The sequence below is a fragment of the Henckelia pumila genome, unplaced genomic scaffold, assembly GCF_033568475.1.
Source record: "Henckelia pumila isolate YLH828 unplaced genomic scaffold, ASM3356847v2 CTG_525:::fragment_3, whole genome shotgun sequence".
NCBI lineage: Eukaryota > Viridiplantae > Streptophyta > Magnoliopsida > Lamiales > Gesneriaceae > Henckelia > Henckelia pumila.
Genome location: NW_027331857.1, coordinates 2,484,937 through 2,765,357, shown reverse-complemented (window position 1 = coordinate 2,765,357; position 280,421 = coordinate 2,484,937). Strand labels below are relative to the sequence as shown.

The 280,421-nt window shown below is 34.4% G+C and overlaps 37 protein-coding genes, 1 long non-coding RNA gene and 1 pseudogene across 78 annotated transcripts; 23 read left to right on the top strand and 16 right to left on the bottom strand.

Annotated features, from left to right (window-relative positions):
- The first annotated feature begins 11,475 nt into the window (after window positions 1-11,475).
- LOC140873060 (uncharacterized) lies at window positions 11,476-14,933 on the top strand. Its single transcript, XM_073276044.1, has 7 exons — window positions 11,476-11,766; window positions 12,105-12,323; window positions 13,032-13,118; window positions 13,283-13,429; window positions 13,976-14,002; window positions 14,092-14,187; window positions 14,569-14,933. Exons 1-7 carry the CDS (start codon window positions 11,521-11,523, stop codon window positions 14,767-14,769), a joined length of 1,023 nt encoding a protein of 340 aa, XP_073132145.1. The 5' UTR covers window positions 11,476-11,520; the 3' UTR covers window positions 14,770-14,933.
- A 1,834-nt stretch (window positions 14,934-16,767) lies between these two features.
- LOC140873312 (uncharacterized) lies at window positions 16,768-22,474 on the top strand. Of its 2 annotated transcripts, none has more exons than XR_012147995.1 (4): window positions 16,768-17,767; window positions 21,584-21,656; window positions 21,794-22,064; window positions 22,444-22,474. It is a non-coding gene; the product is annotated as an uncharacterized lncRNA (long non-coding RNA). The 2 variants fall into 2 exon arrangements; XR_012147996.1 differs by having other exon boundaries at window positions 21,584-21,709.
- Window positions 22,475-22,485: 11 nt separating this feature from the next.
- LOC140873311 (uncharacterized) lies at window positions 22,486-25,964 on the top strand. Of its 2 annotated transcripts, XM_073276406.1 has the most exons (8): window positions 22,486-22,502; window positions 22,595-22,669; window positions 22,869-23,407; window positions 24,517-24,585; window positions 24,697-24,815; window positions 24,963-25,013; window positions 25,346-25,486; window positions 25,608-25,964. In XM_073276406.1, exons 3-5 carry the CDS (start codon window positions 22,871-22,873, stop codon window positions 24,742-24,744), a joined length of 654 nt encoding a protein of 217 aa, XP_073132507.1. In that variant the 5' UTR covers window positions 22,486-22,502; window positions 22,595-22,669; window positions 22,869-22,870; the 3' UTR covers window positions 24,745-24,815; window positions 24,963-25,013; window positions 25,346-25,486; window positions 25,608-25,964. The 2 variants fall into 2 exon arrangements, with proteins under 2 accessions (XP_073132507.1, XP_073132506.1); XM_073276405.1 differs by lacking the exons at window positions 22,486-22,502; window positions 22,595-22,669 and having other exon boundaries at window positions 22,678-23,407.
- A 2,794-nt stretch (window positions 25,965-28,758) lies between these two features.
- On the top strand, window positions 28,759-30,808 carry LOC140873105 (heat stress transcription factor A-2-like; annotated as a pseudogene).
- A 2,101-nt stretch (window positions 30,809-32,909) lies between these two features.
- On the top strand, window positions 32,910-33,521 carry LOC140873104 (protein FAR-RED IMPAIRED RESPONSE 1-like). The gene has a single exon (XM_073276085.1). The coding sequence runs from the start codon at window positions 32,910-32,912 to the stop codon at window positions 33,519-33,521; it is 612 nt and encodes a 203-aa protein (XP_073132186.1).
- A 12,065-nt stretch (window positions 33,522-45,586) lies between these two features.
- LOC140873095 (uncharacterized) lies at window positions 45,587-49,045 on the top strand. Its single transcript, XM_073276077.1, has 7 exons — window positions 45,587-45,881; window positions 46,220-46,438; window positions 47,147-47,233; window positions 47,398-47,544; window positions 48,091-48,117; window positions 48,207-48,299; window positions 48,681-49,045. Exons 1-7 carry the CDS (start codon window positions 45,636-45,638, stop codon window positions 48,879-48,881), a joined length of 1,020 nt encoding a protein of 339 aa, XP_073132178.1. The 5' UTR covers window positions 45,587-45,635; the 3' UTR covers window positions 48,882-49,045.
- Window positions 49,046-50,898: 1,853 nt separating this feature from the next.
- On the top strand, window positions 50,899-62,988 carry LOC140873050 (uncharacterized). 4 transcript variants are annotated; one of them, XM_073276031.1, is made up of 17 exons: window positions 50,974-51,023; window positions 51,613-51,878; window positions 55,692-55,764; window positions 55,960-56,049; window positions 58,794-58,892; window positions 59,282-59,366; window positions 59,456-59,526; window positions 59,990-60,104; window positions 60,237-60,316; window positions 60,750-60,834; window positions 60,969-61,049; window positions 61,475-61,569; window positions 61,717-61,767; window positions 61,991-62,071; window positions 62,426-62,498; window positions 62,578-62,655; window positions 62,789-62,988. In XM_073276031.1, exons 4-17 carry the CDS (start codon window positions 56,018-56,020, stop codon window positions 62,810-62,812), a joined length of 1,050 nt encoding a protein of 349 aa, XP_073132132.1. In that variant the 5' UTR covers window positions 50,974-51,023; window positions 51,613-51,878; window positions 55,692-55,764; window positions 55,960-56,017; the 3' UTR covers window positions 62,813-62,988. The 4 variants fall into 4 exon arrangements, with proteins under 4 accessions (XP_073132133.1, XP_073132130.1, XP_073132131.1 ...); XM_073276029.1 differs by lacking the exon at window positions 51,613-51,878 and having other exon boundaries at window positions 50,900-51,023; window positions 55,695-55,764; XM_073276030.1 differs by lacking the exon at window positions 51,613-51,878 and having other exon boundaries at window positions 50,901-51,023.
- A 3,170-nt stretch (window positions 62,989-66,158) lies between these two features.
- On the top strand, window positions 66,159-70,907 carry LOC140873202 (probable protein S-acyltransferase 17). 4 transcript variants are annotated; one of them, XR_012147984.1, is made up of 11 exons: window positions 66,159-66,437; window positions 66,532-66,625; window positions 67,004-67,098; window positions 67,176-67,343; window positions 67,441-67,513; window positions 67,618-67,670; window positions 68,080-68,171; window positions 68,264-68,316; window positions 68,858-68,983; window positions 69,700-70,273; window positions 70,392-70,509. XR_012147984.1 is itself a non-coding variant. In XM_073276230.1 (11 exons), exons 1-10 carry the CDS (start codon window positions 66,289-66,291, stop codon window positions 69,751-69,753), a joined length of 957 nt encoding a protein of 318 aa, XP_073132331.1. In that variant the 5' UTR covers window positions 66,159-66,288; the 3' UTR covers window positions 69,754-69,778; window positions 69,876-70,529. The 4 variants fall into 4 exon arrangements, 3 of the variants coding, with proteins under 3 accessions (XP_073132331.1, XP_073132329.1, XP_073132330.1); XM_073276230.1 differs by having other exon boundaries at window positions 69,700-69,778; window positions 69,876-70,529; XM_073276228.1 differs by lacking the exon at window positions 69,700-70,273 and having other exon boundaries at window positions 70,392-70,907.
- Window positions 70,908-70,995: 88 nt separating this feature from the next.
- LOC140873203 (uncharacterized) lies at window positions 70,996-72,782 on the bottom strand. 5 transcript variants are annotated; one of them, XM_073276232.1, is made up of 4 exons: window positions 72,165-72,782; window positions 72,002-72,055; window positions 71,760-71,900; window positions 70,996-71,593 (listed from the first exon to the last, which is right to left on the bottom strand). In XM_073276232.1, exons 2-4 carry the CDS (start codon window positions 72,041-72,043, stop codon window positions 71,141-71,143), a joined length of 636 nt encoding a protein of 211 aa, XP_073132333.1. In that variant the 5' UTR covers window positions 72,044-72,055; window positions 72,165-72,782; the 3' UTR covers window positions 70,996-71,140. The 5 variants fall into 5 exon arrangements, with proteins under 5 accessions (XP_073132333.1, XP_073132332.1, XP_073132336.1 ...); XM_073276235.1 differs by having other exon boundaries at window positions 70,999-71,593; window positions 71,760-71,872; window positions 72,165-72,775; XM_073276231.1 differs by lacking the exon at window positions 72,002-72,055 and having other exon boundaries at window positions 71,760-71,872.
- A 912-nt stretch (window positions 72,783-73,694) lies between these two features.
- On the bottom strand, window positions 73,695-78,658 carry LOC140873200 (uncharacterized). Of its 6 annotated transcripts, none has more exons than XM_073276226.1 (5): window positions 78,410-78,658; window positions 77,317-77,374; window positions 75,283-76,843; window positions 74,128-75,204; window positions 73,695-74,025 (listed from the first exon to the last, which is right to left on the bottom strand). In XM_073276226.1, exons 3-4 carry the CDS (start codon window positions 76,697-76,699, stop codon window positions 74,366-74,368), a joined length of 2,256 nt encoding a protein of 751 aa, XP_073132327.1. In that variant the 5' UTR covers window positions 76,700-76,843; window positions 77,317-77,374; window positions 78,410-78,658; the 3' UTR covers window positions 73,695-74,025; window positions 74,128-74,365. The 6 variants fall into 6 exon arrangements, with proteins under 6 accessions (XP_073132327.1, XP_073132323.1, XP_073132325.1 ...); XM_073276224.1 differs by having other exon boundaries at window positions 73,696-74,025; window positions 74,128-74,239; window positions 74,330-76,843; XM_073276221.1 differs by having other exon boundaries at window positions 73,697-74,025; window positions 74,128-76,843.
- A 1,244-nt stretch (window positions 78,659-79,902) lies between these two features.
- LOC140873145 (U-box domain-containing protein 34-like) lies at window positions 79,903-85,048 on the top strand. 3 transcript variants are annotated; one of them, XM_073276132.1, is made up of 9 exons: window positions 79,903-80,124; window positions 80,948-81,069; window positions 81,154-81,269; window positions 81,609-81,730; window positions 81,799-82,040; window positions 82,215-82,319; window positions 82,568-82,996; window positions 83,739-84,488; window positions 84,680-85,048. In XM_073276132.1, exons 1-9 carry the CDS (start codon window positions 79,947-79,949, stop codon window positions 84,854-84,856), a joined length of 2,241 nt encoding a protein of 746 aa, XP_073132233.1. In that variant the 5' UTR covers window positions 79,903-79,946; the 3' UTR covers window positions 84,857-85,048. The 3 variants fall into 3 exon arrangements, with proteins under 3 accessions (XP_073132233.1, XP_073132232.1, XP_073132234.1); XM_073276131.1 differs by having other exon boundaries at window positions 82,194-82,319; XM_073276133.1 differs by having other exon boundaries at window positions 79,986-80,124; window positions 80,951-81,069; window positions 82,194-82,319.
- An 84-nt stretch (window positions 85,049-85,132) lies between these two features.
- LOC140873146 (uncharacterized) lies at window positions 85,133-86,767 on the bottom strand. Its single transcript, XM_073276134.1, has 5 exons — window positions 86,559-86,767; window positions 85,913-86,078; window positions 85,645-85,728; window positions 85,350-85,553; window positions 85,133-85,269 (listed from the first exon to the last, which is right to left on the bottom strand). Exons 1-5 carry the CDS (start codon window positions 86,601-86,603, stop codon window positions 85,178-85,180), a joined length of 591 nt encoding a protein of 196 aa, XP_073132235.1. The 5' UTR covers window positions 86,604-86,767; the 3' UTR covers window positions 85,133-85,177.
- A 2,699-nt stretch (window positions 86,768-89,466) lies between these two features.
- On the top strand, window positions 89,467-92,672 carry LOC140873139 (protein phosphatase 2C 50-like). The gene is made up of 4 exons (XM_073276120.1): window positions 89,467-91,000; window positions 91,086-91,436; window positions 91,524-91,629; window positions 92,166-92,672. The coding sequence occupies exons 1-4, from the start codon at window positions 90,146-90,148 to the stop codon at window positions 92,504-92,506; spliced, it is 1,653 nt and encodes a 550-aa protein (XP_073132221.1). The 5' UTR covers window positions 89,467-90,145; the 3' UTR covers window positions 92,507-92,672.
- A 735-nt stretch (window positions 92,673-93,407) lies between these two features.
- On the top strand, window positions 93,408-94,828 carry LOC140873254 (diacylglycerol O-acyltransferase 3). Its single transcript, XM_073276319.1, has 2 exons — window positions 93,408-93,961; window positions 94,082-94,828. The coding sequence occupies exons 1-2, from the start codon at window positions 93,602-93,604 to the stop codon at window positions 94,736-94,738; spliced, it is 1,017 nt and encodes a 338-aa protein (XP_073132420.1). The 5' UTR covers window positions 93,408-93,601; the 3' UTR covers window positions 94,739-94,828.
- Window positions 94,829-96,261: 1,433 nt separating this feature from the next.
- Window positions 96,262-98,213, top strand: LOC140873252 (protein RETICULATA-RELATED 3, chloroplastic-like). 3 transcript variants are annotated; one of them, XM_073276315.1, is made up of 3 exons: window positions 96,280-96,328; window positions 96,629-96,660; window positions 96,760-98,213. In XM_073276315.1, exon 3 carries the CDS (start codon window positions 96,781-96,783, stop codon window positions 97,870-97,872), a length of 1,092 nt encoding a protein of 363 aa, XP_073132416.1. In that variant the 5' UTR covers window positions 96,280-96,328; window positions 96,629-96,660; window positions 96,760-96,780; the 3' UTR covers window positions 97,873-98,213. The 3 variants fall into 3 exon arrangements, with proteins under 3 accessions (XP_073132417.1, XP_073132416.1, XP_073132418.1); XM_073276317.1 differs by having other exon boundaries at window positions 96,292-96,328; window positions 96,629-96,664; XM_073276316.1 differs by lacking the exon at window positions 96,629-96,660 and having other exon boundaries at window positions 96,262-96,328.
- A 1,151-nt stretch (window positions 98,214-99,364) lies between these two features.
- LOC140873149 (uncharacterized) lies at window positions 99,365-102,658 on the top strand. The gene is made up of 6 exons (XM_073276136.1): window positions 99,365-99,578; window positions 100,828-100,905; window positions 101,408-101,521; window positions 101,947-102,073; window positions 102,153-102,270; window positions 102,362-102,658. The coding sequence occupies exons 2-6, from the start codon at window positions 100,896-100,898 to the stop codon at window positions 102,413-102,415; spliced, it is 423 nt and encodes a 140-aa protein (XP_073132237.1). The 5' UTR covers window positions 99,365-99,578; window positions 100,828-100,895; the 3' UTR covers window positions 102,416-102,658.
- Window positions 102,659-102,793: 135 nt separating this feature from the next.
- Window positions 102,794-105,533, bottom strand: LOC140873147 (uncharacterized). Its single transcript, XM_073276135.1, has 6 exons — window positions 105,361-105,533; window positions 105,179-105,253; window positions 104,841-104,974; window positions 103,836-104,331; window positions 103,417-103,530; window positions 102,794-103,283 (listed from the first exon to the last, which is right to left on the bottom strand). The coding sequence occupies exons 1-6, from the start codon at window positions 105,445-105,447 to the stop codon at window positions 103,221-103,223; spliced, it is 969 nt and encodes a 322-aa protein (XP_073132236.1). The 5' UTR covers window positions 105,448-105,533; the 3' UTR covers window positions 102,794-103,220.
- A 1,148-nt stretch (window positions 105,534-106,681) lies between these two features.
- Window positions 106,682-109,111, top strand: LOC140873283 (uncharacterized). Its single transcript, XM_073276370.1, has one exon. It carries the CDS (start codon window positions 106,843-106,845, stop codon window positions 108,544-108,546), a length of 1,704 nt encoding a protein of 567 aa, XP_073132471.1. The 5' UTR covers window positions 106,682-106,842; the 3' UTR covers window positions 108,547-109,111.
- Window positions 109,112-109,489: 378 nt separating this feature from the next.
- On the bottom strand, window positions 109,490-113,646 carry LOC140873375 (PHD finger protein ALFIN-LIKE 5-like). The gene is made up of 5 exons (XM_073276485.1): window positions 113,482-113,646; window positions 113,222-113,254; window positions 111,763-111,991; window positions 110,908-111,043; window positions 109,490-109,981 (listed from the first exon to the last, which is right to left on the bottom strand). The coding sequence occupies exons 1-5, from the start codon at window positions 113,576-113,578 to the stop codon at window positions 109,736-109,738; spliced, it is 741 nt and encodes a 246-aa protein (XP_073132586.1). The 5' UTR covers window positions 113,579-113,646; the 3' UTR covers window positions 109,490-109,735.
- Window positions 113,647-115,085: 1,439 nt separating this feature from the next.
- On the bottom strand, window positions 115,086-120,128 carry LOC140873158 (alpha/beta hydrolase domain-containing protein WAV2). Of its 2 annotated transcripts, none has more exons than XM_073276161.1 (8): window positions 119,706-120,128; window positions 118,922-118,957; window positions 118,683-118,761; window positions 118,453-118,507; window positions 118,179-118,295; window positions 116,988-117,152; window positions 116,116-116,353; window positions 115,086-115,494 (listed from the first exon to the last, which is right to left on the bottom strand). In XM_073276161.1, exons 1-8 carry the CDS (start codon window positions 119,941-119,943, stop codon window positions 115,478-115,480), a joined length of 945 nt encoding a protein of 314 aa, XP_073132262.1. In that variant the 5' UTR covers window positions 119,944-120,128; the 3' UTR covers window positions 115,086-115,477. The 2 variants fall into 2 exon arrangements, with proteins under 2 accessions (XP_073132262.1, XP_073132261.1); XM_073276160.1 differs by having other exon boundaries at window positions 115,086-115,414.
- Window positions 120,129-132,558: 12,430 nt separating this feature from the next.
- Window positions 132,559-136,882, top strand: LOC140873079 (protein Brevis radix-like 4). 4 transcript variants are annotated; one of them, XM_073276063.1, is made up of 5 exons: window positions 132,559-132,606; window positions 133,031-133,186; window positions 133,282-133,673; window positions 135,785-136,327; window positions 136,484-136,882. In XM_073276063.1, exons 2-5 carry the CDS (start codon window positions 133,058-133,060, stop codon window positions 136,560-136,562), a joined length of 1,143 nt encoding a protein of 380 aa, XP_073132164.1. In that variant the 5' UTR covers window positions 132,559-132,606; window positions 133,031-133,057; the 3' UTR covers window positions 136,563-136,882. The 4 variants fall into 4 exon arrangements, with proteins under 4 accessions (XP_073132164.1, XP_073132165.1, XP_073132163.1 ...); XM_073276064.1 differs by having other exon boundaries at window positions 132,559-132,643; XM_073276062.1 differs by having other exon boundaries at window positions 132,565-132,705.
- A 16,140-nt stretch (window positions 136,883-153,022) lies between these two features.
- On the top strand, window positions 153,023-157,177 carry LOC140873094 (mechanosensitive ion channel protein 10-like). Its single transcript, XM_073276075.1, has 5 exons — window positions 153,023-154,813; window positions 154,904-155,027; window positions 155,544-155,837; window positions 155,917-156,119; window positions 156,758-157,177. Exons 1-5 carry the CDS (start codon window positions 153,417-153,419, stop codon window positions 156,990-156,992), a joined length of 2,253 nt encoding a protein of 750 aa, XP_073132176.1. The 5' UTR covers window positions 153,023-153,416; the 3' UTR covers window positions 156,993-157,177.
- Window positions 157,178-157,429: 252 nt separating this feature from the next.
- LOC140873259 (bet1-like SNARE 1-1) lies at window positions 157,430-159,129 on the bottom strand. Of its 7 annotated transcripts, none has more exons than XM_073276331.1 (6): window positions 159,079-159,129; window positions 158,796-158,867; window positions 158,107-158,254; window positions 157,929-157,985; window positions 157,769-157,828; window positions 157,430-157,679 (listed from the first exon to the last, which is right to left on the bottom strand). In XM_073276331.1, the coding sequence occupies exons 2-6, from the start codon at window positions 158,807-158,809 to the stop codon at window positions 157,590-157,592; spliced, it is 369 nt and encodes a 122-aa protein (XP_073132432.1). In that variant the 5' UTR covers window positions 158,810-158,867; window positions 159,079-159,129; the 3' UTR covers window positions 157,430-157,589. The 7 variants fall into 7 exon arrangements, with proteins under 7 accessions (XP_073132432.1, XP_073132429.1, XP_073132434.1 ...); XM_073276328.1 differs by having other exon boundaries at window positions 159,052-159,088; XM_073276333.1 differs by having other exon boundaries at window positions 158,796-158,852; window positions 159,052-159,084.
- A 1,390-nt stretch (window positions 159,130-160,519) lies between these two features.
- LOC140873325 (uncharacterized) lies at window positions 160,520-163,297 on the bottom strand. 4 transcript variants are annotated; one of them, XM_073276420.1, is made up of 11 exons: window positions 163,235-163,297; window positions 162,629-162,694; window positions 162,473-162,531; window positions 162,326-162,386; window positions 162,186-162,225; window positions 161,917-162,015; window positions 161,786-161,832; window positions 161,540-161,600; window positions 161,350-161,441; window positions 161,029-161,268; window positions 160,520-160,844 (listed from the first exon to the last, which is right to left on the bottom strand). In XM_073276420.1, exons 2-11 carry the CDS (start codon window positions 162,674-162,676, stop codon window positions 160,695-160,697), a joined length of 897 nt encoding a protein of 298 aa, XP_073132521.1. In that variant the 5' UTR covers window positions 162,677-162,694; window positions 163,235-163,297; the 3' UTR covers window positions 160,520-160,694. The 4 variants fall into 4 exon arrangements, with proteins under 4 accessions (XP_073132521.1, XP_073132520.1, XP_073132519.1 ...); XM_073276419.1 differs by lacking the exon at window positions 163,235-163,297 and adding an exon at window positions 162,973-163,208; XM_073276418.1 differs by lacking the exon at window positions 163,235-163,297 and adding an exon at window positions 163,052-163,208.
- Window positions 163,298-163,842: 545 nt separating this feature from the next.
- On the bottom strand, window positions 163,843-173,055 carry LOC140873212 (uncharacterized). Its single transcript, XM_073276249.1, has 19 exons — window positions 172,867-173,055; window positions 171,410-171,738; window positions 170,945-171,133; window positions 170,767-170,850; window positions 170,100-170,159; window positions 169,818-169,862; window positions 169,505-169,704; window positions 168,447-168,809; window positions 168,136-168,262; window positions 167,851-168,048; window positions 167,528-167,617; window positions 167,221-167,283; window positions 166,806-166,880; window positions 166,625-166,675; window positions 165,598-165,675; window positions 165,159-165,293; window positions 164,967-165,074; window positions 164,438-164,503; window positions 163,843-164,309 (listed from the first exon to the last, which is right to left on the bottom strand). Exons 2-19 carry the CDS (start codon window positions 171,704-171,706, stop codon window positions 164,241-164,243), a joined length of 2,298 nt encoding a protein of 765 aa, XP_073132350.1. The 5' UTR covers window positions 171,707-171,738; window positions 172,867-173,055; the 3' UTR covers window positions 163,843-164,240.
- A 4,242-nt stretch (window positions 173,056-177,297) lies between these two features.
- LOC140872989 (uncharacterized) lies at window positions 177,298-178,615 on the bottom strand. Its single transcript, XM_073275934.1, has 4 exons — window positions 178,507-178,615; window positions 178,185-178,399; window positions 177,970-178,044; window positions 177,298-177,427 (listed from the first exon to the last, which is right to left on the bottom strand). Exons 1-3 carry the CDS (start codon window positions 178,553-178,555, stop codon window positions 177,970-177,972), a joined length of 339 nt encoding a protein of 112 aa, XP_073132035.1. The 5' UTR covers window positions 178,556-178,615; the 3' UTR covers window positions 177,298-177,427.
- Window positions 178,616-183,277: 4,662 nt separating this feature from the next.
- LOC140873102 (uncharacterized) lies at window positions 183,278-185,151 on the bottom strand. Its single transcript, XM_073276083.1, has 3 exons — window positions 184,363-185,151; window positions 183,454-184,318; window positions 183,278-183,342 (listed from the first exon to the last, which is right to left on the bottom strand). Exons 1-3 carry the CDS (start codon window positions 185,149-185,151, stop codon window positions 183,278-183,280), a joined length of 1,719 nt encoding a protein of 572 aa, XP_073132184.1.
- A 5,329-nt stretch (window positions 185,152-190,480) lies between these two features.
- Window positions 190,481-193,592, top strand: LOC140873030 (12-oxophytodienoate reductase 3). Its single transcript, XM_073275997.1, has 5 exons — window positions 190,481-190,748; window positions 190,839-190,979; window positions 191,854-191,984; window positions 192,246-192,428; window positions 192,708-193,592. The coding sequence occupies exons 1-5, from the start codon at window positions 190,669-190,671 to the stop codon at window positions 193,367-193,369; spliced, it is 1,197 nt and encodes a 398-aa protein (XP_073132098.1). The 5' UTR covers window positions 190,481-190,668; the 3' UTR covers window positions 193,370-193,592.
- Window positions 193,593-196,264: 2,672 nt separating this feature from the next.
- LOC140873280 (MOB kinase activator-like 1A) lies at window positions 196,265-198,632 on the top strand. Its single transcript, XM_073276367.1, has 7 exons — window positions 196,265-196,290; window positions 196,694-196,745; window positions 196,942-197,053; window positions 197,643-197,736; window positions 197,966-198,099; window positions 198,183-198,346; window positions 198,465-198,632. Exons 1-7 carry the CDS (start codon window positions 196,265-196,267, stop codon window positions 198,534-198,536), a joined length of 654 nt encoding a protein of 217 aa, XP_073132468.1. The 3' UTR covers window positions 198,537-198,632.
- Window positions 198,633-199,169: 537 nt separating this feature from the next.
- Window positions 199,170-203,976, bottom strand: LOC140873284 (uncharacterized). Its single transcript, XM_073276371.1, has 3 exons — window positions 203,566-203,976; window positions 202,231-202,375; window positions 199,170-200,228 (listed from the first exon to the last, which is right to left on the bottom strand). Exon 3 carries the CDS (start codon window positions 200,196-200,198, stop codon window positions 199,302-199,304), a length of 897 nt encoding a protein of 298 aa, XP_073132472.1. The 5' UTR covers window positions 200,199-200,228; window positions 202,231-202,375; window positions 203,566-203,976; the 3' UTR covers window positions 199,170-199,301.
- A 3,713-nt stretch (window positions 203,977-207,689) lies between these two features.
- LOC140873009 (subtilisin-like protease SBT1.8) lies at window positions 207,690-210,893 on the top strand. Its single transcript, XM_073275968.1, has 2 exons — window positions 207,690-209,429; window positions 210,002-210,893. Exons 1-2 carry the CDS (start codon window positions 207,800-207,802, stop codon window positions 210,664-210,666), a joined length of 2,295 nt encoding a protein of 764 aa, XP_073132069.1. The 5' UTR covers window positions 207,690-207,799; the 3' UTR covers window positions 210,667-210,893.
- A 4,510-nt stretch (window positions 210,894-215,403) lies between these two features.
- Window positions 215,404-220,133, top strand: LOC140873173 (protein trichome birefringence-like 16). 5 transcript variants are annotated; one of them, XM_073276180.1, is made up of 6 exons: window positions 215,404-215,634; window positions 216,253-216,407; window positions 216,871-217,044; window positions 217,508-217,693; window positions 218,449-218,644; window positions 218,883-220,133. In XM_073276180.1, exons 2-6 carry the CDS (start codon window positions 216,254-216,256, stop codon window positions 219,709-219,711), a joined length of 1,539 nt encoding a protein of 512 aa, XP_073132281.1. In that variant the 5' UTR covers window positions 215,404-215,634; window position 216,253; the 3' UTR covers window positions 219,712-220,133. The 5 variants fall into 5 exon arrangements, with proteins under 5 accessions (XP_073132281.1, XP_073132284.1, XP_073132283.1 ...); XM_073276183.1 differs by having other exon boundaries at window positions 216,898-217,044; window positions 218,883-220,131; XM_073276182.1 differs by lacking the exon at window positions 215,404-215,634 and adding an exon at window positions 215,680-216,069.
- A 7,055-nt stretch (window positions 220,134-227,188) lies between these two features.
- LOC140873101 (protein trichome birefringence-like 16) lies at window positions 227,189-228,457 on the top strand. Its single transcript, XM_073276082.1, has 3 exons — window positions 227,189-227,273; window positions 227,676-227,871; window positions 228,019-228,457. Exons 1-3 carry the CDS (start codon window positions 227,189-227,191, stop codon window positions 228,455-228,457), a joined length of 720 nt encoding a protein of 239 aa, XP_073132183.1.
- A 19,605-nt stretch (window positions 228,458-248,062) lies between these two features.
- LOC140873151 (probable polygalacturonase) lies at window positions 248,063-251,723 on the top strand. The gene is made up of 5 exons (XM_073276138.1): window positions 248,063-249,084; window positions 249,931-250,051; window positions 250,315-250,563; window positions 250,806-250,959; window positions 251,050-251,723. The coding sequence occupies exons 1-5, from the start codon at window positions 248,584-248,586 to the stop codon at window positions 251,573-251,575; spliced, it is 1,551 nt and encodes a 516-aa protein (XP_073132239.1). The 5' UTR covers window positions 248,063-248,583; the 3' UTR covers window positions 251,576-251,723.
- A 3,861-nt stretch (window positions 251,724-255,584) lies between these two features.
- Window positions 255,585-257,042, top strand: LOC140873235 (protein TIFY 10B-like). 2 transcript variants are annotated; one of them, XM_073276284.1, is made up of 5 exons: window positions 255,585-255,810; window positions 255,930-256,101; window positions 256,235-256,515; window positions 256,587-256,644; window positions 256,732-257,042. In XM_073276284.1, the coding sequence occupies exons 1-5, from the start codon at window positions 255,669-255,671 to the stop codon at window positions 256,853-256,855; spliced, it is 777 nt and encodes a 258-aa protein (XP_073132385.1). In that variant the 5' UTR covers window positions 255,585-255,668; the 3' UTR covers window positions 256,856-257,042. The 2 variants fall into 2 exon arrangements, with proteins under 2 accessions (XP_073132385.1, XP_073132384.1); XM_073276283.1 differs by having other exon boundaries at window positions 256,232-256,515.
- Window positions 257,043-258,987: 1,945 nt separating this feature from the next.
- LOC140873209 (mediator of RNA polymerase II transcription subunit 7a-like) lies at window positions 258,988-262,231 on the bottom strand. 2 transcript variants are annotated; one of them, XM_073276247.1, is made up of 5 exons: window positions 262,015-262,231; window positions 260,718-260,787; window positions 259,805-259,971; window positions 259,627-259,664; window positions 258,988-259,349 (listed from the first exon to the last, which is right to left on the bottom strand). In XM_073276247.1, exons 1-5 carry the CDS (start codon window positions 262,147-262,149, stop codon window positions 259,289-259,291), a joined length of 471 nt encoding a protein of 156 aa, XP_073132348.1. In that variant the 5' UTR covers window positions 262,150-262,231; the 3' UTR covers window positions 258,988-259,288. The 2 variants fall into 2 exon arrangements, with proteins under 2 accessions (XP_073132348.1, XP_073132347.1); XM_073276246.1 differs by having other exon boundaries at window positions 258,993-259,349; window positions 259,627-259,700; window positions 262,015-262,230.
- Window positions 262,232-268,793: 6,562 nt separating this feature from the next.
- LOC140873332 (uncharacterized) lies at window positions 268,794-269,698 on the bottom strand. Its single transcript, XM_073276429.1, has one exon. It carries the CDS (start codon window positions 269,525-269,527, stop codon window positions 269,015-269,017), a length of 513 nt encoding a protein of 170 aa, XP_073132530.1. The 5' UTR covers window positions 269,528-269,698; the 3' UTR covers window positions 268,794-269,014.
- Window positions 269,699-273,499: 3,801 nt separating this feature from the next.
- LOC140873278 (ethylene-responsive transcription factor ERF017-like) lies at window positions 273,500-274,368 on the bottom strand. Its single transcript, XM_073276364.1, has one exon. It carries the CDS (start codon window positions 274,297-274,299, stop codon window positions 273,673-273,675), a length of 627 nt encoding a protein of 208 aa, XP_073132465.1. The 5' UTR covers window positions 274,300-274,368; the 3' UTR covers window positions 273,500-273,672.
- Window positions 274,369-278,629: 4,261 nt separating this feature from the next.
- Window positions 278,630-279,088, bottom strand: LOC140873100 (uncharacterized). The gene has a single exon (XM_073276081.1). It carries the CDS (start codon window positions 279,086-279,088, stop codon window positions 278,630-278,632), a length of 459 nt encoding a protein of 152 aa, XP_073132182.1.
- Window positions 279,089-280,421: the final 1,333 nt, after the last annotated feature.

Sequence of the window (280,421 nt, the reverse complement as noted above, 5' to 3'; positions counted from 1 at the left end):
GAAGCTTCTGGAGAGTTAATCTTCACCGTCAAATCAAATAAATCTTGGTCATTATGGTAGAAAACCACTACTATAAAAAGCGGATACATCATTTGTAATCACCAAATTGAAAGCAATACAAAGTTTTTTTAAAGCATTCTTGTGTTTTCATTGAATTGACCAACCATGTCATAACCATATAATTTTCAGCATCCCAAGTGGTATATAACGTATCATCAACAACATGAATCTTCTTGTGTAACGCCCGAAAATTCGTTTACGTAAACCAGCATGCATAACTAGGAAATTGATTATTTAAAAAATATATTAATAGGGGTTAAATGATATTTTATGTGAATTATGTGAATTGTTTATATGTTTTAAATTTAATTATGTCATTTAACCCAATTATTTTCAAAGTTAAAATTTTTTAAGTAAAAATCGATTTACGAGCGCATAGACGGGACCGTGGACGGACGTGAAAAATATATAAAAATAGTCACAATTATTTTTACCGAGATAACCTATTTAAAATCAATAACTTAAATTTATATAAAATTATTAATTTATCCAGTGAATACAAAAAAAAACAACCAAAAATGAAAAAAAAGATAGCAACATGAACAATATATAAAAAGGTTATATTGTGTGTGTTAAAGTCAAAGGAGGCCATAATTGTATTTTTAAGTAAATGGGGGAGTTGCAACTAAAAATATATTTGTTATAGGGAGTTAATTGCACATATTCGTTATAAGAAGTTACAGCAAAAACTGTTTGACATTTCTATAAATGTGCACCTATTAGAATCTACAAGAGGCAACAAAATAAAATAAAATAAATAAATAATATCTCTAAACCTACAAATATGGACTAGAACTATTCCTACTCCTACTCCGAAAATGATGGCCATAGTAATAATGATAATACCAATGAAGCAGAGAGTCGTCTACTCGTGTAGATATGGACGAAAGACTTGCTAAGAGGCGGAGAACCTCACGACCGGGTCTTGCTCCCCTCCCGACAGTACTCTCCATTTATTTTTTTACTAGGCTCTTTTCTTGTGATTTATTTGGGGATTTTTTTTTATTACAGAAGCCCGTTACTACTACTTCTGTTAGATTAGATGCCCTGCAAGCTAACTGTTGGATAGAGATTTTATTGACTCAAGTGTAATAAAAAATATTTATTTTAATATAATTATTATTTATTCAATTTTGGCATTTGCTTTATCTGCATACTCATACAAACTGCATAGATAAAGATCTTAAATATATTATAATAAATAAATATGAGGTTGAACATGTGATGACAATCATGAAACATGTATTTTAATTATTGTATATTCTAAATTAAGTTCCTAGTCGATTGGGCCATCCAAAATAAGGATAAGGATCGCTCGAGCTCGAGACTAGAATATGTGATGTTGTGTACCACGTTTCATTGGTATGTACATAGAAATGTTCAATCATATAGATTGGTGCTCATGCGATGAGTTCACTGAACTACCCTCCCTTCGGACTTCCCAAGTGATTATCATTCATCAAGTGGATAAGTCCGTGGTTATGGTTGTACACCATTAGTCCTTACGACCCGATACAACACTGAGGCTCTACATGCTAGGATTGTGCTTTGACTCGTTTACCGACTCTAGGAGGGTCATCAGGTGGCGAGATTGGGTACAGTTGCGACACATGTTGGAGTCAATGCATTGTAGTCGAGAATTCACCGCTCACATATGAGTGTGGATATCCTATGTGATCTTATGAGATAATAGTGTATGGAATCTCTGACCAGAGTATGAAATGTGCATTAAGGTAAAGTGGTTCCCTAGTTGCACATGCGATGTCACTACGAATTCTCAATGATGCATCACATCATTATCAAACTTCGCATGCAACCCTCGATAAACCAATGGTTACAAATTTGATTGGGATATATGAGATGAAGGGACCGTACTGCACGATAACCATAATCGATTGGTTTTTGCAGGCACTATCAGTGATACCTAGGAAATCATGAGGCGATGCTACTAGACACTCTTACCATGATTCGATGGGTCCAATCAAAAATTAATTCTGGCATTCTTATGATCAAGGTGTTGATGCATAGAATGGGGTGATTTAGGGTAAGCCCATATAAAGGACAATGTCCTGAATTACAAAGAGTTGGGAACCCACGGTTAGCTGTATCCCTAAACCATTGAGGGTCACACAAGCACTGATTTCTCTGCTCCCATTGAGATAATAAATTCAAAGAGGTGAATTTATAATAAATAAGTTTGATATGATCAAACGATAAGCTTATAAATGAGTTTATAAGAGCTTGTAGATATTTTAGTGCACTTGCTTATTTTCATTGGAAGTGTTCCAAAATTAGCAGTTGTTCTTCAGTGATTTCGTAAATCAAATGTGCATCATAATGACAAACGAGTTAAAGTTGTCACATTGATGATATTGAATCATTGATCGGGATTATGATGATATCACTTATTGGACGCATGATTTATGGACTTGTAAGAGTATAAGTTCATCATGCAAAATAATTAAAATCTTAAATATATTTAATTAATTAATCACTGACCAAGACAGGGCAATGCAGAATGCCATAGAAACAATATTTCCTAACACTAAACATAGGTGGTGTTTGTGGCATATACTTAAGAAATTACCTCAAAATTTGGATACCATTGTCAAAAGGCTTTCATACTCTCTTTTGTACACGGATTGGTATATGAATCACAAACTGCAAATGAGTTCGAACATGGTTGGTTTTCTATGCTTGAAATGTATGAATATCAAAATAATGATTGGTTGATCGGGAATTTTAGGGAGAGAAGTCGTTGGGTTCCATGTTTTCTCAAAACTTCATTTTGGGCAGGAATGTCAACAACTCAACGGAGTGAGGGTATAAAGGCTTTTTTTTACGGGCATGTGCATTCAAAAACATCTTTAAAGTAGTTCGTGGAGCAATATGAGCGAGCTCTGAGGAGTAAAGTTGAGAACGAGTTTCAAGCACATTTTAAGTCTTTGTCCCAGATGGTCCCTTGCATTAATCGATTCAATATGGAGAGTGTAACGACCCACTGTATCAAGACGGGTCTTTTCAGCGTGCTTATGTCCTCACTCACATGCACCCTGAGAAACTTCCCAGGGGGTCACCCATCCTATAATTGCCCCAAGTCAAGCACGCTTAACTTTGAAGTTCTTATGTGATGAGCTTCCGAAAATAAGATGCACCTTCTTGATATGAGCAGTACATATGAAATCTTTTAAACCCTCCTCAACTATGTCGTCTCTTACCTACACAGTCTCAGAATCCCCTCTCATTCCGGCACGGGATCGGTTCATTCATGTGGTGTGGGGATGGCCTGGGCTCGAATGGCTCGAGTGGCTCGAGCCAAACGAGCCCAGGAGGGCGTTTGGTTCAGTCGGCCGAGAAGGGATGCGCAGGTAGGGTTTGTTGGAAGAGGGATGGGGCTCGGTCCTGTGGGGTGCATGGGCCGGGGTCAGGGGCTAGGTTGGGTCCGCCCAGACGTGGGCTAAGTCTGGGCGGCGGGGCTCCGGCCAGGGGTGGCCGGAGCAGGGCGGCAGCAGCCCTGGAAGGGCTGCTGCTCGCGGCTGCGGTTGCAAGGGAAGGAGGGGCTCGGGTTTTAGGGTTTGAAGGGTCCGGGTCGGGTGGTTAGGTCCGGGTCGGGTCAGTAAAGTCTTGGGTCAAGTTAGTTGGGTCCGGGTCCGGGTTAAGTTAGTTGGGCTCGGGTATTTTTATTTTTAAGTTTTAAGTTTAATTAAAGGTTTAATGGGCCTAATTAAATCTTAAAATATTATTGGGCTCCATTTAATTATTTTGGGTTGAATTTAATTATTTGGGGTTAAATTATTTTAATTAAGTGAGCCCACTAAATTTTATGGGCTTTAGGGCCCATAAAAGTTATTGGGCCAGTCTTTGGGCTTTTGGGCCCATTGGGCCAGTTTGAGTTGTTATTGGGCCTAGAAGGTTTTATGGGCTTTAAATTATTTTCATTGGGCTTAGAACAATTCTAATGGGCTTAAGTATGTTATTGGACCAGTCTCAGTGTTAATGGGCCAGATTTAAGTAATTGGGCTTGAGAGTAGGGCCAGCAGTCCAGTACAATCCATGAGAAATTTCATGTGTCCTGATTATATATTTAATTATTTTTATGCATTGAAGTTATTTTAATATGTATATGTTAGTATGAAATCAAATTAAATATATATGAAGGACACACATTTTTATTTAAGTACATGCATTCATGAAATAATATTTTATGCATGATTTAATATTTAAGGTTGAGCAAAAAAAATATTTTATGTTGGAAGTTGAAGTAGTGCGACAATTTAAGGGGGATTCGTCCCCATATGATTGAAGGGCAGTTTACTGTCAATTTAAGAGGTGATTCGTCACCGCCACGTACGTTGGTTTCCACGCTGATCAGTATTTAATGTATGATTTAAGGTTACACTACGGATACAACCATGCGATGTTAGAAAATAATTGCTCAACAATAATTATGTATTATGTTATTTAAGTTAAGTAAAGTTATGTTACGTTATGAAATTTTCAAGCATGCTCATTCATGTATATGTATGTATTAGTATTTAATTGTTTTAAATTATTTTAAACCCTTGTTATGTTAGCATGTTGGGCCTCTAGGCTCACTACACTGGTATGGTGCAGGTGAGTTCGTTGAGTATGAGGTTGTACCCACCGGAGGCGAGGATGTATGAGCGGACATGCAGTGACCCCATGACCGTGATAGATGTCTGAGTCACATGCATGTTTTGATTATGTCAGCACGTTACATATTCTATATTATTTTTCAGTGGTTGTGAGTTTTGAATATTTTATGAAATATTTTCAGTGCATGCAGATTTTAATCATTTTATTTATGCAGTATTTTTAATTAAATGTTTGTCTCAGATATTTATTTTATTTTAAAGAATGCATTTTTATTTAAGTATTTAATTAATTATTTATTTATTTATTTTTAAATCTTTTTATTCTGTGCATATATGTATGGGCATATATGTACATATTTTATTTAGTAAATATAAAAGAAAAAAATTTTCCGCATATTTATTTATTAATTATAGAGTTAGGGTCGTTTCAGAGAGGCAATTTCAAAGTGCTTATACCATTGTAAAATTTAAAGAATTTCAACAAGAATTGACAGAATAGATGTATTGTGACACTGAATCCACTGAGGATGTGTCTTTTGGTACAAAATATGTGGTCACAGAAGATTATACGGTGCGTGAGAGAATTAAGGAAAAAAGTTTGAAATTGTGTTTGAGAGAGATAAATGCACATTTTCTTGTAGTTGTCACCTTTTTGAGTTCAGGAGAATAATTTGTAGACATGCTATCACAGTTTTGATCCGTAATAAGTTGTATGTGGTTCCTGAGAAATATATACTTTGACTTTGGAGGAAGAATGTGAGTAGATTGTATAAGAGGGTCAAGATCAATTATAATGGATGGATAACTACTCCTGGTCAGTTAAATTATGAGAAGTTGTCTGAAGCATTTACAAATGTTGCAGATTTGGTTGCAGATAATGATGATGAAACTCGAAGGCTACTCGAGTGGATTGAAAGTAAAGTAATTGATCTTGCTATATCAAAGTTGCGATTAGGCTATGACCATAATTTGGTATCACCACTAAGCAATAAAGTACAGTCTGATCATGTTGATGATGCAACTCAAGCTTCTACTTGCAAAGTTCTTGATCCAAAGTACACTAAACAAAAGGAGCCCCTAAGAAGCTTCGAAAAAAAGTCCATTGGAGAAGTGTTCTAAGAAATCGAAGGTACAATATATTACTAATACTTCTTTATAAAGTATCAATACCTAAAATTCTATTAATACATAAGTTGGTTTTGCAGGTATCTGTGAAAGCAAGCAAAGGAAAAAACTCTTAACCAAAAAATATTGAATACAATAACATGTTCATTCAACCACTTGATCAAAATTCTGTGATGCCTCCGCTCTCTTTCTCACAACAATTAATGGTATGATACTATGTTTTTCGTGTCTGATGCTTCTAATCATATCTATGTTTGTTTCTTAAATTTGCATAATAATTATAGGGTGTTCATCACCATCCTTGGAATATCGATTACGGAGCACATTTAGTATCCAACTACGGAATTGATCAAGCATCGGCAATGTAGTGACCCTGCATGGAATCACCTACTAACTGGCAACGAATAACATGCATTAAACTTAATATAACAAAATACTTAACAGAGTAAAACGTGCGGAAACATAATCCATAAATTACATATCAGCTTAGTAAAATATATCCAGGCTTAATACTATAGTGATGCAACCATATTGTGGTGACCCTTACCAAGATCACCTACTAAATAGAACTTAAACATGCAATTAACTTAATCAAAACAGTAATCAGAATACAACTGCGGAAACCATAACATTAATACAATCTCAAGAAAAAGAATCTGTAAATATCCAAAATAATATATAACCAAATCGAATAGTTGTATAAACCCCAAAATAATAGAATAAAAACCTAAACGAAGCTCCAGCTGATCAACCACTGCCTAGACCCTCTTGGATCCACCCGCCTCGTCCAATCGCAAACCTGCCCCATGGAATAGGGTGTCCAGAAACACAGAGTACGAGACATGAGCATAAAACACTCAACACGAGAGTATGAGTATACATGCATGCAAAGTGAACTCCCTATAAACTCGAGGTTAAGGATCAGAGAACAAAGACAGACCAGGTCCTGGTATGTAGCACGTTGTGCCGTCGCTATAGGAGGTGGCTCTCATACCAAAATATCAGTAGATATGCCGGACCCAAATCGATGGAAGTCCAACCACTAAAAGTATAGGGTAAAACCCTACTAACAGACATCTCGAACGAGATAGCTCAATATGCAAATGAACGCAGCATAACTCAATGACATATAAATCATGCAGTCACATAATACATGCATACTCAGTCATGATATCTCAAACAGTACTTTGGTACCTCAAATACTAGGCAAGTGCTATCAGCCCTAGGTCCACGCCTATAATCCGCGTTACACTATCAAATGATACTACTATCATTATAGCGCTCTAAAAGCCTTAACTAAGCTAAAGCATACTCCTAAATATTTTTAGGAAGCAAAAGCTATACCTTCGTCCGTCGTTAGCCCTTTGCTGTCGAATGCCTCAAAATTAGGCCACAGCTTCGCTACAACGCCTGGACTGCTATGCCACTTACGGATTCCCAAACGCCTAGAATTTCCTAGATCTGAGCTGGAAGGCTAAGGAATCGAGAGAGAAGAGAGGAATTGGTGCACTCAAAAGTGAGCTCGTCACCCCCTATTTATAGACGGAGTTCGGATCGTTCGAACTGGACTTCGAATCGTCCGAACATGTTCGGATCGTTCGAACTGGACTTCGGATCGTTCGAACCCAATATTACGTCACTGCTTACGTCAGCATAATGACGTCATCCATGACGACTATCGGCAACACGTTCGGAGCGTCCGAACCGCTCTTCGGATCGTCCGAACCCTGCCTTCGAACCGTCCGAACTTACCAACGGAGCCTCCGAACCCGACGACCCTCTAACCATTTCGAGCGTTCTGAATCCATTTCCGAACTCTGTTAATCCATCTGGGACTCCCTTGATCATGTTTTATTACGTCAAAACATGATCGGATTATTATTTACTTGTAAATCGTTAATTCTGGATACGGGTTACTACACATATCGAAAAACTTAAAAGTAAACATTATACAGCTATATCGAATCCTGCTGTATAATTAACTCCTCAAGGCTCCTGCTCCCTAGTCCTGCCTTGAACCACCAGCTCCGTCCATCCTGCGACCTGCCCCGTGGAATAAGGTGTCCAAGATAACAACTAGGACGCGAGCGCTAACGCCCAGTACATAAACATGAGTACAAGTATATATATGATGCATGCAACATTATGACTGGTAAAGGGTCATCTGAAAAGTCATGCTCAGTACCGGCGCCACATGAGTGCTGTCATCGCACGGATCAACCTCTGGGTGCAACCACACTCGTCTAGTACACCAGAGTAGTCAGACATACATGTCCCCGCCGTCGCGGTACTCTCAGTGACAGACTATCGAGTATAGAGCTGAGCGGCTCTATAATCAGGAATAACAAAGTATATGCTCAATATGTATATGCATATGACATATGAATATAGAAAGCAGTAAATCATATATCACGCCATATAATAATGCCAAATAAATGCAACATATAAACATGTATACTCGCTGGCAATCTCAGTCAATGTGTACGTACCTCTAGGCTAGTTCAAGTATAGTAGATCCTAGGTTCCAAGCCTATATTCAAAAGTTCACCGTATCACTACACAAGTTCTATAAGCCTTAACTAAGCTAATAAGTACTCCCAAAACTTAAATAGATTCTCGGACCATACCTTCGTTAATTCTGGATACGGGTTACTACACATATCGAAAAACTTAAAAGTAAACATTATACAGCTATATCGAATCCTGCTGTAAATTAACTCCTCAAGGCTCCTGCTCCCTAGTCCTGCCTTGAACCACCAGCTCCGTCCATCCTGCGACCTGCCCCATGGAATAAGGTGTCCAAGATAACAACTAGAACGCGAGCGCTAACGCCCAGTAGATAAACATGAGTACACGTATATATATGATGCATGCAACATGATGACTGGTAAAGAGTCATCTGAAAAGTTATGCTCAGTACCCGCGCCACATGAGTACTGCCGCCGCACGGATCAACCTCTGGGTGCAACCACACTCGTCTAGTACACCAGAGTAGTCAGACATACATGTCCCCGCCGTCGCGGTACTCTCAGTGACAGACTATCGAGTATAGAGCTGAGCAGTTATATAATCAGGTAAAACAAGGTATAAGCTCAACATGTATATGCACATGACATATGAATATAGAAAGCGGTAAATCATATATCACGCCATATAATAATGCCAAATAAATGCAACATATAAACATGTATACTCGCTGGCAATCTCAGTCAATGTTTACGTACCTCTAGGCTAGTTCAAGTATAGTAGATCCTAGGTTCCAAGCCTATATTCAAAAGTTCACCGTATCACTACACAAATTCTATAAGCCTTACCTAAGCTAATAAGTACTCCCAAAACTTAAATAGATTCCCGGACCATACCTTCGTCCGTAGTAAGCCCTTTGATGTCGCTGACTCTGGATGACTATAACAATTTCTTTGTTATTCCAGAATCTCACTATTATCGATAGGGCCCTCAAGTGTATATCTCACACTTTAAAACTGGAGAAGGAAACTCGGAAATTCGTTAATTCAAAATGAAATGGAATGAGCCCTATTTATAGGAAAATTTCTGGACGAGTTCGGACCCTCCGAACTGGGGTTCGGATCATCCGATCCAGCTCATCGCCTGCATGCAGAACACGTCGAGTTCGGACCATCCGATCTTCACTTCGGGCCGTCCGAAGTGCTCTAATTCCGACACTTGTCAAAATCCATTGCTGAGTAATCCTGCCTACTTGGCACGAGGGACTTCGGGCTCCTTAGTTCGGATCGTCCGAACGTGCCTTAACTCCAAAGTCAACAAGCTTACCTTCGGAGCCCCGGTGGTTGAGTTCGGGCCATCCTAAGTTCTCTTCGGATCGTCCGAACTGACTAAAATATTGAAAGTTCAATTCTTGATTCTGAAGTCCGATTAAATCCCGGAATTGGTTAATTACTAACCCTTAATCATATTTAACATATCATTATCTTAAAATGGAATCTGGGTTACTACAAGCAACACTATGCTCATCAAGACCGTGTTTAAATGAGGATGGAGTGATAGAAGAGTGTGATGAGTTATCATGAAGAAAATTAATTGAACATGCAATTAGATATACTGCAATTTCGATTTTTATATATGTTAAAAAACTCTCATTTTGAAATGGATGTGAATTCAAAACCAATTTGATATATTATGGTTATATTCACTTCATCAAAACTATTTATTTTATTATATGCCTTCATTAAGATCATAATATTACTCATCAAATTAAAATTTTGAAAAAATTAAATTTTCTATTTTAGAATAATGATCAACTTATAACCAAGTACAATTAAAGAAAGAAAAGTTTGAAGGAGAAAATATTAATTAAAATTAAAAATAATATTAAAACGAGATATTCCCGTTTAATAAAATATCAAATTAAATTAAAATAAATAAAAATATGAATTGTTTTCACAAAATAATAAATAAATAAATAAATCATATTTTTTTCTCTAATAGTATTTTTTTAAACAAATCAAAAAATTATAGGTAAAGAAATAAATTTGCAAGAAATTTAGGGTAGTTTTATAATTTAATTATCGCGCGTAAACCAACATGTAAGGTTATATGTAAATACAACATTGTCCTTATAAATATTATTGAATTTAAAATATTCATTGTATACCGAAAATACCCTTGAAGATGGTGACAAAATTGTTAACGGCAAATGATGCTGTACCTTTCCGTCGGATCTTCGTCCATTTTTTACATTAATTATGCTCTCACATTTCAATTTCCAAACTCATCTCTTCACATCTTAAAAAATTCCGGTAGATATCTCCATCGTTGCGGTTGTTTCGTTTTTTCTACCTGCTTTAGCCGCCAGCAAGTCCTTGCAGATGATACTTGTTATGAATTTGAACTAAAAAATGAATCTAAACTTTAAGCGTTCAAAAACATGATTTGCATACACTTGACGAGTATTGAATTTTTGAAGTTTGATTACTTTTTGAATATTTGAAGTTTGATTACTGATTAAAAATGGTCCTACAGTTAAGAAACCAAACTGCCTCCCAACCACCTAGCTAACTCCAAGTCACCGATACTACTTGTTCTTTACCACCAACGTGATGTCCCCTCAAAGTGCATGATATTACTTGTACCAGAAGCAGGACCAATCTTCATAATAAAAATTCATCAATTTTCTTTCTAAATAACCCAATATAAAATACTCGTATTAACAAATAATAAAATTCTTAATATTTTTACAATATGGAACTATATGTTAATAAAAAGTAATATAAAAATAGACACGTATTTTATTTTTCCAAAAGAGAAAATTGCTTTTTTGATCTTGTATGTTTGTCACTTTGCGATTTCAGTCCTTTATATTTTCATATTTCAGTTTTAGTCCGCTATCTTTATTTTTTTGGGCAATTTTAGTCTTTTTTTTCAACATGGCGCTGATGTGGCACCAATTCAGTGCTGATGTGAAACTGACGTGTACAGTGCCACGTAAGCATTTTTGAATAAAAAGGATCGAAATTGCCAAAAATAAAATATGCAGGACTAAAACTGAAATGTAAAAACATAGAGGATCAAAATGACAGGACTAAATTTGTAATTTTTCCTTTTCCAAAATATTGGGAGTGAATTGCAAATGGATATAAGTTGGAGGTTCACAAAAAACTTTTTCCAATAGATTATCCACACAAGTGGAAGTGGTGTTCCCACATATATTGATGGAAATAATCGATCATTTGTCCAAAAAATGGGGACTCATATTATGCTGTATTGCCATGGGAATGGAGCAATTTGTAGACATTCCACTGGCCAACGTAGAGTTGCGAGTGCACTAGAGCAGACGCAGGCTACCGGCGTCGGAAGGTTGAGGTGGCCGGAGTTGGAGGAAGTGGATAACGAGCTGAGCAAAGGAAATGAAAAGGGTGCTTTGAGTATAGTCAAGGTTTTGAAGGACAAGCCTGGGGGCCTCCGAGCCTTCGGCTCCGCTCGCCAGGTGAATCTGATGTTCGATTAATCTTACTTGTGTGATTTTCGTAGTCGTGGATTGTTGATTTTGGTTATCGGGTTGAATTGTTTCCTTCTTAACTTTGTTTTATTGAAGCAATCAGATAAATTCCCAATTTTTTCTTTATGAAATGTATAGTTATTCAGTTGACTCCTAGGATGAAGATCTTTAACTAGTTATCCTGATAAAGATCAAATTTCATGTTTGATTTCAGGAATATTCGGTAATAAGGCACATTTTTTAAATTTGTATGTTTACTCGAGTTATCATTTAAGTTTTGAATTTATATTTCCATCTCGATCATCGATTAAATAGACTCATTGCAGATACCCCAAAGGCTCTACACTCTGGACGAATTAAAACTGAATGGAATAGAAACTGTGGCTCTGTTATCACCAGTTGATACCGCACTGGGTTCTATAGAGAGAATTGTGCAGGCTGCTGCTCTACTGGGAGGAATAGCTGCTTGGAAAGTATTTGGGTTGAGCCCTGGGCAGATCCTTTTCTTGTCTCTGGGCTTGTTATTTCTGTGGACGTTGGATGCGGTATGCTACCTTTTATGCATCACCTCGCTTGTGACTCTGGCTCACGCTGCCCTAAATACACATTATGTAAATCTGGTTTTGATATTTGAATTCAAAGAACAGCCTAAATTTCAAATTTTGAATGCAACACAAAAGGAAATTATGTTCATAATATAGGGCATGAGTTGGCTTTTCAATGTATATTTGTGCCTAACCTTTTGAAGCGCACTTACAGTATTTAGTACTAAAAACTGGAGAAGTTTGTTGCATGAACGAAACGCAACACAGATGGGTAAAATGTGAAACTTTTGATTTGTTAAGCTAAAGGTTAAGATAATTTTCTTCAAGGGAAAAAATGGAATTTACCATTTGAAACACTTATTTTGTTTCATATCAATGTGGTTGCTTTACACGTTGTAACCCTGGCAGGGATCTTTTGCATGGGTATGAAGTTCATTCCAGCAGGTTCTTATTCTTATAAATATGAGTGTGATTTATATTTCGGCCATTTTCATCGAGCACCAATAAGCCTGGTCAAATATGTGTGATTTTGCAACGCTCTTTCTTTCTCGTATATAGATTATAACCACTGGCGTTGCTTTAGTTTTCTAAACAGTTGCAGCCTTGCAGGCATGACGTATATGTCTGTATCCTGTTTTATGAGTTCTCTACTCCACAGTTTTATGGCCTTTATATGATTACTATTTGCTTCAAAGTGATTATGCATAGGTTTATTTCAATGGAGGGGTCAGTTTCTTGGTCCTTGATACCCTTGGCCATTCGTTCAGTCAAAAGTACCATAACAGGGTTGTTCAAGTAAGTTTTCTCTATCTCTATCTATAAATATATTTATATGCGTATATAGATAGATAGATAGATATATTAATACAAGTGTTCTTGCATTACTGACATTCTGGATCTCAGGCCACCCCACTGTTCCACGAAATTAAATTGATATTGACTCTTTGTTGTTATCATAGCATGAGGCTGGCCATTTCTTAATTGCTTATTTGCTTGGAATTCTGCCAAGGGGGTATACATTAACCAGTTTGGAAGCTCTAAAGAATGAAGGATCTCTTAATGTTCAAGCAGGGACTGCTTTTGTGGACTTCGAATTTCTTGAAGAAGTATGTTTTCTTCCGACATTTCTACTTCTGGTGTGCTCTTCATGTCTGCTTCTGCTTCAATCGTCGTAATTGTATATGAGGATGATGAGACAATGTGCTAGTAAATCAGTTTTCAGCTTTTGTATTTCGCTTGTAAATATCAAGGTTTCGTTATTCGATCAAATTTTTTATGGGGTTGTTTCCGTTGTCTCAGTTGTACAAGTATAATTTCAGAAACCTTCGAGGAATAGCTTCAGATCTATTTTGTTTTACAGATATTGCAATGCGTTGTATTTTTTCATTTCCAATCCTAAGGTGAAGGTGTCCCATCAATCAATGATAACTGAAAACTCTGCAAATAATGTATAGACGAGTTATTGAATTTACCTTATGGATTCTTTCTTGTGGGCTTGATTTTAATTTTTGGCGCTTATTCTGGCAGAGTAGTTGACTGAAGTCCATATCCAAGTCATGGTTTATGTAAAGGAATAGTGCTGCATATTTTGAAGTGGTGCATTCATTTGATGCTTATCCTTCATTAATGGGAGTACTTGTTTTGTATTTCAGGTGAGCAGAGGAAAAGTATCTGCCACAGTATGTAGCGTTTCTATTTTGTTAGTTAATGGTATTGTTGTCAATGTTTGTCTATGTAACTCAAGTAATTGTTGATAATCTTCTTTCAGACACTGGACAAGTTCTCATGTATTGCACTAGCTGGCGTGGCAACAGAGTATCTTCTTTTTGGTTATTCAGAAGGAGGCCTTGCAGATATTAACACAGTTCTGTTGCTCTCTGCTCATTTAAGTTCATCGAAATGCTCTTCTTTCTTGACATCCTTGATACTCATCTTAGATTCATCTGAAGATAAAATACATTAGTTGTTCAAAAATTAAAAGTCCTTTTTCTTGAAAGGAAACCATTGGAAATAAGATTTATTTTGCCTCTGCGTTTTGCGCTCACCAAACACATTCCAGTAGGACAATGACATTTCCTTGTTCCATCGCATTCCTTATTAAAATCGAATGATGTATGCCAAGTTTGTATAATCAATAATTTTGAGCGAAAGTTGGAAATTGTTCTACGAAGAAGTTTGTAATACTGTTTTCTTGGCAAATGGTCTTGTCTATGCAATTCTCATTCTTGACATTTTTGGCCAACAGTTGGACAAGTTACTCCGAAGCTTAGGCTTTACCCAGAAGAAAGCTGATGGTCAAGTGAGATGGGCAGTGCTGAATACTGTCCTCACGCTTCGTCGCCATGAAAGAGCTCGATCGATGCTTGCAAATGCTATGTCTCAGAGAAGATCTGTGGGATATTGTATCGATGTTATTGAGAAAACCATAGGTGACGATGATATTTGATTTATAGAAAATTGAGTTTCAGGTATCATGTACTTGTTTTGTAAGAAAGAATCCATGTAATTGTTTAGGCCTATGTGTAGTGTGGATTAACAATTTGGTAGTGTGTTAATTGTTTTATTTGCATTTTGAATCACAATCTTGCTTCTCTTGCTTGGTCTAGAGAAGAGACTATAGTTAAAGATTGAAGGACTTCGAAAAATAAAGGTTGAAGATCTACAAACAAATCAATGATAAAAAAAAAATTGAAATAGCAAACATAAAAATATCATAGGAGGTTCGTAGGGTTTTATATGGGATGACACCATGGAAAGCACTGGGGTCGGATGGTTTCCATGCTGGGTTTTATCAGGAGAAATGAGATTTAGTTGGTGAGCAAATTTCGATGCTTTGTCTGAATATTCTTAATGGCAAGACATCCATTGGAGTTTTGAACACAATTTATTCAACTCCTATCCCAAAAAATAAAAAGCCTCGTTTGGTTAAATAATATTGGTCGATCAGTCTGTGTAATGTAATAGCAAAACTCGTGTAAAGTCATGACTAAACGTTTGAAGATGTTTCTTCCTCACATTATTTCTTCCTCACATTATTGATACGGAGCAGAGTGCTTTTATCTTATTCCGGGGCGTCTTATTACTGATAACATTATGGTTGCTTTGAGTGTTTGCACACTTTACGTAGACAATCTAGAGGTCGACAGGGCCTTATAGCAATCAAACTAGATATGAACAAAGCCTATGATTGTGTAGAATGAAGTTATTTGAAGGCTATTATGGGAAGATTGGGTTTTTCAACTCAATGGATTAATCGCATCATGGACTATTTGAGCACCGTTCAGTTTTCAATTCGTATAAATGGTCATCTTTCCAGTTTTTTTGCCCCTTCTCGAGGGTTAAGACAAGGATGTCCCTTATCCCTTTACTTGTTCTTGATATATGCTCAAAGGTTAACCTCACTCATTACAAGGTACATATCGAGGGGATAATTGAGAGGCATTAGATGTCATCGAAATTCACCAGCTATTACTCATTTGCTATTTGCATATGACACTCTTTTATTGGGGAATACGGATCACTTCGCTTCTCGTTACTTGCTCTTTCTTCAGCTACTTATAATTCGAGAGGGGATCCTCTGTTGTGTTAACCAAAACAGCACGTGATGCTGTGCACCAAAACGACACCATTTTTCTTTATTTATTTTTTGCCCTTTTTTTAACTTTTTTGTTTTTGCCCTTTGTGTCAACAAAGTTGTATAGGATTTGATATGACCTTGTCGAATTCTTTACCTCGTGCTTACTTGTCGAATTATTTTATTTTTCTTTCCCTCGTGTTACTATTTGTCCAATTATTTTACTTTTTCTCTTTTTTTTCCTTATTTTTCCCCTCTATCAAGTAAGAATTATTTATTTTTGTCTATAAACTATATTGTGAGTATGTCTAATCAACAACCTAAACATATAAAGTATTTCGAACATTAATTCATGATGAAAATATTCTAAAATTTTAATTCAAGCATTAGCATGTTAATAATCTTATATCGTTAAAATTTTTAGGTAAAATATCAATTTTGGTCATGTATGTATTGATGTATGATATTTTTAATCATTTATATTTTAATGAATCAATTGTAGTCCAATAACTATGTATTTTTTTTATTATCAACTTTAGTCGATTTCATCAAAATCATGTAATTAAATTGATTATATCATTGTTAATTAAAATTAATTTATGTTGTTAAATACACGTTCAACTCGAGAAATTTTTCTAACCGCGTGCTTACAAAAATGCTATTACATTAAAAAATTTATTTAAAATAATTAATTTAAATTTTAAAAAAAATCTAAACTAATAAAATTAAACTATCTATATTATTTCATTCAAAATAAATTTAACCCAAAGTTGTGCACGTGTTTTTTTTCAAAAGAAACTATGTCAAAATCTAATACATTTTGCCAAGAATAATTTTTTTTAATTAAAAAAGGCAAAAAAAAAAAAAAAAAACCGAAAAACGAAGAAAAAAAGAAAAAGAATACGGTGTCGTTGCTTTTTGCTCAACACAGCAGATGATCCAATTCCTTCGGCTTTCGATCCTTCGGCGCAGTGTTGAGTGTTCCCTCTTCTTGGGATTGGAGATCTTCGACTGGGTTCGTTGTCTTCCGTGTTTTTGTTTTGTTATTTTGGGTTTCTTGACGTTGCAGGTGTTTTTTGTTTCACTTTGATCTTCTCTTGTTCTTGTTTGGGTTATCTGATTTGTTGGATTATAATATCTCACTTCGATTTACCAAGTTTTCGTCTTTCTTCTCTTCTCTGCTGTGCCGTGTTTGGATTTAAGGTTTATTTAGTTTCATGTTCTTTTCTTCTTCTTTGGGTTTTCTTATTTCTTGATATGTTTCGCATTCGTTGTCCCCGTTCTTCAAATTGGAGAGCTTCGACTGGTTTGGTTTGTTGAAACTGTGACGGCCTTCAATTTGTTTTTTGTTCATTGTGTGTTGTGGTAGTGATGTATATAGGATCTGCGAAGAATTCTAAAAATTGAACTTGGCTACTTCACGCACCAAAAGTGTAAACCATACTCATGTATCACTGTTTGTTGATTTTTCGCTTGCTTTTACCACGATTAGTTTTAGATTATTAGTAAACATTGTTTCTATTTTTTTGGGAGCTTAGCTGGCTTTTGCTTGTTTGTGTGTTTCATAACCTTTTATTTACTTCTTGTTTTTTGGGTTCATGAAGTGTATGGACATCTTTGTAAATGAATTGCTTTGTGGTTATACGTTAGGTCAGTAATTTTTTTTCCAAGTGAATGTCTATTTCCATAAGATTAATCAGTCCATCTGGAATATTTTAGTATTGGTTAAGTTATGACTAACTGATTTGACTTTTTGTCTTATATCCCCTGTTTCCCGTTACGTGGGTACATATAAACATCTGTACGGTTTCAACTCATTTATTTAGCTGGGGCATTCCAAGAATCGAACTCGGGACCGCTCGCACCCAATGTGAGGATCATTCAACTAGACCAAATGCCCAATTATTGATTAAATTTGTCATGCTCTGGTAGTTAGATTTTGTAATCTCCTGCTGCTCCTCTATGAACCTAACACTTATTTTATTTTTTTGAGGTAAATGCAGAAATTTGGTTTGTTAGTCTTAGTATCAATAGGCTCGTTGTATGTGATCAACTCGTGGTGGATCTCAAAGTGGAAGGAAACAGCCTTGTTATGAAATTCATTGGAATGAATCAACATCAATGTTCGATTGCTTCTTTTGGTGTGAGACATGAGTGCACTTTAACCATTTAAGTCTGAAATTCATTTTAGCGCTCAGTGATCCTTACATGATGAGATGTTGTTACTTGCATACTGTACCATATTTTTATTTGGTACACAGCATATGGACAATGTACTATTGATGTGGTAGGGGCGTTCAAATGTTATATAAATTTTACTTATGTTCAGGCGTGTGTGCTGTCATTTTAATTATATCCTACTGTAACTTTATGTATTAAAAATAAGCATGAGTTTTACTCTCACCCGTTCTGTCAAACTTTCGAACAGTGATGTGTTTATAATAAGAGTTATGTGATCTCTTGTTAATAATTTCATATCTGTTTCGCTTTTACCTCGACATATCGAGCCACTATTTTTGAGGTTACCTTGATGATAGCATGATGGTTGTTTTATTCTTTTACTAATTCAGATTCTCGGTGTTTTTTGTACTTGTAATTGAAATATTTGATTCAGGAACGTAGTACGTGGCGAAATACAATTTTTACAGAAAAATGATTGCCCTGTTTTATTTGATTATATTACATATTCACTCACACATCTTATGGAGTTGGATTTGGACTGCGTTGAGGAAAGCGAAAGAAATAAAATCTGATGATTATATGTTGTTTTGTGAGGGTAAGTAAGATCAGTTCTAGAAAATTTTTGGAAGTAGCTAATATTATGAAAGGGAAAAACTCCGAAAATGATTTATTAGCCACGTCAGCTAGTGTCATAGACTTATAATTGAGCTTGTTGGAAATGAGATGTCTATTTGAATTCAGTTTTCTCCCAGTGTAGTTACAAGCTGTAAATTTTAGAATATCTACAATGAAAATCTAACAGTTGGCCAAATATCAATTGATTACCATGTGCTCGTTTGCTTTGGATCTCTAAGTTTCAGCATTGATCATTAATAGTATTAATTACTGGAAAACTCTGAATTGAAGTAAATGAATGTTATATATTTGCAGCCTCCATCGGGTCAACAATGTTGATATTTAGTTGGTTACGACACATCTCGCTTTCCTACAATAATAACAGGAATGGCATACTCTTTTATTACTTCATAATTATCATTTGACGATGACCTAAACAATGTTCATTTTTGTTTCGTTAACGACATCTTTCCAAGTTGACTCGATTGTGAAAGGAGATTTGTGTCAAGAAAAGAAATACAGCTGGGCATAAAATGTGCATTCAGAGAGAATTGAGACTATCTCATATTTGCTTTCAAAATTTTCATATACCAGATACTTTTAACTACGCCCGCTCAAATATCGAAAAGATTAGTAGAACAAAAAACTAATTTTACTTTGTTGATGGTTTATATCGCTTTCTTTTTAGGAATACTTGGGTATCACTGTATCAAATCATACGCGTTGCACTTACCTTTTTTTTAGGTTTTTGGATATTCTCGGTGTTCTGTGTTTCCACTTTGATCTTCACTTGTTTTTGTTTGGGTTTTTTGATTTCTTATGACGCTTAGCTTTCGTCAGTGTATCTCATTATTTTTAAATTTATGCAAATTGTATGTTGGTTGAATGTAATTTTATCCTTCTTCTGCTGAAAATTGTTTTCAAGGGAACAAATCTGGAGAAACTCTTTTATGCACTAATTTGGCAATTATTAACTCTCTGGAACTAAAATCATGAATCAGAAAATTGCTATTCTCAATTGACCAAGCATGTGGTAAATATTAAACCACTGTTTCTTCTGGCAGCTTGTGTTTAGGTTTTTATTTCTGAGATTTGAGTAATGGGATTGACTTTGTTCTTCTCAAATCGGATCTTGTATTTGATCAGCAAGTTGTATGTAAAGAGACCAAGTAATCAAGAAATATCACACATCACTTACTGTTGACATCATAATTGTACCTATATGATATGCGTTATGTTTCAAAATTTTATGTGTTAGGATGAGATCATTTTAATCGTCTTAACATTCCTGTTTAAGCTTGTCAAGTAACTGATCCATGCGATGATTATAAACAATGTCATCTCAATAAACCTGGCTTTTACCTTAGCTTAAGCTAATGAACTCTCTCAACTGTCAAAAAACGTGAATAATCCTTGTGGCAAAATCTGTTTTTGGGTAGAAATTCAATAAGTAACAATTTCTACTATGTTTTCATTAGTTTTCATCTCTGGTTTTTGTTTTTGTCCCGTGACTTTTTTTTTGGTCTTTTGACATTCTCGTGACGTGCCATGTGTATTTTAATTTTTTAAATTGAATTATATTTCATCAGAGCCATTAGAAAAAGAAAATCGGAGTTTTCCTTCAGTTTTCTTGTTACTCCCTTAAAATTGTTAAAATCTTTCCTCGTTGATGAAAATGATTACTCTGTTTCTTGGACATAAACTTTAGCCATTTAAGTTTTAAGTTGGTTTTAGTGTTTTGTGATTTTAAATGCTGAAATGTTATTACCTACATATTGTATCGTATTTTTATTTGGCATGTAGATCATATATGATATACTATTGTTACAGCAAGGATGTTCCAAATGTTAATGTAAGATCTATTCAGATTTAAAAGTGATTGTTGAATATTCAAATATGATCTGATTTCCTATCCCCCGTCTACTGTGTTTCATGTAGCCTTTTCGTACTTTCAATCTTCAGTGTTCTCTTCTCTTGTTAATGTTTGGTTTTTTCCTTTGGTCTTTTGACATTCTCATAATGTGTGTGTGTTTTAGTTATTATATTAGACCTCATGAGAGCAATTAGAAAAATAAAATTGGAGTACTCTGTACTCCTCAAGATTCCTTGTTTCGCTCCCTTAAACTGGTCAAAATTTGTGCAATTTGACGAAATTTATTTGGTTGTTGTTGGGTGTAGGTTCAAGAAGTAACATTTTCTAAAAATCTTTACGTCCTGATGAAATTGATTGCTCTGTTTTTTTTTGGGTAGAAGCCTTAGCCATTTGTGTTTTAAGTGCGTTTTAGTGATTTGTGATCTTTAGACGATGAGATGTTATTACCTACATACCGTATCATATGTGTATTTGGCATGTAGATCATATGGATAATATACTCTTGATACAACAAGGATATTTCAGATGTTATGTAAGATCTATTCAAATTTAAATTTTGGAATTAAAAGGATTGTTGAATAATTAAATATGCTCTGATTTTTTAGCCTCTTTCCGGTGTTTTCTATGTGGTCTCTTGTTACTTTCATTCTCTGGTAGTTTTTCATATTTGGTTTTTGTTTTTGTCTCTGTTTCGCTTTTCTTTTTTGGGTATCTTTTCATTTGGGATTTTAGGATTACATTCCATGTGCTCAGTGGCTTTCGATCTTTAACCTTCGGATCTTTAAGCTTTGGCAGTGATCATTAAAAATATTAATAAACGAAAAAATCTGAATTGAAGTAAATGAATGTTGTTTATGTGCAGCCTCTATCGGGTCAATAACGTTGATATTTAGTTGGTTACAATACACCTGCCTTTCTTACAATAACAACAGGAGCTGCCTACTCTGTTATTACTGCATAATATAATTTGATGACGGCCTAAAGAATGCTCATTTTTGTTTTGTTATTGACTGACAGCAGATCTTTCCAAGTTGACTCGTTCGCGAAAGGAGGCTTGTGTCAAGAAATGAAAGACAGCTGGGCATAAAAGGTGCATTCCGAGAATCGTCTTAAATTTTGATATATCTCAAAGTGCACAACAATGTAATTGAGACCATCTCATATTTGCTTTCCAAATTTTCATATATCAGATGCTTTTAGCTAAGTGCCCAAATTTTCATATATCAGATGCTTTAATCGAAAAACCTCTTTTAAAAGTTAAAAGGTAGCCGTGTCTGCTTACCCCGGTAGACATCATCCCAATCGCCGAACATCAAAGCTCGAAATTCAAACGGCGGCGTTCTAATGGAGGATCCGAGGCAGCTTCAAACCCTAAATATGTCTGAAGCAACCGCCCTGTCGTTCCCGCCTCGTCTCCGAAGGCCAATACGCAGCCAGACGTACCTCAATCTCATCCAACTTATCTCTCACTGCTACACCGACAGTTCTCAACTTCACGGTGATGCGATATTTCTTTCGGGCATTCAATTTTGTGTTACTTCGCTTTTGATACTTGACGTGTTTTAAATTTAGCGGATTGAAGTAAATTAGGGGGAAAAAAGAAGCATTTGCTCGTTTTCATCTGTATATGTGTTCCTTCGATTGGAGACAAGTGATCGTGTATGCGATTTTTGCGCTTTTTTAAACTAGGAGGAGTTCTGAAATGTTGCGTTGAAGCATATTAATAGCCCTGATTTATTTTAAACTAGGAGGACTTGAGTTTATCTGTACATCAAATGGTTGAATTATTTCGAAATTTGGGGCATTTTTTCATGCTGCATGGACTTTCTTGGTGAAATTTTAGTAGTAATATGATTCCTGCTTTTTGTTGTGCGAAGGTTCTAGCGAAGGTGTTGGTTTAAGACGAGGAGTGATGAAAATACCCAAATTAATCATGGTGAGTTGAAGTCAGCTGAATTATTAGTTCCTAATGACATGTTAGTTCAAGGAAATGGGATCTATAAGAGCGTGGCAAATGTTGGCTTTCAGGATGGAGATTTGGTCGATGGACGTGCAACAGTAACAGAATTGGGTGGTGCGAAGGTAGTAACAAATAGAGAGGAGGTAATCACACAAGCAGATAGTATGAGTTGTGGGGATTTCTTGATTGGTGGAAACCTGCATGTCGATTGTGCTATTCAAAATGCCACAGAGCAAGAAAATCTGGATATTGTTCATGTTGGTTCAATGGGACAGCTGACAGTGGACGAGGAATTCTCTATTGATGATTTTTCTGAAGTTCTCGACTCTTGTTTCGGTGCAGATATGGTTTCTAAATCACCAAAATCGGGAAACAACAGCAAAAAGAACATCTCTGCACTGGAGGTCAATACTTCTAAAGAATTTGAGCATCAAGTGCAGCTGAAAGAGATGGAATTGGAGAAGCTTGTGTCTACATCAGGGGTGGATGAAGAGATCGAAGAAGGGGAAATATATGTTGAAGCTGGAGTCTGTGATATGTCAATTGATCCGTTATCTAATGATGCTGCATCTTTGGGAAGGATATCCATACATACTTCTGAGAACAATGGGTATAAAGAAGACTTCACTTGCAAGAGTGATGACAGGAGGTTCCCGCGACATGATACTCGTGTGGACAAGGAAAATGATTGTATGAAGATGGAACATAGAGCATCATCCAGGCCATCACTAGATATTCAGGCCCTAAGCTCTGTTGATGGTGATGATATGGAAACTCAAGGATTTGATACTGTACCCACTTTTTTCGAAACTTTACCTCTGTCTGGCATAATCCTCCAAAAGCATATCCATGATAATCCAATTTCTGCTACCACCAAAAAGGTATGATATGTTTCTTATGCATGTTCCTTGTTTTGCTTGATATAATTTTTAGATTCTTGATGCAACAGTGTGGTTGCATCTTCAAATCATTGTTGTTGTATTGTAGTTATTCTTACACGAGTCATCATAATCCTAATGCAAGATCGTGGGACTTTTAGTGGAAAGAGTTTTGTTGGCCTGACTCTTGGGGGTAAATTTACACCAATTTAGTTTACATGACAATTTTTATATCATTGACCGAGTAGATTTTCCAGTCAATATAAGCAGTTTTTGTAGAAATTTAGTGTTATGCATTTTTAACTTACATTAGTAACTTTGCATACCTTGATTTATTCTTGTTACCTTCCTTTATCTGAAATTTCGATGATACTTGGGGCATGAAATGTTTTTCTCATGTAAACTTCTTGTTACTGCAACATGATATGGCCAGAATTGATATTCTTTCATCTTATTTTGATTTGCTACTGTATGCAATTTGTTTTGTTTTCGCTGACAGTTTGCTATAGAGTAGTCCTGAAATGATTCAGAGTTGTTCACTATTTCATCCTGGTGGTTGGACTCTTCTTTTGCTTCGGTTTAAGTTAATATTATTATTATTTTTTTTTAAAATAAGTTAATTTAATACTTATGAACTTGACTTTGCATGGAAGAAATACAAATTTTATCTCTCATGTTAATAGGGAGATGTTATATGGTATTTCCTCTATTTACTCTTCTTACATGTAGCTTGTTGGAGTTTCATAAAAAGTAAATATTGCACCAATGAGAGCACAGAGACAAACACCAGTCTCTTCTTTGTTCCTCACTTCCTCCATTACAGCACTTGAATAAAACAAAGAAATGTATCGTTAGAGTGAGAAAAATAAAACCTAATCACTGGAATGGGAGGAAGGACAAGTTTCTCTCGTGACAAGTTTCTCTCGTCATTTGTGTCCGACGAGATCCTTGAAACTGTTGTCAAATGTGATTTGTTATAAGCAGTTGAAAATGTACGGCAATAGAGAACTTTCAGCACTGCATGGACTTTGAATTATAAGCCATCATTGAGATATAATATAAACAATTTGCAATCATCTCAAGATTGATGACATTTGGAGATCCTAATGCAGGAAGGAGATGGCAGAACCAATAAAAGGAAGAATGGTTCTTCAGCCAAGGAAAGAAATGCTGAGAAAAAGGTTTGTAAAAGGAAGATATACAACTATGACAATTACAAATGTGATTTTCATGTATTAGCTTAGCTTTGATATGTGTCCTAATCTATAATTAGCCCAAAATGTTACTTGCAGAAAAGAAAACGAGCAGAAAAGAACAGAAGCTTGGTATTAAAAGATTAAAGCTGCAAACAGTTTCACAGCCAAAAAAGATAATGTATTGTCGTCACTATTTGCAAGGGAAGTGCCATGAGGTTGTATTTATCCTCAACCTATGATATTGGATGCGTCGTATGAGTCATATCTTAGTTGTTTATATATACTTGATCCTGCAACTACATTCCCATGCTAGGAAATACGACACTCACATGCACTCATATTGTTCATTGTGGTTTGTACAGGGTGAGAAGTGCAAATTCTCCCATGATACAACACCCTTGACAAAATCTAAGGTATGACTTTGCAACTGCTATGTTTTTGTAATATACATATCTGCATGAATCTCGGCAAAGTCTTGTATCATGCTGGGGTTCAAGAGCATGCATCCTTATCTTTCACGCTGGTCCGCTATGAATATGTGATTGAGGGGTGCATTATGAAGTTCAATTCTGCAGTACCTTGATTTTCTGATGGGGAAACCAACATGTATTCCTAAAATTGTTTTAAAAATTTATGCACCTGAACCAAAATGTGTACTCATGGTTTAATATCTATTGTATGGATCAAGTCCTTCAGAGATTGATGGTTTATATCTTTTAAAGAATGCCTATCTTATATCTTACAGCCCTGCGGTCATTTTGCCCGTAGCTCTTGCATGAAAGGAGATGACTGCCCATATGATCATCAACTATCCAAGTATCCATGCAACAATTATACGTCAACAGGATTTTGTAATAGAGGTGCTGACTGCTTATTTTCACACAAGGTAATATTTTCTTTTGTAGATTCTAGTTAGTTAAGGTGCCGTCACTTTTCTCTTGCTTTCTACTACAGTAAGTCGATGTTTAGATATGTTTTACCAAGTTTTTTAATTAACATTATCTCAGATACTGGAAACCCAGATTCTATCCGTGCCACATAATGCCTTGAAGCCTGAGTTGAAATCTGAGCAGCCTAAAGGGCCAGAAAAAGCAGGCTCTTTCACGGCATCAATAGTCACTAGGCCTGAAATGAAGTTTTTGCCTCAACTATATAACTCAAACTCCAGTAATTCCTCAGATATTCTCACATCCCATCAGAAAAACGATGCTAAATTTTCCTCTCCAGGGAAATCTGGTAATAGCTCAGCAAAATTTGTGGCTAAGCCTTTCTCGAGGACCGTTGCACATGCTCCTAAAGGAGTTTGCTTCCTTACCGATATCTCGCTTGGTCAAAACAGTAAGCTCAAACGGGATGAATCAGTTCGGAAATCCGGGATGCTGTTAAGGTTCTCCATGAAGCAAACCCAAAAGTATCAAGCAGCACTAATAAGTTGAACAAGACGCCTGAGGAATTGGCTTCAAGGAGACCCCGAGGAGTAAATTTCTTATCTTTTGCTCAATCCTCCATAGATGGTTCCAGTTTCAAGACATTCTCTAACTTCTTTTCGGATAGATTTAAAGAAGCTGGACAGATGGTTATGGCTGAGTTGGCTGACGGTAAACAAACTCGTCCGTTGCCCAAGAGTGGCGATTCTTTTGAAGATCATGATCAGACAAGCCGAAATGCGACAGATTTGTCGTGGAACTTGAATGGTGAGGCAAATAGAACATCTGCGACTATACCGTTGCATATAAATTCCGTGTCACAGGACAAAAATCAACCAGATGATTCATCCTTGGGGGACCGAATAATAATAAAAATGGCACTTTTTTGTCATCAACTGAAGAGAAACCAACTACACCCTGTAAGTTTTCCTGTTAAAACACACCTACTTCCGTTCAGTGGCCCATGTGATCAATCAGCATCAGCGGGACATCCCCAAACTATATCCAGCAATTTTTGGATGTCGCTGTCAAATTCACCAAGTTTGGTGCAGAGGGCCGTCCAGTCAACATTAGCGTTCGCAGCGAAGTTTGAGGCTGAAACTAAGTCAAGGCACACTCTTATATGAAGCTGGAAAAATCTCACGTTGATCACTTTAAGTTCTTGAAGTTTGGGGGTGACCTTCATCCTTGAAACTGGTTTTCATCAATCCCCAGGTTCGAATGAGGGATTGTGGAATCGTCTGTGGAGAATGTCTTGGAGCAATTTAGTGTCGAAGGAAAGGATAAATCTGAGGCAGGTTGTATGTTAGGCATATTTTATGCAAGCTCGAATTTTAGCGACTGGGCTTGGGATCAGCACGAAGTTTGAAGCGATTATGAGGTCAAGTTTAATTTTGAATTGATTGTTCATTTTTCCAGTTTGATTTGTTATGTGAATCTGCAAAATAAGTTATCCTGGAGTTAGGCTCGAATCAGGGATTGAGACTATAGTTTTATTAGAATTTATTTAAATTCTGTGTGAAAATGTTTTTCTGCACATATGCATGTACAACTTGACAATATAACAAATCGCAAAATTACAAATACACAAAACCGAACATGATTTTTTCAAACAATGTGGGTCAACTCATGTTATCATGTAATACGTTCGGCATGTATACTTTGAAGATTAAATAAGAAAAATTTAGATGTGAAAGATTATAAAAATATTCGCGTCAACCTCTTTCGAATTACAAAGGTGCATTTTGCAAAATCAAATACGAATATTTATATGAGTAGGTCTGTTTGTTAGAAGTACCGACTTATCTAGATTTGCAATGCAAAGTAATTTTTGACAGAAGTAATAGTTTGTTCAATAGAGTGGTGAGATAGTCATATGTCGACCTAATTTAGATTTATAATCAAAAGTAATTTTGACATTAAAAAATAATATATATTTTTTGATTAGATTGAATCGAAAATTCATATCACATATTGATCTGAAGCCACATCATAGGGATGATAATGGGATGGGGCGGGGACGGGATGTCTTCCACATCTTCGTTTTCAAATACAAAACTCATTCACATTATGCTTCGGGGATTTTTATCATACTCAAAAATTTTTTTCATACACGCCCTGTTTCGGTTTTTTTCCGCGGGTTCTCAAACCGAGAAAATTGTCATCCCTATTGTTACATGAGTTTATATATATATATATATATATATATATATATATATATATATATATATATATATATATATATCTCCTCTATATTATTAAGTTTGAGGCATGAATAATAACTATTTTTGGTAAATTACGTCATACCATTTTTTATCTCCTAAATACCCTTACCTATACCATAATTTTTTAAAAATAAAATAAATAATCAAAAGTTAATAACAAAAAACATAACATTAAATATAAATTATCCAGTTTTTATTATATTTCATATACAAGTTTGTAATACACGAAAAAAAATTAATTTATATGCACGCATCGTGTGCATATGCTTACTAGTATATATTAAGAAGGAACATTTTAATTGATCTCTTGGTATGCTCAACTTTAATTGCAAAAAAAAAAAAATCTCATAAAAATGCAAATTACGAAAAATGCATATCATATTAAATTCAAACACCTTAAAAAATAAATGTTATATCATATATTCAACACATTATATTTATATATTATATTACAGATGCAATTCGCGTACGATATCGATCGTATGTATGTATATTATATGTGTGTGTGTCTGATTAATCAACTAAACATGTAAAAATAAATGTTATATCAAATACATACAACACATTATACGATATGGCATATATATATTTTTGATTAATCAAGTAATCAACTAGACATGTAAAAATATTTGATTTTGTGCAGGGATTTGTGTGATGGTATTTTCGTATCAATGGCTGAAATTTGGTAAAAACACACTCAGTCAACGCGCGTGTTCAACATTCTTCATATTGAGAGTAAAAACGTGCAAATATTTTGAAAAGTTAAGGGATTTGATGCTTATTAAATTTTCACAAAGAAAGAACCATATTTTTTTAACATTTTATATGGGTTGTTTTTGTAAATAACTCGGAAAAAAAACAAGAAAAAGAAAAATAAAGATTTTCATTGGGCACCGTATTTCTCTCTCATTCCTGCCATGGCGCCACCTGTAAACCAAGCCATATCACAAGTCATATAATCGGCGTGGTAAAGTGATCAGTATATCAAAGTCGCGTGTTCTGCAACTATGGGGCCTGAAACAGCAACAAATGAGCTTAATGTGGAGCGAAACGAAGAAAATGGTGGAGTGATGAAGGTGCCCAACGAGAATGAACCGTTTGCTGGTGTCGTAGGAAAGCCATACATATCTCTTGCAGAAGATGCCGACGTTGGTGGTGGTTTTTTTGGCCGCTGTGGCGGTGATGGTGATGGTGATGGTGATGGTGTGGAGGCTCCAGGAAAGGAGATGCCGAGGCCAATAGAAAGGCTTGGAGAAATGGGGCCACCGCCATTTTTGACGAAAACGTATGAGATTGTGAATGACCCCAATACTGATTCTATAGTATCATGGAGAAGTACGGGGTCTAGTTTTGTTGTCTGGGATCCTCACAGGTTGTCCACTGATTTGCTCCCTAAACACTTCAAGCACAACAATTTCTCTAGCTTTGTTCGTCAACTAAACACTTATGTAAGCATCAGTGGTTGGATTATTTTGGTTTTTTATTTATCGTGACATTACAGTTTCTACGGGTGATTTCTTGCATAGTTTCTTCCCAATCCATGTGTTTTAGTTCTGTTTCTTGCTTGCTTGGGACAGATTTATTATCGGGTTTCCATCTTTCTTGAAGTTAAGGGCCAATGGAAATACTTTCGTGTACGATATTTGAGTAAAAAAATTGGCAATTTGTTGTATTTTTCTTAAAGGACGATTAGCCCTGTTCTTACATTTTTCACTTGAAGTGAAGAATTTTATGATCATAAGGCATGTATCTCTGTTCTGGTTATGATAGTGATTTGTATTTTATGATGGTTTTTATATTATTTTGAGATAGCTAGTGTCTATGCAGTAGTCTTGATTTCTCGCCACAGTATTCAGATTTGTTTTGAGTGGGAAAGTGAAGGATCGGCTATGGATTTGCTGTGAAAGAGTTTCTATGGAAAATAATTCCATATTATCCAGTATTGGCATTTTCTAGCTTGGAGTCTGTTCATTTCTTCCAATTGAAGCTTTTTTCTCTTTTCTTAATGCACGGTTTGATAATGCTTTTATAGAAAAATTCATTTTGATGTTAATTTGCCTTATGCTCGACATTCATTGTGTAGATTATGTCTGGTTCGGACTATAGAAGGCTTCTGCTATTTTTTTCCTTTGTTTTGTATCGCTGTAAACCAAAGTGCTGCTTATTTTTTGTGTTGGATCATGTGTTCGTTTTATATTTTTTGATTGACATTTCGCTTCACTGAAGAATGTTCTATGTTCTGTATGTTGTTTGTAAATGTCAAAATTGATTGGAACTTGTTGAAACATGATAATTTGCAGCAATTTAGAAAGATTAATTTAGGCAGATGGGAATTTGCCAATGAAAACTTTTCAGCAAGGGAAGAAGCATTTGCTAAAGAACATCAAAAGAAGAAAGTACGATCCTCAAATCAGACAAGGAGCTGTGTATAACTCGTTGGATTCAACCAAGAATAGCATGGAGGCAGATCTTGAGACACTGAGGTCCGAACAAAATGCTACCAATGAAGAGATAATGATGCTTAGGCAACAGCAAGAGAATGCACAAAAACATCTGGCTTCTCTTAAACACCGTCTCGACATCACCAAAATGAAGCGAAAACATATGATCAATTTCTTGATGGAGTCCCTAAAGGACCAAATGTTTCTGCAGAACTTCACTGAAAAAATGAAGAAGAAAAGGGCACCACTAGAGGTCTTGAAGAAGAGGAGGTACTTAAATTCTTGTGACTCAGGTGGTGGTAACTTATTTGAATCCATGAAAATCATCGATGCTCATGATATCGATGATGCTAGTCTTGATGAAAAGACAGTATTATCTTCTGATGATTCTGGCAGCTGTTTATTGAATCATAAGGCTGAAGCTTTCTCCGGAACAAGTAGCTTAGGGGAGTGCCCTGAAAAATACTTCTTTTTGGAGAACCTCATGGAGGAGGAGATCATATATCAGAAGGAAGACGAAATGGTAGGGCTGACGAAGAAACAATCTGATCTTATTCTAGAGTTGGAGGATTTAATGGCAAAACCCTCCCCTCCATGTCCAGCATCCATAGCATAGTTTCAAGGTAAAAATCTTATTCTCTCAATGACTAGGCCTCGTCCTAGCCGCTATATACTCTTTTTTCTCTTTAATAATGAAGGGTGAAAATCTTTACATAACGGTACCCTTGCTATTTATTATCGTTTTCTATACCAAATGAAACCTTTTTGTTATGTAGGAGGTGGAAATAGGGAAGGCCATCCCGGACTGGTTGAAAAATTATTTTCTTGTTTAGAAGAATCAACATATGATGCATGGAAGAAGTGAAAACGCATTGTGTATTCTTATCTTCTTTCTCCAACACTTTTTTTTGCTAGAAGCATAGCTCCTAGATTTCTAGTTTCTTGCGACTTTTCCATTTGATGATATAAGTTCAAGTTCGAAAGGATTTATGAGACTGGTTAATGCATTCTCTTGCCAGTTGCCATCGGTATCAGATTATCATCACCCTCTCTGGGGTGAATGTCGATTGGCTCTCTGTCAGGCATCTTATGGATCGGATTATATATGGGATATGGAACTGGAACAATCCTCTAGAATATCGGCTTGAATTGGTTCAAATTTTTTTTTTTTGACGGTTGAATTGGTTTCGAATTAATCGAACTAACTAAGAGTGTAACTCAATCCAAAATCGAAACTGAATTGAACCGATTGCAATTTGAAACTGAACTAGAATCAATATATCTCCATTCTAATTCAATATATTTCAATAGATATCAAAATGAGTTAGACATATCTGGTTTATCCGTCCCACCACATGAAATATGTGGGTTGGGTTGAGTTGGGTTGGTAATTTTCCAACCCACCAAATGGCGCGCCGACCAGTCTGTTCCGCCCCGCCTCTCTTCATCTAACGGTGAGTTGCGGTAAGTTGTTGGTTAGCCCGTCTTGTCACTTAAAATAGATGAGTTGAGTTAGTATTTTTCCAATCTGCTTAAAAAGGTGGCCCAACGTGCCTCGTGGTGCGCTTTGAATGGTAAGTTATATCGAGTTGTGAGTCGATCGGTTCCAATACTTTGTTTTGATACCTTTAATCATTATTATATATCGAAAGAAAGTTTTATCAAACAACGAATAATACATCACAATTTAAACATTAAAGTAATATATCCAACTCTTCGTTTCTCAATTCTTAATTTATTTATCAATTTCTATTTTGTATATCTTATAAAATTGGTTTCGGGACCGAATTAATTAATTAAATGGTTCTGGATCCATTTTCAAGTATCCAATTTGATTCAATATTGGTGTCGAATCCGATTCAATCCAGAACCAATTGTATTGGTTTCTGATGGAATAAAAATGGATGTAAGTATATTAGTGATAGTAAGTGAGAATATGTGGATATGTAATATAATTATGGAAAAATTATTTTTTTGGTCCTCTATATTTGTCACTTTGCGATTTCAGTCTTTTATATTTTCAGATTTCAGTTCTAGTCTGTTATCTTTATTTTTTTGGCAATTTTAGTCTTTTTTCCGATGTGGTGCTGATGTGGCACAAATTCAGTGCTGATGTGGAGCTGACGTGTACAGTGTCACGTAAACATTTTTTTAATAAAAAGGACCAAAATTGCAAAAAATCAAAACATATAGGACTAAAACTGAAATATGAAAACATAAAAGACCGAAATCGCAAAGTGACAAATATACATGACTAAATTTGCAATTTTCCGTATAACTGTTGATATGTAATAACTTGATTTGTAAACCATCATGGATTTAGAATGGAAATATATGTGGTTGAGTTGGAGACACAAATACATAAAATATGTGGGTCGGTGTAAATCATCATGGACTATCGACATTACTTGGGTTTGGTCTACTTTTTAATGAGGATACAGAGACATTTGTATGGTTGTTTAGGATATGGCTAGAATGCATGGAATTTCAGACTCCTCAAGGAATAATCACTGACCAAGACAAGGCAATGCAGAATGCCATAGAAACAATATTTCCTAACACAAAACATAGATGGTGTTTGTGGCATATACTTAAGAAATTACCTAAAAATTTGAATACCATTGTCAAAAGGCTTTCATACTCTCTTCTGTACACGAATTGGTATATGAATCACAAACTGCAAATGAGTTCGAACATGGTTGTTTTCTATGCTTGAAATGTATGGATTGCAAAATAATGATTGGTTGATCGGGATTTTTAGGGAGAGAAGTCGTTGGGTTCCATGTTTTCTCAAAACTTCATTTTGGGCAGGAACGTCAATAACTCAATGGAGTGAGGGTATAAATGCTTGTTTTGACGAGTATGTGCATTCAAAAACATCTTTAAAGCAGTTCGTGGAGCAATATGAGCGAGCTCTAAGGAGTAAAGTTGAGAAAGAGTTTCAAGAAGATTTTAAGTCTTTATCCCAGATGGTCCCTTGCATTACTCGATTCGATATGAAGAGGCAATTTCAAATTGCTTATACCATTGTAAAATTTAAAGAATTTCAACAAGAATTGACAGAAAAGATGTATTGTGACATTGAATCCATTGAGGATGGGTCTTTTGGTACGAAATATGTGGTCACAGAAGATTTTACGGTGCGTGAGAGAATTAAGGAAAAAAAGTTTGAAATTGTGTTTGAGAGAGATAAATGCACATTTTCTTGTAGTTGTCACCTATTTGAGTTCAGGGGAATAATTTGTAGACATCCTATCACAGTTTTGATCCATAATAAGTTGTCTGTGGTTCCTGATAATATATACTTCGACGTTGGAGGAAGAATGTGAGTAGATTATATATGAGGGTCAAGATAAATTATAATGGATGGATAATTACTCCTGGTCAGTTAAATTATGAGAAGTTATGTGAAGCATTTACAAATGTTGCAGATTTGGTTGCAAATAATGATGATGAAACTCGAAGGCTACTCGAGTGGATTAAAAGTAAAGTAAGTGATCTTGGTATATCAAAGTTGCGATCAGGCTATGACCATATTTTGGTATCACCACTAAGCAAGAAAGTACAGTCTGATCATGTTGATGATGCGACTCAAGCTTCTACTTGCAAAGTTCTTGATCCAAAGTACACTAAAACAAAAGGAGCCCCTAAGAAGCTTCGAAAAAAAGGTCCATTGGAGAAGTATTATAAGAAATCGAAGGTACAAGATATTACTAATACTTCTTTATAAAGTATCAATACCTAAAATTCTATTAATGCATATGTTGGTTTTGCAGGTCATTGTGAAAGCAAGCAAAGGAAAAAACTCTCAACCAGAAAATATTGAATACAATAACGTGTTCATTCAACCACTTGATCACTTTTACAAATAGAACTTGTATAGAATTATGTAGATGAAAGCATAAAAGCTTGTATAGATGCGAGAAGCTTCTGGAGAGTTAATCTTCACCGTCAAATCAAATAAATCTTGGTCATTATGGTAGAAAACCACTACTATAAAAGCGGATACATCATTTGTAATCACCAAATTGAAAGCAATACAAAGTTTTTTTAAGGCATTCTTGTGTTTTCATTGAATTGACCAACCATGTCATAACCATATAATTTTCAGCATCCCAAGTGGTATATAACGTATCATCAACAACATGAATCTTCTTGTGTAACGCCCGAAAATTCGTTTACGTAAACCAGCATGCATAACTAGGAAATTGATTATTTAAAAAATATATTAATAGGGGTTAAATGATATTTTATGTGAATTATGTGAATTGTTTATATGTTTTAAATTTAATTATGTCATTTAACCCAATTATTTTCAAAGTTAAAATTTTTTAAGTAAAAATCGATTTACGAGCGCATAGACGGGACCGTGGACGGACGTGAAAAATATATAAAAATAGTCACAATTATTTTTACCGAGATAACCTATTTAAAATCAATAACTTAAATTTATATAAAATTATTAATTTATCCAGTGAATACAAAAAAAACAACCAAAAATGAAAAAAAAGATAGCAACATGAACAATATATAAAAAGGTTATATTGTGTGTGTTAAAGTCAAAGGAGGCCATAATTGTATTTTTAAGTAAATGGGGGAGTTGCAACTAAAAATATATTTGTTATAGAGAGTTAATTGCACATATTCGTTATAAGAAGTTACAGCAAAAACTGTTTGACATTTCTATAAATGTGCACCTATTAGAATCTACAAGAGGCAACAAAATAAAATAAAATAAATAAATAATATCTCTAAACCTACAAATATGGACTAGAACTATTCCTACTCCTACTCCGAAAATGATGGCCATAGTAATAATGATAATACCAATGAAGCAGAGAGTCGTCTACTCGTGTAGATATGGACGAAAGACTTGCTAAGAGGCGGAGAACCTCACGACCGGGTCTTGCTCCCCTCCCGACAGTACTCTCCATTTATTTTTTTACTAGGCTCTTTTCTTGTGATTTATTTGGGGATTTTTTTTTATTACAGAAGCCCGTTACTACTACTTCTGTTAGATTAGATGCCCTGCAAGCCAACTGTTGGATAGAGATTTTATTGACTCAAGTGTAATAAAAAATATTTATTTTAATATAATTATTATTTATTCAATTTTGGCATTTGCTTTATCTGCATACTCATACAAACTGCATAGATAAAGATCTTAAATATATTATAATAAATAAATATGAGGTTGAACATGTGATGACAATCATGAAACATGTATTTTAATTATTGTATATTCTAAATTAAGTTCCTAGTCGATTGGCCATCCAAAATAAGGATAAGGATCGCTCGAGCTCGAGACTAGAATATGTGATGTTGTGTACCACGTTTCATTGGTATGTACATAGAAATGTTCAATCATATAGATTGGTGCTCATGCGATGAGTTCACTGAACTACCCTCCCTTTGGACTTCCCAAGTGATTATCATTCATCAAGTGGATAAGTCCGTGGTTATGGTTGTACACCATTAGTCATTACGACCCGATACAACACTGAGGCTCTACATGCTAGGATTGTGCTTTGACTCGTTTACCGACTCTAGGAGGGTCATCAGGTGGCGAGATTGGGTACAGTTGCGACACATGTTGGAGTCAATGCATTGTAGTCGAGAATTCACCGCTCACATATGAGTGTGGATATCCTATGTGATCTTATGAGATAATAGTGCATGGAATCTCTGACCAGAGTATGAAATGTGCATTAAGGTAAAGTGGTTCCCTAGTTGCACATGCGATGTCACTACGAATTCTCAAAGATGCATCACATCATTATCAAACTTCGCATGCAACCCTCGATAAACCAATGGTTACAAATTTGATTGGGATATATGAGATAAAGGGACCGTACTGCACGATAACCATAATCGATTGGTTCTTGCAGGCACTATCAGTGATACCTAGGAAATCATGAGGCGATGCTACTAGACACTCTTACCATGATTCGATGGGTCCAATCAAAAATTAATTCTGACATTCTTATGATCAAGGTGTTGATGCATAGAATGGGGTGATTTAGGGTAAGCCCATATAAAGGACAATGTCCTGAATTAAAGAGTTGGGAACCCACGGTTAGCTGTATCCCTAAACCATTGAGGGTCACACAAGCACTGATTTCTTTGCTCCCATTGAGATAATAAATTCAAAGAGGTGAATTTATAATAAATAAGTTTGATATGATCAAACGATAAGCTTATAAATGAGTTTATAAGAGCTTGTAGATATTTTAGTGCACTTGCTTAATTTCATTGGAAGTGTTCCAAAATTAGCAGTTGTTCTTCAGTGATTTCGTAAATCAAATGTGCATCATAATGACAAACGAGTTAAAGTTGTCACATCGATGATATTGAATCATTGATCGGGATTATGATGATATCACTTATTGGACGCATGATTTATGGACTTATAAGAGTATAAGTTCATCATGCAAAATAATTAAAATCTTAAATATATTTAATTAATTAATCACTGACCAAGACAGGGCAATGCAGAATGCCATAGAAACAATATTTCCTAACACTAAACATAGGTGGTGTTTGTGGCATATACTTAAGCAATTACCTCAAAATTTGGATACCATTGTCAAAAGGCTTTCATACTCTCTTTTGTACACGGATTGGTATATGAATCACAAACTGCAAATGAGTTCGAACATGGTTGGTTTTCTATGCTTGAAATGTATGAATATCAAAATAATGATTGGTTGATCGGGAATTTTAGGGAGAGAAGTCGTTGGGTTCCATGTTTTCTCAAAACTTCATTTTGGGCAGGAATGTCAACAACTCAACGGAGTGAGGGTATAAAGGCTTTTTTTTACGGGCATGTGCATTCAAAAACATCTTTAAAGTAGTTCGTGGAGCAATATGAGCGAGCTCTGAGGAGTAAAGTTGAGAACGAGTTTCAAGCACATTTTAAGTCTTTGTCCCAGATGGTCCCTTGCATTAATCGATTCAATATGGAGAGTGTAACGACCCACTGTATCAAGACGGGTCTTTTCAGCGTGCTTATGTCCTCACTCACATGCACCCTGAGAAACTTCCCAGGGGGTCACCCATCCTATAATTTCTCCAAGTCAAGCACGCTTAACTTTGAAGTTCTTATGTGATGAGCTTCCGAAAATAAGATGCACCTTCTTGATATGAGCAGTACATATGAAATCTTTTAAACCCTCCTCAACTATGTAGTCCCATACCTACACAGTCTCAGAATCCCCTCTCATTCCGGCACGGGATCGGTTCATTCATGTGGTGTGGGGATGGCCTGGGCTCGAATGGCTCGAGTGGCTCGAGCCAAACGAGCCCAGGAGGGCGTTTGGTTCAGTCGGCCGAGAAGGGATGCGCAGGTAGGGTTTGTTGGAAGAGGGATGGGGCTCGGTCCTGTGGGGTGCATGGGCCGGGGTCAGGGGCTAGGTTGGGTCCGCCCAGACGTGGGCTAAGTCTGGGCGGCGGGGCTCCGGCCAGGGGTGGCCGGAGCAGGGCGGCAGCAGCCCTGGAAGGGCTGCTGCTCGCGGCTGCGGTTGCAAGGGAAGGAGGGGCTCGGGTTTTAGGGTTTGAAGGGTCCGGGTCGGGTGGTTAGGTCCGGGTCGGGTCAGTAAAGTCTTGGGTCAAGTTAGTTGGGTCCGGGTCCGGGTTAAGTTAGTTGGGCTCGGGTATTTTTATTTTTAAGTTTTAAGTTTAATTAAAGGTTTAATGGGCCTAATTAAATCTTAAAATATTATTGGGCTCCATTTAATTATTTTGGGTTGAATTTAATTATTTGGGGTTAAATTATTTTAATTAAGTGAGCCCACTAAATTTTATGGGCTTTAGGGCCCATAAAAGTTATTGGGCCAGTCTTTGGGCTTTTGGGCCCATTGGGCCAGTTTGAGTTGTTATTGGGCCTAGAAGGTTTTATGGGCTTTAAATTATTTTCATTGGGCTTAGAACAATTCTAATGGGCTTAAGTATGTTATTGGACCAGTCTCAGTGTTAATGGGCCAGATTTAAGTAATTGGGCTTGAGAGTAGGGCCAGCAGTCCAGTACAATCCATGAGAAATTTCATGTGTCCTGATTATATATTTAATTATTTTTATGCATTGAAGTTATTTTAATATGTATATGTTAGTATGAAATCAAATTAAATATATATGAAGGACACACATTTTTATTTAAGTACATGCATTCATGAAATAATATTTTATGCATGATTTAATATTTAAGGTTGAGCAAAAGAAAATATTTTATGTTGGAAGTTGAAGTAGTGCGACAATTTAAGGGGGATTCGTCCCCATATGATTGAAGGGCAGTTTACTGTCAATTTAAGAGGTGATTCGTCACCGCCACGTACATTGGTTTCCACGCTGATCAGTATTTAATGTATGATTTAAGGTTACACTACGGATACAACCATGCGATGTTAGAAAATAATTGCTCAACAATAATTATGTATTATGTTATTTAAGTTAAGTAAAGTTATGTTACGTTATGAAATTTTCAAGCATGCTCATTCATGTATATGTATGTATTAGTATTTAATTGTTTTAAATTATTTTAAACCCTTGTTATGTTAGCATGTTGAGCCTCTAGGCTCACTACACTGGTATGGTGCAGGTGAGTTCGTTGAGTATGAGGTTGTACCCACCGGAGGCGAGGATGTATGAGCGGACATGCAGTGACCCCATGACCGTGATAGATGTCTGAGTCACATGCATGTTTTGATTATGTCAGCACGTTACATATTTTATATTATTTTTCAGTGGTTGTGAGTTTTGAATATTTTATGAAATATTTTCAGTGCATGCAGATTTTAATCATTTTATTTATGCAGTATTTTTAATTAAATGTTTGTCTCAGATATTTATTTTATTTTAAAGAATGCATTTTTATTTAAGTATTTAATTAATTATTTATTTATTTATTTTTAAATCTTTTTGTTCTGTGCATATATGTATGGGCATATATGTACATATTTTATTTAGTAAATATAAAAGAAAAAAAATTTTCGCATATTTATTTATTAATTATAGAGTTAGGGTCGTTTCAGAGAGGCAATTTCAAAGTGCTTATACCATTGTAAAATTTAAAGAATTTCAACAAGAATTGACATAATAGATGTATTGTGACACTGAATCCACTGAGGATGTGTCTTTTGGTACAAAATATGTGGTCACAGAAGATTATACGGTGCGTGAGAGAATTAAGGAAAAAAGTTTGAAATTGTGTTTGAGAGAGATAAATGCACATTTTCTTGTAGTTGTCACCTTTTTGAGTTCAGGAGAATAATTTGTAGACATGCTATCACAGTTTTGATCCGTAATAAGTTGTCTGTGGTTCCTGAGAAATATATACTTTGACTTTGGAGGAAGAATGTGAGTAGATTGTATAAGAGGGTCAAGATCAATTATAATGGATGGATAACTACTCCTGGTCAGTTAAATTATGAGAAGTTGTCTGAAGCATTTACAAATGTTGCAGATTTGGTTGCAGATAATGATGATGAAACTCGAAGGCTACTCGAGTGGATTGAAAGTAAAGTAATTGATCTTGCTATATCAAAGTTGCGATTAGGCTATGACCATAATTTGGTATCACCACTAAGCAATAAAGTACAGTCTGATCATGTTGATGATGCAACTCAAGCTTCTACTTGCAAAGTTCTTGATCCAAAGTACACTAAACAAAAGGAGCCCCTAAGAAGCTTCGAAAAAAAGTCCATTGGAGAAGTGTTCTAAGAAATCGAAGGTACAATATATTACTAATACTTCTTTATAAAGTATCAATACCTAAAATTCTATTAATACATAAGTTGGTTTTGCAGGTATCTGTGAAAGCAAGCAAAGGAAAAAACTCTTAACCAAAAAATATTGAATACAATAACATGTTCATTCAACCACTTGATCAAAATTCTGTGATGCCTCCGCTCTCTTTCTCACAACAATTAATGGTATGATACTATGTTTTTCGTGTCTGATGCTTCTAATCATATCTATGTTTGTTTCTTAAATTTGCATAATAATTATAGGGTGTTCATCACCATCCTTGGAATATCGATTACGGAGCACATTTAGTATCCAACTACGGAATTGATCAAGCATCGGCAATGTAGTGACCCTGCATGGAATCACCTATTAACTGGCAACGAATAACATGCATTAAACTTAATATAACAAAATACTTAACAGAGTAAAACGTGCGGAAACATAATCCATAAATTACATATCAGCTTAGTAAAATATATCCAGGCTTAATACTATAGTGATGCAACCATATTGTGGTGACCCTTACCAAGATCACCTACTAAATAGAACTTAAACATGCAATTAACTTAATCAAAACAGTAATCAGAATACAACTGCGGAAACCATAACATTAATACAATCTCAAGAAAAAGAATCTGTAAATATCCAAAATAATATATAACCAAATCGAATAGCTGTATAAACCCCAAAATAATAGAATAAAAACCTAAACGAAGCTCCAGCTGATCAACCACTGCCTAGACCCTCTTGGATCCACCCGCCTCGTCCAATCGCAAACCTGCCCCATGGAATAGGGTGTCCAGAAACACAGAGTACGAGACATGAGCATAAAACACTCAACACGAGAGTATGAGTATACATGCATGCAAAGTGAACTCCCTATAAACTCGAGGTTAAGGATCAGAGAACAAAGATAGACCAGGTCCTGGTATGTAGCACGTTGTGCCGTCGCTATAGGAGGTGGCTCTCATACCAAAATATCAGTAGATATGCCGGACCCAAATCGATGGAAGTCCAACCACTAAAAGTATAGGGTAAAACCCTACTAACAGACATCTCGAACGAGATAGCTCAATATGCAAATGAACGCAGCATAACTCAATGACATATAAATCATGCAGTCACATAATACATGCATACTCAGTCATGATATCTCAAACAGTACTTTGGTACCTCAAATACTAGGCAAGTGCTATCAGCCCTAGGTCCACGCCTATAATCCGCGTTACACTATCAAATGATACTACTATCATTATAGCGCTCTAAAAGCCTTAACTAAGCTAAAGCATACTCCTAAATATTTTTAGGAAGCAAAAGCTATACCTTCGTCCGTCGTTAGCCCTTTGCTATCGAATGCCTCAAAATTAGGCCACAGCTTCGCTACAACGCCTGGACTGCTATGCCACTTACGGATTCCCAACGGAACGCCTAGAATTCCCTAGATCTAAGCTGGAAGGCTAAGGAATCGAGAGAGAAGAGAGGAATTGGTGCACTCAAAAGTGAGCTCGTCACCCCCTATTTATAGACGGAGTTCGGATCGTTCGAACTGGACTTCGGATCGTCCGAACATGTTCGGATCGTTCGAACTGGACTTCGGATCGTTCGAACCCAATATTACGTCACTGCTTACGTCAGCATAATGACGTCATCCATGACGACTATCGGCAACACGTTCGGAGCGTCCGAACCGCTCTTCGGATCGTCCGAACCCTGCCTTCGAACCGTCCGAACTTACCAACGGAGCCTCCGAACCCGACGACCCTCTAACCATTTCGAGCGTTCTGAATCCATTTCCGAACTCTGTTAATCCATCTGGGACTCCCTTGATCATGTTTTATTACGTCAAAACATGATCGGATTATTATTTACTTGTAAATCGTTGATTTTGGATACGGGTTACTACACATATCGAAAAACTTAAAAGTAAACATTATACAGCTATATCGAATCCTGCTGTATAATTAACTCCTCAAGGCTCCTGCTCCCTAGTCCTGCCTTGAACCACCAGCTCCGTCCATCCTGCGACCTGCCCCGTGGAATAAGGTGTCCAAGATAACAACTAGGACGCGAGCGCTAACGCCCAGTACATAAACATGAGTACAAGTATATATATGATGCATGCAACATTATGACTGGTAAAGGGTCATCTGAAAAGTCATGCTCAGTACCGGCGCCACATGAGTGCTGTCATCGCACGGATCAACCTCTGGGTGCAACCACACTCGTCTAGTACACCAGAGTAGTCAGACATACATGTCCCCGCCGTCGCGGTACTCTCAGTGGCAGACTATCGAGTATAGAGCTGAGCGACTCTATAATCAGGAATAACAAAGTATATGCTCAATATGTATATGCATATGACATATGAATATAGAAAGCGGTAAATCATATATCACGCCATATAATAATGCCAAATAAATGCAACATATAAACATGTATACTCGCTGGCAATCTCAGTCAATGTGTACGTACCTCTAGGCTAGTTCAAGTATAGTAGATCCTAGGTTCCAAGCCTATATTCAAAAGTTCACCGTATCACTACACAAGTTCTATAAGCCTTAACTAAGCTAATAAGTACTCCCAAAACTTAAATAGATTCTCGGACCATACCTTCGTTAATTCTGGATACGGGTTACTACACATATCGAAAAACTTAAAAGTAAACATTATACAGCTATATCGAATCCTGCTGTAAATTAACTCCTCAAGGCTCCTGCTCCCTAGTCCTGCCTTGAACCACCAGCTCCGTCCATCCTGCGACCTGCCCCATGGAATAAGGTGTCCAAGATAACAACTAGAACGCGAGCGCTAACGCCCAGTAGATAAACATGAGTACACGTATATATGATGCATGCAACATGATGACTGATAAAGAGTCATCTGAAAAGTTATGCTCAGTACCCGCGCCACATGAGTACTGCCGCCGCACGGATCAACCTCTGGGTGCAACCACACTCGTCTAGTACACCAGAGTAGTCAGACATACATGTCCCCGCCGTCGCGGTACTCTCAGTGACAGACTATCGAGTATAGAGCTGAGCAGTTATATAATCAGGTAAAACAAGGTATAAGCTCAACATGTATATGCACATGACATATGAATATAGAAAGCGGTAAATCATATATCACGCCATATAATAATGCCAAATAAATGCAACATATAAACATGTATACTCGCTGGCAATCTCAGTCAATGTTTACGTACCTCTAGGCTAGTTCAAGTATAGTAGATCCTAGGTTCCAAGCCTATATTCAAAAGTTCACCGTATCACTACACAAATTCTATAAGCCTTACCTAAGCTAATAAGTACTCCCAAAACTTAAATAGATTCCCGGACCATACCTTCGTCCGTAGTAAGCCCTTTGATGTCGCTGACTCTGGATGACTATAACAATTTCTTTGTTATTCCAGAATCTCACTATTATCGATAGGGCCCTCAAGTGTATATCTCACACTTTAAAACTGGAGAAGGAAACTCGGAAATTCGTTAATTCAAAATGAAATGGAATGAGCCCTATTTATAGGAAAATTTCTGGACGAGTTCGGACCCTCCGAACTGGGGTTCGGATCATCCGATCCAGCTCATCGCCTGCATGCAGAACACGTCGAGTTCGGACCATCCGATCTTCACTTCGGGCCGTCCGAAGTGCTCTAATTCCGACACTTGTCAAAATCCATTGCTGAGTAATCCTGCCTACTTGGCACGAGGGACTTCGGGCTCCTTAGTTCGGATCGTCCGAACGTGCCTTAACTCCAAAGTCAACAAGCTTACCTTCGGAGCCCCCGGTGGTTGAGTTCGGGCCATCCTAAGTTCTCTTCGGATCGTCCGAACTGACTAAAATATTGAAAGTTCAATTCTTGATTCTGAAGTCCGATTAAATCCCGGAATTGGTTAATTACTAACCCTTAATCATATTTAACATATCATTATCTTAAAATGGAATCTGGGTTACTACAAGCAACACTATGCTCATCAAGACCGTGTTTAAATGAGGATGGAGTGATAGAAGAGTGTGATGAGTTATCATGAAGAAAATTAATTGAACATGCAATTAGATATACTGCAATTTCGATTTTTATATATGTTAAAAAACTCTCATTTTGAAATGGATGTGAATTCAAAACCAATTTGATATATTATGGTTATATTCACTTCATCAAAACTATTTATTTTATTATATGCCTTCATTAAGATCATAATATTACTCATCAAATTAAAATTTTGAAAAAATTAAAATTTTCTATTTTAGAATAATGATCAACTTATAACCAAGTACAATTAAAGAAAGAAAAGTTTGAAGGAGAAAATATTAATTAAAATTAAAAATAATATTAAAACGAGATTATTCCCGTTTAATAAAATATCAAATTAAATTAAAATAAATAAAAATATGAATTGTTTTCACAAAATAATAAATAAATAAATAAATCATATTTTTTTCTCTAATAGTATTTTTTTAAACAAATCAAAAAATTATAGGTAAAGAAATAAATTTGCAAGAAATTTAGGGTAGTTTTATAATTTAATTATCGCGCGTAAACCAACATGTAAGGTTATATGTAAATACAACATTGTCCTTATAAATATTATTGAATTTAAAATATTCATTGTATACCGAAAATACCCTTGAAGATGGTGACAAAATTGTTAACGGCAAATGATGCTGTACCTTTCCGTCGGATCTTCGTCCATTTTTTACATTAATTATGCTCTCACATTTCAATTTCCAAACTCATCTCTTCACATCTTAAAAAATTCCGGTAGATATCTCCATCGTTGCGGTTGTTTCGTTTTTTCTACCTGCTTTAGCCGCCAGCAAGTCCTTGCAGATGATACTTGTTATGAATTTGAACTAAAAAATGAATCTAAACTTTAAGCGTTCAAAAACATGATTTGCATACACTTGACGAGTATTGAATTTTTGAAGTTTGATTACTTTTTGAATATTTGAAGTTTGATTACTGATTAAAAATGGTCCTACAGTTAAGAAACCAAACTGCCTCCCAACCACCTAGCTAACTCCAAGTCACCGATACTACTTGTTCTTTACCACCAACGTGATGTCCCCTCAAAGTGCATGATATTACTTGTACCAGAAGCAGGACCAATCTTCATAATAAAAATTCATCAAATTTCTTTCTAAATAACCCAATATAAAATACTCGTATTAACAAATAATAAAATTCTTAATATTTTTACAATATGGAACTATATGTTAATAAAAATTAATATAAAAATAGACACGTATTTTATTTTTCCAAAAGAGAAAATTGCTTTTTTGATCTTGTATGTTTGTCACTTTGCGATTTCAGTCTTTTATATTTTCATATTTCAGTTTTAGTCCGCTATCTTTATTTTTTTGGGCGATTTTAGTCTTTTTTTCAACATGGCGCTGATGTGGCACCAATTCAGTGCTGATGTGAAACTGACGTGTACAGTGCCACGTAAGCATTTTTGAATAAAAAGGATCGAAATTGCCAAAAATAAAATATGCAGGACTAAAACTGAAATGTAAAAACATAGAGGATCAAAATGACAGGACTAAATTTGTAATTTTTCCTTTTCCAAAATATTGGGAGTGAATTGCAAATGGATATAAGTTGGAGGTTCACAAAAAACTTTTTCCAATAGATTATCCACACAAGTGGAAGTGGTGTTCCCACATATATTGATGGAAATAATCGATCATTTGTCCAAAAAATGGGGACTCATATTATGCTGTATTGCCATGGGAATGGAGCAATTTGTAGACATTCCACTGGCCAACGTAGAGTTGCGAGTGCACTAGAGCAGACGCAGGCTACCGGCGTCGGAAGGTTGAGGTGGCCGGAGTTGGAGGAAGTGGATAACGAGCTGAGCAAAGGAAATGAAAAGGGTGCTTTGAGTATAGTCAAGGTTTTGAAGGACAAGCCTGGGGGCCTCCGAGCCTTCGGCTCCGCTCGCCAGGTGAATCTGATGTTCGATTAATCTTACTTGTGTGATTTTCGTAGTCGTGGATTGTTGATTTTGGTTATCGGGTTGAATTGTTTCCTTCTTAACTTTGTTTTATTGAAGCAATCAGATAAATTCCCAATTTTTTCTTTATGAAATGTATAGTTATTCAGTTGACTCCTAGGATGAAGATCTTTAACTAGTTATCCTGATAAAGATCAAATTTCATGTTTGATTTCAGGAATATTCGGTAATAAGGCACATTTTTTAAATTTGTATGTTTACTCGAGTTATCATTTAAGTTTTGAATTTATATTTCCATCTCGATCATCGATTAAATAGACTCATTGCAGATACCCCAAAGGCTCTACACTCTGGACGAATTAAAACTGAATGGAATAGAAACTGTGGCTCTGTTATCACCAGTTGATACCGCACTGGGTTCTATAGAGAGAATTGTGCAGGCTGCTGCTCTACTGGGAGGAATAGCTGCTTGGAAAGTATTTGGGTTGAGCCCTGGGCAGATCCTTTTCTTGTCTCTGGGCTTGTTATTTCTGTGGACGTTGGATGCGGTATGCTACCTTTTATGCATCACCTCGCTTGTGACTCTGGCTCACGCTGCCCTAAATACACATTATGTAAATCTGGTTTTGATATTTGAATTCAAAGAACAGCCTAAATTTCAAATTTTGAATGCAACACAAAAGGAAATTATGTTCATAATATAGGGCATGAGTTGGCTTTTCAATGTATATTTGTGCCTAACCTTTTGAAGCGCACTTACAGTATTTAGTACTAAAAACTGGAGAAGTTTGTTGCATGAACGAAACGCAACACAGATGGGTAAAATGTGAAACTTTTGATTTGTTAAGCTAAAGGTTAAGATAATTTTCTTCAAGGGAAAAAATGGAATTTACCATTTGAAACACTTATTTTGTTTCATATCAATGTGGTTGCTTTACACGTTGTAACCCTGGCAGGGATCTTTTGCATGGGTATGAAGTTCATTCCAGCAGGTTCTTATTCTTATAAATATGAGTGTGATTTATATTTCGGCCATTTTCATCGAGCACCAATAAGCCTGGTCAAATATGTGTGATTTTGCAACGCTCTTTCTTTCTCGTATATAGATTATAACCACTGGCGTTGCTTTAGTTTTCTAAACAGTTGCAGCCTTGCAGGCATGACGTATATGTCTGTATCCTGTTTTATGAGTTCTCTACTCCACAGTTTTATGGCCTTTATATGATTACTATTTGCTTCAAAGTGATTATGCATAGGTTTATTTCAATGGAGGGGTCAGTTTCTTGGTCCTTGATACCCTTGGCCATTCGTTCAGTCAAAAGTACCATAACAGGGTTGTTCAAGTAAGTTTTCTCTATCTCTATCTATAAATATATTTATATGCGTATATAGATAGATAGATAGATATATTAATACAAGTGTTCTTGCATTACTGACATTCTGGATCTCAGGCCACCCCACTGTTCCACGAAATTAAATTGATATTGACTCTTTGTTGTTATCATAGCATGAGGCTGGCCATTTCTTAATTGCTTATTTGCTTGGAATTCTGCCAAGGGGGTATACATTAACCAGTTTGGAAGCTCTAAAGAATGAAGGATCTCTTAATGTTCAAGCAGGGACTGCTTTTGTGGACTTCGAATTTCTTGAAGAAGTATGTTTTCTTCCGACATTTCTACTTCTGGTGTGCTCTTCATGTCTGCTTCTGCTTCAATCGTCGTAATTGTATATGAGGATGATGAGACAATGTGCTAGTAAATCAGTTTTCAGCTTTTGTATTTCGCTTGTAAATATCAAGGTTTCGTTATTCGATCAAATTTTTTATGGGGTTGTTTCCGTTGTCTCAGTTGTACAAGTATAATTTCAGAAACCTTCGAGGAATAGCTTCAGATCTATTTTGTTTTACAGATATTGCAATGCGTTGTATTTTTTCATTTCCAATCCTAAGGTGAAGGTGTCCCATCAATCAATGATAACTGAAAACTCTGCAAATAATGTATAGACGAGTTATTGAATTTACCTTATGGATTCTTTCTTGTGGGCTTGATTTTAATTTTTGGCGCTTATTCTGGCAGAGTAGTTGACTGAAGTCCATATCCAAGTCATGGTTTATGTAAAGGAATAGTGCTGCATATTTTGAAGTGGTGCATTCATTTGATGCTTATCCTTCATTAATGGGAGTACTTGTTTTGTATTTCAGGTGAGCAGAGGAAAAGTATCTGCCACAGTATGTAGCGTTTCTATTTTGTTAGTTAATGGTATTGTTGTCAATGTTTGTCTATGTAACTCAAGTAATTGTTGATAATCTTCTTTCAGACACTGGACAAGTTCTCATGTATTGCACTAGCTGGCGTGGCAACAGAGTTTCTTTTTGGTTATTCAGAAGGAGGCCTTGCAGATATTAACACAGTTCTGTTGCTCTCTGCTCATTTAAGTTCATCGAAATGCTCTTCTTTCTTGACATCCTTGATACTCATCTTAGATTCATCTGAAGATAAAATACATTAGTTGTTCAAAAATTAAAAGTCCTTTTTCTTGAAAGGAAACCATTGGAAATAAGATTTATTTTGCCTCTGCGTTTTGCGCTCACCAAACACATTCCAGTAGGACAATGACATTTCCTTGTTCCATCGCATTCCTTATTAAAATCGAATGATGTATGCCAAGTTTGTATAATCAATAATTTTGAGCGAAAGTTGGAAATTGTTCTACGAAGAAGTTTGTAATACTGTTTTCTTGGCAAATGGTCTTGTCTATGCAATTCTCATTCTTGACATTTTTGGCCAACAGTTGGACAAGTTACTCCGAAGCTTAGGCTTTACCCAGAAGAAAGCTGATGGTCAAGTGAGATGGGCAGTGCTGAATACTGTCCTCACGCTTCGTCGCCATGAAAGAGCTCGATCGATGCTTGCAAATGCTATGTCTCAGAGAAGATCTGTGGGATATTGTATCGATGTTATTGAGAAAACCATAGGTGACGATGATATTTGATTTATAGAAAATTGAGTTTCAGGTATCATGTACTTGTTTTGTAAGAAAGAATCCATGTAATTGTTTAGGCCTATGTGTAGTGTGGATTAACAATTTGGTAGTGTGTTAATTGTTTTATTTGCATTTTGAATCACAATCTTGCTTCTCTTGCTTGGTCTAGAGAAGAGACTATAGTTAAAGATTGAAGGACTTCGAAAAATAAAGGTTGAAGATCTACAAACAAATCAATGATAAAAAAAAAATTGAAATAGCAAACATAAAAATATCATAGGAGGTTCGTAGGGTTTTATATGGGATGACACCATGGAAAGCACTGGGGTCGGATGGTTTCCATGCTGGGTTTTATCAGGAGAACTGAGATTTAGTTGATGAGCAAATTTCGATGCTTTGTCTGAATATTCTTAATGGCAAGACATCCATTGGAGTTTTGAACACAATTTATTCAACTCCTATCCCAAAAAATAAAAAGCCTCGTTTGGTTAAATAATATTGGTCGATCAGTCTGTGTAATGTAATAGCAAAACTCGTGTAAAGTCATGACTAAACGTTTGAAGATGTTTCTTCCTCACATTATTTCTTCCTCACATTATTGATACGGAGCAGAGTGCTTTTATCTTATTCCGGGGCGTCTTATTACTGATAACATTATGGTTGCTTTGAGTGTTTGCACACTTTACGTAGACAATCTAGAGGTCGACAGGGCCTTATAGCAATCAAACTAGATATGAACAAAGCCTATGATTGTGTAGAATGAAGTTATTTGAAGGCTATTATGGGAAGATTGGGTTTTTCAACTCAATGGATTAATCGCATCATGGACTATTTGAGCACCGTTCAGTTTTCAATTCGTATAAATGGTCATCTTTCCAGTTTTTTTGCCCCTTCTCGAGGGTTAAGACAAGGATGTCCCTTATCCCTTTACTTGTTCTTGATATATGCTCAAAGGTTAACCTCACTCATTACAAGGTACATATCGAGGGGATAATTGAGAGGCATTAGATGTCATCGAAATTCACCAGCTATTACTCATTTGCTATTTGCATATGACACTCTTTTATTGGGAATACGGATCACTTCGCTTCTCGTTACTTGCTCTTTCTTCAGCTACTTATAATTCGAGAGGGGATCCTCTGTTGTGTTAACCAAAACAGCACGTGATGCTGTGCACCAAAACGACACCATTTTTCTTTATTTATTTTTTGCCCTTTTTTTAACTTTTTTGTTTTTGCCCTTTGTGTCAACAAAGTTGTATAGGATTTGATATGACCTTGTCGAATTCTTTACCTCGTGCTTACTTGTCGAATTATTTTATTTTTCTTTCCCTCGTGTTACTATTTGTCCAATTATTTTACTTTTTCTCTTTTTTTTCCTTATTTTTCCCCTCTATCAAGTAAGAATTATTTATTTTTGTCTATAAACTATATTGTGAGTATGTCTAATCAACAACCTAAACATATAAAGTATTTCGAACATTAATTCATGATGAAAATATTCTAAAATTTTAATTCAAGCATTAGCATGTTAATAATCTTATATCGTTAAAATTTTTAGGTAAAATATCAATTTTGGTCATGTATGTATTGATGTATGATATTTTTAATCATTTATATTTTAATGAATCAATTGTAGTCCAATAACTATGTATTTTTTTTATTATCAACTTTAGTCGATTTCATCAAAATCATGTAATTAAATTGATTATATCATTGTTAATTAAAATTAATTTATGTTGTTAAATACACGTTCAACTCGAGAAATTTTTCTAACCGCGTGCTTACAAAAATGCTATTACATTAAAAAATTTATTTAAAATAATTAATTTAAATTTTAAAAAAAATCTAAACTAATAAAATTAAACTATCTATATTATTTCATTCAAAATAAATTTAACCCAAAGTTGTGCACGTGTTTTTTTTCAAAAGAAACTATGTCAAAATCTAATACATTTTGCCAAGAATAATTTTTTTTAATTAAAAAAGGCAAAAAAAAAAAAAAAAAACCGAAAAACGAAGAAAAAAAGAAAAAGAATACGGTGTCGTTGCTTTTTGCTCAACACAGCAGATGATCCAATTCCTTCGGCTTTCGATCCTTCGGCGCAGTGTTGAGTGTTCCCTCTTCTTGGGATTGGAGATCTTCGACTGGGTTCGTTGTCTTCCGTGTTTTTGTTTTGTTATTTTGGGTTTCTTGACGTTGCAGGTGTTTTTTGTTTCACTTTGATCTTCTCTTGTTCTTGTTTGGGTTATCTGATTTGTTGGATTATAATATCTCACTTCGATTTACCAAGTTTTCGTCTTTCTTCTCTTCTCTGCTGTGCCGTGTTTGGATTTAAGGTTTATTTAGTTTCATGTTCTTTTCTTCTTCTTTGGGTTTTCTTATTTCTTGATATGTTTCGCATTCGTTGTCCCCGTTCTTCAAATTGGAGAGCTTCGACTGGTTTGGTTTGTTGAAACTGTGACGGCCTTCAATTTGTTTTTTGTTCATTGTGTGTTGTGGTAGTGATGTATATAGGATCTGCGAAGAATTCTAAAAATTGAACTTGGCTACTTCACGCACCAAAAGTGTAAACCATACTCATGTATCACTGTTTGTTGATTTTTCGCTTGCTTTTACCACGATTAGTTTTAGATTATTAGTAAACATTGTTTCTATTTTTTTGGGAGCTTAGCTGGCTTTTGCTTGTTTGTGTGTTTCATAACCTTTTATTTACTTCTTGTTTTTTGGGTTCATGAAGTGTATGGACATCTTTGTAAATGAATTGCTTTGTGGTTATACGTTAGGTCAGTAATTTTTTTTCCAAGTGAATGTCTATTTCCATAAGATTAATCAGTCCATCTGGAATATTTTAGTATTGGTTAAGTTATGACTAACTGATTTGACTTTTTGTCTTATATCCCCTGTTTCCCGTTACGTGGGTACATATAAACATCTGTACGGTTTCAACTCATTTATTTAGCTGGGGCATTCCAAGAATCGAACTCGGGACCGCTCGCACCCAATGTGAGGATCATTCAACTAGACCAAATGCCCAATTATTGATTAAATTTGTCATGCTCTGGTAGTTAGATTTTGTAATCTCCTGCTGCTCCTCTATGAACCTAACACTTATTTTATTTTTTTGAGGTAAATGCAGAAATTTGGTTTGTTAGTCTTAGTATCAATAGGCTCGTTGTATGTGATCAACTCGTGGTGGATCTCAAAGTGGAAGGAAACAGCCTTGTTATGAAATTCATTGGAATGAATCAACATCAATGTTCGATTGCTTCTTTTGGTGTGAGACATGAGTGCACTTTAACCATTTAAGTCTGAAATTCATTTTAGCGCTCAGTGATCCTTACATGATGAGATGTTGTTACTTGCATACTGTACCATATTTTTATTTGGTACACAGCATATGGACAATGTACTATTGATGTGGTAGGGGCGTTCAAATGTTATATAAATTTTACTTATGTTCAGGCGTGTGTGCTGTCATTTTAATTATATCCTACTGTAACTTTATGTATTAAAAATAAGCATGAGTTTTACTCTCACCCGTTCTGTCAAACTTTCGAACAGTGATGTGTTTATAATAAGAGTTATGTGATCTCTTGTTAATAATTTCATATCTGTTTCGCTTTTACCTCGACATATCGAGCCACTATTTTTGAGGTTACCTTGATGATAGCATGATGGTTGTTTTATTCTTTTACTAATTCAGATTCTCGGTGTTTTTTGTACTTGTAATTGAAATATTTGATTCAGGAACGTAGTACGTGGCGAAATACAATTTTTACAGAAAAATGATTGCCCTGTTTTATTTGATTATATTACATATTCACTCACACATCTTATGGAGTTGGATTTGGACTGCGTTGAGGAAAGCGAAAGAAATAAAATCTGATGATTATATGTTGTTTTGTGAGGGTAAGTAAGATCAGTTCTAGAAAATTTTTGGAAGTAGCTAATATTATGAAAGGGAAAAACTCCGAAAATGATTTATTAGCCACGTCAGCTAGTGTCATAGACTTATAATTGAGCTTGTTGGAAAGGAGATGTCTATTTGAATTCAGTTTTCTCCCAGTGTAGTTACAAGCTGTAAATTTTAGAATATCTACAATGAAAATCTAACAGTTGGCCAAATATCAATTGATTACCATGTGCTCGTTTGCTTTGGATCTCTAAGTTTCAGCATTGATCATTAATAGTATTAATTACTGGAAAACTCTGAATTGAAGTAAATGAATGTTATATATTTGCAGCCTCCATCGGGTCAACAATGTTGATATTTAGTTGGTTACGACACATCTCGCTTTCCTACAATAATAACAGGAATGGCATACTCTTTTATTACTTCATAATTATCATTTGACGATGACCTAAACAATGTTCATTTTTGTTTCGTTAACGACATCTTTCCAAGTTGACTCGATTGTGAAAGGAGATTTGTGTCAAGAAAAGAAATACAGCTGGGCATAAAATGTGTATTCAGAGAGAATTGAGACTATCTCATATTTGCTTTCAAAATTTTCATATACCAGATACTTTTAACTACGCCCGCTCAAATATCGAAAAGATTAGTAGAACAAAAAACTAATTTTACTTTGTTGATGGTTTATATCGCTTTCTTTTTAGGAATACTTGGGTATCACTGTATCAAATCATACGCGTTGCACTTACCTTTTTTTTAGGTTTTTGGATATTCTCGGTGTTCTGTGTTTCCACTTTGATCTTCACTTGTTTTTGTTTGGGTTTTTTGATTTCTTATGACGCTTAGCTTTCGTCAGTGTATCTCATTATTTTTAAATTTATGCAAATTGTATGTTGGTTGAATGTAATTTTATCCTTCTTCTGCTGAAAATTGTTTTCAAGGGAACAAATCTGGAGAAACTCTTTTATGCACTAATTTGGCAATTATTAACTCTCTGGAACTAAAATCATGAATCAGAAAATTGCTATTCTCAATTGACCAAGCATGTGGTAAATATTAAACCACTGTTTCTTCTGGCAGCTTGTGTTTAGGTTTTTATTTCTGAGATTTGAGTAATGGGATTGACTTTGTTCTTCTCAAATCGGATCTTGTATTTGATCAGCAAGTTGTATGTAAAGAGACCAAGTAATCAAGAAATATCACACATCACTTACTGTTGACATCATAATTGTACCTATATGATATGCGTTATGTTTCAAAATTTTATGTGTTAGGATGAGATCATTTTAATCGTCTTAACATTCCTGTTTAAGCTTGTCAAGTAACTGATCCATGCGATGATTATAAACAATGTCATCTCAATAAACCTGGCTTTTACCTTAGCTTAAGCTAATGAACTCTCTCAACTGTCAAAAAACGTGAATAATCCTTGTGGCAAAATCTGTTTTTGGGTAGAAATTCAATAAGTAACAATTTCTACTATGTTTTCATTAGTTTTCATCTCTGGTTTTTGTTTTTGTCCCGTGACTTTTTTTTGGTCTTTTGACATTCTCGTGACGTGCCATGTGTATTTTAATTTTTTAAATTGAATTATATTTCATCAGAGCCATTAGAAAAAGAAAATCGGAGTTTTCCTTCAGTTTTCTTGTTACTCCCTTAAAATTGTTAAAATCTTTCCTCGTTGATGAAAATGATTACTCTGTTTCTTGGACATAAACTTTAGCCATTTAAGTTTTAAGTTGGTTTTAGTGTTTTGTGATTTTAAATGCTGAAATGTTATTACCTACATATTGTATCGTATTTTTATTTGGCATGTAGATCATATATGATATACTATTGTTACAGCAAGGATGTTCCAAATGTTAATGTAAGATCTATTCAGATTTAAAGTGATTGTTGAATATTCAAATATGATCTGATTTCCTATCCCCCGTCTACTGTGTTTCATGTAGCCTTTTCGTACTTTCAATCTTCAGTGTTCTCTTCTCTTGTTAATGTTTGGTTTTTTCCTTTGGTCTTTTGACATTCTCATAATGTGTGTGTGTTTTAGTTATTATATTAGACCTCATGAGAGCAATTAGAAAAATAAAATTGGAGTACTCTGTACTCCTCAAGATTCCTTGTTTCGCTCCCTTAAACTGGTCAAAATTTGTGCAATTTGACGAAATTTATTTGGTTGTTGTTGGGTGTAGGTTCAAGAAGTAACATTTTCTAAAAATCTTTACGTCCTGATGAAATTGATTGCTCTGTTTTTTTTGGGTAGAAGCCTTAGCCATTTGTGTTTTAAGTGCGTTTTAGTGATTTGTGATCTTTAGACGATGAGATGTTATTACCTACATACCGTATCATATGTGTATTTGGCATGTAGATCATATGGATAATATACTCTTGATACAACAAGGATATTTCAGATGTTATGTAAGATCTATTCAAATTTAAATTTTGGAATTAAAAGGATTGTTGAATAATTAAATATGCTCTGATTTTTTAGCCTCTTTCCGGTGTTTTCTATGTGGTCTCTTGTTACTTTCATTCTCTGGTAGTTTTTCATATTTGGTTTTTGTTTTTGTCTCTGTTTCGCTTTTCTTTTTTGGGTATCTTTTCATTTGGGATTTTAGGATTACATTCCATGTGCTCAGTGGCTTTCGATCTTTAACCTTCGGATCTTTAAGCTTTGGCAGTGATCATTAAAAATATTAATAAATGAAAAAATCTGAATTGAAGTAAATGAATGTTGTTTATGTGCAGCCTCTATCGGGTCAATAACGTTGATATTTAGTTGGTTACAATACACCTGCCTTTCTTACAATAACAACAGGAGCTGCCTACTCTGTTATTACTGCATAATATAATTTGATGACGGCCTAAAGAATGCTCATTTTTGTTTTGTTATTGACTGACAGCAGATCTTTCCAAGTTGACTCGTTCGCGAAAGGAGGCTTGTGTCAAGAAATGAAAGACAGCTGGGCATAAAAGGTGCATTACGAGAATCGTCTTAAATTTTGATATATCTCAAAGTGCACAACAATGTAATTGAGACCATCTCATATTTGCTTTCCAAATTTTCATATATCAGATGCTTTTAGCTAAGTGCCCAAATTTCGAAAATATTAGTAGAACTAAAACCTGATTTTTTACTTTTTTTAACGGTTTATATCACTCTCTTCCTAGGACTACTTATTGTATCAAATCATATGCCGTGCACTTACCGAAGGGTGATCAATAAAAAATGTTGAGTTCTTCGACTCTGTCAGCTTACAGGTGTGTTTTATTTTGTAGTTTTGAACAAGATTAAAATTAAGAATAATTAGGTTCACACTGTTTTACTGTACAGTTTTCTTTTTAATTTAAAAGTACTCAACTACCATAATTACTTCTGTATCAGTGTGTTTTATTTTGTAGTATGAGTATGATTACATTTCAAAATATTTAGGTTTGCACTGTTCTAGCTTGTAGTTTTCTGTTTAACTTTAATAACTACCTAACTAAGAAACTTAGTTATGTATCATAGTATGTTTTACTTCTGTCTCATAGTGTGTTTTACTCTGTAGTTTTGAGCAAGATTACACTTAAGAATATTTAGGTTTACTTGTTCTACCTTGCAGTTATTTAATAACTACCTAACCAATAAACTTAGTTATGTATCATAGTGTGCTTTACCTCGTAGTTTTGAACAAGATTAAATTTTAGAATATTTAAGTTATAATATTTTACCTTGTTTATAATAATTTAAATTTAAAGTAGCAATAATGTCACGAAGTGGAAAAGAAAACGTTTTAAAAGTTAATAAGATAACGAAATCTCATAGAAATAAATATACTTGCTTAGGCATTGTTTGGTTTGATGTATTATTAATCTATGTATAACTTATCTCAATCAATATCGTCTTATTTTCGTCATATTATTTATCTATTTATTAATAATAATTTTACATCAATTAAATCAAATAAATTATAATCTATCCATCAAATCAAATAATTTATTAACCATTTTTTCTTATTTATTTTTAATTTATATTATATTACTTATCTATGGATTAATTATCCTATCACTCAAACCAAACAGTGCTTTAGATGATAGTAGATTTTCAAAAAATATTCGGCGAAGAGAACAAAGGCAACTGCCAATTCCAAGTACAATCGATCTAGAAAATGTTGAGGTTGACCCATTAAGATATATAGTGAGTAGTCGAGATTTATTGCCTAATGTGCCAAATTGTGAATTTTGTTATGCAAGACGTATTTACTTAGAACCACCAACAGTTTGCTGCTCACTACGAGACAAATTTTTTTTCTGCAGAAATGCCTTCTGAGTTAGTACATTTGTATCTTGGTAATGCTGAAGAAATAAAGAATTCAATGAACACTTTCGTAGTTACAATAACATGTTTGAATTCACATCAATGGGCGAACATTGTGACAAATATTTAGCTTCAAGAAATGATGGAATTTATACATGTTGTGTACAAGGTCAGGTTTACCACTTTATGGATCAATTAATACCATCAAATAATGAGAACCCTAAAAATCTGCAGCTGTATTTTTTTGATACTGAACATGAGATCTTGAATCGGATGCGTATTAGAAATTCTTGGACAAAAATTAATTCATATATTAAGAATAAATCCATATATAAATTTATTTCAAAGTCTTAATAGTATTCATAACTTATACGAATATAAAATAGCTTTACAAGCTGACCCTATCATTGATCAACGCGTTCTTAATAATCCTACTATGTCTCAAATTGCCGGAATATGGCTAGAATCTAATGAAGGGGGACCAATATAAAAGTCAACACATACAAGTATATCCAAAAGATAGTCGCCCTCTAATAATTAAACACTATTTTACCTTTTATGATCCTATGCAATATCCTCTTATATTTACAAATGGAGAATCTGGTTGACATTGAAAAATTGAAAGAATTAATCAAAGGCAAAAAAAAAAAATGACTCTTAGACCGACATGCGATGGTGAAACCATCTATGACATCCGAAATCCCATAAATGCCAATTACTTCATACACGCTGAAAATCAAGGTAATTTCAAGTTACGATTGTTGTAATCTTAAAATTAAAATTTAGTAGTGCAATGTTTAAAATTAGTTATATTTACGAAATTGTTTTACTTTTATTATTGGTTTTGAAAAGGGCAACAACCAAAGGTTAACGGTGTCATGCTGTGAATATTACTGTTTTAAGTTACAAATAAGAGAGAATAATAAATTTTTCTTACTACACATTGGTAGGCTTTTACAGCAATATATGGTACATATGTTTATTAAATTGAGACATCAAGTTTAGACTTTTTTAGAACTAGTACAGACATGCAAAATCGTTTACGAAACTAAGTGTACCGTGGGTTACTAGATAGTATTACACAAGGGTGTCAAATGGGTGTTGATGTTGGAAAACATATGATATTACCTGCCTCATTTATTGGAGGACCTAGAGATATGCGTGAAACGTATATGGATGCTTTAACGTTATGGAAAACCTGATAATTTTTTAACAATAACTTCAAATCCAAATTGGTCAAAATAAAAGCTTTGTGTTTACCTTCCGATGAAATAAAAAAATAGACCTGATTTGATTGCTAGAATATTTCGTGCGATGATCCAATTTTTAAAAAACAAATTGTTAAAAAATGCAATTTTTGGTCATGTTGTTGCTTACACTTATGTAATAGAATTCCAAAAAATAGGCTCACCAAGCTCATTTTTTACGTATTTTAAACCAAACATTTAAAATGTTTCACCCTGAAGCATTTGAAAAAATTGTTTGTGCAGAATTACCTGATCAACATACACATCCATATTTATTTTCATTGGTAGTTAAATATATGATGCATGGACCTTGTGTTTTACTTAATCCAACATGTCCTTGTATGAAAAAACGTTCCTGTAAGTTTAATTACCTCAAAGATTTCTCAGAAAACACTAGATACGGAACAAAATCATATCCAATATCGACGTGGAAATAACAATCACGTTGTTACTATTAGGGGTTCAAAGCTTCCGGAAGAGGAATCCGAAAATGCCTCGCAGAATGTCGGGAAAATGCCATCCTCCTTTGCTTCCAAACCTGATCGTCCACCAGTGCAGTATTTACTTACTACTCGATCAAATTACGCCATTTTCTTGCATTTTTTTTTCTGTAATTCTTCAGAATTTTTTTCCAAATCAAATTTCTAACCTTTTATTTGAAGAGTATGTTTATTAATCTTTATTGCATTACGAGTGGAGTATTCTTCTTCGTGATCATTATTTAGTACCCTTGTCAAAAAATTATGAAGTAGCATTCTTCTAGTGTTCTGATTCGTCTAGTGACAGTTATTGATGTAATAAGATATCAGTATCTATTCAGAGGCACTGCTTTTTTATTTTGTATTTTGTTCAGTGTTTTTTATTAGCATAATTGCGTGCTAAAATATTTTAAATACAAATTTTTTGTTTGCGTATGAATTATTTTTCTTCATGTTTACATTTGTAGGATTTCTTCACAAAAATATATGCCTTTAGATTGGAAGAGTTACTTTGACCAAGAAGAGGATGTCCATATCGAGGATTCAGAGGAGGTTAGTTGCATATTTCCTATTGCTTCATTAATCCTCATATTTTTATTTTCTTAAGGACAATTTCTCTTGTATTAAACATTTCATTTCAGGTTTTTCACATTTATAAGGCTGGAACTGAGGGTCCAGTTGTTTTCTGTCTACATGGTGGGGGTTATTCGGGGTACGTTGATCCTTTATTGAGACCTGTGTAATTCACCTTCATATATGCTTCCTTTGTCGTGGGAAGATCAATTTGCTCTATTTGATTGACAATTCTAATTAGATATGGAGGCTAGGAGCATTTACCTATTACTATTTATTAATTCCCTAAGGCCTAATCTAATGAAGGAAGTGCAATTTGCTTCATTGTTAATTATGAATCAATCAATTTCATTTGACCATTTATTTTCCTCTTCTTGGTATATAGTATAAAATATCAAATGTTGTTTAGCAGTGTTAACGAACAAATAGAGAATGAGGATTTGTACTCATCTAAATTTTGTATTTCTACTGTCGCAATAGTTCAGAAAACTTACTAATCTTCTGTTGCTTGATAGATCTTCACATTGTTTTGGTGCATTTATATTGATGTGTTTTGCTTTTTAGCAATCTGAGTTACATATTGATGAGCAGCACATTTCTAGGCTATCGTTTGCTCTGTCAGCAAGTAAAATAAAAGAGAAAGCTCGGGTAGTTGCCCTGGATTTGAGGGGACATGGGAAGTCATCCACAGGGAATGATCTTGATCTATCTATCGAGGTGTGTTTTTGTAAGAAAGTAATACAGTGAAAGATGCATTGCAAATCTTGTTTTCATTGTATTAACGGGTTGAAGATCCAAGCGATTTTATGCCTTTGGGTTTTTGTCGTTGAGTTTTTGCAATAATTTCAGACAATGTGCAATGATGTACTGGCAGTTCTGAAGACCATGTATGGAAATTCTCCTCCTGCAATTGTGATTGTAGGTCACAGGTTGTGATCCTTTAATATAACACAGAAAATTTGCTTTATGTTATTTAATCGCATACCCAGTCTTATGTTCTTGATGATGAAGCTTGATTTTCACGGGGAAAAAACGCCTAAAAATGTTATTTTTCTGCTACCAAACTTTGTGACCAGTAGTTTGATGTGAGACTTGTGTGGTAACTTCTTTTTCACGGAGTTTTCGTGCAAGATTAGAGTTGTTGAAGTTGATTTCTGACTTCTAACAACTAATTAACCTAACCCTTTCAAGGTTTAAATTTAAATGATATTCTTTTCAACAAAATGTTGATTTATAGCTATTTATGCTATTGATGGCAACTGTAACCTGAAACATTTCTGCATTGTTTTTGCCACAAGTACTTATTTATTCATAAATTGCTGTTTAAATTTTGATGTTAGATGTTAAATCCTTGTGATGCAGTATGGGAGGCTCCATTGCTGTTCATGTTGCTGCAAAGAAGGCACTTCCCAGCTTGGCTGGGTTAGTTGTTGTTGATGTTGTTGAGGTCTGCATAAAAAAATGAAAAAAAATTCAAGCTGCTTTACTTTTTATATCGCTTTCAGTGGAAACTGGATTACAATCAAATATTAATCACTGGAATATCGATTTAAGCTTATTTATAGTAATAGAGAATTTCAGGGAACGGCATTGGCATCATTGATACACATGCAGAAGATTCTATCGAATAGAATGCAACATTTCTCTACAATTGAGAAAGCGGTGAGCAATCTCTTTTTGTACCATACTTTTTTTGTGTGGGTTCTTATTTTGGAGTTACAGTGTAAAGTTCTTCTCAATCATCTTAGTCAGCTAAGTGATAGATAACACTATTCTCCAGCATTCTGGTTATCTCATAATTTTTTCTAGTTGATCCTGATTACGTTCAGCCAGGCTTATCGTGCATAATTGGACAGCAAATGCTTGTTACCACATGAATTATTAGATCTGACTAGTGATTTTTGAATGGTTATACCATTTCTGTCCTCGTGCTAAGCATTTTTTGAACTAGATGGTACATTGAATTTAAAATTTACTTGAGGCAATACTTCAGTTCACCTGTTTCCATCTAATTCAAATAATGGCCATCCACATGTTATTTTTCTTTTTAGTTGTTGGTGATTATTGTGTTACACTTGTGTGTGTAGATTGAATGGAGTGTCAAAGGAGGCACTTTGAGAAACATTGAATCTGCTCGTGTCTCTATTCCCAGCACACTGACATATGATGATTCAAGAAAGTGGTAAACATGCTTTTGGTTTTACTCTTGGTTTGCAAACTTAATAAATTATAGCAAGAAATTCTACCGATTAATAATTTTGCTGATTGGTGAATGATTTCTTATTTTTTTGGTAATTTCACTTAATTGGTGACTTGTGCTGCTCTATAGTTATACCCATCGTGCTAGATTGGAAGAAACAGAGCAATATTGGAGAGGCTGGTAAAAACCATTCTTTCTATGAACTTTCTATGATTAATAAATCAGTGTGTTGTTTATTTAATGCCGATGTTTGACTCTCTTACTAATTTGCTGTTTAACAGTCCTCGTCTTTTGAAGCTTGCTATCGTACCTGTTAATTTTCTTTCAACAGTTTATACTTGCTCGATTTTTTTGTTTCTCATCTAAAAATTGCTGTTTCTATATTGGTGACATTATGTTTCAGGTATGAGGGCCTTTCAGAAAGGTTCTTGTCATCTCCTGTACCAAAACTCTTACTTTTGGCAGGCACTGATAGATTGGACAGGTTTCTCTCACTCGAAGTCTCTGAATAAATTTTATGGAATGTTAGGATGCTGCATGTATAGAATGATATGGCCGTTTCCCAGTTTTCAGTAGGAAATAACACCAAATACGAAAGCTGTATCTCAATTTGACCTAGAAAATCAAACCATGCTTATGAATCAACATTCGGAAGCTTTCCACACGGCTTCAAAATGCAAAAGCCCCATTCTTGATAATCTTTTGATTGTAATGTCGTTAGAGAAGTTGCTCCATTATTAACTATGACTGGTAAATGGTAATCAGTGGCTTCAGTGCTTGATGTTAGAAAGGTGTGTCCATCGAGGCTGTTGCATACTAATTGAGAACATTGTTGCAGAACTCTCACTATCGGTCAAATGCAAGGAAAGTTCCAAATGGTGGTCGTCAGGCATACGGGCCATGCCATACAGGTTAGATTGAGTATTGCGTGTTTCATTTTCTTGGGCACGTTGCTGACTGCATTTTTTTTGATTTGTTTTTGAATCATAGGAGGATGTTCCCGATGAATTCGCTACTCTGGTACTCAATTTTATATCACGCAATCGAATAGGGCCTCGTGGAGTCGAGGTTAGTGTTTATATGAAAGGGCTGCGTGTATATAGATTATTCTACCACCTCTCTTTCTCCGTCCTGAAACGCTTGCGTTCTCTATCAATATGTTCCTACTACTTGTGACATGGTGTTGAAATGTGTGGTACAGATTCCAGGAATTCGCCGTCCTTAGCAGCTGAAAGCAATAAGTACGGGCAACGGAAATATGAGTTTCATTGGTGGCATTGCGTTTAATGAATTTAGTGTTCTAGACTTGTATAAATTTTTTATCTTTATGAATTCTTTTGAATTTAGAAACTGAAATATGAGATATTGATCATCAATGGATTAGGTAGATTCCCAGGTGTATCATTTTTTATTGGTAAATTGCTGGAAAACCTCTATTACATTTTTTTTTTTTTAAGAACTAAGTAACTAACACAACCTTTATTGAGATACATTTAACAAGTCTAATGATACAATATCCTGAAACCAAGAATGTATCACAATTAATCCATTCCAAGTTGGATTCCAAATAGAGAGTTGAGCTAACCAATTTGTTATCTTAGCCGAATTTCTCATGTTGAATTGATAGGAAAATCAGAGATTGAAGTGATTTAATTTCCAAAATAATTGCACCATCCGGACCACGATTCTCAAATAAATAGGCAAACCGTGTTTGCTTGAATTTTTGCATCTTACATATATATGTTTAATAATATTATGGTTAAGATAAATGAATTTTATTTTTGGTGAAAAATGAATGTTACTTTTAATATGCTTAAAGATAATTGTTTAAGTGATCATAGATAAGTAAATAGTATGTAAAAATAAAAAGTCAGAAACATGTAAAACAAATACATAAATTAAAGGATAAATATCTTATTTTTGTTTGTCAACGATATCTTTTAGACATTTGATAATGATTTTTATGTGGGAAATTCTCAATTTTTTAAATTTATCATTTAACTGAGGGCTTCGTGTTTATATGATACACACAATATTATGCATGTTTTGTTAAAAAAATCAGAAAAATAATTATAAATCAAAACATAATAAATAATAAAATTAAATTGTATATGCTATTAACCTATTTTAAATACTCACATATAACACGGGCGTTTGCCCCTGTTGTGTTAGACAATAAAACAAAAAAGGTTTTAAATAATCGGCCCGTTTTATAGCCTAAAACCCAAATCAAGGGTTTTTTGAAAATTTAACTTTGCTCTTTAGGATATGGTAGCACCAAACAGGGGTATAAGTGAGTCTCGTTATTTGTTAATTTTATGTCAAGATTCGACTCGAACTTGGTCTGATCGAATTTATGGAAATTACCTTTCACTTCATTGTTACATGTATTTGCTCTCTTTTATTTATAGTACATCGACCACCTCTTTGTATGTTTTTTCTAGGGCAAAATCTCGGTTCAATCCTAAATGTTAGGACACATTTTCGGTTCAGTTCTAAGTGTTTGGACGTTCCCGATTTAGTCCTAAATGTTTTCTAAAAGTTTTCGGTTCAGTCCTAAATGTTTATACGTTCTCGGTTTGGTCCTAAATGTTTTCTAAAAGTTTCCGGTTCAGTCCTAAATATTTTTACATTGCCGATTTTGTGCCAAATATTTCTCAAAATTTCTCGGTTTGATCCTTCCATCTACTCGTGTGTTAAAACTAACACCGCGTAGTGTTATATCATTTATGATTGAGTTTTATATTATTTATTATATATTTAACATTAAACAAGTTGTAAATAAAACACAAATTTATTAGAGTTTTTATCCAAATTTAAATCAATTTTACACAATGTTCAAAATGAAAATATTAAATTCATAATGCTACAAAATAAAAACTTAAATAAAATAAACGAAAGTTGAGGAATTAAAATTTAATGATGTTATTTCACATTTCTATTAATTTTGTTATATTCTCATTCATGATGCTTGCACATTTAAGAAAAAAATTGAAGGTTGGAAAAAGATATATATCTTTTTAAAACTCTTTTTATAATTTAAATAATTAGTATTTGAGAAAATTTTACTATTAAATAAAACTTAATTTCATATCACTATTTTAACGGTGGTCAAATAATTCATTATATTTTCTCAATTGTTAACCATAAGTATTCTTCTCTTGAAAAATTTATTGAAAATTTCAAATATTTTGTGAAATAAGTAATACTAGATATTTGTTAAAACATTTGTTTATTTGTTTGTGATTGATAATGTTTTTAACTATAAGATTGCACCGTTCAATTATTTTTTTATTCTATAATTTTATTTTGCATAATTTATATTATATTTTTATTTGGAAGAAATTATTATTATTATTATTTTTTTATTATTATTTTTATTACCTTCTATTTTATTTAACTTTTTCTTTTGTTTGTAAGTTTTTTTTATCACACTTTGTTTGTAGATGGAAGGACCAAACCGAAAAATTTTGAAAAATATTTAGGACGAAATCTGGAACATAAAACATTTAGAACTGAACTGAAAACTTTTTAAAATATTTGGGACCAAACCGAAAACATAATAACATTTAGGACTGAATCGAAAATTTTTGAAAAACATTTGGGACCAAACCGGTAACGTTCAAACATTTAGGACTGAACCGGGAATGTGTTCAAACATTTAGGATTGAACCGGGATTTTTCCCGTTTTTTCTACATCTAACCTATAATTTACATCCAAACACATCACACGTGTAAACCCGTTTACTTGTTATCTGTAATACATTAACAAAAATTAAAAAAAAATAAAATAACACTTATACAAATATAAATGCATTTTTAATTATTTTTTTTTTTTTTAAAAAAAGAAATGTACATTACACTACAAACCGGGGTAAACATAAAATATCTCGTGAACTGAGGTGGCCCATGCCTAGTTAAACTAAAAGTTTTGAAAATATATTTTTTAAGATTTTCTAATATTTAATTAAAATAATTATTTAGATATGATAATCTTAGCTATTTTAAAAGATTTATGATTATTTATAATTTTCTTTCAATATGAATGACGGGACGTCTAAATCAGATAAAATTCAACTAAAAAAACAGATAAATGTGAACAGTTAAAAAATTCCAAGAGCCTGCAAACCATGTCCAAAAAAACCACATTGAATAAATCTCATGTCAAATTTTCATTTCAGAAAGTGTTGATAGATAATCAAACTTGTTACTATTGGCAATTAATCTAAATACCCTTAACCACAAGAAAGTCTTCATTTAAATTTGGATTAAATTGAAATAACTTATCATAAATAATAGAAAAATAATATATAAAATTAGATAGATGTACCCCGTTTGGTTTCAAAAGTCAGGCCAAAAAAACACTTTTTTAAGTGTTTTTCAATTAACAAGGTGTTTTATTGACCAAAAAAGTGCTTTATTCAAAATGAGAGTTTTTTTAAAAGCCAAAAATTGTAGCTTTTAAAAGCACTTATTTTAAAAAATATCTACAAAATTCAAACGGGCTAGTTTGTTTTTTTCTTTTTCCTTTTTTTTTTTTTATTATCAACCAGTGTGTTTGGAGTCAAAATATTGGCAGTCTGATCGAGACGAGCAATAACAAATTGAGCCAGATTTGGCTGAACCAATCAATCAATCAATCATTCCATTCAATTTCGTTTTCATTTTCCCTCGAAAGTGGTAGCTTTGCAATTGAATTTGATGGATGTTCAGTGGCTGCTGGTGTGTCATGGCCTGTTGACAGCTTTAGTTTTAGTATCATTCTTCTGCGGCCAGTGGCCCATTTTCCAAGGCACCTGCGTTCAGCGCATCCATTTTTTCATTACCTTCGCCGCCTATGATTATTTCCGGTACTGTTTTATTTCATTGTTTGTGGAAAATTGTGTGATGATTGGGTTTTTGTTTTTGAGCTGATTGATTTTTTTTATTGTTTTGGTGGAACAGTCGTTTTATCCATTTCGCGTGCGGCTCTCGCGGCAGCAATGCAATGCTCTCCGTTGAGTATTACTGTTGCGATCGTCCTAACCCCATTTTACAGGTGATTTTGTGGTAACTTAATCCTTTGATGATGATACTCTGTTTTTTTTCGGGTTTTTTGGATGGGTATTTGGTGTTTAACTGTTCTAAGCTAACATGGGTTAACTTTTATTTGATTTGTTGAATAAACTCGATCCTTATTTTGACATCCCTGAACTAACTTTTGTTATCCGCCTTACTTGTTTAAGCTGAACTGTACTATGACTTAAGCAAATCTTTCAAATTCAAGTTAAGCTGTTAATATTGTCCGTATCTGTTTGAGTGATATCATGAGAACATGCTTTATTTATTGGATACCCGCGTGTGGTGCGTGTTCTTTCCAAAATGACATATTCGAAGTACAGAAGTTTTGGTTGACATGTTTATAACCTGTGTGCAGTTGATATATTTACTAATAATTGGGACAACTTATTATTTCATTGCAAAATCATCCTTCGGCTACATTCCTGGGTATTACTTGAATGGAGTCCACAGGTAATAATGGTATGTGTTTGTTGTTATGTACTAATGAATCTATAGTTTTCATTTTTTTAAAATATTCATATTTTCAGGTACACGAGCTTCTTGGCAGTTGGTGTGGGTATTCTCCTATTTCTATTGACTAGCTTTTCTGATCCAGGGACAGTGAGTTCTGCTAATGTCTCTCAGTATATTTCTGCTTATCCTTATGACAACATTATCTTCTCAGAGAAAGAATGTTCTACCTGCAAGATTCCAAAGTAAGTTAACTGTTCTAGTTATCGAATATCGTAACTTGTCTCAAACAATTGCTGATTAAACACCGGGATACAAATTATTCTGTTTTTACTTACTCAGGCCTGCTAGGTCGAAGCACTGCAGCATATGTAATCGCTGTGTTGCTAGGTTCGACCATCATTGTGGTTGGATGGTTTGTTCACTGCCTTTTTTTCTCGTGTGTTCAGATAACTTTGAACTTGCAATTCCCTGAAACCATCCCTTTCCTTAAATAGTTTCATTTTTGTCATTTTTCAGAATAATTGTATTGGAGAGAAGAACACTGGATACTTTATGGCTTTTATTCTATGGTAAGTAATAATTATTAAGAAGTTTCCTTGAATGAACAGTACAATTATGTTCAGTTCTTACTGCAGTGTCCTTGCAGTTATGCCACTATGGATGTCCCCACTTTTCCTTCGATTTTCTTTCTTATATTTTAGGATTTACAGAACTTTCCATTTGTCCGTTTTCCTAGGATCAGATATCTTATCATTTTATGCTGTGTTGTCAAAAGGCAAACGAGAGAGAGAAAGAAAAATGATGTCGTGTGGAGCTGTTGATTTGTATTAAATCACATCTACACATGTAGAACATCATCAGGATGAGGATTCTATGCTAGGCTAGTTTAAGAGAAAAGCAGTAGCAGTTCTTGGATTATCACATTACTGTGATTCTGGACTTTTTTTTCCCTAAAAGTACTTCTCAATGCATATGCAGGCATTTCCTTATCTGTATATATGGAGTGGTTGCACTCACGTTGGTTCTTGCTGGAAGGCTCAAGGAGCTGAAAGTTATCTATATCTTAACAAGTAATATTGGTGCCTTCCCTCGTTTTTCTTCCTCGGTTGAAGATGTATGTTTAATGTCTGAATTGATCTCTCTTTTTCACTCGGTGCTGCAGCTTATTACGGCATTGAAAATTCTTTTAGAAGTTTGGCTCCACATGTTGTACAGGTTGGCGGATTTCTTTTTATTTTAGAATCATAGCAGAGAACATTACTTTTAAGTGTTTCCTGGAGGCTGGAGTGATCCATGCCGGCCTCCAAGAATTCACCAATGAACTAAGTTCTTTAATTTTTTTTTAAAAAAAAACTTAAAGATGGTGCCTTTCCTTTCAAAGATGATTAATTATATCAGTATTCCATTGAAAATTGTGGTTGTCAGTGATCTAAGATATTAACTTGTTTTGATACTGGCAATATAGACGTGGAAATGCCCAAAATAGTATATTTCTCCTGAGAGACAAAGTTAACATGAATTTAAGTATGCGATCAGGTGGGATCAAAATATGCACGACTGATTTTTATCTGAAGGTCGCTGCCACAATTATCAGGAACTAAATGGAGAGTTTTTTTTATCCATTTGTTTTTTGATGATTTATAAATTATTAAATTTTTGGGAATTACCATCGTTTCCTGAAAAATAGATATATCCTGTATGCTATGTAGAAACTTGATTCATAATTAGCTGACATTAGGTCTCTTTCCTATGATAGTGGTTGCTGAGCGCCTACAACACACCAATACTTATTATGATGTTTCTGGCCATAATTTCATTGCTGTTAGCTGGTTTCTTCACTTATCATGCGAAACTTTGTGTCACGAATACCACCACCAATGAGGTAATCCTCTTTCACGTTTTTTTAGATATAATTGGCCATTAGTCTTTACAGGTGTGCAATAAATGGATGCATCCCCTGCTTTGTGGTCATCACACATTAGGAACATTCTGGCAAAAGCATGTGGATTATAATTAGAATCTGGATAGAATTAATGCAACTTCCGAATATTGCTTGCTGCTCATGTCTACTCACACTGAGAAATTTTAGGATTCTTCTGCCTCCCTCTTTTTGTCCTGTCATGCAAAACCCTCCACAGCATTAGCAATTGCATCTGCGATCTTCAGAAATGCTAGCATTTTCAAAATTTTTATTTCCTGCCTGCCAAACTTTCTTTCAAAAAAATCAATGCACTTGAAATACTTTCTACACCAAAAGATTCTAATTATTATTCGTTTTCTATTTTCCTTTTCCTCTTTCCTTTTCCTTTTCCTTTTCCTTTTCCTTTTCCCAATGTTGTAAATGGCGGGAGGCGGTGGCGGGGGCGGTCAGTGACCGCCTACCGCCTCGCCGCCTAGGCGGTTGAATATTTTTAGCAATTTTTAATAGGCAATTATGTATAATCATGCAATGTAATTACAAATAGTCAAAAAATTTTGTGTAATATATGTAATTAAATAATGTTATGCCTAAAGAAGCTTCATACAATATATACAATCTAGAAAAAGTGCAAATAAATATATAAATGCAAACTAACAAGATAATTAAGGTGGTGGCAGATGGCGGCAGCGGCGGAGGGCGGATGGAGGCGGTTTGAGGCAAGTGGTGGCTAATGGTGGAGGACATTTGAAACCAAAAGTAAATACAATAGAGAGTGAGAGGTGTTTTTATTATATCTAAGGTTTTTAAAATTAATTGACTTTGACTGGTTTTTAAAATTATTTGACTTTGATAGTTGACTGGAATTTTAAAAGCATTGACCGCCTCCGCCGCCTTGACCGCCTGCTTGCCCGCCTCCGCCTCCGCCGCCCGATGGTCTCGGACCGCCTAAAGAAACCGCCTTAGACTAAGGCGGGGCGGTCGAGGGCCTCCTACCGCCTAGGCGGCCGCCTCGACCGCCATTTAGAACACTGCTTCTTCCCTTTCCCTCCTTCGAGCCAGTGCTGCAGCAGCTTGTTTGGGAGAGAGGTGGTGGGGATTAAGTTTGTGAGAGGTACAGGAAAGAAGAATTTAAACAAAGAAAGAGGAGGCAGAAAAATGATGATTACAACATAGTTTTCAAAGAGACGTTGAAGGGAGACTAAATTACTACTTTAGGCTCATTTGTTCAACAATTTTTAAACCTCGAGGGAGGTGAATGCAGTTAATGTTTACTTTCGCCAGTTTTGATACACACCCTAAAAACTAATCCCAACTAGAGATGGGAAGCAAATTTTGGAAAATGGAAGTGATGAATGCAGTTTAACTGCAGAGTTTTAAATGGCAAGACTACCTGCATTGGCAGACAAAGGTGAATGAGGCCAAGGCTAGTGCAGAAGCTTTAAAAGCTAGTTTGGGTGGATTAAACCAAGAAAGGAAGCCCCAAGAGAGTAAATGGATATCATTTTTTAGAAGATCGCGTTTAGAAGATGTTGAAGTTGTCAAAAACAACATATATGATAGAGGATTCCTCAACAATATCGGTGAAGTTCTCTATCCCCTTTCAACTAGGCGGTCGTTTCGGCTCAACAAATCAAAATCTGAATAAGGTGACTTGATTCATGCTAGATGGCAGCGCATTATGAAGAGTGATTTGAATTTCAATTCTCGGGCCCTGAGTTGGGTGGTGTAGATTGATTATTCGTCTCACATGTATACTGCAAGTGACATGCTTACTTCATTCTTGTAACAGACTGCAGACAGATTCTTTTATCATGATAAGCTTTGAGAATTGGTGGACAAATGTTGACACTGACCATAAATTTTCTGATTCACTCCATAGCCTTATTTATTTCTGTATGGAATTCTTCAAATCCAACTAATAGTACCCATATCACATCCCCTCATTTTGATATTTGTGAAATTTTGTTATATATCGGCCAAGGTCTCTTCATATCAGGATGTCATTGATCATACAAATTTGCATCTCCCAGAAGCGAGAAAAGTGGCTGTTCACCTCAAATGAAAACAAAAAGTTACAAATTTCTCCTAAAAATCTACAACGAAACACTAAAAGAGGTATCAATCAAGGTAAACTTTAACGTCAATGCCATTGTCAATGAGGGACTGAACTACTGCTCTGATCTTCCCTTCAAACTTGTCTCTCTCCCTAGGAGTATATGTTGCTGTGTATACATCAGCTTCTCTAGCTCTATCGGCCAAAATCCGACCAATAGCCAAACAAGCAGGTATATCTGATCGTGATTTAAGCACAGCCTTGATATCATTCGAATTTGTACCGGCCACAGCAACTTGTTTGCACGTTACCCTGTGGGTGAGTGAAGCAGAGACAAAGCGTTTCGAAATGAAGACGTCCAGGGTAAATGGCTCCATAAAAGCAACAGTACGTTGCTTGAAAGATATGTGCTTGGTTGGATTCTTGGACTTCTTCCCCTTTTGGTAAGTATACGGCCGGCTATTATCATCGTCGAGAAAATCTTCAACACCAAAGAAGCTTCTAGGTGCAAGGGAAGGCTGTAACAGTACAGAGAAGCAATTTTTTAGATTGATGGATGAACTTTGATGCACCTGAGCAAAGGGAGGAAAATCATACTCACCAACACTTGGGTCATACATGAAATTCACACTATTCTATTCAGTTCCAAAACTCTGATGATAATGAATAAAATGATAACTTTACCTGACCACTGTGAAAACCATGAATCTGTGCACATGATAAAGGCCACATTTCACCTCTTTCCTTTGTATGATCACATAACTTGCGGCATATAACTCTCAGCATCATGAAACAACCTAAACAAAAGCAAGAATCCCCTTGTACCTTCATGAATAACTTCAAGAATCATACGCTACAACTAAAGAAACCAATACAAAGAATTTAAATTTAAATCATTTAAAACTTCGACCAAATAAAATTTCAACCTCCTTTTGCGAATCACTGAATTCAAGCACAACAATGAGCATCCGATTCTTGAGCTAAAATGGATTGACAAAACGATAACGACTTCTTGAGTGATGTAGGGACATTTTATAAAAGCAGAAACATAAAAAAAAAAAAAAAACAAACAAATGTCTTAAGCATTACATCGAACAGCTTGCGTGCATGCGAATTTTTCTCTCCGTTCGAACAAACTCGCTACCACCACCAAGTGAACTTCCATTAAAAGAACCCGTAATGCAAAACTACTGAAAATCCAAAGTACCTGTAGCTGATCGATGTACCGATTCTCTCTCTGTGAACGAAAGAGATGAATAGGAGTAGTGCTGTGTGCATGAATATATAACTTCTACGAGAATTCAATCCTCGGCCCATTCTAAAATCAGGCCCCATTTTTGTTTTGTGTATTGGCCTGTTTAGTGTACACTTGGGCCACATTTATGAACATTATCCACATGTAACCCATTGATACATTTCTACATTTCGTGAACATAATATTATTTCAAAATTAAATTGATGATTTGTAAAACGGAAAATGCTATGTGTACATATAATATTATAACGAAAATCTCGTTAACTATATTCTGAGTAATTTCTTGTGATATTTTGACTTATATTTTCTAATTATTTTTCTACTCGCCCATTAATAAAGATACACAGTGATAGGGTTACACATAAGGTTACAAATCTTCTATTCAAAATCTAGCAAACTAGATTTTAATCAATTTCTCACGATATTTTTACTTACATTTTCAATTATTTTTCTACTAAACTACAACTCTTCCTTCCCTCTTCCTCTTGCATGACTCATGAAGTCTGAGGCAGACAACTGCAGTAATTTCGATGATCGTAAATATTTAATTAATTGCAACTAAATTTGCATCCTATTCTTTTTTTACAAATTCAAACACTTCAACAAGGATAGTAAATACTTTAATAATAATTTTAAAAAATGCATATATGTGCTATATCGGAACTACACATCAATTAATAAAAATCAACTTTTATAATAATACTTATACTTTTATTGAATGGTAGAAGAGGTGGTTTGTTTCATTTATTCGAAATGGTTGGTCGTAAATTGAAACAAGTGAATGATAATACAGCTGAAGTGATGAGAGAGTGAGATATTGACATGATAAAATATATGATGTTTGTTATAATGTTAAACAATAGATTAATTTTTTCATTGTATTTATATTCTAATTACCAAAAAATCCCTAAGCTTTGTCACTAATCAACCTTCTATATTTCTTTCCTCGACATTCACAGCCTTGCAAGATCTTGTGTCCCTCAATTGTCTATGTTGTTCGCGCCGATTTAATGGGCGGAGGGGGAAAGAGTTTTGGCTATCATAGATGAAAGATTAGGTTTTATGTTGTTCGTGCCGGTCAACAAAAAAAAAATTTGTATGATACTTTCACAAATATTAATTTTGTGAAATAAATCTCCAACCCAACTCTCTCAGTAATAGTCTCAAATACCAAAGCATAAAAATACATAAACAACAAAATTTAAATTAAAACAAAAAAAAAAGGTATTCAAAAGAAAGAAAACATTTTCCATATAAAAACAATAATATAAATATACGCAACTATTAAAAAAAAAGCAATAAGCAAAATAACCAAATGCAGCAATCCAGCGAATTTTGAAAACAGATTTTGTTTTCTTTTAAAAAAAAAAAAAAAAAACAGGGGCTAAAAGCTGCAAGTTCTATATAAAAAGGATCGTGAATGCGATTTTGCCTACATGGATCGAAATTAAAAAAACTACAGGAAAAACAACAATAATTCAAAATAAACAGTTATCCATATAAATAACAGAAAGAACACTCGTACCTACAAGACCAGTTCAACGATAAAACTGTCAAAGAGTGTCCTAAGCTAAAGCCATGCACAACTTGTAGAGAAACATGTTAATGGAGCAAGAATGTGTATAGTTTTGACACCTTGCTCGTGCCCTCTAAGCCTCCTCGTCGAGCCCAAAAAAAGATCCTTTCACACAAATTCTGCAAAATGCTTCAGGTTAGTTTTTGAAAACCAGCACATTGATCTTGGACAGTTCATCGTATAACCTATGCTCAGTCACAAGTATCCCAATAGAAAGTCACCTGATATTTGTGCTGCCCAAACACCACCAAAAAGCCCAAAAAACATCTGAAGCACTTGAAAGTAGAGGTTTAGGTCCCATAGCTAATAATTCAGAGCTGGTTGAAGATTGTCCTAGCAGTACACAAAAAAGTAAATATGTGCCATGTATGGGCTAGATCCATTATCTGACTTACATAAATTACTACAGTTTTTTTTTTTAACCTAATAAAATTCAATCATCCAGGAGATAGCCGAAGCTTAGAAATCTTCGTCGTCCAAGTCCACAAACTTTGGAGTACTTGTACCCTCAGGTACAGATATACCCTTTTTTAGCCGACTCTGCTGGCCATTACTTCCCATATTCGAAGTTCTGGGTTCCACGTCTGCTTTCCCCGGATAATGCAAATCATCGGGATTCATAGGTAGGGAAGCAGGATCGAGTTCGAAAGAACCTTCCATCACACCCTCTCTTTCATCGCCTTTCAATTTGTGACAGGGAATGCGATGAGAAAATTTATAAAGCTCATTTGGCCCTATCAAAAACGAGCCAGACTCGCTTCGGTTAGTTCTTTGAAAAAGGCTCACAAACCCTGTGATTTTGTCCAAGTAAACAACTTTTACACCAGCACCTGCAACAAAATTTGTGAGCACCTCCACAATTTCATATTTGAAATGGCGATTTTTTGTGTTGGAACTCCATCTCATATCCCTGTCACTAAAAAGAACCCATGTTTCCCCCTTTCTTGGATAAATGATAAAAGAACCTCTTTTCTGTCCTTTTTCAGTGAACATTTGATGTGAAAATGAAAGGCGCATTGAAGTGGTTTCAGTTGAGCCAAACTTGAAACAGCCACAAGAAATAGGTAACTGCTCCTCCGTACATTTCTTGCTAGCTTCATCTTCGGGGTCAGCTTCAAGCCACCTATATTTCAATTTAAATGGAGATGTAGAAATCTCCTTTACCTTGGCATAGAATCTGGGCATGCTGTCCACGTCATCGTAGCAAGCCCATGTTTGATTAACGCGGAAAGTTCCTTCATCTCGATCATTATCAAAATTATGAAATTGTGTATCGGGACAGTGATACACTCCCACGTCTGAATTATCACCAGGATATGAATCTTGGTCAGAATCACTTTCTATTTCAACAGTATCAACATCAATGTGTGACTTACCGACAGATTCTCTCCTCTGCCTGACTTCTTCTTCCTGATCAGTACCATTGTCCTGGAAGTTTCCATCAGGATGGACTGTTCCCATTTGTTCACCTTTTGACTTGGAGTAATCAGCACCGACAGGAAAACTATTTTGAATGCCATGTGTGGAACCTTCACCACCAGAAACCTCCTTTTGTTCCTTTTCGATAATTTTTGGCAATTTCCCTGCTTGTGAACCCTCTGCAGGGGAAGGAGAATCATCATCACTTTCATTGTATACCACATGCTGCCTTTTCCGAGCTGATCTCCGAGGGAAATGGACACCCTTGGATCCAGAATTCATCTCGGTTGTTGAGTCACTGAAATTTGCCCCACTGACGTATTCAACGTCAGATTCACTCTCGGTATCAGAACTTTCACTAGATTCCACTGCCTGCTTCCGGCTCCTCTTTCTGTCCCTCTTCCTGCCTTTGCTTTTTAGATTTCCTGATTCTCTAGCAACTGCCTTCCCGTTGGATGTCCCAACTGCCGGAGCATCTCCAGAACCACTTCCTGTTTGGATCCCTTGTTCAGGTTGAACTGTTCTCCTGCGAGCATTGCTCCGTGAGTCAGTATCTGCTGGCGAAAATCCTTTTTTAATTTGAATGCCCACTTTAAAGTTGCCGCCCTTTTCTTGAAAAGCAGAGGGTTGATTCAAGCTGGGTTTTGAAGGCATATGTTGGGTGCTATTAGGTCCCCACTTTGATCCCAAAGGAATACCTTGAGAACTTATTTCACACGCCATGAATTCCTTTGAACATCTCTGGCAGAGAATAGTTTTGTTCACATATTCTCTTGGGTACTTGTATCTAAAACTGCAAAAAGGACATGAAGTCCAGAAATTTTCCTGCAAGAAAGAGCTTGACCCTGCTGCTTGATGCAGATTTAGGCTGGTGAAACCATTAGAAACACTGTTCTGAGCTGTGTGTGTGTTGTTAAACTGAACATTTTTATTTATGTGCTGAGTGGGAGGATATACTGGAGCAGATCTACTTGAAACTCTCGTCTTACTGTCATACAAAGACTTCTTCGTGGGGTCTGAAAGCACCGCATTAGCTTCACAAATCAACTTAAAAGCGGCCTCAGCACCAGGGAATCGATTCTTATCAGGATGAAGAAAAAGAGCAAGTCGCCGATACTGTTTCTTGATAGTCGGCTCATCAGCCAACTTTTCGACTTGGAGAATTTCGTACCAGTCCTTTTCAGATCCCAAAACCCTTTTTAGAGATGAACAGTGAACATCACATACGGTTATCAGCTGAGAAATATTCTCAATCTCAGGGTAAATACTTTGCGCCTTCTTAGCAATTCTTCGAGCTGCATCGAAGTCATTTTTTTCCATCTTCTTCTCAGCCATCTCCATGGCCCGGATGGCCTCCTCTTTGTTGCATTCCATTGCTATGTAGTGGCAATATAAATATCAAGTGATCCAGACACCAAGCCAATTGATAGCAAAAGTTTGTATTACCCTCTCGCTAAAACGTGATACGTATGATCTTCACTTCAGACAGAGGCCACCAATCATTTCAATAATTGAACTCTGCAGCAACATTGCAGACAGATATTTGGTAAAAGCAAATTTCAAGTTGAAGAATCTGGCAGCTTACTGTTTTTCTTCCTAAAATGACAAAAACTCAAACATGTTCAAGCAACAGATATAGGTTAAATAAAAAGCATGCTGATGCTTATGCAAGAGGGAACAAATGATATATGTTCACAAGGTGTTAGGTGTGTCAAGCTGCTTTGTCAAATATAACTTGCGACGAAAAAGCGCATTCAAACTTGAAAGTTGAAGCTTTCTCCAGGACATTGTATATATACAAGCACAGATTCATCAATATCTAAGACTTCAGAGCAATTATAAAACCTAAAACAACAAACATATTAGAATACTATCAACATATATATAGGAGTTGAGCACACCAATGATTTTCGTCTTGCATTTTTATATTAACGACACATCTTAAATGCACTGGATAAATGACAAGCACAGAGTTTAAACAGAACAGAGACCTGTCCTCCCAGCTTATTGAAAGCCACAAGGCATACCTCAATGCGATGAGCCACAGACCTAGAGCACATGCAAGTTGAGAAATAAAATAAATTAGCATCCTTGCCATGATTAATTCTGGAGGATAAATAAGAGAGAAAAAAAATCTATCGTTGCCTTATAATCGAGCATTGGTGAAACATAGAAACAGATAAAGCAAAACATACAAGACAGCATTTTGGTCAGGCTCCTGTCAGTTGAGTATTTGATATAAATATAAAATATGAACCCTGAATCTCGGGAATGCACCGGCACTTGTTAGAAACCATTCTCAGATACACATGAATGGGTTCCCAAATAATGAGATGATGTGACGATGGCTATGACTTATAGCACATCTGTCCCTCCCACAACTCAAACAACAACAACAACAACAATAATAATAATAATAATAATAATAATAATAATAATAATAATAATAATAATAATAATAATAATAATAATAATAAGATGATGCAGCTAACAAGTAACACACTCAAATACAAGAGGTTGGTAGAAAATTTGTGAAAGAAATTTTGGAAAATGCTACAAAAGTCATACTGGAACGGTTTAAGCATACTGAGAATGCATAAAATTGACAAAAGAACAAACGCTTAGCTTATCGCGGATGGGAAGATAGTCATAAAAAATATATATATGGAATAAAAAATTCCGAATCACCACCCCCCATCCTGCATCAGTTAGTACCAGTACCAAATAAAACAAGATAACCAAATCTCCCTCCCCCATGAATCCTCGAAGAGTACCCTGCTTACAGATTCATACAGACACTCATCCAAAGAGAATGCATTATTGTTCAGCAATCAATAATGTACAATAAATATTAGTCCAGTAATCTACAGTGTCGGAGAAATAGCACTGAAGGAAGAAAAACAGAGCCAAAAACCAATGAACATATCGATCAGAAAAAAAACCCTAAAAGGAAACAACCCACAACTCAAACCGCAAAACCAACGAACAAAAGCAGCAAACCGTGAAATTAGAAACGTCACTCACACACAAAACGAAATGCAAACATATACAGAACAGATAAGTACATGCAGAAAACCCACGCACCTGGCGACGACTCGATGAAAGAGATGTCAGAACAAGAACACTTCAAATGAATCAGGAGAGAGGAATTTTTCAGGTGATTAAACAAAAATTTCTGCAAAAAGTAGAGGGAAGAAAAAGGAGGGAAACAGTGTTGTTTTTATGGGGGCGAGGAGTAAAGGACGAAGGGACCCCGAATTCTTCTGAATTTCATTTGCCCCAAATTTTTTTGTGCGTTTTTCCACAAGCAAGGAAGAAGCAGGGTTTTCGAGATCGTCGACCAAAAACAGTATGTATGTACATTACAATGTGGTAACAATCTCTTAATCTTCCAATTGAATTGGGCTTGGTCCCAAACTCAATGGTATTGGGCCAGCCCAATATAGGCCTCTGAGTTATCGGAATTTCGATTCCTGTTTTATAAATTACCTTTTTCATCGATAAAAATAAATTTATAGGTCCAAAAAATCTTAAATACATCATGACATACCCTAAATCATAATCCATACATCGTGCATCAAAGTCATTGCATCAACATGAGAATCTAAAGTAACAAATACAAGCAACCTAACCCCAAAACGAAGTATGTGTGAAAAAACGCCGGTCAAGTATATAATGTATGTATTTATATACATACATTAATCTATAGACTTCAACCCAATGTTTTTAACATCAAATCATCATGTTGAATAGCTTAAATCGGTTCAACTATTTTTTAAAGTTATATTAATTTGATTATCGAACTGATTATGAAAACATTGTTTCAACCTTGATTTTCAAGAAGACGAAGTCAAAGCTTGACATCATTCCTTTAAAAATCATTATAATACACAAAATAGTATATATTGCTCGACAATGTAAAGGTGTGAGCTCCAATAACGATGGACGAGTCGTGATACACACTCACGTACTGCTTGATAGTTATTTTAATTGTTGTCATTGAGAACGACATTCGAACTTTGTTTCATTTGTTTGAGCTAAAACTCTACTAAATAAACATGTGCTCTATAGACTCATCATTATAATCCACAAACGAAAAAAAACAAAACAGAACAGAACATATAACATATCCGTAACAAAAAATAATACGTCATGAGTCAATAATTTGACTATTGCACAAAACCATAAAATAAAAAGAGTGCTTGGGCAAAGGTAAGGCCTCCAAACAAAATATTGTCATGTTTCAATAGTTTACAAAAGATATAGGCATATAGCCACGACTTTCTATAAATGATGATGTTATCACATAATCTTTTGAACTAAAATATTAGAAGTTATAGCTTCCAAAAATACAAAATTGCTCGTAAATTTCATGATTTGTTTTGGTTAAGAATAATTGTTGTTATAATAAAAATCATTATAGTACGACAGAGGTGAAAGCAATTTAGAAAAATATCCATAAATTTTGACCAAATGAATTTCGTTGACGGGCGAAACACGTTCCAGATTGAATCCCAACCGTCCATTTCCAAGCAAACTAATTTACGGTCAACTCAAACTATTCGAGTCCACGAAAAACAACATTTCGTTGTATCAGAGACACAGAACAGAAGAAATCGAAATGGAGCTCGGAGACGGCGGCGGCTGTGCTCCGGTCACTGTTGCGGTGGCTGTGAAGAGAGCGGAAGGAAGAGGTAGCCAACGAGCGGTGCGGTGGGCGGTGCAGAATTTGATGACAGAGGCTGATTGCTTACTCCTGGTTCATGTTATGCCCACCATCACTTCGGTTCCTACTCCCTGTACTTCAACTTTCCAAAGACTGAAATCACACGTGCACGTAGTAGTGTGTGTCTTTTAGTATTTGTGTGATCGCACATCATCAATTTCTAACTGGAATTGCGTTATTCATTTTGCTATACTCGACACGCGACCCAAATTTTCTGCCACCGATCCTCTCACTAGATAAAAAAAAGGGGGACGAAAAATGAATTCTATTGGTGTTGGTTTGTGCTTCTTGAGCAATGCTTTAAATTTAGTGCGCAAGAGCCGATGATCTATCGCTTAATTCAATCAAATCAATATGATTTGGTCTGCCAGGTGCTCGGATTTAATTTATGTCTTTAAGAGATGAACTATTACAAATTTGGAATTTGAGAATGATTTTGGAATGCTTCTGTTTTTAATTTGCGACCTTTGTATTGGAACTGGTTATACTATTTACACAAGGTATTAGAAATTCACCAGAAGATTTGTAGAGTTGCATGGGATCTGCCGCGGAAAATTTGGGTTGATAACAAATAATCATTCAGGCTTGAGTTGAACTTATTGAAATCCCAAATTTGGAGTGTCATATAGTTTTGATGGAAATATGAATAGTTAGATTAACTTGAACCACATTAAAGTAAATTCAACTGAGCTTGAGTTGTTCTTCACTGCAGAATTAAAAGCAAAAAGAACGAATAAGATGATGACTTTCCTTTTTCTTTTTTTCCTCGGAGTAATTTCAGAAATGCTTGTCTTTATTATTATTACTCAATTAAGTTTCTAAATTGTCCATCAAATCACAACACGACTTAGAAATGCTACATTGTTACATTTTTCTTGCCGTTATTTGTTTTACAGCAGGAGGTTGCATTCCAATTACGGAGATGGATGCAAGTTTGGCAGAAATGTACATTAATGATGTGAAAGCGAAATGTGAAGAAAGTTTTCTGAAATTCAAGTTCCAATATCATAACCAGAAGGTAGAATTTTTCTAATCCTATTTGTCATTCAGCATCTGTGCAAGTTCATTAATTTTGGAATATGGATATGCCAAACCTTGTTAGATCAAAATCTTGTTATTGGAGGGAGACAATGCTGCATCTACGCTTCTTAGATATATAACTGATTCAAGAAGTACAAGTTTGGTGCTTGGTTCCTGCTCCTCCAATTATTTTGGGAGGTATAGTTCGCGCTCAGCAGTTGTGTTATTAGTACTTATTTTCGCTCATTTTCCTTCTCAACATGGAAGTCTTGTATTTTGTCAAACAATTAATTTATGTACTTGTTAGCGTATTTCAGTAGAGGAATTGTTGTTCTTGTGAATCTTCATCGATTTCATGTAGTGACTACCCCACGTAGTTTTATTCTTTCTAAAACATGGACATATTCTGATACAAAAACAACAATTTAATCATCCACTGCAATGTTTTCCTTGTGCATGACATTTTTATTGGCATGCAACAATTTATTAGTTCAGATCTGATGAAACTAATATTGAGTCATTGCTTAATTTTCTTAGGAAGACCATGGATTCTGAGGTGCCCTCAATTCTTTTCAAGGATGCCCCTGCCACCTGCCACATTTATGTGATCTCCACGAATATGCTCGCTAGAAATTCACTGAATCCAACATCAAGTACTGGTATGCCAAAACTATATGTAGTGGATGTGAACTATAGTTTGTTACCTTATCTATTTTATATTTTCCAGGGAGGAATCTTGATTCTTGTGCATTAAGAAAACAGGAATCCAGTCTATCTTCTTCTTCCACAGAGTCCAAATTCGGCACTTGCTTCTCTGATGTAAACTCATTTTCTCAAGAAAATACGCACAGATCTTCATCGTATTCAGGTTCTGTTGTGGAAATAGCTGACCGAATTGGAGAGGTCGGTATCTCAGATAGCCGGAGAAGTAGAGCATTCTCTTCCTTGTCATCTACACACTCAGAGCAGGTGAAAACGACTTGTTATTTTATATATAAATGTTTATTTTCGTTATTTTATATATAAATGTTTATTTTCATTCACAAAGTACACTCATATTATATGTCTTGTTTCTACAAAATGCCAAATCATTTTCTCAAAAGCACGTTTATCATTTAACAGGAGCTTACCTCTGGTTTGCAGTCCGACAACATTCAGGCTGAGATAGAGCGAATGCGCCTGGAATTGAAGGACACGGTTGCCCTGTATAATCGAGCTTGTGAAGACCTGATCTACGCAGAGAGCAAGGTGAGTACCTGAGTAATTTATGGCACCCAAATCACATTTTATCTTTCCCCGATTTTATCTGCTGTTGCTGACAGTATGGCATGTACCATTTCATCTCCTTTTTAGATCACTTTGAGCAGGATTTGGTTTATGCTTGTTGTATATAACACCAACTTTTTAATGCATTATGGCACAAGTACTAGAAGATATTTCAATAGAGCACCATCTGCTACTATCCATTTAACCATTAAAAAGTGATTATATTTCAGGTCCAAATGCTGTCTTCTGCATGCATGGAAGAAGCACAAAAAGTACATTCTGCGCGTCGAAGAGAAGAAAGGCTTAGGATAATGGCCGTCAAAGAGAAAGAGAAGTATCTGGAAGCTGAGAAGGAAGTTCAGATGGCAAAAGCATTGCTAGCAAAAGAGACCTATGAAAAGCAGGTGGCAGAAATGAAGGCTCATAAAGAGTCACTGGAGAAACAGGAGATCGTTGATGCACTGTTATCAAATGATCCAAGGTACAGAAGGTACACAAGGGAAGAAATACAGATGGCCACAGAGTTTTTCTCTGAGAAAAAAATGGTCGGAGAAGGAGGATATGGGAAAGTTTACAAATGCCGCATTGATCATATCTCAGTTGCTATTAAAGTTCTTCGCCTTGACGCATCCAACAGAAAGGAGGAATTTTTAAGAGAGGTTTGACCTTTGTTGGCTTTGTTTTTGTTCAATAAGCTATACAGAGCGACTATTTTGATTATTAGAATTTAACACTGTTCTTATAAACCACCAAACAGCCCCTAAAGACTGGCTTAACCCAAATTGAACTAAAATTGGTTAGTGAGAGAATTTGTTTGGCCTTGGCCTATAATCGGAAAAAGGGTTATGCAAAATATTTCCATTTCCGTCACCTCGGAATTTTGTAGCAGTACATAATATTTTTCACATCTGATTCTACTTGATTTGCATGCCTAGTAAATATACATCAACTAACATTACTGAGTTGATTCTGGACACAACTTTAGTTTTTAATAAGGAGAAAATTTCTTTGTATAGCTTCATCAATCTATTTGCTGTATCATCTTGTATTGTGCAATTGTTTGTTGATGGTTTATATCTGTTTTGAGTTTTTTGTCGTGAATTTATAAATGATGGCAAATGATAGTGCTTTTCATGTCAATTTTCCCTCTGGTGGTTCTGTTATCATGTTGAGCAATGATTTGTGTAGAAGTGAATATAATAAGATCCCAATTTATTATTTGGCATTGGACGAGTTTGCTTCCTCATCTCCAGAGATACTCCTCCTTCAGCATGTAATATATCGAATGTTTCCAAATTATCATAGGCAAAATTTTGCCAAATTATCATAGCCACAGCAAAATTTTACCACAAATGCATCTTTTAGTAACACCTACTATAAACATACTACATACTTATACAGGTTGAAGTTCTTAGCCAATTGCGCCATCCCCATATTGTCTTATTGCTTGGAGCTTGTCCAGAAAGTCGCGGTCTTGTTTATGAGTATATGGAGAACGGGAGTCTGGAAGACCATATCTTTCGGAGAAAAGGCAGACCTTTTCTTTCATTGTTTTCAAGATTCCGGATTGCCTTTGAGGTTGCTTGTGGGCTCGCATTTCTGCACTCATCAAAGCCGGAGCCTATAGTCCACCGGGACATAAAGCCTGCAAATATTTTGTTAGATAAATACTTCGTGAGCAAGATAGCAGATGTTGGCCTGGCAAAGATCATTTCTGCTGCAGTACCAGACAATATTACGGAATATCAGGACACAGTTGTTGCAGGTACCTTCTACTACATAGATCCAGAATATGCAAGAACTGGAACAGTTCGAGCGAAATCCGATCTGTATGCTTTTGGGGTTATAATCCTACAGTTATTGTCTGCTCGCCATCCGAATGGTATCATAACCAAGTTTGAAAGAGCTATGAGCGGCGGGACCTTATCCGATGTTCTTGACAAGTCAATCGCAGATTGGCCACTTGCTGAAGCACACGAACTAGCAGATATTGCATTGAGATGCTGTAATTTTAGATGCAGAGATCGGCCAGACCTTGAAACTGAAGTGTTGCCGATACTGAAAAGGCTTGTTGAATTTGCTGATCCAAGTGGCTCAGCAGCTAGAGACAACATTCATGCTCCTAAACACTATTACTGTCCAATCCTTCAGGTGCAAATATCACACTCCACCATTAGACGTATATGTTAGTGGGGCAGACAAAGAAAGCTAGTCGAGGAGTTACTTTTGCATACTAGGAAAATTTTAAAAAAAATCATATTGCCTTGCCAACCTTTGCGTCATTAAAATTTGATATCATTGTGTTCAAGATCTCAGTTCCTTACATAACATATACAATGCAGGAAATAATGGAGGATCCGTACATAGCAGCAGATGGTTTTACATACGAGCATGACGCAATAAAAGCGTGGCTCGACAGATACGATATATCCCCAGTGACAAAACAATTATTACAACACAAGATGCTCACCCCAAATCATGTTCTACTTTCTGCCATTCAAGAATGGAGAAGAGGGTGACATCACCAACTGCTTGAGACCGCCATTTATCGCTCTACGCCTCATAAAAAGTGCACTATTCTTGTATAGCAACTGTTTGGTTTTGTGAGCTCATGAAACATCGCAGAAACATATATTCTGTTTGTACTGCATACTACATTAGGTTGTAACATAACAGTTCAATTTGTTAAATGTATGTATACACTTGGTTTATGTCCATGCATTCCAATGTGTCAAGAGTCTATTGTATACAGGTACTTATAAATCATAAACTATTTTACACCACAGATTTACCTCGTTGTACACAAGGTTTCCTAAAAGTATTTCATTGTGAAAAATGCATCAGTCAACCTGCGTAAATTCGAGAGCATTGGCATCTGGATCCCGTGTGAAAATAGCTGGTCTACCTGAGCGACTGAGGGTGTAAGGGATTCCTGCATTAGTAAATACGGTGTAAGATTAACACGTGTTTATAAAGGAACATGGAAACCTGAGAAATCGTAGACAAACTTGCCTTCTCTATCAAGGATAGCTTTAAGTTTAGACACATCTCGAATGGCAATGCAAGAGTGACGGTCTCGACCCCCGTGTTCCGGCCGTCCCAATAATGGATCGGGGTTTGGAAGCTCCATCAAATGTATCATCTCAGAACCCACCCACAACCAAGCACCCCTGTAGGGCAGTTTGTCGTGTGGGCGTGCTTCATTTATTTCAAGACCTGCGTAGTTAAGCTAAAGTTGAAATCTTGGATATTTCCTCTCGAAAAAGGATAAAGAATTCATCATCTTCAACACATGTTGAGGCATTACCGAGAACGTTTTGGTAAAAATGAAGCGATCTTTCAAGGTTCTCACACAAGATTCCAACATGGTGAACACCAACAACTCCATAGTCTGCACATATGTAATCTCTGTCAAATATTAACCGTGAAACTAAAGGCTTATTTGTCTCCAAGTTTGATCATTCAGTCGCTTGAACATGGTTTAAGCATGAGAAATACAAGCTGTAATGTGGAAACTCCAAGAACAATTTGAATATTTATGAATGTGAAGGAAAAAAAATGGAAGAAAGCAATACCAATCTTGTCATTAACTGCCTCGACTGGAAGTACATCGGCTTCCAAAGATGTTTTATTCCTCATCAACAGAAGCTGCCCACGTCTCTGGCTGATCGGTCTCACAAACAAATATTCTCTTTTAGCCGGTGTTTTCGAAACAAGTGCTTTCCTATTTACAGCATCCACCTACAGAAGAAACAACTTTATCCATACATCCATTGAAACATGATAACAAGAAGGAGAAGCTGCAACAGATGGACTGGAAACAGCCATCCCATATTGTGCACCCCATTCATCTCAGAAATTAGTTATGCACACTTCATTTGTACAAATAACCAAATAAAATAGTAAATATTTAAAGTCCCCGGCAAAAGTTGTTCCCTCCTGAACCATATCACTTTCCCCGGTCCAAACACTCCACCAGTTGCTAATTTCTCAGGACATCTTTATTCCTCTCTGTACAAGGAGCTAGAGTATGTAATCTAAATCATAACCCGTGATCTAAAAAGCCATTTTTTTCAAAATCTTGAACTCATACAAAAATCCCATCATTAAAAAAACAGTAATTTATCCAAATACTGCATCTCAATACATAAATTTACGCGTACAAGAACACACATATGGAGGTAGAAATTGGATCACACGGAGAAGTGATTCTCGGGTCACCTTGTTTAGTGGCATATTGAGAGCAGGGCTGAGTAATGAAGCCATGAAATCGAGCTCAGAATGATGGATTAATAAACAAAATTCGATCTTTTCCGGGCTTTAACTTTGATTCGTGACTCGTGAGAAAAGGTTTGTTGAGAGCTACGGAGAGGTTGCCAAGTTCACGGCTGAGGATTCCCAGTGGAAGAGCACCACTCAATGTTCATGGAATTCTATGGGGTCAATTCCTAAATATGTTAGAATACGAGGATTATCATACAAATATCAATCTTTTATTTACGACCCGACACATAAATTGTGCACACTTGTCACTTGTGTATTTCGGTTTTTTTTATTTATTTATTTTAAAAAAAGAAGAAGATGAAGAAGAATGATATTTTGTAGGAAATAAATATATCAGGGAAAATATCAACTAGAATTTGTGAGGTGGGAAATATATAATCATGACTAGCATCCATCGTACACATATTACATGAGTGTATAATATTATTTTTATTATAATTTTTAAATTATATATAACTAAATTATAATTTATGACGTGTGCAAAGTATTATCAATAATCACCGCTGAGAGTAAACTTGATTGATTAAATTCTTTCAACGATAAGTATTCAACAAATAATAGTTTATGTACACACGCGATGACATGAACAAATATATTAAAGTATATCAGGATTTCTATCAACGAACCCGATGGAAAATATATACTCACTAGCATCCAACGCACACATATTACATAAGTATATAATATTATTTTTATTATAATTTTTAAATTATATATGACTAAATTAGAATTTGTAATGTGTGCAAAATGTGATCAATAATCATCGCTGAAAGTAAACTTGGCTAGCTAAACGCATCCAACGATAACTATTTAGCAAATAATAGCTTACATACACACACGACGACGCGAACATACATATTAAAATACATCAGGGTTTCTATCGACGAGCTCGATGGGAAATATATACTCACTAGCATCCAACGCACATATATTGCACACTTATTACACGAGTATAAATTATTATTTTTATTATATTTTTTAAATTATATATAACTAAATTAGAATGTGTGATGTGTACAAAATATGATCAATAATCACCGCTGAGAGTAAACTTGATTAGTTAAACTCCTCCAACGATAACTATTCTGCAAATAATAGCTTACACACACACGCGATGACACAAACATATATATCAAAGTACATCAGGATTTTTATCGACGAACACGATGAGAAATATACGATGAGAAATATATACTCACTAGCATCCAACACACACATATTACACGAGTATATAATATTATTTTTTTTATAAATTTTAAATTATATATAACTAAATTATAATTTGTGATGCGTGCAAAATGTGATCAATAATCAACCTGAGTAAACTTAGCTAGTTAAACTCCTCCAATGATAACTATTCAGCAAATAATAGCTTACGTACACATGCAATGACGGGAACATATATATTATAGTGCATCAGGGTGTGTATCACGAACCCGATGTTCCAAGCAGTCGTACTTGGAAATTTGAAATTAAAACTAAATAAAATGACTAAATTCAGTGTTTGGTTGGTTTTTCTATAATTGTTTGGAATGTTCACAAAAATATACTCCATTTATCTCGATTATATAATAGCTTACGTACACATGCAATGACGGGAACATATATATTATAGTGCATCAGGGTGTGTATCACGAACCCGATGTTCCAAGCAGTCGTACTTGAAAATTTGAAATTAAAACTAAATAAAATGACTAAATTCAGTGTTTGGTTGGTTTTTCTATAATTGTTTGGAATGTTCACAAAAATATACTCCATTTATTTCGATTATATAGTCTTATTTTTTTTATACAGATTAAGAAAAATTATTGAGAAAACAAAAATTGTACAAATTTTATATTTTATTATTATTTAATTTATTAAAAAAAATAACTGTAAAATTATCAAAATATAGTTAATATGAATAATATTAATAAAAAAATGTAAAAAAATATATACCTATATATTTGAACCAAACAAAAAAACGAAACATAACTGTATAATTAAAACGAATATAGTATCATATTAACATCATTTGTTTTAGTGACACATTTATTGAGTAGATTCTGCGATATTCACGCAACTGTACCATATAATATCTGTTTAGATATTATATTATTTATTTCTAAATAAAATATCACTATAATAAATATTTTATATGACAACATAAATTACATATCTCTACGTGGGTTGTTGATTAAAGACCATTCAATTATTTGTGATTATTAAAAAATTTAGACTGCTCCAAACTTTTCAAAATGCTATTGTACTTCAATTTTGTACACGACTAAAACCTTGTATTCGATATGATTCTCTCAAAATGCATTTTTTTTACAAAATGATGCGTAGATCATCTCATTCGAAAACAAACACCTGATTTAATGAGTTTATCAGTTTTTTTTGTTTATAAATAATATAATGATCTCGCAAATACCCCGAGGATATTTTTTCGGTGTATGACATAGAATGTGAATGTTCTATGTGTCCGTTGAAAAAAAAATCACATATTTTAGTATTTCAACATAAATTTTTTAAACAAAACATTTTTTGTATGCAAGAATATAATAAAGATGGTGTGAAAATAAATAAAATATAATATGAAGAGCATAAAATCAGTGAAGCTATTTTCGTGACACCTGGTTGTACAAATGTCAACAAGAGGGACCCACGTGGACAGAATTGAATGCCAAAGTTCTGTGGGATTCGACACGGAAAGCCCCTTCGTTTGACACATAATTGTTTTTGTTTCTTCAAAACTCTTAAAAAAATAGACGAAGAATCCATATTTTTTTGGTCTTAAATTAATTAATTAAATTAAATTAAATTAAATGTGTCATCTGATGCTCTGTTCTGGGACGGTAAGCGACCCACCTCTTTCTTCCTTGTACGACTGAGTATTTTTTTTAATCATTTTTCTTCTGTTTTTTTTTAATCTCACAGAAGGCTGATAAGTTTAATGTATTTTTTTTTCTCTGTGAAAAGGTGATAGGTGTCCCAAATCCCTAGTATTATTTCTCTATATTCTTGACGGGGGTGACGTGTGGGGATCAAAGACAGGATTTTTCAACACTTGGAGGCGAAGGGCTAGAAAAGTGGCATTCTTTAATCAAAGTTTTGAGTGGGGTTTTTCTCCTTTTCCCGATCTTTTTTTTTAAATTATTTAAAATTAAATCTGGTGATTTCAAGAATGGTTATTATTAAATATTCTCTTGAAGGGCACCTTCTCAGATTAATGGAGCCTTTCTTGTAGCTTGTAAGTTCTGTTTTTGGATACTTTTTACTGCTCTATTCCACGAGAAAGATGCTCGGCATTTTGTGTGGGAATTTCCGTGAATTTGTTTTGCCTGTTTCTTCTCCATTCGAATCGATTGCTTTTTTGAACTTTCGTTGGTTCATTGATTCTCTTGCTTTTGATAATCTTTTATTCTGATTTTCTTGGAACATTTGCGTGATTTTCCTTTTTTTTTTCTTTCTTTCTAAATTTAGAATCGAACCTTGTGTCTCGGTAGAAATCCTTGGTGGAGTAATTTGTTGAAATATAATTGATGGGTGAAATAACTCCTGTAATTTCTGTGTCCTTTAAGCTGGGAAGTCTGATTAATGAGGACTCTGTGCTAACGACTTGTGTTGATATTACTGGGATTGAGCTCATATCCAACGCAAAAAGCTTGTTGTTGGAAGTGGAACCATCGATGACTAAACTGCCCGTATCAATCGAACACATAACTTTTACTTCTAGTGTTCCACAAGATGGAGTTGTCACCGTGAATGTGTCGAATTTCGATGAAATGAGTATTTGCGAAGCCGATCTTCTGACAATGAGTGGGGAAGATGAGGGTCGTGTCGTGCTTAGTGATCCCAGTAATCAAGAACTGAGGACAAGTGGTCTTATACCATTCGACCATGACTCGATTTCAACCATTATAGATTGTGGGTTAGAATCGAATGAAACCAACATGCCTATTGATGAGTGCAAAGTGTTGGAGGTTGTTTCAAGCCCCATAGAACTCGATTTCTTGGATAAGGATTGCAATGGTTCTGGTAATATCAACTCGTCCGATTCAGGGGAATCGATGATGGAGTCAGTAGTAGTAAATGATCTTGTTTTGGTAGGAGAGAATGGTGAGGCGATGGTTGTGCTCGACTTGAGTACGAGAATTTCGGAATCCATTTTCGAGGTTTCCCAAGAAACAAAGATACATAAGCATAATTCTCCACCTCTTTGGGGATTGGTGTCAATTCAAGGAAGGAGGCCTGAGATGGAAGATTCTGCGGTAGCTTTACCCCGATGCTTGAGAATACCTTCCCAAATGTTTAGTGATAACCCTCACTTATGTTCATCAGATCAAGATTTTACTGCCCACCTATTCGGAGTTTACGACGGACATGGAGGGTCACAGGTAACTTTTGCCATTTTCGTGCCATTCCATTTCGCAACTTAGTATGTTTCCTTTTCAATTAACAGAGTCAATTTTGGGTGCATAGGTTGCTAATTATTGCAAAGAGCGTCTTCATATAGCCTTAACCGAGGAGATCGATAAATCTAAACAAAATTTTCATGACAATTATGTTGGGTATAGCTGGAAGGAGCAATGGATGAAGATTTTTCTTGATTGTTTTCAAAAATTGGATGATGAAGTTGGTGGTACTCCGGAATCCAACGGAGATATTACCATTAACACCCCAGTGGTTCCACCCATCGCGCCGGATTCAGTTGGATCAACGGCTGTGGTGGCAATAGTCTGTTCGACCCAAATCATTGTTGCGAATTGCGGTGATTCGAGGGCGGTCCTTTGTCGTGGGAAAGTAGCCGTGCCTTTATCTACAGACCATAAGGTAAGGCTCGAGTTTGTCAAAATCAAATGATATTGTGGATGATTTTACATGTTGTTGCAAGATTTAACCCTTCATTATTGTTTTCAGCCTCAAAGAGAAGATGAGTTCAAAAGGATAGACGCTTTGGGAGGCAAGGTTATTAATTGGAATGGATACCGTGTATCGGGTGTGCTCGCAGCGTCAAGATCCATTGGTATGTTCTTTTTATACATACGTAAAAGTGGCGCTGCTGTTTTTTTTTTTTTATAGTACAAATTGCATCGAATATCGAAATTACATCATATTGCAACACTAAAGAGTGAAATTTGCTCGCACAACCGACGAGACTTGAGCATGAACTCGAGACGTGCTTGTCTCGAGTTAAGAAAGTACCTAAATCTACCTAAATAAATTAGGAAATCTACCCGCAGTCAGCGGGAATCGAACCTGAGACCTCGTGGTCTTAGGGCCTCAGTCTTGACTACTGGGCCAAGACCTCATTGGCGTGGCGCTGCTGTTTTTAAGTAGTCGATAAGTGTCATAAATTGACAAACGAGAATGACATGAACTTTATGGTAGCATCTACCTTGTTGGAGTTTCGGCTACTTTTTTTTTAAAGGCTTCTCTAGTAATTATAATGCCATATGGTTTGGATTTTTCTCTATACTCGACCTCATGATAGTTGAGAAAAACATGTTCATATTCAGGTTAAACTCCGTTAACACTTTCCAACATTCCCCTTTCGTGCAGGCGACAGATATTTGAGTCCATACGTCATATCGGATCCAGATATAACGTTCCATCCTCGGGCGAAAGAGGACGAGTGTCTCATTCTAGCTAGCGACGGCCTTTGGGACGTAATGACAAACGAGGAGGCTTGTGATCTGGCTAGAAGGCGAATCCTGCTCTGGCACAAAAGAAACGGCGGTAGTACCCTTCCGAAAGAAATAGGTGAGGACACCGATCCAGCGGCACAAGATGCGGCCAACTACCTCTCGCAGGTTGCTTTCCAAAGGGGAAGCATAGACAACATCTCCGTGATAGTGGTGGATTTGAAAGCCCAGCGGAAGGTGAAAAAGAAGATGGTGTAAAACTTTTTCTAATACATGACTTTTGATACTTTGACAGCCTATGTAGGATGAAACTGTAGGCCAACTCTCGTTGAATTGATGATGTTAGATTTTAATCTCATTATCATTTTAGTTGCTGCATATTCCTTCCTTGTTTTAACATCTATCTTTCTTCTTTTAGATGAAACGACAGTGTGTTTTTTTAATTAAAAAATATATATCTATTATTATTTTTTATTTTTATTATTGCCTTTGTTATTGTTAAGGGTTTGTTCAACTTTTTACTACAAAAGAAGTTGAATTATTATATTTTTCAACCACGTCGTGTATAAATTATGATGCCGCCGGCTAGGCTAGAAAATTTGTTATGTTTTTGACTTCACCGACAAATACCAAACACATCTCGAATTTGAGAAACTATTTAATGCTTAGATATTTTTAAATTTTTATTAAAGAAAACTATACAGAAATTCAAACAAAAATGCAGATAAGAGAAAAGGAAATAGCAACACAATCACGCTTCTTGTAAAAATTTATATTATATAATATAATTTATTAATATATACGTCTCGATAATAAAATATGAAGAACATGTCTTACTATTCACGCACATATGAATAAGATTATTTATTTTATTAATTATCAAATTTAACTAGAAAAAGACAGAGAGGAGCCTGGAGGCCACGTGGATCAACATCCTGCCGTCAAACGAATCCAGCGGCGAGGATCCTCCCAAAACGCGTGCAGGACATAAAAAAGCGCGTGGAAACTTGTAACCGCTTGGAGCTCTGCACACACCATGCCATGTAGGATAACTTAACGGTGATCTGCCACGTGTACGATCAAGATGATTCCTTAACGCAAGATGACTCCCAATATTATAAAAATTCCGGACAATCCCTTCTCCTATCAATCGATAAAACAATCCGATAACACAAATTCAAATCAAGAAAAATTCACATAGATTTTGTGTTCCAAAGGGATTCTTCCTGGGGGCTAGCTGAGATTATTGCTGCTATATATAGTTTCAGCCTCACCCTTTCAGAGGAAGTTCCCGGGGGTGTTGATTACACAGCACGCAACGAAATTCACAGAGCAGGAGATCGAGCGATTTCAATGGAGGCTTCCGGCTTGATTTTCAGGCAACCCCCATGCTTTTCATCTTCGACTTCTTGTAGAGAATCGAAGTATCGTTGCAGAAGCGGGGTATCGCCTGGTTTTTATGATAACGGTTGCCTGCAATATTATTATAGCCGCGGCGGCAAATCTAGCTGCGAGGTTTCGTCCGTGGGGGTGATTAGATGTGAGAAGGCGGTGAAGGAGAACAAGGGCCCGATGAAGATGAAGAGAAAGAAGCAGATGAAGTTGCTCAAGGGCCTTTCCAGGGATTTATACGCCTTCTCTCAGATGGGTTTTGGATTGGATTCTAATCTTGATCAAGATTTGCTTCATCAGGTCAAAGGCTCCACCATCTCGGTATGGTTCATAATGTGTTTATTTTGACTTTCCACTCTTTTTTGAAAAATTCAGATTTCATGTTTTGTTCTATCTTTGATATGGTGGATTAACGATCATGTTAATGAATCCAATTTTCAGGAAGCGGCTGATCTTTTACTGGAACAACTTCAGAAGATCAAAACGGAGAAGCATCTGGAGAAGAAAAGGAAGCAAGAACAGAAGAAGCTGGCGAAATCCTGCGGGCAGATGAGAAACAACCTTAATCTCGTCGAGATGTCATCCAGTTCTTCAGAATCATCGAGTGACAGTGAATGTGGTGAGGTGATAGACTTGAAAGACCTCAAACTAGCCCAGCCAAAGCAAGAGGAAACCACTCTGCCACCAGTGCTTCAGATGGATACTCTTTCACCATCTCCAATGACTCCAAGCACGGATACACTTCCAACTGAGATAGCATCACATGTAAACTCGCTGAAAGTCACCTCAGAGGCCGAGTGTTCGAGTAAACTCGAGGTATGCATGGGTGGGAAGTGCAAGAAATCTGGGGCAGTAGCCATTCTTGATGAATTCAAGAAAGCTGTGGGGATTGAAGGCGCAGTTTCGGGGTGTAAATGCATGGGTAAATGCAGGGATGGTCCCAATGTAAGGGTTATGAGCGGAGAAGCTGGTGATTCGAGGAGTGTTCCAAGCAATAATCCCCTGTTCATTGGTGTGGGTTTGGAGGATGTAGATATGATCGTGTCCAATTTTCTTGGCGAGAATGGGGTTCAGCCTGGCTTTGCTGCTGCAACTTGATTCTTTACAGTCTTGGATTTGTTTTAATTCTAGTTTCTTGGACTACCTGTAAATATATATATATACATATACTGGGATTTGGATTTTGGAGGTTGAATTTTAGGTTTAATTCGATGATCTTCTCGATTTTTGTTCAAATTTATTAGTGCTTTGTTTAAGGATTGAGGTTCATATCCTTATAGTGATAGTTTGAATTGTAGTTATTTAGTTTTCTTGTGTTCTGGACATGTATGAACAAAAATTTCAGCATTTATAAAGCAAAGCAAAGCAAATGCAAGCATTATACATCCATATATTTCTGAGATGTCACATCTCGTGAGGGTCTGAGGTATAATTGTTTGTGATTTAAATACTTTTGTGAAGATGCGAATATTAGAATATATGGAGACATCAAATTATTGAAAATACTTTATTCGCATAATTGCTAGTTTTAAAAAACAGGATATAGCTCATTTTCTCTCTCACCGTTTTTCTTTCTAAAAAGTTTATTTTATGGGAATTCATGATATTTAGGATGTAGAATGTTAATTAGTAATTGTAAGTTATTGTAACACATTCGTTGTGAACGTGTGTGTAATAAATGTTATTTTTTTTAATAATGTTTTATTTTTGCATTATAAAATACTATGAAGTATTTTCATAATTTACATTATATTTAGTTTTTAAATATCAAATTAAAATTATGATTTTAAAGGTGGGTATTTTTTTATTAAGATTTTATGTCAAATCTTTATTATTTTCAATATTTTTTTAATTAAATTATAGATAATGACATTGCAATTATGAAAATGATTTCACTAAACGATGGTTGATTAATATGATTTTTTTGTTTTATTAATAAGATAGATATAAAAAAAATTCTTTTTTAAGTTATGTTTACATTAATGAGTTTAAACCGATGATTTCACATTTATTAATTTCAAAATATTCCATTTGTTTAAATATAGACAAAATGGAAGCAAATTTCTAATCTGTTATGTATTATAAGTTATATATAATTTAAATAGTAGCTGTGATGAATTCTAAATATTATTAAGATGAGTTCCATTTGAAATCAATTTTATCGGATGAACACAATTTTGTAACATTCTTGAAAATATGTTATACGTGAGCATATCTCATTAATTTATATATAACTATTAGTAATATGTGCAATTTTGACTTCTAATCTGTAATTTAAACACATGATTGCCTCTTAATTTAAACCAATACAACAATTATAAAAATCTGGGGTTAAATAGTAAACAGTTCACAATCTGTATTTTCTCCAATTTTTAAAATTAAACATTATTGTATGTTCTCGTTCCATAATTTTAACAAATGTATTGCACGTGGAAATTGGAATCAACTTCCCTTTTTCAATGTCATATTTCAATTTTTTGGACTGGAGCAATTAATTAAATGGATTAAAAAACCTGAAGTTTTGGCCCAATAAAAAAAGAGACTCATGGGCCTTGATTACAGAGCCTGCTAAATCAGCCCAAGTTCATTGTAAAAGTTCCCTTTTCTACGTCTCATTTCGAGTTTGTTCTATTGACAGCCGGAAGCAGTGATTTCTCACTCAGCAGTCAGCACTAGTCCATTTCCCAGGTTCCACAAATTTCTCGATTAAATCCATCGTAATTCGTATACATGTTTTCACTCTCATTTACTCTAATTTTCTTGTTGTAACTTAAATTTATTGCCGTTTTGGTGAATACGGGTTATCTTTTTTAGTTAATAATATTAAAGTGATGGAAAGAATTGCGTGATCCCAGTGTGTTGTTACCCTAATTTGCATGATTGTTGGGATAATCGATTCTTGATCTTCTCTTATTTTTATGTGATGTGTGTTGCAATGTATTTCTTTTCAAAGATTCTTTTTTGGTTTAATATTTTAATTAAACGCAGGTTCATTGGTGGATGCTGTTTGGTTTGTTGTGGTAGGTAGGGTGGGGTGTTAGGGTTTGAACTTTTGTGGTGTCTCAATTGCCGTCGGTTGTTGTTTGAGTAGACTTGTAATATTTCTTAAATTTTTCTAGGGGTTATTCCAGTTGAAGAGGATGGCAGCTCAGCTATGCTACTCTCCTCCTGCCGGCGGTTGTGGCTGTGTCACTGCAACTCGCCACGATGCCAAACTTGGTACCAGATTTGCCGATACTACTTTCCCTAATAGCCTTTCCCTGCCCTCGATACAATGTAGTACCGTAAAACTAAAAAACTCGGATTTGGTTTCCAAATTCTATGTTCCATGCGCTGCTGGTGGTGGTGGTGGTGATATTGGTGTTGGTCGTGGTGATGGTGGCGGGAATGGTGGCAGCAGTGGGTGGAGTGGCGGTGGGAACTCAGATGAATCCAAGTCGTCGTCGGATGCATTTGGACCTATTGGGGCTTTCATAAATGGATGGAGGTCGAGGGTTGCTGCTGACCCTCAATTCCCTTTCAAAGTTCTCATGGAAGAGTTGGTCGGTGTTAGTGCTTGTGTTCTTGGAGACATGGCGTCACGCCCCAATTTCGGGCTCAATGAGCTTGATTTTGTGTTTTCGACACTTGTTGTTGGTTCCATACTGAACTTTGTACTCATGTATCTCTTGGCCCCTACCATGTCTTCTTCAAGCCAAAGTCTTCCAGGAATTTTTGCGAGTTCTCCTGCTAGCCATATGTTCGAACCAGGAGCTTATAGTCTGTTGAGTAGGCTTGGCACTTTTGTTTACAAAGGAACTCTCTTTGCTGCTGTTGGGTTTGCTGCTGGGCTATTCGGGACTGCTATTTCCAATGGATTGATTAACATGAGGAAAAAGATGGATCCAAATTTTGAGACGCCAAACAAGCCTCCACCTACGGTTTTGAATGCTGCAACTTGGGCAATTCACATGGGTATCAGCAGTAATTTCAGATACCAAACCTTGAATGGAATAGAGTTCTTGTTAGCCAAGGGACTTCCAACGTTCTTATTCAAGACGTCGGTTGTGGTTTTGAGGTGCTTGAACAATGTTCTTGGAGGAATGTCGTTTGTGATTCTGGCCAGGATAACAGGTTCACAAAGCGTTCAAGGGGTCAAGCCTGCTAATGTCGAGGATGTCTCAGTTGACGGGAAGGAGAAGCTACTGAACAAGGGTGATGATTTGCAAACCAGTGAATATACTTCCAAGTGATTTTGGTCTCACCAGACTCTCACTGCTACTCGATAGAATTGAAAGTGACCGAGCCTCTTCGCAGAGTCAACGTGTGCTCCCTTTTGTCCACCCAAGGATACCGAGCTGGATCGAAATGTTAACGTTATGTTTGATTTTAGTTTCAGTCTTTGATAATGTGTTGTTAGCACAGGTTTGTGTTTGTAGTAATTGGGATCCTTGTGTTTGCTAGTGTTAGTTTTGTTTTTGAAATCTGAAGTTGGTTGAATCCATTAAATGGTGATGGGCTATGGACATCGACTTTGGGCACAGTTGTCATTGATTGTATTGGTTTGGAGTGCTCTTTATTAATAAAAACTCATTTTCATACATAAAAAAATAGAATTCTAAAATATCACCACACCTAATACTGAGTTTTTTTTCTTTATTAGGGATGAGTTACTTGCGCTGTTCTTCGTCATCTATGTAAATTACGTAAAAATCAATTTAACGTTTCAAAGTTCATGTATAAAATATATGTTGAATGTATTAAATTTATTGCACCCATATATTGTTATTTGTTCTGGCAAGCTCCACAAATTAAAAGCTAAGTAAACAAACATTTCCCCCCAAAAAGGGGGTTGTTTTTCAAATAAAGTCATATAATGAATGGGATATTTATTCTAAAATGCGTACAAGAAAGTCGAAAGTCAAAAATATATTTTTTAGAGTTTCATCTTTAGTTTAGTTTGCAATATATATATATATATATATATATATATATATATATATATATAGAATTTTTTTATGGTGCCCAACACTATATGTCCACTTCATGCCCACCATGTACAATAGATGAGTTGATCGGAACAATAGATGAGTTGACTTGTACATGGTGGACATGAAGTGGACATATAGTGTTGGGCACCATAAAAGAACTCAATATATATATATATATATATATATATAAAGTTTTGATATGTTGCCCATCTCCCGTGCCCACCTCCATGCCTACCTATGAGGTATCATCATATACAAATGGTTCATCCAATAAATGAGTGTCACTTCATAGGTGGGCATGAAGGTGGGCACGGGAGATGGGCAGCATAGCAAAACTCTATATATATATATATATATATATATATATATATATATTTCAAACATCAGTTTTATTTTTTACTTTTTATGAAAACAAACTTGTAACTTATAAGTTGTTGACGAGGCCTTAGCCAAATAGTTAAGGTCGATGTTTTAAGACTCACGACCGCAGATATTTTTTTAAATTTATTTAGGAATCTCAAATTCGATTCTTGCGGGTATTTTTCCCACACTCAAGTCTACAAACAATTACTTTATATTCCTCTAAAAAAAAACAATTACTTTATATATAATAAGAATAATTTAGATCAATATTATATAAGTGCTCTTAAAAAAAATGGGAGTTGCAACAACTTTTTAAGTTAAAAAAAAAAAAGAAATGATGATTTCTTCACTATATAGTTTTCAAAGAATTGCAAAACGACAAAGTAGAAACAAGTCGTGAAACCGACGGAGATGGCTCGGGTGGGTGTATTAAATAATTTCTTGAAACCGAAGCGTATTTAGTTTACTTTTCTTGTAAACGTATTCCCCCTTCAAGATTTCTCTTTTCGATTATCCTCTTTCAAGAGCTGTGATCTGAAAGCTCGAAGCTTTTCCGAGAATATCAATCCGTATCTAGCTCTTCTTTCTCTGCGCCAAGTTTCCTAGTAAGCTTCTGTGTAAAATTTTTACATTAATTATGCTTCTCTTTGTTATCTCGTCTTGGAGTTTTATGTGTGTGTTTTTTTAAATTTATTTGGGGGTTCTTTCGATGGTTTTTCATTTTGTTACTCAAGGGTACGGTGGTTGATGCAAAATGGGTTTGATTTGGAATGGTAGATTAGTGGATGAAAAGGGCAAATGGTATTTGATTTTGTGGTTTTCACTTTTCAGTTTAGTTGGTAGCGTGTTTGATGGTTGAGATTTGTTGAAGAAACATTTCAAGAATTCTATTGAAATGCGGATGCACACGTTGACCTCAACCAATTTGTTAAATTCTGCAAGCTGTTCAATCCCCTAAGCTCAACCCCTCCGGTTTTCAAGAATTTCGCCTTATTTTTGAATAATTTAGACCTGCTATTGCATGTGCGCTAGTGGTAGCTTTAAGCTTCGCCAACTTGAACAATTATTATGCGACTCCAGTCTTCTGTTTTCTAATATTTGGTCTAATAAATGATTTTATGCATCTTGAACCTGGAAGAACCAATGGAACATGATGCTTATGCTGTAAACATCTATAAACCCGGGGAATTAGCTCATCACATTGAAAAACTAATACAATTATGTAGACGTATCTAGTGCTTGGGAAGGAGAAGAAATGTAGGAAAGTATATCTGCTAGTGTTAACTAAATAGTACTCAGAGAAACGTGGAGAAAAGGGACCAATCAAAATTTTCAGGTTGTGGGAAAAACACGATTTGCCACATAACCGATGATTTGGGTGTTTCACATATTTGCCATGATGAATCTTTAATTTTTATGAGAAGATAGCATAAAGAGTTTCACAATTAGCTCTATATGACACATAGGATGCTGACATGATACAGTGAAGTTAGAGAGGTTCTCTAAATATCCAAAGGACCAGGCAATTTCCTCCCTGTCAAGAACTGTCTCTGGACTATGGTTGGGACAATTTGGACTAAATTTATTAGTTCAATAACATGCACAACTATGATCATCTTCTCCACTAAACTAACTTTTAGATACTTTTCATGGTTCCTTTCAAGTGCTCTTTCTTTGGGAGGGAAGGATTCAAGATTGCATTATCCTAGGATGATGGACAAAAATTTGTAACAATATGACAAAAATGAAGCCTTGAAACTTAACTGTTTGAGTATTTTCCTAATACCTGACCAAATCTTTAACAAACAGGAAGTACTTACACAGTTTTAATGTTCTATTACTTTTGTAAAATAGGTCGCTGATACAGAATTTGGTGGCAAGGATCTCAATATACTGAATATATTGCCTTCAGAGGACCGCCCATGGAGCAGAGTAATTAACTCCGAGTTTTTTTTTTGTTTGATAATTTCATTTTAAACTTAGCATGCAGCTTTTCTATGACATTTTAAATTTTTAGTAGCTTTCTTAAATTCTTTAGGTTTTTATTTTTTTGCTGGAAAATGATTTTTTTATCGGCAATTAGTGTTGGATTTTGAAGCTTTATTAAATGCTATGGCTTGCAATACATCGTGGAATCATTTGTAAAGTTAACCGTAAATTGTGTAGTAAATCTCAGAGTTAAAATTGTTGTTTGCATCATCAAACATCAGCCACATAAACGCATGTCATCTGATCTGACTGTGGTATTAGAAAACAATTTAGCATCCAACTTCGTGGTTGCTGGGGAAACCGCTTGGAAAAGTTTTTATGTTATAAAATATAGTCTGTATCTTTTTTTAACAACAACTATAGAAACACGGGTGGGAATAAAAAGAACAAAATAAGAGCCTTATAAGCCTCCTGATGCTACTATTGGCACTTCTTGGTGTTACAGATGCTTCCATTGAGGAGGGAGGGGGTAGAAATAGCCTTGAAGTAGTCACCTCAGTTTCTGATAAACGTCTTGATCTTTTGAGACCATCAGCTCGATTTTACTCCATGCTTAAAGGTAGTTATTATTTTTTACATATGCGGGACATTAGAAAAAGTGGCTCTTGGAGCTTTTTCCACACCCGTTTCTTGTTGCCTGATCGAGTCATCGTTTCTTTTGTCCTACTTCTTACTTGGTCCTAGGAGAGTGAAGTCCGGGATGTTGATACACCTTCTCATGCTAAACATTTGTTCACCCGTAGCCACTAGCTCAAACAATAGTAATAATAACAATAAAATTTTATACTTATATAAACACATGTATTGATTTATATCTTCTTTTTGGGAAACAGTATCCAAAATGAAGTATTCTTGTATACATGAGCGTTTAAATGTGTCATGTAGTGTGCATGCATATTCTAACGTTGCAGCTTATGAACCTTTTATTGAACATAATATTTTTACAACAAAACCAACACAGAATCCTTTGGTACTTCTTTACAGGAAAAATGGCTGATGCTGCAGACAAAGTGAAGGGAAAATATACTTTGATTCGAGATGAAGATGACTCACAACTTGGGATATATGAGAAGCCCCTTCCTTGCTTTGGTTGTGGCGTTGGATGGTTCTCGTAAGTATAATCCTTATATTATAAATGGCATGTTGTTTTATCCAAGCTTCCACTGAATGACTCACGGTCCGTTCTTCAGTTTTCTTGTAGGTTTCTTGTGCCCACTGATGTGGTATTATGCGACGATCTTGTATTTCCAAAATTATTATCGCAGGGATCCCAGAGAACGAGCCGGACTCGCTGCTTCTGCCATTGCTGTGAGTATATTCCGTTCTCTCATATAATTCGTTTTTCTCATGCCTCAATGTGTAATTCAAGTTCAGAATTATCCTCGTGTTTCTGTTACAGGCCATGGCATGCACCATCGTGTTGATAATCATAATATTAGTTCTACTTCTCTAGTGCTGATCTTGATTCCTTAAAGTTTACAAGCATCAGTACAGAGTTGGACCTTACACAGCAAAAATATAGATAAAGAAAATTCCTTGCCGTTGTAATTGGAAGCTTTTCTGAAATTTACACCAACTTGTTGATAAAACATTATATTTTCTACTCGTCTCTTTCTGAGATATGGATGGTGAAATGTACTCTCGAAATGCTCAATGAGAAATCTTACACATTGGGAGAAATTATGTTTTTTCCTTTTTTTCTTGTGTTGGATTTTGAAGACTTGTTTTTCTCTCTCTTTCAAGGCCTATGGAAAACAGTCTGTTAGGGAGCTGGAATTAAGGTTTTAATGGGTGAAATAATTAAAAGAGATATTAGTAAATATTATGATTAAGGTGTCATTGTAGATAGTATTAGTATATTTTCATACTCATATTCAAATGCATGGAACATGCAACAAATTGTTTGGATTGAAAATGTCACATATGCATGGAACATGTAGCAAATTGTTTGGACTGAAAATGTCACATGTTTCTACGAATCTACTTCATATCAACTCCGTAACATAACCGACGACTCGTCCCTCAATCATCTGATCTACACACACAATCTGTGTGTACAAAATTTTAGAGAACAATAAAAATGATTTTAAAAAATGCATCAAAACAATATTTTCCTCATTCTCAACCAGCCTATGAGCTCGGAGAAGTTGCTGTAGACTATTCAAATTTTGTCACAACTCGAGTTGGTACTGCTACAGATGCAACAGCATACTGGGTTAAGTTCAAGATTGCATTTCAAGAAACTCTAGTTAGGCCCCTTAGCTGCTGGTGACCAGGCGAACATATTTGCCATCAAAGGTAAACCTAGAACTTGAACTTAACTGCACAGACAGCATCAAAGAAATTATATTATACCAACAAACGGAATTTTGATCATACGAATGTCCTTGAGAGTACTTTGGGGGTACACAAACATTCAACAGTAAAGGAACTCAAGCCAAATGATTAACACACCTTTTGCTCAAGCATTTCAAATATTTGGTTCTTGTCTTCCGCAAATCCAGATTCCTTGAGAGATTTTAGAACAAATTTCCGAAGTTTTTTCAATTTCACTACACCATCTGATTCCTGCCACATTCAAGAAAGATGCAACCGCATCATCTCATGAGTTATCCTCCTTTCTACATTAAATAATGAGCCAATAACAGAAGCAGCATCAAAGAACAAAATAACTTTTAAGAAGCTCCATTTTCCATTTACATAGCACTTACTGCCCCTCTTTATTTACGAGTGCCACATAATGCTAACGCGTGCATTGAAGTTTAGAACTAATCCACCCAAAACTACCATATTTCTGATAAATATAGAAAACATGAGGATTGCATCATTAATTACTTGAAAAACTTGAGGGATAAAAGACCAGAGTAACATACCGATTTCAAAAACGAAGCAACAAGCTTTTTCCACTTTATTTTCTCCAGGTTTTCCTTTTCGGAAGTTGAATCCAAAATTGCAGTTTCCTTGGTCTTGGCTTTCTTCAAGCCTTTTTTTACCTCTGTTTCTGTTTGTTGTATCTGAATAACTTCACCATTACCATCTGCGGAGGTTTCAACTCCAGTCTTCAGCTTAGCACCATCTACTTCGGATGCCTCGAGTTTTCTTTTCTTATCTGATTTCAACGAGTGGGTTTCCACTTCCAAACTATCATCAAGAGAAGTTACTTTAGATGAATTTTGGTCTCTTGATTCCCCTAAACCATTACTTTCAGGAACTTCATTTATTGCACTCTTTTGAGTCAAGTCCGTAGTTCCAACTGCGTCAACGGGCTGCTGCTTTGATGCATGGAAACCTCTAGCTTTTGCTCTGTGTTTCTTTCCTTCAGCATGAAGAAGCAAGGTTTGCTTGCTTGTAGTTTTGGTGTTACAGAGGCTACAAAATAAATGAAAAATGCACAACTGAAGAGAAGTTGAACATGAGAGCCAACATAAACCCCAAACTGAAAAAAAAAATGCCACCTTTAAAAACCTGGCCCCAACAGGGCCAATTAGCTATCAGTTATAAAGAACAGTAGAAGTAATTTGTATGAAAAATTGCATATGTGAACCCGATCACACATAAACCAATGCCATCTAGCTTCATAGGTATTGAAAAATCATAACTAGAGTACTACTACTATCGTATCTACTGATGACTACAGACTACTCACTGGGAACGGAAGTTTATAAGATACTTTTATTAGAGAGCCGCCTAACCAAAACAGGTTTTCCAAGGTGGAAGCTAGTTGGAATATGCTAGTTCCCCATTTTCGATTGCCCCATGCTTCACACCAACTTCTTTGGTCATGATATGATCTTTCTTCTCAACAAATAAACAGAAATTACACCATGAAGACCAATTGTTGAAGGCATATATACATAAAAATGATCATAGGTCCATACCTACACAACCATGGAGGTCGTTCAGATAATCCAACATTTACATCGATTTCTGGTTTCTGCTTGGAATCATTCTTGGATTTAGTATTAGTTGTTCCATTCGGAGCCTTCCCTTGACCCTTTGGACCATATTTTTCCTGAACCCACATCATGTAAAACAAATTAAGATATAGCACATACAGCTGCGATTGCAGAATAAAGATAACAACATGATAATGAGAAACGCGTGCAAAGTAACCGGAAAAAGGAATGAAGTACCAAAAGTTAGATAATTCATTTTTTTTAAAAAAACAGAAATCAAAATTGCAGGAGAAAAACTATTCCACGTGTGCAGAGAGTACCGATTCAGTAATGCACTGAGTGTGACCTTCCACTGTTTGTTGCCCAAACACTTGCCCACAGTCAATGCACGATAACTGATGCAATCAGAAACAAATAAACAAACAAATGAGAGATAATCCAGATTTCTTCATAAAACCAGCTCAAAAAGAAACATTTGAAAAACAAAAGGAAACGTTGGAACCTTGGAAGCAGAACACATTCTGAAGTGATTAGGGAGCTTGGGTTTCTTCAGATTGTCTCCGCAATCCTCACACTGAAACCACACCATTTCTCCTTCGCCGCTACTGTTGCGTAGATAATTCGTTCTTCACTACACCTCCGCAACCAACAGATTCGAGAGGTTTTGATTTAGGGTTTTTAACCACTGATTCAAAAGATAAAACAAACAATGATTTCTCGTTTGATCTAGAGTAACTACTGGGCCATGTCAAACCCATTGGTTCAAATCATAATGGGCTTTATTTCCAATCAGGCCAAGAAAATGGGCCTCATACTTGAGCTTGGTTTATTTCAAGAACTGATAAGTCAGAAAAAAAATCGAATTAATGCAAATCAAGCCCAGCCCATTAACCCTTTTAGTGTACATACAGGTATTTGCTAGTCGTTGACAACAAATTAAAATATGCACTTACTGTGTGCCAAATAATTAACTGAGAACATTGATTTATGGGAAAAAAGGGCCAAAAAGCAGGCTTCTTTATAATAGTGGAGCACTTGAACAAAGGTTGGTGGCATTGGGATATGTTGCAAAATCCACACAACATTCCAAACCTCAGATTGCTTTGGCTTTTTAGAGTAGCATGCCCATATTTGTTTCCATAAAAAATTTATTGATCATGGATTTGCCTTATTGAATATAAAAATTTGGGAAATTGGCTATTCAATCTTCATTTTGACTGATATTATGATGCATGATACGATCGATATATTAAACATGGGTATAAGGTTAGCATGTGTTACATGAATTATTTTATTTTTAAGCATAGTACGGTGCATATACAGTGTTTTTTTTTTCTCTATATACAAAAATTATTTGCAATATGGATTATTACATTTCTAACCGGCCCTTTGAATTCAAAATTGGAATTGTGTCCCATCGATAATTATATGGCACTCTGTTACAAGAGATGAAGTAAAAAGAAAGGTGTCCCTTTCACTTTTCCTTTGGGAAAGTTGATTGTCCAAAGGTGTGTGCATTGGAGTTTGAGGTTGAAAAAGGGGTTATGGAGCACCCAAAGCACTATGTTTTACGATTTGAATTTTATTGAGCTTACCAAAAGATAGATTTGATTGCCGAACTCAAAATTTGACTAGTTTGCACGTAAAAAAATTATTTTGCATTAGCATGGCTAATTTAATTTAAACCGACTCAAAAAAGTTGTAAATCCACACGATTAATTTGCAATTGCTTTAAGGTGATGTAGCTACTCCTACACCACTCATAACATCTGTAAAGCCAAGCATTGTAAAGCAATATAATCATTCTAAGTATATATGTCCATTTCTTGTCCAAACTTCAGTTCTCGCAAAAAGAATGACATTAATCTTTATTTTCTCAATTCATTTTTTCAACTTTATTAAATATGTGGCCACTTGTGTAACAAACCAACCAAATACATCTTAGAAGCTTGATTTCCATCTTCAATACCAAAAACTCCATGACATGGAAGTCGATGGAGACTCGCCGCGGCTTTGGTCTCCACCACCCACCACCCTCCTCATCCCCGTCCGCCGCCGCGGCCTCCACGGTCGCACGTCTCCGATCCTTAATCCGGAGACTCTAATCTTAGCCATCCCCATTCTTGTGTTGCTCATCATCTTCCTCATACTCCCTCCATTTCTTTCATACACTAACCACCAAATTCTTAAGCCCGGTTCAGTTCAGAAAGGCTGGGATTCTGTTAACATATTTTTGGTGTTGATTGCGATACTTTGCGGCGTTTTCGCGAAAAGAAACGAGGATAGTCCATCCTCCCTCGATGCCGATAGAGGAAAGGATTCAGATTCTGTTGCAGATGACAATATAAGGAAATCCATTGCAAGTTCTAAATGGTTGGATTTTCCCAACAAGTCGGAGTATGATAGGATGACAAGCAGTAGGTCTTATCCGGATCTAAGACAAGAATCGTTGTGGGGATGTGAGAGTGATGTGTTCAAGTGTTTCGACGATTTTGAGGTTGATTTTCACCGGCAGCCGGAGAAACTCTACCATCGTGAGAGGCGGAGTCGAAAGGCGGAGGTGGAGGCGGAAGCTGTTGCGGCGCCAGCTCTGTCTGTACGGAGGAGACGATCAGTTCATAAGGGCAGAAATGAAAATGAAAGAAATGAAAACAAATCACCACCACCACCTCCTCCATCAGCACCGTCTCTTCAACCGCCACCGCCGCCGCCGCTGCCGGAACCAGAATTTGGTCCTGTAGCTGAAAAGACTAAAAGGGTTCCCTCCAATAAAGAAATTGTCACAGCCATAGCTTCACTCCATTATGGCACACAGGCGCAGAGAAAGAAAGTGAAAACCAGAGATATTTTCGAAAGCGCCACCGAGGATTCGCTCCCACCTTCCGCACTAGCCCCGCCATCAACTCCGCCGCCTCCGCCTCCTCCTCCGCCTTCTAAAGGTATCCAAAGCCTGTTGAAGAAGAGCAGCAAAAGCAAACAAGTACATTCTGTTCCCACCACCGCCCAACCACCTCCTCCGCCGCCGCCTCCACCGCCCAACTCAATTTTCGCTAGCATATTCAAAGCTGCAAGTAAAAGTAAGCGACCACAGCTTTCCTCAGCATCCTCTCAGCCGCCTCCACCACCGCCGCCGCCGCCGCCTTACTCTATTTTCAACAACATATTCAGCTCAGGCAGTAAAAGTAAGCGATGCCAAATCCCATCAGCATCCTCCCACCCCCCTCCTCCACCTCCCCCGTCTTCAATACTAATTCCATTCGAAAATCTAACAAAAAACCGGAGATTCAAGAATTCCGACACCCCAACTCCACCTCTTCCACCACCAGGAATCCGCCCTGCCTACACAGGAAAGCCCCCCAAACCCCCCAAACCACACACTTCTTCTCACAACGAAATAATCGTGCCACCATCGCCGCTGATCCTCATGCCACCACCACCACCTCCTCCGCCACCATTCATAACGCCAGAAATGGACAGGAAGCGATCCCAGAAACTTGAAGATGCCAATGTCATGTCGATCGAATCCGAGGGTGGACAATCAATGAGGGCTTCAGTTTCTTGCCCGAGTCCAGACGTGAACACCAAAGCTGACACTTTCATTTCCAGGCTCAAGGATGGTTGGAGGCTGGAGAAGATGAATTCCATCAATGAAAGACAGAACCAGGTCTCCACATCCAACCGGCTATAATGTTGATTGAACTTGGTGGCAATGAATATTCATCATATATCTTTTCTTCTTCCACCAAGCAAATCTTAACATGTACGTTATCACAATAGACATTAATAATTTTCAGAAACAATAGTTTCTCGTCAGAAATATTAAAACGGGATAGCGGGCTGGATCGACTCACAATCCGAACCTACTTTTAGGTTGGACGGATCGATCCACTTCTTAGATGAGTTGGAAAAACACCAATTCAACTCAATTCAGTTATTTTAGATGGCAGGATGGGCCAACCCAACGTGTTTACAATCCTTGGGAACCTACTTTTAGGTTGGACAGATCGGTCCACCTTTTAAACGAGTTGAAAAACACCAATTCTGCTCAATCCAACTATTTTAAACGGCAGGACGGGCCAACGTGTTTATGTTTAATTTGACAGGATTAGCTCATCATTAGGCAGGACAGACGACCCACCTTTTAAGCCAATTAAGAAATTGATCTAATGTTTATCAATATTTTTTTTATTTTAAAATGAGATGTTCGCACGAACATCTTATTTCAACCCTACTCAAATATCAATTGATCTATATTATTTAATATCTTAAAATATTTTTTGAATCAAACGAACTCACGAACTCAAATGGTTGTTTTCAACCGCTCGATAATTTAATTCGAACTAAACAAATCAACTCGAGTTAGAACTCTAATTTGAGCCAAATACAAAGTCCCCCTTTTTTCTGTTTTCTTTTTTGAGATTTGAGATAGCTAAACAAATCCGAGCTTTAATCTTGTAAAAGAAATTGTAAGTAATATTTGATTAAATTTCATTGCACACTTGTAATGCATAAAATCAAGCCGAGGTTGCTCGCTTTTCTACAGACATTAAGCACATATCGAGTCACATTCATGCACTTAGGACTTCGAATCAAGATAAATGGACGTTTTAAACATGTCTGAATTAGTTGCTAACTAAAATGAGTTTGGACAACTTACTGTGAATGTTTTTTTTTAAAAAAAAAACGTCTCTAAACTCAACTATTTGGACAGGACGAGAAGGCACGCAAGAGTAGCTACATTCGAAATAAATGAGACTGATTACCAGTGAACTGAACACATAAACACAAGATCAAGATTCGAGACTAACTACATGGCTAGCTATTTTCCATGCAAGATATAATGAGAACGAAGGCAAACCATGCTTGCACTGACGTTGCTAAGGGCGCGGTCTCTTGTTGCTGCACGACGGGCATTTGTACTGCTTGATGTGCTCGGCCTTGGCAGGAGTGATCTTAACACACTTGCCATGGAACCATTTCTCACATAAATCACATAAGATCCAAAATTGGTCTGAGGAATAGTTTTCGCCACACGCTCCACACAAGGTTTCGCCATGCTCATCATCCTCTTCTTCATCAAATCCCTCATCCTCATCCTTAGCTTGGACTTTGGAGATCTTGCCCTGAGATTCAGAAAAGGTACAAACAAATAAAGTTTCACGAGTAACTAATCACATGAAGTTGAAGAAAGTATTAGAAGCATAAAGCTGATTGATTATCGAACAATAAATTAAATATTAGATATGCACAAGAAAAAATGAAATTCATGAATTTGATGCCAAGAAGTTGCTGCCATTTCCCACAAACCTATATAAATTCGATCAAATAATGCAACAAATTCAATATCAACAGAAACTAGCGGAACATCATGATAGAGTGAATAATGCAGTATAACAAAAGATTCACATGGGAGCAATTTATATGATGAGAAGATCACAACTACTCGGATCTTTAAACATAAAGGTAGCTTGCGACACACTTGGGCAAATACAGATAACTCATGAAAGCAGAAGCGAAATAATAACAATAACAATATTGTGGCACATACGTTGGTTCAAAAGGCACCGACTCTTACGACGGATATGGGGTTCAAGGATTCCATCCCCTCATTTTTGCAAACTGTTGTATATTTGGATCTTTTGCTAGTAGCACATAATGGATTCATTTTAACTTTAAAAAAGAATAATAATGATAAAGCCAAAATTAAAAAGTGGGGCTCTCAAATTGCTAATAAGTGATTAAGTGTTCTAAATCCCATAGAGTTTTGTTTTGAAAAGAGGGACAAAGTAAATGAACGAACTGAATTCCATCCTCTACTTGTAACCAAAGGTTGAAACAAATTAACATTGTAATTGGTATCCATATTGAGACAATATCTTGCATGTCAATGAAAAATCGGTTGGCCGGCCTATTCGCCAATGCAGCACAGTCTATCTAGCGATTGGTCATACCTAAACTCATAAGAACCAGGCATCATAAGTATTCAGAAGCTAGAACCCAAAATATATGAACATTGTCATCATTTTGAGAAAGCAGAAATTTCTTTTACCACTTTGGAGTTTAACTTGGATTTACTACCACTAAGGTTTGACATGGACGATTTGTCCTTTGCTTGCTTCTTTGCAGCTCCTGTCACATCTTCAAATATACTCGGGAGATCATTTATCATGTAGAACAGGCGTTTCCTGTATCCCGATACAAAACAAACAATGTTAATATCAAAGTAAAGAAACAAAAGAAATTCCACTTCTATTAGAATTCACAATTTTACGATCCATCATCCTCGCAGTAATGACAACTGGTACGAGTTGGACTGAGAGGGGCATATTGTATTAATCACATAAAATAGATTATTGCTGTGACAGAAATTTTGGATGCAGCAAACCCAAGCGCCCCTGAGTGACACAATTTCAGCTAAAGCATTTAAAAATGGTCAATCATGTTGAAGATCTACTGTCGCATAAATGGCTCTTAAACATTAGTCAGGAACCAAAACGGGATACAAACTTTTGGTAACATAAGCAATTCCCTAGGAAACCTGACGCAGAAAGACAAGGTAGAAAAATGAAATGCAAGCAGGATAATATTAGTTTCCAAAACATTTATTGATAGTATTACCCAAAATATATTTTTTGGGAAAACTGAAATCAGTGTGTTAACAAACAACGTGAAGAAATAACTGAAAATGTTTAAATTACGACAAAACCATAACATGGAGATCGTAATGCCTGAGAAATATCGCTATGCAAAAGTAAATCCAAAAAATGGTTCAGGCGAAGCTACTCTACAAAATAAAGTGAGCGGAGTTTCTCGGCTGAAAGACATTCCATGAGATAAACAAAACCAAAGAATACAAAACCGTTTAATGATCTTCCATGAAGTTCAGTACTCATAAGAACCATACCTGTCAGCTTTATCAAATCCAAATCTCGCCCCAAAATAGAAGGCAACGGAAAGTAGCCATGCGTCGCTGTGGACAGCGACAAGGGCCAACCAATCTTTCTCCTGCATCCCGTCTCGGGCAAAGTTAATGCCTAAAGCAGGCTCCGGGAGCTCAGGTGGAACCTCCTCAGCAGGTAAATTGACTTCCCACTGCCCATTAGGAAATCCATAAAGGCAAAGGTTTTCCTTTTCTGAAAATTTTCATGTTTATAGCAGAGTATCATTGGTATTAAAAATCAAACACTTTAGGATAAGCATTTTTCATTGAAAATTTTATGTAACATATAAATACTCTACTCTATTGAAAAAATGCATACACTAGTCAGTAACGATAAGCCTTCAGCAGGCAACATCTGTAACCAAAACATGCAAGGGGAGGGGAATAAACTGAGTCTTAAGGGTATATCGAACGAATGGTACTCGTAAAGGAGAACATTTAACAAAGTATGCAGTCTGAATAGGCAGTTTGTTAAGGTGCGTAAGGACCAAATTTTAATATTAAAAACTTAATTGGTACTTATTTAACAATTTTATAGAACTTGGGTCAAATATTAAAAATTGGGTCTTGCATATAATTAAGATAAACTAGTCCAAGAAAAGCCCTAAAAAATATTTCTAAATAAGGCGTATCATATTATCATGGCCAAATGAAGGTATGTTCTCATTTTCTACTTTAAAAGCATCATTTCTCTCTTGGTAAATTTGTGCCTCTAAGGTCTGATGCAGGTGACCACCCCCACGAATTTTTCTAGAAGGTGTAAAAGTATAAATTCACTACCCGGAGTAGTGGATTACCCGAATAGTGGACTATCTGGACGAGTGATCACCCAACTTCCTTATATCTGGTGGGTACGTGTACATTTTACTCCCGTGGAAACAGCTACACTTTAAATAGTTGAGCAAAACAAATTTATCAAAATCTTTACTTCGAATATACGAGTCAAATAGGGTAAACTGAATTCCTGCATCACCTAAAGATTGAATATGAAACTTGGTTCCTTCTGCTTTCCTAAGGATTGAAGATTCAAATATCTTCAACGTCAAGTAAAGTGAAAGCAACAAATAAAATGGTAAATGCAAGCCAGTGTGCTAAGTACTAATCTGAGTGTTAACTACTTTTCTTAGCAGAAACAATTCCAGACTCCAGAGAGATGCTCGGAGAAAAACTTTGCATCCTATTACCAAATCCAAAACTCAATTACACAGTGCAGGCACACAAAACAATACAACTTACATGCCATTGAGATTGACTTCACAAAAATTCAAGCACTATGAGGGGACAAAAAAAAAGACAGGAAACAAGTGGACAAGAGAAAAACTAAAAATAGAAACTTAACTAGACAAGTAACACTCCGCACAAAAACATCATGCGCGGATAAATCACAACATCAAAGAAAACTGATAAATGAAAAACCACTCACCGGGATCGCACTGCTTATGGAATTCTTCAAAGTCTGGAAAAACGAAAAACAAGCAACAAAATTAATGGGAAAAACAAAAACAAAAAAACATGTATCAGATGCACAAAAAATGGGACAAGCGGAGACCCCAAAGCCTGGGGAAAAAAAAAACACAAGCAAATGAAAAAATCACCCACGCTACACGTGCTGCCCAATTGGGTTAAACATATCGAGAAAATTCTCACACATTGAAAATTTAAAGACGAAATCAAGGAATTTACCAGTGGTGAGAGCTTTAATCAAGGCATTCCGCCTTCCCTTTAGATCATTAAAAACTTCTTCCACCGTGCGCAGATCATTGAGAGCACTCCCGTCCATGCTTTTGCTCCGCCGTACACACACAAACACGCCCCGAATGCGTGTTTTTTCTCCGGTAATGTTTTTCAAATAATAAATTTATTACAATAACTATTGACTACAGCGAGGGAGGATATATATAAATAAAAGAAAAAGGGGGGAAATTAGGGGCATCTTCGGAATATTGTACTTTTGTTGGGGTAGAGTCGAGATCCGACAATACATGGGCCCCACTTCCCGATCAATATTCATTTAGCAAATTTTTGCCAACTCCCATAAATTAAATTTTTGTGAGAAAAAAACATATAAAGTTAAAATTTTATGTTTTATTATTTTATTGAATTGTATTGTTTTCCATTCAAAAAATAATATAATTAAAATTTGATGTCACGAGAGATCAATACATAGTATAGTGTTAGTATAGTATAGGTGATCAAATAAATTGTTGAGAGAAGTGGTCATTGTGATCATGATTTGATGTGATTTACTATGATCGAGATTAAAATTTGAATAGAATTTTATAGTTTATATCTCCAAATCACCCCTGTCCAGTATCAAATTTATGTAAGAATTTATAGAAAACCTAAAATCACATATTGTGCACGAGTCTCATGTGCCTCAAATGCTCCAAAATGGAAAACAAAATAAGATTTGATTGATTGCTGTGCATAAAGGAATTTGCTTCACCCAGCAGCTCCAAAATGCTGTACGTGGGGTTCTCCATATTCCGATGCGCCACTTTCACCGGCTTTTCTCTTTCGCCGGAAACCTTCTCCGATAAAATCTCACTCAAGTGCTATCGTAAACGGTAAACTTCTCACCACTTACCACCATTTTCATGCAATTCTTTCTTCTTCGATCGTTTCTTCTCTGGCGATGGAGGCAGGGGAATGAGGAAATGAATCTTACCTCGTTTGAGTACTGTGGAAGAGTGCAGGATCTGTGTGTTTTCTAGGTCAAAGAATAATGTATTGTCTTGCTTATCGTAAAAATGGGTATTCAGGATATCTCCTCGGAGTGAAGACCTATTTCTACCCTTTCAAAGGATCAGAAGTTGCTTTATCCCAAACCTAGTGTATTGTTTATCATTTTAAGGTAGTGTTTGGAAGAGTTTTTAGGAAGCACTTCTAAGTTTCTCCGTAACAAAATTCTCTCCCAAACACTACCTAAAAACCTATTATGTTATCCTACCGTCATCACCTCTACCAAACGAGATCAAAGGATTCTAAAAAAATTGCACAAACCAAACCATTAGAGCAGAACACATGGCATCATAACCCGAAACTATGTTAATGATGCAGCTCACATATTTTAATTATTGCACCAAACCAATTTAGATCATTGTAAAACATAAACATCCACATGTAAAGGGAGACAGATTCCCAAACTACTTATCGTTGTTATCAAATTTTGCCAAGACAACTTTGAATGTTTTAAGCTGTTAAATGGGGTCCCCAATTCCTTTTTATGATGTTTTTAAGAGAAAACAAGACAAAAAACTTTAGAAGAGTAATAACACAACCACAGATGAAGTGAGACGAGAGGAGATGGTATGTGAAACGCTAACAAAGTCAATGCAACAATGGTTCTTTCATTACAAACAGAACCAGGTCGACAGTTGCATAGCAAGCATTATCACAATACAGAAATAATCTAGGAGAAGAATACGTGTTATGTTTCCAATTTTAGATCGTTACTTCATTACCGGACGATCAATAAGTCTGATGGTATATGATGTGTCCGTATCATGCTATGTACCTAAAGCATCTAACAACCTTTGCCTCTTCTGAACATCATGCACCTGATGAAAAGCACTGGAAAACACCGTGTTGGACAATCACAGATAGCTCTTGGTCACTGCAAAATCCAAAGAAAGGGCGTAACTGTTGAATCCGGATGTTGTCCTTAAGTGGCAGCAGATCAAAGTGCATCCAAATCTGACACGAGTGCAAAATGATGTCAATTTGAACTGGGACATAGCATAGCTATTAGTTTGAAGAAACTGGATTTCTGATGACTCTCACAATATAAATAGATGACGAAACTGGATTTCTGATTACACTCCCAACATAAATAGATGACATTACAAAACTAGAAGAAAAGGAAAAGAATCCCACTGATCTACTGAAGCAAAAGCAATACATCTAGCCTCTCAAGTCTCGGTAGAAATATCGAACTCGCTCAGGGTCTGGACAGATGAAGTCAATTGATTCTTTTGGTAGATAGCAGAAGTAAATATCTATAACGTCGGTTAGTTCACCAGAGCAGAGAACTAAGCGAACAGGGAAATAAATGGCAACCATCAGTGTCACTTTCTTAAACTCCACCCCCAAACCACCAAGGTAAAACAAAAGGTAAAGCATAAAAACACGTCAAAAAGATGGTCAGCGTATGATATTCCCACATAATTGCAACTCATTTACTTTGACCAGACAGTTCCTTTGGCGGAAATTTTGGGAACAAGATGAGGTAAGTTTTAATCAATCAATAATTATGATAATAGATACAGGAAGATGCAACCTTGTATTAATTTGCGGCAAAATAAATTTGAAACATACCACTTTCAGAAGAGCCATCGATCTTCTTATCTGGAAGGCTCTTTTCAAAAAACTCCTGAATTGTTCTCCAATAGCGATCACCACCAGACAACCATGTATCCATATGCATTCCCGTAGGAAACTCAACAAATAAACACTGTTTATTGCGTGCAGCGGCCTTAGCATATAACAATTGCATGTGCAACGGGGGTACCATTTCATCTTGTAATCCAGAGAGAAAAAGGATTGGTTGTCTGATCTGCAGTTCAAAGCATCAAACTTTAAACAACAGACATGTGCATATGGAAGATAATAAATGACAAGATCAATGTTACAAAACGCCTGTCAGCATCTATGAGACTATGAGAACATTGCAGAAACAAGAAAACACAATGGAACACTTTGAATCAGATTAAAACAGTAGTGGCTCTAAAATTAAAACAATTCTGTCGGCATATGTGGGAATATTGCAGAAACAAGAAAGCCAGATGGTACACTTTCAATCAGATGACAAAAATGGCTTTAAAATCAAAACAATAAAATTGCCTTTAAATAAGGATTTAAAGAACATACACTGTATGCAAATTCTGGATTACAGGCAAAATTCAATTCATGAACCAGATGTTTGGATACCAGTACTCATTCCATTTTTTCAAGAATAAATCATGTTTATGATTTTTATTAATGAGCTTGAACCCAACTGAAGCCGCCTTTTAACAATTCAACTTTGCTAATTTAAGCCTTACACTTTAGCTCGTGGTCGGCTCTCTTAAACTTCAGTTGGATAGACTTGAAAATCACCAGTAAAGCTAGTTAAATCGAAGCCATGGTCATTATGTCAAGAGACACAAAAAAAGATAATTAAGCGTGTCTACATCTAAAGTAAGCCTCACCTCACTAACGACATCAATGGTACTCCATGGAGAACGAACAAGAAAATTCAAAACCCCAGGACCTTTTGAGCTATTTTTTCCAATAAACCACTTCAGAAAGGGCAGTAGAACTCCAGCCATGTCCAGGATAGATGTGAATGTGTTTTCCAATATAAGTGCAGCCACCTGAAACAATGAAGGCACCAGTTGCTCCTCAAAGTTAGTACACCCCAACACATTTCTAGTAACCAAAATAGATTCATTTCTAGATTTACGAGATGAACAAGTACAAAAGAAATCCCATGCCACACACTGCAAAATGGTGAAAATGAAAGATGAACCATAAACAAGACTGTAAGAATACCATATGGACTCGAGATCACAGCTTAAAGTACATCATCATCATTCTAATAACATCTTTGAACAATTCTTCAAAATAAATAGCAAGTAAATAAATATCAACTAGATCGATCAACGATCAGAAATGCTGCATCTGTGATACATGATTCTCGTATTGTTGCTTAGGTAGCACTCGTAACCAGAAAGGCTGAAAGGGTGAGGAAAACAATTGGATCAACTTTTTTTCGGCAGAATCAGGGAGTAACAAAGCTATGATATAAATGCAAATAAAAGAAACAAAAATTCAAAGTCGAAACTAAATGAAAGGAGGATGTTATGACATTGTTTTCTTCTGCAGCCTAAAGTACCAGTTCTAGGTGAAAAAAATATTACACCTACAGCTTAACTATAGAGACAAAAAAAAAGGCAATAACTGTGAAAACTACAGGAGGAAATTCTCTTCCACAGAGATGCAACTGAAAATTATAAGACCTGTCAAAAATTATAGTCTCCTACTTAAACGAGTAAATATGATGTGACTGACTAGACATAGTTACTAAAACCACAATGTACACAAAGAAATTTGCAACAGCAATATGAATATGAATGCTAATGTCATCCAAGACATGAAAAGATATCAGTTTTTCTTTTCGATTCACAGCATGATTATCATATTCAACAACGTCACCATAGTCTACCAAGTATTTCATCACCTTGATCAGGATGAACAACAATAGAAAATGAATTCTAGAAACCATATCCAGACACAAGGGGATCAGGAAGTAACAGAAAAATGGAAAGAATATAAGAAGAAAAGTATGGTTTCACACCCCGAAGAGGTCCTTGAGGTGAGACAGGCCCCAAGGACATTACCTTGTCTGGATTGTTTTTGGTAAGCACTGCTCCAACAGCTCCCCCAAGTGACCTCCCAAAGACTACAATTCGGGACGTGTCAATATCTGTCCTCTGACTCAGATGATCCAGTGCAGCCTACTCCACATGATTATGGGAAATATTAGAATTGACATGCCTAATGACCAAAGGCTACCACTCCTCCCCAACCTTAAAAATAACATCGAGAAAGAACAAGCAAAACTAAAAGATTGCACAGGTTCATTAAGTGAAATACAATAACTTGAAGCAAGACCTGGGCATCCATAGTAATACCATGTTGTGAAGGGAATCCGTCACTAGCACCATAGCTGATAACCACAAAGTTAGAGCAATGTAAATGTCAGTATATAACATAGCATATACGTCTAAATACACCAACTAATTGAAAAAAAAAAAAGAAGAAAAAAAAATAGGACAACCAAGTAGCAGAAGAGTGAGATAATCCATAAAAGAGAAGAAGATGACAAGAAAACAATCACTTACCCTCTATAGGAAAGCATGAAGACATTACATTGAAGTCTTTGCAACATAATTCGAACCATTTCAAGACGGTGAGCAATGTCTGCGAATAAATCATCAAGGCCTCCAGAAGAGTATTTTTAAAATCTTTTTGTCTACAAAGCAAATGTGCTCGAACAAAAGGAAACATTTTTAAAGCATAAAAAGATGTTAGAAATACTACATCAATGTTTGTTTATAACACCTAACTGAAAAAAGGATACTTCCAGCATTTTCTTGGAAGAAGAGAATCGTTGGTCCTGCAATAACAGGGACAAAAGAATTTACCTTTAGTATGCACATCAAAGACTATCCAACTGTAAAGCTGCTGCTGCTTCTTCACACTTACTACCTTCCTCTCCGTTTACAAGTACATTTGCATCATGAAAGACTTCCTTCTTTTTATGTAACAGTTGAATTGACAAAAGGAAAATTTTTCCAGGAAAAACTTCAACAGAAACTCAAACAAACCACTAGACCTTCACTGTGGAATGGCTCCTTGTACCAAACATTGCATCTCATGGTTGTGTGAGCAAAGAATCATATCATACTAGAATAATATCAATCTATTTCCAGCACATATATGAAAAACTTCAGCTTATAGCCGTCAGCTCACAACTAATTAGTAGCAATAAGCTTGACTCAACCATACAATATAACAGAAAATTCACTTTATCCCATAAAAGCGCGTCCATGAAAAAATCCAGCATCCATAAAAGCACTTCCATGAATCAGTTTCTCCTTCATCCCACTCTCATCTCACCACACAAATATCCAGCATCCTAAAGTAAATGACCAGTAAACCCTAACCCAACAAACCACTCTCTCGGATTTTGCTTCAAACGGATCGCAATCAAACCTATTCACTCATCCCCAACCAACACAAAGCCCCAAATATCGCGCGAATGATTTTCCCCAATCAATTGGTCACACATGCAACCGCAACAATAAAAACCCATTAACAAAAAAATATATAGAAATAATAGACATATATGAAAGGAAACCTACCTCTGCAATCAGGTAGGAGCTTGATGAACCAGGAATGGAGGCGGACGCCATCGGAGGAAGTGAGCCAAACGTCCTCATAAATCAGGCGTAGGCGTGAGGGGGTGATGGGGTAAGATCTAGTGAGCCCGGGCAAAACCGGCACGTAAACGAGCTTTTCCTGAAACGCCACCAATATTGCCATTCCCGCCACAACTATTCCGCCCACCCCGTACAGCAACGCGTTCACGTACGACACCATGATCGATGCCCTTCCAACTCTTCGTCCCCCTCGCACTGCTTCCGAAGCTCAAAGAACTGTGCTTTGAAGCTGTTGCGGTGTGTATCGCACGTAGATTCCGAAGGAATTGCAGAGTAGCCGACCCGAACGCTTGAGGAATGATTCTCCTTTTTTTCTTTTCAGTTCAGTCACGATGACGAGGGGGATTGAAACGACGACGTCGAGTTTCTTTTAGTTGTTTTTGTAAAAAAAAAATATTACCTTATTTTTCCAATTATAATTATAATTTTTAAAAAATTCAACAATTGCTTTGATGTTTTCTCAATTTTTTTTACGGTAAAACTTGTTGTTTTATTAATCCGAAATCAAGTCTTTCGCTATAAGGTTTACCAACAAAAACAAAAATTCATGTTCCCAAACAAGCGGGCTAGGTGAAGAATTATTTTAAAAAAAATACAAGTGAATGAGCCACCACATTTGCAGTCCTACGCACATGAGATAACTTAGTGATCAGGCTCATCTCAAATAGGTTTTTAACTTCTTCAGCCACGTAACCAGTATAACTCAAATCCATCTCTAAGCTAATGACTGCTTACACCATAGAGAAAATAGAGATAATATGTTGATACTTGGTGAATATGCACACCTATTTAAGTACTAGCCGCAACCCCTCTATCATTGCCTCTAATTTTGCATACACAATATAAGTTGGTTTCTTGATTCTCCTTCCAAAAGCCAAGATCAACTGCCCTTCGTGTTCTCGAACCATTCCACCGATTACATATGAGTTAGATGTATCATTAATTACAGCGTCAACATCCAATCTCAAATAGTTGAGTTGGGGGTGCAAGCCATCTTGTCGGAGCTATGTTGAGCGGATTGATCGGCGGTAGCTGGAGATAACATTAAGCCTCTTAAAATTTTTTGAGCAAAGTGACGCTCTAGTCCACAGTAAATCCAATCCTCTTGCGGTCGTGCTTATGAACGATCTGGAGTCTTTCATTTCATCTAGCCCAAGTTCGAATATCAAATTGTTCAAATTGTTATTCAATATATGTAAACTCAAAACGCGAATATAACAGAAACAATATACTAAGAACGAAGTAAGATCGTATAACAATTCAGTAGTATATTGAGCATGTAAATACTGTAAAGTATAAACAGAATGAGTAAGGAAACAGATAAGCAAACCGAGGCCTGTAACTAGTACAGTTTCCTTAAAACAGATTCGTCCCCTCCTGAGTGTGCTTTGAGGATTACACGGATGTCTATCTCCCAGGATACAACGGAGAAACCTTTTATAAATCTAGCACGAAGGCACTACATCGGCGAACTGAGAATGTACATGAACAGTATCACGACAGAGGAGGAATCCAAGAGCAGCAGCGTAGCAGAGTGCAGGAATTGCAGAGAATCTGAGGGATCAAAATTCTTTGTGTTCTGAAGGACTACATATTGCCTCTATTTATAGGGGCACACTGTCTAGGCGGACAGTCACAGGCTGGGCAGATGGAAGGCCAAAGGTTGGCAGATGAAACACCAAAAGTCTGGCATCTGAAGCACCAACAGACATCCAGCTGAAGGGTCTCATCCAGAATCTTCTCAGGGCATGTGGAAGGTTAAAAATCAAAAATAAAATAGCAAAAGGTGGCCAACACTGGGTAGGCGATTTTGCCTTGATCAGTCCGACATTCGACGCACCCAGGTCGCGCTCGTACGCTTGCACACAAGTCAAGCCATTTGCAACCCCCTGCGCAGGCGCGCGTGAGAGAGAGCCTCTTGACCAATCATTCTTACACCTTCATAAAATGTAACACCATATAAGCACACCTATGCCAAGTTATTTTTCCAATGTGGGATACTCATATTCCACTCTTAACCATCCACTTTAATAAGCCCAAAGCTTAACCAATTTTTCATTCATATAATAAAAGCCCATTTAGGCATAAAGCCTAATCTAGTCCAACAATCCCCCACATGAATGAAAATTGAAAGATAAACGAAGATAGTCATGATAAAGGTCAACAGTTGAATCCTGCATAGGATAGGTAGACATTAACCTTTGAACCTTCCCTTGTGAAAGTATAATAATTCACTGGTTGACAGTAGATGCGATGTCTTTGAACTGTACATCCGTTCGTGTAAATTGAGATATACTTCATACAGGACTCTCCCTGATACAATTCAGTTCTCATGATTGTGTTCGTTTTGGCCATGAACACACGCCTGGTTCATTAAGAGGGTCTAGAATTGAGCCTTGCAATTCCTTCGAAGCGGCCCCACTTCTCTCTCACATAGGTGATTCTATGTTGAATTTCATCAGAATAATTAAAAGCAATAAGCTTATCCTCAATATTCACTGTTTGCAATAGGAATAGACTAGGGATAATCCCCATAGTGATCTACCAAACCAGTGCAATTAGGTTGTCCCATTGAACCTAGTTCTTGGGATCTCCAGTCAGCATAGATTAGGTTTTCCTTCGCACCGTTTTATTCCATTGGCTTCAGTCTCATTCCTTTTGAAGATTTTTCAAATAACTCTCTGTTTAACCCTTTGGTTAACGGATCCACTATATTATCATTTGACTTTACATAGCCAATAGAGATAACTCCAGTTGAGAGTAGTTGTCTAATGGTGTTGTGTCTACGACGTATATGTCTAGATTTTCCATTATACATCTTTCTTTGTGCCCTTCCGATCGCAGATTGGCTATCACAATGAATGCAAATAGCCGGTACAGGTTTCACCCATCCTGGAACATCTTCTAAAAATAGACTCAACCATTCAGATTCCTCAGCACACTTATCAAGTGCAATAAACTCAGATTTCATCGTGGATCTGGCTATTACAGTTTGTTTAGAAGATTTTCAAGCTATTGTTGCACCTCCTAAAGTGAATACAAATCCACTTGTAGATTTTGAGTCTTTCATATCAGATATCCAGTTTGCATCACTGTATCCTTCAATAACAGCAGGATATCTAGTATAGTGCAGCCCATGATCACGAGTGTATCTTAATTACCTTAGCAATCTGATAATTGCTTTCCAGTGTTCAGTTCCTGGATTACTCGTGAATCTACTCAATTTGCTTACTGCATAGGCTATGTCTGGTCGTGTACAACTCATTAAGTACATCAGACTACCAATGACTCGAGAGTATTCTAGTTGGGAGATACTCTCACCCCGATTCTTCGATAGATGTTGACTTGGATCTATCGGGGTTCTAGCCAATGCAGAGTCATCCTTATTGAATTTCTCAAGTATTTTTTCCACATAATGTGATTGACTTAGAACCATCTCTTCTGATGTTCTATGGATTTTAATTCCAAGGATGACATCGGCTAATCCCAAATCCTTCATGTCGAATTTTGAGTTCAGCAGTTTCTTAGTGGATTTGATCATTTTATCATTGCTTCTGATGATAAGCATGTCATCTACGTAAAGACACAAAATGATGTAGCCACTTTTAGTGTTCTTTACGTATACACATTTGTCACACTCATTGACTTTAAATCCACTTTCTAGCATGGCTTTGTCAAATTTTTTGTGCCATTGTTTTGGTGCTTGCTTTAAGCCATACAAAGACTTCACTAATTTACAAACCTTATTTTCTTGCCCAGGTGCAGAAAATCACTCAGGTTGTTCCATGTAAATTTCTTTTTCTAAATCTCCATTTAAAAAAGCAGTTTTTACATTCATTTGGTGTACTTCAAGATTCCGCAAGGCGGTAATTGCAAGTATCACTCGAATTGAAGTTATTCTCATTACTGGAGAATAAGTGTCAAAGTAATCAAGCCCTTCACGTTGACGGTAACCCTTGATTACCAATCTGGCTTTATACTTATCTATTGTTCCAGCTGATTTCATTTTTCGTTTAAAAATCCATTTATAACCTAGTGGTTTGCTTCCCGAAGAAAGGTCCACTAGTTCTCACGTATGATTTTGCAAAATGGATTCTATTTCGAAATTTATAGCCTCTTTCCATTGAGGTCCTTCAGATGAATTCACAGCTTCCTTGAAGCTTTGAGGTTCACTTTCCATCATGAAAGTGATGAAATCCGGACCAAATGATTTCTCAGTTCTAGCTCTTTTGCTACGTCTAGGTTCAACCTCGTAGTTAACCTCTTGTTCTTTTTCCATTGTCTCATGTAATCTTTTGGATGAACTTGGTTCTTTCATAGATTTGCAAGGGAACACATGTTCAAAGAACGAAACATTTCTTGATTCCATTATTGTATTCTTATGAATGGTAGGAATTTGATATTCATACACAAGAAATCGATAGGCGCTACTATTGTGTGCATATCCTATGAAAATGTAATCAACGGTTTTTGGTTCAATTTTTACCTTTTTCGGATTAGGTACGGCTACCTTGGCAAGACACCCTCACACTCGCAAGTATTGGTAGGAAGGTATTCTTCTTTTCATAATTCATATGGACTTTTATCTTGTTTTTTTTGGGGTATCTTATTTAAAAGGTAATTAGCTGTCAGAACAGCTTTCCCCCACATGTTCTGTGATAAACCAGAACTCAGTAACAGTGCATTCATCATTTCTTTCAAAGTGCAATTCTTTCGCTCTGCGACACCATTTTGCTGAGGAGAATAAGGTGCAGTTCTTTCGTGTCTGATACCATGTTGAGCACAAAACTCAGCAAATGGTAATTCATACTCACATCCACGATCGCTTCTTAACACCTTAATTTTCTTGCTAAGTTGGTTTTCAACTTCACTTTTGTAATGGACAAACTTTTCAATAGCTTCATCTTTACTTTTAAGAAGATACACATAACAATATTTTGTGCTATCGTCAATAAAAGTAATGAAGTATTTGTTGGAAAACTGTGTTCAGATCAATTAGAATTGATATCCGGTGCAGCGAAAGTTTAAAAAATTTATTTTTATTAATATGGAATGATTCCATATCTGGGTATCAAAATTTTTACGATTAAATTTGTGTAAGTAAAATAAATAATCACAATTAAATATTTTACCTTAAAATCTCAAAGCGAGATTATGAACACCAACAAAATTTAATCTGCTCTTGTTGTATATCCCAGGAACTGATGAACAAACGTTTCTTCAATCAGGTCCACGAATAGAAAACAAAACCCTTTGATTGACTGCACTAGAAATCAATCAGAAGTTTGCGTAGAGAATAAACAGATATGATCTGTTAATTAAGAATTGTAATTTTTCACAAAAATTACAAGACTGAATTTTCTCCGAAAAGGGACAGAAGATTTCGAAAATCCTCTTGAAATATTTTGTAGTGTTTTCGAAAATTCTAATAATGAATTGCCTGTAATTTTCGAACACTGCACATATATTTATAGATAATTTCTAGACTAGATTAAGATATAATTGTATCAGGACTCCAACTCCTTAAATCCCACAATCCATAACTTAAGCCCAACAAGCCAAGCCTGTTGTTATAAAAATTAATATAATATTCATCGTGACTCCGATTGATAAACTGATTTCACCAATGTGCACAGAACCATTTCTGCATCTTTTAGAGTCAAGATAATTTTTCTGAATCCAAATTTAGTGATTTCCAAAAATGTCAATCCCTATGTCATTTTAGAAAATCCCACTCCCTTTAGTTAATAAGTCCAACTTCTCTTTCATTAAATTTAACTCTTTAAATTTAACTATCTCTACGGGATTTTAGTAATCCATTACTTGTGTAACCCTCAATGGTTCAGGAATACAGCTAGCCGTGGGCTCACAACTCCTTGTGACTCGGAACAACAATTTCCGACTTACCCATCGAATCATGGTAAGAGTGCCTAGCAACATCGCCCCATGATTCCCTAGGTATTACTGATAGTGCCTGCAAGAACCAGTAGATTTTGGTTAGCGTACAGTACGGTCCCTTCAACCATATATCCCGATCGAATCAACAACCATTGGTATATCGAGAGTCGTTCGAGATTCGATAACTATGCATAACATCTTGGAGATCTATTAGTGACATCGCATGTGTTACTAGGATAACCCATTAACCTAAAACACATCATGTACTCTGGCCAGAGATTCGTCACACTAATATCTCCTCAGATCGCATAGGATATCCACACTCGCAAGTATGTGGTGAATCCTTGACAACAAAGCATCGACTCCTATATGTGTCGTAACTGTACCCAATCCCGACACCTGATGACCCCAATAGAGTCGGTAAACGAGTCAAAGTACAGTACTAGCATATAGAGTCTCAATGATGTTTCAAGTAATAAGGACTAATGGTGTACAACCAAAACCGCGGACTTTATCCACTCGATAAGTGATAACCACTTGGAAAGTCCGAATATGGTAGTTCGATCATTCATCATATGAATATCCATTTGCATGCTTTGAACATCTCTATGTTCCATACCAATGAAACGTGGTACTCGGCATCGCAAATGCTAGTCTCAATTTCGAGCGATCCTTATCCTTATTTGCGGACGGCTCAATTGACTAGGAACAGTTTAGAATATACAGTGACTATAAGATGTGTTTCATGATAGTCATCCCCATGTGCTACCACATCTTACATACACTATAGTATATTCAAGGTCTTTATCAAAACAACAATAGTATATCATAATATAACAATATGAAAAAAGATAAATTCAATGCCATTATAAAAGTGTAAATTATATTAAACAAAAGATTGTTTTACATAGAGTCATAAAAGCCCTTAGCCACAAGTTGGCTAACCGGGCACCCACTCTTTCAGTATTTGTTTCCACCACGTGTTTGTACTCCTTTTAAATCGCATAGATCAGAGTGTATCAAATCAAGGGGTTCACTTTTCCTTTCAACTGTTTGAAAAGATGATCTTGTTAGTTTTGCCTCAACACAAGTTTCACATTTGTGTTGTGTATCAATTTTGAATGTAGGAATACTTTTCAAGTTAATTAATCTACGAATCGTATCATAATTAACATGTCCTAGTCTACCATGCCACAAATTGGAAAACTCAAGCAAGTAAGCAGAAGATTTCATCTTATTGGTCACAAGCTTAATAGCCATTACATTGAGTTTGAACAACCCATTGCTTATATAGCCTTTCCCAACAAATATTCAATTCTTAGATAAAATAACTTTATCTGACTCAAACACAATGTGAAACCCATGCTTGTTAAGCAGCGATCCAGACACCAAGTTCTTACGGATGTCTGGCACATACAACACATTGTTCAAAGTCAGCTCTTTTCCAGAGGTTATCTTCAAAATCACTTTTTCTTGTCCCTTGATTTTATAAGTTGCAGAATTCCCCATGAACAGCATTTCCCCATTCTCGGATTCCTCAAGATTTGCAAACATCTCTTTGTCAGAGCAAACATGGCGAGTGGCACCAGTGTCAATCCACCACTCCCTTGGGTTTGAACCAACCAAATTTACTTCAGAAATGACAGCACAAAGGTTCATGTTTGAAACCTCATGGGATATGTTCTCCACCATATTCACCTCTCGATTTTTCTTTGGCTTCTTGCACTCAGAGGCCTTGTGACCAGTACCATCACAATTGAAGCATTTTCCGGATAACTTCTTCTTCGTAATGCCTCCTTTTGGTCCCATCTTAATCTTTTTGTTCGAAGGATTGAAGTTCTTATTTTTCGAGCTTTGTCCATGCTCGACAACATTTGCTTTAGCAGCAACCGGAGAAAACAGTCGTCTTTCAGAACTTTTGTTGTCTTCCTCGATACGAAGTCGAACAATGAGTTCTTCAACATTCATCTCCTTTCGCTTGTGTTTCAAGTAGTTCTTGAAATCCTTTCATGCCGGTGGTAGCTTCTCAGCAATGGCCGCCACTTGGAAGGATTCGCTCAACGTCATCCCCTCAGAGTGAATCTCGTGAAGAATCATTTGGATCTCTTGAACTTGGCTGATAACTGGCTTGGAATCCACCATCTTAAAATCCAGAAAGCGGCCTATAAGAAACTTCTTGGCCCCCGCATCCTCGATTTTGTACTTTCTGTCAAGGGATTCCCACAGCTCTTTGGCCGTTTTCTTTTCGCAATACACATTGTAGAGCGAATCTGCCAATCCATTCAGTATGTAATTTTGGCATAGGAAATCAGAATGATTCCATGCCTCCAAAGCACTGACGGATTCAACATCTCCCTCACCCTCCTTGAGCTTAGGAGCATCCTCCGAGAGGAATCTGGCCAGGTTCAACGTCGTCAAGTAGAAGAGCATTTTCTGCTGCCACCTCTTGAAGTCCGCACCAGTGAACTTCTCAGGCTTTTCTCCGTGACTGTTAGGAACAGGAACGGCAGCACCACGTGGGGCAACAGGAGGAACGACACGATTTGGAACCATGACAATAGGGGCAACCGGAGTAGTCTCACTTGAAGCAGAAGTCATTTCTGAAATAAATCACGTAATGAGTACTAGATTCTGTTTTAAGATTTTTATTCAATATATGTAAACTCAAAACGCGAATATAACAGAAACAATATACTAAGAACGAAGTAAGATCGTATAACAATTTAGTAGTATATTGAGCATGTAAATACTGTAAAGTATAAACAGAATGAGTAAGGAAACAGATAAGCAAACCGAGGCCTGTAACTAGTACATTTTCCTTAAAACAGATTCGTCCCCTCCTGAGTGTGCTTTGAGGATTACACGGACGTCTGTCTCTCAGGATACAACGGAGAAACCTTGTAGAAACCTAGCACAAAGGCACTACACCGGCGAACTGAGAATGTACCTGAACAATATCACGACAGAGGAGGAATGCAAGAGCAGCAGCGTAGCAGAGTGCAGGAATTGCAGAGAATCTGAGGGCTCGAAAGTCTTTGTGTTCTGAAGGACTACATACTGCCTCTATTTATAGGGCCACACTGTCTAGGCGGACATGCACAGGATGGGCAGATAGAAGGCCAAAGGTTGGCAGATGAAACACCAAAAGTCAGACATCCAGCTGAAGGGTCTCATCCGGAATCTTCTCAAGGCATGTGGAAGGTTAAAAATCAAATAGAAAAAGGTGGCCAACACTGGGTAGGCAATTTTGCCTTGATCAGTCCGACATTCGACGTACCCAGGTCGCGCTCGTATGCTTGCACACAAGTCAAGTCTTTTCCAGTGCAAATCGGGCCCTTGATTTGCACCCCCCCTGCGCAGGCGCGCGTGAGAGAGAGCCTCTTGACCAATTATTCTTACACCTTCATAAAATGTAACACCATATAAGCACACCTATGCCAAGTTATTTTTCTAATGTGGGATACTCATATTCCACTCTTAACCATCCACTTTAACAAGCCCAAAGCTTAACCAATTTTTCATTCACATAATGAAAGCCCATTTAGGCATAAAGCCTAATCTAGTCCAACACAAAATCCTTTCTGTATGACGTCCCCTTGATCCAAAGAAACACGACCAAAATTTCCAAATGACGAACCTACTCGAGGAGTGACCAATATAGTGTTTCTTTCTAGCAAGTTTTTGATTTGCGGTACGTAGGGTGTATTGGTTCTAGACTTTTAATAACTTTTGTGGAGTTTAAAAGTTTAGAAGTATTCAATATATACTTTTATATACTCTATAAAAATTTAGTGGTATTCAAAATGAATATTTGTAGAGTTTTAAAAAATCAATTGACATTCAAACTCAATTTTTAAAAAACTCTACAAAAGTTTATAGGTATTCAAAATATCAATAGACTTTTAAAAACTCCATGGAAGTCTATTAAGTACAATAATTAAAACCTAAGGTACAACAATAAAATGTTAATAATTGACTTTAGTTCAACCTAAAGATTTGGATGGACATTAATTCAAACTCACACACCTTTTTTTCATTTCCATTAAGATAATCTATATACCAACACTAGCATTATACATACTAGTTCTGTTAAAAATAATATAATACAAAAATATTTTTCTCTTTCTAAAACAAAATATTTTTTTATCATTCATAATTTTTCGAATTTTAATTACAAAACCTCATGAGATTTAAAATCATATTTATTAAAAAAATTTAATAAAAACTTATTATACTACACAACAAAATATTATAATATTATATTGATCATAAATTAAAAATAACAATAATTATTTTTGATGAGTAACTCATTATTTATTATATAAAATTTGACGTAATTTTTTAATATGTAGCTTAATTTTTATTATAACTAAAATTTTACGATAATGATTTTATTTACTTTAATTTAATATATATATGATATGTATATTATTGATATATATTGATTTGATATATTGAAGTATTTTTAAAAATTGTTATCACGAATGTGTATATATATACATATATTATATAAATAAATATACTATATAAAATTAAATATATTCAAACATTTTAGAGTTATATTAATTTTTTAATTGTAATAAATTTAATATTAATTATCAATTTTTGTAAATCAAATCGATAAGTAAAAATTATTTATAGTGATAAATAAAAATATTTTAAAGAAATAGAATTATTTTAAAGAAATATAAATAGAAGTTATTGACACTCGATTAATAATTCTAAGAAATAAATAAAAATCACAATCATGGTTTATAAAAATATATAGAAATTTATCAACTATTACAAAAGTTCGTCGCTTAAAAAAGTAAGTAAACATATGTTTAGATTTGAAATCCAATTATAAAATGTATTTATTCAAAGAAATCGAGAAATTTTAAACTATCTAATGATGTTTGATAAAAACGAGTGCCCGGGTTATTAGGGGTAGCGAAGTGGGCCTGATGAGAATGACCGGGCTGATAGGTAATGGTAAGTAAACTGTCTTTCCCTGATCGAAAAATCTGCACACCAGGAAAGGAAATGAAAGCACGTTAGTGGGTCGCCGAAAGGTTTTTCGACGGGGCCACTCCGATGCTTAAGTCAGACTTAAAAATAGAGTGGGCTTTTAGAAAAAAATGAGTATAATATTTTTGAGATTTAGATGAACATACCATTTCCAATACCTGATGTAAGGTATTTATAGAGTTTAGAGTGAGAGAGCCACTCCGCATTTCCAGGGTAGTGACCACGATCTGGGTAATGGGTGCAGAAGTTGCCCACGCTTACCTGTCACATACGATGAAGCCGGCAGGCTCGGAATTATGGCAATCGTGGGGATCATGCCCCTGAAAAATGGGTCTTGCTCAAGTCCTGAAGACTCGGCCTTCCTGGTTTGAAGCCTTCCTCCGGGGTGAGCTACTCCCTTGTATCTGAGTCATTAGTCCAACTTTATCCAACCCTAATGTCCCTGCTTTTCCGTAGCCCCGATACCCCTGACTTTCCGGGGTATCATTATCATTAAACAACATCCCAATGAATATTTTTTTTATTGTATTAAAATTTTTTAACGAGTACTCTGCATTGAATATATTATTAATTTTCTACTGTATGTACGCCATATCTACTAATCTTATTATTTCATGAATCCAGTGGAATAATTCAAGTAAATGAACATAGACACAGTCTTTCATTTTACAAAAAAAACTACCTAAAAGTTTATTTCCGAAATTTGTACGAACTTATGACTATATATTTTTTCATTTTTTTAAATTAAAATATAACTTTCCTCTTATCTACACCTTTGGATTTAATAAAAGGAGTAAAAATTAATTTGGTACACGAACTATTGGTTAAATGTCAAATTGGTACATGAACTTTTGTTAATGGCTTAATTGGTATATGTCCATCGAATTCCGGTCAATTTTCGATGACATTTATGTAAAATGTCTAATTTTCCATTTATTACAAAAAATACACATTTTATTTTTAATTTTAATTCGATGTATTTTTATATTATATTTTAGATGTAAAAATTGATTTGATTAAATTTTTATTTGTACATAATTTTTATTATATTATATATATTAAATATATTATATATTTCAGGATTAGATAAATTATATTAAATTATACAATGTTTAAAGAATTGTAAATAAATAAATTGATATCAAATAAAATAAATAATTACTTTTTTAGCTAAAATTCTGATTTTTTATACATAATTTTTCATTAATAATTTGAAAAAATATTAAATAAATAGTATTTGTGATAAAATATTTTTAATATTTTAACTATGTAAACATTTATTGAATATATTATTTTAATAAAAACATTAGTTAAGTTCTACCAAAAATTAATTTAAATTTTCAAATTATATTTATAATAAAAATTCGTCAAATTATCAATTAAACAACGTCATAACGTATCACATGTTTTTTAATCAACAAATAAAAAATTAAAAGTTTATTTAAACACAATAATTTATAAGATAACACGACTAAGAATAAATTGAAGTCGTTATCGAATTTTTTGGCGGACAAAAACAATAAATCTAACTTTAAAACAAGATAATATATTACATTAATTAATTTATACTATCAAAAGACAAATATACCTTTTTTTTCAAAATTATTTGGTCAAAATCAGGTAGATATGTACCAATTAAGCCATTAACAAAAGTTCATGTACCAATTTAAAATTTAATCATTAGTTCGTGTATCAATTAATTTTTACTCTTAATAAAACTATAAGATAAATTATTTTAAAAATCGTTGAAAATTCTAATATCTGTATTATAGTGTTAAATAAAATAAAATAAAGTAAATCAAAAGCCAAAAAAAAAAAAGTAGTATTTAAAAGCAAGGTTTAAAGCCTCAAAACTCTCAAAGGCAACAGTTTTCAATCTGCTTTTCACATCTTCAGTCTTCAGTCTCCTCCAAGAAAGGTAGCGAAGCACCATCTCCCCGTCACCTTTTTCTCTGGTTCGCTTCCCATCTCCAACGATTCCGAAATAAAATCTCCCGCAAAAATTATCAGAATTCTTGTAATTTCCTTTCTGATCCCATAATATCACCACAATTTTATATACAGAATACAATCAAAGTATAGAATCTTGGGTTCACTAGTGCTTTGATTTGTTCGTACACACACCTTATGATTAGCGTGAACAGGGCATCTCTCTAATGGCGCCATTCTTTAAGGGCGGGCATTCAGAGTGCCGCTTCACCAAAATCACTCGCGTACATTGATTACACCGGAAAATTGTTTTAATCTGTATTTTTCTGAGTTATAGATCGGTGATTCTGTGTATTTTTTTAGTTGGGTTTTGCAGGTTGTTTAATTTGGTTTCTTCTGTTTGATCTGTTCAGGAATCATATTTGCAGAGGCGGTAGAAAATGCTTACTTGCATAGCACGTACGAAGCAAACGAGTGAAGAATCGTCCCGCGTTGATCAGCAGGGGGAGGGACCAAATTCCAATGTCACTCCTAATAAACAGACTAGCATCAAACAGATTTCTTCTCAGGTGATTGGACGCGTGAATTTAAGTGATTGTTCCATTAATTTTGCTCCAAGGAACTCAAAGTGAGTTTCTATTGAATGAAAAATGTGGTGTCGTAGATCAAGGACATGGCATTGAAGGCATCGGGTGCGTATCGGCAGTGTGCGCCGTGCACAACTGAGCCGGCAGCGCAGCAACGGAGGTCCAGGAGCTTCCGAGGCGGCGGCGAGCCCGAGTCGGTGGCTCCGGACAAATTCCGGTGGTCGTATAGGCGGACGGGGAGCTTCAACTCCAGTTCGACGGCAGGTAGGAGGGAGCTTGAGGCGAGGCTGAAAGGGATTTCCAGCGGTGAGGGGACTCCGGCGTCGGCGAGTGGCCGGCGAGTCGACCCGATAGTGTTCGTGGAAGAGAGCGAGCCCAAGGAGTGGGTGGCACAAGTGGAGCCGGGGGTCTTAATTACCTTTATGTCCTTGCCACGTGGCGGAAACGACCTTAAGCGGATTCGATTCGGGTACGTTTTCGGTAATTTCACGCTATTTTTTTTTAAAGTATAATTTTAGATATAAATTTCGAAAGTATGGTAACCCACCACATGGGGAGAATCTAAAATTGGGACAATTCGAGGCTGTTAGAAAAAATGAAAAATGAATATGGACTTTGTTAAAATATATATATTAAATTATTTTTTTAGAGGTTACAAACAATTTTTGGAACATTTTTTTCAAAATTAGATAACATTTCAGAAACTGAATTTTGAGGGAAAATTGTTCTATATATATATCGCTTTGCATTTATCTGGTTAGGTACCCATCAATCGAAGCGCAATTTTGATTCGGCATCTATTAAATTCAATCGAGTCATGAATTTAGTTTTTGTAAAAAAATAGCACAAAATGCAGGTTCACAAATTTATGTCACTTGACAGAGTAAGTAGACGTACATAATCGTGAAATGGTTATTGGAGAGCATTATTTGGAATAGTTAAAACGCATGATGGGAGTTTATTATTGGCGTAGCATAATTAAGAATGATGGCATATGGTCTACGGGAAACTTAAATGGCTATGAGTGTATTTTTGACTTTAGGGTAAAATCTTTGCATGCTTGGTTGGTGTAAATATATTAATGGTAACCATTATCATTATACAAGTCTATTATAGCCTTTTAATTTTGTAATAAAAACCTAGTTAAAATCTCAAACATTTTAAATTTAATATCGAGCAAATTTAATAGAATAATGCTAGAGGTACAACCAATATATCGTACAATGATATTTACAATAATTATGTCGTGATATTTTGTTATTATCTCGTGAGATTTTGATATGATATCGTGAGATTTTGCATTTAATGTATCGTGAGATTTGATAAATTAAAATTTTGTATTGAATTTTTTGTGGTGTAAAAATTGTTGTACAAATTTAGTTGTACATATAGCATTACTCAATTTAATATCATGTTATTTGGGAGTAATTGGTCACATAAATATGTTTAATCAGGCATTCTATTTTTTAAGTTGAGATGAGATTTAAAATAAATTGGTCATGGAAAGCAAGACTTTGTGGGCAAACAAAACCATATATATATTGCTATATGGAAAAACCAGCACAAATGTTTTGACAAAATTATGGTAATCATTATGAATTGGGCCACGAGGAAAAGAAAATTAGGACAACGCCATTTTCAAAAGTCTAAAAAGCCAAATTAAAACTCAAAGAAAACATTTCGAGTGGGGCAGTCCTTTTCAATTGTTGGGAAACCTTTTACTTATCGTTGTCGTTTTGTCGGGGATTGCCATTGCTTTCGTTTTCACCCTTCCTCACGCCTCTTCTTTGCTTTGTCATCTTGTGAACTGTTTTCTTGTCAATTTGTCTATGAAATGTACAAATCTGTGTGACCCCAAAACTGTGCTGGTGACAAAGATGGACATCTGAAACTGGCTTCTGAAGAGGGAACGTAACACTGCTGGCAGACAGCAAGATTTTGTGTTGCCAATATTGATGAAACTTAGTAGAGATTGATGAAGCCTCACTTAAAAAGTAAATTCCTACTAATGGTAAATATGTAGTTTTGGGTTTTGATGATATTTTTATATCATAGTCCTTACGATGGATTATGACTCACTGTCCATTACATGATTTAATAATTGGATTACCTTTAAACCATGTCAAAGACCATCCTACTTTAATGCACTTAAGCCCAAACCTGGATGATTTTCAGTTACATTCATATTTAGTGATGAATCTTGTATAGTGGAGCACGAGGGCCTCCCCGCTTTCGTTTTCAACTTTTTGTAATAAATTTTTTTTCTTTGACTGTATTATATGATCTCAGTGTTTCACTGTAGATTTTTTGAGTTCTAGAACTTTAGTTTTGTCGTCCTCCCCCACCACTGCAAATGACTTTTTTGGGATGATTTGACACCGTTGAAATAAATTAAGTTTAAAGTTATTCTTTAATAAACCAGAATGATGCACGCCATTTCATTTCCTTCTTGCATAATAATACTCCTCGGCTGTGTCATGACAATATTTGAATTGGGCATTGAATGATGATGTTAGGAAACCTTGTTCCTCAATCACCGTAAATTTTGCTCAAACTGTTTACAATTTCATGGTTCTTTAGCCGAGAAACATTCAACAAGTGGCAAGCACAAAGGTGGTGGGCCGAAAACTGTGAAAAAGTGATGGAACTTTACAACGTACAAAGATTAAACCGCCAAGCTTTTCCCCTTCCAACAACTCCGAGATCCGAAGATGGCAGCAGCAGTTCAAAGATAGAGTCTATTCAAAACAGCCCGGTTACGCCACCATTAGTTAGAGAACCCCTGCCTCGTACCTTCTTTCGGCAGGTGGGAAATGGGATATCATACTCATCATCGGATTCACTAGACCATCAATCGACACATTCTCGTTCTAACTACGATTCATGTGGCGTTTCCTCGACGCCAAAACTCTCAAGTATCAGTGGTACTAAAACAGAAACATCCTCCATGGATGCTTCAATTCGAACTAGCTCCTCGAGAGATGCTGATCGCTCTGGAGAGATATCTATAAGCAATGCCAGTGATCTGGAAAGTGAATGGGTCGAACAGGATGAGCCCGGTGTGTATATTACAATTCGAGCACTGCCTGATGGTAAAAAAGAACTGAGACGTGTGAGATTCAGGTAAGCACATATATTTCCTTAACTTGTCTTGATTGATAGCATTTTTTCATCTCTATCTGAATATCATTCCTGTACACCCCCAGTCCCATAACTTGAGTAGGAGTCTTGTTACTTAATATTTGTTCTAACTAGGCTTAAAATCAAAATAAATTTTAGCCGAGAGAAATTCGGGGAGGTGCATGCAAGGCTATGGTGGGAAGAGAATAGATCCAGGATACACAAACAATACTTGTGATTGATTCAATTCAACAAGACAAGGAGATCTGATACTTCAATATTTTGCTGATCGAGAGGTATGATATGGTGCCAAAAAAGAGTGTTCTTTTTTTACTGAAAGAAACTGGTTCAGTTTTGCAAGGGGAGAGCCATAGTTTATGACTTGAAAGAACCTTCATCTGGGCTTTTTCAATTTTTTGTCTTTGTATCTTATTTGCATGCAAAAATTGTGGGATATCTATATAATGGGCATGTTTTAGCTGTGTAATAGTCTTTGATGTACAAGTTAAACGTGCTTGAAGGAGCATATATGTTGATTATGAGATATTTCAATTTGCATCAAGAAATCATTTTTTCTTAGTATTTTATGATGTATTTTCAAATAAGCACAAGTATCCTGACTTGTAACGTACTCTATAATCATGGATGGATTTGGAATTATAATTGAGGTCACGTTTGGATAATTAAAATGATTTAATTTGGAGGGAAGTATTTGTTTTGGGTTGTGATTTGAATAGTGGATTTGAACATAATCACCGTTGTATTTACTTAAATTAAGGTTGAATAGCTGTGGAAATCCATTCAATATAAATCCGTTCAAACAATCAAATAAATTTGAAATCCATGATTTCAAATCTGATCATCTAAGCACAATATGAGAATGACAAATTTAATGTGTTTCGGAGATCTGTCTGTGCGGCCGTTCTAGTGCATTGCCCCAAGGGCAATTGGGCGGATTAGATCTCTTTGCAGATCAATTGATTTAATCTGTAAAATATAGGGTGTAAACAAGGCGAGCTACTCGTGAGCAACTCGTAAGTAGCTCGTTTAAAGCTCGACTCGAGCTCGATTTGACCGAGCTCGAGCTCGATTTGACCGAACTCGAGCTCGAACTCAAGTAGCTTGTGCATACAATCGAGATCGAGTCGAGCTTTGAAACTATGTGATCGAGTAGCTCGCGAGCTACTCGATAAGCCATATATATATATATAAATAATATAAATAAATTTATATAAATATAATATTATATTTTTTTTGAAAACATATATAATATTATATTTATATATTAATTTATTTTATAATATATATATATAATTTAAAAGCTCGAGCTCGAGCTCGAGTACTTGAACTACAAACGAGCTCGAGCACATATTTTACTATACGATCGAGCTCGAGCTCGAGTAGTAAAATATGAGTCGAGCTCGAGCTCGAGTAGTGTGCTATTCGAGCTCAGCTCGGCTCGATAACACCCCAATCTGCAAATATGATTTGGTGCATTGATCTTGACAGACAGCATAGACCGATCCGTGTTTTGGATGAAAACTTGTGTTTGTCGTGTTTACAATGATAGATTGACCCATAATCCTTAAAAACAATTTATTGACATGTGTAAAGGGAAAATTGTAATTTTGGACTGATAGTTTTGTCATTTTGTGATTTTGGTCCTTTGAGTTTTTAAATTTCAGTTTTCGTCATGTATATTTCGATTTTTGACATTTTAAATATTTTTTCTTCGAAAATACTGACATATCACTACACACACGTCAACTCCACGTCAAAAAAGACTAAAAAACTAAAAATAAAAAACAAAGATAGGGACTGAAATTGAGATTTAAAAAAATAAAAAATCAAAATCACAAAGCGATTAATATATGAGACTAGGAAATCAATTTTTCTTTAGAAATATGTGGTTTCTAGGCGGTCCATTCAGACAGGCCTTTGCTTGATTGGTTTCTTACAATTGATGTATTCGACATTAGTGAAAGTGTTCACTTAGCACAAGACATCATTTCATTAGTCTCACGATGCTCAACTTTGCTTTCCTACATTTAATTCGCTGTCTGACTACAATTCTCATCTTGATCCAACATTTTGTTCTTGCACAGGCAAACATTTCAATTAAATTCTCTGCCTCTATTTAAAATAGAATAATGCTTGGCTAATAGCTATCAAATCTAAGTGATCCACTTTGGATTGGAGGATATGGCTAAACAATACATGTATTTAATTCAACTCCGGTCCCCACTCCATTAGCATCTAGCAGATCAAGGTCCGCGGTTGAATTGAATATATGCTACTGGAGATTTGGATTACAAGTGACCGGACTCGTTTGGGTTAAATCTTAACCCATGTGCTAGCATCGAAATTTCTCAAAATCTAATAATGTGTACATATAAGCTATTAATCAAAGCTAAGGAATTGGTCCAAAAAATTTAATAGTGGGAGATAAATGTAGACGAGATGGAACGAGCAGCAACAACACTAGAATAGGTTGATTTTAAAGAATGGATTAACTTGAGGGGTAAAATTAAGATTTTATGTTTGAGATGGTTAAACTAAATGCAAGTCATAAATTTTTATGCGAAAATAATATATCATTCTCAAAAATAATGTATCAAAGTTTAAGTACGTAATGATTTGTACATATAATGACAGATTATATTTCATCCAAATATTGAAATGAATAAGACTTACGATGACACTTGTTTAATTTAACTCATCTATCGCATAGTGATTCCACATTTTTAGTTATTTATTTAGGATTGGAATATTTATGAAAATTTTATCTCTTTTGAAAAAGTTTTTCATAATCCCATAATGGATAAAATTATTGTCACAAATCGACACATTCACGCGTATTTCGAAAAAATCTAAAGTGTGGTGCATCATAGATGTTACATAAATTTTAGAACTCTCTAGATGATTCATGCTTTAGATTTGTGTAGTGCACTCTAGAATTCATTTGTATATATAAAATTGTATAGAATCATGTAGAAAGAAGCATCTAGAGTTGTGTAGATGCTAGAAGTTTCTGAAGAGTTAGTCTCCACCGTCGGATCAAAACGATCTTATCCATTCATTGTAGACAATCACTACTATAAAAGGTGAAGCCCTTTAACATGAAAATATTGGATCAACACGTGAGCCAAATATTATACATGAAAAACGATGTACTTCGGCGTAGACCTGACACAGGTAAACATTATGAATAAATTTTGTTAATATTTTTAAAGAAAAAATAAAAAACCAATCTCAAACAAGTAAACATATGTAAAAATAAATTTTGAAATTTGAAATTAAAATATATCCATCATGAAGCATGAAATGGTGGGTAAATTGTATGAAAATAAATTGAAATTGCTGAATAATATTTTATTTATTTATTGAATAGAGTTATTTTTGAAAGTTCAAGCAAAAAAATACTAAAAAATAGAATATGTGTGACTCTCTTACCTTATTAAATAGTAATAGATTTTAAGCATGGTTCAGCGCACGAAATTGGGTCTTCATTTTCGTGTGATGCCCCATATATATTGATGATATCCAAGAAAAATCTGGTAGTCGGGTGGGCGACTGCTTGGATAGATAACAATAAAATCCCGAGCGATGACAACCAAACGACCGGGCAATTGCTCGGATATATATCATATATGGATTCGACCGACGGAATAGATTATTATTATTTTTGATGCAATCTACAAAACCAAAAATAAAAAAATAAAAGAATGAATCGGGACTCGACTGAAATGGACTGGGGTAATTACTCACCCCAAAGAAATAATGCGAAAAATGTCAGAAAATGAAAAAAAGAGAGCTACGAAAGAGATAGCTACGACACACTGCCTTCACCTCACCCCTCCAAGAGCCGGTCCCCGTAATACGCCGACTCCCCTCTCTACGCATCAAAAGTCACAACAGTCGTTGGTGAAGATACATGAATAGTATGCCACAAATGTTCTAGTTACCATGTGTACATACAACAGAGTTGTTGATATATAGCCATCCGAAGGTGCTATATTTTTAATAGCACCTTCTAAATAGTTATTATTATTTTTTTTAGCAAAAGTTCATTTGTATAGATCTAAAGCTCCACGCATCAAGAGTCACAACAGCCGTTGGTGAAAATACATGAACAGTATGCCACAAATGTTCTAGTTACCATGTGTACATACAACAGAGTTGTTGATATATAGTCATCCGAAAGTGCTATATTTTCCATAGCACCTTCTAAATAGTTATTATTATTATTTTTTAGCAAAAGTTCATTTGTATAGATCTAAAGTTGATGCATTCAAATAACCTTTTCAGCATGATTTGAGATTAGGAAATTCATTGTGGTTTGAAGAATTCTGATCTCGTTATGTGCTTTATCTTCATTCACTTTTCATTATTTCTCATGTATATATTTGGATTATGTCAGAAATTTTAATCTCAATTTCCATATTTTGTTGATACCCGCAAGAGTGAACACTCTTTGGACTCGGGTAACTAATTTAACCGAAACATCCAAGGGGTAAAATAATTTTATTTTTTATCTTCTTTGATTTTAAACGATTTACAAATTCTATTCTCAATATGATTGAAAATGAATTATACGAAGAATTAAGAAAAGCATGGAGAAACAACAGCCACCATTTTGTGAGGGGTCAATTGATCTTTTTTCTTTAATCACAATCAAACAAATCAGTCGAAAAATTTCTTACTACAAGTCTGTTTGGAATTGTATTTTTTTAATTCCAATCTTTAAAAACATATTAGTTATTTTTAAGTGAAAAATACTTAATAAAATATGTGTTTGGAGGAGATTTTTATAAAATGATTTTGAAAAATATTTTTTGAATATTGTTTGTTTTCCAAGTATAATTTTTAAACAAAAATTAAGAGATGTTTTTAGATTAGAACGATGGAGGCAAGGATTGAAATATAAATTTATATTTGCATTGATATGTACATAAAGTTGGATATTTGAAATGTTAGTGAAACGAAAATGATTTCTAATTTATTTTTATTATAAGAGTATGAATGATGGAAAAATTTTTTGTACTGTGAAATTTTATTAATGCCTAAATTTTGTTCATTAGAGTGTAAAATGTGATAGGTATTTTGGGAAGTTAGATCCCCCGCCGATCCGCAACCTCCGCCAAATGAGTAAGTATAGAAGTAGACATTTTTTGTGGGGACCTCGAGTGCTAATCTCATCTTAAAGAGCAAATAACAATTAGAAATAAATAATTAAATAATCATCAACAATTATCAAGACAAGCCGATCTCAAAATTTTTTATTTTTTTTAATTCGAACCACCTGTGCGGGCGCGCGGGCGCTGCGCACCTTGCTCACCAAGGCGGCGCGACCGCGCTGGCCATTCGGCTTGCCTATTTTTTTTTTCAAAAAAATCTGCTCCGGTACTGATACATGCATTTCCTGCTGTGTAATTCAACATATATATATCTCAAATCAATTACATAATGATTTAAACACGTAAGTCAAGCTAGAACATGAATCGCAAAGTATAGAATCTCATACATGTATCTAAAAGTGTAATCTAACAAGTTCAAATCTGGTTTTCTAATTCTCAAACATTCTAATACTTTCTAAACATGCATTTGACAACAACCTTACCCTTCTTTAGCTCTTAACCCGAAACTCCACGTCTATGACTTCTTTTCGAGCTATCCAAGTTCTTCTTACTCGCTTCTATTTCACCTAATGCAATGCACACATACAAACAAAGCAACAACCAGATAACTCCGGTGAAAATAAATCTCAGTATAAAAGACATTTATATAAAATATGTAAACATATCAGTCAAGTCTCATGTTATAAAATCTTTAGATGGACACACATATTGCTTATTTTGAATCACAAATTATATACCTTTACCTGCTAGACTTCTTCCAAATATAATCAACATCATAGAGATACAAATGCAGTTTGAAAGGTAAGGGAGTTCAAATCTCGCAGAGTCAATTCTAAAAATCATTTCTTTGGGATCCCGAGAAAAAGAGCACAGCAAGTCTCCCACCTACACTCCCGATCGGGGTGGTGATGAGCTCTTATTCCCTGGATTTCGGACACTATACTGGGAACTCTGGCAATAGGAATCAATATGTTTCCTAGCCACTCATATATAAGTCCACACGTCCAATATCTTCTTTTCAAATCTGTTTTCAAGGTTTCGAAAGAATTATGGCTCAAGATGAATGCATTTCAACTCTATAAGTAATCTACCATATTTACATAACTCATAACAATCTATAAGCATCAATCTCAAACAAGAAAAGCATGTTTAATCAAACACACTCATTTATCAAGCAACTAGATCAACTAAGTCAAGTGTATCAAATAAATCATGTAGAATTAAACAAGAGCAAGTAATCATGCACATATGTGATTTAAGAAACTCGAAAACCATCACGTTTTCGAGTTATTCTACCTGTCGATGCTAATGTCAAATCATATCTTTGTCTTTAATTTAGAAATATTGAATCTTGCCAAGCTTGATCAAACAATAAGCTCTATTCCAATCTTGCTTATCAAAATTCTGCTCATACAATATTGATAGTCCAAGGTGCTAGTTGCTCCAAACTTGGATCCAACTTCAAGCCAATCGAACTCGTCGACTCGAACTCGATATCTGTTAATTCAAATCTGAAATGGAGTGTTATACAATTAATATCAGCTCTCAAACTCATTTCAACTCATCAAGATTTAAACAATTTCAAATCTTGATCAAGTGATCGAAATTCAAACCGGCGACGTAGTGATTCGAAACCGATAATTCCAACAACTTAAGTATCATCTAAACATTGATAGATAACTCATATCAATATCATTTCATCAATACAAATTCGAAATCAGTAGCATATATGTAGAGAAAGTCATCAAATGAAAATCAACGATGTAACGGACCGAATTCGGTATTTCCAAATTCATAAACACCATCATTTCTATCATCTAAAACCACTGTCATACTCAATCTCAACTTCTAATTAATATACAAATTTCAAAATCCAAAAGCCCCTATTTCCATAAATTCGGAAATTTTTTTTTAAAATCAAAAACATGTTCAAACGACGATCTTTTCTCGATCCGAATTAGATATACTATCGTCGTATATACTAGAACACGTTTATACAATCAAATCTTAATTCTAACAACATCTTAAAAATTAAACATGATAGAACTTAATCAAACTTACGTCAAAACGTTGCACTCAAAGCCGTGATTGCAAATATACAATCAATTTAATTTAAATTTTATCGGGCGGATTGATTTCTATCAATTTAGAAAGTGAAGGAATTTGCTTGAAATGATTTCTCTCGATCCTTGCTGCTGAAGTTCTGATGGATTCATGGAGTATACACGTATAAATATATATGCTTGCCATGTGTTTCCCACTTGCCTTGGCTAATTGCACTTTAGCCCCTAAACTTTCCCATAATTACAAATCGGTCCCTGCTCAACTTAATCCCATAAATATTCAATTAAATCCTTTTAATTTCTGAAACTTGGAATTTAAATCTTAAATCCCATGGATAGTCAATTCAAATATTTTCTTCTTTTAACTTTAAGAATTCCGGAATTTAAATCTTAATATCCATAATTTTTTAAATTAAATATTGTTCACTCGAAAATTACATCTATACTTCAATAAATTCTCCAATTAATATTTTTTCAAATTCAAAATTTAAATCTCAAATTCCGTAATTAATAACTTAATATTTTTTAGCCTTACAATTTCTTCCCTCTAAGGAATGATTTCGTCCTCGAAATCGCATTCATTCTTACTACTAAATCTTGTAATCTGTATAGCTGATTGAAGTAATACTTACTTCAATTCTGTAAGCACTCGATATCTTTTCTTATATCTTATCTTATTATTTTTTCTAGTCGTTTCTTCAACCATATCTATTCCGTTGTTCTGTAGTAACTGAGTTTACTTACATTTGAGCTGCTCTTTCTCTTGATCAAAATCTGTATCGATTATTCTGATTAGCTTAAGTCTTATCGATTTCTGTTTCACCTGATTAAAGTTCACAGGAAAGAATCTAGCTGATGTTCTTCAGCTTATACACAAGGATCACGTCTCATCCATCTGATAAATCGAGATTGAGTATTACTCGATAAGCTAGATTGCTAACTCCATTTAAAATACTCACGAGGATCAATTATCGGTTCACTTCTGGAATCTCTTTCTGAATCGGATGATGCTCCGAAAAGAACTTCTTGTTGATCACTCTGTTCAAGCTTCAAAATCTGTATTTATCATTCATTTGCTAACTTTGTCTGTTCTTATTCTGTACGGATCAATCTTCACATTCTTTATTTTTTTCTCGAATCACAACTGGTTTGATCGCTAATACTTCTGAAATACTGCCTCCACACCAGGAAATTCTGATTTTCTTATCATCTCATACTCAAACACATTATCTCTATATATATCAGATAGCTGTCATAGGAATCACAATAATCAAGTGGCAAAAGTCGGTCAGCTAGTACCAAATCTAGTACTATAATTCTGAGCATATCCTCGGAAATCTGGATAGTCACCTCAGACAGTCCATCAATCGGAGAATGGTATAATGAGATCACATACAACCAAACACTCAGAACATCTGACAATCGGTGCTACAATCTAACAAATAAATTTAAAGTCTCTATCTCGACAATAGATTTCAATAATTCATGTATTCTCATTACATCACTAACTTCTTAACAGCTACCTACTCATATCTGCATCACATCTAATACAGCGTATTCTTAAATCTGTCGAAACCTACCCCAATTCAAATCGCAAACTCATGACGATTTGAGTAAATTTTGAACTAAAAATCTTTCGAAAAGTTAATCTTATTTCGACTCTAGAGTCGCTAAACTATTACATAGACCACTTGGTCTCTTCATTTCTGCTTCTTTTACTGGAAATTTTGGTATCAAAAATTCAATTATGTTGTATCTGCTTTCATTTTCTTTCACCAATACTGATTTCCAAGTAATTCATACATTTTTCAAACAACGTGATGGATATTAAATCTGTTGTAGTGCGCCTCTTACAGAATCTGATATCCCATGTCTAGAACATCTGGCATAAACAAACGATCATTCACCTCAAAATCCATGAACTCTGATCTGCTGTATTGTCTCATATCTTGATTTAGCGTTCTCAATCAAATTTTAGTTGTTTGATATCATATCGATGTTGCTTTAATCTCTCCAAACCAATCTAGCTTAGCTCAGATTGCAACAATTCCGATTGTTTAAGTATCTGTCTAGAAACTCAAGCACAAAAAAAAAGATCTGCAATCAATCGGTCAAGCATTCTTCTAGTTTTTTCTTTCTATTTTCCAATTACTGTCAAATCATGCAATCAACTCATAAATCTTGTTGGTACTTTGAATCGAAATTTCTATCAGATACGAGCTAAAGGCATCAAGATATACTGAATGTACACATCAAATGATCAACGACTCTCAAACTTTGAAATCAAAGGAACTCGCTCAAGTTAATGTCATCCAAAATCAAATAGTCTGAAGGACAAAATCTGCTAAGTGAAAACAACTAACTTGCATCTCAAAACTCAAGGCGGGTGAATCAAATCAGATTATAACAAATAAATAAGAGCCAATCAGGATCGATCGAGGTCAAATAACAAAACCTTATAATCAATATCAATAGATTCAAGAATCGTGATTCTATGATGTAATAACTTCAGCAAAATCGAATAAAAGACTCGACTGTAACTGATTTTCTAATCTTTATCGGATTTCTAAACTCTTCCCAATGAATAACGATTAAGTCATAATCTTATTTTAATACTAAAATAAAACGGAATCTTAGTTTTCGCACCCATACTATAAATCAAATTCAATCTTATTTCCTCAAAACTGTAATTCAATTCGTCCGATTCAATTGACCCATACTTTCCTTTCATAATCATTGAATAAAAGAAATAACATGTACAGATAATAAAGGCTCAATGAATATAGGATGTAGCATACTCAATTACTCAGCTATCTCGGTATGCAATGCACCAATATTAATCAATATGCAGGCAAATTAGTCAAAACATTATAAATATCTGCAGTCTTGTCATCTGGTGCAGCTTGAGCTCAACTATCTGTAGATGCTTGTTGCCTATAAGATTGATCTACATTCTGATTTCCTCTTGGTCTACGTACCTTGGTTAGGACACACTCTAGCGAAATGTCCCACTTGCTTGCACCGATTACACTTTCCTGTCGCTAGGATGTCCTCCTCCACAGTGAGTGCAGTATCCACTGGCATACTCTGCATTCTGACCCAAACCAAACTGTCCAGGTCCACTAGAGCTAGAGAAGCTACTCCCATACATCTTTAATTGTTGTCCCTTAGGCTTAAATCGATCTTTACTGACACTGCCACTACCTCTTGTCTCATAACTATTCTGATATGGAAATTGTTGTTGGAATTGCTGAGGCATAGATGAACTTTCCTTCGGTCTCGTAAACTCGGCTTCAACTATTTTAGCCCTGTCAATAGCTTCTGCAAGGTTATTCGGTCGCCCGCATTTATCCAAGCATAGATTTTTCGGATTAAGTTCATTGATAAACAAATTAGTTTGTATTTCCTCATCATCAACCACGTGAGGAACAAATCGGAGCAAGTTTGATAATTTAGCAACATAGTCCTCAATATTCGAATTTCCTTGCTGCAAATTAAAAAATTCTGATGCTCTATCTTCTCTATAGAATATCGAAAGAAATCGTTGACAGAATTCCGTTTTAAATACCTGCCAAGTAATTACTGTACCTCGGTTCTCCATAAATTGTTTCGTCACAACCCACCAACTTCGTGCTACGTCTTGAAGTTGGTAACGATCAACCTGATTCTACGTTCATCAAAGTATTCCAAGGACTCGAACAATTGATCAAGCTCTTCTAACCAATTTGCAGTGTGCGGCATCAAGAAGACCTCTAATAATGATCTCAAGACAAAGAGGCTGCTCTAATAAGAGCATTGAACGATACTCATTCGTTTTCAACTCAATATATCAAAATAATGAGATTTGTGATTTCCAAGGGCTCACTTATATCACCCGGAATGATCCTACTAAGTTGTATTTTAATTAAGATTATTATTAATGACACTTTTCAAGGGACAATTGATGATTTTGATTACATCAAAGCGCATGCAGTGCAGACTGTGCCATTCGCACTAAGCCTAAAACCACCGAAGACTCCATTTCCAAAGAGAAAAAAATTGAACTGACATGCAACATTATTGGAGCAATAACAGCTGCAATTATAGTAGTCGGAGCATGTGCAACCTACCATTTCTGTTTTCAAAAAAAATGAAAAAAGAAGAAAACACTGCTACAGTGGTTAACCAAGGCGAAGAGGTGGCACATCAACAGATGGTGGAAGAACAGATCTTTGACTTGATGAAGACGGTGGGGTTTCCAAATGCAAGTAAAAAAATTCTGACTGAAAGAAATTTTCTGTTGGGAGTATGGAGAACCACTCGTATTTCTTCATATGAAAACACATTTCTGCCCCTAAGGGGGTGTCCAAGTTGGTGGAATATGTGAACTATTGGTCATATGTCAGGAGTTCGAATCCTCCTACAAACACCTTCTTGGACTAGTCTGTCATACAGTGCTTGTCTAGTGTGGTTTACCTGGCTAACGTAGTTTACCGGCTATTGTGTTAATACTTAATAGTGTATGAAAAGTTTTAATTAAAACTTTAGGACGAGAATTAAATTATTAATTAATATGAAATAATACTTAGTGAAATTATCTTTTTATATATAACAATATTTAAGAAAATTTTTATTTAAGATGATTAGATTATGATATAAAATATAAAAGACTAATTTAAATTAATAAATAATAAATAATAATAATAATAAAAGTGAGTGAATTTAGTCTTTTTAATAATAATAATAAAAATAATAATAAAATGAGTGAATTTAGTCTTTTTTTTATTAATTCAATACTTTATCATAAAAATCATTTATGTATTATACAAATAAATAAATAATAATAATAATAATAATAATAATAATAATAATAATAATAATAATAATAATAATAAATAATAATAATAATAATAATAATAATAATAATAATAATAATAATAATGTTCTTAATATTTGTTAATATATCATTAATTTGTCATAAAAGCTTTTGTAGTAGAATATTTTTTTATTATAATAGATATCATATTATTAATATAGTGGATTAATTGATAATGATTTTTAAAATTATTGTTTAAGTAATACAAAAATATAACACTTATATGAAAATTTAATTTGATATAATTTTGAAGGTTTTAGTGCAAATAAATGCAATGATAAATTAATAGTCATCATATTAAATATTATTTAATTGTTTTAAAACTTAGACTAATTTTTATAAAAAAATCGATGAGGTGATAATCATATTATTTAATTTTTTAAAAAACTTTTTATGATGTTTTATTTTAATTATTATATTTTTATGTTAAATGGATCATAGTATAATTAATAAATTATTACAAAAGGATTATATATGTTAATTTTTTTTTTGAAAATTTCAAATAAAAAATCATGGTTTATCAAAGGTGATTTATGATAATCCAACGGACACGTACCGGGGAAAAACAACAAAACTGAAGCATCTCAAGAAATCAGAAAATTCAAACAAGAATAAGGGAAGATCAAACTAAAGAAAGAAGCCTGAGAATGTGGATAAACCAAAAAAGCGAAACAAAAGCCAAAAGCAGAGAAAAAAACTAGCGAAGCTTTCCATCCAAGAAGATGGAACAACAAGCGAAGAAATCAAAGCCGAAGGAATCACAATCAAGCCAAGAAAGCCGAAGAGAAGAGAACAATGGAACGACCGATGATGAGAAGTATTATCTTCAGCAGCCCAAATTGTTATATTATCCAACATCGTTACCGTCCGTTGAAATTATTATTTTTATTGTTTTAGCATGTGATCTCATGTATATTTTTCGAAGAGTTTTAAACAAATCTTTAATGCAATTAAAAAAAAATATTCATAATAATAAATTCACGAAATTATAATTTTTGTATTTATATATTTTCGATATTATTTTCTATTTGGACTATATATTTTTTTACAATTAGTTTAATATGTTTCGATTATATCTGCATATTTGAAAATGACAAAAAGTGAAAAACGGCATGTGGTTCCAGGTAAGAAAAAGCATGCGTGCCATGGGCATGGGCTTGTTGTTCTTTCGAATAGAAAGTGGGCCATTTTACGGTCAGAGAAATCACACATGTTATGGGCTTGTTGTTCCAACGCTTAGAGAATGGCTTCAATTGGACTGCTGAAGATAATCACTTCTCATCATCGGCCGTTCCATTGTTCTCTTCTCTTCGGCTTTCTTGGCTTCAATTAAAAATCATTATCAATTAATCCAATATATTAATAATATGATATCTATGATAATAAAAAAAAATCTTTTACTACAAAAGCTTTTGATGACAAATTAATGATATATTAACAAATATTAATAAAATTATTATTTTTATGATCGGTAAAAAATTATTATTAATATATTTGTATAATACAAAATGATTTTCATGATAAAATATTGAATTAATAAAAAAAAGACTAAATTCACTCACTTTTTATTATTATTAAAAAGACTAAAATCACTCACTTTTATTATTATTTATTACTTTAAATTAGTCTTTTAAATTAAATAATATTTTATATATCATCTAATCATCTTAAATATGATTATATATAAAAAGATAGTTTTACTAAGTATTATTTCATATTAATTAATAATTTAATTCTCGTCCTAAATTTATCATATTTAATTAGCGTTTTATTTTCTTCTTTTTCACCAATTAAAAACTAAACATATCTAAGTATAATGAATAATAATTTATAATACTTTTCAATTAAAACTTTTCATTCATCAATAGCTTGCAAACTACGTTAGCCAGGTAAACCACACTAGACAAGCTCTGTGTGACAAGCTAGTCCAAGAAGATGTTTGTAGGGGGAATGGAACTCCTGACCTCTGGCCAAGAGTTCACCTACTTGAACACCCCTTTAGGGGCAGAAATGTGTTTTCATATGAAGAAATACGAGTGGTTATTCGTACTCCCAACAGAAAATTTCTCAGTCAGAAATTTTTTTACTTAAATTTGGAAAACCCACAGTCTTCATCAAGTCAAGATTTGTTCATCCACCATATGTTGTTGTGCCACCTCTTCGTCTTGGTTAACCACAGTAGCAGTGTTTTCTTATTTTTTTTCGACAACAGAAATGGTAGGTTGCACAGACTCCGACTACTGTAATTACAACTGTTATTGCTCCAATAATGGAGCATACCAGTTTGATTTTTTTCTCTTTGGAAATGGAGTCTTCCGTAGTTTTAGGCTTAGCGTGAATGCCACAGTCTGCGCTTTGAAGTAATCAAAATCATAGTGGAGTGAAAGTGTTTGGGGACCCGACCTCTTGGGGACCCATGCGATCGACCATGCTGCTGGGTCGACCGCTTGGGTTGGCCTGGTCGACCGCTTGGTCAATTCAACAAAAATTCGAAAATCAATCTATGAAAATCAATGATGATAAAAAAATGCATAAATATTAATATAAGAAGAAGAAGACAGAGACGCAGAGATGTGAAAGAAGAAGAGGATGGAGAGAGAAAAAAGAAGATAGAAAAGAAAAAAACGACCCAGAGATGTGAAAGAAGAAGATGAAGGAGAGAGAGAAAAACACATAGAACATGGATAATATAGTCTTTTTACTCAGAGATCTATCTATTAAATTAAAAACAAAACCAGGTCTATATCCCTCATTTTTTTTAAATTGAATCACTCCCTTTTTACGCGGTGGGTAGAGAATTATTAAATTTCTGGTAGAGAAACTAACAACTAACTCTAGGAAGAGAAAAAGGAAAACATTGAATATGAGAACGACAGGCGATAAGTGGGCCAAGAGTACTGGGCTGATGAGCTATTGGACTTGTAAAGGCTCATTACAAAAACTCGATCGGGATCCAACAATTATTATTAATTGTTCGTCCCTTTGTTTCCATATTTGTTTCCATGTTATTTTATAATTTCAGGGATATATAATTTGACAAGATCAGTGCAAGTGTTCACTCACCACAAGACCATGACTGATCTCATTTAGTCTCACCCATGCAACATTAATTAATTAATTCTATATAATTCACATATTGTTCTTGCACAGGCAAACATTAATTTCAATTAAATTCTCTGAATGCCTCCTCTATTTGAAATACAATATTAATGCCTAGCTAAGCTAACTTATGGCTATCAAATCTAATTGATCCGCTTTGGTTTGGAGGATATGGCTAAACAATATATATACATGTATTTAATTTAATTAAACTCTGGTACCGCCTCCAGTAGTATTTAGCTAGCAGATTAAGGTCCGCAGTTGAATTGAATATATGCTAGTTAGCGGAGATTTAATTGGATTACAAGTGACTCATTTGGGTTGGGTTCGATCGTCCTAATCCATCTGCTAGAATCGAAATTTTTCAATGTCTAAAATAACACTCACCCATTAATCAAAGGTAAAGAATTGACCCAAAAATTTTAATATTGGAAGAACTTGAATTAAGATTTTATGTTTGATCTGTTAAGCTAAATGCAAGTCATTGATTTTTATGTGAAAATATATCATTCTTAAAAGTAATGTATCAAAATACATAATGATTTGTACATATATAATTATAGATAATATTTTAACAAAATATAGAAATCAATATGACTCACGAAGATTCTCGTTTAACTAATCTATTACATAATTGAGTCCACACTTTTAGTTATTTATTTACATTTATTTAGGATTAGGATTAGGATTAGAAAAATTAATGAAATTTTTATCTGTTTTGACAAAGTTTTTCATAATCCCAAACTATAATTGGTTTAACATGAGAATATTGGATCAACATGTGAGCCAATGTTATTCGTGAAAAACGATTTACGGCATGTGACCCAATACTATCAAGCTCACACCAACTACTCAACTTGGTGATTGTGAAAAACGATTTACGGCGTGTGACCCAATACTATCAAGCTCACACCAACTACTCAACTTGGTGATTGCAACAACGAGAATGCAACATTTCTACGTATAACTGTACTATATATATATATATATATAAATTTTTAATTGCCCAATCAATGATGCCCAATTCGTCTCCGATAACTAAAACCCGATATCGTGTTTTAGTTATGCAAAAAATAAAAAAAAAGAACGAGTTAAAAAAATATTGTTAGACAGCTGATAAATACTATATATATATATTGAGATAAACTTTACGCGGAACTCATTAACTCGTAACATGGTAACATATGAGAAAATTTCAAAAATTTTGGTTCAAATTAAAATCCGTTGTTCTTAAAAGGACTAAGATCATTATTATATTTAAAAATTTTCGCCCAATCGTGGTTTGATATTCAAATAAATAGTTTGACTAAAATTAATAGTTTTGTACAGAGTGTTTTGAAATTGATAAAATGGATTAGATTTGATAATCTTGATATTTTTTTAAAATAAAAATCACATACATACCATTCCAACTTGCACCAACTCCCTCCCCTCCCAAAAAAGGGCGGAGATAGAAAATTGACAATGGGGAGGCGGCTACCAATATTTTTCTCGTAATAAAAAAAATAATAATAAGTGGACTTTTCCAATTCTCTATCATTTTCGCGATCAATAACCCATGTGAACAATTATGCTCAACGAGTCATTTGTCTGCACGCACCCAACAAAACTGAACGGGAAAAAACGACTGGTTTTCTTCACCAGACGAGACTGGGCTTACTGTAGCGTGGATTAATTTGACGGAGACGTCAATTTTGATATTTTCTTTGCATATTCTTTGACAACCTTTCAGTTCTTATCTCCTAATCCTTTGCGTCGGCATAGTTCCGATTTTAGTGATGTTGTGCTGTGGTCCTGTCTGGGATTGCTTTGGCGGTTGCAAGATTTTCAAATGGAGCGTTAATAGAACAGGGACCGATAAATTTCGATTCTTGAGTCTTGGCCATCCATTTTCATGATCAAGATTTTCACTTTTCTTACTGTGGCAGCAGCTTTCGATGGATATGGAAAGCGACATATCAGTGGCGGAGAAAGGAGGAAACTATGCTGTTGTGGTGGAGGTTCAGGTTCCGGGCGCCCAAGGAAATGGTGCTTCTGGAACTTCGGCGATGGAGGAATTGTCTAGAGTGCAGATGCCCTTACTCTCAACTGCTGCGGCTGCTCCATCACTGCCGGCAGTCTCGGGCCCTTCTCAAGATTCATCGGGACCTTCTCAAGATTTCTCTGCAAGACCACCAATTGGGTCGCCTGCTAGGCAAAAACCACTGACGATATCCTCTTATTCGAAGCCTAAATCAAGAATTGTGGAGCCTCTACATTCGAGCAACTTGATGCCTGGTGAGGAAATTGCTCAAACTACCCCTGTAGGATCACCTTATATGATGTCACCGAGTGCAGCTTCGCAGCCTGTAAGAGTTAAGCCGAGCACTCCTAAATCGTCAACTCCGATCACGCCGAAGACGCCTTTGATGGCTTCCACTGGAGATGAGGATGATGAGGATGATGATGATAAGGTTTACGAGACAGAAAATCTTAAGAATTTTTTTAAATCTAAGCGCGGTAAGAAAGTGAAATTGATGATTCTGGTCGAATGGGTTGCTTTTGTAGGCATAATGTGTGTCTTAATTTCAAGCTTAACTGTTAATAAGTTAAAGGGTCATCGTATTTGGGGTCTGGAACTGTGGAAATGGTGTGTGCTGGTACTGGTAATCTTTTGTGGTCGTTTACTCACCGGATGGGTGACTAATTCTCTTGTTTATTTGATTGGAAAGAACTTCTTCCTCAAGAAGAAGGTTCTGTATTTTTTGTTTGGCTTGAAAAAGAGTTTTCGCGTGGTTATATGGTTGGCTTTAATTCTTCTGACTTGGGCTTTGTTAATTAATCGAGGGGTTAAAAGATCGGAAGAAACTACTAAGATTCTTAATCTTATAACTAGAGGTATCGTGTCCACTCTTGTTGGGGCCGTTATGTGGATGGTGAAGACTTTAGTTATCAAATTGATAGCTTCAGCTTTCCATGTTAGAACTTATTTCGATAGGATTCAAGAATCCATTTTTCATCAGTATATTCTTCAAGCCCTCTCGGGTAATCCAAGGGAGCAAAACAATGTTTCTGATAATAGAAGACGATTGAGTTTCAGTAGATTAAAAACCAGAAAACAAGAGAAACAGGGGGAGGTGATTAATGTTGATAAACTCTACAAGATGAGGCGAGAAAAAGTATCGGCTTGGACAATGGACGGGTTGGTCAATGTTGTTAGAAACTCAGGGGCGCCTAACATCTCTGTGGTCAGTGTTGAAGAAGAAGGGGAAGGGCCAAAAGAAATTACAAGTGAGGTTGAGGCCAAGGTCGCGGCAAATAGAATATTTAGAAACGTTGCAAGGCATGGTCATAAGTAAGGATGCTAGTTTCATGAATAACTTCTTTATAGCTAGCTGTTTTAGTTTTTCTTTGATAGTCTGAGGTTAAATTGTTTCTGTGGTAGGTATATCAACGAAAACGACCTTTTGCGTTTCATAGAGAAAGAAGAAGTTGATTATGCATTTTCACTCTTTGAAGGAGCTGCAGAATCTAGAAGAATCACAAAAACATCCTTCAGAAGTTGGGTGGTAAGATCTTCTACATTTGATGTGTTGGATAGTAATAGTTCCTGCTATTTGTTTCTACATTTTCACTCTGCGGTCGCCTGTGCAATACAACTATTGAAATGTTACTCTTGTGCTACTGTATGACTTTGAGAATTAGAGTGCACTGTTCCCAACATTTATAGCTTCAAGTACATTGAAAAAAATGTGGTCTTAAAATTAATATCGATTTTATGTATTATCACGAGTAGCAAGTCAAAGCGGGACGGGGATTTTTGAATAGATAGTCCCTGCTGTATCCGTTACTGATGTATGCAATAAGAATTTAAGCTACAATGCGGCTAATGTTAACAATATTTTGTACATAATGTTCTCTCGGCAAGAAAACATTGGTTTGCAGTAGATTACCTCTTACAGTAACCTCCATTCCATCATTTTACCATAAAACAAATGTTGTGACTAAATTTAGAATTCCATAGCTCTTATATTCTCGAAGTGTTTCGTGTGAAGCTAATTTCTTTATTTTTTGTTTTTGTGAAGGTAGGGGTATATAACGAGCGAAAAAGCCTGATACTGTCTCTCAACGATGCCAAAACAGCAATAAAGGAGCTAAACAAGATTGCTTCGGGACTTATACTGATAGTGATAGCTATAGTTTGGTTACTTTTGATGGAAATCACCACCACCAAGGTTTTGGTGTTCATTTCATCTCAGGTTTTACTGGTAGTGTTCATGTTTGGTAACACAGTTAAATCAGTGTTCGAAGCCATCATATTCGTCTTTGTGGTCCACCCTTTTGATGTCGGTGATCGCTGTGTTGTTGATGGAGTACAGGTAAATGTATTTGGCCCCTTATACTAAATTCGGCTCGCTCAACATTGATGCTTACTTCTAATTCTTGAAATATCTGCAGATGCAAGTGGAAGAGATGGACATTTTGACCACAGTTTTTCTGAAGCCGGACAATGAAAAAATATACTATCCCAATGCAGTCTTGGCCACCAAACCGATCAGTAATTTCAATCGAAGCCCGGAAATGGGTGATTCAGTGGATTTTGCTCTGGATTTTTCGACATCTATGGAGAAAATAGCAGAATTGAAGGCCAAAATAAAAGCGTATGTTAACTCAATCCTTTCCATTTTGGTTAAGTCGATGCCACCAGCCGTAGTGTCCTGTGGGTGACGTGGTAGATTTTGATTGGTTAAAATCAGTGGGCCCCACTTGGGACCCATTGATTTTAACCAATCATGGGATTACACGTCGCCGCCAGCAGGGTAGTACCTGCCGGCGGCATGAACAAAACCCCTTTCCATATGTTTGTTTATTCTCTGAAATTGCCCACCGTCCACTGCTGAAACTCCAAAATTTATAAGAATCGTGCATTTGGGTCAGTAAAAGTGTGAAAAAATTGTTTCTTGATTGAAAAAAATGGCAAAATCAACTCATAGAACTTGGCATGAAGCTTGATTTAACTAATAGATTGAATTATCCTCCTGAGATCTGTCATGTGAAAAAAATCATCATAATGAATTGCTTGTTTTTATGTCGTGAAATAACTCCTCTATTTCATCCATTCTGAACCCATAGTGTGCCTTCTTTCGAAATGGGGTGCACTTGTTTTTTTTCTTTAGTACTTCAGTTCTCAAAGAAACATAAACTCAGGAACCATCAATCCAATATTTGACATGTTGGAACGATTTTAGCTCATGTAGATTTGGGCAAGTCGCTAACTTTTCCTTTTGTTTTATATCAGGTACTTGGAAAGTAAACCTCAAGAATGGCGTCCCGGTCACAGCGTGATATTAAAGGAAATCGTCGATGTTAACAAGATGACGATGGCACTTTATGTGAGTCACACAATAAACTTTCAGAATACTGAAAGGGGCACTCGAAGATCCGATCTAGTCTTTGAACTCAAGAAAATATTCGAGGAAATCGGTATAAAGTACCATCTACCACCTCAAGAAGTGCAGATCCTTAATTTATGAGTAGCAAATTGGAGCACTGATGACTGTTGTAAAGTGATGAGTTTTGATAATTGGAGCATATCATGTTTTGTATCTTTTCAATGTGGTCTGACGAATTCTGACCTTTTGTACTGTACTTCTTTCGGTTTTCATTGTTTCTCATGTAAATGTTTGGATCATGTCAGCAATTTTAATCTCAATTGCCACATTCTCTTAATACCCGCAAGAGTACTGAACACACTGTGGAGTCGGGTAACTAATTTAACTGAAACATCGAGGGGGGAAAATAATTCTATTTTTTGGTTTCTTTTATATAAACGAGTTACAAATTCTATTCTCAAGCGATTGAAGATTGAAAATGTATTCTACGAAGAAGAATCAGAAGCCAACGTTTTGTGAGACGCGAAAATGACTTCTAATATTTACGAAAGTAGAAACGCAACTCTTAACAAGAGTCGAAACAAACAATAGCAAGCAATCCTCATATATGTATGTTAGTGAACATTTTAAGACAGGTTCCTATGCCATGACATCAACTCTAAAGCAGATAATAGCATTACAAGTCGCACAAGTCTCCATAGCATACTCCTCACCAATCACCAATCACCAATCGGATACTTATCGAGTAAGATAGTAGATGACAAGGAAAATAACCACAAAAGATACCACGAGCGTAAACATACTCCGGCTCGATTTGGTCTCGAAAACCTGAAGTTTGGTAAGAATTTCAAAGGCGGTGCATCAAACTCGAATCAGAAGGGGAAAAATTATATTAAAAAATTTGTTGAGGTAAATACCATCTTAAACTTATCCATGGTTCCCGACAGAACTCCTCTTGATGAGTCCATGTCATTTCCCTGAAGCTCAAAAGTTAGAATCAAGAACCAAAAAATTATGTTATACTATCAATTGGAATTCACGACATGCGATCTGTTTAAGGTAGAGATTATTACATACCATCATGTCTAGCATACGGTTATGAGTGTCGACTTCCTCATGTATGTCACCTGACAACTGTTTGTGTAACATTTCATTGATATTTCAAAAATAAGCTAGAGTTGAAAATTCTATTCTCAACCAAACAATGCAACTAGTGAGTATAAAAATATTATACTCAACATCATGTGTAACTCACTCTTTTCAGAATAGCAACTCGATCTTGCAGTCCATCAATTGATCTATCATTCTCTTGCTCATCAATTTCATGAGAGGAGTAAGCTGATGACGCCCTTATACCTCCCTCCTCAATCCCATCAAAAAGAGCAGCTCTAGTGTCACGATTCCTGCCCAAGATTGTTTTCGTTACAGATTTAGGAAAATTAATATAAGCAAGCAGTAATATTATAAAAACTTCCAAAAGAAAAGGGGTCGCTTCTAATAGCAAAAAATTTTAAAAAAAAATTGTCATGGATAAACAGTATATTTAGAAACCAAAGATTGCTAATTGAATAGGTTAACCATGAACGATTATCAACTGATGGAGGATCAGGCAGAGTTGACTAAACAGCACACACTGTTATCAAGTAATTGAGGATCAGCAGAGTTAACTGAACCGCACGCACTATCCTAATCCCAACCTCATTTAGCAAACAAAGAAAGAAAAATAATTCAATTAAATAGCAAAATTGAAATGGCATCGAGAACATATACCCCCAGAGTGTCCACAATCAATATTAAATTCCAAGTTAACGACATGATCAAAAGCACATGCAAAATTGTTTTCTTCTTCATAGATATATTATTATTAACCGTTGACGCTCAAACTTTTGGGGAAGAAACTGAATCAGTAGCCAGTGCGGCATCCAAAAGTAAACGAGTAAATACCTCATAGAATTCATTGTTTAGGAGATACGAAATCACACTGTAGCTCAGAACCGTATCCTGCGAATCAAAATTCTACAAAATTGAAAGAAGAAACAAACAAAATTCACATCAATATCATGCGTAATTGAATAGATTACGTGATGAGACTGAAATTTAAGTAATTTGCAGTGAAAAAACTGAATTGAAATGCGCACTCAACTACCAGAAAATCTTACAGATCTGAAGAAAGTGAGCGAAGAGCGTATGTTAGGCGTACCTCCAACAGAAAAATGGAAGAACATACCTGATTGCTGAATGTCGATCGATTGATTGAAAATCTTAAGAAATAAGAAAGCGTGGAAATTTGGCAATTTCTTATAGTGCGGGGCCCAATATGCAAATACATAATTTTTTTTGTTTTGTTAAATTTTTACAGGAAAATAGTAACTTAGCAAAGTAATATGAATGAACTCCATGAATTGAATTTAAATCTCCTCTAACGTGATTTTACGTTTATATATATATATATGAGATGAGTTAAGTTGATTCAACTCATATTTAATTTAAAAATAATATTTTTGAAATAAAAAATAAAATTTTTCATGGATTGGAACAAATAAAAAATATATTTCGCAAAATTGATTCTATCTTGAGTTGTTGTGCTAACAAAAATACATCATCTTTATTACGAAATATAGGTTCATAAAATAGTATGTTATTTTATTTTCTTAGAGAATATATCAATCCCACAAGTCTTGGAACAAATGGGATCGTACATTTAAATTTTAATAAATATCGAATTCATTCTATTTTATGCAACTCAAAATCTTGTATCAATTATATATTTTTTTTTAAAAAAAATCAATATATATTTTAGAGAATACATATACCACGACTGGTTATTATCAAATGAAAGGAGAAGTAGCTTGTTGCCTGTCACATTAAGATCATCAAGGAGGGTTAATATTCATTTTAGATAGTGTTTGTGAATTCTCAAATTTTTTTCTTACGGAGAAGTGAAATTATCCAAACACTAAGAAGAAAAAATTCATAATAATATATTCTTAGAAGTTCGACTGCCTTAGTCTATGTAGTTTATATGTTTTCCCGGTTTTGTTTTTTAATTAATCTCAAATCAAAATGACAAAATGTCCCTTCATGTCTTTACTTTGTTTTTTTTACTTGATTTAGTGTATATCGTTATTAGTTTGTTTGTAACTCAAGATTTTGGTCACATGAGAAGCATATGTTAGATATTTATCTTTAATTTATTTAGTATACATTATACATACATATATAGATATATATATATATATATATATATATATATATTTGTAACATAATTTCACTTCTCTGTGTAGATTGAAAATGAAACATGTGAAAGAGATAAAGAAACATGAAATTAGGCTAAGACAATGACAAAATATCAAGGGAAGAGTGAAATGAAGTAAAACTGATAACAATACGGGGATAAATATCCAATGTGTTGTCTCTAACACGCAAGATAGTGTTTGGGAGTAAGAAGTATTTTTCAGCTTTTTTTAACAAAATTTCAAAAAATTTTGAAATTTTGTTAAGGAAAAGCTAATAAGTGTTTTCTAAAAGTTCTCTCAAACACTACCTAAAACAATAAGTATTGACGAGTTAACAACGGTATGAACCAAATCGAGTAAAAAAAATATCATAATATGATGATATTTTGGTACGAGACAAATAAAAAAGATTGAGGTAAACCTAAACCATGGTGTTAGTGTAGAAGCACAGAGTATATTTTGCCTTATTGTGAAATCCATTCCGTGTACACCGTCCTCAGCTAAAAATTCAACAGTTTCCCGCATGAATATTCTCAAAAACAATAAATGAATGTGGTTTCAAACTCAATAGAGAGAAAATTTTCTGAACTAAACCCAAAGAATATTGTCATAAATCAGATAAACTATCTAGGATGGAGTCGATGTCGGGAGTCAAAACCGCGCGTTGGTTGAGTTCCCCTAGATTGTAGCAACGTTTCTCCACTGTATTGATGGCAACAACATCCTGTGCAAAAGCACAATCCAAACCAGCAGATACCTGAAATCCAGGTAACATTTACTTCTCTTACATTCTTAGTTCAAGATTTGAATTTTTTTATCAGCATTTAGCAACCAAATGGTGTTTTTTTCTGCTACTAAATTGCAAGAAACCTCCATTTCAGATTAGCACATACATACATGCAAAGAGGCTTCATAGAAACTAGAGTTTGGTATATACTTACATCATATAGCATATCGCCGAGCTTCAGCTTTACAGCACCACTTTTATATACCAGCATTTTCCCCATAAAACCTGCAGGTAAATCTTCCAAACCACAAGGCTTTTGGGATGATCTTCCACCTCTTTCTGAATTTTTAAGATTTTCGTCCTGATTTTCACCTTCTATATTAGACGATTGCTTCAAAGTAGGCATAGTAGCTGGTAACTGAAGAAAAATCATCCTCTTCTCCTGCTCATCCTCCTGAAAATCATGTTACCATTTAATTTCAACGCACAACATGTGAATATGCAAAAGTACATATCATCCTTGGAGATAACTAACCATTAGACCTAAGTCGATGGCGGAGTTTGATTCATTTTCGTCATACTGCAACCTCTCCGTATCTTCCCCAAACTCTTTTTCGTCAAGAAGTTCTGCGGGCAACAAAACGAGGTAAAAGGCACTTCAAGAATTGAAATTTTTTCAACCATACTTGATAAATGGGTAAATGAGGTAGATTTGTCATTCATACCAGGATTTCCTGAATATGGCCTCCTCAAAGGAAGTGTTACAGGATAATTGCTGTAGTAATTCTGTGGTAATCATTCGAGAAGCATAAGTAAATCGCAAGGATTTTAAACAGAAAGTAATCAAAATTTCAGTCAAAAAGACCCCTCCCTCACAACTAAGAAACGGAGGAAAAGAAAACACAGAGTTAATAATGCCCCTCAACAAAATTTCTCAATCCCACAATAGAGAGTTAGCAGCATGTTATTACCCATGGTTCCTTGTATTCTTTCTCCGCTGCTCTGGTAGTATCATCACCTACAAGAAGGCACATGATCTCCAATGAATCTCAAGTTTTCAAACAATGGAAAATAAGAAAAAAGTAATGAAAATCTCACTGACCCTTAGACGACGAGCCTTTGTTCGTAAATTTAGGAAAGCTAAATGACTTGATGGAATTTGATCGATCTCCATAACCAAAGGCAACCTGACTTGTCCCAACTGCAGCATAAAAAATCGAGATCACACCTTGGAAAACTTGACCAACAGTAGAACTTTCGCAAAAATATAATAATTCAAAGAACGGAATTCTCTTTATAAACCACCACTCTTTGTGGATTTAACAGCTTATTTCCAAATGAAAACACGAATATTTCTCGGAACAAGCTTACCCTTCCTCTCAAATTTAGCCTTCTCCTTGAAAGATGTCTCCTAGAATGAAAAGCATTGGAATTGTATGACTTGAACTGAAAAATCAACACGTTTGATTTGCTACTGAAATATTTGAAGAACAGAAGGGAACAAGAAATACATGTAAGCGGCGTAGAAGCTGCTGTGCCTGTGCTTCATCAACATCATTTTCAACCTTTTCCCTGTCGAACACATAATAAATTCAATATGCATAGAATAAGTCCACGTCCAGAATCAGAGTATCAAACATGAAAGCCAGGACTGTTACACTTTAGGCAGGGTAGGCTTCTGTTCTTTCTTGACCGGAGCTTTTGGTGCAAACTTCACCTATATTAATAAAACAACGCAAATCAATCCGGCCCGGCAGATTGAAATTCATCACAAAACATCTGAAAAACGAGTTAATTAATTCAAAAAATCCAACCTTCCTCGGTGCATTGCTGGTCGAATTGGCGAATGGCTTTGAATCCATACGAATTTATAAATTATTCTGATCAAGGAAGCACAAAAACAACAAACAAACAATATCATTCATTGATCAGAAACAAATGCCAAATCGTATACATTGAAAGAAGTCCAAACTTTTATAACAATTTAATTCCACCCAGAATGTTATATTCACATTGGATCATGCATATTTTTCAAAATTTGATGTTTAAGAATACGATCAAAGCAACAAGACATGCACCCTTTTTCTTGCTTTCATCAACACTAGCTATAATCTTAGATATCAATATCGCAAATCAATGTGCATAGGCTGCAGCATACCACCGATGAATGATTGCCAATGAAAGGGGGCACTGGACTAAAACAAAGATCTTTGATACTGGGCTGTGCTTAAACCAACCTGTTTCGATCAATAATGATTGGATTCTGGTTTCCAAGAAATAATCTTTGTGTGTATGATCCGGAGTGAATATCAACAATGTGGCATTATTATTATTATTATTATTATTATAAAGAAAAGGAGGAGATTGGCGGCTAAGTTTTAGGGTTTTGGAGAAGTTTAAGAATGGAAAGATTTGCTTACAATAATGTCAGAAGCTCCCGTGTTACATCACTTCACGTAAGGAATGTCGGGCGATTGACGCCTCAATCCTCACTTCTCTACTTTGCCATCGTTACATTTTTTGGGATATTCATGTAAATTGACTTATTTCATAATTTATTTATTTTTTAAATAAAAAACCGAATATATATATATTTATTTATAATATAACGTGAAAATTCGCAATTACTGTCTTTATTTTTAAAATGACATAAGAATTCGCAATTACTTTCTTTATATATATTGAAACATGTCAGTTTCATAACTACATACTAATAAAGTTATGAGTGTTTACTGTCAAAAAAATAATAGTTTTTCATAAATCAAATCTAAAATCTATCTTATATAATATTATAATTTACTCGTTACACCATTAAATTCTGTGTGTTATTAAATTTATTTGATCTCTTATTTTATGCTTTTTATTATTATTATATTAATCAAAATTAACACTAAAACTGAAATTTTGTAATTGCAACATCATACGTAAATTCTAACACGAGACAAGTAGTGAAACTAACCATTGACAACAAAGTTTTATCCTTACTTCGATTGATAAAAATTTTACATCATATTATTTATTAATAATCGATTTGGTCCGTCAATCTATCTTCCTGAGAAGAAAAGCACGAGTCGAAGTGAATATGATTGAAGCCAAATCATCGACGACCCTTTACAACAAACAGAATCGATAAGCAGTTCACTGTTCGGTATGTATCCGTTTCCGTGGCACCGAAACATCAGCAAAAACGTCGCTCGATAACATCATATTTTACATACATTCCTCCAAATTTAGCACAAAAGATACACTTAATCGTCATCTCCACCATATTATAAATCATGGGGATGATGCATCACAACAGCTTTAAGAAAAAGTTTCCTTCGACTCTCAAGTCGCGTGGTCGTTAAGAAATAACAAGCATCCGATACGTTGGAAATGTATGTATCGTCTTTAATACATTCATGTCACACCTCGATGAGCTAGGGACTATTCTTTCTGGAAAAAAGAGAGTACAAAATCTGTATGTACAGAGAAGAGCTGTGTATCCAAGAAAAGCTGTTCCAGAGGAGATAATATATCAGAATTGTGTGGTGAAGTTCACAGATCCAAATACAAAACACGGAGTCCTTTTTATTTTCACGCAAGAAATATGGGGAAACGAAAACAAGGCGTAAAGAACGTGCCTTCATAAAAGGTCGGTCTCGACTGGGGAAAGAATCGATGAAACTCTCCTTTAATAACAAAGATACCTGATGATCAACAAAATAAATTCTTCAGTCTCAATTTGTGATGAAATTTTTTATATATAAGAAATTCAGGCCAAATATATATTTCCCCGGTCACGATAATGGAAGTAGAATTACAAAATTACCAGATATTAATGCAGCAAATCAACGCTATAAATTTCCTCCCTAAATGCACAGATACAAGATCACCTCAGGAAATAACTGTAAAAAACTAAATAGCGAAACTGTTTCTAAGTTATATTTGTATTTCTATATCGGATTCTTTTGGCAATATGAGGTCCCAGTTTCTCATTCTTCAAATGCCATTTCCAGAAATTTTCACTTAGAAACAGTTTGAATAGAGTTGCATGCAACCATAGTATGCACACAAACATCTTCAAGTGCAAAGTGTGGTAACAACGGAACAGTAAGAAGTAAAAACATAGGCTATATTAGAGATTGTTGAGTTCTAGTAATATATACACACCTTATCATTGTTAGATTGGACGTTGGTGATTGTATGAGAACGAATGTTGGAACATAGAGAATCCAAATAAGATCGTAACACTCCTAAGAATGCTCGGGCAGCTTCGACCTGAAAATGTTACAATGAATACGCTAAACCAAGATTCATTTTATTTTCTCACCTTTTCCTGTTTTATTTGGGCTAATTACATACCTGCACAGGAGTACAATCATGAACTGGTCTTCTCTTCCCCAAATAACTTTCTCCGACAAGCTTCGCATGGTACGGACTAAGGCATGAATATAGTTCTCTTTGTTGAGGTAGCTGGGGTATAGTTGGCGATTTCATCTGTTACCTCGATACAACCAAATAAAAGAGATTACAAGGATATCACAACTTGAGAATGTTTGCATGAACTACTAAAAGACCGTAAATATCAGCAGTGAAAGACGAAAAATGTAACCAATTTAAGAAAAAAGAGACAATAGAAGTCCCCATGAGACCAAATGTACCAAATCGGAACACCAAGATCCGAGGTTTAGACACTAAAATCTTGGGATCATGATGATGTACTACCTAAATAATATATATCTTGTGTGGAAATCGAGGAGCACTTTCGAGTGCGTAATACCAAACTAGAAACTATAAGCACCTGGTTTCTGTTTGCATCCACGAGTATGACATTTGTCATCTTCGACTGAACTTCAGTTGTCTTGTTCTTCACACCTACCTGCTCAGAACATGGACATCTATAACTAAACGGCAATCGAAAGCAAACAAGATCTCCTTCATGTAGCAACTGCAGCACGTTGCATTAGAGAATTCAAATATTCATGTATTTCGAATTTGATCAGTGTAACGACGAGAAACATAGGTTATGTGAATTTCAAGTTGAGAAATGGCATATCTATTAAATTATGTGGAGCTCTAATGATTTCATACTCGCAAAATCAAGAATAAGAATTTGCTGCATATTTGCCTCATCAAGCCGCAAAAAAAAAAAAAAAAAAAAGATCAATTGGCTAGACAATAATTTGGAAAATAGGGATCCGTTTGGACAAATACTTGTAAATCGTTTATATAAAAATGTTTTATAAGTTATTTCTATAAATGTTTTAAAGGTTATTTAAAAATAAATATACGTTTGGACAATTATTCTATAAACATTTTTATAGTAAAAAAGCAATATGTTTAGATTTCTATTATTGATTTCAACCATAAGAACATCAAAAGACGCATTTCATTTGTTCTCTAAACTCTATACTTGAACATTTTTTTAAAAATATTTTTCAAAAACGTTTTAAAAAAAAACATTTTCAAACATATACTTTAAGTTTTTTTCACTTATAAAACACCAAAAACGTTTTAAAAATATTTGTCCAAACCGAGCCAACGAACCATACATGGTCTGCAAAGAACCTATGAATGAGGTTTGGATCTTTCTTATCTTCTTTTTTTAAAAAGAACTTTAATACATTTCTCGAGATTACTGTTCATCATCTAATAGTCATCTGAAGTTCCGCTATATGTTTCAGGATCCAATACAGCAGCCCAAGTTATCCGGTACAAATATTTAGAAAAACTCACCAAAACTCATAAACAATACAATTTGCAAAGTTAAATTCCGAAAAATCAAGTATGATTTTTTCAGCGAATCAAAAAGTACAGGTAAAACTCACTATGTAAGGGACAGGTGCATCGAGAAAGTCTAGCATGTCATTTGGCAAGACCTGCAAACACATTCTCAGATACATAACAATCAACGAGTGTAGCCACAATACACATTAGAGGCTAGAGCTCAAAATTGTGCCAAAGGCATAAAAAAGCCATGAAAAAATTACAGCCAGGACAAAGAGATACCGGCATCAATAAGCTCTGCCATTGATACGGTCGAATAAGTGGTATAATTGACAAAACTATAGCTGACAAAATACCCTGCAGGCCAACAAAAACCAAATTGGATTAGAAACTTTGAAGTTACAAGTCCACAATATATCAGAGGATGAGCAAAAAATTAAATCCAAAAGGGGAAAAAACCATACGCAAGCATTAAGTATCTGAAAAAGAAAAGACTGTTAATGCTAAACGGATGAAGTCATGACCAGTATGATGATAACTTTACCAGTTACATGACAGATGGTCTACAGATATAACTCCTTGAGAAAATGCGCAAGTATACATACACAATAAAGAATGAATGCCAAACACATTCAGACTGAGAAAGACAGAAAATATGATTAACCGAAAAATTAAACTTTACATAACTGAAACCTACCAAATTTGAACAAACGACTACAATCTGCTTTTCCAGAAGAGCACCTGCGAATAATGTCAATACCTGAAAAAGGCATCTGAAACACTCTTAGACATTGAATGATCCACCTCAAAATAATGTGTTTTTGTCGTATATAGTGCATCTGAAACGCTCTTTAGACATTGAAAGATCCACCTCAAAATAATGTGTCGCGTAGATAGTGCTTTCTAACAAGCTGATTGAAGGAAATTATAGTAACAGGCAATCTACAAATATCAATGTTTCATTGGATGATAAGACATGAAACTCAAATAATAGATGGACTTACATGCTCCAGTCGGAGGGAACCACACAAGCAAGCCACAGCCCATACAGATAAAGAAGCAGCTTCCTCCTCCACCATTAATGCGCTGTGGGCCTATTAAGGAAAAACCATCACATGGCAGACCTCCTCAGTTGAAAGGACGACACTCGTTATTACAACCAAAATCTAATTAGAGAAGGTTCACTCCAAAAAAATCTAACCAGAGAAGGCAGATAAAAGTTCAGCGAAAACTACCAGAAAAGTTTGTATCAAATTGAAATCACATAAATGGGATTCCCCGTTTGACATTAAGACAAGGGTGAAAACTTAAATTCTTCCAATCATACCTCTGCTAACTCCAAACTCGTGCTGCATGATCTCAAATCAATTGTTGATCCAGCAACATGTAAGACTGTTTCATTTGGTCTTTGATACTCAAGAGGATGCAAATGATCCAAAGGGTGGAATTTGAGAGTTGAACCACGTGTCGGACATTTTAAACGATAATATTCACAAATTATACGCAAGGATCCATGATTGTTTGCCTGAAAGCGTAATGGGGGTGGGAATACCTCAGTAGACAGATAATAATGTGAATGAGATCCAAAAACATCCAGAATAAAAATTCCAACCTTTGCCCAATCAGTTATATCACTATGTTCACTGAGGATATCTTGGCCAGATGATGATGCCTCTTCCACTTCAGCATCATCAATATCACTCCTGAAATGTCTATATTCACTTGGAGAGCCTTGAATACTGCATCCACAGTTCATAATGCATTTGTTAAAATTAACACGTTCCTTTCTGGACAGCAGAAGCAAGGAATTGTTCATGGTATCTGTGATGAAACTAAAATTTTCTCTATGCGTATGTTTTTCAAATAACCTGACAATGGTAGAAAATCATAAAAGTACAAGGCCAAATATTAAAGCTTATCTACCTTGAGGAAGATTCAGAGCTTTCCAATTGTTGAAACTGTAATAATGATAAAGTATTTGGTAGATGGCATTCCACTGATTGATTGCCAGCAATGTTATTCCCGATAGAAGCAACAACAACAACATCAACACCAGGTCCGTTCTTTATATAACTGTCATCATCTAGACTTTGATTTTTAAAGGAAAATGTATCATTGGTCACTCTTTCTTCAACCGTTTGATTTGGCGTTGCACCTTCTCCATCTTCCAGAGGTAAACAGCTGCTCTCTTCCGGTGTTTCATCCTCATCATAGCTCACAGGTGACTCCAAATCCAAGTTATATATCTCCTTTGTTAACCGTTCCAGCCTCTCTTCAGTGAATATGCTACAGAATACAGCAAGATATGAAGTAAAGGATGAGCAATAGCAAGTAGAAACCATAACCCTTCCGTGCAGTTTAAAGTCTAAAACACGTGTATTCATGGAGAGACCAAAAGACCAAATGTATCAGCATAGTTTATTCAGCATCAAAAACACCAGAAAATTGAATCCTTAAGTAACATGCACAAATGAAGCTAACCACAAATGTGTAGTGTCTTAAAAACTACTCAAGCCAAAAGCTCCTGGAGCTACCAGTTCAAGGAATATCAGAGTGCACAACAAAATAATTTTAAAAAGATCACAAATCTGCCAGAATCGAGTTTTTCGATGAAGTACGAAACACAGAACCATCAATCAAAAGAATAAAGGAATCTAAACATTTCTACCAGATTCTTTTCACACAATCCACATAAAAAACATATATGGACCACCCATTTTAATAAATATTAACCACACACCCCCATCCCCCAAACCCCCACGGCCCACCCTTTTCATACTCCTTTGTTTTTCAAATATGGATGAGGAACAGGTGAGCCATTGCACAAAAACCAGTAATAATATAAAAATTAGCCATGCAAGTAATCATATCATCATCAGATAAATTTTTGTTTTTTTGGCAATAAAACAAGGCTCTAGAAAGAAATCTCTTCAAAATGAGATGAATCAGACTACACAACATAAACACGTCAATTGACAGACCTATTCAATACTCCAAAATGCAGTTCAAAAAATGGAAGTCTTGAAAGAATGCAGTAACAGCGACGTGTGGTCAAAATATGTCGGCCTAGGCTCGAAGAAAGGGGATGACCATCCGACATCATAGAAATCAACCCTGATGGCTTTTGTATGATTTCATCAACCAAAACACAGCAACCATAGAGAGTTGAATCATCTGCCACCTAGAACATTTCAAGGTCGTCAAAAACCTCAATGGAAATAACATATAGTAGAAACCAAGTTTGACAAAGTAAAATCCAAACTGCAAAACATGTAAAGGATTGTCTCAGCACACCTGCAGCCGGAAGACAAAGGACAGATCACTCTGTTTCAGATGCTCCTGCAAATACAGCACCCGTATTGATTAACACTGCACTTGGCAGAGAGAACTAATGACTTTTAAATGGGCACTAATACGATCACGGGAAAGAGACACTCATCAAACTACGCTGAAACTTTATGACAAATTCATAACTGGGAAAAAAAAAGAAAAAAAAAAAAAGAAAGAAAAAAACCGCTGGAAAAAAGCGTAGAGAAGTCATCATGTGAGTTTTCAAAAGAAGCACTCTAAAAATACCTGTCCCAAAAGTATCTCATTCAGTTCACTCATCGATGGAGTTTTCTCAACAGCATTAACCTGTAACAAAGAATTGACTTAGAAACCCAAATAAAAACTAATTCCTCAACAACCATATTTTGATATCAATCACGCCCCAGGAAATTAAACTTAGACAAATTACAGTTTCTGTTAACCCTATTATTCATGATCAATCACTGCAAATGAGCACCAACACACAGCCTTCGAGAAAAGACAATCCAAAAAAGCATGACACTGAAGTTCTGTTGAGTCCTTTCATATCCAGGGTTTCCTCGACCGTCGAACAAAGAAATGCCATAAAACAATTAAAACCTACAAAATATTATTTTGTGTGGATTTAAAATACATATGCAGACAATTTTACATACACCCACAGAGCTGCAAACCAACCATTGATTTGTGTATAAAGTCCCAAAAAAATTATCAAGGATAATGAACAAAAGATTGATTTTAATCATCACTAACAAGCATGGATGCTACTATAATTTGCACCTTTATATGGCTTTCCCCCATTCTTACCCATTTAAACCACGTTAAATTTATTTCTCAACCCAGATGCCAACAAGAAAATAATAACTCCAACGAGAAATAAAATGAAAGTGATAAAATATACAGATTTGAGTCAAACAGTTGCATTTCACAGCACCTCTACTCCTGCAGGAAAGCAAAAAGAAAGGAGATCCTTGTATTTGAGAGGTAACTGTTTGCCGGGAGGGTAAACGAACAAAACCTGAAAACCATTAAAGAATACCGTTTGCATTTTTCTGATGACCATTTAAATTTTATAGCAACAAAGTTGGTGGAAGAATAAATAAAATCAGCACCTGAGGCTCAAGGTTAGGTTCTACACGAGACTGATGCGGACCACCAAGCGCACTTCGAAACCTCCCAGAGCCTTCAGACTTTCTAGCAAAGTAAAGATTTTGAAGTGCTTGAATATCAGAACTGGGAGGAAGCCCGACGACTACCATGCTCTCAAAGAGATTTGACTGCTCCTTCCAGACTCTGTGATCCTGCAAACATCAGCATTATAAATAATGGACAACTTCAAAGCAAAAACTTCAATTTATATATTAATGGCTTCGCTTTAGATATCAGATCAGAAAAAGGTGGGGTTTCTAGATCGGTTACAATTTGTTCTAGTTAATAAGTGTTGCGGTAGAGAGAGGTATTTCAATTTTTCTCTTGAATAATTATTTACAAAACCAGATAATGAGCATTAGGCATAAATTAAACTAAGAGTACAAACATGCAAAGAAAATTCATGAAATTATGAGACAATATCCTACCAGGGACTGCAATTGAAAGCTCGCCCATTGACGTTTTTGACTAGTAAGAATTTCTGGGTTGTAAGGCCCACTTTTCACTTCAGGAGGACTCGATAGACCCTTAATAATTCTAGATACATGCTGCTGCAGTCTGTGAAGCTGGCCCCCACTTTCGACTTTTGATGAATATACCACAGAAGGTCGTGGAGAATGAACAGCAGCTGCTGCTGCGGCAACAGCTCTGGCCACGTCTTCAGTTGTTTGCATGAAGAATGATGTACTCCACCCAGGGCTACCCGACTCTTCACTTTTCTCCATCTATTAAACCTCCACTCTCTTGAAACTACACACTGATATTTGCATTTTGAAAAAAAAACATTATGTTATAAGGCATCCATTGCAAGAAAAATCACAGATAATAATGAAGATCCTTGCGTAACTCCAGATTCAAGCTTCCAACTTCCACTCTTATCTTAGAAAAAACGATGGAACGTCTTTCCAATAAGCCCTTTTGGTGGTATATTAGGCGGTCATATACATATTCAGGCGAGAAGAAAATGAGGGAAATAAACAAAAACAAACCAACCAAGTTACCAACACAAGTCTTTAAAGTTGTTCCTAATTTTAGCTAAATTACAATCATATATAGAACTCAATGGAACCAAAATCAGACACAGCAGGGACGGGTGATCATCTCTGAAGCGAGTTTTTTAAAAATTCTATGTCATGTATTCTTAAAATTTCACCCCTCCCCAAAAAAATCCATATACTCTCCCCCTCCACTACCGAATTTCAGCTCCCCCCTACATAGAGAAGAGTAAAATCCATGACTTTTTCAGACTACAGAGATTCTCCACATAAAAGATTGTGGTCAACACAGTGTTGATTTATTCATCAATCTTTACATCAAGCACTCCATCTATTGGTGTACAGATAGGAGAAAGAAACTGGAGACAAAAATCAAGAATACAACATTTCCATCATTATTCATTTTGCCTAACCGCTAAACCCTCCACACGTTCCTAAAAAACAAAAAAGGAAACTAAATTATGTGCTTACAAAAAGACATATCTATCTCTATATGGTACTATAAGTACATAATTCATTTTAAAAGATTGGGAAAAGCTTTGTTTACTTATACCTACCTTGTTTATATTCATCAATTAAAGAAAAAACCACTGAGAGAACAAAAGATCACAACTTTACAAAGAGTTCTTAGTTTCACAATCAAGATCACACCTTTACACCTCATGTGTAAGAATTTATTCACGAATTAACGGCAAAATCCCACAAGATTTGAACTTAAACCTCCATTTTTTTAACTATGGCTATCTGAAACAAAAATACAACCGACCCTTTGCAGGACTCTGCCAATAATTCGAGAAGTGAAGCACAAATTTAGAAACGGATTAAGAATCCAATCAAAGTTAGCAAAACAAAAAGGATATTCATACAAATTATCAAACAAAAAAAATCACCTTTTAATGAAGATAAATGAAGGCAGAGAGACGTGAAAAATCAAGATTGAAGAGGGCTTTATTAAGAGAAACAGGGAGTTTCAGGCGGCCATAACAGAGAAAATGAAAGCTTCGTCTTTGTTGATGTTTCGGCAATTGATTAAATGGCAAAAACCTCCAAACAAATGGAGAAAATAATTATTATCCTTGCTCCCCCCTATGTAATAAATTTCTTCTTTCTTTTAAGGCAATACTAAAAATCCATTTAATTTCTTGCTAATCCGAACAATTAATTTTAAAGATTTCTCATGAATTTTTTTTTAAAAAATAATGTAATATCTCATGTTTTACCATTTATTTATTGTTCATTCAAGTATCAGATTTTTCCAACCCCACTGTAATCTATCTTTCAATTATATATTTTAGGTATATTTTCTCTCATATTGCAAATTTATATTTTCTTGTATAATATTATTTTTATTTAAATTTTCCAACTCTGAATGAGTAGGTAATTCAGTTAATTTTCACAAGAAGACTACTTAATTCAGTTGGCACTCCAACAAATAATAAATTATTTAAAATTAATCCACCAACTTTATCAAACTCAGACCAAACCGAATTAAGCATACAATCCCTTTGAGTTTGGTTAGGAGTTTTGCCAAATGGAAAAATAAACATAAAAATGATATTTTGTTTAGTGTGAGATTAATTGACCAATCAGTCAAAATTGTATTTAATTAGTGGCAATAAAATATGTTCGGCTAGAAGGATCCGAGGTGTCTGAATTTTATTTATTTTTAATTAATTAATATTAATATAATAAAGTTTGGTTAGCGGCGGAAGTGGCTTTAATTCATTGCCTGTACGCATGCTTTGGACTGCTGTCACGTGCAGTTTTCACAGAATTGGTGCTTTTACCACTTCACCGTTCACATGGCATGTTAACTCCAAGTCAAATACATATACATTATATATATTTAGTATTCGTTGTTGTACAGTTTTGTTTTTAATTAATTTAGTTTATGTTAAAATAGAGATAATTTCATAATTATCAAAAATAATTAGGGGTCAAATTGTAATTCAAATTGAATAGGTCAAATGATAAATATCAAAATAAATAGGGATGATTGTACAATTAAGAAAAATGTCACACAACATACTATTTTGTCTCTATTCACCGCATGCTTAATATAATAGTATAGATATATATATAATTATATATTTATATAAAAGTTTGATATAACGAACACTTTTGTTGAACACATCATAAGCACTTGCAAGATGTTCGCAATAAAATTTAGCAAAAATTTTAATTTGAAATTAAATTTCACAACATGTTCACTCGTGCATCCCATGTTATCTATTGTTGCACCTTGTAGTATCCAGGATAACACAACTCTCTAATGTGTGTGTACATTTTTTTAAAAATATAAACACAAAAACTCAAGTAAAACAGTTTCATATGTCAATTTTGTTAGACGGATCTCCAATCCAACAAGACCAATTAATATAAGAATATTATTTTTCATGTAAAACAATATTATTTAATTATCGTTGATATGGATCAGTCAATCTATATATCTCAGAGATATAGATCTATAGTATTATTGAATACTACTCAAACATATATAATATTGTTATATAAATCGTCGATTCAAAATAGTTTGCCCGTACTTTGCAACTCCGGTTAAAAAAGTTTATAAAATTTCGATTAAATTCAATTTATTTACACTCTTATTCAAAAGATAAGAATGTCATGAGTGAAATACTAAGACAAGGTATGTATTTGAGTCTCATCTTTAACAACTTTGTACGCTTAGGCTTTGTTTGGTTGAGATGATTAGAGTAGGATTAGGTTTTAATCCTGCGTTTGACTGGTTTTTAGGAAGAAAAATGATTTCCCTCGAGCCCGTGAAAATCTACTGTTCAAAGGTGAAAACGTATGAAATTAGTCTCCATTTCAACAAGGTATCAAATTCCCCACTTTTGAGAGAACATGCGACACATGGAGTTCGTACTGGTGTCTCCCATAGAGATAATGATGTTTTTAATTATTTTTTTCATATAATACCCTACAATTTAATTAAGTATAAATTCAGAAATTTTATAATATTTAAATATAATTTATAATATAATTAATTTTAACAGTAATATTATAATTCCTATTAAATTTTATTTAACATTAAAATTAATATTCAAATTCTTATTATAAATTCAAGAAATGTAATTATTTTTATATTATTATAAAATTTAATTTTTTTATTTTGTATTTAATATTTTTAGTTATTTTGTGATTTGGAAATTAAAATTAGTGACATTTTAATAATTAATATAATATTAATTTAATATAACTAATTTTATAATACTTTAATTACTATTCATCATATTTTAATAATTATTAATATACTATTGATTTAATAGTAATATTAATATTAATATCAACCTTTATTCAACGTTAAAATTAATATTCAGATTATTATTACTATTTCTCAAAAATGAATATTTATATTGTTATTAAATTTAATGATTTTCTATATTTTAATTAATATTTTAGTTATTTTTTAGTGTGAAAATAGTGAAAATGTAATAATTAGTATAATAATAAATAAATATAATTTATAATATAACGAATTTAATAATTAATTTAATTACTATTTATCATATTTTAATTATTATTAATTATAAATATATTATTTATTTAACATTAATATTGTAATTGTTACTAATTTTTATTTAACATTATAATTAATATTCAAATTATTTATTAATATTTTAGTTATCAAATTATCAAAATAAATTCATATTTATATTATTATTAAATTTATTATTTTCTATTTTTTATTAATATTTTTAATTATTTTTTGTGGTTTGAATTTAAAATTAATTAAAATTTAATAATTAATATAATATTTAAAAAAAATTATTGATAAGAGTAAAAAAGTAATTTTTCAATTTATCATTATTTCAATCCCGATATTAATCATTCAAATCAAACATATTATTATTTATTTCAATCCTATCAAATTCCTTCAATAATCCCAATGTACTTTATCCATACATTATCATATCCATTGAACCAAGCGGTGCCTTAAGAATTTATATAACTCGGAAAAGCTTAATGACATTCATTAACAAGTAATATATATAACGTAGACCAGCGGGGCATGCCTTGTCCTCAAAAGAAAACAAGTGCATCATAACGTGACATGTTGATTAATTTGCTATTATAGTGTATGGTCTTAGGCTGCATATTCCAATTACTTGATTATTCACGACCACATCTTTTTCGAGTTTATCCACACAACTTTTTCAACTTTAATTATGAGTTTTGATTTTGGTTAATTTATATGGTTTTTGTTCCTAAATATGGGTTCCAATCTCTCGTGTAAAACTTTGACTAATCGTTGGCTAAGAATCCTAAGATTCAAGTACTATTAGGATACTTAAAGTAAGCATATAAAGTTAAGAAGTCAGTCTAACTTTGGTTATAATCCGTTGAATTTAAATGATTTTGTAATGATTTTGTCAATTTGTGTGTCGAATCTCTTATTTGAGTTATAATTTTTTTTTTAAAGTTAATTGTCTCAAGAATTTTTATGATACGGTTTCATTGGTCAAGCTTGTTAGACAAATCTTCTATTTGACATGATCCATAAAAAAAAATATTATTTTTTTATTTCAAAAGCATTACTTTTTTATTGTAAATATAATTCGAATTGATCGTCTCACGTATATAGAGATGTAACGTCTCACGGAAGACTTGCTCATTTTTTTTTATGCCAAAAATGATATTATTTTTCTACTGTAAATGTGGGTACATAGGAGCATCTCGCAAGTAAATTAAAATCCAAGAAACTGTCTCACAAGGTACCTATTCATTTATAAAATATTCTTTAACGAATGTACTATTGGAAAATTATTTGAGGGATTGGATGGATGTTTGTTTAATTATGTTTAATTTTTTTAGAGTACGTCTTTTGTGTGACTATTTGTGAAACTAGTCGACTTGATTCACGGCTGAAATAAAAAATAATATTTTTAACATAACAATTAATATTTTTTATAGATATGATTTAATTGAAAATCTATTTTATAAAATTACCATGTGACGATATATCGAAGTTTTTATGAATTTGTTAATGACAAGTAGACGTCTAAAATTTGGAAATATGGTGTCTTGATTATAATGTGCGTGCATGTGAGTTGTAAAAATTTTAGTGAAATAATGATTGTATCGGGAAATGAAATGTTGAAAGAAAATATATATTTGGATTAAAAATTCCTTATATATTACCCTATATATATATATATATATTTATTTATTTATGATATCCTTTTAACGCGTTGGATCTTTTGTAGATATTTTCATGTCCGTTTGCAATAGATTGTCCGGACTTGTTGACAAGTATGGTTCGATCAGATTCATTGAATGTTACGGTTTTCGTATCAAATTAGGCAACCCAAAGTCCATCTTCTACACCAAAATTGGGCCTATGTGACAGTCGAAGTCCATACCAATCTAACCCAACCCAATTAAAGCTCCACTAAAGATTAAAGTCCATCTTCATCAGAATAAAAAAACCTGTGAATTTATAAAGATCATTTACTTCGACAATCAATGTAAACTGTGAAGTCGTACATCATCTATTACTTCGGTACTTTATGAAACCAATGAAGTATATTTTACTTCGGCATCGGTCCAATTCCAAACCGGTTTTGCCAACTTGAATCGGCCAAAGATTTCGCGAATTTACTAGATAAGACTTGGTTTTAATGCGAAGTAAAAAAGATAACCTATTACTTCACGTGCGTCTAATTCGATAAATAACTAGCTATTATTTCAGATAATATCTGAAGTATATTAGAGAAATTCTATTAGTGATGTCAAGAACTGACACTCGATCGAGCCGAGCAAATCATAAAACAAAGCAATCACAAACCAATACCCATAGCTGGAGTATGGTGGTTGTGCAAAAGCCGAGGACGAGTACGAGCTTTTGCTTGATCGAGACCACTCAAGCTAACACATCACATTCTAAAGCTACCATAACCACCAACACTAGATGATCCATATATAGCTAGAATGAGGTTGCCCAGTTAACGATGATGAGTAAGAACTGCTACCTATGAATGTTGTAAATTGGTTTCAAACTTGTCATAGCTCCCCTGAAGTTGCTCTCTATGACCACTGGTGAAGTCCTACACAACATAAAGGTAATGTCAACCTTTTTTATTTTATTTTATGTTTAGATAAAAAGATTGGGAAGCTTACTAAGAAAAATGATTTAAGCAATACGAATATATGCAAAAAAAAAAATCACAATGTCACTAGAAAGCACCCGGATGGTAGCATACTGAATAGATCCGATGACATAGCCTTGCTTTCCTATTAAACTAAAGGAGGCCACCAACAAATGAAATGATGCAACCAAATACAGCACCAGTAGAACCAAGGGCTTTTCCATCACCATCTTCCTCAAGTAGTCCATTGACACGTTTGAAGATTCGTTGGAGGCACTGTGGTTTCTCGTATTTCCTTCCCAGAGATCAAAACCTGAAAAAACAATTCATAGTCAGTTAGCTTTGGCAAGATAAACCAAAACCAACAATGACTGGGAAAAGTTTACAATTATAGAAAATATAATAATAAGAGGTGGAAACCTTCTGAGCAAGATAGACCATTCAGACTATCCAAACAAGGAGATTGCATTCATTCAACAAAAATTCACAACAAATCATAATTTTATTGAAATGGGTGAATAAGTAGCTGATAAGGTGATATGGATACTGATTATCAGCTAAATGTCACGAAACGACACCTTCATGTGCATTCTGGAAATCTCTAAGTGTGGTGAATTGTAGAGACTGCGCAACTCCTAGAACTTTCTTGATTATTCGTACTTTAGACATGCATTGCGTTCTCTATAATACAGTTGTATATATAGGACTTATGTAGAATTATATGTAATGGACTGGGCCTCTGCTCTGCCATTATCTAGGCTCTGCTCTGGCCCAGCCATACTCATGGTCTTCTCTCTCCTGGTAGAGAGTTTTATACCCTCCCCAGGATTCGAACCTTGCACTCTAGGATAATTACAAAGTTCTATCAATCCTGGTACCATTGAGGAGATCTCCTCAATGGTACCAGGATTGATAGAACTTTGTACTTATCCTGGAGTGCAAGGTTCGAATCCTGGGGACGGTCTCTTCAATGGTACCAAGATTGATAGAACTTTGTACTTATCCTGGAGTGCAAGGTTCGAATCCTGGGGACGGTATAAAACTCTCTACCAGGAGAGAGAAGACCATGAGTATGGCTGGGCCAGAGCAGAGCCTAGATGATGGCAGAGCAGAGGCCCAGTCCATTACATAAAAGGGCGCCTTTTTATGTAATGGACTGGGCCTCTACTCTGCCATCATCTAGGCTCTGCTCTGGCCCAGCCATACTCATGGTCTTCTCTCTCCTGGTAGAGAGTTTTATACCCTCCCCAAGATTCGAACCTTGCACTCCAGGATAAATACAAAGTTCTATCAATCCTGGTACCCCAGTCCATTACAATATAGATGGAATCATCTATGTCACGCCCCGAGACCGAGACGTGCCACCGGCGTTGTTTCAAATTCATACAAATTATAAAATAACCAGCCTCGTAGTACAGTATAAACCAAACCAGTCTATTATCATAAATAAACTTCAAAACATTGTCTTACAACTCGATAAATCCAAAATAACAAAATCAATGCAGAAGCGTCTAAAAACTTAATAACAAAATATTCATGCAAAAATCCCAATAATAAAAATAACGAAATTTAGTCTTAATATTCCTCTATCACCATCCCCAAAACATGTCTTGTTCACGATCCTCTAAATCGTCCTCTTCATCATCTGGAAGGGGAAAAGTAAGGGGTGAGTGTTTTGGGAAACACTCACCAAGTGGGGGCCGATCGTTCATACCAAAATATACATATATATTTATTTCAAAACTCATGGCATAATTCAAATCATAAACATTCATAGCATGTCTTAACATAACATGGCATAAACAACATCATAACATATTTGACATGATATAACATAATTTTTTGACAAGACACTGAAATTCATCTCATTATTCGTGGCTAACTGATCAGTCCCCTATATGTAATCCCTCTAAGGGGTGAGGTCATAGAACGGTTATTATACCCACCGTATCAGGGCCATAACATAACATGGTTCGGAAATTCTCTTTTCACTCCTAACTCGAGTCATAACAATGTCAAAACATATTTTCAACAAATCATAATCATGAACAATATTAAATAACAAAATTTCAACGATTAACATGAGCGATCGAATTTTGTAAAACATACATATAATTTTAAAACATAAGCCCACTTACCGTTATAATTTGCGAGATCAAATACTGTAATTACGTGAAGCTTTGACCGAAAACTCTAAAAGCAAAACTCGAACAATATTCACTTCGATTCTTCAAGATTTAGGCCGATTCCTTGGACTTTCTTCTACAAAATTGAGGCATGCTATTGGACCAAATTTCTTTAAAATAATCCTAATTCAAATTCCTAAACAATTCTCACGTGTGAGTGGAAGGAAAAGTGACTAACAACTTTGGATCCATTAGCAACTTGCCTTTGAAAAGTCTTGAGAATTAAATTGACTCACCTTTGAAAAGAGATTGGCTAATCTTATGTCTCCTTCCCGTAGCTTTCTTTCTCTAAATAGATAGCCTTGTCTTTCAAACTCAAGGAAAGAAAAGGCAGAACAATGAGCCTTAGATTATCAATCCAAATTTTCAAACTAGGCAGAGAAATAAAACTACCTTAACGACTCGAGATCACTCCACTGAAGAGAGCACCGTGAAGCTCAAAAGTTTCCAGGAGTCTTGAGGGAGAGAAAATTCTGTTTCCATAAACTTTGATTCGGTTGCTGCCAATACAAGATTTGTGTCCAAAATCTCGGTCATCAGATCTTGGAAAAAGGTAAGAAGAGATCTTTCCATATTAGCGTAATCTTGCCGACTAAGTTTTGGGATTTCACATCCCTCCCTCCTTATGAGAAGTTTCGTCCTCGAAACTTGAATTAACTTGCTCTTCAAATAAATAGGGATATTTCTCTTGCATATTTTCTTTCAACTCCCAAGTAGCTTCTCTTTCAGTGTGATTTGACCATTGCACTTTGACGCACTATTCGAATAGGAACTTCTTCATATTTCAGCTCTTCATTCAGATTACCATCAGTCACTAGTGGCTCAGCTTCTAAAATATGATTTGAGTTTGGAACATACTTTCTTAGCTGTGAAACATGAAACACATTGTGAACCCTTGACATAGCAGGTGGTAAAGCTAGTCGATAAGTCAATGTTCCTACTTTGTCGAGGATCTCAAATGGTCCCACATATCTTGGGTTCAATTTTCCAGCTCTGCAAAATCTCACGACTCCTTTCATAGGCGAAAGTTTGACGTAAGCCTTTTCGCCTACTTCAAATTCCAAAGGTCTCCTTTTTAAGTTTGCCCAACTTTTCTGGCGATCTTGTGCAGCTTTAAGTTTTTCTTTGATTATTGCAACCTTTCCCACTGTCTCCTGAATAATTTCGAGTCCAATAACAGCCTTTTCTCCGACTTCATCCCAATAGAGAGGAGAACGACATTTTCTCCCATACAGCGCTTCATACGGAGCCATTCCAATGCTGCTATGGTAGCTGTTGTTGTAAGCAAACTCGATTAAAGGTAAATGTTCGCTCCAATTGCTGCTAAAATCCAGGGCACATGCCCGCAGCATATCTTCAAGGGTTTGGATTGTCCTCTCAGTTTGGCCATCAGTTTGAGGGTGATAAGCCGTACTGAGTGTGACTCTACTCCCCATAGCTTGCTGAAAGCTCTTTCAAAAGCGCGATACAAATCTTGGATCTCTGTCCGACAAGATACTGACTGGAACCCCATGTAGCCGAACTATATTATCCATATATAGTGTAGCTAATTTGTCCAAACTATACTTCATGCGCACTGGTAGGAAATGCGCAGATTTTGTGAGTCTATCTACGATAACCCAAATACCATCATGCCTCTGTTTTGATTCAGGGAGTCCCACCACAAAATCCATGGAAATGTGCTCCCATTTCCATTCCGGGATTTTTAATGGTTGGAGTAGCCCTCCAGGTCGCTGATGTTCTACTTTAACCTGTTGGCATACTTGACACTTAGAGACGAATTCTGCGACATCCTTCTTCATTCCATTCCACCAAAAATTTCCTTTTAGATCTCTATACATCTTTGTACTCCCCGGATGTACTGAAAACTTTGACTTGTGTGCTTCAGACATGACTTCATTCCGAAGATCATTGACGTCTGGTACCCACAAACGTCCTTTCATCCAAAGGACTCCTTTGTCATCCACTTGAAAGTCTGGTAATTTTCCCTCTTTGATTTGTTTCTTGAACTCAGCCAACGACGGATCCAGCTCTTGACTCAATTTGACTGTTTCTTGGAGACACGGTTGAGCCGTTAATGAAGCTAGAATCTTCTTGCTTATGTCTTTTCGACTCAAGGCGTCAGCCACTTTATTGGCCTTACCTGGATGGTAGCTTATGATTAGATCGTAATCTTTTAAGAGTTCGATCCATCTTCTTTGTCTCATATTCAGCTCCTTCTGCGTGAATAAATATTTGAGACTTTGGTGATCAGTGAAAATTTCACACTTGGCACCGTAGAGGTAATGTCTCCAAATTTTCAGTGCGAACACCACTGCTGCTAACTCAAGATCATGAGTGGGGTAGTTTTTCTCATGAGGTTTCAATTGTCTAGATGCTTAGGAGATCACTCTCCCTTCTTGCATTAGCACGCATCCCAAACCTTCCTTTGATGCATCACTATAAATTGCAAAATCTTTTCCTTCCTCAGGTAGCACTAGTACTGGTGTAGATGCTAACCTTTCTTTCAAGGTCCCGAAACTCTTTTCACAGTCTTCATTCCAATCGAACTTTACGTTCTTCTGGGTGAGTTTTGTAAGAGGTATAGCTATTGAGGAAAATCCTTCTACAAATTTTCGATAATAGCCAGCCAACCCCAGGAAGCTTTGAATTTTGGTCACTGACTTGGGTCTGGGCCAGTCTGTTATTGCTTCAACTTTCTTGGGATCCACTGAGACTCCGGCTGCTGAGATAATGTGTCCCAAGAATGCCACACTCCTTAACCAAAATTCACACTTCTTGAATTTGACATAGAGTTTATTCTCCCTTAAGGTTTGCAGTGTAATACGAAGATGTTCTTTGTGATCCTCTTCACTAGGTGAGTATACGAGGATATCATCAATAAAAACCACCACGAACCTATCAAGAAACTGTTTGAACACTCGGTTCATGAGGTCCATAAATGCTGCAGGGGCATTTGTCAAGCCGAACGACATTACTAAAAATTCGTAGTGCCCATATCTTGTTCAGAAAGCCGTCTTCGGAATATCTTCTGCCTTGACCTTCAACTGGTGATAGCCCGACCGCAGATCTAGTTTGGAGAAAACAGTAGCTCCTTTAAGTTGATCAAACAAGTCATCTATCCTTGGAAGAGGATACTTGTTCTTGATTGTGATCTTGTTGAGTTCTCTGTAATCTATACACAGTCTCATGCTTCCATCCTTCTTCTTGACAAATAAGACTGGGGCTCCCCACGGGGATGCACTCGGTCTAATTTGCTTCTTGTCCAGCAACTCTTGCAGTTGCTCTTTCAATTCCTTGAGTTCCGCTGGTGCCATTCGGTAAGGAGCTTTCGAAATCGGAGCAGCACCAGGTTCTAGCTGAATTTCAAATTCAATCTCTCGGTCTGGAACCATTCCGGGCAGTTCCTCCGGAAAGACATCCAAAAACTCTCGTACAATCAGAAGGTCTTCTAGTTGGAGCTCTGGCTCTTCTTTTACCTCGCTCACCATAGCTAGGTAAACTTCTTCGCGACCTTTTATCGCCTTCCATGCTTGGGAGGCCGACAAGAGGGGTTTTCGCATCTTGATCTTACCTTGGAATGTAATTTCTTCGTGGTTTGGGGTTCGAAGTTTAACATTCTTATCCCGACAGTTAACCACTGCATGGTTTCTAGACAACCAATCCATCCCAAGGATAACATCAAATTCTACCATGTTGAGTTCAACCAAATCAGCATCAAAGATTTGTTCACAGACACACATCTTACATTTCCTATGTATCTTGAGTGTCTCAATTATCTTGTTAGTAGGGGTTGCTACTCTCAGTGGTTCAGTTAGTTTCTCATGGACAAGCCCTATCTTCTTAGTAAATCTCTTAGATATAAATGAATGAGTGACATCACAATCAAATAAAACATATGCAGGCTTAGTATTGATTAAAATAGTACCTGCCACGACTTCATTCGCGTCATCAGCCTCTTCTTGTGTGATAGCAAACACACGGGCGTTGGGCTTTGTCTCTTTAGGTTGGGCCTGTGTAGCACTACCATTCAGCCCGGTCCTTGGCTTCACAGGATCAGGAAAATCAGACATTCGGTGTCCCAATTTGCCACAGTTAAAACAAGCGCCAGTCTTCCGACGACACTCCCCTTCGGTCGAAAATTGTAGGTAGGACATGGTTTGATCATTGGTCGATTAGGCACAGAGGCAGTTCCCTTGAACGATCCACCAGATTGGTTCGGGCGCTTGGGTGTTGGCCCGATAGCAGAAGATTGACCAGACAGAGGTCGTTTGTTCTTGAAGTCGTCTTCCCGACGTTTGATATCCGATTCAGCTCGGATAGCTGCTCCCATCAAGTCTGCAAAGTTGGCAGGTTGAAAAACTGCTAATGCCGACTGGATTCGGCTATTCAATCCCTTTTTGAAGCGGTGCAGCTTCAGTTCATCATCTCCCATAATGGTAGGGGCATAAGATCCAAGCTCATTAAACTTAGAAGTGTACTCCACCACTATCATATCTGAAGTTTGTATGAGAATTTCAAATTCACTTAGCTTCTGAATTCGAACCTCAGCTGGAAAATACTGCTTCAGGAACGCAGTGCGAAACTGTTGCCATGTGATTGCTCCAGCAGCTAACATAGCAGGCAAGACAGCTTCCCACCATTTCCTTGCTTTATCCTCCAGAAAAGGAATTGTTACCTCCACTTTAAGTGCTTCAGGGACTTCAAGTAAACGCAATTGGTCCTCCATTTTCTTCATCCAATTTCTTCCCACTTCTGGGTCAGCATCTCCCTTAAACATTTCAGTTCGGTTCTTACGGAGCGATTCATAATGGAATTTGACTCCGTTCTGAGCAGGTGGGGGAGGTGGCGGATTGCCGTTGCCATTGGTATTTCCCATCCCTTGGAGGGTCGTTGCTACTATTGCTGCGATAGCCTCAAGGTCTTCTCGGCTCAGATTGATTCATATGATTGTTGTTGCGTGTTCTTGGGAGTTCTCCGGCCATTTCCTACAGTAAGGGAGTTCTAAGAGTTTGTCGAAACATGATACTTAAAAAAAGAAAGGAAATAGCAGAATAAAATGAATCAATAAATAATCCCAAGAATAAAAGTTATTTTATTGATTCTCAAATTGTCATGAAGCAAAACAAACCAAGTCTCAAAACATCAAGGTATCTTGCTGAATCAAACAAAAACAATGCTGAATAAAAGGACTAAGCTAGATGAAAGCCTAATCAATAATCTCTCCATCGCCCATGGCTTCATTTTTCGCAGGAACAATTTCGGGGTTCTCTTCTGCCACCATGTCTACTTGTTGTAGGTGATTGATATGCTCGAGCAGGGCTGCGTTAAATTCATCACTAGCTTGCACAGAGTTTTGCAATACTTGCACTTGGTGTTGGAGTTCTAACGTTGCCATCATTAGTGAAGTCCTCAATGACTCGATAACTTGCTCCTTGCTTCGAACAACGTTTTTGTGAGCCTTGACTTTGGTGCGAGCCATCTTCCTAGAAAAAAATGGAAAATTTTGAGTCCGAAAACTTTCCTAAAACGGCAAAAACGCAATTTCGGAGGCTTAAACGATTGAATTCGGGCTAAAAGCGTCATTAGTCATACATAGTATGTGTTTAACTCAGAAGATCGTTTCAGGTCAGGATACGTAGGGCTTTGGTCAAAATTTGACAACGTCAAATTTCCAAACCAGTCTATTATCATAAATAAACTTCAAAACATTGTCTTACAACTCGATAAATCCAAATAACAAAACCAATGCGGAAGCGTCGATTCCTTGGACTTTCTTCTATGAGTGGAAGGAAAAGTGACTAACAACTTATTAGCAACTTGCCTTTGAAAAGTCTTGAGAATTAAATTGACTCACCTTTGAAAAGAGATTGGCTTGCCGACTAAGTTTCGGGATTTCACAATCTAGGCTTGTGTAGATACAAAAAGCTTCTGGAGGTTAATCTCCATCGTCGAATCAAATAAATCTTAGTCATTCATTGTAGGAAGCCACTACTATAAAAGGGAGGATCCCTCATTTGTAAATCACCAAATTGAATGTAATACAAAGCATTTTCAAATTTATGTTATGTTCTCACTTAAATACTTTCATACACACTTTGCGTTATAAAGGCTGCTTTGCTAATACTCGAAAACATAAAGCTTGGATTAAAGAAAACAAGTAACTAAGATTACCATATTTCTTACTGAAACAAAAGCAGCACCAAAAGGAACATTTCATTTTGTTTATTTGTCTAACGATTTTATTTTATTTTTTTGCTACAATACAAATAAATCTACAAAATCACTTTGCTTTTATGACCGTCATATCATGACTCACTAAGAAGTTATAATGATCGGAGAAATAACAGGACTTCCCATATAATCAATTGTCTTAGATGATAAAACTGGCAACACACAATGCTTGAAACGTGTAAAAATATATATTTCTATTAGTATTTTTTATGGACAAAGTATAACACAATTTTATCATAAATCAAACGTTCAAAACAAGTATTCAAGATCACGAATAAAAAGTACAAAAAAGGTATTTCTCATGAAAGTTTAATAAAATTCTGTTTTTCTTTTCTTGATAACCTTTTCTTGGTGATTTATTTGACAAGTTTTCTTGATAATGTTATCTTGCGGCAGATTAATACTGATCAAGCATGAAACATGAGCATAACAAAGTGAAGATGCTGGAAACAGCCCCCGCCTACCATTGAAGTCAGGGCTGACGAGCATGTTCAGAGCCTTATGATTTACTTAACATGTTCGTGCGGACGTGTAACCGAATTTCTAATAAACAATAGATGTTGATATGTGAAAACGTACAACGAATTTTTGATATGATATGAACAACATGCCATGAATGTTCTAATTCCATTCACATGTTTGTGCGGACATACAACAGAATTTTTTATCTACAATAGAAGGTGCCATATTTTGCATAGCACCTTTTAGATAGTCATTTTCTGTAGCATAGAAAATTCATTTGTAAAGTTGATATATTCAAGAATTATATTCCAGACTACATTGGCCGAAAGCTTTCAGTCCAGCAGAGAATTTTTTATGCTAAATGACATAGAAAATTTTGATTCATGCTAAGATGACAAACAGATCAAATTGGATTTCAAGCAACAGTTAAAGCTGAGCATGACTAATTTATTATCAGTTTTATTGTTGCATAATTTATTATATGCAATTTTAATTATACGAACTTATTAGTAATCTTCGTACCCAAATACATCATATCTCAGTGTTTCCTCAACTTTTTTTATGCTCTACTTTCTCTATCACAATTTGTTTTTCAAAATATTTTTACCTTCAAATAAATAAATTATGTTTGAGCATTGCTACCAATACTAGAACCCTATTGGGTGATGAGAGTGGTCAACGGGTCACACACAGATAGAGTCAAACGCGCACAACAACTCATCGTCATCACGGCTCATGAGAAACATTATTGGATCGGACTTAACATATGAACATCGTGCGTAAATGGGGATCAAATCTACAGTATCTTGATTATATATATATATATATATATATGTATTTCTCTATGCGCCACCATCATAGGGTTTGCACTCGATGCAGCATGGCCTTGCATGCTAGTCTGGCCATCAGTCACGGTTTGAACAGAACCACTACAATAGGCTTTCTCCATTATGTCGGATAGTACATGGACGTATACCTCCATAATCAGGGTTTGAATTTTCGGGTACGCAGTATGTCGATGGAGGTGGAAAAATTTGAGAGAGACGTTATTTTGCAGGATGTTTTGAGTGAGAGGAATTTCAGTTGCTTCAAACTGGAGTGGGAAATGGGGGCCTTCCATGCACTTGAGGCATGCTATGGCCTCATCAGCGAGGTCGTTGATAAGAAACGAAGGTTGCGATAAGATTTTACATATGGCATTGCTAAAGCTTATCCGTTCAAACCAAAGCCATAGTCCCATGACCTACAGGCATTCCAAGGGATTTTGCCAAAGATCCAGCACAAGAATGGCATACAGTTGCCTATCAATTTTTGAAAAATCCTGGATTCCTCTAGTGAAACAGGTGGAATAAACGCATCCATGAGAATATCCACAGCTGGGAGACACCAAACCTGTTAAGCATGAAATTCAAACATGAATTCCAAGTAAAAACTTAGATATAACAAAATAACAAAAGCAAAACAGAGAAACAGGAGTTGTGATAGAGTATTAAGTAGCAGTAACCACCAGCCACCCAGAAAATCAAGAAAAACAACATCAAGAATGTGTGCTGGTGTGTGTACGCAGGGGAGGAAATGAATTAAATATGCTAAATGAATGAGAATCTATGCACATGAACTAAATAAAATGAAGAAGAATGCATGTTATCTGAGCAAGATAGACCATTCAGACTATCCAAACAAGGAGATCGCATTCATTCAACAAAAATTAACAACAAATCATAAATTTATTGAAATGGGTGAATAAGTAGCTGATAGGGTGATATGGATATTGATTATCAGCTAAATGTCACGAAACGACACCTTCATGCGCATTCTGGAATTCTCTAAGTGTGGTGAATTGTAGAGACTGCGCAACTCCTAGAACTTTCTTGATCATTCATAGTTTAGACATGCATAGCGTTATCTATAATACAGTTGTATATATAGGACTTATGTAGAATTATGTAGATAAAAGCATCTAGGATTGTGTAGATGCAAGAAGCTTCTGGAGGTTAATCTCGACCGTCGAATCAAATAGATCTTAGTCGTTTATTGTAGGAAGCCACTACTATAAAAAGAAGGATCCCTCATTTGTAAATTACCAAATTGAACGTAATACAAAGCATTCTCAAAGTTCTGTTATGTTCTCACTTAAATACTTCCATACATACTTTGCGTTATAAAAGCTGCTTAGCTAATACTCAAAAACATAAAGCTTGGATTAAAGAAAACAAGTAACTAAGATTAGCATATTTCTTATTGAAACAAAAACAGCACCAAAAGGAACATTTCATTATGTTTATTTGTCCGACGATTTTTTTTTTTTTGCTACAATACAAATAAATCTACAAAATCACTGTGCTTTTATGACGTCACATCATGACTCACTAAAAAGTTATAATGATCGGAGAAATAACAGGACTTTCCATATAATCAACTGTCTTAGATAATAAAACTGGCAACACACGATGCTTGAAACATATAAACATATATATTTCTATTAGTATTTTTATGGACAAAGTATAACACAGTTTTATCATAAATCAAACGTTCAAAACAAGCAGTCAAGATCATGAATAAAAAGTACAAAATAGGTATTTCTCATGCAAAGTTTAATAAAATTTTGTTTTTCTTTTCTTTTCTTGATAACCTTTTCTTGGTGATTTATTCGACAAGTTATCTTGCGGAAGATTAATACTGATCAAGCATGAGACAGGAGCACAACAAAGTGAAGATGCTGGAAACAGCCCCCGCCTACCATTGAAGTCAGGGCTGACGAGCATGTTCAGAACCTTATGATTCACTTAACATGTTCGTGCGGACATGTAACTGAATTTCTAATAAACAATAGATGCTGCTATGTGAAGACGTACAACGAATTTTTGATCTGAGATGACCAACATGCCATGAATGTTCTAATTCCATTCACATGTTTGTGCGGACGTACAACGAAATTTTTTATCTACAATAGAAGGTGCTATGTTTTGCATAGCACTTTCTAGATAGTCATTTTTTGTAGCATAGAAGATTCATTTATAAATCTGATGGTCTGATACATTCAAGAATTATATTCCAGACTACTTTGACAAAAGCTTTCAGTCCAGCGGAGAATTTTTTATGCTAAGATGACATAAAATTTTTTGATTCATGCTAAGATGGCAAACAGATCAAATTGGATTGCAAGCAAGGGTTAAAGCTGAGCATAACTAATTTATTATCAGTTTTATTGTTGCATAATTTATTATGTGCAATTTAATTATACGAATGTATTAGTAATATTCGTACCCAAATAAATCATCTCGCAGTGTTTCCTCAACTTCTTTATGCTCTACTTTTTCTATCACAATTTGTTTTTAAAAATATTTATACCTTTAAATAAATAAAATTATGTTTGAGCATGGCTACCAATACTAGAACCCTATTGGATGATGAGAGTGGTCAACTAGTCACAGTTTCACACACAGAAAGAGTCAAACGCGCACAACTCATCGTCATCACGGCTCATGAGAAACATTATTGGATCGTACTTAACATATGAACATCGTGGGTAAATGGGATCAAATCTACAGTATCTTGATTATATATATATATATATATATATTTCTCTATGCGGCCGTACAGTATTTGACACAACTATTCCCACCGGCCACTCCAAACACAAAGTTTCTTTAATATATAGCGCCCACCACACCTTCCTCCTTTTTCCAAGTGTGCAAAAATGGCGGAAACGAAGGTGGATGGAGGAAGCCCGTCTCTTTTCTCACCATACAAGATGGGAAGATTCAATCTTTCTCACAGGTACTGAATCTCCTCCCTCAAAACAAAGTGATTAATTCTTCAATTTTCGATCTTGTTTGTTTAAAATGATGAATCTTGTGTTGTGGGCAGGGTGGTTCTTGCTCCCATGACCAGATGCAGGGCTTTGAACAGTATTCCCCAGCCTGCCCTTGCTCGATATTACTCACAGAGAGCTACAGATGGTGGATTTCTCATCACAGAGGGCACCATGATCTCCCCCACTGCTGCAGGGTAATTTCGTAAATTCATCCTATGGTCGGGGAAAATAACCCATTATAATTATTGCCCAGTTAACTAGTTGCTTTTTGAAAAGCTTCCGTGTGGTCCAACCCCATTAATATTATTCTGATGCTTATTGATAAATAATTGCCAAAAAAAAAAAAATAATAATAATTTAATGAGTTAAAAAAAAAGCCCAAATTCTTGCGGTATACGTGTTTTTTAAGCGTTTACACGTAAATTTATGTTTTTAAAAAAATGAAGTTTTCGAAGTCAAAAATATCATCTCGATCAATAAAAGTATATGTATTTATTTTCTTCACCGCAATTTTTCGTATAATATTATGCATACATAATAGACGCTTAAAAAAGTACTTGTACCAGAAAAATTCGTCAGCGAAGGGACTTTAGCTACAAGACTAAAGTCTAACTTTAGGGACTTTTTGGCTCCTTCAATTTTTAGGGAGTCAACTATTAAATATTCCCTTTTCTTCAGATGAAAAATATTATTTACAATCTATTTCTTTTAATTTTAACTTCTTGGCTTATTAATTTCTATTAGTTTGTTCATATTCTAATCATCAAAACATATTCTTTTGTTAATTTCTTGATCATATGCACTTACCATACTTGCAGACGCAATTTAAGCACTATCAGAGCCAAGTGAATAATTATATCCTATGTTATATAAATACCAACACTTATAATTATGTTTTACATTGCGCTAAAGTCACCGAAAGTTCCATCAGAATTCGATCACTCGGCAATGAATGTAAAGATTAGTTATTCAATCAAAATTTAAAGTTAAATAATCCAAAAGAAGATGAAAGATGGCAATGTTATTGGTTTCATTTGTATTTTCCGTTTACTGTTCGAATCCATGCAGGTTTCCACACGTGCCAGGTATTTTTAACAAGGAGCAAGTGGAGGCGTGGAGGCCAGTTGTGGATGCTGTTCATGCCAAGGGTGCTATTATCTTCTGTCAATTGTGGCATGTTGGCCGAGCTTCTCATCAAGGTACTGCCTTTTTTTAGTCCATGAAATGTATAGTATCTCTGATTCGATATTTGTCGGTATAATTCCGTTGATTGTGCGTCAGTGTTGCTTATAAAGGGTCTTCTTTTGATCTGATTATCAACTGTACATGTTCTTATTGTACCAAAATTTGTGAGAACATGTGTTAAATTGATGTTATTTAGATGTTTGAAGTTGAATCCCATCATTTTTCTAGCGTTTTGTCCCATGATGAAATTAACATGTTCTTGGTTGCGTGCTCAGCGCTTCAGCCTGGTGGAATCGCTCCGCTTTCATCCACGGACAAGCCAATATCCAACAGGTGGAGGGTGCTTTTGCCGGACGGGAGTCACGCGATTTACCCGAAACCACGTAAATTGGAAACTCCTGAGATCCCTGAGCTGGTAGAACACTATCGTCAGGCCGCCCTGAATGCTATTGAAGCAGGTCAGCAAAAGTTGTAATATTGATCAACCATGTGATTGCTTTTAGTTCAGCATTTGAATTCTTGTGCTTTTCGTCGTGTGACGATTTTACATATGATGAAAATAAAACGTGTAGAAGCATTATGGTAGTTCAATAAACGTTCCAATGATATCTTTTTGTTATAATGAAAGATTCCCATGCAGTCATCAAAATGTTAGCACAGTTTTTTTACTCTTGAAGTTCTCAGATATGAATGGAGTGAGTTCCTTTTATTGCCTCTAATGATTGCAAGACGAACAGGTTTCGATGGTATCGAGATCCACGGGGCTCACGGGTATCTCATCGATCAATTTTTGAAGAACGGAATCAACGAAAGATCAGACGAGTATGGTGGATCTCTAGAAAACCGCTGCAAATTCTTGACACAGTTAGTTCAAGCAACCGTGTCAGCCATCGGAGCTGACCGAGTAGGCGTCAGAATTTCGCCTGCAATAGACCACCTCGACGCAATGGACTCAAACCCACTCACCCTCGGGCTCGCAGTAGTGGAGAGGCTCAACAAGATTCAAACAGATCATGGCTCAAAACTGGCGTATCTCCATGTGACTCAGCCCCGATACACGGCCTACGGGCAAACAGAGTCAGGTAGACATGGCAGTGTGGAAGAGGAGGCACAATTCATGAGGACTTGGCGAAGGGCGTACAAGGGAACTTTCATATGTAGCGGCGGATTCACTAGACAGCTAGGAATCGAGGCCGTGGCTCAGGATGAAGCCGATTTGGTGGCGTACGGGCGGTTCTTTATTTCGAATCCAGACTTGGTGAAGAGACTCGAGATCAATGCACCTCTGACCAGGTACATCAGGGCTACCTTTTATACGCATGATCCCGTCGTGGGATACACGGACTACCCTTTTCTGGGAAGCGATGCCGCGAAAAACGTCCCCCTGTCGCGTCTTTGAACGACGGCATTGCAATGTCTAGAGCATTATAGCTTGTTGATCATGGTCCGCAATGGCCTGACCTGATGCAGAGTTTAATTGAATGTTGTGTGTATTTTGTGCAATATAGCATGATATTTGTTGAAAATGCTTTGTAAAACTCGAGGTTTACATATGAACTTGTGTATTTGTTGAGAGGAAAATTATTATGAACATTGGATTCTATGTAAGGGTATTAACTTTACGATAGGTTCAATTTTAATTTTGGCCATATGAGATTCATATATTTTCATGTATTCTACATGTTCAAATCAATTTTAATTAACCATTAGATATATCATTAAGATATTATCTTTTTACTAACATGAACTCAACCATAATTAGGGTTGTCAATTTGGGCCTGATGGCGGGTTGAAAATACACCAGCTCAACCAACCCGCCAAAAAATAAAAAATATGAAAAATTTTAAAAAAATCATATATAGTTAAAAACTAATTAACAATAAATATAAATTATATACATTTTAAAACTAATTAACAATAAATAGTATAAAATTTTAAAATTAATCAATTAAACATAAATTATAATAAATCATATAAATAATTTAGAGCTTATAATCATTTATAAAATATTTCAAATAATATAACTTGTTCAAAACTAATCAATCATGCATAAAATATTTAAAATATTAATAATAATATAATTCTAAAAAATGAAAAAAAAAATAAAAATTGGCGGACCGGCCGGCTCGCGGCCCAAACAGGTCAGCCCTTTTCGGCCCACATCGGCCCACCAAAAGCATGACCCAACCTACTCTTTTTTAATGGTGGAGCGGATTGGCCCAACGAACCAAACCCAAATTAACAATAACTATATGTAATCTAGGGTTGACAAAATTGACAAAATTCTCGACCTTTCCAAATTCCCAACTCGTTCCTGCCCCGAATTTTTCCTATCCCGAATTTTCCCAACCCGATCAATTTTGAGAACGAGATCGGGATCAACAATTCTATCCGACGAGATTTCCGATCCAACCCAAATATATTAATAATATTTTTTAATTAGATTTTTTAATTAAAAAGATAGAAATATGTTTTTTTTATAATTATAATATAAGTTTTAAAATTAACGTTCCAAAACAGGGCAAATCGGCCTAGAACCGTTAAACTGGTTCGATCGGTTCATTTATTTTTATTTAAAAATAATTTTTTTAAAAAAATTAAATTATTTCTTATATTCCTTGAAATAAAATTCCTATATTTAAAATTTAAAGTTTTACTTTTGGTTATAAATACATGATTATTTGGTTTTAAACTTTTAAAAAATAGTATTTTATTAGTATTTGAGCTTATTTTGATTTATTTTTGTTTATAAAATATATAAATAATTATATTTAATATTTTGATTATATATATATATATATATATATATATATTTTGTGTAGATTTTAGACTTCGGTAAATATATAATTTATTATATATGTACATATTTAAAGTTTTTAAAATTTAAAATATATCAATTATTATATTATATTATTACTTTATATAATATAACAAAATTTCAGTCCGACCGTTTTTAAGGATTTATCGATTCAATTGTCAATTCAATTATGAAAACACTGAGTATATTATCAAATCAGAGATGAGGCTTTCAAAAACGGATTTTTGAAACGGAATGTTCCGTCTCAAACTTCTTTTTTAAACCAAAAAATGGGCTTTAGAGACATATTTCCGCCTCTCAAGCCTTGTTTTCTTGACAAACCTCCACACACATACATACATATATGTAAGGATTAAACCAATTTAATTTTATATTTATTTATATGTTATTTATGTTAAATAATTATTTGTTTAAATAAATCAATGAAAAATAATAAGATATTGTCTACTTTAATTATATAGTATAGATGTATAATTAAAGACACAACCTACATAATTTTATTTAAAAAAATTATAAATATCTATAAAGTTTAATAAAAAAATCTATAGGAGTCCATGAAATTTTGTTTGCAATAAGAATCTATCAAAACTTTTTAAAAGGACGGACTTTTATAGATTTGATAAGATTTTTTCATTTTTTTTTTGAAATAAACTCATGAGAAAAGGCTTGAGATATTGTTATCTAAAATATATTTGAAATCCATGAATTTTAAATTTTTCGATCGAAACACAACCTTAATTTTTATTTCAAAAAAAGCTTGACGGAGTTAAGAATCATGAGAATGGCTAGAGCCTAATGAACTTCGTCTGTTTTCACCAAATGCATACGCGTGTATATATATATATAATATATGGATACAGAGAGATATATGTCGTGCATGCATGCCCGAGACTCAACACGCTCATATATACTCCATCCATCTCTACCTCATATATAATCCATTTTATATCTTTATTTTTTTCGAAATTTCCAATCAATTATATATATCTATGAGTATGACGAGAGGGAAGATGAGTATTTTTGAGCTGGTCCGAGTTCGGATTGAGAAATTTTTTGAAATTATTTTCGTCAACCCGACCCGAATCCACCATCAGACCCACCCGAATTGACACCCATGATCGTAAGATATTATCAGTACATCCAATAATGATATATTTATTTTATTTTTACAAAAATATGGATCCAACGTTCCAAATTAATTCCCACGTATAAAAATAATAAAGATGGATGGTTGGATATACACTTGAACTCCAACGGGACGTAGTTGGGTTGTAGTTGAACTCTACGGAGCCAGCCTGTCAGCCCCCAATCCTCCCCACCTGGCTGTTCATATATATTAACAGATAAGCAAACATGCAAAACCCTTTAATTAGCTACCGAAGAAGAAAGAGAGCAAAAAATAAAAATAAAAATAAAAATCTGCTAATTACTAAAAGGGTATACTAAAAAATTCAACAGATTTTTTTAATTATAATCATGAGTCTGTTTGGAATTGGAAGCAGGTATCTTAATTAGTATACGATGCATGTATCCGATCGTATTATTTTATTTTTGCTGCATGCACATATATATATATATATATATATGGATGAATATATAGTACTTCTTGATTTCGTAGCTTGGTTTTAACTCTTAATCCGAATCTGGGGGCCTTTTAAGACAGTGGTTTTCGTGATAAATTATTGGATCTTCATTGGTTATGTTCAATGTATCGATCAAGTTTCGTTTTTTTTGCATGCAGCAATCTTGTTCTTAATATTTTTTTTTTTCTAAAAAATTGATTTCTTGCACCTTTAATGGCCTCTTAATTTACACGCACTTCTATATTTTCGATCTTCTTTTTTCTTTTTTTCTTTTTTTTGCCATGTGTGCTGACTTAATTTCTTTAATATTTAATAGTAGCAGCAAAAACAAGAAAACTTTCCGTATTAAGAAGAATTCCCCTTCTAGCAGTAAGGTATGTAAATATCATGATTATCGAATTAATTATTTCACTTGTTAAGTGAAAATTTTGGTAATTTTTGGCTAATGAGTAAAAATTGTAAGCGTTAAATTCAACAAGCTTGAGTTTCAGGGCCGAAATTAAACCTGCATGCAAATGTGAAACATTTGATTGATTATTACATATACAATATGTATTGTATTTGATGCAGGGTTTGCTGCTACAGCCTCGTATTGATTCGACGCTGGGTAAGTATGGTAACTTAAGGGAAGTTGTGGTACTTCCCCAAGGAGAGGATATTAACGAATGGTTGGCCATAAATAGTAAGAATCTATACTTGTGATATATTCATTTGTCTCGAGCTCTTGTAGATTGTCTTTAGATGAAATCTGATTTCTGCTAAATCCTTTAAAGTTTCTCATACTGTATTATGTTTCTATAACTGTAATGTACCTATGAGTGATTGTGAAAAGGCTCGCAAGTTTGAGAGACTCTCACATTTAATAGACTGGTGTTTTGGATTCGAGCTCTCCGGCCTTGTGGCCGGATGAACTGCAACGTATATATGCATATCTATGCTGTCTCCAATGAACTCTCTTGGCGAGCATATCGAGTTATAATCTTCTTTTATGTAGTTATTGATCGAGTTATGATCATGATCGACCAAAGTTTGTCGTTTTCCGGTGTCCACGTACTGATCAGCGTCGTTTACCAACGACCTATGGTCGTTGTCTCGTTCCAAATTTTAGCGTATATCTTTAAATAAAGTGTGCTTATTCGATCTTCTTCTGAATAAATGCATTCATACTATGTCTTTTGTCGCGATCGATCTACTAAAAACAGAAGAGTACCATAGAGATCAGTGTTTGCCTGTTATGTTTTGGAGTTACTAGTTCTTTCTCCCTTATGCAGCTGTTGACTTCTTTAACCATGTAAGCGTTCTTTACGCGACTCTAACCGAGTTTTGCACACCAGAAACTTGTCCTAAGATGTCAGCTGGACCAAAGTAAGTTATCTGATTCATTGATGTACATATTTATCTTGTCTATATATATATATGTTCTTTGTTATGATATATATCTTCTGCAGCCTCTGACATGTTATATCAAAGTGGTTATGCTTAACTAATGGGAATCGTTTCAACTCATATGTCACACTTGATTTATGATCAGGATGTGCACTAAAGTTGCACAAGATTTGTGCATTGGCATTTGAAGTCATTCTTGGATGTGCAGGTTTGAGTACAGATGGGCTGATGGTGTGACCATAAAGAAGCCTATAGAGGTATCTGCACCGAAATATGTCGAGTATTTAATGGACTGGATCGAAGCTCAGCTCGAGGATGAGTCCATCTTTCCTCAACAAATAGGTACACATCCACACACAAATACACAATAAGTACATATATATCTCTAATGACATCAATACTCGAAGTTTCTTGATGAATTTCAGGCCAACCCTTCCCACCGAACTTCCAAGACGTCGTGAAAACCATACTAAAACGTCTTTTCCGTGTGTATGGGCATGTATATCACTCACATTACCAGAAGATATTGGGTCTAGAAGAAGAAACTCATCTCAACACTTGCTTCCAGCATTTTGTTCTGTTTACTTCGGTAATCTTTTTCATTATGGAGACGAACATACACTATCCAAACCCTATATTTTGTTCATATATCAAACTGTGGTTGATTTGAATGATGGTTGTGATTGGCATTGCATGACTCAATGCAGGAATTCGGCTTGATCGCCAAGGAAGAACTCGAGCCCCTCGATGAGCTGATCGAGCTAGTTTTACGATCCTAGCTAGCTGGAAACCTGCCCCTTGATTCACTTCTCAGTCTTGAGAAAAGTGTTGCATACGTAGGTTAAGTTGTCCGCAATGAAATTATACAGTAGTGGCTAAACTTAGTGATGGGTGCTGGTTGTTGCGTAGTTTGAAGTTTGAAACTTTTTTCCAAGTCGTGTGGCTAAAAGTTAAAAGTTTCACACGGAAATCTTTGCATGTTGACTTGGTTTACTGTCATATAATGCATGTAATAATGGTAAAAGCAACAAGATTCTTCTTTTTTTTTTTCCTTTTTTTTTTTTTTGAAAATTTGATGATTCATTTAAATACCAATATCTCTGCATTGAATTCTATTAGTTGGTCGTCGATGATTTCGAGACATGGTTAACCATGATTTAAATTTTAACCACAAATAGGTCGAGCTTAATTTTGCATTAATCAAGAATTTGAGTCGTATTTGCTTATCAATACTATTATTCCGTTCTTTCTTCTTCATATTTTCTTGATCATTGGCTAAATTATGACAATGGAAATTTTCAAACCACAGGAACTTGTGTATTGTGTGAGTCGTGTTCAGTGATCGATCGAAGGATGACACCAATTGTTACACTAAATTTTTTATTAATAAGGAAATGCAGCGCCCCCATCACTGCTACAGAAACACAAGACTGCGACATAACTTGGACCCTAAAACATTACAAGGTAAACAGAAAGAGACACAAGAAAAAAAGACTGAAACACAAACCAAACATAAAACATCGATGGGGGTACATACATCGGAGTTACGGCTTGCTGGTGTTTGGCACGAATTTACGCATCCAAACATGCTTACCATTGATGGAGAATTTCGCTTTGTTCATCCCATTAAGAACGCTCTCTATGAAAGCTGGCCTGTGGAAGACGACTCTTGCGTAGAGAGCTTGTTCGTCGGCCCTAACCTCTTGCATGTGGACCGACTCTACGCAGTTCCCATAGACCCTCGAGAAAAATTGCCTTATTTCACTTTCAGAGACGGGGTACCCCTTAGAGAACGTAGCAAACATGGTCCTCTCGTATAGTGCCGGCTCATTTGCGTGAGTCACATGGCTTTGGGGAGGAGGGGTGCTTACTTGGGTGTTTATGTTAGAGAAGCTTCGCATTGACGGGCCGTCATAAGATGACTGCGCCACCATCATAGGGTTTGCACTCGATGCAGCATGGCCTTGCATGCTATTCTGGCCACCAGTCACGGTTTGAACAGAACCACTACAACAGGCTTTCTCCATTATGTCGGATAGTACAGGGACGTATACCTCCATAATCAGGGTTTGAATTTCCGGGTACGCAGTATGTCGATGGAGGTGGAAAAATTTGAGAGAGACGTTATTTTGCAGGATGTTCTGAGTGAGCGGAATTTCAGTTGCTTCAAACTGGAGTGGGAACTGGGCGCTTTCCATGCACTTGAGGCATGCTATGGCCTCATCAGCGAGGTCGTTGATAAGAAACGAAGGTTGCGATAAGATTTTACATATGGCATTGCTAAAGCCTATCCGTTCGAACCAAAGCCATAGTCCCATGACCTGCAGGCATTCCAAGGGATTTCGCCAAAGATCCAGCACAAGAATGGCATACAGTTGCCTATCAATCTTCTGAAAAATCCTGGATTCCTCTAGTGAAACAGGTGGAATAAACGCATCCATGAGAATATCCACAGCTGGGAGACGCCAAACCTGTTAAGCATGAAATTCAAACATGAATTCCAAGTAAAAACTTAGATATAACAAAATAACAAAAGCAAAACAGAGAAACAGGAGTTGTGATGGAGTAGTAAGTAGCAGTAACCACCAGCCACCCAGAAAATCAAGAAAAACAACATCAAGAATGTGTGCTGGTGTGTGTACGTAGGGGAGGAAATGAATTAAAAATGCGAAAGGAATGAGAATCTATGCACATGAACTAAATAAAATGAAGAAGAATGCATGTTATCTGAGTCATCCTCTTAAAATCAGAGAGACAAATGCTCAAAGTCGGTCAGAAGATATTCATGGAAGTTACAGGAAATTAATCCCCCACTTCATTTTTCTTCAGGAAAAGCCATGCAGCTGATTCAAAATTACAATCATCTCAAACTCAAAACTAAGACACCTAGCAGGCTTCTTTGCTATGAGAAGAGCCTACGGTGACTTACGGTAAAAAATTCTTGAATAGAACCTTTTCTCTTATGGGACTCTACGACCCAACCCCCTTTATAAATATAAGCACATCTGAGGATGGTAGATGAAGGCATTAACTTGTTCTTATCTATTGCTCACAAAAATACAAGTATTAACTGTGCTGAGTAGGAAATTTTCAAAGAGAAACAATCTTTAGTAGGTGAATTAAAGCCATTGTTGAGATTATGACAATAAGCCCTGGATGTATCCCAATTCTTCTGTTTGAGTAAGCAAGCCTCAGTGAAAGCATTACATTTGTTGCACATGAAGATAGGTGAAGAAATCAAGGAACTCAAATTCACCAAATCCTCAATTTTCGAGGGATTACAAATTTACAAGACCTAGACTATTATAATGAATCCAAAAGTACTCTACTTCTCTATCTAACCTTTCCCGGTTCAACGTCTTCTTTAACTCAATTATGAAACCAAAAAAGAATAATACCTTTCACACTTTCTGCTTTTTTAAAACTTTAGCAAACTTAAGTAAAGCAATGTAAATTTAACCATATACCTTGGAAGTTAATAACAATAAACTTATGATAACATTTGAACTCACACAGCCTTTTTAATCTACTCACACCATAAGAACCAAAACAATAGTAATAAACTTAAGAAGAAAATATCCAAGGGCCATAAAATTTTTATGGATTAAGGTTTTCTAAATACTGGCATGCATGTTGTTGCCAATAAATATTTGCTGGGCCCCCTTCATGCTTTTTCAAATGCTGACTGTTGCAAAAACATCAGTCATCTACAGAATTACAGTAATCATACAAGAAGTTAACAGCTTCATGATATGACTCTCCCTTGCATCAAATTAAGATAAATTTTTAACTCTAACAACCCGTCGATTAAATAAATTACCGACCGCATAAAGATTACCCCATCTCAGGGTAGTATATCATAGCTACTTCGCGGGAGCCGTATATCAAACAAAAATAAACAAAAAAATCTTTCTTATAGATACCTTATGCTACCCAGTAGGAATAAACTTAGTACATTTATTTCGATGCTACCAGTTATTCCATAAACATTACTGTCTCTTCAGTCGATCAAGTATCTAAGGTTTGTCGCTATGCTGTTCAAAATCAACATAACGCAATCATTCATAATTTTAGTCGCTTAGCGTAATGAATGATGGCGGATTTTTTGCTTTAACTCGTAAACGACAATATCGTGCAGCAAAGTTATCTCTAGCTATTCCGTACAATTCATACGTCTGAAAATTGTGACCTAAACGATCCACTGTTGCATATAATGACATGATCTTCTGTTTTTAACTATTAACTAACGACAAATTTTGAGTATGGAAACAATCACTACTTAATCGTGACGGCATTTCTAGAAAGACGTCATGACAGAGCAATCTGTATGAATGTAAAAAACGTTCAAATCCGGACAATGACGTAAGCAATTTGACAAACGAATAACTATGATAGTGTAAATCATGCCTGAAACTATGCTATAAATCATAATGAATAACCTAAATTTTATCTGAGCTAGGTCATACACCATACCGTAAGGAGTCTTCAACTGACAATCCATCATTGCTAGAGCCTTTTCTGATCATTGGTGGAGCTCCAACAGCCGTTGGTATTCCTGGAAGTTGATGATTCTGGTAGCAAGAAGCATACTATATCGCTGGCCAAGATATTGAACCAGCTGACAAAGACACCAAAGAAATTTCACATAAAATTTTAAAAGTCCAAATATTTAAAAAGAAATAAAATTAAAAAGTATAAGTAACTTCAGAACATTAGAACATCATGCATGAATCTACAAGAACATATAGGAACTCGATTGTAGTCAAACTCAGCATGGCCAGCAACTTTTCTCCTAGTGTGGAAGGGAGCGGAATGGTTCAGTCAATTCAGCTCCAGCAATACCTTAGAAAAAGAATCCCAACTTTCTCGCATGCAAACAAATTATAGGAATTTTGGATGCCGTAAATCGACACAAATCTTGTGATCGCATTATAAAATAGGCCAACGAATTTTAGGCTTAATCGCAAAATGAGTGACAACACGCAGAAGCTAGTGCGGATTAGCAATAAAGATAGAGCATTATCTCGAGCTCCACAAACAAGCATCTTAGTCAGGATTCATATAGTAATAAAGATACAAAAGAAAGATTCTGAATTTCTTAATGGTGTTGTCGATCCATAAGCCACATATCAGAAGCTGAGAGAGAGGGAGCAAAGCTGTGTCTAATATAGAGTTATAGAAACAAATGTAATGGAATGGAATCTTTTGACAGTTTTTCATATCCTGGTAGATTCATAGAAACAGGCCATTCGTAAATTGCATTATAAAAAGAATTGTTAAATAGAAATCCAAAGAAAAGCATGGACTGCATGATCTGGCGGACATCAAAACATTAGAAGGCAGCCAGGCAGATAGATGAAAGACAGTGATAGACTTCTATGCTTCTCACTGAATCCGAAAGCACAGAAGCACAAAATAAGAATCCGATTCTCAAGTAACAAAACCATTCATAGTAAAACAATCTAGCAAAAAAATTCACAAGGCCCTCATTTGTGCACGTAAGTCAACTCAGAATCTCGATCAACAGAGCTGGCAAGTGTGGCTCAGTTTTATAGCATTAGTGCTTTTCAGGTTTACCGTTACATCTCCAAATGGATCGATTTAGGTCATAAATGGCAGTCATCTTTACGCAGAGGAATGTGTTCGAGAAATATTCATCAATTTATACGGGTGTTCCCCGAAATATACCAGCACTGCATGTAAAACCACTTCTAAGAAGGCAAAAGAACCCAAAACCCTGGACAATAATTTTAGCTCAATCGCAAAAGCATGATCAATTTCAGCAATAATTGTTTCCAGAATCATCACCTATTCAAAAAATTGAACGACTTTCACACGCGGGGTGGGAAAACTTCATCCAGAGCACCCACACTTCCAACGGCAGGTCCGCCTTTGCATCCACTCCGCCTCCGAATGACTCGTCGCTGTTTTTCCTCATCGAAGGCCCAAGAGAAGATCCCCACGAGCCACTCCGACGCTCCAGCACCACCAGGACAGGCCCCGAGTGGTAATGCAGAACTCCGGCGAGAAATATATCGAGAAACAAAAGTCAAGTCGCGGCAAGCAAGTCCCGGCATTTCGATCGGTTCACCGCAGCCACAGTTGTTACTCTCCAATGCTAATGGCACCGCCTGTCAGCTAAGAAATCGCGACGGCAACTCCGTTCAGGCGGTGGAGATAATTTTCCTGGAATTTGATTTTCAGTGGGCTTTGTGTGCAATCTCAACCGTCCATCTAAGGAAAAAGCTCGTCACAATATTTTGAAATTTCGTTATTATTAATCTTTTTCATAAAAATGATTCTATATTTCTATTATTCTATTTCTCCCAGCACATATAATATTTACAAAATTTGCTCGCAATCCGTGTATAAAATTACTTTTTGTGTGTGTTGATATTAAAGTACTTTTAAGTTTTAGAGTTGATATTTGAAGTTTTATTTTATGGAACTGTATTTGTTGTATTTTATTTTACTAATTATCAATCCTCTTGGTAAAAATCTGGATAAATCATTTAGGTAAAATCTGGATAACTTATCAAATCATATATTTTTATTTTTTAAGCGTTATTTTATATGTACACAGAGGATTACAAATTGTATTATACATTGCTCTTGAACTTACAAAATTATCATTCCATTTTATTTGAAAAAATTCTTTCAAAAATATATTTATGAAGGTTATGTAATTTCAAATACATTGTGTAATTCAATATGGTGTGCAATGCTCCGCCTACACGTAGCACAACCTCTTTGCTAATTAAAGAGATGTTTGATTATTTAGGCAAAGAAATCTATAAATTCACATGCAACCGGATGGTGTGATTTTGATATTTATAGCACGAGCTTCAATTATTTTCGAGTATCATTCACTCGCTATTGTGTATATAGCTTGCTAATTGAAATGCAATTCAAGGTCAATTTATAGATTTTAGGTTGGCCAAATCATTTGCTACAATTCCGGAAAGAATTCGAGGCATAATTATTATGTGAGAATTGAGATGCATAAAGTTTTCACATGCATCACAAGGGCGTGGGCTGGACCATAAATTTCAACACAGGAACCGTTAAAGCAATAATTTTAGTCATTTACCTATCTGCAATACTTTGTTTCTTTTTAAAAAAGAAAACAAAAATCACCAAATATATTTAGAATATATTTTCAAAATCATGCAAGCGGGGCTGCGGGGGTGGATTGCTATGTTTGTATTATTCCTTGATAGTTATCATCGATAACTTGTAACTCATCTGATATCAAAGTCTCAAGTTTAAAACGTGGTCTTGCATTCGATATCCATATTATAACATTCTATTTCTCCAACTAAAAAAATGACATTATCAAGCTATGATCAAGTGTTTGAATTGATTAAATATGTGAGTGTTTGATTAATTATTAGAACATAAATTTTTTAGACAAACACTTTATTAGATCAACCTGATACACAAAGTTTGTCCAATACAATTTGTTTGACTAACATGATTAGCAAACGGTTGTTAGCTTAGTTTTTTGTCCAATACACACAAAAATTAGTGTTGCTTTCGTCATAAAAAAAAAATACCGAAATCAGAGTGACCGGAGAAAAGTTTGGTGGTAGAAAGGCCCACCTCTCGAAAGCATTGCGATATTTATGGAATTATATAAAAATAATAATTATATGACTAATTATGGATTAATTTCCTTTTAAGTGTGGAAATGATACCGTGGGTGGTTTGATTTTATATCATGCTTTGCTTCTTGAGCAAAACTCAAAAGACCGGCTTTTCATTTGTTTTCAAATCATAATTCATTATCGCAATTGATACAATGTATATAAAAATTCATCATACAGTCAATAATTCATAATCCATTTGAAACGTTTTGGGATGAATTATGAGATTCGATATCCAATAATTATAAATTTTTCTTAGTGATCTAATTAAAAAAATGTTAACACTATTAATAATTTGATATCATTTAACTATATTAAAAAACGAATTTTAATCTAAAAATCAAATAAATTTATTTAAAAGAATTTATTTTCATTATAAAGTTTGAATTTCGAACACAAAGACGAAGTCATCATAATTGTTTTTTCAACAAACCACTCTTAACTAATTTCGACAATATTTGTTTCCTTTTTTTTCCCGTTTTTGGTTGAGTGTGCCTGTTTATCTATAAATATAAGTATGGCAAATTATTTGTCTATATGTTATCGGATCAACCAAATTTTTCTTAATATTCAATTATCAAAATAAGCAGATTTGATTAAGTCTCTGTTTGGTATCAAAATTCAGGCCAAAAAAACACTTTTTTATTTTAAAAAAAATGTTTTTTCAGCTAATAAAGTGTTTGGATGACCAAATAAGTGATTAAAAAAACATTTTTTTAAGTCAAAAAGAACTTTTTTAAAAGCAAAAAATTATAGTTTAAAAAAGCACTTATTTTAAAAAATCTCTACAAAATCCAAACGGGCTCTAATTTATTTGACTAAAAACATCAAGGCGTTTGTAATTTTTTTTTAATGTTTTATAGGTCGAAAAAATTTAAAATATATGTTTCAATAAAATCTTTATAAAATATTTTAAAAAAATATCTTTCTAGTTTTAAGATAACTCTAACTTGTTCAAACACATATTTAATTTTTTTTTTTCATTTATAAAACTCTACAAATGTTTTAAAGGACATTTCCAAATATAACTTTAGTTTTTAATTTAAAAATATTATATATAATAGTTGTATAAACATGTATTTATTCATAAATTTTTTTTAAAAAACATATTTTATTTTAATTTAAAAATATTTTATATAATAGTTGTATAAACACGTATTAATTCTTAAAAATTAATTTAAAAATATTTTATATAATAATTGTATAAACACGTATTTATTTTTAAAATTTTAAAAAATAAAAAATATTTGTATAAAAATTTTTACTAAAACGTGGTGAAACGGAGCCTGAATAATTAAAGTGAAATTAAATTAACTCATATGGCTTCGTTCCATGCATATTGTCTAATTGATGTGCTTCGCATTCACCATATCCTATTTTCCAAAATTATTATTATTATTTATTACAAATTGCAAATATAGTCCACACGTCATTTAAATTTTTATATCCAAGCAATCATATGACGCAGATGATGCTTCGAGGTGTGTGCCATCTGACCGAATGTTCAAATATATTTAATTTTATTTTTTTATATATCAAGTACATATTGAAGAGAATGTTGGCAGATATGAAATTGAAGTTTTAAAGAAAGAATTTATTAATAAAATGGTAGTTATTTTTAAAATAAATTTAAGTTAAAAAACCAAATATTTTGAAAAACTGAAACCAAGCATATTCTTAGATAAATATAAATATTGTTCTCAAGATTATCTTGAACCGTAAAACTAATTCTATTTTCGAGAAAAATTCAATTTTTTTTTAATAAATAAGTAATTTTGTATGTTAGAGTAAATTTTTTTTTATGCATATGGATGGATCTAACATCGGTTAATTCATTCATGTTGCACTTGGATTTATGGATTTCAAGATCACATATTGTCATTTAAAATTAATCAATTTTGTATTTAATAATGTTTAATAAGTGAGATTTGCATTTAAGATTTGATTATGTTTTTTTTATAATAATTAAAAACAGTAAAACTATAATCATAATCCATAGAATTCAAATTCGTCTCCAAGAATTCACCGAGTTTTAGTAAAACAAATAGTTATTTCATTAGATTTTTTATTCAAAAAAATTATTCTTATATTAAGATTTGATCTGAATAAAAAGAAAGATAAAAACAAATTAAATTATGAGATTTTTTTGAGGTAAAGCACCAGTAAACTACGGCTACCCACGCCTCAGCAGTTGGCAGTGGCATTCTCGTGATAAACACGGAATTGAAGGGTTAAAGTTAACATTCTGCCTTTATAACCCCGACACAGGCCACCGTCTTCGCCATCTTCCCTGAAAGTCTCATCGGACTGTCCCCTCCATTTTCACACACATATTATATATTACAACCTTTCGAGTACGCCTTTTTCTGTTCCATTTCCCCTTCATTTCTGCAACTATGGGATTAAAGTCACGAAATTTCTCTTCGGTGATCAGGTTTTGTGCCACCTTTTTGATTCTTCAGGCCTTTTTGGTGTCGGTCTTAGCCAAGAAAACCTACATTGTTCGTGTTAAGAATCACCAGAAACCCGTTTCTTATTCGACCCATGGTGAATGGTACGCCGACCATTTGGCTTCCTCTTCCCCCGAGTCGCTTCTGTATACCTACGACACCGCATATCATGGCTTCGCCGCCGTGCTGGATCTGGAGGAGGTCGAGTCCCTTCGAAGATTGGATTCTGTTGTTGGAGTCTATGAGGACAAAGTTTACTCCCTTCATACCACTCGCACTCCGCAGTTTCTCGGGTTGGACGCTCAGCTTAGCCCGTGGACTGGCCATGGTCTGCAGGAACTCAATCGGGCGTTACAGGATGTTGTTGTCGGGGTTTTGGATACAGGGGTGTGGCCGGAATCGAAGTCCTTCAATGATGTCGGTATGCCTGATGTACCATCCAGATGGCGCGGCGAGTGTGAATCTGCGCATGATTTTAATCCCAAAATCCATTGCAATAAGAAGCTTATCGGTGCGAGGTTTTTCTCCAAAGGTTATAACCAAATGGTGTCGAGTTTGAAGAAGAAGGATTTGCCATCCCCTCGAGATTACGATGGCCATGGAACTCATACGGCGAGCACTGCCGCAGGGTCTGAAGTGGCGAACGCGAGTCTCTTCGGGTACGCGAAGGGAAAAGCCCGAGGTATGGCCACCCACGCCAGATTGGCGACCTACAAAGTTTGCGGGAAAACGGGTTGTCTTGGCTCCGACATACTTGCCGGAATGGACCGTGCCATACGCGACGGAGTCGACGTCTTATCTTTGTCCCTCGGCGGTGGATCTGAGACGTATGCGCGAGATACAATCGCGATAGGAGCTTTCTCAGCTATGGAGAAGGGGATTTTCGTGTCATGTTCAGCAGGAAATGGCGGGCCAGCTAAATCTTCTCTGACGAATGTTGCGCCATGGATCATGACCGTCGGCGCCGGCTCCATAGACCGTGATTTTCCGGCGTTCGCCACATTGGGAAACGGGAAGAAGTACACCGGTGTATCATTGTACAGTGGAAAAGGCATGGGTGAGAAGGAAGTTGAATTAGTGTACAACAATGGCAAGAACAGTTCCAGCAATTTGTGCTTAGCAGGATCCCTGGATCCCACTCTAGTGCGTGGGAAAGTGGTGCTGTGTGATAGAGGGATCAGCGCGAGGGTGGAGAAAGGTGCGGTGGTGAAGGACGCCGGTGGGATCGGAATGATACTGGCGAACACGGCGGCGAGCGGGGAGGAACTGGTAGCAGACAGCCACCTCTTGCCGGCGGTGGCAGTCGGGAGGAAAGTGGGCGACAAGATAAGACAGTACGTGAAAACCCAGAAGAATCCCAAGGCGTTGCTGAGCTTCGGTGGGACGGTGGTGAACGTGAAGCCGTCTCCGGTGGTGGCGGCGTTCAGTTCGAGGGGGCCCAACACGATTACGCCGCAGATTTTGAAGCCCGATGTTATCGGGCCGGGTGTGAATATCTTGGCAGCATGGTCGGAAGCAGTCGGGCCCACTGGGCTTGAGATGGACACTAGAAGGAGTCGGTTCAATATCATATCTGGTACGTGCCCTTTCAACGGCTATCTATCTATATATCCAATTGTTTCTAATTATTGGAAGTCTTGTCCTTTTCAAACTTTTATAGGACCACATACAAATCATATCATAAAGATCGAGTTGAGTGTCCTTGATTAGATATTTATGCTTTTTTATTTTATCATTATTATTAAATCAATGATTATGTTATGTTGTTTTTGAATCCGAGCTTGGGTCAATGTAAATAATTGACCCATTAAATGGATCTTGAGAAGTCCAATTGTATGTTTCCAACATCTAAATTCAAAAGGCTTTGCAATACTTATTTATAGCTTTTTTTTTTTGAAAATGTACTTATTTATAGCTTTGATTGATATCTATGCATTTGCGGCCATATTGTTTTTACCTAGTAGAAAATTAAGGGAAACTAAATTGCAAACTGTAGTCAGCAAAATAACATTGATCACTCAAATACACTATGAGTGAGTTATTTTTCAAACATGAAGTTTGATCGAAGTCATTCCCACGAAACGATCCACAATGTCTTAATCAAATGGAAGTTATTCTTGTGCGTTGATATCAGGTAAAAATTTGCAGGTACTTCCATGTCCTGCCCGCATATCTCTGGCCTAGCAGCCCTTCTAAAGGCAGCGCATCCGAACTGGAGCCCGAGTGCCATCAAATCTGCCTTGATGACCACTGCCTACACGCTTGACACCACCAATTCCCCTCTTCGCGATGCAGCCGATTACTCACTCTCCACTCCATTTGCTCATGGTTCCGGCCATGTCGACCCTCAAACAGCCCTCTCCCCTGGGCTGGTTTACGATGCCACCCCTGAAGATTACATCTCTTTTCTATGCTCGCTGAACTACACACTCAGGATGATTGAAGCCATCTCGAAACATCCTAACGTCACTTGTGACAGGAGATTTCATGACCCTGGCCAGCTCAACTATCCTTCTTTCTCGGTGTTGTTCGGTAACTCCAGGGTCGTGCGTTACACTCGGGAGCTGACCAATGTTGGAGCGGCTGGATCTATCTACAATGTGTCTGTTGAAAATCCCCCTAATGTGGTTATGATTGTTAAACCGTCGAGCCTTCTTTTCAAGAACGCGGGGGACAAAAGACGTTTCACAGCTACATTCGTTTTGAAGAAGGGGGCGAATCAATCTTCTGGGAATGTTTTTGGGTCGATTACTTGGAGTAACGCGCAGCATCGAGTGAGGAGCCCCGTTTCGTTCTCGTGGATGCGGGTTTGATGGCGGATCAATGTTCTGTTAATCCGGAATTATTGTTTGTCAAAAAAAAATCCGGAATTATTGCATTATACGACCAGATATGTGTTCTGGGAATCTGCAAGATGAAGTTGCTTATAGAAAAGTTTGGTAGATTATCAAAGTAGTGGATATAATATATGTTTTGGAAGTGAGCCAAAATAGCCAAAGAATATTGCTTAGTTTAATGGGTAGTTGATTGGATTTTGGCCTAAAATTACCAAAATTTTGCTGCTTTAACTTTTTGCTCAGTAATTCTGACCACAGATTTACATGAAATACTGGCCGCTTGGCATGAAGTTAAATCGAGAAGAAACTCGAGTAAATTATTATTAGTAAAAAAAAACATGAGAAAAACACGAATATCAAAATAAAGAAAGATTAACATCGGTTCGAAAGTTAGGACAACATTGAAGAAAAGAAATCAAAATTATGGACACGCTACACTTGCCAACTCCGCATACGATGTCAAGATGAAGTTGGGTTAGGGCAACAAATGAATCAGATATGAGTAATGAATTCGTGAAATCTGTTTTCTTGTTGGGTTTATTGGGTATGTGTTTAAACTCTAAAGCCCAACACAAAATAAAAAAAATTAAAGTTCTAAATGTTAAAAACTTAAAGTCAGGCCCAATATATTTTTTAAAAATATATAATTACAAATTTGCATATCGGTTTATTCCGTTAAACATATGTTTTTTTTTAAAAAAACAAGAAAAAAAAAAAGAAAATGAACCAATTAAACTGAATTAACTGATATATTTCAAAACAAAAAAATCACCGACGAAACCGATTAGATCGAATCGAAGCGAATTTTCGATTAAAATTGATTCGATCGATTTTTTCGATTTAACCGATAATTTGTTCACCCCTAAAAAATATATGGGCTTTGAAATAAAATAGTGAGATTTTGGAGGGAATTATTTTTAATGAAAATTAGAAGGGTATGAAAATTATTAATACGCTAATATAGTCAAAGTTATATAATAATTATACTATGAAGAGGTAGTTTCTGTAACACACCAAAATTATTATGATTAAGAAGTATTAATATTATATAATAGTTTAATATTAACAACTAATCTGTAAAATCTTACCATTTAATAAAGCCTTTATCCCATATAAAAACTGATTTAGTAATTTATGTGTGTAGATATCCCTCAATTTTATTGACTGATAAAATCAATTGAATGAAAATGGCCCCGTTTGGTTTCAAAAGCCAGACTAAAAAAGCACTTTTTTAAGTGCTTTTCATTTAATAAAGTGTTTGGCTGACCAGAAAGTGCTTAAATAAGCACTTTTTTAAGTCAAAATTAGAGCTTTTTTAAAAGCCAAAAATTATAGCTTAAAAAAGTGCTTTTTTAAAAAAATGTCTACCAAATCCAAACGGGATCAATATCATAATATCCATGACCTATTTTAACGTAGTGTTTGCAACCTTTAAAAATAAGTGATTATGAAGATTCTCTTAACAAATTAAAAGAATCTCCATAATTTCTTATTTTTAAAGATTTCAAACACTATCTAAATCCAACTTCTCATCTCAAAACTCATATTCTCCCAAATCTCCACCTTTTATTTTCTATATATTATATTTCACGCACAATATGCAGCTAGTAAAAGAGAATACGTAAATATTGGTTTATAAGTATTAACAGGTGCCCAGATTCCAGAAACAACCCATTCGCAAGATGTCGCATCACAAAATACGTGGTTGATTTTCTTTAAAATAAATAAATAAAAAAGTGGTTGATACGTGATATTTAATATAGCGAGTAGTAATGGCAATTTTTAGTAACGAATTATTTTTTTCTTTAGTAAAGTAATAATTCTCAAAAGAATGATTGTGTAGAAATAAATTAATAACGACCACGGTAGCGGTTAAATTGATAATGATAATAAAATGGTAATTGTTAGCTTGATGATGATGTGATACTAGTTAAATTTAAAATTTTAAAATATTATTAATTGATATTTTAGTCATAAGCATAATTAATAACAGTCGTATTAATAATAGTGATTAAGTTAACAATAAATTAAAAAAGACATTTTAAACATGGGTGAGAATATAAAAATTGTCGCCATCATCGTGAGATCTGTGTTCGGAATTCAAATAATGGGAACAAAATCTTACTAAAATAAACAAATTAAATATTAATTGTGATGATTAATAATGTTTGTAATGTAATATATATATATATATGATATATCTATGTTTAATGAATATTCTAGTAATTAAATGAAGGGGTATAAAAATAATATTAGATATAAAAAGTAATATATGTATTTGAGACATAAAAAAAAATTCATCCTAAATACACGAGACGAAGAGAACTGTTTTTGTCATTATCATTCGACCGAACCAAATTTCGACGATGATTCCATGTGATTAAGATCACATGTCATTGAGTAATAGTAAGTAATTTGCATGTGATATTTATAGGTGGAAAGTCATCGATTATAAATGTACAAAGCCGTGGCGAAATAATAATTATTTCAATCTGCACAACTCAACTGTCAACGAAAAATAAAAAAATTATTTTTGTTAAAAAAAATATGTCAACTAAAAAAATAAAAATTTGTTTTCTATAAACTTTCCAAAATATTACTTAATTCTCGTTCGTGGAGAATATGGGATTCAATTGCTGCACCAAGCATAGGTTATATATCTTTCATTTGTTGTGTCAATTTCAATCCCTTCAAATTTTTTTTGAGTAAAATAAATACATAAGGTTGAAATTGTGCCGTATGAGTATCAATAAACTTTGATTTGTCATATTATTTATAAATATGTAATCCCTACAAATTAAAACAAGAAATATATGTATATATTATAGAAATCATAGCACAAATGTACAAATTGAAAGTACAAACCAAATTAAATCAAGAATGCAACCAAAGTTCCGAGTGAAAAAAAAAATGTTACAACTTTTTGAGTCGATAATGTACTTATCGTTGAAATTATAATACAAAAGTAAGCATTTCAGATGTCGACAAATGACTCAAACCAAGTTTGCATTGATAATTTTTAGTATTAAATTAGAATAACAATTTTTTGGTTTTTTTTTTAAACGATCTTTTGTAGCAGTAAAATTACAAATGTTTATATAAAACATTCAAATTAAAACACGAATTTAACAATTAATAGTACCAATGTACTCAAGTTAGGTATATAAACTATGATTTTCAGGTCTCTAAATTCGTTGAACTAAAATAAAAATAATTTTTAAAAAAAGTGGAATCAGGAAGTTGAAACTTTGAAATTAGGACAGCTGATTGATTTAGTTGTGTTGACAAGGTGACAATATTTTATAAACGAGACTTTTTTCAATTTATGACCTCGAAAATGAGAATTTATGAGTTGACCGAATGAAGGAAGGAATCGCGGAAGCACATCTAAAATTGTTCTTTTTTTTTTTTGTCAGTATATTTTGTAATTAAGGATATTTTTTCACAGTAATAAGATTACGAGTTCACTACTTCACTTGTCAAAAAAAAATAAAATTTGTTCACGTTTTTCGACACGACTAGATTTAATAAATAATATAAAATAATATCATTCTTTATCATATGTCTTATCATCTATAAGACCATATCAAATAATAAACTATACTTTATTATATAATTTTTGGTTTTAAAAAAAACGATTTTTAAAATTTATACATTTTTTTTAGATTAGTAGGAAACAAATTTTTTTCCTCTTTTCTTGCTATGATTGGTTCTTACATGCTAAGTATGTGCATAAGTTCAGTTGAAGTAGGAAAGCTATATATGTAAATCTAGTTTGACATTAATTGAGAGACCAATATGTTTAATCAATAATGTATATGATATATGATATACTAGTTATCTTGTAAGACAATTTTATAAATCTATATTCAAGAGATGAATTCATCCAATCCATTCTATAATAAAAAAAATAATTTTAAAATAAAAAATAATATTTTTTCATGAATCAATTTGATCAGAAATTCATCTTATAAAATTGACTCATGACACGAATTTATAACCATCTTTGCAATGTTTTAATTGTTATCCATTCAAATCAAGGTTAAAAATTATTTGTTACTTACTCGGTAAATGGATACGTGATTGTCAAAATTAGAGAATAATTATAATTACTACTAGATCGGTGAACCTATTTATATAATATTTTTTAAATTAATTTGATTTATATTTAAATAAAAATAATATTATAGCTTTTTTTTAGTTGAAGGAAGAAATTGTCATAATTGAGTTTCGAACTCGAGACCTCATCCTATTTTAGGGATTTTGGTGCCAGAAAACTACACTCATCGGCAAAAATAATATTATAGTTGTTAAGTTATAGCTGATTCTCTAGCAAAATTTGTCGTTTCTTTCCTCGTACCTTTTTACTGGATACCTGAGAATTTGTCGTTTTTTGGCTGATATTTCTCTTTAGCAATAAAGTTACAAGTTCTTTTTTAAAAAATATTATAATTGTAAAAATTATCAAAAATTTGTAATATGAAAAAAAACAAAATAAAAATAAAAGTGTAATATCTATAAAAATATAAAAGCGATTTTAGAGGAAAAAAAATAATATCACATTTTGTTTATATAGATATAGAAATATTCTTTATATACAGTACAAATAAATAAAACAAAAATAGAATGAGTTTGGATCTTCTCTTCTAAAAAAAACATATATAAATACCACTCAGACACGTAAACCTCCTTTGTTGTATTTTAATTTCGCCTTTTTGTTTAACCATATTTTTCATTTATTCTCTACTCCGCCACCTCCGCCCAACGGCCACCCTACTACCGCTGTTGGTTACGCTGGCGGCGTTTCCATTTCTCCGCCTCACACACGTTTTATCGCTCTTATAAACTGCTAATGATCGTGATATATTGTCTGTGCGCGTAATTTCATGCGAAATCTTAGTATTTGACGAGAGTTCCATTTCTACCAGAGGTCTTTGATTTCAGGTGAAATCTTTTACCCGACGCCGTTTTGTTTAGTACTCCATTTTTGGTTACTGTTTTCCCAGGTCGCTTGATTTGCTTCTGTTTTGTTTTGATCCTGGTTTAGCAAGTTGTATGTTGTCTTAAATTTTATTCCTTTTTCGGAATGTAGATAGTTTTTCTGCGTTTAAAAGTTTTGTTTCATTTCTTATTACTTTTTTTTTTTCGATATTTTGATTTTTTTTGGTCTTAGTAGCTTGAAATGTAAGATTTTTATGTATTGTTTTTTTTCGAGAAAATAGATTAATTTGTTTATTATGCTTTCGCTGATTTTGTCGATTTCGGATGAGCTGAGAGCCGTGGGGATTCCAACGTCTATGCTGTCTGTGAGTGTGTGCTGTTGAATACGGTGGAGTGAAAGAGGACAAAATCGTTTTGGTTTTGTTGGGGAAAAGATAGGTAGTGGGTGGTGGTTTCGGTAACACTGAGCACTTTGTGTGTGAGTGGAATCACGCTTCATTATTTTGTGACTTACATTCATGTAACACAACAGCGAAGGAAAAGGCTTTTAAGTAGAGTGAACTACTGATTTTTGTTTTGATATTGAGGTGAATTTGAATCTCTTTCACTTGGATTGCTCAGGATGAAGCGAGGCATATATGGACTAAAAGTTCAACAAGTCTCTTTTATCATCCTCGGTTTGGTGTGTGCAACGATGCTTGCATTGACGTGGAAGAAGACCACATTTCTGACCTCTTTCGTCCCAACTCAAAGTCGTGTCTTGGAGCTTAATCGAGGTGTGTGTCTATCAATGATCTCAATTTGATTTCACGGCCATGATCAACCTATGTAGAATTTGGACATTACCAATTTTATGATTGCTGATTTCTATGAAGTTAATTCGAGCTTTGGTATGGAGAGAATTGTTTTACGAAGGTAATTTCAATGCCATTGTACTCCCATATGATTTCAATCTATATGATAAAGAAGAGAAGATTTTTTTTTTCTTTTGAATGTCAGATCTTGAACTAACTTTAAGGCTAGTCTGATTTTCCCGCATAAGACCTGATTGTGACCCACTGCGTTCTGAATACATTCAGTGTACATGTATATCAGTCAATCCGCATTTCTGTCCCGATGACGAATTTTCCTTGGTAGTTGCTTCTAATTAAATGGTTCCCTGCAGAATAGATTCTTGCAGTTTGCCGGGCATTCATTTGACCATGCTTGTATCACACCTGACATCAAGACATCTTACAGATGATGAATTTCATCTGATTGTTACAGATGAAGCAGATGTGATGGAAATTTTAGGCGGAAAAAATATTTCTGAGCAAAATGAGGGAAGCAAATATGAATCAGTGGGTTCTAGTGGTACAAAAGAGATGACTGTTGAAAGAGGAAATAGTGAAAATACTACTTCCGCAGACAAAGGTTGGCATTTTGTAACTGTGCGTGTTTATTATAACAGAGACCTATGTAATCATTGCAAGTTGTATGAAATTATTGGTTCCTTATGTCTGTAGAAGTCCTGTTGCTCTTGGTTTACTTATGTTCAAGTACTTCTTCGGTCATATTTTATCTTTTTACATTAATATGTAAGTCTGTTTTTCTAGTTGCCCTTGTACATTTGATTGTTTTCGCTTGTGATATGATTTTTATACAATATCTCCATAGTTTACTAGTTTAGGCTACTTTTCAAAGTTTTTTCACATCCAATCCAATCGTTCTTTCTGTAATCAGCATTCAGTTATTGCAATTGAGTCATCGAGTCATCAAGCTTTTTCAAAGCACATAAGGATTTCCTTAAATGAATTCATTTTTTCTTCAGACCAAACAGTGGCAAAAATTTCTTAATTGGTAGGCCCCAGATTTTGAAAATTCTTCTGTTGTGCAGAAAACCTTCCAAGAGCTTTTCAAAGAAACGGAGCAGAAGGACAGTCAGTTGGAAAAAATAAATCGAAAGAACGAGAGAGGCATTTGTCGGCGCCAGTGAACTCTGCAATTGAAGAGCCTTTTGTCAAGAGCGTGCAAACCGGTAACCTTCCAGCGGCAACTGATAAGAAAGTCCATACAAAGAAAGGTCACATACCAAGTTCCTTCATCTGCGAATCAAATGTATGAAATCATTGTTGAATATGAGGGCCAGATGAAAAGTTTTGCGGGTAATAGTTACCCTGCTAGTAAAACAATAAAAAAACATGCTGTGTGGACTACTATAGAGTTTAAAAGATTCGAGTTACCATTACCAATAGCTATATTTTTTGGTAGAGTGATAAAAGCATTCGGTCCCATGGTTGCTATCCAAGCTGAGTGTGTGTTCGGTTCCATAAATTGTTATTTGGGATGATCGTTGAGAGGAGAACTGTTGGAAAGAATAATTACTTCTCTTGGGACAAAGGTGGAAACATGGATAGCTATAGTTTGTGGTAAAATGGTGAACTCTTACCAAAAGAATTATGTTCTTTAATGCTTGCACCTCATTCTTTCAGTTCAACTTACTAGAAATGAAGGGTTTTTTGATAGATGTACCAACTTGATTGCATGAAATTATCACAGCACACATATAGTGCACGGAGTACTGATCAAAGCATTAGGAAAAATAGATTATTGAAGAATTCTCACAATCCCTGTGGATAAGCAAACAAATAGCATTAAAGAGATTTTAGTATTTAAAAAAATTGGACTTACGATTTTGGTCTCCTATTTATTCAATTGTCCCTTTCTCTTCTCTACTTTGTTTCATGTGTGGATGGACCTTTAATATAACGAACAGGGGTTTCGAACATTTGTTGAAATATACTTTATGATACCGTGTACCGTGCTTACGTTTTACAGGTTGTAGCTATGCCAAAGGCAAATGGATCTCTGACGACAGCCGTCCTCTATATTCTGGCTATGATTGTCATCAATGGTTGTCCCCCATGTGGTCTTGTCGTCTCACACAGCGGACAGACTTTGACTATGAAAAACTACGATGGCAACCCAAGGACTGTGATATGGTAGAATTCACAGCTTCCAAGTTCCTAAAGAGGTACGACTAACAAAGTTGTTGAAACTTTAGAAAAAATGCAAAAAACTTTGATGGTTGGTGTTCTCTTCGCTTGTTTGTTGGTAACAGTATCATCAACAAAGTTGTGAGAATGGTGTCTAAATCAGAGATAGTTTTTTGTTAAAACAATGTTGGATGTCATAGGAATGGTGGCTTGAAATCTAACTGCTATGTTCACTCAAAAATAGAAAAAGTTCTAAAATGCCATTTTCACCTGCAGAATGCAGGACAAAACTCTAGCATTTGTCGGTGATTCATTGGGCAGACAACAGTTCCAGTCTCTCATGTGCATGGTGACAGGCGGCAACGAAACATCCGATGTTGCAGACGTGGGGCATGAGTATGGTCTTGTTAAACCTCTTGGTTCTGCAAGGCCTGATGGATGGGCTTATCGGTTTCCTAGTACCAACACTACCATTCTTTACTACTGGTCGTCCAGTCTTTGTGACTTAGAGCCTATCAACATCTCCAACCCAACCACTGATTTTGCGATGCACCTGGATCGACCTCCTGCATTTTTACGCCAATATCTCCACAGATTCGATGTTCTCGTCCTTAACACCGGGCACCATTGGAATAGGGGAAAACTCAAGGCGAATAGGTGGATTATGTATGTTGGTGGCGTTCCCAACACCGATAGGAAGATTGCAAATATTATGGGTGCAAAAAATTTTACGGTTCACAGTATTGTCAAATGGGTGAACACTCAGCTCCCAAAATTTCCAGGCCTCAAAGCATTTTTCCGATCCATATCTCCGAGACATTTTTTCAACGGAGAATGGAACACTGGAGGTACCTGTGACAATACTACCCCTCTATCGAGTGGCAAGGAAGTTTTGCAAGATGAATCAGGTGATCCTCTCAGTGCAGGCGCGGTGAATGGAACTAGTGTTAAACTTTTAGACATCACGGCTTTGTCTCAGCTTAGAGATGAAGGTCATATTTCACGTTACAGCATTAAAGCAACGCCTGGGGTACAGGATTGCTTGCATTGGTGCTTACCGGGTGTTCCGGATACTTGGAATGAAATTTTGTTTGCGCAAATATAGTTCCTGGAGTTGTTTCAGAATTATATTCAGTCGTCAGCTAACAAGTGTTACGGATGTCATGCTAATCGGAAAGGCGCTGTCGGTGGGGATGATCACCATATAGATTATGCTCACAGGTTATTCGAATCTATTACTTCATTCTCGCTAACTCTTGGCGTATATACAATACGTTTCTCATACAAACCGCATGTACACTAATGAGTTATCTGAGGCTGAAATAAAATCACTTGGTTTTTTTGTGATGCAAAAATTCTTGAGAGAAGGCAAATGGCGCCATTCTTTTTTATCCCGTCTATATAATTCTTTCTTTCTTTCTCTATTTGTGCTTATTTCTTGGTCTTCATGAGTATCGTGTACAGCTAGCACCACTCCAGTTGTACCAACGAAGGTCTTGCTGATCGAGTGGAACATTCAGAGGCTTTATGGGATTTAAGTTTTAATGCCTGCACCAGTTGGATTTACTGATTAATTATATATAATTATAATTGGATTCCGAACCAACATCTCATTCTAAACTCGAATCTTGGTGTGACGGGCAGTTAGATTTGTCACCAAACTTTGGCCCCTTTGAAATCATTCGTGGTATATTCATTTATCGATTACATGAAATTTGATCGAAGTCATTTCTCCCCCACGAAACGATCCACAACGTCGTAATCAAATGGAAGTTCTTGTGCGTTAATATCAGGTTAAAATTTGCAGGCACTTCCATGTTCTGCCCGCATATCTCTGGCCTAGCAGCTCTGCTAAAGGCAGTGCATCCGAACTGGAGCCCGATCGTCATCAAATGAAAAACATCTGTTAATTCGGTTAAACAGACTTTTTTTTAAAAAAAAAGCCAGAAATCGAATCGATTAAACTGAATTAACCGATATTTTTTTTAAAAAAAAAAAATCACAAAGAAATCGCTTAAACCGAACCGAATTTTCGATTTAAATCGGTTCAATAGATTTTTTCAATTTAACCAGACGTTTTGCTCACCCCTAAAAAAATATGAGCTTCGAAATAAATAGTGAGATTTTGGAGTTAATTTTTTTTTATAATGAAAATTAGAAAGGTATGAAAATTATTAATACGCTAATATAGTCAAAGTTATATAATAATACTATGAAGAGATAGTTTCTGTAACACACCAAAATTATAATTAAGAAGTATTAATATTATATAATAGTTTAATATTAACAAATAATTTTTAAAATAAAATAGAATACGTAAACATAAAATATAGGGTTATAAATATTAACAGGTGCAAAGATTCCAGAAACAACCCATTCGCTTGATGTCGCATCACAAAATACGTGCATGGTTGATTTTCTTTAAAATAAATAAATAAAAACGTGGTTGAGATTAAAATATGTTTCACATCGATAAGATATAATTCTTGATAATTTAATATATAGATTTGGGTAATCTTTTCCTTTGAGTTAGTTTTTGAGTTGAGTTAGATTCAAGTTTATTTTTTAATCTTTAATTTAATATATAGATATAGATTCGGTCTTTCGGACCATCTTCTTGGGTCGTTAATATATAGAATTGAACAATCCTCCCACATCCCCGGTAAGTTCGACCCCCATGGGGTAGGTGAAACTTTCTAATTAGTCCAAATGATGTGGGCCCCACATCATTTGGACCAATCACATATTTACACCTATCCCATGGGTTTATCCCATGGGATAGGTTCGAAATTTCCCACATCCCCTGAGCTAACTTGTTACCTTTAACATATAGATTTGGACAATCCTCCTCGTATATATCCCCTTCCATTTCTTAACAATTGATACGTGATATTTAATATGGCGAGTAGTAATGACAATTTTTAGTAACGAATTATTTTTTTCTTAAGTAACGAATTATTAATTCTCAAAAGATTGATCGTGTAGAAATCTTTACTATTTTATTAAGGCTGAGAGCCTTAGAAAAACTGTTTTAGTGTTTTGGTCTGAATTTTCTTAATCCAAAAATACCCCTCCACTCACCCATGTTCTTTCTATTATTTTCAATTTACAATTTTTTTATTTTTCTCCTTTTCAATTTACTTCCTTTTTTTCTCAATTATATGGACAGAATTGTTCTCATACCTATATATACATAAATAATATCCATGTATTACGTCGCACACACATAGGGTGTGCCTCAATTGCTAGTAATTAATAATGACCACGGTATTGGTTAAATTGATAATGATAATAAAATGCTAGTTGTTTCTTTAAAAAAACAAAAAATGGTTGTTGTTAGGTTGATGTGATACTAGTTAAATTTAAAATTTAAAATTTAAAAAATAATAAGAATTGATATTTTAGTCATAATCATAATCAATCATAGTCGTATGAATAATAATGATTAAGTTAACAATAAATTTTAAAAAAAACACACAAACATTTTAAACATGGGTGAGAATTTCAACGACTAAGGCCGTGATTAAAATCACATGCCATTGAGTAATTACGTGGAAAGTCATCGAATATTAATGTGCAAACCTCATGGCGAAATATTTATTTCTATCTGCACTAAATGAATGTAAAAAACTCTTACAAGATAACACAGGTTATACGGTTACCTTTAAATTTTTTTGAGTAAAATAAATGCACAAGGTTGAAATTGTGCCATATTAGTATCAGTAAACTTCGATTTGCCATATCTATTATCTATTATCTATTAAATATATACATATATATATATATATGTGAGTTCATTTGTGAATTTATTTGACTACCCTTTTATCGTTATCAAATAATTAATGTACTTTCCTCTTTCAATAATTTATTTATGTGACTTTTTATTTAACTAATTTATTTAAAAAGTATATCATGTACTCTTTCAAATATAAAAATCAATTATCTATTACATATATAAATATGTGAGTTGAATTGTGAATTTACTCATATGTCATTCTGTCATTAATACCTTCAATTTAATGTGTTTTTTGTTTTATTATTATTATAATGATAATGATAATGATAATGTATTACATATATCTATTCTATCTACTATCTATCTATTTCTATTACTTACATCCATTACATATATAAATATGTGAGTTGAATTGCAAATTTACTCATATGTCTTTCTTTCATTAATACCTCCAATTTAATGTGTTCTTTGCTTTATTATTATTATTATAATTATATCTACTATCTATCTATTTCTATTACTTACATCCATTACATATATAAATATGTGAGTTGAATTGCAAATTTACTCATATGTCCTTCTTTCATTAATACCTCCAATTTAATGTGTTCTTTGCTTTATTATTATTATTATAATTATATCTATTATCTATCTATTTCTATTACATATATAAATATGTGATTTCACTTGTGAATTTGCTTGACTACCATTTTTTTATTATCAAATAATTAATGTGTTTTTCTCTTTCAATAATTTATTTATGTGATTCTTCATTTAACTAATTTATTTTAAAAATATATCATGTATTCTTTCAAATATAAAAAAATACTATTAATATTATCTTAATTTTTTTTACCATACTTTCTAATTTATTTTAGGGGATTTTATAATTCACATATGAACAAGTTGGATTGCTAATGTGTGCTTTAAGTTTTCTAATATATCTAATATCTATTTTATTTTAATTTTATAATCTATCTAATATTTATTTTATTACTATTATAAACATATGAGTAAAAATTGTAAGTTAACTTAAATATTTTTATTTTTTATACACTATTTTTCTATTGTACACTTTCATATTTTTGCATCTACTATTTATTATTTGCTCTTTTTCTTATTTGATATTGATATTTATTATTTGTTCTTTTTTATTTGATTTAATTTTTCCTACAAAATATATTTAATCATTTATTACACACTATTTTTCTGTTAATATTACAAGATAATCGTAAGACCGAACGCTTGTCTCTTTACCAAAAGTTATAGCTGGTTGTAATGGTGCAACTCAAATATTTTAAACCACACAACAAATAATTTATTTATTCTACTCGTGGCAATTAGCTACAAATTATATGTTTAAATAAAATTATATGTCTTTTTTCAGATCTTCTAATTTTTTAATTTCTTTATTCTACTTGTAGTCATTAACCATAAATTATATGTTTAAATTATATATTTAAATAAAAATATCAACTATATATATATATATATATATATATATATATATATATATATTATATTCATGTGTTTTGGTTTCCAATATCTAAATTGATAGGCACAGACGATATACAAATCTACTTCAACAATCTTACCTTTGATTACCGAAGATCCTAGCAAGCAACACACTATGATAATCAATATTGAAAATTTTGGAAAATATTATTTCCTCATATAAGAACTTCTTCACACTTTACAAAAATACAATAATTGTTTATGAAAAACAGTAGCACAAGAAATATTCTGAATTTGATCAAACGTTCTTTGCATGGTGGATCCAAGACTTGAGATAAACTATAAATGTTTGAATCTTTTGAAGATGATTTATTCCAAAAATGGTGACGACAATAAATGCTTCTGTACGATTCAATGAATGAATTGTAAAGAAAAAATAAATTGACTCGTAACTAAAAATATTATATAACAAATAGTACACATGAGATATGCAAAGCAGTCTACTGAATTTATTCTTTATCTTTTGTAACCTATGAATATTTGTTAGTGACTATTACTTCTCTTTTAAAAGTCATCTGACATATTTTGTTGGAAAAAATATTACGTTGCATTTACTATTGTCTACTGATATTCTTGAAGTCATCAAATCATCAAAACTAGATTGTATAACATGAGAGCTACAATATAAATCAATATATTTTTAGTGAATTTTTCGATATTAAGATGCATAATAAATCTTATATCATAATATATAAAAGTTTGACCTTATAAATCTTTTAAAATATTGCACAACAGCCCAACCGTTATGCAGTTCAATCGCTCTACCAAACAGAGACAATTATTGCATCCCAACAGTTTTTTACACATTCTTTTTTTGTTGATCTATTATTTATTATCGATTATATAATATTTTTTTATGAATAGAGTTCGTTTGAAGATCTATCACATAAAATTGATATATATATATATATATATATATATATATATTACTATTATAAATATGAGCTCCAATTATCATTAATTTAAATATCATTGTTTTGTATGCACTATTTGAGTTGTAATTATGAATTTAAATAAATATTCTTATTTTTTATGCACTGTTTTTCAATCAATTTTACAAAACAGTATATGGATAGTTAAATAAAAAAAATTTGCATGATGTACTACTTAAATGTCTATGTTTTTTTACACACTGTTTTCTATTAATGTTAAGGATGATACTTGATCCAACTGCGATCGAAAAAAAATTTTCTCCATGAAAATAGTGATTTTGAGATTCATGTTTTTATAACTTTAAAATTTATGCATTTATTCTCAATTTTAAGTTTATATATTATTTAATCTATTAATTACTTGATATAATTAGAATTATAATAAAACTAAAAAAATCCATGCTTAATTTCGTATGAAGCTCGCTTAATTTTCTAATGCTTGAAGCTTTCGTGATGTTTCATCACAATTCATGTTTTTTAGAACCTTGTTTTTAAGTCATTTGTATCAGTATAGTGAGAGGTTAACACATTTATTGTAAGTTTGGTGTGCTATAAGTTTTGACAAAAGGAAAAACGATAAATTTAATTAAATGAATTCACAAAGTCTGAGGCAAAAATAATTTATTAAAAGAAAGACTGCGCCATATAACAAAAAACTCGCTGCTGCTTGAACAATCATATAGTAGAAACGTTAACACATGTCTCGTTTATAAAGAAAGACTCGTATCATTTTTGTTCTATTATTTCTCATATTTTTTTTTGCATAAACTCAACTCTTGTCTTTTTCAGCTGAATTCAATATAGAGTTGACCGATTTATTTTTTAACGTATAATATAATTATTAATAAAAAATATCGATTTCATTCCTTTGTCACGTGCAACGCACGTGCTTATACATAGTTATTTATAAATATGTAATCCCCACAAATTAAAATAATTAATATAGGTATATATATATATATATATATATTATAGAAATCATAGCACAATGTACAAATTGAAATTACAACACAAATTAAATTAGGAATGCAACTATAAGTTTCGAGTAAAAAATGTTACAATTTTTTTGAGTCGATAATGTACTTTTCGTTGAAATTAGAATACAAAAAGTAAGCATTTCAGATATCAAATGACTCAAATCAAGTTTGCATTGATAATTTTTAAATTATAATAACAATTTTTTTTATATTCCAAAAAAAAAAAGAAGAAGAAGTTTGTAGAAGTAAAAAATTACAAATGCGGAATCATAATGTTAGGTCATAAACTATGATTTTCAGGTCTCTAACTCTTAAGTTTGTTGAACTAAAAAAAAAAAAAAGAAAGAAAAAAAAGTGGAATCATAATGTTGAAACTTTGATATTAGGACAGCTGATTGATCTAGTTGTGTTTACTAGGAGACAATATTTTATAACGAGACTTTTAAATTTCAATTATGGCCTCGAAAATGAGAATTGAAGAGTTGACCGAATGAAGGAATGAATCGCGGAATTAAGCTCGTATCATTTTTGATACAGTTTGTTTAGTTTGTTTTGTCATATTATTAATTTATGTATAACTTATCTTATCTCATCTTACGTTTTTTTTGTCATATTATTTATTCATCCATTAATTATATATCTTACATTAATCAAATCATTAATTATTTATTTTACATCAATCAAATCATTAAATTTAAATTACTATATTACCTTTATAAATAATAATATCCATATTTTATTAATTATTAAAAGGTTAAAATGGTAATTTACTATTTTTATATAAAATTTAATCAATCAAATCAAACATACTATAATCTATCAATCAAATCAAATACTATATTAACTATTATTTCTTATTTACTTTTTATTACAATATATTACTTATCTTTACATTATTTATCTCATCCTTAACTTCAAACGGTACCTTTGTGACTTACATTCATCTAACACAACAGCGAAGGAAAAACAAATTGAACTAATTTCAGGTCATAATTATTGACTGAATGCATTACCAGTTCTTATATAAACCAAATATAAGAAGGTCAATAATGCTGTTTATAATTTCATCATGGGTCTTCATTTTGGCCTTATCTTGGTTTTCATCTTATAAGGTCAACTGGTAAAGTTAAAGCCCCCCCTTTTTTTTTTTTTGGGAATTGAGAGATCAGAGGATTTTCGTTATAATTGGTTCTCCACACTGGAACTTTGATGTCAGATAAGCTACACGTCATCGGCAAGTTAAAGCCCCTGTTGTATGTTTTACATGCTGAATTTGAAGTGCTTGTGAACTAGTGATTGTTGTTTTGATATTGAGGTGAATTTGAATCTCTTTCACTAGGATTGCCAAGGATGAAGCGAGGCATATATGGACTAAAAGTTCAACAAGTCTCTTTTATCCTCCTTGGTTTGGTGTATTGTGCAATGATGCTTGCATTGACATGGAAGAAGACCACATTTCTGACCTCTTTCGACCCAACTCAAAGTCTTGTCTTGGAGCTTAATCGAGGTATGTGTCCCTATTAATGATCTCAATTCGATTTCACGACCATGATCGCTGATACTGTGAAGTTAATTCAAGCTTTGGTCTGGAGAGAATTGTTTAATTATGAAAGTAATGTCAATGCCATTGTATTCGTATATGATTTCAATCAATATGATATTAGAGAAAAGAGGATTTTTTTAAAAAAAACAAATTTTTTATTGTCAGATCATGAACTAACGTCAAGTCTAATCTGCTTTTCCTTGTGATCCATGTCTTTGATAGCCAGTGGATTTTGGCACTATCACAGACAAAGGAATTTTAAAAATTTTTGTTTAAGGGAATACACAATGAACAGTTGTTTCGAACAATTGTTGAAACATACATTTCATGATATTGCGGACGTTGCTTACATTTTAAAATTTACAGGCTGTAATTATGCCAAAGGTAAATGGATCTCTGATGATAGTCGTCCTCTATATTCTGGCTATGATTGTAAACAATGGCTGTCCCCAACGTGGTCTTGTCGTCTCACACAGCGGACAGACTTGGACTATGAAAAATTACGATGGCAACCCAAGGACTGTGATATGGTAGAATTCTTGGCTTCCAAGTTCCTAAAGAGGTACGTATAACTAACAAAGTTCAGTATTTACTTGAAAATGCAAAAAATACTACTTCTATGGTTCAATAACAAAGTTGTGAGAATGGTGTCAAAAAGGTGTCCACTTTAGTCCATGCATCAGCATTTGTCTTCTTCACTATGATGCATGTATGTTGGTGGCGTTCCCAACACCGATAGGAAGATTGCAAATATCGCGAGTGCAAAAAAATTTAAGGTTCACAGTATTGTCGAATGGGTGAACACTCAGCTCCCAAAATTTCCAGGCCTCAAAGCATTTTTCCGATCCATATCTCCGAGACATTTTTTCAACGGAGAATGGAACACTGGAGGTACCTGTGACAATACTACCCCTCTATCGAGTGGCAAGGAAGTTTTGCAAGATGAATCAGGTGATCCTCTCAGTGCAGGAGCAGTGAATGGAACCATTGTTAAACTTTTAGACATCACGGCTTTGTCTCAGCTTAGAGACGAGGGTCATATTTCACGTTACAGCATTAATGCGACGCCTGGGGCACGTGATTGCTTGCATTGGTGCTTACCGGGTGTTCCGGATACTTGGAATGAAATTTTGTTTGCGCAAATATAGTTTCTGGAGTTGTTTCAGAATTATATTCAGTCACCAGCTAATCGAAAATGCATTGTTGGTAATAGTTACCCCTAACTGCTAGTAAAACAATAAAAAAACATGCTGTTTGAACTACTATAGAGTTTAAAAGATTCGAGTTACCATTACCAATAGCACCAATTCATGAATTTACTGATTAATTATATGTAATTATAATTGGATTTCGAATCAACATCTCATTCTAAACTCAAATCTTGGTGTCATATGAGTGTGACAGACGGTTAGATTAATTGTCACCAAAGTTTGGCCCCTTTGGTATATCATTCATGGTTTGACATTTACAAGGAAAAGAAAAGGGCAATAAAGGAAAATTTTGAATCGAATTGAGATATTAAGTACCATTAACTATCATAAATTCATTTTAAAAAGAATGAGAAGAAAATGTTGTTATATATATAAAGTACTATCATCTACTTTTTCTCAATAAATCTCACTTTTTCCATTAGATTATTGTTGAATCCTTTGTGAAAGTATAATTCTTATAATTTTTTGTGATAATTTTTTGTTTCGAAAAATGTAGAGACATGAGGTAATTTAATAAGATGTATAAAAATCTCGTTTGATTAGGATAATGTAATATTAAGATGTGTAAATAAATAGAAAAAAAATTTAAATAAGAAAAAGATAATAATTTTTAGTTTGAAATTATCATATTAAAACACATAATGAGCTGCATGTAAATTTTAATATGTAATAATTTTTTTTTCGAAAATTAATGTAGAAGTATGAGATAAATTAAGAAGGATAAAAAATCTTGTGATTATGATAATATAATATTAAGATACTAATAAAGAAAAAATAAAATAAAAAAAGAAGACAATTATTTTTGTTTAAAATTATCATATTAAATATGAGCTATAGCCTATGTATAAATTGTAATAGTGTAACAAATGAAGAAATAAACATACTTTTTGCGCTATCATAATAAAAATAACTAAATATTTTAGAAATTTTTATCCATTTTAAAATTTCAATAAAATATGTTTTTAGATAATTTCTGGATAGAGAATCACCATAAATGTTAATATTATTAATGATTTTAATGTTTTAATATAATAGAACAAAAAATAAAATATTTCATTACAAATCAAACTCAATTATTTCTGTCATAAAAAAAATAATATTAACAACGGATTTTGCTAAGATTTAGCGCATTTCATTATATATATTTTTACTACTAGTATTTTATTGAACTTTTTACTACTCATACTACTACTATTACTAATTATTAATTAATAATTAGGACGTAAAATTTATCATTATAAGTTTTATAACAGAAACATGACTTAAAAAAATGGAGAGGTATACTTATGAGTAATAATGAAATATTTATAACTAAAAAAGTTATTGTAAGTTATCTGAATTACATACTTTTGATGTTAATTTTTAACTGATAAAAAAGACAACAAAACACTAATTTAATATGATAAATTTAGAATGAGAATTAAAATAATAATTAAAACTTTTAATTAACATAAAATAATACTTAGTGAAACTATCATTTATATATAATAATGATTAAGAAAAAAATATTTAAGATATGACTAAATTATTACAATGATGATAATATAAACTATTAATTATATAAAATAATATATTTTAAAAAATATATAAATTAATTACTAAAGATAATATTTCTTTAATATTTCTTCTTAATCAATTTATCTGCATATACTACATACAAGTGATATCAAAACAAGAAAATAGAGGGGCAAAGTTTATTTCATTGCGAATTTATCACTTCGTCCTCAAATTGTGCATCGCTAAAAACCATGCATAGACAATTATGAAAAGTTAAGATAAAAAATAAGGATGAAAAAGATATTTAAAATTTTAGTCAAATATAAGAGTACTGACGTGATTGATTACATCATGAGTGATGAAGATTGATTTACTTTTTTTTTTCATTTATATCCATTATAATTACCTCAAAATTAATTATTAATAAGCTATGTATGTTATGTAATTTAAAAATTCATACACAATATGTCAACGTATTTTGATGACTGAAAACAATTAGAACAAGAAATGAATAATAATAATTTAATATATTAATTAACATAATTGGAGTTAGCATCTTAAAAGTTACTCATAATTTCTAATTAAATATTTATTTTTAAACCAAAATAATTTTTAAATTAATATCATATTTTTGTAAAAAAAAAAGGAAATAAATATTATATTCATATCATTATGACAATCTTATTTCATATAAACTCTTCAGTAAAAACTAATAATAAACCAAAGGGGAATATTTAAGAGTGAAATAATTATATATTATATTTAAATCTATTAACTTTTAAATATCATTTGAATCTACATCATTGTTTTTATTATATATTGCATATGTTTTGATTATATAATCTTATCTTTTTAACACACATTAAAAAATCATCGAAAAATCAAATTAGATACAAATTTCATATTATATCCCTATATAATTCATTAAAAAAATTATTGCATGTTTTTTAACATGTAGTTAATATGGATATATATTATTAAAAGAGTAGAAAATATATTGTTGTAATATGGAAAAAAGATTGCTAAATATAATACAAGTTTATATATTTGGGGCAATCACATATATAATTGAGACAACAGTAATAAGTATATAATATAATATATGCGTGAATATATCATAAAACCAAAATACCAATGTTCTCTACAAATCAATTATCCAACTTAAATCCTAATAATGATTTCAATCAATTGACCAATTTAATATATACAAAACATTGTAAATAAATATATATGGAAAATCGTTTTGATGGAAGATGATAACAATTAGAAATAATAAAATAATAAAAATTAAATAAATTAATTAAGATAATTAGAATTAACATCATAAAAGTTAATCATAATTTCTAATTAAATAATCTTTTTTAACCAAATTTTATTAAACTAATGAAATATATTTTTAAATAAATATGAATAAAATATTATATATCATAATGTATTTTAACAATCACAATCTCATTTAATATAAGTCATTTAATGAACAATAAAAAATAGATAATAACCAACCTTGGAGTAAATTTAGAAGTATAACAATTACATATCATATTTAACTATGCATGCTACTTTTCAATGCCATTTTAATTTACATAATTTATTTTTATATAAAATAATATGTTTGTGAATAATCATAAAGTCAAACAGTTTCGACGCGTGACACGAATAGAACTGGGCAAAAAAGCTGTCACTGAGGTTTGGTGGCATCTGAAATCTTATTGTATAAGTTGAGAAGAGGATTGAAGGTTCTTAGGTCCATGTAGAAGGAACTAGAACATTGTGAATAAATATCAAGGTTCTATGTTCGTGCGAAAAGATCTAGAACATTATGGACAAAATATCTAAGTTCACCAACCTGGGACACACAAAATTTTTTTGTTCCTTACGCTTGTGTTTGTTGCCGTACAACAGATTTTGTCTATTGTATGGCCAACAGAAGACATAAAACCTTCTAAATTCTTCTTTTTTTGTAGCCACATTTCATTAATTTGTACATACAATCAAGAACTTTTAAGAAAGTGAAAGTGATGTTTTGGATAAATGGTTTGCCTTTGTAGTTTCAATACTCCATTTTTTATTACTGTTTCGCTTGATTTGATTCTGTTTTGTTTTGATCCTGGTTTAGCAAGTTGTATGTTTGTTGGGTTTGGATTACTGTGAAAAATGAGATTGTTCAGTTTGTGTTTTGAAATATGTTGCAACACGACTCAAGACAAGACAAGACAAGAACATAAAACTTTAAGTCGAGACTAGAGCTAGACTCTACGTCCTTAAGACAAATTTACCCCACACACGGTGCTTATAGAATATGACAATCGTCTCCCAAGATACAAAGACTTTGTTTTGTAATAGGAGCACTCCAAATTACAAAATCAGATAAACTTTAAGATGCTTTTTGAATTTCATGACAATATTGAACGAAAAAGAGTGCAGAAATATGTTGGACGAAACTGAACTTTAATTTCTGGTTCAGAATATCTAACAACTAACAACAACCATTTTGCAGAATGTAGGGCTCTATATATAATATGTGAAAAAACTTGAATGAAAGAACACATCTTTCCATGAAGGGATGCCACATCACAAGTGACCATTCGGTCATATATTACTAAATTGGTGTGGTATCTCTTTCATTGAAGAGGTGCCACATCAAACCACCAATTCACAATTCAAATTCAAATTTGAATTACGACGTAAGCATTTGTGTTTATTTAATTATATATTATATAATATATAATCCTTTTCGATTTAATATTTTCACTCGATAAAATCCGAATAATTATTTGTGAATATTTTATAAATTTCTCATTCACCTTAATTGATAATCGAGAAATAATTTCATCACAAATATTTTATCAATTCTAAATGGGTACACAACCCAAATTTCCAACAATCCCTCACATGAATGAAAATTAATGCATGTATGAAATGCATACACTTTAAAAAGTTCAAACGAAAGATTACTGCATCGGGAGAGATAGCTTTTGCCTTTGAACCTTCTATAGTAAAATACCATCGAATTTATTAGCTAGTTAGTGAACGCGATGTGTTGAATACCCAGCCGTTTGTGTAAACCAAGACAACAATATCAACACAATAACATTTATCACATCTTATTAGTTCTCATGGTTGTGTCCGTTTTAGCCATGGACACGCTCTTGGATTGATAAATGTTTCATTAAAGCGGCTCGTCTTCACACTTACATAAGTGATCTTCTATATCCTACCATACCCGACTTTTTCAAGTATAAAAATCATTAAAAGCATAAGCTTAACCTCACTACATGTGGTAAGCAGCACGTTTTCACCTTAGGAATGAAAAGAAAACTTCATTTCAAAGTCTGTCTCAGTTGCTGTTGCAACAAATCTCATAACATCGTTGTCACATTGAACCAAGATCTTGGGATCTCACTTCAGCAAGGTTGGGTTTCCGCTAAGATCGTTTTGATCGTAGATTTTTAGTCTCATTCTCCTTGATAAGCCGTATTTTGATTTCTACTCAAAACTTTGTGTACACATCCATCAACTTATCTTTGCATTTCACAATGTCGACTAAGATAATTTCATTAGAGATCAACTGCTTAATGGTATTATGTTTACGATCAACGAGTGGTGACATATCATGTACTCATAGCTCCGTGTCTTTCCAATGATCATTTGGCCATTACAATATATTATCATGGAAAACACTAGCTTTAATCAATATGAGATATCCTTCAACATATTTATCAATCATGTAGCCTCTTTGATGAATTTATTCATGGCTATAAACTATGATTCTATAAAAGATCGAGTTATACACAATGGTTCCTCAACCAAGTCTTTTGTGTCCAATATGAATTTTGCGTCACAATAGCCTTCTAATGATATTATATATCTCATATACATATTTAAGTTTGTTGACCTTTAACCAATATCCAAATGTGTACAGTTTGTGACGTACATCAAACTTTTAATTACACTTGAATAATGAAATCATTATATGGGTTCTCCATTTTTCTTATCCAATTGTAGATTTGCATCTATTGGAGTTCGATATGAACAAGATCATAAACATCGACTCTTATTAGCACCATCTCAATGTAATGAGAATGTGTGAGGACAATTCTTTCACATGTTTTAGTGATCTTAGTTCAATATATCACATTCTTTGTACCCATATCTCTCATTTCAAGGTCATATGTACAACTTTTGTGTTCAAAATCACTATAGATAATGAACTTTCCATTTAATCATATATTCTATGATTGTTTGCACTTTGGTTTCTTCTCATGTTGCGACAACTTCTGCAAACAACTTTTATTTTGTCAAGAATTCGTTGCTTATTTCTGTTGTAACAAACTTCAAATTCATCTTTATTTCACTTAGGATGAGTTCCAGTTACAACTTCATCGTCATTTATTACGATGAATATTCTGCCTTAGTCACGTTCTGATAGTTGTCCCAACATGCTTTGTTGCAACCTAACTCAGATTACCTACTAATCAGAAGCTAATTAAGCATGCCTTTAACTTAAGCAAAATATAATCAAAATTTAACAGCGAAAAGTAAAAAATCTAAATCCAAATACACTCATTCTTTCAGTATGACCTAATTTACTAGAAAGGAAGGGCTTGCTAATAGATGTACCAACTTGATTGCATGAAATTATTATTGCAAACATATAGTACATGGATTACTTATCAAGGCATTAAGAAAAATAGATTTTGGATGAGCTCCTACAATCCCTGTGGAGAGCAAACAAATAATATTAAAGGGAATCTAGCATTTTAAAAAAATGGACTTGATTTTGGTTTCTTATTTAATTAATTGTCCATTTGTGTTGTCTACTTTGTATCATGTGTCGATGGATCTTTAATATAATGAACAGTTGTTTCGAACAATTGTTGAAATATATTTCATGATATTGTAGACCTTGCTTAAATTTTACAATTTACAAGCTGTAATTATGTCAAAGGTAAATTGATCTCTAAGTAGTCGTCTTCTGTATTCTGAATATGATTGTAAACAATGGTTGTCCCCCACGTGGTCTTGTCGTCTCACACAGCGGAAAAACTTTGACTATGAAAAATAACGATGGCAACCCAAGGACTGTGATATGGTAGAATTCACGGCTTCCAAGTTCCTAAAGAGATACATATGACTAACAAAATTCAGTATTAACTTGGTGAAACTTGAAAATATATATATAAAAAAAAAAAAAAACAAACAAACAAGCAAACTTTGAAATTTAAAAATATCAAGGCGTTTGTAAATGTTTTTAATGTTTTATACGTCGAAAAAATTTAAAATATATGTTTCAATAAAATCTTTATAAAATATTTTTAAAAAATATCTTTCTAGTTTTAAGATAACTCTAACTTGTCCAAACACATATTTAATTTTTTTTTCATTTATAAAACTCTACAAATGTTTTAAAGGACATTTCCAAATATAACTTAAGTGTTTAATTTAAAAATATTATATATAATAGTTGTATAAACACGTATTTATTCATAAAATTTTTTTTTAAAAATATTTTATTTTAATTTAAAATATTTTATATAATAGTTGTATAAACACGTATTCATTCTTAAAAATTAATCTAAAAGTATTTATTTTTAAAAAATTTAAAAATAAAAAATTTTTGTATAAATTTTTTTTACTAAAACACGGTGAAACGGAGCCTGAAAAAAATATTTATTTTCATACAAACATCTCCTCCAAACAATATAAGAAATATGCTTGAGGTACCTGGGACATTGAAGACTGTGCAGAAACTCGACAAAGGTATGCACTATTCAAAGAATATTTGGAAGAGATGTTTGTATGAAAATAACTGATGTTTAGTTATCTGACCATTGTTAATGTCTTTTGCTTTCAGAGTAATTTGTTTGCATAAGTGGAATTTTTAAGCTCAAACCCAGTTTTGAGTGGCTTGCTTAAAACTGTACTGGTTTTGAAGAAAGAGGATGTACTCTTATTTTACAATCTTTGCTTTTGAAATAAATTAGATAATATAATATAGCTTTTCTTTTTGTTGTTGAATTTCAAATCTATGACTATAAAAAATAATTCAAAGACTTTCCAAATAACTTTTTTCATGATTCAAGCGCATGCATGTACTATTTTATCAGATATAATTTAAAAATTTTCCAAATACATTTCGGTATGAACGGTTTATCATCGGTAACGTACCGAAATTAAGGTACAATATCGGTATAAAATTTATATCTTACCGAACATTAACGTCGGTATACCAAAAATTCGGTACTATATCGATGTCACATTTTCCAATACCGAATATTTCGGTACGATATACAATATTTGTTGAAAAACTCGGTATACCGTACCGACCCACCCCTAAGTAAGCATATGTTTTTGGGGAAATATATTTTTTTATTACTAACTCATGTACATATATTACTATCAGTGAGAGTTAAAAAAAATAAACTTATTGTCATGATTTTGATCTACTAAACACATGATCTCATCAACAAAATTATTGACACAAAATATGATAAATCAAGCATAATGTATTGTAAATGCAGTATAACGTAGATACAATTGACTATACAACAATAAAATATGAGCTTAAATATATTTGAGAACCACTTTTGTCTTATTAATAACTCATATGTATATTTAATTAGTAAGAGCGAGAAAAATAAATTTATTGCTATATTTTTTGGGAAAATTGCAAATTTAGTCCAGTATATATGTTTGTCATTTTATGATTTTGGTCCTTTATGTTTTCACATTTCAGTTTTAGTCCTGTATGTTCCGATTTTTGGCAATTTCGGTCATTTTTCTTCGAAAATGGTGACGTGGCACTGTACACGTCAGCTCCACATCAGCATTGAATTGGTTCCACGTCAGCGCCACATCGGAAAAAGGACTAAAATTGCCAAAAAAATAAAGATAGCGGACATAACTGAAATCGAAAAATATAAAGGACCAAAATCGCAAAGTGACAAACATACATGATCAAAAAAGTAATTTTCTGATATTTTTTTCTAACAAACATAAAGTCCTATCAAATTATAGCCACATTATACCATATTTAATTAATAACTGCAGGAAAAATGAAATTAGCATATTTCGTGTCAAGAATAATGTTGTTAGTGTAATTTATTTGGTAAATAAAAATCATAGTGAACATTTGTTTTTCTACCTTTTACCCATAAAGTAGGCAAAAACTTGTATGAGACGTTCTCAATGGTCATATTTATGAGACAGATCTTTTATATGAGTTATCCATTAAAAAGTATTACAATTTATGTCAAAAGTATTACTTATTTTTATAAATATAGGTAGAATTGACCCGTTTCATGGATGAGACAATCTCACAAGAGTGTTACTCCATAAAGTATGCACATTAATTTGGATCTAGACAACCAATGATGTCTCTCAGAATTTATACTCAAACATCTAGCTTATATATGTACCCAAATTTAAATGAATAATACTGAGATTAAATTATGTTATGCCCACATTAGTAACTAACTCATAAAGTATGCACATTAATTTCTCTTATTACTAACTCATATGCGTAGTTAATTAGTAAGAGCAGGAAAAATGAACTTATTGCTATAATTTGTTCTAACAAACACGAAGATCCTATCGGCTATCACGTTTAGCCACATTATACCATATTTACTAGATATTATTACTAATTCATATGAATATTTAATGAGTTAAAAAGAAGATATCAATAAACTTATTACCGATATTTTGGTTTACAAAACACAATATTATTGGCATAAAATATGATAATTCGGGTATATTATGTTACAAATATAGTAAATGGTGGCAACAATTGAGCATAAATATGTAGAAATCATCATTGTATTATTACTAACTCATACATATATTTGATGTGTAATAGTTGAGAAATTAACTTAGTACCATGATTTTGGCCTACCAAACACAATAATACATCAACTATATTAATAACACAATTATGAAAATTCGGACATAATGACTCAAAATATCATATAATAATATGGCTATAATTGAGTATAAAACATGGATATTTGAGCATTAATTAATGTATATGAGATGAGAATCATCTTTGTATTCATTTTATTACCTATTTTTATTAGTTAAAAATGGGGAAAAAATATTTAAAATGATTTTTATATACCAAGAACCTAGACATAGGTACAAACAACATTATTCTTGACACAAAATATGACAATTAATTTGGACATTATATATCACAATTGAAGTACTATTTCATTCAAACTGGATACATTACTTGACAATTTGAGTATTCATTTTTTTAGCTGGAAATTATAAAGTCTCGAAACGATTTCAACTATAAAATTTTATATTTTTATCAAATCACACGCGATATGTTAATTACGGCATAATTCGTTCAAAATGGGTATTGCATATTTCAAATTGGGCACATATATTTGATATTCAAGTACAAAATTAGAGGAGTATTGTGGTGTTTGTGTTTGTGTCGTTAGTTTGGGTTAGACTCGTGGGTCGGCCCGGTCCGGCCTACCATACAATTTAAGAAACTCAAATAAAGGTGGGCCTAGGTGGCCAACCCACGCGGATCGTGGGCCTATGTGGGTTAGTCCGCTGCGTGTCTGAGTTGATCCACGGGCGTGGTGAATTATTATTATTATTATTATTATTATTATTATTATTATTATTATTATTTTTATTTTTATTGTGATATATATATTTTTTAATGAACGTTGGGAATTTTTTGTAATAATTACTTTATATAAAATTCTACACGTAGGAAATTAATAATTAAAATTTTTATTAATATGTTTCTATTAATATTTATTTATGAAATTAAATTTATAATTAATTATAATAATTTTTATTTGTAGTGAGTCAATCCATGGGTCAGCCCACCTAACCAGCAACCTACCTTGAAATGAGTAGAAGATTTCCAGCCCAACGGGATGGTGGGCGGCCCGTCCTCGATCAGCCAAACGGTGGGCTTTTGATCGGCCAATCGGCCCTGCCATAGGTTGACCGTCTAACAGCTACACGACGTGGTGATCCAACATAACACATATAATGAGTAAATAAGTGTGAAAAACATTTATTATAATTATGCGTGTCTTACACGTAATTAATGATCATAATGATATGATAATTTACTCAAGATATGATAATTTTAGCACAATTCCTTCAAAAATTGTTATTATATATTTAAAATGGCGTACATATATATCATTGATATTCAATTATAGAGCTAAAAAAATTGTGATGGTGTTGATCTAACATCATATACGTTAATTTATTAAATAAATAAGAAAAAATATTGTGGCAGGAGTCACGGTAGGAGTTGGAGATACGACGGACTGAGTCCCAGACAATGAGTACTCTTAGGCTTGTTTTTCTTGATGATAGTATGATACATGGTGTTTTCTTGATATCTCTCCATTTATGCTCGTCGTTTTTTTGGATTACTGGAGCCCTTTACTACTACTTCGCCATACCAGGAGTCGGTCCCGACACGGCAGGAGTCACGGCCCGAGACGGTGAGTAATCTCTTTTGACAGACTTGTGTTTTCTTGATGATACGTGTTTGTTTTGATATCTCTTTTGTACATAGTACGCGCCAAGCTCATCTGCAGGAGATGGAAGTGCAGATGCACCAACCCAAGACGACATATTTTGTTCTGCCTTATACTTGTGTGTGTGGCCATACAACAGAATTTTTCTGTTCTATGATCACCAGAAGGTGCTATGTTTTACATAGTACGTACCTTTTGAAATTTTTTTTTCCACATTACATTTGTACATACAATCTGGAACACATTGATAGTAATATTCTAATTCAATAATATTCAAGTGAAGCGAGAGCACCTTGATTCCTTGGATGAACATATATGTCCAATGTCCACTACGAGTGTATCAACAAACAGCAGATCAATGATTTGGCATTGGTTGTAACATATTACTCATTTCATGATGAGAATTGGATCCATGTTAATATGTATCGTGGAGTAGTTTTAGGCATTCCGTGATGTTAGTTGAACCTACCAATCACTTTTTCAAGGGACAGAATATGTATGGAGGCTCATACGATGAGATGAAGGCATATTTGTTCTTTAGTCGTGCTTGTTTTGAATGGATGCATGTTTGTTGATAGATAAATAAACTTGATTTTCAGCATAGTTTTTTGATGAAGTGTGAGTGAACCATATGGTTTGAATGAGATATGCCTATAGGCTATAAACAGTTGAACTTGTTGCATTATTTTGTATTTATTTTGTATGATTTTGTTTTGTTAAGGTCATTCATATGTAGTTTTTGAATTTTTGTTGCATTCAAATGACTCGTCATGATTTTTGGTTGGCTGTAGGTAAAAGATGGAGAAAAGAAAGAGTTTGAGCATGGAAATATGGCACAAGTAGGAATCACAAAGCATTAATGGTCCAAAATTTATTTTTGATTCTAGATTTATCTAAATTCAATCTCCACTGTTCAAATTTTATTTTAGGGTGTTTTAAAGTTACTGTCAAAATTTTATTTCAATCCGACGGTTAGAACTCAATTTATAAATTTTTCAAAAATGTTGAGCGATGGAAAAGAACAGGGCCGCGCTCGAGCGACCAGATCTTACCGCCCTAACAAGTGGCAAGAAAGTTTTGCAAGATGAATCAGGTGATCCTCTCACTACAGGAGCTTAGACATCACGGATTTGTCTCAGCTTAGAGACAAGGGTCATATTTCACGTTGCAGCATTAATGCAACGCCTGGGCAGGGGCGGCCCTGTCCCAGGGGGGCAGGGCCCTTTCCCAGGGCCCCACTCATGGTGGGGTCCCCAATTTATTAAAATTTTTAATATATATATAATATATAATTATTATATATTAATAATTTCTAATTAATTATAAAAAATATATATTTTTTTTAGAAAATTAAAAAATTATAATAATTATTATTATACAAAATATCAAAAAATATTCACGCACGTCCAAAGCTATATATTCAATAGTTGCTCCGTTAATCATCTCTCATTATGGTTTGTTTGTCGTCGAGCATCGCTCCACATCACCCTTCTGTGATCATTGATTTTCCTAGCCTCGAGTTCTTAGTTTGAGTTGTTTGAACGATTTTTTCTCTGCCTCTGGTTGTGCGAAAATTTGATTTATGAGTCGTTCAATTTAATTTTTATGTTAGATGTTAATATTTGTTGTTAATTCCAGGCAGGGGGTTGAAAATTCGTGGATTAGGAGCACAATTTTTGAAACCCAATTTTGAAAATTGTTTTTTTTAGTTTAATTTTGAATAATTAAATTAACTATATATAAATTGAATTTGCATAAGTGTGGATAATTTATTGTGATTTTTTATGAAAAATTCATGATTACGAAATATGAAGGATAATTTTATACAGATCAATTATATCTAACTTTTTAAATTAATGTAAGAGGCCCTCTGATCTAAACTTTGCCCGGGGCCTTGTTTTCCTTAGGACTTCCTTGCGCGTGGGGCACGTGATTGCTTGCATTGGCGCTTACCGGTGTTCCGGATACTTAGAATGAAATTTTGTTTGAGCAAATATAGTTCCTGGAGTTGTTTCAGAATTATATTCAGTCATCAGGTAATCAGAATCAAAAAATTGGAAATGCACTGTTGGTGGGAAAGATCACCATATAGATTATGCTCACAGGTTATTCGAAACTGTTACTTCATTCTCGCTAATTGTTGACTTATAGTATATACAATATGTTTTTCATACAGACGAAGGTCAATTGTACGTAAAATGCTAATTTTTTCTCGAGTGGAACATTCAAAGCTTGTTATGAGATTTTTAAGTGATTCAACCAATTCATGAATTTACAGATTAATCATATGAAATTATAATTGGATTTTGAACCAATATCTCATTCTAAACTCGAATCTCGGTGTCATATGAGTGTGACGGGTAGTTAGATTTGCCACCAAAGTTTCGCCCCTTTGGTATATCATTCATGGTATATTTATTTATCAGCAGGGACGTAGCCAGAAATTTTTTCGACCCTGGGCTAACTGTCTTTTAACGGGTTGTTCGTCGTCATTGTATTTCAATTAGAAAAATCAGCTTATTATGAAATAAATATATAATTAACTTTTTAGAAAATTAACTGATTTCATACATCCAACATATAACAATAAAGTCCCAAAAAGCCCAACGAAAAAGAAAAAAAAATGCAAGATGATCATAAAAAAAAAATTATGTGAATCATTTTCTTGAACAATACAAGTAATGAGATAGAACTAATATACAAGCTATAAATCGATGACAAAACAAATAAATGCAAAACACAAACATAATCTTAATAATAGTTTTAGAATTCAACAAAATGTATCAGCATAAATAAAATTAACTTATCCAAAAAAATAAACTTAAGAATTAACAAATTTTCAGCAATAAAATTTGTCATTAAGGAGATATTTAAATTTGACTATATAGCTATTAATCGTTTTTGAGGTGAGAAAAAAATAGAAAAATTGATTAATGAGTCATGTATTTACATGAATGTTATTTTTAATGGAATAATTAAATTTAATGTGATAAAAAAATTCAATGTGCTAATGAAATTTAATGAGTTACATAAATTCAATGGGCTAATGACCAAAAAATTATTTTGTCTTAACTAAGGCTGAAACCCAATAAAAAAAAACACATCAAACCTAATAAAAAATTTTAAAACTTTTTTAATAACTTAAAAAAAAACTAATCAGGGCTGGAGCCCACCCCAGCCTTTGGGGTGGCTCCGTCCCTGTTTATCAGTTATATGCGCAAAATTAGTTCTTTTTTCCTACTTATTTAAATACAGTTAACAATCTGAACTTGATTTTTATACACTATCATCCAAAATGTACTAAAGTGACATTTCTAATGAGAAAAATTACCCAAGTTTTAACTATTTGACGATATATTATTATAAAAAATCATCGATGCCAATTGCCAGATGATTCAAACATACACATTCGCTGCAAAAACACTATGTTGTTTACTTTAGCTGCATCATAACTCTTGACTAGAGTTCTCACTCGATCCAAAGGGCTATGCTACATAAAACCATTACACATGGATCAGTAATACATGGACCAAGATTAGCCCTTCTCCTTTATATATTATACTAGTAACTAGTAATGATTTCTCTTAATTTTAAAAGACAAAGCCCTATCAAATTATAGCCACATTATACCAAATTTAATTAATAATAGCGGGAAAAATGAAATTAGCATATTTCGTGTCAAGAATAATGTTGTTAGTGTAATTTATTTGGTAAATAAAAATCATAGTGAACATTTATTTTTCTATCTTTGACCCATAAAGTATGCACGTTAATTTGGATCTAGACAACCAATGATGTCTCTCAGAATTTATACTCAAACATCTAGCTTATATATGTACCCAAATTTAAATGAATAATATTGAGATTAAATTATGTTATGTCCACATTAGTAACTAACTCATAAAGTATGCACATTAATTTCTCTTATTACTAACTCATATGCATAGTTAATTAGTAAGAGCGGGAAAAATGAACTTATTGCTGTAATTTGTTATAACAAACACGAAGTCCTATCACGTTATAGCTACATTATACCATATTTACTAGATATTATATATTACTAATTCATATGAATATTTAATGAGTTAAAAGAAGATATCAATAAACTTATTATCGATATTTTGGTTTACAAAACACAATATCATATAAACAGTATTATTGGCATAAAATATGATAATTCGGGTATATTATGTTACAGATATAGTAAATGGTGGCAACAATTGAGCATAAATATGTACAAAATCATCTTTGTATTATTACTAACTCATGCATATATTTGATGTGTAATAGTTGAGAAATTAACTTAGTACCATGATTTTAGTCTACCAAACACAATAATGCATCAACTATATTATTAACACAATTATGAAAATTCGAACATAATGACTCAAAATATCATATAATATGGCTATAACTGAGTATAAAACATGGATATTTGAGCATTAATGTATATGAGACGAGAATCATCTTTGTATTCATTTTATTCCCTATTTTTACTAGTTAAAAATGGGAAAAAATATTTAACATGATTTTTAAATACCAAGAACCTAGACATAGGTACAAACAACATTATTATTGACACAAAATATTACAATTAATTTGTACATTATATATCACAATTGCAATATTATTTCATTCAAATTGGGTACATTACTTGACAATTTGAGTATAACCCGTTGATTTTTATAGCTGGAAATTATAAAGTTTCGAAACGATTTCAACTATAAAATTTTATATTTTTTATCAAATCACACGCGATATCTTAATTACGGCATAATTCATCCAAAATGGGTATTGCATATTTCAAATTGGGCACATATATTTGATATTCAAGTACAAAATTAGAAGAGTATTGTGGTGGTGGTGTTTGTGTCGTCGGTTTGGGTTAGACTCGTTGGGTCGGCCTGGTCCGGCCTTCCATACAATTTAAGAAACTCAACTAAAGGTGGGCCTAGGTGGTCAACCCACACGGATCGCAAGCCTATGTGGGTTAGTCTGCGGCGTGTCTGGGTTGGTCCACGGCGTGTTTGGGTTGGTCCACGGGCGTGGTGAATTATTATTATTATTATTATTATTATTATTATTATTGTGATATATATATTTTTTAATGAACGTTGGGAATTTTTTGTAATAATTACTTTATATAAAATTATACACGTAAGAAATTAATAATTAAAAATTTTATTAATATGTGTCTATTAATATTTATTTATGAAATTAAATTTATAATTAATTATAATGATTTTTATTTGTAATGAGTCAATCCGTGGGCCAGCCCGCCTAACCAGCAACCCACCTTGGAATGAGTTGAAGATTTCCAACACATCGGGATGGTGGGCCGGCCTGCCCTCAATCAGCCAAATGGTGGGCTTTTGATCGGCAAGTCGGCCCTGCCATAGGTTGACCGTCTAACAGCTACACGACGTGGTGATCCAACACAACACATAAAATGAGTAAATAAGTGTAAAAAACATTTATTATAATTATGTGTGTCTTACACGTAATTAATGATCATAATAATAAGATAATTTACTCAAAATATGATAATTTTAGCACAATTCCTTCAAAAATTGGTATTATATATTTAAAATGGGGCACATATATATCATTGATATTCAATTATAGAGCTAAAAGTATTATGGTGGTGTTGATCTAACATCATATACGTTAATTTATTATATAAATAAGAAAAAATATTGTGGCAGGAGTCACGGTAGGAGTTGGAGATACGACGGGCTGAGCCCCAGACAGTGAGTACTCATAGAATTGTTTTTCTTGATGATAGTATGATACATGGTGTTTTCTTGATATCTCTCCATTTATACTCGTCGTTTTTTGGATTACTGGAGCCCTTTACTACTACTTCGCCACACCTGGAGTCGGTCCCGACACGGCAGGAGTCACGGCCCGAGACTGTGAGTAATCTCTTTTGACAGGCTTGTGTTTTCTTGATGATACGTGTTTGTTTTGATATCTCTTTTGTACAAAGTACGCGCCAAGCTCATCTACAGGAGCTGTAAGTACAGATGCACCAACCCAAAACGACATATTTTGTTCTGCCTTATACTTGTGTGTGGCCACCAGAAGGTGCTATGTTTTACATAGGACCTTCTGAATTTTTTTCCACATTAAATTTGTACGAAAATCTAGAACACATTGATAGTAATATTCCAATTCAATAATATTCAATTGAGCGAGAGCACCTTGATTCCTTGGATGAACATATATGTCCAATGTCCACTACGAGTGTAACAACAAACAGCAGATCAATGATTTGGCATTGGTTGTAACATATTACTCATTTCATGATGAGAATTGGATCCCTGTTAATATGTATCGTGGAGTAGTTTTAGGCATTCTGTGATGTTAGTTGAACCTACCAATCACTTTTTTCAAGGGACAGAATGTGTATGGAGGCTCATACTATGAGCTGAAGGCATATTTGTTCTTTAGTCGTGCTTGTCTTGAATGGATGGAGGTTTGTTGATATATAAATGAACTTGCTTTTCAGCATAGTTTTTAGATGAAGCGTGAGTGAACCATATGATTTGAATGAGATATGTCTATAGGCTATAAACAGTTGACATTGTTGCATTATTTTGCATTTATTTTGCATGATTTTGTTTTGTTAAGGTCATTCGTATGTAGTTTTTGAATGTTTGTTGCATTCGAATGACTCATCATGATTTTTGGTTGGTTGTAGGTAAAAGATGGAGAAAAGAAAGGTTTGAGCATGAAAAAGTGACACAAGTAGGAATCACAAAACATATAATGGTCCAAAATTTATTTTTGATTCTAGATTGATCTAAATCCAATCTTCACCATTCAGATTGTATTTTAGGATGTTTTAAAGCTACTGTAAAAATTTTATTTCAATCTGACGGTTAGAACTCAATTTATGAATTTTTCAAAAATATTGCGCGATGAAACAGAAGAGGGCCGCGCTCGAGCGGCCAAATCTTACCTCCCTAACAAGTGGCAAGAAAGTTTTTCAAGATGAATCAGGTGATCCTCTCACTACAGGAGATATCACGGCTTTGTCTCAGCTTAGAGACAAGGGTCATATTTCACGTTGCAGCATTAATGCAACGCCTGGGCAGGGGCGGCCCTGCCCCCTTTGCCCAGGGCCCCACTCTTGGCGATGCCCCCAATTTATTAAAATTGTTAATATATATATATTATTTAATTATTATATATTAATAAGGTATAATTAATTATTAAAAATTATAATTTTTTTTGAGAAAATTAAAAAATTATAATTATTATTATGCAAAATATCGAAAAATATTCACGCACGTACAAAGCTATATATTCAATATTTGCTCTGTTAATCATCTCTCATTATGGTTTGTTTGTCGTCGAGCATCGCTCCACATCACCCTTTCGTGATCATTGATTTTCCTAGCCTCGAGTTCTTAGCTTGAGTTGTTTGAACGATTTTTTCTCTATCTCTGGTTTTGCTAAAATTTGATTTATGAGTCGTTAAATTTAATTTTATTTTATGTTAATATTTGTTGTTAATTCCATGCAAGGTTGAAAATCGTGGATTGGAAGCACAATTTTTGAAACCTAATTTTGAAAATTGGGTTTTTTTAGTTTAATTTTGAATAACTAAATTATATATATAAATTGAATTTGCACCTGAACTGTAAGTGTTGATAATTTATTGTGATTTTTTTATGAAAAATTCATGATTACGAAATATGAAGGATAATTTTATACAGCTCAATTATATCTGACTTTTCAAATTAATGTAAGAGACCCTATGATATAAACTTCGTCTGGGGCCTCGTTTTCCTTAGGACCGCCCTGCGCCTGGGGCACGTGATTGCTTGCGTTGGCGCTTACCGGGTGTTCTGGATACTTGGAATGAAATTTTGTTTGCGCAAATATAGTTCCTGGGGTTGTTTCAGAATTATATTCAGTCATCAGCTAATCGAAAATGCACTGTTGGTGGGGAAGATCACCATATAGATTATGCTCACAAGTTATTTGAACTGTTACTTCATTCTCACTAATTGTTGACTTATATTAATATACAATATGTTTTTCATACAAACGAAGGTCGTGTACGTAACATTCTATTTTTTTCTCGAGTGGAACATTCAGAGTCTGTTATGGAATTTTTAAGTGATTCCACCAATTCATGAATTTACAGATTAATCATATGTAATTATAATTGGATTTTGAACCAACATCTCATTCTAAACTCGAATCCCGATGTCATATGAGTGTGACGGGTAGTTAGATTTGTGTGGCCCCTTTGGTATATCATTCATGGTATATTTATTTATCAATTACATGCATAAAATTAGTTTCTTTTTTCCTACTTATTTAAATATAGTTAAAAATCTAAACTTGATTTTTATACACTATCATCCAAAATGTACTAAAGTCACATTTTTAATGGGAAAAATTTCCCAAGTTTTAACTATTTGACGATATATTATTATAAAAAATCATCGATGTCAATTGCCAGATGATTCAACATACACATTCGCTGCAGAAACTCTATGTTGTTTACTTTAGCTGCACCATAACTCTTGACTAGAGTGCTCACTCGATCCAAATGGCTATGTTACATAAACCATTGCACATACTAAGGATCACTATCCAAATGGCTATGCTACATAAACCATTACACATACTAAGGATCACTAATACATGGACCAATATTAGCCCTTCTCCTTTATATATTAAACTAGTAACTAGTAATGATTTCTCTTAATTTTAGGAGACAAAATCTATTGCTTACTCAAGAATTAGCTTTTAAACCTTGTTGGAAATGTGGATTCTATATTGATTATGGATCCATGATTTGTTTAGCGTAATATGGAGTTTCTGGTAGGTAATAGGACGTTAACCCACCTGGTACCCAGCTTGAATCTCACACATGATTCATTCACCCACCAATCATTCATGTTGTAGAGTCTGCTGCTGATCCAGACTCTTCACCTTGCCAAGATTTTGATGTTTCTTGCCCAATACCAATCCTACATGACCTTGATTCGAATCAGAATTCGATACACAACTGCCTGAATCCAGATGGTGGAGACGGCATCACCATCCACGTCCACATCCACATCAAGCCAGCCATCTTGGTGGCGGAAATGGTGGGACCCGCCGCCATCCTCTCATTACCTCCACCACCACCACCACAATCGCCGCTGGATCCCCACCGCGCTTTTCTCGAATCACAAGGCCGTTCTGGCAGCACTTTGGCTGGCCCTTTTGTTCCTTGTGTTTTATTGGCAGAGGAACGCGGCGTCCGGACGGCTGTTCAGTTTTCGGAGAGGGTTTTCGCCGCGGAAGTTCCCTCGGCTGCGTCCGGTTGCTTTAAACTTGACGGACTTTGGGGCGGTGGGAGACGGGGTCACGGTGAATACGGCGGCGTTTGAGAGGGCTGTGGAGGCGATTTCGAAACTCGGGAAGAGGGGTGGAGGTCAACTCAATGTGCCGCCGGGTTATTGGCTTACGGCGCCGTTTAATCTCACGAGTCATATGACTTTGTTCCTTGCTGAGGATGCTGTTATTCTCGGCATCGATGTGAGTCCTTTTCAAGTCTTTAGGCTTGGAATTTCTCATACATATTTCATTCTAAACGTCTGAAACTTCCCATTAGGTGTTGGATTTTTTTTAAAAAAAATGTTTTACTAGTTCCTTTCAGCTCATATATATCATACATGGTGATTTTTTTTTTTTTGCCTTGGAATTGAGAATGTATCTTGTCATTGAAATTTTAAATGTCGAAGAACTTAAACTAAATTTTGAAAAATCGGAGTGCTTCAAATCAGCACCCACCGAGCAGTAAGTTGTGTATTCGTGCTTAAGTTTGGGATGCTTTCAGTCCTAATAGATAAAGTTTTTGGATTGAACTAAATGTTCACCTGCTTCCAAGATGCCAAATACTTTTCTTGAGAAACTAATATGATTTCTTTGTGCGCTAAAAGTGTATAAAAAAATTCATGACATTACTTTAAAAGTCTTCGGCAGATTTGTGAGGCCAAGCATGGTCATTGACTCATTGCTGATTAGCCGAGCGGCTTATTTTATTCTGTTTATAAGAGCTTAAATTTTAGTGGTTGAATTTGGATGTGTAAGATTGGAAGGAGAAGCAAAAATTGGAAATTAAACTCATCGCCGTTTTTCATGCTCAATAGAATTGGTTTTATTTTACTAAACATGTTTTTATTAACATCTGGGAATAAGTAGTATGGGGTAAGAAACAAATTTTGATGATACTGTGTGGTTTCAATGTCAAGGCGTTTGCTTGATTAGCTGGATGTTTTCGTAGTTGCACATATCTTCTTTCTTCAAGGTTACCATTTTATTGTTCTTATAATCTGTGCTCAGTGCTATTTTCATACTCTGTAACTCTGAGATATCCTGCAGGATGAGAGATATTGGCCTCTCTTGCCTCCATTGCCATCATATGGATATGGGAGAGAGCATCCAGGCCCTCGATATGGAAGTTTAATCCACGGACAAAATCTCAAAGACATCGTAATTACAGGTCAGCATTTCAGTAATGAACTTCAGGATTTTTTGGGAAGGAGGGAATTAGTTTTTCTCATAGGACCATCATAAGTTCTTCATGTTCTGTCTCTGTGTGTTTCCATGGCGTGCGACATAGTATAGTACCACTGGAAATTCCAAATGGCAACTGATTTTATATGATTCTGAATGAACGTGACTTCATGGGGTGCCAAAATGTTTGTTCAAATATAATTATACATTTGTCATCTGATAATACCTACATGTAATTCCTGATAACAGGTCACAACGGCACCATTAACGGTCAGGGTCAAGCATGGTGGAAGAAGTTTAGGCAAAAGCTTCTTAGTCACACACGAGGACCACTCGTTCAAATCATGTGGTCTAGTGACATTCTGATATCTAACATAACATTACGTGATTCTCCTTTCTGGACTCTGCATCCTTATGACTGCAAGAATGTTACGATTAAAAATGTAACAATACTGTCTCCCATCTCTGGAGCTCCCAATACCGATGGCATAGACCCCGGTAAGTTTAATCTCTTTGCTTTTGTCTTTATCGTTAATAACGGGCAAGTTCTGTATTTTCAGATTGTTGTTATATAACTAGCTCCAATACTGCATTATCTGATTATAGTATGTTTTGTGATTGTGTGAGGATATTGAAGCCAACTTTGAAATTTATGAAGCCTTTCTCTTCATTGAATCCAATTATCTATTTGCTGGATTCATGGATTCTCTGATCTAAGATGATTGACTCTGGACGAACAGATTCGTGTGAAGATATGGTGATTGAGGACTGCTACATAAGTGTTGGGGACGATGCCGTTGCAATAAAGAGTGGTTGGGATCAGTACGGGATCGCTTATGGAAGACCCTCAACAAATATACTTATACGAAACCTCGTCGTTCGCTCCATGGTCAGGTTAGTGATATATTCGTGTATGTACCACCTGCCGTGCACGCCTGTTTTTCATGATTTATTCTGATAGTAAACGAACACCTTGTTTCGCAGTGCCGGTATATCAATAGGCAGTGAGATGTCTGGTGGAGTGTCGAATGTCACCATAGAAAACATCCATGTGTGGAACTCCAGGCGAGCTGTTCGGATCAAAACCGCCCCTGGAAGAGGAGGATACGTTAAACACATTGCATACAGAAACCTGACGTTTGAGAATGTTCGTGTGGGAATCGTCATCAAAACCGAGTACAACGAACATCCGGACAAGGGGTTCGATCCTAAGGCTGTCCCTCGACTTGAAGATATCAGTTACACCTCGGTTCACGGTGAAGGGGTTCGAGTTCCGGTACGAATACATGGGAGTGGAGATATTCCCATATGGAATGTGAGTTTCCAGGACATGTCTGTGGGGATAACCTATAAAAAGAAACACATTTTCCAGTGTTCTTATGTGCAGGGACGCGTTGTAGGAGCGGTGTTCCCCGCTCCATGTGAAAATCTGGATTTGTATGATGAGAGGGGACGATTGGTTAGGCCATCCGTAGCTCATAATATGTCAGATATTGATTATGATTTTTGAATTTTTTTTTTTTGGTTGGCACATCGTCATTATTTTAAGATGAAATTATTGAGGTTATTCGCCTGATTGTGTTGGTGAAGTAGTTGGTGAAGTAGTAGATGATTGATAAATGATTATGTTTTCGATTTTTTTTACCAACATTTTTTTAAGCGAGTCTATTTATTATATGATTTGTCCATTTACATACGTTGAGGATTATTCGTTATACATCAAACAATAGCAATTATTTCTAATTTTATCATCATAAAAAAATATCCATATATAATAAACCTCTGCATGCGAGACCGCCGTTGCTATGGTTAGTATGACTTTTTTTTCTTTAGTGTTTTTTTTTTCCTATTTTACTATTTCTTTCTTTTTTTTATTTCCAATTTCAAAAGTTTCAAAAGACCCTTTATCAATATATTTTTTCATTTTATTTTTTTAATTGTTTACCCTTTTTAAAATTAAAAAAAACGACTTATATACAAAACTAGACTGAAAAAGCACACAACCCTTGCGTCGAGACACTGATAATAATAAAAGAATTGGTACGGTAATTTTTTGAATGAGTATCATGTACACTATGGTGAATGTACATCTTTGATTTTTTATTTTTTTTTTTAGTTGCTCTCGATTGAGCCTCATCCTGGTAAAAAACCACATGTCTTTTGTTTTTTGTGTTATTATTATTATCGTGTTTCTTTGTTTTTGGCCAATATGAAACGTGGAAAAAATCCTTAATTGGCTATGAAAGTACGATTTTTGAAGTTTTGTCATTCAAGTAAATTATTATGGTTCTACTTTTAGGTTACGTTACGTTTTAGTGGTCCACTTGATCGATGAATCATCAATCAAGGCTCACTCATTCTATGCTCTATAAATTTTTGGGTGAGTTTTTATATGATATGTTTATATAATAATATGAATTCAAATATATATATATATATATATATATATGTGTGTGTGTGTGGAGTTCACCAAATGATATATGAGGTAATATATCCGGTAATATAAACTGAGCTTAGGAATCAAACGATCTTTTGGAACCAACTAAAACGACCCTCATTTAACCTCTAATATTTAAAAAAATATTAAAATAATGCGGAATTTTTCAAAAAATTTGGAGCCTCCGATCTCGGCAAAGCTTCCGAACCACAACAAAAAACAATGGTCTGATTATGATGATTAACTCCTACAAAATGTGAGAAAATCATCTCATATTTGGTTGTGTAATATGTTATATCAAACATCGCATCTCCAACGGCAATGTATGCCCTCCTTGACATAGAATCTGCCCAACCGTTTGGTGTGAATGATAACACATTGATTGATTAATAATCATTATTTTGTTCAATGCTTGGTTCAAGTTCTTTCAAGGATTAATGTCATGCACATTGTTTAATCTAAGTATATTGATTTAAAATCCTTATATTATTAATCCATTATCATCCAATTCATGAACCAAAATAGTGATCCGATCGAATACTGAAACTCCTCCAATTGTTTTCCATTTGCACCCTCTATTAATTAGAGAGTGATACCGAGATTCTCCGATGGAGATTAGTTGTGGAGAATGACATTACCTATGAAAATGTCATTATCCAAAATTGTAAAATTATCTTTTTTAAAAAAAATTATTTGTTTCATAAATATTTTATAAAAAAATATTTCAAGTTTTCTCTCCTTTTTTCTAATTTATCTATTGTATTTTTACTAATTTTGAGGAAAATACAAAGGGAAATAATGAGTTGAATAATACATTACATAATTATTTAAATCGAGTCATTTTTAATTGAATTTGGTTTAATTATACACTACATAATTATTTATTTATTTTTATATTTTTAATGGTTGAGAATGGAATGCTAAAAATTAGAGAATTTTATAATAGTGGGAGAATATGATTTGGAGAAGATTTTTAATAAATTACAAAAAAAATACAAATTTCTATTTTGAAAGATAAAAAAAAATATGAAAATAGATATTTAAATTGAAGATGTGCTTCCAAATAACATTTCAATCTTATATAACAAAAAAACAGTTTAATTTATAATTTTTTTTGTCCCTTCATATTTACTAAAATAGATGTAGTTTTTCCAAATCAATATATAAAGCAGTAGATTAATATAATTGAAATAACCAATTTTTTTCAATTTTTGTATAGGAGTATCTATTTGATATTTTTTTTTAAAAAAAAAACATGACAACAATATGCATTTTAAACTATTCAAAATAATTTGTTTAACAAACAAATATCGTACAATTCACTCTAGATAAAAATTTTATCCCCTTTATTGTTACACATTAATTTATGTAGGTTCTATCTAGATCTGTCTTTTGCATATAACATAGTATATGTTAAATGTATCACTAATAAATAAAATTTTAAATTAAATATATAATAAAGTTATGTTTCAAAGGAAAAAAAATAAATTTATGACAAGTAACTAAATTTTATAAAGGAAGATGCCACAATAAAAATAAAAATAAAAACTTATTTCTGTCTTTTATCGTAACCACCATACAATTATAATTTCAGCACCAATTTTTATTTTAATCTAAGATTGTAAATGGATAGGATTTTTTTATTTTTATTTTTTAAAATAAAAAAAAAAAACAACTATATATATGAAATGCATGTGGAACGAAGGGGGGTGGGTTGTGAGGTCTCAATCATTCCAGCTTTGATGGCAGAGTTCGATTGAGGGACGCAAATTGACTTCTTCAACTTCTAAAGCTAAGCAAACGATGTCTCGTGACAAAAGCCATTATATTAGATCTTTCGTCAAAAAAGAAAAAAAAAAACATATAAAAGCCATTAGATCAAAATATTGACTATTTATTAAATCGTTTTGTCTAAAAATAAATCCAAACTCTCGATATTAGTTTGTGGATTCGCTTGGGGTCAGAACTCGGACGTTTAAGAATATAAATGAATTGAATTGTTTGTAAGTTATTCGAAGCTTGACTTGATAAAAAAAACTCGTTCGAATTTGTTCGTTAAGTTTATTGAGCCGAAATTGAGCTTGATTTTCAGCTCGAAAGTTTTTTCGAACCGAACTTAAGTTTAAGAATGTTCGACTCGTGACTCGTGAATATGACATTAATATGATATCGAACTCGACTTGTTTAGGTGGCTCGCAAGCTCGCTCATAATTGTATCATGAGATATTTTGTAATTTATTTTGTAGCGGTCTTTTTTTTGGTATTTGATGAAAGTTGGATATAATATTTTGGTATGTAAATGTTCAATGAAGTGTCAGAGTTTAAGCTTTTTTCCTTATTAGATTTGTCATTTTGGTTATTTTAAAAAATATATATTCTTTTTATTTGAGTTATAATTAATTTATAAAAATGCATTATATTGTATGTTCCAGCATAATTTTAACTTTAAAAATATGAAAAACCAACTTTCTCAATGAGTCAGTTCAAAGAGTTTTGGAGTTCGCTTAACGATCCTAAAAACGAGTTGAACTCGAGTTGGACTCGTTACATGTGATAAACGAGCAATTAATATGCCAAACTCGAGTCTAATAATAAAAATTCGAACCAAGCTTAAGCTTTCACATACACTAAATTAGCCAAACACAAACCAAATATTATTCGGCTCGAATCAACTCATTCTCATCCCTTCATACACTTGAATTGGTGCACCCGAATCCAACCAGTCGACTGATGTCGGAATGTATAAAATAAGATGGTATTATAAAAATGTCATGTGGTAATAAACAATAATTTTTCATATTTAATAAATGTTTTTTTGACCTTAATATTAGTTTAATGACGTTAACAGGCAACGGAATAATGGATGGAGTAGAAGAGAAGGATAGAGTTCAATTTGGAAAGCAACACGCAATGCTAAATTAACAACACGTGTTTATTATTACACTAATGTGGGCCCCACTTCGCAATTATCAAGAACCACGTACAACTTGTCGGCCATTTTGGTTTTCCTAAAAACACCACAAATTCCTCGTGTCTAAATTACCCAATTCCGAAGGATAAAAAACCCTTTTCCACCCCACCATTCATTCATTATCCCCACTTTCTTTCAAATTCTAAGCTTTCGTTTTCCTCATTGAATAATCGCTTTTTTGTTGCCGGAGCTGAAATGGGCTCGTCGGAAGTCGTGGATTCTTCGGGCAAGAGGACGAATTTCTCTCAGACATGTAGCTTGTTGAGTCAGTTCTTGAAGGAGAAGGGTAGTTTTGGGGAGCTCAGTCTTGGATTGTCTCATAATTTGGAACATAAAGGTGTGGTTTCCTTGTTTCGTTTTTGGTTCTTGGATTTGGGTTTTTTGTTTTCTTGGATTTGTTTCTGTTTTTGGGTCGAAGCTGATTTTGTGATCTGTTTGTTTGATGTTTTGAAACAGGGGTTCCGACAGGGACGATGAATTTGTTGCCGATTATTGAGAAATCGGGCCAGAATCAAGCTCCTACGAACCCGGATTTGGATACCAAGAACCTTACCTCGCCGTTGAATATGTTCAACCACCGTGGCGGCGGCGGCAGCAGGCAAGAAAACATGAAGAAATCTGATATCAGGTGACCAAATGTTTTTGTCTTCATGTAAATTCTGTTGCGCTTGCTTTGATTGGACAAAATCTACAATCTTTCAAGAATCTTTTTTGTGATCCATCCCTAAATTAATTTCATTTCTTGAAATTTGATGCAGCAGTGGAGCGAAATCGGTGGCCGAAAGTGCTCCATTGACCATTTTCTACGCGGGCCAGGTGTTGGTGTTCAACGATTTCCCGGCGGAGAAGGCCAATGAAATCATGATGTTAGCCAGCAAATCGAGCGCCGCGGCGGCACAGAACCACCACTTCTCCGCCCCCGCTCCGCCAGTCACACCTCAAAGCCCGACGGAGTCCGCCACCAGCTTTCCCCATGTTGTCCCGAGTCTAGCCGTGCAGGAGCTTGCTCACCGCACGCCGCCGCCGCCACAGTTTGCTTCCGGTGAGTTTTATCTGCAGTAAAGATTTAGATAACACTAGATCTCATACGGCCTTCGACCCTTTCTGTTTCAGATTTACCAATCGCGAGAAAAAATTCACTGGCCCGATTCTTGGAAAAGAGAAAAGATCGGTAAGCATTTTCTTGATTTTCACACGAATTTCGAATTTGCTGTGACTTATTAATTGAATTAAAAAAATTACAAATTTTTTTTTACAGAACTGCTGCGACTGAACCATACCCAGCAAGAAAGCCGGCGGCGGCGCCATTGAAGGCGGCACCAAACAACGAAGCATGGCTGAGATTGGGTCCGCAGCTTCCATCTCAAATTAGGCGCAATTAATTAATCGTAATTAATGTTTTGGCTTACCCATCAATTAATATTTGTATTATGATTTATCGTGTAAATTAAGCATAGGATTAGTTCCGAGTAGCATCATTATTAAATTTTGATGGCATGTGCTTTCCTCTTAGTTGAGATGTAGCTTTTGTTTGTACCGTTTGATATACGGTGCTCTATGTTACTTTGACTTGGTTCCTAACTTATGTTAAATTACAAATTTTGTACAATTTCTTGAAATTGTACTTGATTTATATGGAACACGTTGAAATTGTTATAATAAGTATATGTGACGGAACTGGTATGATAATGATTGGTCAAAATAATTAGAAATTTAAATATTTAATTTAACTTTTTAGATGATGTGGCACCAAAACTTGTTGACAATTTTGTGTAATATCTCATGATATCCCATTCGCTTTTACTAATGAAAAAATTAATTTTTAATGACGAAAGTGTTATTTTTAATTGTAGTTATAAGTTGAATTGATTCGTTTAATAGATGTATTATTTGAGATTGTTACAAAAATCTACTCATGGATCACGATTTAATTACTTGATAACTTCGAATTTTTGAGCAATTTATTGTGTTCTTTTGCAAGATTATAATCCATTATTAAGGGAAATCTACTCATGGATCAAGATGTAATTATTTTAAATTTTTGAGCAATTTAGTGTGTGTGTGTGTGTGTGTGTTTTTTTTTTTTTTTTTTTTTTGCAAGATTAAAAATCCATTATTAAAGGGAAGGTTAATTATATCTGGAAGGCTTGCAACTTAAAGATTTTTCAAGGGTACGTACTACGTAGACATGATTTTATCGGAGATTATAATGTAATTTTCGATTTTGATCAATTAAGATATATTTGGCAACCCAAAAAAAAATGGAGGCCAAATCATGATTAGTGTATTATTAGTAAACATAATAACATATTACAAGATTAAAGAATGAATAGAGGCGATGGCTTCTGCCCAACCCCTATGTCACAGATATTATACCGCCAAGTACTTATTTTATTTTTTTTATCAAGCTAAGTATTTATTGATATACTCAGTTATTGTCGCATACGATTTCTCGCGTGTTAGGGTAATTTGACGGTAAACAAATTTTTTTTATATTCAATTTAATTTTTATCGGTAAAATTCTTATTTGTTGTTAAAAAAAACTATATAGATATGCGAACGTACAGTTCAGAAAATTCAGGAAATATGGGGAGAAACGTGAAAATTACTGATAAGTTTGTATCATTAAACTTACACGATCGAAGAAGAGATTAATTTGAAAGAAATTTTGGTGTCACTGCTCATCAAACAGTTTATATAGCATATATGAAATGGTACAAATGAATAAAAAAATTTTTTAAAAAAAATCTGGTATATAATCTGTAGATTTGATACTAGATTTGCTTAGTCTTGTTTCTTTGTCTTTCTTTCCTTTTTTATTTGAATAAAAAAAATTTTCTGGTCATCATGTTTTCTTTTAAAAATATATATATACAGTTTTTTTATGCTGCCCACTTTTCATGCTCACCTATGAGATGACACTTATCCATTAGATGATTGTCATCTCATAGGTGAACATGAAGATGAACACAAGATATGAGCAACATAACAAAACTATATATTGTTAGTTCTTGTTATTGTCACGTTGCACACGTCTCTGACTATTAAATCAATTCATTATCATACAAAAAATATTATATTATATTATAAAGGAACGAATATTAAATAAAATTTTAATTGGCATCACATGATGTTGCCTGCTATCTTTCGCTGGCAAGTACAGTTTGAGTGAAGGAGGATTGTCTTCCAATTTTTTATAAACAAATATCCGTATTTTCTTGAGAAAAAAAAATTCGATCTTATTATATCCAAAAAAATAATAATAATAAAGGAGAATTTTAATCACATGGTACAATGTAGGTGGAAGATTGGCCTTTCACAGTTCCCAAACGCCAATCCGTCGTGAATGGGATGGCCGGCTGGCAGACTGTTTAATCTTTTATTTTATTTTAATTTAGTAGTTCAATATTATACACATTTTTATTTTATATAATAATAATATAATATAAATTTTAAAACCACACATCGAAGCACTGAGAGACCATTTTATGTAATCCTTTCTTCTTTGACAACATAGAAGAGATATTATGGATACTAATGAAAAAATACCAACTTCTCATAAATCCATATTACGTTATTTTACGATACATTTCTCATAACAATCATATAATTATTATGCCCAATCTTGGTACTAAATAATACAGGGACTGAACTGTTTCATGCAAATACAAAGATGGCACGTGAAAGCGTCACTGCATTCTAAACAAACCAACAAGTATAACTTAGCTACCAAATCACATACAAACTCGTACACTTTCGAGTCCACCAATTCTCATTAGTAAATTTTATCAAGAAAAGCTACCTGTCAAAGGTTTCTACTGTCCATCTAAGGTTCCGAGTGCCTCCTTTAGAAGTCTTTGTGCTTCTTCTCTTCTCCTGATCCATCACATCAAACACAACATTGTAATCGCTGATAGTGAATTGAATGAAAAGTTAGCATCTCACGACGAGTGAAATCTTCAAACTTTCATGCCAAGTTGCCAACTCTGTGTTCAAGTTCATGTTTGTTTGTCCGATGCATTATATACATCCAAAAATGTACTGAAAATGCTCATTTCAGAGTGCCGGTGGTCATTTATATCCACAGATCGGGATATCTCGACATGTCTGGAGCACCTTTTACGGTTAATAAATCAGTTATTGTCATACGTACCTAGTAATGTCTTCCACAGCTTGTTTCCGACGTTCTATCTGTTGTTCAAGGATATGGATCAGTGTTGCTCTGGCCTGAATAATGGGAATACAATGTGAAAAAGCAAAAGCAGAGCCAGAATGCTGGATCACTCAAGAAAATTTGACAAATATGTTTGTATTACATCGAAATACTTAACCTGGTGTGGGCGCAAAGAATTCAGAAGGTGATGCAAGTTCTTGAAAATAAGAGAGATGTCTTCCACTCTCCTGGCATATTGTGATGGCCGCTCCACAAGAACATCAGCAAGCTCTAAGAAATGCAGTTGTAATTCTCTGTTGAGCGATTTCAGCTCCTTCTTGAAATCTAGCAGAAAAGATGTCAGTTTTTTTCCAACCATGTTCACACTCAGCATGATATACCCGGATCTGAACCATAGGCAACTAACCACTCTACATAGAACATTTTCCAACAAGAACTAATCAGGATAACATGAACAAAATCACTACATACGAAATATATTCAAAAAAACCTGTCATCTTCTTATTTGATGATAAAATAACCGAATGAATTTTACCAAAATTTTAGAGTGGATATCCAAGTTCACAATCAATTCCCCCACCCAGAAGAATACAAAATGATGTTGTGCCTACGACAACTTCACTGCTGCAGCCACCACCACTTCAGAGGCATAATTTTCTAAATCTAAACCAGATTAGAGATGAGAACCAACGAAGGACACAAGATGGTTAAAGAACTGTGTGGCAAACAAGCAAATATAGATTTGCTTGTTGATATATGGTAAGAGGACATGGAATATGGACCCGATGAGACGTGGGCAAATTGCTACTGACTTTTAAGTGAATCTTTAAACTCACAAGTCATAATGCACTTGCGTGACAAAACCATATGCTATCATGGAAATCCAGTACTCAAATTATATCACCTCCATGGAATGAAAAAATATAAGCCCGGATAAAACAGCAACATCATGCAGAAGCTAAAAAGAATTCACACGATAACTGTGTAACCGACATCAAATGTTGGGATATTGATATAATATTCGAATACTATTGCAAAGATACTGTGTAGAAGAGCATGTACAAAGATACCAATGTTGGGCCCTTTTGGGTACAATTGACGAACACCTTGCTCTTCTAGTCCTGGAAGAACATCATCTGTCTACAGAAGAAGTTCGAAAAAAAGGTTAAAATAATTATAAATATGCTTATCTTTCACAAAATAATGAACAAGCAACTGCAACAGACAAACTACAGCACCAAGCACTTCCTGAAAGTAGATATATCACATAAAAAATGTGCAATATACTCAAGTGAATGAGACTTCTATTAGCATATCTCTACTCTGAAGCAATGTTCTAAAAAGCTCGCTTAAGCGACGTTTAATTTCGCTTAAACTTTAACACGCTTAAGCTCGATTAAGCGCCCGCTTTTTAGAACGAAAGATTTTATTTATTTTTTAAGATGAAAACATTTTTATAAATATGTATATTATAGTTTAGAACTTGAATTATCTATTAAATCATATATTTATGGTTAATCTAATATTTTATTTAATGTTTGTCTTAAAATATTTTTTTTTATAGTAAAAATTGAAAACGCTTTTTCACGCTTAAACTCGTTCTAAGCTCGCTTAAACTTGAAAAGCTTAAAGTTTGACCTCCACGCTTCGACACGGTTCACGCTTTTTAGAACTTTGCTCTGAAGTATAGTGGCTAACGCTGTTAACTTTCGGAAAGAAAATGCTGGAAGAAGTCACATAACTCCTATTGAGAAAGCAAAGCTTAAAATTTCAGGACTGCTATAAACCATAAAGTTTTTACAAGTGCGTTCAAGGTAGTGAATCATGAATTCATGATGCATGGATCAACTAAATCTCAACCTTGCATCGTTGTTGATTTCGTTAATTGCCAGCAGAGAACACGAATTCGAATTTCGTTGTATATCTATTTGCTTCACATACACGTGCTGAATGTGGAAAACGAGTCTAACCAAGTTCAAATACATTTTTTCTACATAATTCCCCAATTTTAGTCCACGACATTTGAAGATTCTCGGAGCCTATCGATGTCTAAATACCCCGCCATAATAATATACAAATGGTTCACAGAGAATTTACAGTGATCAACATTTGGTGTTCAAGACCTCGTGTCGCCCTCGAAAACAGCATGACTTTCTACAGAAATATGATGCTATATTATAACGTGGACATCTAACACCTCCTCATTTCAGCAATAAATTAAAATGCCCCAACTTTTTTTTCTGTAGAAACAAGCTACTACAATCCTAAATGTCCAAATTGATTAGATACACTGACTTAAGATACAAAAATAGGTCGTAATTGCAAACCCCCAAATCCCCAAGGTGAAGTCGAATCAATCAGAAATACCGTATAACTGGCGCCGTAAAGAACGTAGGGGCCTTGAATTGGAGGAGGTGGGGAAGGGGCGGAGTCGGGGTCTTGAGAGTAGTCTTTGTACAGTTTGTAGAACGGCGGCGGCGGCGGGTACATCGCCGTTGCCATTTTCTTCGAGTGGCTTTCAGAACTCAGTCGTCCTGTGCTGATAGCTCAAAATTGAGTATTTTGTCATGGGCTTTTTAAATAAATAATCTTCCTAAACCATCTACGCTATTATAATGCAATTCATACTTTCTCTACAACAGTCTTCGTCAAATCTCTGCGCCAAATAAATATTCCATAATATTTTTTATTTTTACATATATTTCATAATTTATTTTTATTATATAAATTAATGTTGTAAATTTAATTAAAAATTATATGAATTCGTATATTATTTATTAATTAACATTTTTTAAGTTGAGTGAAATATCAACCAAATTAAAATATAATATTGCATAAAATAATTATTCAATAAACACAAAGTTACATAGTAAAAAAAAAAGTTACACATTCAACACGGCATTAATTTTTTACATTAAAAAATGTTTCCCATAAATGATCAATCAATGCATTTCGAAGGGCGATATATGCATCCGCATTTCTAATTTTTGTGTAACGATCGATAAATTGCTGAAATCAACTAGTTTCATTCTCTTCTTTTTCAATATCCGGAGTAGGTACTTCTGTCACATCTTCGATTGGTGCATCAAGATTTCGTTCATCCTCAACTACCATATTATGCACTATTATGCATGCAGTCATTATATCATGTAAATCACTTTTGCTCCAAAAACGTGCTGGGTTTGCCACAATTGCAAAACGACTTTGAAGAACTCCGAATGTACGTTCAACATCTTTTCTACACGCTACTTGTTTTGTTGCAAAATATCTTTTTTTTGGAGCGCGTGGATCGTGAATTGTTTGTACAACCGTTAACTATTTTGGGTATATATTATCAGATAAATAATATCCCATATTGTATTCTTTTTCCTTGAATAACATAGTGCGAGAAAAGATTAGATGTCTCTAACACATTAATATCATTGTTAGATTCGGGCATACCAAAATATGCATGCCAAATCCAAAGATCATAGTCCGCTACCACTTCAAAATTATTGTTGGAGATCCACTGCGACCTGCATACTGTCTTGCCCAAGCTGTTGGACAATTTTTCCACCTCCAGTGCATACAGTCTAGGCTACCTAACATTCCTGGAAAGCCACATTGCTCCCCAGTGTGAACTAGTCTAGCAATATCATTAGCATTAGGCACTCTTAAATAGTGCCCTTTAAATATCTCCACAATAGCACGACAAAAACTTTTTACACATTTAATTGCAGTAGACTCACCAATTTTGATATACTCATCAGTTGCATCTGCTGGTAATGCAATATGCTAGTATCCGAAATGTAGCCGTGACTTTTTGAAGTGTAGTTAAGCCTAGTTTGCCGGTTGTATTTCTACGTTGCACAAAATAACTATCATGATTTTGAACAGTATCCACAAGACGAAGAAATAAACTTCGAGACATTCGAAATCGTCGACGAAATATTTCTTCATTATATGTTGGATTTTCAGCAAAGTAGTCGTTGAAAAGGTTTTGAGCAGCATTTTCTCGATCACGATAAATTGTTCAACGACCAGGAACTGAGCCACCATGAGTAATATTGGCATTTTGATGTCTTACACTCTCACATAGGATAATATTGTTATTGTGAATTTGTTGAGCTATCAATTTCTCTTCTTTCTCATAACTATCTATGAGATCATCAAGATCACCATTAGATGAGCCAGAAGAGGAAGATGGAAATAAAGGGCTGAATACTTGTGAATTCATTTTCGTGGATATTGGATAAATTATTAGTGCGTATGTTCATTATATAGACCATCCATCATATTTTTCTTTTAATCTAAACCGATGGATTGTTATCTTATCCAGAAAATCCAATCACACAATCTAGGATGTTCATTGGATTTTCTCTTAATCTCCATCGTCGGATTGTTATCTTATCCATAAAATCTAATCCTACTGTCTAGATTGTCTATCAGATTCTCTTTTAATCAATATCATATGATTCTCATCTTAAGCCAAGATTTTTTTGTTATAAATATAAGTTATCTCGGAGTGCAAAATTATCTTTCCAAATATCCTTTATTTTAGTTTCTTCTCTCTCAAATGGCATCATCTCGTGGTGAGAATTATGCAATCGAAGAAGATAAATATCTTTGTCGTGTCTACATAGAAATCTCGCAGGATCCAATTATTGGACGAAACCAAAACAAAAATCAACTTTGGTCTCGTGTGGCAGAAACATACAACTCAGGGAAAGCAAACTCAATGCCTGATCGTAGCCAAAGGTCATTACAAACTCGAATGCAAAATATGAATAGTGTAGTTTCAAAATTGAATGGATGCATACAACAAGTTGAATATATGAACTCAAGTGGTGCCTCTGATCAAGATATTGTGAGTAGTAGTTATAATGCTTTGTTTTTTCTATGTTTATATCTTCTAATTTTTTGTATTATAATTTATATATGTAGATTGATCGTGCAAAACAATTAATGACGCTAGATTGTAAGTATAAGAAAGGGTTTCCATTTGACCATGTATGACCCCTTCTCAAAGATCTGGAGAAGTTTTCCAACTTCTCTCAAAGAACGCAAAGGACGTCTTCCCATTCTGATACACTGCCGGAGTCACCCATATCTTTCGATAATCCCGAGTTATCTTCATTTTCTATCAATCTAAGTGATGAAAATTTTGGTGGTGGTTCATCATCAAAGCGACCAGAGGGGGTGAAAAAATCCAAACTGAAGAGAAAGAAAAATGAGGATATGTCTAAATTGGTTAGTGCAATCCAAGAAAAAAATAAAAAACTACGAGATTTATTAGCCAATACAGCCACAAAAAAATAAGAAACCATTAATGTGAAAAAGAAAAAAGTTGAAGTGTCTCAATGGCGTGGAGAAAATAAAATAATACTGATGGATGTTGATTCTATCTCTGATCCCCGTCGACGGGAGTTTATTCACAAGGAACAGGAAAAAAATATGCAGAAAAGAGAAGAAGAACAACAATCAGGATCTAATAATAACTTCGACATGTTTGGACAATATTTTGGCGATTTTGGAGGTTCCGACAGTGGTCTTGGGGATTACTAGATAAAATAATGTACTTTTGATTCTAGTTATGGTTTTTAGTGATTTTATGTAATTTGCATTAATGTATTTTTGGTATTTTATATTTTAAATTTCGTTTTATTTTGTAATTTTGTTGTAAAATTTTAATTATCTTACGTTAATTTTTTTTCCATATATGCCACGAATTATTTTAAAAGTGATATGTAAAATATTATTAATGTTATTAAAAAACAAATTATATAAAGATTATAACAAAAAAAAAATAATGATAATAACAACAAATGAACCATAAAATCCATAAACAAAAAGGTAATTAAATAAAATTAAAAAAATATTTTGCCGTTGTGAACAGTTGCTCCAAAAAAAACGTCAATTTGTCGTTCACTGCTGGAGCTATTATTTGCACTAATTTACAGCAGCACACTATTTTTAGTGTACTGCTGGAGATGGTCTTAACAAGGAGCAATCAAAGCGGGATTTTCGATATACCTTACAAAAAATATAGGTACGAAAAAATTAATATTGATATCGATACAGAAATTTCAAAATTTTGGTATGGAAAAAATTCATACGAATATCGTACAGATACGAAAAAAAGTTCGATATACTGAAAAAATATCTGTATATCGAAAAATTTCGGTACGTTATACCGATAATTTGATATTTTGATACGGTATGTCAACTCTCTTAAACAGCCCTTTCAACATAGCTGTCAAAATAACACAAGACAATTCACAACCCATCAAAAGCCGCTGAGTAAGGCCAAATGGGTGATCCACAATTTGAACGGTTTGGAAAATTAGCAATCCATCTATTTATATGACCGTGCGGGAAGGAACGTATATTTGATGTGTTGACATGCAACGACCACATAACTGTGCCGGAGAAATCAGCCGTCATTTGGATGGATTTGAAAATTGTCAGCCCATCCAACTTGTTTAACGAGACGGGCCCAACCTTTGAGAGCCCTAAATGTCAGACAACAGTTCTTATTTTTAATTTTTTTTACTTTTAAATAAATTTTACAAATATTTTTATGATACTATCCGTTAGTTAAATTATCAATTTATATAATTATTAAATTATAAATTTATTTCAAATATATAAATATTAAGTAGTATTTTAGTAAAATCTTTGAAATAAAAGTCACACCATAAATTATTGTCCTTAAATTTTTAATTTCTAATATCTCATAAAACATATATAATATACTAGTAAGTTTCTACAATAAAATGACCGTCAAAAAAAAAAAGTTTCTACAATAAAATTTTTAATAAGAACGAGTCAAATATAATGCTCCCACATTTTATTATTTTTGCCATCTCATCGATTTGCTTTTGTTTATTTTTATATAAAATCAGCCAAAGCAAATAAATTGCTTTTTTACTGAAATAAATATTTCAATTAGTATCTGAAATTTCGAACTACTATAATAAAATTAAAATTAAAAGTTTTATTTAGAAAAAATAATATAAAACCGAATGTGAAAAAAACTATTTTAATTTCAAATTTAATAATTTAATTAATTATTAATGTATTCAATTTAATGTTGCATTGCAACCCTTTTGATTTAAGACTCGAGCCCTCATGTAATTTAATTTTTCAAAGACCCCAGCCTCTATCTAAAATTTTTGAAGAGTCGACCTTGTTGTTTAACAGTGTTCACGGTTCGGATAACCGTCCGAACCGAATCGAAACTCGAAACTGAACCGTTAATTCGGTTGGATTTTCGATTTTCGGATTTTGGGATTTTCGTTTTTCATGCGGTAACCGAACCGAAAAACCTTTTTTTATTTAAATTTCTTTATTAATCCATTAATATTTGGATCAGTGAGTGATCAAAAAATTAATTACGTGAAAAAACTGAAATAACAAAATCCATCATTCGATCTTTTAAAAAGGCATAGTTGGTTTAATTATTTATCTAATTAGTCAAACATGCATGACTCGAATTGTTGATTCAACTTGAAAAATGTACTGATTTTAAAGAATACTTATTTTTTAATAGAAAAAGAATATTATTTTTTAAATATAATGAATTAAAATTAATTAAGTTATTTTATTATATTATACATACATGTATTTGAATTATATATTAAATTATTTTTTACATATTTTTAAATTATTATTATTAAAATTTGAAACATTAGCAGTTTTTTACCAAAATTTCGTTTGGTTCGAGCAATACTGTGACGCCCGGGGCTGAGGAGGCGAGAAGTGATCGCCAGTGCCAAGAGATTGCACGAAAAATAAGCGGCTCCTGGTAGGCTTCTAGGCGGAGGAAGACATGAATGAACCGATCCTGCCGGAATGAGAGGGATTCTGAGACTGTGTAGGTATAGGACTCATTGTTGAGGAGAGTTTAAAATATTTCTTATGTACTGCTCATATCAAAAAGGTGCATCTTTTTTTCGGGAGTTCATCACATAATAACTCTAAAGTTAAGCTTGCTTGACTTGGGGCAATTATAAGATGGGTGACCCTCTGGAAAGTTTCTTAGGGTGCGTGTGAGTGAGAACATAAGCACGCTGAAAAGACCCGTCTTGATACCGCCCACAATAGATGAATTGGATTACTAATTTGCTAACCCATCTAAATGACGGTACGGGTAGTGTGTTGCAGTTAACCTTCTCTGTCGAGTGTCGACACGTTAGAATGGTTCTAATTTTATCATTTATCATAAAATTTTAAAGTTCTAGTTTTTCTACATTAATATTTATTATAATTTAAAAACCTTTTTGATATGACGACGAGACCGAGGCGCCGACCTATTATCTTCTTTCTCGCTTTTGGTGAACTTCGCTTTATACAATACATGCTTATTTTGCTATGCGCATAAAGTCAACCACTAACAGCAGAAGAAAATATAGGAAGACGTGTTCCTCTATCCACATGTTTTTAGACTAACTTTTCACACACAAAAAATAATGACTGTGTTAGTCCAAAAATTTACCCAAAACGCATCGAAAAATAACGATTGTGAATTCACATGTCAAAAAAAATAAAATAAAGGAAGACGGTGTAAAATACTCCACACTTTTCAACATCCAACTTGATATTATTTGAATCTATATTTCGGGGTTGACGTGTACCACATCAAGACTATTTACTCTCAGTTTTCATTACTCAAACAAAAATTACAATGATTGGATTAAATTTTTGAAAATTATATACGTGAATTTTCACAATCACCCCCAAAAATTAGCAATTTTGAGATTAAATTATATTAAAATAAACTCATGTTCATAATATAACACGATATTAAAAATCTGTTCCGAAATTATATAGGTAAATTAACTTTGATCACCGTCATTCCTTGAACCAACTTTGACATAAAACTAAACTAGTCTATAATCACATGACATTACAAATCCGTCTTATCGTTAAGGTTGAACTGTTCGCTCAGATTTTATAAATTTCACGCTTCAATCGTTCATATCGGAGTGTGCCATGTTCCTCAATGTTCATTTCTACATTGTGTGTGAAAAATATATGTTACATATTCCTCATTGTTAATTTCTAAGCCTGAAAAAGATACTTAATTTAAATATCCCTCTTGCTCGTAGCATAAGAAAGATATGATAATATTCCACGCCACCTTAAAATGGAGGGAATCCGTCCACAATCTTAACGATTTTATACACCTAAAAAGTCTATTTTTAAGTAATGGCTCTGTAGTATAATGGTTATGTATAGGATACTAACATAATTGTTTAGACTTTTATTTACATATTATATATCTTTTAAACTAAATGGAATCCGAACAATGACAATCAACTAGATCATATATAACAAAAACTCAACTGTATTTAGCTATTAATTAATAATCTAAAGAAAAAGAAGTTCAAAAATTCCACAAACGTGATGTACCAAACACGCCACCGGAATTTTCTCCGCCGCCGCTTTCCAAACACCTCTCCCGATCCCCGAACTGCCCCAAAGAAGAAGAAGAAGAACCCAACTCCATCCTCTCCCCGAAGAGCATATCTTGCACCGCCGGCGGTTTCAACTCCATCTCGGCCGCCGAATCCTGCGCCGCCGCAACAGCAGACTGCCCGCGAGCGTGCTTAGAGGCGGCGAGCTGAATCTGGGATCTGGACAACTCGTCCTCCGCGGCCGTAATACTCGGTGGCGGATCGTCGGGAAAGTTGAGAACGACGGAAGGTCCGCGCAAGCAAACCATGGCGGCGTCGTAAGCTCGTGCAGCCTCTTCGGGAGTCTCGTAAGAACCCAACCAGATTCGATCGCGGCTCTTGGGCTGGCGAACCTCGGCAACCCACTTGCCCCATTTCCTCATCCTCACACCCTTGTAGTGGCCGCCGCGCCGCTCTCTCCTGGATTGGTCAGGTCTGCCCATGAAACATTAATGTTTATGTAAATAAATAAAAAAAATCTCAAAGCAAACTTGTTATAGGTAGTCTTTTTGGTGTTTGAAAATAACGCAAGAAGAGCGCGCGTGGGCGTGGGGAATGTACGACACGCGTGGGTTTGTTGAGAGTCCCATTTTTAAAATTGGTTTCATTGACAGGTGTGGCGGTGCTAAAGTTAGGCCTAAAGCATGCAGAGTCGAGACACGTGGGTCGGCTAGGTTTTATGTTTATTTATTTTTATTTTTATTTTTTTTGAAGCACAGGTTTTATGTTTATCTGCTCAACTTTGTGCGTTTTTTAAAAACTGTTTTCCACCTTTTGTTTTTTTTTTATAAAAAAAATAATAATAATTAATTATCAGCGTAACATTTTTAAATTAATTTGATTTATATGAATTAATTTGACCATATTTTTATATGAATTGATTATATTTATACTATTAATAAAGGGAGAGACCCTTTTAATAACTGTTTTTGTGAAACTTTTTTTTGTTTAAAAAATACCCTTAGCACTCCACTTTCAAATTTTTTAACCGATCATCACTTTGCTTATAAGTTTTATGCAGTTACCTATTTCATTTTCTTAAATTGATTGAGAAACTTGATTTTTATCTTCTCAAGAAAAAAATTTCATTCTCCATTTTTTTCACGAGCAACGATTTTTTATACACACACATCGTGTGTGCCATTATCGCTAGTTTAAACGAAGATTATCCCATCATTTTAAAAAGTACTGATCAAGTCAATTTGAAATGTTCCAACAGATATGCTTTAAAAAAAAATTTAACATATAAAAAATGATCCAGTTTAGACCCCCCTAAAAAAAAATTTGTGTCATTTTTTGTCACCCTTATTAGTATTATTTTAATATATGAGATCAATCTGCAGTCGTTATATATCCTTGGGTACCCATTTGCAAATAACGCTAGTCAATATACGGTACCGACAAGTCATGTATGATGAACTAGTTGAAAGATCTCGATAGATGGATTTGAATTCCTGACAATTTTTTAGAAGTTTACCTATTCCACTAATTCTTATATTTTCTCGAGACGGGCTTAAATGATAATATGAGACCGTAGGAAAGATCACATGAGAGATGAAAATGGGTGCAGGAGTAACCCGATCATGTCCGTTTCTTCATCGAGAGGACAATAAATAGATATATTAATATATGTTTGACAAACGAGCTATTTCTCGTTCACAAATAGACAGTGATGAGGTTCGATGGGCCAATATTTATATAGGCGTGGTTTTGGACCAGGTGTACATATATGGTCTAGATGTATCTCTTCATGTTGATGGTCAAAACAATGAAGAACAATATCATTGAATCTTGAATCCAAATGCATCCATTGGATTAATATTTTTATTAATTTAATCTCAATTATGATATGATCATCAACAATCAAAGGAAACAAATTACTCTTTGTATCATATAATTTACATGTTAATCATATTCAATAATATTAATGCTATGTTTTCATTGAGTTTGTTCAAATAAAAAAACTCATATTATAATCATTTTTTATTACCATTATCAAAAATAAATGAAACAAGTTATTTAATATTAATTATTTCATCGTCTCATTTCATATCCGTCAAATTATCAAGTTAATGTTTTCTCCTCTCGATGCTGTATTGTTTCCAATTGATGGAGACATGGAGTTACGACAAAAAAATTTACTTGGACCTACACTATTATAAGGTTCAATCTAAATATTTTTTGGGGTCCAAGTTTATTTAAATATAATTTAGATTGTTTTAATGAGGCTAAGAAATCTACAAACATTCACAAAAGTGCAAAACTTTCCGAATATTTATAAATAGCTCGAGTCAGGACTTCATTTTTAAGATAAATATCCATTTTTTTTTACAATAACGTTCTGCTCTCGATTATTATTGTTTAAGTAATCACTAACTTGAGTGTTTGAGTGTCTTCGTCAAGAACCCTTCCGACACATCTGACTTTGTTTTAATTTATGGCATATGAACAAACAGGGGCGGATCTACATTTATATATCAATTTTTATTAAATGTGTATATATATTTTACTTATCTATCCATCCTTACATTAGGTATTTAGCCTAGACTAAATGACATGGGCTTTACTTCGACGCTTAGGAGACCATGGTTCGAATCCTCTTGTGCAAATTTAGATATTTTAATTTCTATTTGTTTTGGGTTAAAGGTGCAAACGAGCCGAGCTACTCGCGAGTAGCTCGTGAGTAGCTCGGTCAAAGCTCGAGCTCGAGCTTTAAATATTTGTGTTCGAGTAGCTTGCGAGCATCCATCGAGCTTGAGCTCGAGTTTTAAATATCTGTGTTCGAGTAGCTCGCGAGCTACTTGATAATACATAAATATATATAATATAATATATAATATTATATTTATTAATATATCTTTTATTCATATATATATATAATTTTCGAGCTCGAGTACTCGAATTATATACGAGCTCGAGCACGAAATTTACTACTCGATCGAGCTCGAGCTCGAGTAGTTAAATATGAGTCGAGCTCGAGCTCGAGCTCGAGTAGTGTGCTACTCGGCTCGGCTCGACTCGACTCGATTACACCCTTATTTTGGGCTCAATGATTTATTTACACATCTTCATTTTTTTCATGTATTGACGTTAGTCGTTGATATTTCTTATAAAACTACAAGTTTTTTTAATTAAAATTTTATTTTAACTCACTTTTTTAGTACTGAAAAAATTCTAAAAAATTAGTTTAAAAAATATACTTCTCAAATTTAAATTACATTTTAAAAATAAAATATAAAATGACTCAAAAAATTAGGATTTTTATTAAGTTCAAATTTGATTTCGCTAATAATGACAAATCTGTGTGGACCTCGAACAAAAATTCTCAATTATTTATCTTTATATATATCTCACACTCAAAAAATTTTTTTTAGAAAAATAGTGCATATACCACAAATGAAAAGAGCGAAAATAATAGTCATAACTGAAAATTGATAGCTCCGACAACGCCAAACATCGTTGTCAGTTAATAACTTAATATATGGTCACTCAAACCTTATATCTTGGATCCGTCCCTGGAAACAAACAACTTATCGAAGACCGTAATTAATATCGTATCAGTGATCGTTCACATTCCGAATCATGCGGAAGCAATCTCTCGGGTTTCCAACATTGTTTTTGCATTGCTACATCACAAATGAGTTTTTTCCCCACATATTCTGTATTTAATGCTTACTCTTTTTGTTCCCAAATTTATTTTTTGATACTGTGACAAATTATACGACTTTGGAAATTTAGAAAACAAATTAATATGTAAACATTTAGGCCACTTAAGGGATGAGGTGTGAGGCGGTTGCCTCACCTCTGGTATGGGTCAGCACGAGGCAATTATATATATTATAATATCATGTGAGTTGATATATATAATAAGAGCTTGTTGATCTACTAAATGATAGCTTGTGATATACCACTTTAAATATTTTAGACCAACATTTTGTACGTTGATTTATAGTCCAACAGATTAATTATATTAATATGCTGATTACTGACAACATGCTCCTTAATTACGACGAGAACTAAATAATATGCCAATTGTAACAGATTAATTATATTAATATGCTGATTACTGACAACATGCTCCTTAATTACGACGAGAACTAAATAATATGCCAATTGTGTACATGCAAAGGTCATATATCAGATTTCAAGAAACTGGAATAATGAGCATAAAAATAAATCATATCCATATTTCAAACCTTATTATTATCTTTATTCCATCATAAAGAATATTGTAAAATATAAAATTACATCCTCGCATTCTATATTTTAAACATGTAAATGTAAATTGTCGATAGAATAAAGTTGATGGATACATAATAAATTGTTCATCAATCAACTCTATAAAAAAACTCGACAAAAAAGTTTTTTAAAACCTAAAATGTCGAGGAAAAAAAAGTCATCGTCTTACATGGAAATAAGTAAAATTATTGGAGTCTAAAAATTCCAAAGAGAAAATGTCGAGGAAAAAAAAAGTCATCGTCTTACATGGAAATAAGTAAAATTATTGGAGTCTAAAAATTCCAAAGAGAAAATGTCGAGGAAAAAAAAAGTCATCGTCTTACATGGAAATAAGTAAAATTATTGGAGTCTAAAAATTCCAAAGAGAAGAAGATATAATTCCTTCGTTAGTGTTAGTGTCAGTGTCCAGCCAAGAGTAATCCACGTGGGGAATTAAAAAATCGTCAAATTCCGAAAATAACCCGCACTCGGGAACGTTATTTTCGCTGCCGACGACTAAAATCCGGTCGAGAAATGCAATATCCAGGGGCATTTCCGAGAAATCATTATCCAGCTGCGCCACCCCATCCGACACCGACGTGGACGGCGATCCCACGTTCTGGGGGAACAAATCCGAAGACGACAGAGAATCCGAATTATCTGTCGTCTTTGAGACGGGTTGACCCGTATGACCCGACTGCGCGAAACGGGCGGCGGCGTCCTGTATCGCCCCCGGCGACAGGGACTGGCCACCGGGTATCTCCGGTGGATTGTCGGGGAAATTGAACTTGGCCTTTCTTCCCCGGAGGCAGAAAAGAGCGGCGTCGAAGGCACGCGCCGCCTTCTCGGCCGTGTCGTGGGAACCCAACCAAATCCTCTCCCGGCTGTTGGGCAGGCGGATCTCCGACACATATTTGCCCCATTTACGCCTCCTCACTCCCTTGTACTTGCAGGCACTCTCCGATGGCTGTTCGTTTTGGGCAACAGATTTCACCATATATCACAGATGGATTCCTTTAAGTATCTGGAAAAAACAGAGAGCTTTTTCTGGATTGACACCGTATGAATGTATTGTATGGTGGGGGAAATGGCGGCCGCTTATATATATGAATGGGGGAGTGTGAGTCAAAATACCGACGGCGCGTTGATGGAAACCCTGTCGGAAAACGTGGGGAAATTCAAATGATAATGGATGATTGCGCAATTGTTTTTATTTGGCTTTACGCGGTCCATAATTGGGGATAAGAACACGTGAGGGAATTCCCTATTCCTCGTGTATTAATTGGAGATGCATCCACGAAGGACATGGATATTCATTTTGTTTGTTTTTATTTGATAATTCATACATACATGATGATTCTCTTTTCATAGGGAAAAATATATAAACTTATGATATATAAGTTGAACTAATTATGAGTTGAGAATCTCATATTTTTTTTACGAGAAATCTCACGTAAAATGGATCGACCCAATCTATATTGTGTCTTAGATTAGAGATCCAAGGCAATATCACACAGCTTTTGTGTTTTGAGTTTGCTCCTTCAACAATTTTTTTGTCATTTGTAATTACACGCATATTACATGCATACTACTCTATACATGAATTTCACTCATTCAAGTTTGTGTATGGTATTTTATTCATATTAAAAAAGTATTTGGAAAGATATATTTTATAAAACAATTTCCCATTTCATCTTTAGTTAACTATTATTTTAATAGGATTAAATAATTATAAAAGTAATCGATGACATTCATTTAATAGAAAATTAATAATAGATTTGGAAAGAAAAAATTAAATATGAAAATTAGGTTACATAATGGGTACGGACAAAAAATAAATGTAGCTTAAATAAGTTATACGAATGAGTAGTGGTTAGTACTAATATACAAAAACTTCTAAGACCCTCTATAAAATAGTTTCCCTATATATCAGATCCGACCAATGAAAATGTATTACTTTAATATTGTTTCTTGTAGAAATATAGAGATTGTATATTGTTGGGATTGATTTGAATATGGTAGTAAACAGAAACAGAATTGGTTAAAAAAATTTGCCCCACTCTTGGTACTGACAGAAATATGGCAAACTTATCACAAGATACAACAACAACAAACTTGTGATAGTAGCACAATAAATCATAAGTTCAATAACCAAAAATGATATAAACTCTCTTTTCTAATAAATAGAAGAATATGAATGTAGATGATTATGAATGAATGAATAATAAATTTTAATATGTTATTTAAATTTGTTTTCATGTAAGGCCACGTCGTTTTCACCACGTGGTATGACTTTTTGATCAAAAAACTGATTATGACCAACCAAAAAGTCAAAAACCATAAAAAAAAAACTCAAAAAAGAAAGCAAATTTTGGTGAAAAGTTGTTTCAGGCGTACATAGCAAAATTACAGGTGCAGGGGCACAATATATCGTGCCATTGCACTACTCGAGACACTTAGAAAAACTCCAAGCCAGAAGCACCGATGCAGGGGCGCAATACACCACTCTTGCTTGCCTGGGCGCTCATGATCAGTGCAGGGGCGCAATTTTCAGCGCCCCTGCACTTCAGTTTCTTTTTCTTTTTTGAGCTTCTTATATCTTTTTCTTTTTTCGAGCTTTTCATTGCTTAATCGCTTAATTTCAATTCATTAAACACAATCCAAATTTTTCACATTTTTCACTTCAAATATAGATCGAATTGACCAACTTCAATCACATACCTACTCTTGGTGCGTGTTCATAATTAATTGATTATAAAGAGTCCCGAGCTAACACTTGTTGTGCATGTTAGCGTATAAAAACATAATTACGAGTGGGATGGGATGTTTACGTTGCTAAATATTGTTAACCCGAATATATTTTGAGTAGTGGAGACAAATTATAACGGTGGGACAAAATTAGTCTATTCTAGTTTAACATATATGGCATGTCTATATGGAAACATGGGATGTGGACACATCGTCTTTTTCCCACCCCACACATTATGATGTGTTGTCACCGTAGTGTACGCGTTATATACCCATGATTCCCGCTCATCACACCTATTATTATTGACAAATTCGGACCTGAATCATCTACTGTGTAAAGAGAAATAATACAGAATACTGTGCAATATATAGACTTTTGTAATTAATCTAACATGATTAAATAATTAAGTATTTAATTAATTACACACATGAAATATTGAAATCGTGTATATTTTAATGCACGGTATCTTGTGTTGTTTCTCTTTCCAGTGAATCTTTTTCCTATTCAAACTCAAATATAATATGTGCTCGTATGCATGACGAAGGTAGTGTCGACTTTTAAAAGTAAGGTGTAAAGATTTTGCTTAACAAATTTGTGGGAAAAAAAATCATAAATACTTATTTTAAAAATCGCAAATACTATCCAAGTATAAATATAATGTGCAATTCATTATATTTATAGACAGGCCATTACGTTTTGAATATTTTATTTCTACTAAGTTCTAATCATTGAGGGTGATACACAGTCGTTTGCGGTTTTGAACCGTTTTAAAATTACATAAATATATAATATAATAATAAATAAATAAAAGTTGGCTTGGTTTTGATCAAAGTTGAGATGAATATTTTGTAATGATTATACGTGTTAATAGAACTTGATTTTTTGGGAATACTGATTTTATTTCTTTCTCCATTTTATTTGTTTTTCTTCAAGATAGGTTTAATATTATATTTAGAGTGAAAAATAATAATTTCACATAATATTTTAATGGATATATCGAGTAAGAGACATGGTCTAACAGAACATCTATGTGAGAGTAAGACGATCTCATCAAAATTTGCATGTATTTTTAATGTTATTATTAAACAAATAATTGATGAGTTTCTTTCGAAAGTTAAGGTAACTCGTTTGGATAACTTATTGGGGATCATGTGGACCAAACGGACAATTGAAGACAATTACATTGATGTCATATAGTTTTTAATTTATTATACTATTGGCGTATTCTAGAGCATCTTTATAGAAGAATGCAGGGTCCCCTACTCCCCTCCAACTTGAGCATTTCATCAATCAACGTGTTAATTATGACTATAATTTTAATTTGTTCATATCCAAATTGATGACTTTTTTAATTATTATTTTGTCAAAAAAAAATTTGTTCATATCCGAATTGATGAGTTTGTATGAATAAATAATATTATTATGTTTGTTAAAAAATATGAAAGATACTATTGTAATTTTACATTCATTGATTTGATATGTCAGTACTTACACTTGACTCAAATATTAGTAGAATTTATGACATTATGATACGATGAAAATAGTTTTTTTAGCAAAGATTATTGTGAGAACGAAGTAATTAATGTTTCACTCATCGTGACAAATTCTTGTTGTCAAACAAATATAACCAAATTTGTGGATGATTCGTGGTACGTTATTACTCTTTTTTTTTTAGGAGAGTCCAATAGGTCATTGGTAAATCCAAAAGGTCAACACGTAATAATGATGGAATGATTGAGCACAATTTGATGTAAGCAGTGAGCTAATCATTATTCCATCGACGGCTCCACCATTAAAAGACTCATGACCACACATACACGCGCACCGTCATCTGCCGCCAACCATGGAGGTGGCACACCGCCGGCACAACCATCCCACATTAATTTGCACCATGTTGTCGTCGGTATTTGCTCCATGTTATTGTCTTACATCGACGGTCATATATACGTAGTGGTTTTTCAAAATGTGAGCCGTACGATGAAGTGGATCGATCGAGAGGATGTGAGGTAAGATTTTTCTATATTAATACTTAATATTTTTGGAGAAACACTTCACTACTAAAAACTTTTGCAAACACTATTTTATACTTACAAGTAAAATCGAACGTTGTCGATGTTGTTACTTCTTTGTATAGCGTCCTTATTTCTTTCACATCATTCATCAAATGTAATTTAAATTGAGAGGGCCTTCAGTAACTGTGTATCATTGTTTCTACTAATCAGTTGTATCAATTTCTATGCAAATATATAAAATCACTCATGATAGGTAAACATATAGTTGTTCAAAGTTGTGTGATTGGAAATTTGATGAATTGTTGAAGGATGATTTCATTATTTCGAAATCCTTGAGGTGAATTATAGTGTGATTTGAGGTGAATGAGTAATCCGTTTTATTAATATTGGCCATGATAAATTGTTAATCAATGGAGGATTTATCTCGTTTGAAATTTTTTTTTTAAAGCAAATTTTATAACTAATCAAAATAGAGAAGATACACAAGACATAACAGACGACTGGTTAAGAATCTGTCTAGTACAACCAGATATAAAACCAGCCGATCTTGCTAACATATGAGTCGTCTAGTTCGCTGATCTACGAACAAAAACAAATGAACAAGAGAGTAGTTCCGACGCAAGGAGTCGACAATCTTCCAGTATGAGTCCCAAACAAAAAACATCCAATGCTTCGAATTGAAAAGCATTTACCACTAAGAGCGCATCCGATTCGACAATAACATTAGAAAATTTGAGTTCCTTTAGCCAGTTGAGGGCCTCATGAACTCCCATTGCTTCAGCCGTTGTTGGGTTAAAGTCACCAGTGATGCATCCACAAATAGCATTGATAACAACTCCAGAGTGGTTGCGAACGATGCACCCATATCCCATGCGTGGAGGATCCTTGAAGATGACTGCATCAACATTGCATTTGAGAAAGTTGATGGGTGGATTTGTCCAAGATGTTGTGATCTGCAGAACAGACTCAGAAGGAGAAGCAACATTCCTCATATTGACATGTTGCCATTGATTGAGAAGATCCATTGCTGATTGAAAGATAAGAGTTGCATGTTTAGTGTTCCCATTCCAGACCACATCATTTCTAGCATTTCAAATATTCCATAATATCAAAGTTGCACCCTCAATATCAGAACGAGAGTGATTTTTTGTTAAGTACTTGATGATATCGATTTTTTCCTCCTGGTAGAGTGGATCTTCAAATCTTCAGTAAATCGGGTAGGGTCGGGCATGACGAATTTCTGCACAGACAGAAGCCAAGTTAGGGGACGCCGAAGGTGTTTTCGGCGTGACCCCTCTGATGCCTAAGTCAGTACTCAAAAGTGAAAGAGCTTGACAAAAAGTAAGAACAAGAGAATATGCGTGCGTGAGTGAGTGAACAAGAAGTGAATCAAAAAGATGAATGAATAAACCATGAACCATACCTGTATTTATAGGGGCTTGGAGGGATAAATTACCTTGTCAAGGTAAAACATGTGTTATGATAGGACTTTAATTGATGAGTCTAAAATCATATCAAATCTTGGATTTGTCAGATATTGCCTTTATCTGTTGCAGATCTTCATATATCCGAGAATAATGAAAGGTTCTAGATATTTGGCCCGACCTGGGCCCAGGTCGGGCTTCTACCACATCGGTTAGGGCTCAAGCCCATGAATTTATGATCAAAACATGATCTCATTCCCTAACTGGATTATTTCAGGCTGGACTTCTCATAAAATAAGACTAAATGGGCCTCCACATATTTTGTCAAAAATATTGATTATTGGGCTCGGGTCGAGTTACATCCGTATATTTTTTAGGGACATCAGTACTCATTCAATTTATCATTATTTTGTGTATAAATTACTTTCTTCCAATTTTATTAAAATTTTTATCTTTTTTTTTTTTGGTCCCGTCCAAGTGAATATTGTACAATAACCAAAGATTTTTACAAGACTGTTAAACACTAATTACCTTTCGAGTAGCTCACAAACATATTCTAATATCTCGAGTCAAACTCAATGTTAATGATGTATCTGACCGACCGGTATTCGATATTGTTTAATCAATGAATGATATATGTTTGTCTTTGGATCGATTGATGTGAGTAATGACCAATAGATAATGTAATTGATCCATATTTATAAGTATAACATTTTGGGACGATCATATTTGGTTTATGAAAATTAATGATAGAAGAAAACTTATGATATTTTATGAGTTGTCTTGTTTTAGATATCGTTTAATCTTTGACGAATTGAGATTGAATGTATGGAAATTCTCAATGATATTGTTTATAATCGATTAAATTTCTATACGAGGACTATTTATTATGTTGTGAATTTAGACACCTCGTTTAAGAAAAGGGAAGTGGTTA

Bases quoted from the DNA above. Each gene is read 5' to 3' on its own strand.
- LOC140873149 (XM_073276136.1), top strand. The intron at 101,522-101,946 runs GTAGTTATTATT...ACTTCTTTACAG, and splicing joins ATTTTACTCCATGCTTAAAG to GAAAAATGGCTGATGCTGCA. The intron at 102,271-102,361 runs GTGAGTATATTC...TTTCTGTTACAG, and splicing joins TCGCTGCTTCTGCCATTGCT to GCCATGGCATGCACCATCGT.
- LOC140873235 (XM_073276283.1), top strand. From the start codon at position 255,669: ATGGGCTCGTCGGAAGTCGTGGATTCTTCGGGCAAGAGGACGAATTTC. The intron at 255,811-255,929 runs GTGTGGTTTCCT...GTTTTGAAACAG, and splicing joins TCATAATTTGGAACATAAAG to GGGTTCCGACAGGGACGATG. The intron at 256,645-256,731 runs GTAAGCATTTTC...TTTTTTTTACAG, and splicing joins TTGGAAAAGAGAAAAGATCG to AACTGCTGCGACTGAACCAT.
- LOC140873284 (XM_073276371.1), bottom strand. From the start codon at position 200,198: ATGGATGCGTTTATTCCACCTGTTTCACTAGAGGAATCCAGGATTTTT.
- LOC140873375 (XM_073276485.1), bottom strand. From the start codon at position 113,578: ATGGACGGGAGTGCTCTCAATGATCTGCGCACGGTGGAAGAAGTTTTT. The intron at 113,255-113,481 runs GTAAATTCCTTG...TCGTTTTTCCAG, and splicing joins GATTAAAGCTCTCACCACTG to ACTTTGAAGAATTCCATAAG. The intron at 111,044-111,762 runs GTATGGTTCTTA...ATCGGGATACAG, and splicing joins GGATTTGATAAAGCTGACAG to GAAACGCCTGTTCTACATGA.
- LOC140873173 (XM_073276180.1), top strand. From the start codon at position 216,254: ATGAAGCGAGGCATATATGGACTAAAAGTTCAACAAGTCTCTTTTATC. The intron at 216,408-216,870 runs GTGTGTGTCTAT...GACATCTTACAG, and splicing joins TGTCTTGGAGCTTAATCGAG to ATGATGAATTTCATCTGATT. The intron at 218,645-218,882 runs GTACGACTAACA...TTTCACCTGCAG, and splicing joins GCTTCCAAGTTCCTAAAGAG to AATGCAGGACAAAACTCTAG.
- LOC140873200 (XM_073276222.1), bottom strand. From the start codon at position 76,699: ATGGAATGCAACAAAGAGGAGGCCATCCGGGCCATGGAGATGGCTGAG.
- LOC140873332 (XM_073276429.1), bottom strand. From the start codon at position 269,527: ATGGGCAGACCTGACCAATCCAGGAGAGAGCGGCGCGGCGGCCACTAC.
- LOC140873325 (XM_073276420.1), bottom strand. From the start codon at position 162,676: ATGGATTCAAAGCCATTCGCCAATTCGACCAGCAATGCACCGAGGAAG. The intron at 162,226-162,325 runs GTATTTCTTGTT...TTTTCATTCTAG, and splicing joins AGCTTCTACGCCGCTTACAT to GAGACATCTTTCAAGGAGAA. The intron at 160,845-161,028 runs GTAAGTATATAC...CCTGGATTTCAG, and splicing joins TCGGCGATATGCTATATGAT to GTATCTGCTGGTTTGGATTG.
- LOC140873252 (XM_073276316.1), top strand. From the start codon at position 96,781: ATGGCAGCTCAGCTATGCTACTCTCCTCCTGCCGGCGGTTGTGGCTGT.
- LOC140873104 (XM_073276085.1), top strand. From the start codon at position 32,910: ATGTATGGATTGCAAAATAATGATTGGTTGATCGGGATTTTTAGGGAG.
- LOC140873145 (XM_073276131.1), top strand. From the start codon at position 79,947: ATGGAGCTCGGAGACGGCGGCGGCTGTGCTCCGGTCACTGTTGCGGTG. The intron at 82,041-82,193 runs GTGAAAACGACT...ATCATTTAACAG, and splicing joins CATCTACACACTCAGAGCAG to GAGCTTACCTCTGGTTTGCA. The intron at 82,320-82,567 runs GTGAGTACCTGA...ATTATATTTCAG, and splicing joins TGATCTACGCAGAGAGCAAG to GTCCAAATGCTGTCTTCTGC.
- LOC140873139 (XM_073276120.1), top strand. From the start codon at position 90,146: ATGGGTGAAATAACTCCTGTAATTTCTGTGTCCTTTAAGCTGGGAAGT. The intron at 91,001-91,085 runs GTAACTTTTGCC...TTGGGTGCATAG, and splicing joins ACGGACATGGAGGGTCACAG to GTTGCTAATTATTGCAAAGA. The intron at 91,630-92,165 runs GTATGTTCTTTT...CCTTTCGTGCAG, and splicing joins CGCAGCGTCAAGATCCATTG to GCGACAGATATTTGAGTCCA.
- LOC140873147 (XM_073276135.1), bottom strand. From the start codon at position 105,447: ATGGTGTGGTTTCAGTGTGAGGATTGCGGAGACAATCTGAAGAAACCC. The intron at 104,975-105,178 runs GTACTCTCTGCA...ATGTGGGTTCAG, and splicing joins CTCAGTGCATTACTGAATCG to GAAAAATATGGTCCAAAGGG. The intron at 103,531-103,835 runs GTATGTTACTCT...TGAATGTGGCAG, and splicing joins TTGCTTCGTTTTTGAAATCG to GAATCAGATGGTGTAGTGAA.
- LOC140873079 (XM_073276063.1), top strand. From the start codon at position 133,058: ATGCTTACTTGCATAGCACGTACGAAGCAAACGAGTGAAGAATCGTCC. The intron at 133,187-133,281 runs GTGATTGGACGC...GTGGTGTCGTAG, and splicing joins TCAAACAGATTTCTTCTCAG to ATCAAGGACATGGCATTGAA. The intron at 136,328-136,483 runs GTAAGCACATAT...AATAAATTTTAG, and splicing joins CTGAGACGTGTGAGATTCAG to CCGAGAGAAATTCGGGGAGG.
- LOC140873060 (XM_073276044.1), top strand. From the start codon at position 11,521: ATGGGGACTCATATTATGCTGTATTGCCATGGGAATGGAGCAATTTGT. The intron at 13,119-13,282 runs GTAAGTTTTCTC...TTGTTATCATAG, and splicing joins ACCATAACAGGGTTGTTCAA to CATGAGGCTGGCCATTTCTT. The intron at 13,430-13,975 runs GTATGTTTTCTT...TTTGTATTTCAG, and splicing joins ACTTCGAATTTCTTGAAGAA to GTGAGCAGAGGAAAAGTATC.
- LOC140873280 (XM_073276367.1), top strand. From the start codon at position 196,265: ATGAGTCTGTTTGGAATTGGAAGCAG. The intron at 196,291-196,693 runs GTATCTTAATTA...TAATAGTAGCAG, and splicing joins CTGTTTGGAATTGGAAGCAG to CAAAAACAAGAAAACTTTCC. The intron at 197,054-197,642 runs GTAAGAATCTAT...TCCCTTATGCAG, and splicing joins CGAATGGTTGGCCATAAATA to CTGTTGACTTCTTTAACCAT.
- LOC140873009 (XM_073275968.1), top strand. From the start codon at position 207,800: ATGGGATTAAAGTCACGAAATTTCTCTTCGGTGATCAGGTTTTGTGCC. The intron at 209,430-210,001 runs GTACGTGCCCTT...AAAAATTTGCAG, and splicing joins TCGGTTCAATATCATATCTG to GTACTTCCATGTCCTGCCCG.
- LOC140873101 (XM_073276082.1), top strand. From the start codon at position 227,189: ATGATGCTTGCATTGACATGGAAGAAGACCACATTTCTGACCTCTTTC. The intron at 227,274-227,675 runs GTATGTGTCCCT...TAAAATTTACAG, and splicing joins TGTCTTGGAGCTTAATCGAG to GCTGTAATTATGCCAAAGGT. The intron at 227,872-228,018 runs GTACGTATAACT...ACTATGATGCAT, and splicing joins GCTTCCAAGTTCCTAAAGAG to GTATGTTGGTGGCGTTCCCA.
- LOC140873202 (XM_073276228.1), top strand. From the start codon at position 66,289: ATGGATGTTCAGTGGCTGCTGGTGTGTCATGGCCTGTTGACAGCTTTA. The intron at 67,099-67,175 runs GTAATAATGGTA...TCATATTTTCAG, and splicing joins TACTTGAATGGAGTCCACAG to GTACACGAGCTTCTTGGCAG. The intron at 68,984-70,391 runs GTAATCCTCTTT...GTTTAACTGCAG, and splicing joins CGAATACCACCACCAATGAG to AGTTTTAAATGGCAAGACTA.
- LOC140873212 (XM_073276249.1), bottom strand. From the start codon at position 171,706: ATGGAGAAAAGTGAAGAGTCGGGTAGCCCTGGGTGGAGTACATCATTC. The intron at 168,263-168,446 runs GTAGATAAGCTT...CTGTGGATGCAG, and splicing joins AGCTCTGAATCTTCCTCAAG to TATTCAAGGCTCTCCAAGTG. The intron at 165,676-166,624 runs GTGAGTTTTACC...TGTTCTGAGCAG, and splicing joins ATGCACCTGTCCCTTACATA to GTAGGTGTGAAGAACAAGAC.
- LOC140873146 (XM_073276134.1), bottom strand. From the start codon at position 86,603: ATGGCTTCATTACTCAGCCCTGCTCTCAATATGCCACTAAACAAG. The intron at 85,554-85,644 runs GTAATGCCTCAA...TTAACTACGCAG, and splicing joins TTTTTACCAAAACGTTCTCG to GTCTTGAAATAAATGAAGCA. The intron at 85,270-85,349 runs GCAAGTTTGTCT...TTACTAATGCAG, and splicing joins AGCTATCCTTGATAGAGAAG to GAATCCCTTACACCCTCAGT.
- LOC140873209 (XM_073276246.1), bottom strand. From the start codon at position 262,149: ATGGCAACGGCGATGTACCCGCCGCCGCCGCCGTTCTACAAACTGTAC. The intron at 259,701-259,804 runs GTTAAGTATTTC...CCCATTATTCAG, and splicing joins ATTCTTTGCGCCCACACCAG to GCCAGAGCAACACTGATCCA. The intron at 259,350-259,626 runs GTACGTATGACA...GTGATGGATCAG, and splicing joins GCTGTGGAAGACATTACTAG to GAGAAGAGAAGAAGCACAAA.
- LOC140873050 (XM_073276029.1), top strand. From the start codon at position 56,018: ATGTTGAGTTCTTCGACTCTGTCAGCTTACAG. The intron at 60,105-60,236 runs GTGTGTTTTTGT...CAATAATTTCAG, and splicing joins ATCTTGATCTATCTATCGAG to ACAATGTGCAATGATGTACT. The intron at 62,656-62,788 runs GTTAGTGTTTAT...TGTGTGGTACAG, and splicing joins TAGGGCCTCGTGGAGTCGAG to ATTCCAGGAATTCGCCGTCC.
- LOC140873102 (XM_073276083.1), bottom strand. From the start codon at position 185,151: ATGGGAAATACCAATGGCAACGGCAATCCGCCACCTCCCCCACCTGCT. The intron at 184,319-184,362 runs GCAAATTGGGAC...GATCCTGTGAAG, and splicing joins TGGCGCTTGTTTTAACTGTG to CCAAGGACCGGGCTGAATGG. The intron at 183,343-183,453 runs GTATAGATTACA...TCTCCAAACTAG, and splicing joins GGATGGAAGCATGAGACTGT to ATCTGCGGTCGGGCTATCAC.
- LOC140872989 (XM_073275934.1), bottom strand. From the start codon at position 178,555: ATGCAATCTCCTTGTTTGGATAGTCTGAATGGTCTATCTTGCTCAGAA. The intron at 178,400-178,506 runs GTTTCCACCTCT...TTGTTTTTTCAG, and splicing joins TGGTCTATCTTGCTCAGAAG to GTTTTGATCTCTGGGAAGGA. The intron at 178,045-178,184 runs GTGCTTTCTAGT...TATGTTGTGTAG, and splicing joins TTCAGTATGCTACCATCCGG to GACTTCACCAGTGGTCATAG.
- LOC140873100 (XM_073276081.1), bottom strand. From the start codon at position 279,088: ATGGATCTTCTCAATCAATGGCAACATGTCAATATGAGGAATGTTGCT.
- LOC140873094 (XM_073276075.1), top strand. From the start codon at position 153,417: ATGGATATGGAAAGCGACATATCAGTGGCGGAGAAAGGAGGAAACTAT. The intron at 155,028-155,543 runs GTAAGATCTTCT...GTTTTTGTGAAG, and splicing joins CATCCTTCAGAAGTTGGGTG to GTAGGGGTATATAACGAGCG. The intron at 156,120-156,757 runs GTATGTTAACTC...GTTTTATATCAG, and splicing joins TTGAAGGCCAAAATAAAAGC to GTACTTGGAAAGTAAACCTC.
- LOC140873158 (XM_073276160.1), bottom strand. From the start codon at position 119,943: ATGGTGTCGTACGTGAACGCGTTGCTGTACGGGGTGGGCGGAATAGTT. The intron at 118,296-118,452 runs GTCTTGCTTCAA...CATGTGGAGTAG, and splicing joins GTATTACTATGGATGCCCAG to GCTGCACTGGATCATCTGAG. The intron at 115,415-116,115 runs GTATGTTTCAAA...TGGATTTTGCAG, and splicing joins CGATGGCTCTTCTGAAAGTG to TGACCAAGAGCTATCTGTGA.
- LOC140873254 (XM_073276319.1), top strand. From the start codon at position 93,602: ATGGAGGCTTCCGGCTTGATTTTCAGGCAACCCCCATGCTTTTCATCT. The intron at 93,962-94,081 runs GTATGGTTCATA...TCCAATTTTCAG, and splicing joins TCAAAGGCTCCACCATCTCG to GAAGCGGCTGATCTTTTACT.
- LOC140873311 (XM_073276405.1), top strand. From the start codon at position 22,691: ATGAGTTGTGGGGATTTCTTGATTGGTGGAAACCTGCATGTCGATTGT. The intron at 23,408-24,516 runs GTATGATATGTT...ATCCTAATGCAG, and splicing joins TTTCTGCTACCACCAAAAAG to GAAGGAGATGGCAGAACCAA. The intron at 24,586-24,696 runs GTTTGTAAAAGG...TGTTACTTGCAG, and splicing joins AAAGAAATGCTGAGAAAAAG to AAAAGAAAACGAGCAGAAAA.
- LOC140873259 (XM_073276331.1), bottom strand. The intron at 157,829-157,928 runs GTATGTAATAAT...TTTGAGCTTCAG, and splicing joins ACCGTATGCTAGACATGATG to GGAAATGACATGGACTCATC. The intron at 157,680-157,768 runs GTATTTACCTCA...ACCAAACTTCAG, and splicing joins CCATGGATAAGTTTAAGATG to GTTTTCGAGACCAAATCGAG.
- LOC140873283 (XM_073276370.1), top strand. From the start codon at position 106,843: ATGGAAGTCGATGGAGACTCGCCGCGGCTTTGGTCTCCACCACCCACC.
- LOC140873278 (XM_073276364.1), bottom strand. From the start codon at position 274,299: ATGGTGAAATCTGTTGCCCAAAACGAACAGCCATCGGAGAGTGCCTGC.
- LOC140873203 (XM_073276231.1), bottom strand. From the start codon at position 72,240: ATGGAAGTTCACTTGGTGGTGGTAGCGAGTTTGTTCGAACGGAGAGAA. The intron at 71,873-72,164 runs GTAATGCTTAAG...GCTTTTGTTTAG, and splicing joins ATGCACGCAAGCTGTTCGAT to GTTGTTTCATGATGCTGAGA. The intron at 71,594-71,759 runs GTAAAGTTATCA...GTACTGTTACAG, and splicing joins ATGGTTTTCACAGTGGTCAG to CCTTCCCTTGCACCTAGAAG.
- LOC140873030 (XM_073275997.1), top strand. From the start codon at position 190,669: ATGGCGGAAACGAAGGTGGATGGAGGAAGCCCGTCTCTTTTCTCACCA. The intron at 190,749-190,838 runs GTACTGAATCTC...TGTTGTGGGCAG, and splicing joins AGATTCAATCTTTCTCACAG to GGTGGTTCTTGCTCCCATGA. The intron at 190,980-191,853 runs GTAATTTCGTAA...GAATCCATGCAG, and splicing joins ATCTCCCCCACTGCTGCAGG to GTTTCCACACGTGCCAGGTA.
- LOC140873095 (XM_073276077.1), top strand. From the start codon at position 45,636: ATGGGGACTCATATTATGCTGTATTGCCATGGGAATGGAGCAATTTGT. The intron at 45,882-46,219 runs GTGAATCTGATG...GACTCATTGCAG, and splicing joins CCTTCGGCTCCGCTCGCCAG to ATACCCCAAAGGCTCTACAC. The intron at 47,234-47,397 runs GTAAGTTTTCTC...TTGTTATCATAG, and splicing joins ACCATAACAGGGTTGTTCAA to CATGAGGCTGGCCATTTCTT.
- LOC140873151 (XM_073276138.1), top strand. From the start codon at position 248,584: ATGGTGGAGACGGCATCACCATCCACGTCCACATCCACATCAAGCCAG. The intron at 249,085-249,930 runs GTGAGTCCTTTT...GATATCCTGCAG, and splicing joins CTGTTATTCTCGGCATCGAT to GATGAGAGATATTGGCCTCT. The intron at 250,564-250,805 runs GTAAGTTTAATC...CTGGACGAACAG, and splicing joins TACCGATGGCATAGACCCCG to ATTCGTGTGAAGATATGGTG.